The sequence below is a fragment of the Pan troglodytes genome, chromosome 21 (genome assembly GCF_028858775.2).
Source record: "Pan troglodytes isolate AG18354 chromosome 21, NHGRI_mPanTro3-v2.0_pri, whole genome shotgun sequence".
NCBI lineage: Eukaryota > Metazoa > Chordata > Mammalia > Primates > Hominidae > Pan > Pan troglodytes.
Window position 1 is genome coordinate 11,356,756 of NC_072419.2, and position 284,241 is coordinate 11,640,996.

General features: G+C 45.7%; 2 protein-coding genes and 1 long non-coding RNA gene across 23 annotated transcripts; 1 reads left to right on the forward strand and 2 right to left on the reverse strand.

Moving 5' to 3' along the window:
- Positions 1-1,614: 1,614 nt before the first annotated feature.
- LOC129138176 (uncharacterized) lies at positions 1,615-6,036 on the forward strand. Its single transcript, XR_008541241.2, has 2 exons — positions 1,615-3,476; positions 4,652-6,036. It is a non-coding gene; the product is annotated as an uncharacterized LOC129138176 (long non-coding RNA).
- A 14,795-nt stretch (positions 6,037-20,831) lies between these two features.
- RASSF2 (Ras association domain family member 2) lies at positions 20,832-59,236 on the reverse strand. Of its 14 annotated transcripts, none has more exons than XM_063802995.1 (13): positions 59,109-59,206; positions 57,882-57,956; positions 42,237-42,327; positions 41,272-41,377; positions 38,876-38,951; positions 36,701-36,852; positions 33,445-33,533; positions 31,364-31,524; positions 30,508-30,609; positions 29,129-29,180; positions 28,538-28,659; positions 27,137-27,234; positions 20,832-25,149 (listed from the first exon to the last, which is right to left on the reverse strand). In XM_063802995.1, the coding sequence occupies exons 4-13, from the start codon at positions 41,322-41,324 to the stop codon at positions 25,080-25,082; spliced, it is 975 nt and encodes a 324-aa protein (XP_063659065.1). In that variant the 5' UTR covers positions 41,325-41,377; positions 42,237-42,327; positions 57,882-57,956; positions 59,109-59,206; the 3' UTR covers positions 20,832-25,079. The 14 variants fall into 14 exon arrangements, with proteins under 14 accessions (XP_063659065.1, XP_054530425.1, XP_054530426.1 ...); XM_054674450.2 differs by lacking the exon at positions 41,272-41,377 and adding an exon at positions 43,153-43,242; XM_054674451.2 differs by lacking the exons at positions 41,272-41,377; positions 59,109-59,206 and adding exons at positions 43,153-43,242; positions 58,867-59,041.
- A 27,185-nt stretch (positions 59,237-86,421) lies between these two features.
- On the reverse strand, positions 86,422-236,395 carry SLC23A2 (solute carrier family 23 member 2). 8 transcript variants are annotated; one of them, XM_016937398.4, is made up of 17 exons: positions 236,280-236,395; positions 206,043-206,165; positions 166,550-166,809; positions 146,947-147,045; positions 136,518-136,634; positions 133,630-133,787; positions 119,878-119,966; positions 118,810-118,880; positions 117,699-117,880; positions 108,643-108,763; positions 107,998-108,154; positions 103,954-104,101; positions 101,820-101,925; positions 96,834-96,963; positions 96,004-96,141; positions 93,345-93,440; positions 86,422-91,283 (listed from the first exon to the last, which is right to left on the reverse strand). In XM_016937398.4, the coding sequence occupies exons 3-17, from the start codon at positions 166,655-166,657 to the stop codon at positions 91,051-91,053; spliced, it is 1,953 nt and encodes a 650-aa protein (XP_016792887.1). In that variant the 5' UTR covers positions 166,658-166,809; positions 206,043-206,165; positions 236,280-236,395; the 3' UTR covers positions 86,422-91,050. The 8 variants fall into 8 exon arrangements, with proteins under 8 accessions (XP_016792887.1, XP_016792886.1, XP_054530431.1 ...); XM_016937397.4 differs by having other exon boundaries at positions 206,043-206,169; XM_054674456.2 differs by lacking the exon at positions 236,280-236,395 and adding an exon at positions 206,935-207,056 and having other exon boundaries at positions 206,043-206,169.
- Between the last annotated feature and the right edge of the window lie 47,846 nt (positions 236,396-284,241).

Sequence of the window (284,241 nt, forward strand, 5' to 3'; positions counted from 1 at the left end):
CCAGCTCTGGGCTGGTACTGGGGGTTGTCTGCACAGAGTCCTGTGATGTGAACTGTCTATGGGTCTCTCAGCCGTGGATACCAGCACCTGTTCCGGTGGAGGTGGCGGAGGGTGCACTGGGCTTCGTGAGGGTCCTTAGCTTTGGTGGCTTAATGCTCTATGTTTGTGCTGGTTGGCCTCCTGCCAGGAGGTGGCGCTTTCCAGAAAGCATCAGCTGTGATAGCGTGGAGAGGTACCGGTGTTAGGTCAGTCCCTAGAACTCCCAAGATTATATGCCCTTTGTCTTCCACCCAGGGTAGATAGGGAAGGACCATCTGGTGGGGGTGGGGCTAGGCGTGTCTGAGCTCAGACTCTCCTAGGGCGAGTCTTGCTGTGGCTGCTGTGGGGGATGGAGGTGAGATTCCCAGGTCACTGGAGTTGTGTACCTAGGAGGATTATGGCTGCCTCTGCTGAATCCTGCAGGTTGTCAGGGAAGTGGGGGAAAGCCAGCAGTCACAGGCCTCACCCAGCTCCCACGCAAACTAAAGGGCCCGTCTCACTCCCACTGTGCCCCCACCAACAGCCCAGTCTGTTTTCAGGCTGCAGGTGACAGGCTTGAAAACTTGCCCGAGGCTATCCGCCTCCCAGCTGGGAGAGAAAAGGGCTTTAGTTCTTCCCCTGCTTGTGAAGTCTGCCCGCTGGATTCGCACCCTCCCCAAAGTTCTGGCCAGGAGGTTTCTTGCCCCGTTCAAATAGTTACAAAATTCAGCTGGGGAATTCCTTCTCCCTGTGGAGTTTTATCCCCTGCTCCTCTAGCCACCCTCCTGATGGATCCCTGTTATGCCAGGCAGGAATGGGATGCTTGGGGACCCAGCGAGCTCCCAGGGCCTTTCTGCTACTTCCTGTACCCCTGTCTTTCAGTCGGCTCTCTAACTTGACTCAGCTCCAGGTAAAGTCAGAAACTTCCCCCACAAACAGAACTTCAGCTTCTCCACTGAGGGTGTGTGTTCACTTCCTCAGTTGGGGCACTGACAGTATTTGGGGTGTCTCCCAGGCCCTGCAGGAGCGCTCTGCTTCCTTCAGAGGATCTGTGCGTCCTCTTGGGAGTGCTGGTTTGTTCTTGTAGTGGATCTGGAGCTGAAATTCATAGTGTAAGCCCCCACATGCTGCTCTGTCCAGAGCTGCAATCTAGTCCTGCCTCCAGTCCGCCATGATCCCTTCTAATCTGCACTTAAATATTTTAAAGATGTTTAATCCCTGAAGCAGTCCCATGAGATGGATACTAATATTACGTCCATTAAGCAGATGAAGAAATGGAGGCAGGCAGACAGTATCCAAGGTCTCACTGCAGGGAAGACAGGATTTGAACCTGGAAGTCTGGTTCAGAAGGCATCAAAACACACCAGGGATGTGTCAAAAGCTTTAGGTCCCAAACTACTGAGCCCAGGGAAGGTGTCTCGTGATGTGGGGCTGACACACAAACCAAGTAAAGACACCAAGACCAAATGTCACTATTTTTGAGATTGAAAAATGTTAATTATATCAAGATAGAAGTTACAGTCTTTTTCCTCCTCACTTTGGCGCCACTGCTAGGAAGAGCGGGGGAGCGGGCGTTGCACCGCGTCCGGGCCACGAGGGGGCGCGCGGACACCACCCACCCCGCCGGGCAAGGCCACCGTCCCAGACGCCTGGCGGCCGGAAGAACCGCACGAACGCCTTCCGCAGAGCTGGTCCTCGGGAGCCCTCCAGCCCACCCAGGGCTTTCCTAGCCCCAAATCCTTCCCAGGGACGTCCTCGGGACAGGCAAACCTGCTGTAACATTCAGCTGATATAGGAGGTGGAACCCTCCTACAGTCACAGAGACAGAAAGTGCCCCGAGGGCGTCGCCCTGGTCCTGGCGGAGATGGTCTCTGATGGTCTGCCTTGATGACTTATGGGGACACCTGTCGGGGGTTCTGCTAGACAGAAAGATGCAGGGCGCCCCTCACGCACGCAAACTCTAGCTCTCACACCCAGACGTGCTCCAAACATTCCAAAGGAGCCAAAAACGACGTCTGGCTTTTCCGCGGCGCCTCCTGGCCCTGGCGGTGACTCCGAGGTGGCGCTTTCAGGGTGGGCGCGAGGGAGAGGAAAGCCCCTGGCATCCTCACCCCCAGGGCCAGAGGGACAGCGGGTGCCCTCCGCCCCGAGTCACCTGCGTCTTGAATTCTGGCCCTCCAAGGAGAGGGCAATGCCTGAGCCCACGGAAGTTGGGTCAGGGGCAGCATTGGAAGTCAGAGCCTGCAATGCTCACGTAAATGCAAAAGATGGTTCCTTCAGTGCCAGTAAGAAGGGTGTCTTGAACATGAGGAATACAGCAGCAAGCAAGACAGAGAGGTGCCTGCTTTCTGGGGAGACAACAAACAGATAAATAAGCACGACACTGTCCTGCCAAGCTAAGTGACATCAATGAAACAAGGCAAGGTAATAAGAAGACGCTGGGAAAAGGCTTAGCTGTGATTTTGCTTTCTGCAGTTTGAGTTGCCTATGTTCAACCGAGGTTCAAAAATATTAAATGGAACATTTCAGAAATGAACAATCCTAAGTTTAAATTGCATGCCATTCTGAGCAGCGTGATGATATCTTGCGCCATCTCTCCCAGTCCTGCCCCGGGGATGAATCATCCCTTTGTCCAGCCTGTCCACACTGTACATGCTCCAGGCCCGTTAGTTACTTAGTAGCCATCTCAGTTTTTCGGATGACGTCGAGGCATGGCAGGGTTTGTGTTCAAAGTCACCCTTATTTTACTTAACAATAGCTTCAAATCACAAGCATAGTGATGCTGGCAATTTGGATATGCCAAAGAGAAGCTACAAGGTGCTTTAAGGGGAAAAGTGAAAGTTGTGGACTTAATTAGCAACCTTAGCTGAGGTTGCTAAGATCTGTGATAACAAGGAAGCTTTGATTCATGAAATTGTGAAGATGGAAAAAAGAAATATATGCTAGTTTTGCTGTCACACCTCGGACTGCAAAGTAATGGCCATGGTGCGTGATAAGAGCTTAGTTAAGATGGAAAAGGCATTAATTCTGTGGATAAAAACATGAAGAGAAATGTGTTCTGATTGATGGCAATAAGGATCAGTATTATCCGTGGTCCCAGGCATGCATTGGAGGTGTTGGAATGTATCCCCCATGGATAAGGAGAGACTATTGTATCCTTGATTGGGGCATTGCTACATGGATGTATACATTTGGCCCAACTCTCCAAACTGAACACTTAAGATAGGTGTGTTTCATTGTACGCACATTTTTCAACAAAAATCTTTTCTATATAAGAAGAATAGCTGGGAAAGGAAGACATTAACTAGGGTGATCAGGATGGTCTCTTTGCAAAGGGGACATTTGAGCTGAGACCTGAAAAGTGAGAATGAACTAGAAGGAGTTAGCCATGCCAGGATCTTGTCTCTTCCTACCAAGATGCTGCAGGCAGAGGAAACGCTGCATTGGAAGGGCCCCCGGTGAGAACGCAATGAGGGCATGGGGAGACCGTTGTGAGGAAAGGGAGCAGGAGGGCAGGTACGCAAGAGGAGGTTGAGGCTGTAGCCAGGGGCTGCTGATGAGGTATTTGAAGTCTGTCTAGGTCTAAGTTCATTCTAAGTGCAATTGGAAGTCACTGGGGGACCACATGGAGGAAAGATACAGGTCCCCAACCCGATCAGCCTTGGGACCACCTCCAGGCAGAGTCTAAAGAAGGATAGCCAGGCACGGTGGATCACACCTATAATCCCAGCATTTTGGGAGGCCGAGGCAGGCAGATTGCTTGAGCTCAGGAGTTCGAGACCAGCCTGGGCAACATGGTGAAGCCCCATATCTACAAAAAATACAAAAATTAGCTGGGCATAGATATGCCTGTAGTCCCAACTACTCAGGTGGCTGAGGCAGGAGGATAGCCTGAGCCCAGGAGGTTAAGTCTGCAGTGAACCGACAGTCTGCCACTCCACTCCAGCCTATATGACAGAGCAAGACCCTGTCTTAAAAAGGAGAAAAAATAAGTAAATAAATAAATAAATAAATAAAATATAGCCTAAATTCCAAATACCAAATACCAGAGACCAAAATTATCGGCCTTGTTAAGGGAACATCTCAATGTTTGAAATGTCATTGCATTTTTGTTTGTTTGTAGAGACGGGGTCTCGCTATGTTGCCCAAGCTGGCCTCGAACTCCCAGGCTCAAGCAATACTCCCACCCCAGCCTCTTGAGTAGCTGATACTACAGGCAGGCGCCACCACTCCCAGCTTACTAGATTGTGTAACGGGTCAGCAGCTAAATGGCTTACATTTGTATTTATTTTCTATTCCATACGTCTCTGCCCAATGTTTTTCCTCTCAAAATCCCTTCCTTTAAAAAATAAATCTGTTGCAGATGTGGGAAAGAAAAAAAAAGAGCCAGAAGAAATGGGACAAAGCCGAGTGCTATCAGCAGGAAGGGCATTGCGCAGCCACTGGCCTGAATTCTGTGAATACCCCCGCCTCGGGGTCCACAGGATGGGCCTAAGGAGGTCTGGCATTCCAGGGAACAGACACCTGGTTGGTCCACACAGGGAAAACTAGGGGTTTCTGTAATGTCAGCAGGTGGCTGAAAACTCCAAAGAGTGCCTGCAAAATGCTTTCCCTCATACTTTCTATCTGGCAGGTACCTTGGAGTTGACAGCCATGTGCTCAGAGGAGAATGAAGCAAACCAAGCAAAAGCCAACCCCAAACACCCAATGGCCTGAGCTCCTCAGAGCAAGAAAAGTCAAGTTGAATATCTCAGATGGGGCCGTCAGAGAATGGAGATGACCTCATCCACAGTGGGACAAGTTGGAGCAAATCACTTGGGTGGAAAGCAAGGAAATAGAGGGGCAATTTCAGCATGTCCCTCAGGCTTCCACAGAGGAAGGTTTGGCCTTCCAAATTCCCAAAGGGCTCCTCTCCTGGGATGCACTGTCTCTGCAGAGGTGAAAACACTCTTTCTTGTTTCTCTCTGCCTGGGATCTTAATTGTTTCCAGTGTCAAATGAAGGACTGAGGAAAGAACCAAAGCTTCCCCAGTTCACTAACTGCTCTGGGATTTACCCAGAATTTTGATAGCATTGAGATTTGGAGTTGGCTTAGAAGAAGAGAAGAAGGGAAGTGGAGGTGCTGAGAGCTGGTCTGGAGTTAGCCCTGCTTCAGCCACATTCACTTCCCTTTGTCTCTCATGACCGGGCAATGCAGTAGACTTCCCATGTTGTGTATCTTCTTGTCTATTAAACAGGGTTATCCAACTGATTGAGGGCATTTCTTTTTTTTTTTTTTTTCCAACCTCACTTTTTCCAAACTAGTTTAGATCTTCCAGAGTGTGGTAGGCTGAAAAATGTCCCCCAAAAATATCAGGTCCTAATCCCTGAAACCTATGAATATTGTCTTATATGGGAAAAGGGTCTTTGCAAATTGGGTTAAGTCAAAGATCTTGAGAGAGGGAGGTTATTTTGGATTATTAATATTTAGGTGGACCTTAAATAAATTCCAAGAATGTCATCTGGAGTGGAGGAAAAAGGTATTTCTTTTTAGGATGTCCAGGAAATTAAAAGATGATGAAATGCCAAAACAAGTTCACAAAAGAGTAGAATAGTTTAAATATTGACGTCTAATATCCACTCACCATGTCTGTGCACATATGCCTCTAATGACCATCAACCGTGTCCCTTGGCCTTCAGGCTTTTTTGGACACCAGAGCCTGCTCTGCTTGTGTACACTGCAGATGTCTCAGGGAATTAATGCCTCTCTGGCCCCCAAGAGCAGACTTCAACCAATGCCTAATGGAAGTTGGTATATAAATACCCCAGCTCCCTCACCCCTAGGTGGAGAAACTCTGGGGTACCTTCTACACTGGCTCCTAGAGGTCTCCACTGGGACTGAACTCCAGTTGCCCACCATCAGAACTTATTTAATGACACACCCAAATAAGATTCCTTCCCCTCCTATTGGACTTCCCCACTCCACTTCCATTGTTTTCTAGAATCAAGTCCCAAATAAACTACTAGCCTTCAAATCCTATTTTTGTTTGTTTGTTTTGTTTTGTTTTGTTTTGTTTTTTGAGATGGAGTCTTGCTCTCTTGCCCAGGCTGGAGTGCAATGGCACCATCTCAGCTCACTGCAACCTCCGCCTCCCAGGTTCAAGGGATTCTCCTGCCTCAGCCTCCTGAGTAGCTGGGACTACAAGCGCGCACCACCACTCCCGGCTAATTTTTATATTTTTAGTAGAGATGGTGTTTCATCATATTGGCCAGACTGGTGTCAAATTCCTGACCTTGTGATCCGCCCGCCTCAGCCTCCCAAAGTTTTGGGATTACAGGCATGAGCCACCGCGCCTGGCCCAATTCCTGGCCTTAATGTCTGCTTCTGAAGGAGCCCAAGCTAAGACCCTATTGCATCTCATTTAGTGAGAATGTCAAAAGCATGTATTAAAGGCCCTTCATGAATTTGATCCTGAGTCAAATGGCCCTCCTGGCCCTCTCATATCAGGAGGCAACTGGGGCAGAGTTGGAAAGCTGACCCAAGCCATGGTGTAGTTTCAGTGGCTTGAAGGTGATGGAATGCATAGCCGTGTGTGCGAAAATGACCACATGGGCCTGTGGGACAATTGTGCAGCCAAATGCCTGCCAGACCTTGAGGCAGGTGTGCTCCCCTGCTGGGACTTCAGGAGAGAGGCCCTGCTGCCTCCGCACCTTCCAGGCCCCGGGGACATCCAGGGTGTTCTGCTGAGGTGGAAGGGTTGTGCCCTATCAGCCAAGGGCATGCACCTCACCTGCAGTGGCTGGAATGATGGAGATGCAGGAGTAATGAACTTTATCTCAGGGAGGGGGCAAACCTAGGTTCCACAACTAGTATCTGCCCCAAATGTCAAGCCCCAAGCCAAACCCTTGTGACTAAAGAAACCTTCAACAAATCTTGTAAGGCCAGCAGCTCCCCTCCATTTGTTTTTGGGTGGGGAAACACATGTGTTTTCTTCTGTAATCTTCTAAACATATAGACTTCTAAAGTCTTAATAATTTTTTTTTTTTTTGAGACAGAGTCTCACTCTGTTGCCCAGGCTGGAGTGCAGTGGCACGGTCTTGGCTCACTGCAACCTCTGCCTCCTGGGTTCAAGCGATTCCCCTGCCTCAGCCTCCTGAGTAGCTGGGACTACAGGCATGTGCCACCGTGCCTGGCTAATTTTTATATTTTTAGTAAAGACGGGGTTTTGCTGTGTTGGCCAGGCTGGTCTCAAACTCCTAACCTCAAGGGATCCGCCTGCCTCAGCCTCCCAAGGTGCTGGGATTACAGGCGTGAGCCACCGCGCCTGGCCTAAAGTCTTAATAATCTCAAACTATAGAGCAAAAGGATATAGGCATGTCCTGGGAGACCAGTTTAACTTTAGTTAGATTGAGTTAACTAGAGTAGAGATAACCAAGTGGTGGCCTACAAACCCATCCAAGTGACAGTCTTTTCCTGTCTACCACAGTTTTTAAAAACCAGAGATTCTGATAATAATCTGGGTTTCTGGATTTTCTTGAAAAATCAGGAATTCCTGAATCCCATGGAACTTTCACTTCTACAGGGCAGCATTGCCTGAGAAGTCAGAATTTGCAATCCTGCTAGTAGCAGAAAGTCAATCCAAAAGAGGAAGGTGTGGTTTGCAGGAAAGAGGAAATAAAGATGGGGAGAGAGAGTGTGTGTGTGCGCTACATGAACCCCAGGAGATGACGAAGACAGACCCCGCTGACAACCAGCACCAGGCTGAGAGTCACCCCGGAGACAGGTCCTCAAGGAGATACAATGGATAGAATGCTGGGGGAGACTGAACATATGAAAAGTTTAGAGAATTTGGGACAAATATGGGCTGAATTCATGAAAAATACATTGAAAACCTAAGCAAACAGAAGGACAATTTTTAACTTCAAGGAAAACAAAAAGTTGGGCTAAAAATGGAAAAATAAGCCCAATACAGTACACATTCAGCTTTAGAGAGCATGTTTATACAGTTATACAACATAAAGGCAGATGTGCGCTAACCAAAAATTATGATTTGCAGGATGGAGACCCAAGAATTGGGGAGGGAGGTAGAGAAAGATAAGGCCCCAGATGAGCAAATCAGGAAGAGAAACACCAACATGCTACTTACAGATAAGATGGTAAGTACCAAAGAATCAGCTAGAAGAATTGAAGGCCGTGGGAAGGAAGGGGAGGTAGAGTGTGGTAGGAGCAAAAGAGAGCTGGTTTCGTTTGACTTTCTTAACCATGTGCATGTCTATCATTGAAGAAAAGACAAACTGTGTTTTGAAAAAAGTTAATTGATCACAGGTAAAGCCGCCACCCCCAGTCCCCATCCTTGCCTCACGATAACCCTTAACAATTATATCCTTCATATATATATATATATATATATATATATATATATATATATATATATAAAGACCATTGGGGTTTAGAGTCATTTAAAGCAAATCTGAAGTTTTAAGCGTCCTTAAGGAGGTATAAGGCTTAAGATCTGGCCGGGTGCAGTGGTTTACGCCTGTAATCCCAGCACTTTGGGAGGCCGAGGTGGGTGGATCAACTGAGGTCAGGAGTTCAAGACCAGCCTGGCCAACATGGTGAAACCCCATCTGTACTAAAAACACAAAAAATTAGCCAAGCATGGAGGCAGACAACTGTAATCCCAGCTACTCAGGAGGCTGAGGCAGGAGAATCATTTGAACCTGGGAGGCAGACATTGCAGTAAGCTGAGATCACACCATTGTACTCCAGCCTGGGCAATAAGAGCGAAACTCCATCTTAAAAAAAAAAAAAAGGCTTAAGATCTCTTAGAGTCTGTTGAGATCCATGTATCTATTAATATAGGTAAGGATTATATATATATATATCTATAAAGATCAACTTTTGAGTGTATATGATACATAAATAGTATCATCATGTATGTATCTTTCACCAACTATCTATTTTCACTTAACATTATGTCTTGGTATCTACTTTCAGCTAGTAGAATTGGTGGGGTGACAGGTCTGTAGGCTTTAATATCCTTCCTCTACAAATTCTGAATGAAGAAATTATTACACAGACCCATCTTTATTACCAGGACTTGAATCTCATTTATGTAGTCCATTGAAACTAAAATGTTATCTTTCAATATGTCCCCCCAAAAAAGACAGTATTCTGGATCTTGAATTTTCTGGGAGATGCATTTTTGGAGCATCCTTCTTGAGGGGATAAAGCAGTTTAAGTCATTGTCCCTGAGCATAATTCATTTATAATATCCCACATGAATTCTTGTCCTTTAAGTAGCTACTCCTGGGACTTTGCCCCCCTCTTTTTCAACATGCTGAATGTCACACTGGCCTGAAGAGCAACTTTACTGCTGCAGGGGTAACTTATATTTCATCTCATAAAGCCCCAAATCTGCATTATTTTTTACCTCAATTCAGGATGAATTTTGGTGATTAAAATGAGAAAAACATGGCTCGTGGTCCTCAAGTGGATTTTTGGATCCCGGTTCAAAAGTGGAATAAATCTATTTTAGAAATGTGAGTTCATATTACTTTATAATAACATCCTCAGGTGATGGGCATGCACGTGGGCCCAGGGTAGGGAGTGCCGTGGTGAAGAGTCCGATGATGTTCATCAGGAGTTTCAGAGTTAGCCTCACAGTTGAGTATCTTTTTTTTTTTTTTTTTGAGATGGAGTCTCGCTCTGTCGCCCAGGCTGGAGTGCAGTGGCACAATCTCAGCTCACTGCAAGCTCCGCCTCCCGGGTTCACGCCATTCTCCTGCCTCAGCCTCCCGAGTAGCTGGGACTACAGGCGCCCACCACCATGCCCGGCTAATTTTTTGTATTTTTAGTAGAGACGGGGTTTCACTGTGTTAGCCATGATGGTCTTGATCTCCTGACCTTGTGATCCGCCCGCTTCAGCCTCCCAAAGTGCTAGGATTACAGGCATGAGCCACCGCACCCAGCCACAGTTGAGTATCTTAATAATGCTTTATCATTATTTAGGGTTTAGGGTTTAAGATTGGAGTTATTAGAGTTTAGAGCCCTTGGGATCAGAGTCAAAGTTACATTTGGGAACAAGAAAGTCTCAGCGTAGTCTCTGTCACTTTTCTTGTATCATTGGGATTATTAGGGTGAAGGTATCTGATCATTAAGAAGAGAGATGTAGGGTTCGGATTCTGATCACAATGTATGTGGGTCTGCTCCAACTTCTTCACAGAGTTCAGAGCTCAGGATCATTTGTTTGTGGTAATTAGGCCTTTAGGGTTGTCATTGTCAAGGGGTTCAGGGTCAAACATCCATTAATTTATCATCATTTGGAATTTGGGGTCTTCTGTTGCAACACCAACAGGATCCCTAAATCAAGGTTAAAGTCCAAGTATACAAACAGAGCTCTGGTCTTTGGGTAACAGATGAGTCATTGAGGTATGGAATAATGAGGGTCAGGACAGGTCACTGACGAGGTGTCTGCTCCATTGCCTGTTAGGGTTTAGGATTGTTGAGTCATTAATGTCCAGGGCGTTGGAGTTAGCATTAATGTTGTTGAGGCTGAGAAGGTTGGGTTCATTAGACTTGGGTTCCTTTGCAACTATTTAAGGCCACTTTGGGTTTAGGATAATTTTGGATCAATTAGAATAGTTTGGGTATTTTAGGTGCAATTATGATTTCTTGGATCTTTTAGAGTCTTTTGGACTGTTGGGGTGTAAGGTCATTTCCAGCAAGTTTAAATTTTTAAGGGCCCTTAGGGAGGTATAAGGCTTAAGATCTCTTAGAGTCTATTGAGATACTTAGGGTCATTTAGAGTTGTTTGGGTTAGTTTAGGGTCATGTGAGATAATCTGGGGCTTAAGGTTTTAAGCATCATTTAAGAAACTTTAGCATGTTTAGAGTTGTTTAGGATTTAGGATTGTCTGGGATCTCTGAGGGTGTTTTAGAATTTAGGGTAGTTTTAATTGACTTAGGATCCTTTGGGTTTATATAGCTTCTAGCTTTGCTATTCCAAGTGTGGCCTGTGGATCAGCAGCATCCACATCCCCTGGGAGTTGGTAGGAAGGCAGTGTCTCAAACCGCACCCTAGGTCTGCTAAATCTGAGTCAATGTTCTAACAAGATCCTCTCCAAAATCACAAAACTTGCATATTCAAGTTCTGTGGTAGTTTACAGGCATCTGAGGCCACTTCTAGGTATTAGGTCTCTAAGGTTGTTAGATACATTACCATAGGGTCATTTAAACGATTGGTTTCTTTAGTGTGCTTAGACTCTAAAGAATATCCTGAAATTATTCATTCAGGATATTTTATGCATTTAGAGTTAGGATTGTTTAGGGTTCAAACGTCTTGAAAGTCTTACAGAGATTTTTAAGATTTAGGTTCTATTTTGATTGCTTAGAGCTTTTTAGGGGTGGTTTGTATCACTTGGCACCATTTATAGTCATGGAAGATTATTTAGCATTTAAAGTTGTTTTGAGTAATTTATACCTCTTCAGAATCTCTAAGAGCGTCTGAAGTCTTATACCACTTTGGGTAGTTTAGGATCACAAAGGATTTAGGACCATTTGAGGTGATTTCGATAGCATGGGATCATGTAAGTTCATTTTAAGAAGGATTACACTTGTTAGTGAGTTTGGGTCAGGACTTAGAGGCTGTTAGCATTGGCACACTTGGTGTCTGAGGTCTTCATGTTTATGGTACATTTGGATATTTATTCGTTCACTACACAAATATTATCAAGGTGTTGTAAATCAAAGAAAATGACCGAGATGGGTCTCAATCATTTTAAGAGGTTTATTTGTCAAGGTTAAGGACACAACCAGGAAAAGAACACAGAAGCTCAGGAAAAATCTGTGGTCCTTTGCTTTTTCCAAAGGGCATCTGGAGACCTCAATATTTAAAGGGGAAAAAAGCAACTATTGCGGGAAAAAGGAAGGAACTTTACAAAAGGGTGGGCAATGAGAAAGGCAAGCAGTTGCATTCTTTTGAGTCTTCTTCTATCAGCGTTCACTGAATACACATTATACATGCAAGAAAAGGGTAGAGGAATAGTCACTTATGCATTCGTCTGATGCTCAGTGAATCAGCATTTTTACATAAGGTAAAATAAACTTAGAGCAGAGGAAGCAGTCAGGTGAACAGAGAGATGACTTTTAGTTTTGTCCTTTGTCCTATCCGTGTGAAGGTCAGGGTGAAATTCAATAGAATTCTTTTAAGGTAAAGATCTTGGGACCCACAAGGAATTTCCTTGTGGGCACATTGTGAGGGAATTATGTAGCTCTTTTTATCTTTGCAGCTATCTTTTTCTGAACAAAATGGGAAGCAGGTTTGCATGACCCATTTCCTAACTTGACTTTTCCCTTTGCCTTAGTGAGTTGGGGGTCCTGAGGTTTATTTTCCTTTCACAGTGTCTACCAAGAATCAGGTGCTGCTCTAGGTGGTTGGGATGCCTTCACAGAGCTTAGGTTCTAGTGGAGGAGATACATAAGTCAACGAATACATTCAGACTGCAAAAAGCACTTAGAAGAGCGTGGAAGCAGAGGATAGCTGGCAGGAGAGCAGCTGATTTGGGTGTTCGGGGAAGGCCTTGCTAGGAAGGAAGAGTTGAGCTGAGACCTGAATCAAAAAGGAGGCAAGCACGTGATGAGCTTGGGTGAAGAGTATCCCAAAAAGACCAAGTGGCAACTGCAAGTCCCAGAAGCAGGACAGGTCTGGACATGCTTGAAGAGCAGCAAGGCCAGTGTAGCTGATCCCAAGAAGAGGCCTGAGGAAGACCATGTAGGTCTGAAACCGACCCAGTTGTCCCATAGAGCTGATGTTTATGGTTTCTTTGAATAAACAGAGAAATTGATCCTCCCAGTCTTAAAACCTGAGAAAATGACACTTGTCTTATCTGAGTTCCTTTCTCAGGAAACCAACTATCAGGCCTTCTAGATAGCATCAAGGATCTGACACTCACCAGATCAGTGCATCTAAACAATGAGAGGCAAAACCTCCTTACCCATCATGATTGTCTAAGCAACCACCTGCTTCCTGTTGATCAACTCTTCTTGCTTACCCCTTGCTAATTCCCGTTTTCCCACACATTTATTTCCTGCTATATAAACTCCTAATTTTAGTTGCTCAGGGAGATGGATTTGAGACTGATCTTCCATCTTCTTAGCTGCAGCACCTGATGAAAGCCTTCTTCCTTGGCAAGGCTCATTGTCTCAGTGATTGGTTTTCTGGGAGGCAAGCAGTAGGACATAGACTAAACCCCTGGTTGGTTCAGTAGCAGGTCCAGGTAGGCTAGATAAGGACTTGGGATTTTTTTTAAAAAAAAGGTTTACAGTCATTTAGGTCACTGAATATCATTTGGGTTCTTTGATTTTAAAGTTGGCTCATTCAAGGTTTAGGAACCTCTAGGGATGTTAGGAGCCACCAAAGATCATTTAGAATATTTTTGGCTATTTAGGATCTTTTACTATTATTTATGATTTTTGAAATTCATTTGGGATGATTTAGGGTTTTTGTTGTTAAGGATTTGGTTTTAAAGATTTTAGGTTTACAGTTGGTAGGAATGTGGCTGGTCATGTAGCATTTGCTGTCATTTAGACCTTTTAATTATATCTTGACTTCATTAAGGTTATTTAGGACCTTTTCCAATTATTACAGCATTTAAACTTTTTTCTAGAGTTTATGGTCACTAAAAGTTATTTAGCTTCTTTTAGGGTCCTCTGGGATCATCTAGGGTTGATTAATAGCGTTTAGGAATCTTAGTGTCATTTTATTGTTGTCATTTTAATTGTCTATCACCTTTAAATGTTTTACAGGGGATTGTGTTTCATTGTTAAGGATTGTTTGGATTCATTTAGGATCTTTTAAGGTTGGTAAAGTGGTCCTCAAATTCAGTGCATACAGGAATCGGAGAGGAGGTTTGTGTATTAGTCCATTTTCACGTGGCTGATGAAGACATAACCGAGACTGGACAATTTACAAAAGAAAGAGGTTTAATTGGACTTACAGTTCCATGTGGCTGGGGAAGCCTCACAGTCATGGTGGAAGGCAAGGTGGAGCAAGTCTTACATGGATGGCAGCAGGCAAAGAGAGCTTGTGCAGGGGAGCTCCTCTTTTTAAAACCATCGGATTTCATGAGACATTCAATATCATGAGAACAGCATGGGGAAGACTTGCCCCCATGATTCAATTACCCACCGCTCCACACCAGGTCACTCTCATAACACGTTAGGATTCAAGATGAGATTTGGGTGGGGACACAGCCAAACCATATCAGTTAGTAAGAAAGAGGCAATATTAAAAATTCTGCTGCCAGTGCCACAGCACAGAAGAATTGAACCACAATCTCTTGGTACGGAATATAGACATCAGTGTTCTTAAAAAACTCCCCAGGTGATTGCAGTGTTCCCCTTAGGCTCATTTAGAACAGTTAGTGCACCAGAAACATCAGCATCACCTGAGAACTTTATTAGAGATGCAGATTCTCTGCCCTACTCCATCTGCTGAATCAGGAACTCTGGGGTTGGGGCCCAGCAGTCTGCATTTTCACAGGAACCCTGGGTGATTCTGATGCTTCTTAGAGGTCAACCCCACTAGCATGAAGTTTACAGGGATCTTCAGGATCCTTGAGGTTTTTTTAGGGTGGGGGAATTCTAAGGGCATTTTAAGAACCTTAGAGTCATTTGGGTTATTTTAGGGTTGTTTATTGTCAGCTTAGTGTGTGTATCCTGAGAAGGTACCAGTAGGCACCTGAGTGAACTATTTTTAAATTCAGTTTATTTGATAGTCATCTGAGTCAGCCCAGAAATCATGCTCACTGCCAGTGTCCTGGCCTCTATGGGAACGAAAGGCAGAGCAGCTCCTGAGCTCCTGGCTCAGGCCTCAGGTGCATGGGGTGGGCGGGGTGGGCTGGGGGAGCAGGAGTGTCCCATGTGCCCAGGCGGGACAAGGCACACATTTATCCAGAAGACACCAAGCAAAGGGCTTGGTTTGTGAATCGGGCACTGCATCTGGTACCCAATTCCTAATCAAGAGAACTTCAGAATATAAGAAACTGAAAGTAGAACTGTCTAACAGCACATTCTGGCTAACTTCAGGTTTCCAGGATTTATGGTGTGTATTTTTCTCTCCTTTTGAAAACTTTTGCATGTCCAGTTTCTGAAAGGAGAATTGAGAGTACAGATTGAAAATGTGTTTGGTGTCCAGGGTGACTGACTCTAAACACAGGGAATTTCCCAATTCCTCACATGAGGTCTCTAACCTCAGGCTCCTGCGTACTCGAGATGGCATGGCATGGTGGCTGGTTTCCTCAAAGGCCCTGGAACTATTGACGCCATCCTTCCATTTTGTCTGTGTATTACATATGTGTGTATTTACATTACATATATATATATATATATATATATATGATTTTTGGTATATGGGACTGCATTTCCATTGCATAATGGGCCTCTTATTCTTCTAGGAATTCTGAAGTCTAGTGCTTGGAAAAACTGACCCTACCAGGGACACAAAGGCCTGGCTGGCTTTAATCTTCTGGCCACTGTTTTTTTGTTGTTGTTGTTTTGTTTTGTATGTGTTTATACGTTTTTGGATTCTCAATATTTTTGGAGTTACTAAGCAGGAAATTTTAATTTTAAAGCCAATGTAATAGAAGCAGTAAGAAAATCTAATAGCACCACCCCAACGTAACGTTTTTCATAAGCCTTTACCTGTAGGCCTGCAATCATATTGAACATACTATTTTATTTACTTTACATAACAATATTTTCCATGTTTCTACATAAACTATTATGTAATTTCATTCTGAGTCTCACTCTGTGGCCCAGGCTGGAGTGCAGTGACACAATCTTGGCTCACTGCAGCCTCCACCTCCCAGTTCAAGTGATTCTCCCGCTTCAGCCTCTTGAGTAGCTGGGATTACAGGCACCCACCACCACGCCTGGCTAATTTTTGTATTTTTGGTAGAGACAGGGTTTCGCCAAGTCAGCCAGGCTGGTCTCAAACTCCTGACCTCAGGTGATCTGCCCGACTTGGCCTCCCAAAGTGCTAGGATTACAGGTGTGAGCCACCACGCCCAGCCTTCTACATAAACTTGATAATTACACTTCCAGTAGCAGAATAATATTCATGCTTATGGTTTTTATTTTACCTATACCATTATCACAAAGAAGGAGGAAAGCAAGGAAAAAAATGTACTTGGCTTTTTATTGGGATTACTTGAATGTATAGATAATTTGGGGGCAGATCTGCTAAATTTTCAATCCATAAATGAGGTATATCTTCCCATTTTTTAATTTTATTTTTTAATCTTTTATTAGATTATACACCTAGAAATACATAGAAATACATTTTTATATATTTTCCTTGTTTGAGCAACCTTGCAAAATTCATTTTATATTTCTAATAATTTATCTCTAGATTATTATGACCAACTTGAATTCAACTTTTATTTGTTGGTTTCTTTTAATGGGTCATAGATGTTATAGTTCGCTTTTTTGCTTAGTGATTTTTGTGACAACTTGTGTTATAGTTAATATTTGGCTAAAGAACTTTAACGATTGAAGTTGAACACTACATTATGAAACGGGAACGGTTCCCTTTTCCCCCCTCGCAGGGCGTGAGGTAGGGACTGTGGCTCGCACCTTCAGTGCCCTGCGGCTCAAACCTCTGAGGGAGCACACAGACGGGCAGGCTGTGGGGCTCCGACCCCACGCCAGTGTCCAGGGGGTGAATGTTTGCAGCTCCTGAGGCCCCAGCGGGCATGTGTCACAGGGTGCTCTTTCAGTTTAGCCGTCCATAAGCCGCTTGTGTTAAGCAGCTCAATTAGACCCTCTACCTTGTCGCAAGGACAGAGGGCTTTCTGTATCCCGGTGTTCTTGCCTTGTGTACCGGAAAAATCGCATCACGCGTGAGCTTGGAGAATGAGTGCAAGGCTTTATTGAGTGGAAGTAGCTTTCAGCAGATGGGAGGGGCGGTGCCAGAAAGGAGATGATTTTCACCTGGAGTCAGGCCACTCGACCCCACGGGCTCTCCTCCAACTGCCCCAGCCAAACTCCATGCCCTTCTGCCAGTTCATGGCCTGCCAGCGTGCCAGTGCCTGCCGATGTGCTCCTCCCCATGTCCAGCCCCCCAAGTGTTCCTCCGCTGATGTGCTCCTCTCCACTTTCAGCCGCTCCTGTCCCTGCCTTGCTAGGGTCTCGCGTTTTTATAGGCATAGGATGGGAGCATGAGAGGCCAGGGTTGTCTTGGGAAATGCAACATTTGGACAGCAAAGCAAAAATGCCTGTCCTCACCAAGGTCCGTGGGGGTAGAGCCCTAGCTAGGGACCACGCCCTCCTCTACCCAGCACTTCACTTCCCCGCTTCTGTATCATTTAAAGGGACCATGCTCTTCCCTTCCCAGCACGTCTGTATCAATTAAGATCTCTCCTTGGGATCATTTTGGAATCAAGGCTCTTTGTAGTCCCGGACATTCAATATCCACAATGTGTGGGAGTTCTAAGTAGTTTGTTCCCAAAATTATACTCTAGACATCTCTGAGACATAATTACTTTCCATCAGCAAGACATACCCATGCTGTCATGTTCCATCTGTCCCAGTGTTTGGCACCAACTACCTTCTCAGAACCCCTGGGTTGTCCCAGGGAAGGATGTTGTAAGATACCTGACTCTCGGTGCTGTTGACCCCATAGATGGCTCTGCAGGTGAGGGTAGGTGGCATCAAGGGCAGCTTAGAGGGGCTTAGTGACTAGCAGGGGACATTCAAAGTCATGAATTATTGAGTTGTGGAAATTCCTTATGTATTTTGAACGTTAACCCCTTATCAGATACATGGTTTGCAAGTATTTTCTTCCATTCTATAGGTTGTCTTTTCATTTCATTGTTTCCTTTGCTGTGCAGAAGGTTTTTAGTTTGATGTAGTCCCACTTGTTTATTTTTGCCTTTTTTTTTTCTTTGAGATAGTGTATCTCTCTGTCACCCAGACTGGAGTGCATGTGATTTCGGCTCACTGCAACCGCAGCCTTCTGGGCTCAAGCGATCCTCCTACCTCAGCCTCCCGAGTAACTGGGACTACAGGTGCATGCCACCATGCCCAGCTAATTTTGGGGGGTATATTTTGTAGAGATGGGGTTTTGCCGTGTTGCCCAGGATGGTCTCAAACTCCTGTGCTCAAGCAATCCACCCACCTTACCCTTTCAAAATGCTAGGACTACAGGCATGAGCCATCACACCTGGCCTGTTTTTGCTTTTGTTGCCTGTGCTTTTTGTGTCATATCCTAAAAATCAGAGAACAAATGTTCAGTTACAAGGTAAGTTCTAGGGATCTAATATACAGTGCTGTGACTATAGTTAATAGTACTGTATTGTTTACTTGTAATTCACTAAGAAAGTAGATCTTTGACATTTTGGGCTGGATGAAGAAAAAAACAGTAGATCTGAAGTGTCCTGACATCACACACACACACACACACAATGGCAACTGTGTGATGATGGACGTGTAAATGTGATGTGGTAATCGTTTCACAATGTATATGTGAAATGTGTATGTACAACAATCATCAGGTTGTACACCTTGAATATATGTCATTTTTATTTGTCAGTTATGCCACTATAAAACTGAAAAATAAATACTTTTTAAATTAAAAAATAATAATATTCATGTTTATGGCTTATGAATTAGTAAGTCCAAGCTTAAAACTCCAATAAGAAAAATGTATCTTGCTCTAATGCAAGAACAATTAAATCAGGGTTAATAAAACACTGATACATAAAAATCCATATTAGATTCTGCATTATGTCAAAACACGTTTAGATTTCAGTTTTTCCTAAAGTTTAAACTTAACACTTAAATTCCAACTTATGGCTGCTGCTTAAAAACTTCTCATCAAAATTATGATAAGCTGCTCTTTGGCCAACTTATAGGGTGATCATATTTATCATCCATACTGGATCATTTTGAGAGTAAAAGGGGATGCTGTTAATAATTACATATAACCACAGAATAAAGTGGAAGTGTCCCAAGCAAACCAGGACTTACCGTCTCTGCCAGTGGGCCTACCTACCATTTTAAAACTTCTAAAGTTAACTTATACACTTATAAAGCACATACTTATAATTTATCACTTATATAAAGTTAACTTACTTATATGACATATACTTAAACTGTAAGTCACAATTTCTTTTTTGCATTATTTCTTCTTTTCTTCTTTCCGCCCCCATATGATCCGCAGAAAATTTTGCATGGTTTTAAACTAAAAATAGCAATGTTAATTTTACTCAAGTTCAGTTTTCAGCAGTGTTTTCTTGCATTTAAACATTTCAGCAACCTATTCAAATGTCTTCAAAACTTGACAGTGAAGTCTTGTACTCACAGCAAACTCCATTCAGTCATAACTTCATTACCTAAAATAGATAATACCAAATTACTTCATAAAATCTGTTTCTATAAAACAAGCCAAGAACTGCCAGCACCTTTGGCAGAAGGCTATTCGAATTTTTTGGTTATTTTAGGCACTGTAACTCCTACAAGGCTTACTGCATTTTGGGGGGTCGTGGTTGGACTCCAGATGAACCATTTATCTTCAGTGTATATCACCTACATCTACACGATGCACTGTACAAAAGTCTCACTACCTTGGAAGGGTTAACTGCTCATCTGTTTCACCCAACTTAAAAGCAGCAACTGAAAGCTCTCTTTAAATTGAAAACTCTAAATATGGGAAATCGAAACAACACTCCAAGGGAACTGTGATTTATCCACACTTTCTTTCTGTCTCTCCCTCCTTCCCCATCTCTCTCTCTTTCATACTTATATATGCATTGTTTACAGAAGCATCATTAAAAATCTGGTCTTGTTACCTTCTTCTAGAGGCCAAATTATAATGGTCACTATTTATGCTCCATGGCCAGGTTTCTTAGGAAGACAACCGTCAAATCTCATATTAAACTTCATGAACAAATGAAATTATTTCTGTGTATTAGGGTTCTCCAAAGATTGTGTGTGTGTGTGTGTGTGTGTGTGTGTGTGTGTGTGTAGAGAGAGAGAGAGGTGTAGGTGTGGGGAGACAGAGCTTAAGGAATTGGTTCACATAATTGATCCTGTAGTTCAAGTCCAAAGGCAGTCTTGAGGCAGAATTCCTTCTTCTCTGGGATCTCAGTCTTCGTTCTTAAGGCCTTGAACTGATTGGGTGAGGCCCACCCACATTATGGAGGGCAGACTGCTCAAAGTCCACTGATTTAAATGTTAATCTCAACTTTAAAAAAAAAAACAAATTCATAGTAACATCTAGTGTTTGACCAAATATCTGGGCTGCATGGCCTAGCCAAGTTGACATATAAAATTAAATATCATACCTTCCCCATACCATAGGGTGGAACTTGGGCCCTAGTCTGAAAATCTCACACTTGGGGAGCCATGGGGGGATGCTTCCAACAGAAGCAAGCCCAGGTGCCCAACCCCTGCAGGGGGGCTTAGCCATTTTACAGGTGAGAAAACCAAGTCCTAGAGAAAGGATCGTTGAGTTGGTCCCAGGGTCCAAGAGGAAGGGGTGGAGTGAGAGTGGAAATCCAGCCTCACCGAGTAGAAGTTCCAAGCTCTTTCCTCCACAACTCCTGGCTCTCCAGAGCCCTCAACTGGCAGCTCCTAAGACAACCTTCTCATTTTACTTCCTATTTGGGACATAAGAGCCAGGCCCAAACATGTTCAAACCATAAACTCGGGGAAGAAAATTAACTTATCTGGTGGGTGCTCCTTCCTGTTCCTGTCACCCACGTTACAACCACCCTCTCACAACACAGAGCTCCCGCACCCAGCAGTCACACACAGACCCATCCACGGGGCGCATCTCTTTGAAAAGTGCTTTATTTCAGTAAGACCTAAGTCAGATGCATTAAAACATATCAAAATGCTACAAAAATGTATGGCTCCCTTACTGAGGCCTTGTCAGATTATGTTAGATAAGTAAACGCATCAGAGTGTAAGTTCAGAACCAAACGTCGAATCAAGTCATGTACCATCGCTGAAAGGCAAGTTATAATTAAGAATACTTCACAAGGCTAAAACAATTGGGAAAACCCTTCAGAAACACTAGCAATTACACACCAGAAACATCAGCCTGGAAACAGGTCTGCAATCTGCAGGGAAGACTCCAAAGGTAAACTGAGGGTTTCCCACCATAGCTTGTGCATCTTGTGCTCAGTTAAATACAGTTAAAACACAAGGGGCGCTTCAACACCCCCCTTGTGATAGGGCAGAGCTTTCTATTACATCTGGAAGAAGGGGGCGCCACATGCATTCTTATTTTTACATCTCTAGGAAATCATATCTCATCTCATCTGAGTGAAGCAAGACTTTGTGCAAAACGATTTAAGTGGAAACGTGAAAATGTGTGCTGCTATATCAGGGACGCTTATGGTGATCTCCTGTCTCCTATCTCATTCTTCACGTCATGGTTTGGCCGCTGTAAGACACTGAAATTGTCTTGTTCATGTAGAAATTTCTCTCTTGGCTGGGCACAGTGGCTCACGCCTGTAATCCCAACACTTTGGGAGGCCTAGGCGGGTGGATCACGAGGTCAGGAGTTCAAGCCCAGCCTGGCCAAGATGGTGAAACCCCACCTCTACTAAAACCACACAAAAAAATTAGCCGGGCATGGTGGCGGGTCCCTGTAATTCCAGCTACTTGGGAGGCTGAGACAGGAGAATCACTTGAACCCTGGAGGCGGATGTTGCAGTGAGCTGAGATCGCACCACTGCACTCCAGCCTGGGAAACAGAACCAGACTCTGTCTCAAAAAAAAAAAAAGAAAGAAAGAAATCTCTCTCGGCAATGTATCTATGACACCACATTCTCTGTGCTACAGAGCTTTGACATAAAACATGGTTTTTGGTTGTTTTGTTGTTGGTGGTGGTTTCTTTAAAGAGAATTCCCGTTTCTTAAGAGAGCTTCTTGCTCTTCTGTGGCCAATTTCTTCACTCTCCTGACACTTTGAAGTAACCACTCACCTCCACAGACTTCTTTTTGAGATTTTTTGCATGAAAAACAGATATTTTGGGGGGGCATTATATGCTACCGATATTAGGATAAAATGTGTTTACCTAGAGGTTTCTAGGAGAGAGTACTGTTTTCTTTTGGTGAGGGAAGAGAGGATTGTGAAAATATTTCTCCTTGAAGCATCAGCACGTCTCAGATCAAAATCTTGACCCAAGGCCTCAGCATTTTTCCTGCAGATGGGTGACTAATATCCAGAAATCCTCTTGCCTCAACTCAACTCCAAGTTGAAGTCCATCCAGCCTTGTGCACGTTCTTCACCAATACGTACAGGCAAGACTATCTTTTGTGCTTTTCAGCCTCTGCCCAAGATAATCCCCACCCCCTGCCATTTAAGTCATCACCTTCCCTCTCATGTGATCACAGAGAATGTGACCTTGTGCTTAATTCCACCATCGCAGCCAGACAGGCTCAGGTTTTTCCTTCACTTGATCACCTTGTAACATAAGCCCCTCCCGGGGTGGGGGTGGTGGGGAGACAGATGCAGCTAAATGCTTTTCACAAGTTGGAAAAAAAACCCAACCCTATAAACTGGTCTTTTGTTCTTTACACAATTTCAGGTTCATTGCACGCAATTACATAAACTCCCACAAATCAGTCGAAGAGTTCAAAACTGCAAGACCATGTGATACCAGTGAGAAAATCTGCTCCACACTGTGGCAAAGTGTCTCTGTTTCAACTGCTGCTATTTCAAAGAACCCTTCCAAAATTTCTGATCAGGTTCTTAGGACGTGAGAAATGACCTCTCAAGAGGGCAGGACAAAATGGAAAAGTGTGGTCTGCATTACGTGGAAGTGTGTTGTGTGAGATGGGATCTCCTCTCACTTCCACCTCCTGACCTCCCATCTTTAAAAAGCTGAGTCTGCCTTAGTATTGCTCCCTTGGAAAGTGATCTGGCCAACTGGACATGTTGCAGTATTTCCCCATTTAACACTATCGTAGTGCTAGTGCAAATCAAAGAGAACTCTTATAAGCCAGAAATCGCTGTCCAATAAGAGCTAGTGGTTAGTAGTTTGCTTTGTGGAAATTCTTCTCCCAAGTCCTCCAAGGAGAATTTCTGGGGCCAACTAAGGCCTTGAACATTCAAAATAAAAATTACCAGAAGAGAAGTTCTCCAAATCATTTTCTCAATTGCAAAACTCAGGAGGTGTTTGCATTCACAGAACTGTTCTTTCCCAGCTGTAACAAAGGAAGCCTCTCCCGGTGCCCACTCTTTGTCTTCTTACCCCAATTCTGTGCAGCTTGCAGAAGCCCTTCTGGGTTTCCACTCCATGCCCCACAGGGCTGGTGCTGCTGTCCCTATGGAAGAAGGAGACTTGGTATAAAACCCCTGGCGAAATGCCAGGGGCCGCATGCCATCTTTTTGCAGTCTACATTAAGACCACAGCTGTGAGCCTTCTAAAGAAGCCATAGGTATGAATGGGGGGCAGGAGGGTGCCCAGGGCAGAAACGTCTCCACCAAAAAGGTCCACCTTCCTTTGGAGGCACCAACCAGGGGCTGTCCCTTCCTCAACTGCCCAGCTCTGCAAACATTCTGTGGAGAGAAGGTGGAGAAGAGATGGGCAGTGCCTCTACCCCAGCTAGGCTCAAAGACGCCTGCTATCAGGAGCTCCTGATCTTGCTTGGTCAATCTCCATAGCCAGGCACCCAGGGCCAAGCATCTGTCTCCCTCCTCAAACGATATCAGCTGCACTGATGCCCAGCTGCCTGTCAAGCTTCCTGATGGGAGTCCCAGGGCACAGACTGTTCTTGCCCTTTTCTCCCATTGGGGTTGGATTTAAAGATCACATAGGTGGCTGCTCAGAGGAGCTGAGGAGAAGCTCCATCCTCCCCGTGCACCTTCACCAGGTGGCCTAAAGAGCTTCCCTGAACCCCACACTCACTAGCAAGATGAGGCTTCATTCTTGGAATGCATCTCCACACACAAGGTGAGGGCAACTTGCAAGAACCCAGAGGTTGGAAAGAATGGTCTTGACTGCAAACATCGCCCCAGCTTCAAGTGCAGGAAGACCTTTGATGACATGAAGATGGGCTGCGTTCAAGGCACCTGTCATTTCCACAGGTAGCCTCGACATTTCCCTTCAACCTGAAACTTCCTGGTCACCAGGCCACCAGGCCCTGGCCACACTAGCTGGTCAGCACTGTGTACGCACCAGCGAGATCTTTGTTTCTTGAGACATTTCCTTCCACTCAAGGAAGCGCCAGAGAGATAGGCTGTCAGCTGGGTACAGAGAAACACACAGGATCTTCTCTGTCTCCTAAAGGTAGCCATGGAGGCAGAGATGGAGGCAGAATCCACTCTTCACAGGTTTCCACATAGAACATCACATATGTCTTTGTCATTTAAAACAATCAGCGTTTCCAGTGTAAAAATACGTGGGCTTATTGCATCTACCCCACGGATGGTTTATCTTTTTCTTTCCATCAGACTTGCCGCAAGGTTATGTGGCTGTTATTTTGCTAATTTCCAAGGCTCTTACATTCACTGATCCTTCTAGGCGTACAGGGAGAATTTCTACCAACATATAAACAACCCAAATGGTGAACCTGGAGAACCCTCTTCCCTCTCTAAACACAGACAGACATGTGGCTGCTCCCTGGCACTTGAGAGGAGAAATCTTTCCTTCAACCTAAATACCACTCAGATCAGTGGCTCCTCTGATTTTCCTGCTCACGAGCAGCACACGTGCCAAGCTCACGGCTCTTGTGCTGGTTGCCTGGAATTTAATTACATGTGAAAGTATCAGGTAGGCACATGGACACGTACCATGCGTGCACACACATGTACACACACACACATTTTGGGTCCTCCTTGTAACTAAAATCAAAAGTCCTTGTGAGCAGAAAAAAGGAGGGCAGGGGTCCAGGGATAGGGAGCTGTCTGCTGACTTCTACATCCAGCTCCAGGTAGCAAATGATGGCTTGGCCGGAGCTGGGGAGGTTTGTGTCTAAATGTTTCCATGGAAAGAAAGTGCCTAGCTTCCTGGGGGTCTTATGGGCAATGGCGGTTCCTGGGGTGCCCAGATCCCCTCGTTCTCATGGCTCAGATCGTTGCTGGGGTCTCGGCTATCTCCTCCAGCCTCTGTCGAATCATTAGCCGGAGCACGGTGTACCTGGAGACAAGAAACAGGCTCAGGTGGAGAGCAGCCAGCAACACACCCCTGCCCAGGACCTTCCCGGCCACCTGGGTAACACCAAGGTCACACCAGGTAACAGTGCAGTCAAGTGCCCTGCTCCTTTGCTTCCATTACTGACCCCTCTTTAGCTACTTTGTTGCTTATGTTCATTCCTACAACACGATGAGAGGAAATAAAGAGGCCAAATCCAAATTAGATTATTTTACTATGGGTAGAACATCTAGCCAAAAAAAAAAAAAAAAAAAAGGTAAAAAAAAAAACAGCAATAATAAGCATTCTACAAATTCAGTGCGTTTGCTTACTATGTCCAAGACACTATGCATAGTACTTCATATGCACAGCAGCTCATGAACCCTCACCTAGGCTAGATGATATAAAATTGCTAACAGTTGACCCTCTTGGGGATCCTACAAAAATGGCAACTTCGTATGGTTCAACCTTATAACAGAGCCTGCATTCTGCAGAAGAGGCCATAGCAGCTACTAGGCATGGAGGTCTGTGGCTTGGGGGCAGTTCTGTTTTCCCACGACTTCCCTGAGCTGTGGCACTGCAGCTACAGGAGTGGGCACTGTTGTGCAGGGATCAATGGACATATTCCTTATGTTCAGGGATTTGTGCTGCACAGAAAAAGCTATTTTTAAAGTTTAGGACATAGTTGGCTGGGCATGGTGGCTCATGCCTGCAATCCCAGCACTCTGAGAGGCCGAGGAGGGTGGATCACTTGAGGTCAGGAGTTCAAGACCAGCCTGGCCAACATGGCAAAACCCCGTCTCTACTAAAAATACAAAAAAAAAAAAAAAAAAAAATAGCTAGATATGGTGGCGCATGCCTGTAATCCCAGCTACTGGGGAGGCTGAGACGGGAGAATCACTTGAGTCTGGGAGGTAGAAGTTGCAGTGAGCCGAGCTCGCATCACTGCACTCCAGCCTGAGCAACAGAGCAAGACTCTGTGTCAAAACAAAACAAAACAAAACAACAACAACAAAAACTTTAGGACATAGTAAGTGTTCCGTGTGTTATCAGACTAGTTATGATCATCGATACAGCAAATCCAGCAGCGGCTTTATTCTCCAGTGGCAAAAATGAATCATTTATTCCACCATATCTATGAAAGGCAGTCTCTTCTATGACTAAACATAGCAAAGAAATCACAAAATCCTTCCCAGAAAGCAGCTTTATTTTTCAATCCAAATGCAATTTCCAGAAGATAAATGTTACAAAGGGAGGAAGGGGGAGAAGAAAGGATTTTGGAGGCCAGTAGCTCAGGCTACATCCACGGCTAAGACAGCCTTCCTGAAATCCCTGGAACCTCCGGGTCTTGGTTAGCACTCCTTGCCTTCACCCCTTCAGGCAAGGGGTGGTAACACTAGCCCCAGGGACTGCACTATCCCTTGAGGTTACCCCAGACTCTGCCCAAGTCTTTGTAAATAGTCCCTTCTTCAAACACCCGTCAAAGACCCTCATCGGAGTGAGCATCTGTCTCCTGCTGGGAGCCTGATCGTATACTTAAGAAACCAGCGTGCAGTCACCTTCCCTATTTCTGCATCTAGACCCCAAAGAAATTTTAAACCAACGCCTTATTTTCAGAGTCTTTCCATAAGAGGGAGGACAAGAGACACTTTGATGTCCCACATCAAAACGAGAAGCTGACACAAGAAGTAGATGAACACACTTAACTGTCACGTCCTCACTTGAAATCCAGGTTTGTCCATGGGCAGCCCTCCAAAGAAAGCCGAGACCCAGGCGCACGCAGCAGCTCAGCACAGGCCCCGCGAGGACCCGGCAGAGGCCCCTCTGTTGAGGCCCCAGGAGAAGTGCGCCCGGTGCCCCAGAGGCCACACTTACTTGCGCATCAGCTTAGGCCCCAGGAGAAGTGCGCCCAGTGCCCCAGAGGCCACACTTACTTGCGCATCAGCTTAGGCCCCAGGAGAAGTGCGCCCAGTGCCCCAGAGGCCACACTTACTTGCGCATCAGCTTCTTTACTTCCCGATCTTCTTCCTCTTGGAGCTTCTGAATGAAGCTTTTAAGTACCGGCATCTCGAACTTTATATACTGGGCCACCTAGAGAGAAAGAAGCAAGTCTGGGTGAATGCCCTTCCCAGCATTATTCCAATTCCTTTCAGGGTTGTCCTTATACAAGGCACAAAGCCTTGGGAAGTCTATTTTTTTCAGAAAACCAGGATTTCCTTAAAGGCAGGAGCCAAGCCTCATTCCTCACCAGGGTGGGAAGGAGTCTGCGATGATCGCTTCGCTTACGTGACACCATCTCATAACTTCTCATTTTTCATGTCATGCATTCAATTCATGATGAGGTGACGCCAAACACAGAAAAGTACTTTCTTTTGACACAGTGATGCAGAGAAAGAACTGAACCCATTATGTTTAATAAACCCCTTTGTTCTCCCCTAAGAGAATGGAAGGAATCAGGGTTCCAAATGACGATTTGGGTCTCAAGGCTCAAACAAGCATCCAAATATGAACTCGCTTTGGAGAGGCTGTGGGTGGCTCTGGGGTGAGTTAAAGTTTAAAAACGGCGCCAGGCATCGTGGTTCACGCCTGTAATCCCAGCACTTTGGGAGGCTGAGGCGGGCGGATCACTGGAGGTCAAGAGTTCAAGACCAGCTGGCCAACATGGTGAAACCCCGTCTCTACTAAAAATACAAAAATTAGCCAGGCATGGTGGTGCACACCTGTGGTCCCAGCTACTCAGGAGTCTGAGGCAGGAAAATAGCTTGAACCAGGGAGGTGCCACTGCACTCCAGCCTGGGCAACAGAGCGAGACTCCATCCCAAAAAAAAAAAAAAGTTAAAAAATGGCTTCCCTTTCCCCACAAGAATCCCCACCCTGCTCTATCAACTCTTCTCCCTGGGATAAGTATATTTCTCTACCCTATTAATGCCGAGCTTGTCCATGTGACTGGCTTTGGCCAGTGGAATGTGTGTGGACATGACACACCAAATCTGAGTGGAGGCTTCAAATATGCTTACATGATTTGGCCTGGTTTCTCATGCTCCGCCATCTGCCATGAGGAGCACACCCATGTGCAGTAACTACTGCCCCAAAAGCCTGGGCCTCTGGGTGAGTCACACAGTGCAGACTTGAACTCAACCCATACTTACAGTAGAGCCATTGCTACTAGACCATAGAATCATGGGCAAAAAAGTAAATGTTTGCTGTTGTCAGCTACTATGATTTGGAGATGTTTGTTACTCTGCAAAAGCTGGCTTCAAGAGAACCTGGTGCTGAAGAAGTAAAAGGGGGCATGGTCATTGGTCAAAAAAGTCATTCTATACCCCAGTTACAGGTGATCCAACCAAATCCCCACCCTCCTGAGGACAGATCACCTGACCCAAAGGGAACTCACGTCATAGGTGACTTCCTCCACCTGATCCTTCTCCATTAGGAACACTTTGGAGACCTGCTCACATGGGCCCTGGAGGATTCGGGCAATCAGCGGGTAATCGGTGGCCTTCAGCTTCTGTTTCTCTGCAACCACACACAACCAGGAGCAGCCCTGAGAGGCCTTTCTCACATTAAGTAGTGGTTAATGCAGGGGTCCAAATGGACTAGGCACCTTAGGAGATGCTGCCATATACGTCAGGAGACTGATTTATAAATGAACTATTCCATAGGTGTTGTGAAAAGCAACTTCCTCCCACTCCCCACCCCTCAACAATACCACCATGCCTCAAACTCCTTGGAGGAATTGGGTTTATCTGTCTCTTAAGAAAATCTAGTTCCTCTTTTAATAGGCAGTTAGGTTTAGAATTTGTTTACTGGCCATATAAGGCAATCCCTAGTAGACTCATACAGCAAGCCCATCAGCCTTGAAGGCAAACAACATTTGGAAGTTTCCAAAACTCAAACAACAAGCAAAGGAGGCAGAGGTATTTTTTTAACTTGCTATTTTGAGTTAATTAGAAGTTTTAAAGTACACTGTGGTCTTCAGACTTACCACCACTCGTATGGACCACGTACAAGGCAAACTCCTCTGCTGAATTCTCAATCTGAAGCAGGAGCAAAAGATTCTTGTTGAAAGTTTCTATTTAAACATCCCAACTTCGAGGCTTTTCCTCTTCTTTAGCAATGCAAAGCTAAGTCAATTTTAGGCTGTTTTGAGGGGAGAGCTATTTATCTACAACTCTCAGAAGTGATGAGAAGATTGAGAAGGCAGATGACTTTATCAATAATACAGTCATGCACTTAAGCACGAGGATGCATTCTGAGAAATGTGTCACTAGGCAATTTCATTGTTGTGCAAACATCACAGAGTGTACTTACAGAAACTTGGGTGGCATAGCCTACTTCACACCTAGGCCATATGGTACATAGCCTATTGCTCCTAGTGTACAAACCTGTACAGCATGTTACTGTACTCAATGCTGTAAGCACTTGTAACACAATGGTAAGCATTTGTGTATCTAAACATATCTAAACACAGAAAAGGTACCATAAAAAATGGATTATAATCTTATGGGACCACTGTCATATATGTGGTGCGTCATTGACCAAATTGGTCATTCGGTAGCACATAACTAGGATAGATAACAGCTATCATCTATTGCAATGTGCCAGGCATAGTTCTACAAATGTTAAAGGCTTCAACCCATCTAATGCTCACGACGATACCATAGTGAAGTCCCATTATCCTCATTTTATGATGACGAAGCAGAGGCAGGGGCAGGTTAAGTAACCTGCCCAATTCATCCAACTAGCAGGTGCTCAGTGGAGATTTGAACCCAGAGCCTGTGTTCTTAGGTTGTTAGGCTACACTGGCTTCCATTAAAAATAAGAACACCTGGTCTCCAAAAGATCTCTGGTCTCCAAGAGATTGTGGAAAACACAGAGCAACAGAACTTTAAAAGCACTCCTGCACTATAATTTGCACGTCTATTTAAGTATCATATTTCAAAGTAGGTTTCCCAACTGTGTCCCAGAAGTCAATCTTCGCACTGAGCCCAAAACCAGTCAGCAGGCCCCAGGGTCCTTCTAAAGTAGCCCATAAAGGATTTGAGGGCTGGTGTTTCTCAAACTTCGGTAGGCATCCAAATCCCCTACAGGCTTGTTAGACGGCGTCCCTGGCCTACCCCTCACAATTTCTGATTTAGTGGGTCTGGGGTGGGGCCTGAGAATCTAAATTTCTAACAAGCACCCAGGTGATGCTGATGCTGATTCTGTGGACTTTGTCCTGGATCGTGAAGATCTAAAGAACTGAAGCCCTCTGCTCAGCATCCTACAAAACACACAATTTCCATAGCTCCTCGCACAACCACTCTAGGGGTCCCAAGGCACAGCTGTGACCCCATCTGTGGCCAGTCAGCAAAGGGAACTTGCCTTAAATTTGTTGAGCAGCAGCTTCAGGACCTGTGGGGTGGTCATGGTGCTGTTGATGCGGACGTTGGTGACAGAGCCATAGGCTGGTGTGAACACGGATGTCTGTCAATAGAAGGGCCCAGCTTAGGGTGGGAGTGGGAACAAGGACCCAGTGCTAAAATCCAGGTGCGGTACAGGGCACAGTGACAACGATACTCAAAACGTACTCCCTGGGAGCCCCCGGCAGACTGGCAAGCAGCAGGCTTTGTAGACAAAGCAACCCTCGGGGTTTGCATAATTCAGTTCATGCTCCACACTCAAAAAGACCCTTCCTCTGGGACTTCAGCACAAGGCTGTCTCTGGCCACTCTCCCACCAGGTATTGCCTCCGGGGGTAGGATTTGAACAAAGCAGGAGGAAAGGAGGGATCAGCAAGCTGGGGTGGGGTGGGTGGTGCACTGACACCCCAGGTCTGAGACCTGCAGCTCTGCTTCAGCTCCGGGAAAAGCCAGACCATACACCAGCTGGGGGCACAGTGTGCGGGAAGAGGGTAACACGTGGATTTTCTTGGGAGAGACTGATGAGCTGCGTTTATGGGGTCTTCAAGGCTACAGCAGGGACTGCTTTGTACAGCCCCACTGAATTCACCCATCACCTTAAGGGGAACCCACAGGGGGACTTTGAGGCTTCTGACCTGGGGTCCCTCAGCCCTCAGGAAGCCAGCAGGGCTTGCAGCCCACCCACAACCCAAAGACTAAACAGCAGCAAACACTTGGCTTCCCAGGCATCCACACCACCCACCATATAGCTGTAGCCCTGAGGTGGCATCTACCCACGAAGAGGTCTTTCCCCCTCCCCTGTCCCCCTGTCCACCTTACCTTATGGTTGTAGAAATGGCCGTTGATGGAGAAGCGGTGGCGTCTGATTCGCCGCTGGTCACTAGGCGTCCTCACATTGCCACGGCGACGCACCCCAACATCACTGCGTGTGCGCATCAGCTGTGGGGTGTCCTCCTGCAGGGGCTTCAGGCCCCTGGAGTCTGAGAGAGGAGAGGGAAATGAACTCTGTCTGTCTGGACCTGGGACATGGCACATGGTCCCCAATTTGTGGCCAGCGCTACAGCACCCACTGTCTCCAAAAATATATATTTTATACAAATAATATTTTCTGCTGGGGGAAAAACATAATGCAGAATTTACAGAGAAGCTATACAAGGAAAAGTTCAGAGAACAGACTTCAGAGCCGGACTCCCTGGGTTCAAATCCCTGCTCCACGATTGCCGTATATCACTAACCTCTCTGTGCCTCGGTGCTTTTATATATAAAATAGGGATAATAATAACACCCACCTCAGAGGGTTGCTGAGGGTTTAAATGAGTTAGTATACATAAAGCACTTAGAATAGTGCCTGGCACAGGATAAGCATGATATAAGAGCTAACAAGATACCACAAACGAACTCTGACACATGCTACCCACGGATGAACCTTGATGACATTACACTAAGTGCAACAAGCCAATTACAAAACAGCAAATACTGAATGATTCCACTTATATGAGATACTTAGAGTGTACCTCATGTAAGTGTACCACATATAATTGAGGTACACTGTAAGTACATTCTAGGTACATACAAAATTACAGAGACAGAGAGTAGAATGGTGGTTGCCAGGGGCTAAAGGGAGAAGGATGTGGGGAGTTATTGGGAGTTTAATGGGTAGAGAGTTTCAGTTTCACAAGATGGAAGGAGTTCCGGAGATGGATGGTGGTGATGGTTGCACAACCTTACGAGGGCATTTAGTACCACTGAACTGTACCACTTAACATGGTTAAGATGGTAAACGTTATGTTATGTATATCTTACCACAATAAAAAATTAGAAAAAATAATGTTTAACAGAACATGTATCTAAAAATATGTGGGGTTCCCATGGCATATTTCTATCCTTGTATGTGTATAAATATAAAATATTGACATTAATCACAAGTAGGTTAATCTGCTCTTATTAAAATACATTTAATCCATGTAACATAAAAAAGATTTTGCAAACTGAAATATCTATGAAAATTAAAAATGCATATGGCCTTAAACCCAGAAATTCCACTTGAAAGACTCCTACACGCTGACAAATGTGTGACATGACACATGTATAAGACTGCAAACTCGTTTGTCATAGCAGAGGCTGAAAATGACTTAAATGTCTACCAATAGGGAGTGATTACATAAATTATCCTTTTTCCATACAGTGAAAGAATGCAGAGCTGTAAAGAATAAGGAAGTTCTTTACAAATGTATATGGAAACATTCCCCCAGATAAACTGATTAATAAAAACTGGGATCTGCACAATGCTACCACTTGTATAACTAGGGGAAGAAAAGAAACTACATCCAACCAGGCGCAGTGGCTCATGCCTATAATCCCAGCATTTTGGGAGGCTGAGGTGGGCAGATCACTTGAAGCCAGGAGTTCAAGACCAGCCTGGCCAACATGCCAAAAACCCATCACCACTAGAAATACAAAAATTAGCTGGGCATGGTGGCCCATGCCTTTAATCCCAGCTACTCAGGAGGCTGAGGTGGGAGGATCACTTGAACCCAGGAAGCAGAGCCAAGATTGCACTACTGCACTGCATCCTCCTGGGTGACAGAGGGAGATGGGAAGGGAAGGGGAAGGGAAGGGAAGGGGAGGCGAGGGGAGAGGAGGGGAGGGGGAAAGAAACTACATCCACCCATAAAGACATGTCAGTGTGTTTTGCTTATATTTGCATGGACTATCCCACGAAGGATGTTCTTGGGATGCTTCTAGGTGGGTGGATGAGGTGGGTGACTTAATTCTCTCCCTTTGTATCTTGAACCATATACATTTTATATTCTCAAAAATAAATAACAGTTTACAACATCTATCACAGCGGTCTTCACACAGTTGGTCCCTAGCTGGAAGCACCTTCCACTCACATGTACCTGTGGAGCTTGGCATCTGGTCACCCTCCGGCGGTGCATCCACCTCTGAGATCTGAACTTTGGGCACAGTCAGGGGCTTCAGAGTGGTTCTGGGAGTGCAGAAGACAAAGGGGAGGGGGGAGACTAGTTTAACCCCTGTGGAGAGATGCCCCCACACCCGCTGGACCCCACTCCTGAAAGGGGAGCACTTTGCTAGTGCCAGGCTGGGTACTGGCACACATCAGGTGATGAAGGGTGCAGATGGGCTGCGCGGAGCATCCCGTGAAAGGCTGGCCCAGCTCCCAGGTCAAGCAGTGGGTGGGGCAGGGGGAGTTCTGGAGGGAGAAGATGTTCTTTTGCAGCAACTGCAGTAACACACCCATCCAATTCATCAAGCCCAGGATGGATAATACCAAGGAACAAAACCCACGTGCTGCCTGCACTGCTTCTAAGCATGTATGGATTCTATGGCTTACTTGGAAAACTCTAATAATGGCCATTTGTTTTGCAGGGTAAGATTCCAGTTTAGACTCATTGCTGTTGAAGAAATAACTCATAATTGCTTCTGGCATTCAAAAGGAATGGAAAGTAATAGGTTGGCCACAACAAGGGCAGGGGCAGCTTTGGAAGGGACACTGACAGTGTTCTCAGCGTTGCAAGGATGGAGTCCTCATCCAAGCTGAAGAAAGGGTTACAAGTAGGCAGTCCAAGCTGAGACCCTGGTTTGCCACCATAACTGGCAAATAACTTCTCAAAGCCAAAAAGGACAAAGGGAGCAGCTCAGAAAAACATCCAAAATCAACAGAGGATTTGGCTAGAAAGGAGAATCATATTTGACCAATTAGGAACAACCCATGGTGAGAAGAGCATGGGTTCCCTGGGACCCAGTAGAGATAAACCTCATGTTCTGGGGACGATCGTTTTAAGGAGGGACAATTAAAATGGAAAATCTGAAAGAACTTCCTATTATAATTTAACTCATATACTTCTGAACCACAGAATGGACCTGGTCAGAGCTTCTGGGGAATGTGAACACTTGGCACCCAGAGCAGCGACTCCCACTCCCTGATTTAAAGCCCTCATTCTCGCTGAAGCAGGAACCGGTCTCAGCATCCTTATTTTTTCTTATTTTATTTTTTTGTAGAGACAGAGTTTCACCATGTTGCCCAGGCTGGTCTTGAATTCCTGAGCTCAAGTGATCACCCGCCTCAGCCTCCCGAAGTGCTGGGATTATAGGCATGATCCACCACGCACAGCCTCAGGATCCTTCTTAAGACAGTAGTCTAGGCATTCACTGTATTATAGCTGACATCTAAATGACATCATTTACCATTCCTGAAAATTCTACCAAAGTATTTTGCAGAGTCAACCAAGACCAGCTTGATGCCACAGAGAAGGGAGAAGAAGCAGGCAGACTGAAGGACCCTTTGGCAGCCCAAACCAAAGGCCGCAGGGTCAAACGAAATCTTAAAAATCATCTCACTTAGGGAATAGAATAGTCTGGGGGTCAGAGTCAGGCTGTGAAATGGGCTTGGCCATTGGAAATCAAACACAGCAATAATACAGTATAGTATAACAACAAATACAGTACAGTGTAACAAGTACAGCTGGGCATGGTGGCTCACACCTGTAATCCCAGCACGTTGGGAGGTCAAGGTGGGAGGATTGCCTGAGGCCAGGAGTTTGAGACCAACCTGTGCAACATAGTGAGACCCCATTTCTACAAAAAATACGAAAAGTATCCAGGTAGGGTCAGTATGGTGGCTCACACCTATGGTCCCGGAACTTTGGGAGGTCAAGGAGGGTGGATAACTTGGGGTCACGAGTTCAAGACCAGCCTGGCCAACATGATGAAACCCCCTCTCTACCAAAAAATACAAAAATGGCTGGGTTTGGTGGTGGGCACCTGTAATCCCAGCTACTCAGGAGGCTGAGGCACGAATCGCTTGAACCCAAGAGGCAGAGGTTGCAGTGAGCCGAGATCACATCACTGCACTCCAGCCTGGGCAACAGAAAACAAAAGGTCGGGGTGGGGCGGTGTGCACCTATAGTCCCAGCTGCTGGGGAATCTGAGCTGGGAGGATCACTTGAGCCTAGGAGGTTGAGGCTGCAGTAAGCTGTGATTAAGCCACCACACTCCAGCCTGGGAAACAGAGTGAGACCTTGTCTCAAACAAAACAAAACAAAAATATGATGATAGTGCTGAAAAGCAGAGCATGAAACCTGCAAAGTTAGATGAAACCAAAGAACGTTAACCAGACATCCTAGCGCCTATGGGGTGGGCAACAATTTTCCTCCTTAAATCCCCTTGGAAAGAAACCAGACCAGCCCCAGGGCTGGCCACATAGTAGGTTTCTCTCAATTGTAGAGAAACATAGACTTGGCTGTGGAGTTTAGCAGAATGTTCAATGTGGCCAACAGAGAGGGCTTGGTTTTCATTTAAACCAGAAAAAAAAGGTCACTGTGGTTTTGGCTGAGAGGCGAGCACACTCCACCCAGGCTGGGGCCGAAGGCAGTCAGCATCAGCAGGTTTCAGGATGGAGCCAGGCTAGTCACTTGATCCTAAAACTCAAGTCCCAGAAAGACAATAAAGAGGGCACGCCTTGCTAGAGGCATTTGGCGGCGCATTTGGCGGCTTATTCAGCCATGGAGGATAAGGAGGGATGGACTAGGTCTTCCCAGCCCTTCTGGTGGGAACTTAGACTACCACCATCTCACCACACCCTGGCTCCCCGTATGGTCTGCAGGGAGCAGACCCCTGGCTGATCTCGCTTGGCTGACTCTGACAGAGCCTGACATTCCTTTTCCTCTTCTAGTTTCCCCCAAGATTCAGAGAGCTTTGGTCAGAAGGTTCAAGTCATAAATGCTTTGGAGTGGGGCTATTCTATGAGGAGTGGTCCCAGTGGGGAGGGTGCTGGGGCATGGGGCGCCCTGTTAGAAATATACAGGCTGGGCCTCACTAGCCACTAGCAGCTCCACTCAGAGACTCCTGAGTTCTCCCTAAGGGAGGACTCTGACTCAGCAGCTTCCCTCGTATGACTCAGCAGCTCCCCTCCTGTGACCTCATCAGTGATTGCGGTGACAGGAAGGGGGCCCAATCACAACCACATCTGCCCCTTGTTCCTCATTCCAAGGCCAAGGCAGGTGGGCAGTAGAGGTAGTAGGAGGAGGAGCCAGGGTCAGGGCTGGCTGGAAGAAGGCAGCATTTATGTGCTTGAGAACACATAGAACCCCCAAGCATCCCAGTCATCTCCCTGCCCCATCTCTCCTCACTCACCCCTGAGCCCCCAGGTTACAGCCAGAGTGCCAGGAGGAGGAGGATGGAGGGGGTCGAATGCGTTCGTTGTCATCCTGCATCTGCAGGCGAATGGGCCGGCGCAGGCCCCAGGAGATGTTCAGGAGCCCCTCCACAATGAACTCATCTTCTTCCTGCCCACAAAGCAATCAGAGTGGTGAGCCTAGAAAAGCCCCCACAGAAGCCAAGACCATGCTGAGGGACAAATGACACATTCTTCACATGTCCTGGCTGGGGGCCCCCAGATTGTATTCACAGGATAGGGGCAGCTGCCCAGTTCACACCCCAGCTCTGAGATACTTTCTGACGTAAACTACTCCAGATCCTGAAGCTGACCTCACAGGTCAGCACAAAAGTTGCTGTGAAATTCAAATACATAGGTGTAAATTATAAAAAGCATTGTTTTTCTTTTTATCCTAATGACTTTTAAAGAAAGCGGAATACATTTCTTAAAATAAGTGAGATTAGCCTTGCTAACAGAAGCAAGAACTGGAGTTAGCTACGTCCCATCCCCTACTATGGAAAATGATGTCTCTTTAGCTACAACATCTGTTTAGCAATCCAACCTGGTGGTTGAAGGAAATTTAAAGCAACATTTGCCGAAGTTTATTCTACAGAACACCAGCTCCTCTAGCAGATGAACTGCTGTCTTTAAAAGGGTGTCAAGTGATCATGAGCTGGGAGAGGCTGTGCTAATCAGATTTCCAAACAGCAGAATGTCCCAGGTTCTGTAATAAACTAACGGGCTAAATGACAACTCTCCAACAGGTGAATAAATCTTGCAGGCGTCCCCAATTTATACTCAAAGGTTGCTGACTAATTAGACGTTAAATGTAAAACCATTCTAGAGGCATTTATATGTTGTTCTATCCCAAAGGATTGGAACTCGCTTATGACTATGAAATCCTTTAATCATGAAGCACTTTTAATCATTTATTCTATAGGACATAACCCGGGAAAGCTATTTAAGAACGAAAATCTTGCATGGCCCAGCTGCTGATGAGTAAAAGCTTGAAGGGCAGTTCCTAAAAGAATCAGTTCTCCTCCCTCTAGTCTCAGAAAAACCTTTTTGAAGCCATGTTTTATGGGCTATTCAAGTGTTAGATCTGGGTCATGGGACACATCTTCAGGACAAGCCCCATAGGTGAAAATGACATCAGCCCATTGAGCAACTAACTAACTTGGGCCCCAAAATCATCCTCAAAGAGGGAGGAAGGAATAAAAGAGGGAAGGAGAGAAATGAAACAATTTTAGGAGTCTGGGAGAGGAAGGCTTTATGTAAACATAGGCAATTTACACGGCCTTCCCCTGCTCAAGGTGGGCATCATTCCTTTACACAACTGTAGGTCAAAATTTAACCCCAAACAGGATTTTGTCTAAGTGGAGTGGTTTGAGGGACACAGAATAGGCCACTACATCCCACATACTGTCCCCAAGCAACCTGCCCTAGCAGCTGAAATTCCACCATCTGTTATCTGTTTCTATGGTTAAATCGCCACAGCTTGATAACCTGAAAATGTGTTTCAAAGGGCATTACACATAGGGACCTTTTTATCAGTCACAGGCGCTTGAGTATAAAGTACCCTACCAGACTCCTTTATAACTCATCATCTATCTGATAACAGGCTTTAGAGAAATGGATACAGGATGAGTAAGCTCAGTTTCGGGATGGGAATCAGATGAGTAACAAAAGCAACCTAGGATGACCAAGTGTGGGGACGGGCCAAGTGCTAACATCCAGAGCTTATGTGCTTTGCCCAGGTCACTGCAGTGATATGACTTGGGCCCAAGTGTTTAAACACAGAGGACTGGGTGGGGTTCCCGAATTGCCCAACGAAGAGAACGTCTGCTTGGGAGCCACCTGGAAAGGTCATTTCATGAACGCTCCCTCTGGAGAATCTCCCCCATGAGACTGGGCTAGCCCTGCCACATTTCTACAGGAATGTCTCTGGAACACATCTCTGAAACATTCATCCTTTTTGGAACAAAACTGGGCCTGGAGTCTTCTTCCAAAGAACCCCAAGGACTCTCACTAGCATCCTAAATGAGAAGCAGGATAGGCAGGGTTCTCTTGGGACCTCAGGGACCTTCAGACCCAGGACACATGGTGACAAGCCCTGGACTAGCCAATCAGGGCCTTCCCTGGGGACTCCTTACCTCCCGGTGCCGGAGCTGTAAATTCTGGCCTTCATAGTATAAGTTGTAGGTCTTCAGATGCAAGAGAAGTTCATTTCTTAGGGGGAAAAATAGAAGAGGTATAACATTATCAGCTGAAGCCACTTATAATGCAGTTGTTCCCTCTTTCTCTCACCTCTCACCTGGCCTTCAGTCACCCCACTTTGGGTAACTGTCCACATGTACATACACACACATGCACACGCACACAGAGTTCTGCCGCCACCACCCCATAACCATCTTCCCCCAGGATCAAAGTCAAGAGTGAGCACCACCCCAGAACAATGCTGAATGTAAGGAGCAACTCCAGGACACCGAGGCAGGCCTCGTCTACCGACAATACTCCCAAACTCAAGCTGAATGAGCAGGTGTTAATAAGCCATGGATTCACTGAGGCGAGCACTTCAGAGCCCACAGACAGCGATTCTCCTGCATGGCTGTGGCCTCTTCTCCCTCAAGCATGCTGTGAGTGAGGAAAGGACGATAATGATAGGCCTTCACAAGACTCAGAAGCTGGCTGGGTGCAGTGGCTCACGCCTGTAATCCCAGTACTTTGGGAGGCCAAGACCAGCGGATCACTTGAGGTCAGGAGTTTGAGACCAGCCTGGCCAACATGGTGAAACCCTGTCTCTAACAAAAATACAAAAAATTAGCCAGGCATGGTGGTGCACACCTGTATTCCCAGCTACTCAGGAGGCTGAGGCAGGAGAATCACCCAAACCTCAGAGGCAGAGGTTGCAGTGAGCTGAGATCATGCCACTGCACTCCAGCCTGGGTGACAGAGTGAAACTCTGTCTCAGAAAAAAAATAAAAGACTCAGAAGCTTCCAGGCTGTTCAGAAGTGAAATGAGACAGGTTTGAGCCACACTAACTTATGCTTCATAGACATGACCTTATCACGTGTTTAAAAACTTGTGGCTGGGAGCGGTGGCTCACGCCTGTAATCCCAGCACTTTGGGAGGCTGAGATGGGCAGATTGCCTGAAGTCAGGAATTTGAGACCAGTCTGGCCAACATGGTGAAACCCCATCTCTACTGAAAATACAAAAAAAAAATTTAGCCAGGCATGGTGGCGTGCACCTGTAATCCCAGCTACTTGGGAGGCTAAGGCAGGAGAATGGCGTGAACCCGGGAGGTGGAGGTTGCAGTGAGCCGAGATCGCGCCACTGCACTCCAGCCTGGGCAACAGATTGAGACTCCATCTCAAAAAAACAAACAAACAAACAAACAAAAAACTTGCAAACTCCCATCAGCATCAGAATGGGTGAATAAAGGAAGCAATAGCCACGCAACGGAAAACTATCAGCGAAGAGAATGTGAATGAACTACACAACTACACGCATGTGTGTGACTCATGGGAATTATAGGATATGTGCTTTTCTTGTGTCTAGCTTCTTTCACAAAAAAGCACAGATCATACTCCATTGACATAAAGTTCAAAATGGAGTGTTAGAATTCAGGATAGTGGTTCACCTTGGGGAGTAGTGACAAGAAGTGGGCATGAGGTGGCTTCTGGGCCCTGGCAATACTTTTTCAGTTCTAAAAATTAAAAAATAAAAACCCTTAGAAACTCCCCCTCTGAAGCCCAGTACTGGACCTCCTTAGCCACCAAGTTTTCCAAGTGGCTGCACTGGGAGTACAGCTCTACTGCACGTGGCCAGAGAGGAGATTTCACCCCCTTTGTGATCAGGGAAATCCCTCATCAACCCTGAGAATGCACAAGTCAAGTTTCATCTGAAAGTGCATGTTTTGCACTCCACGTGGGATGAGAGGGGAGAGAGGTGGAGGGGGCCACTGTGCGCTTTTGTCTAGTCTCAAGTAAGAGGTGGCGGAGTTCAGCCTCTCTGAACCCACCCATTCAGTGGAGAGATTTTGGACCACGCCAGGAGTCAAAACCCACTGGAAATGCCAAGAAAATCCTGACAAGTTAAACCTAGATAAAGCAGCGTGATTCTATGCAAGCTGAAATAAATTTGTGGAAAATGTGATTCGAAATCACCTAAGACAAAAGGCCGTTTGGTACTTTTGAACACACAGATCTGAAACCGGGAGAGAAAATCATGGGTTGGTAGAAGTCCCTGGGGAAATCTGTCCACAAAGAGATAAGAATGGTCAGATGTCACAAAACATGTGTCAAGCGTGCCTAAGGACTTCCAACAATTTAGTCTCAGATAAATTAAATATTTCGTTAAGATAGAGAAATCCCAGCTGGGCGCGGTGGTTCACGCCTGTAATCCCAGCACTTTGGGAGGCCAAGGCGGGTGGATCACCTGAGGTCAGGTGTTCAAGACCAGCCCGGCCAACATGGTGAAAGCCCACCTCTACTAAAAATTAAAAAATTAGCTGGGTGTGGTGGCGCATGCCTGTAATCCCAGCTACCTGGGAGGTTGAGGCAGGAGAATCACTTGAACCCAGGAGGCAGAGGTTACCATGAACTGAGATCACGCCACTGCACTCCAGCCTAGGTGACAGAGGGAGATTCCTTCTAAAAAAAAAAAGAGAGAGAGAAATCTTATGCTGGAACTTCCAATTCAAGGGTCTATTTTGGCTCAAGCCCAGTCACATTAGCAAAAAGCCTGAGCTCAAGAGACTTTAGTGCACAGAAAGCAATTAAATTGTCCCCTTCTATTCAGAGGGCATTAGCCAGACCCAGAGCAGCCGAGGGACACACTACCCCAGCCAGGACTCCCTGGGAACACAACGGACAGGACGGGGAGCAGTGTCTGAGTCCACTCTGGCTGCCGGACCATAGACTGGGTGGCTTCTAAAGAACAGAAATTCATTTCTCACAGCTCTGGTGGCCAGGAAGTCCAAGGTCAGGGTAGAGTCAGTGTCCGGTGACAGCCCTATCCTCACAGACAGTGCCTTCTCACTGCGTCCTCACACCACGGAGGAAAAACAATCTCCCTTGGCCTTTTATAAGGGTACTTAGATCTAATCACATCCCAGAGGCCCCACCGCTTATACCAGCACCTTGGGGTGAAGTTTCCACATAGGAATTTGGGGGAGACACAAATATTCAGAAGATAGCGAACAGCCACCAGCCAACTCCTCCTCCTGGAAGTCTTCCAGGATACCACATCTTTTGAGCCCCCAAATTTCTGCATCTTGACTTCCCCTTTACTTCACCTCCAGGCCAGGCTCTCGGGACATGTTTTTATCTATAGCAGCAGCCCTGATGCTCTTACAAGTCCAAGTTCAGCTGCTTGGCTCCTTCCCCCATGCAGGAGCCCCACCAGTCTGATATACAGTAGGGGGCCCTCTGCCAGCGGCTGCCGTCCACCCACAACATCCCAGCACGGGACTGGTCACCGAGGACAAAACACTCTAGCAAAACGTCTTACTTGGAAATGTATTTATCTTGTCCACATGGGACTAGGGACGTTTGGTGGCTGTAGTCCATTCTTCCTTTCTCTTTTCATCGGAAGGAGAGGCCTACATTTGGAAGGAGAAGACAGAGGTTAAAGTCAAGTTGTGTGCTTGGGAACTCAGCAGAACTTGGGGTGGGGAGGCGGCACAAAATTGGACGCCATGGCTCTCCATTCCTCCCCACCCAGATCCACAGCTAACACTGACCCAAGGCTGTGAGAGGCAACACTGCTGGCTGCTGCCTCGGCTTGCCACAGCCTCTGAGAACAAACATCCAAAGGAAAGACGACAACCCTTGGACAATCCAAGCACAAATGCCCCAGCCACAGAGCACACTGACACCCACATTGGTTCCAAGGACGACTGATGAGTCCTCCTCTCTGAAGAGACCGTCACAACACAGAATAGAGAGTTATCTCAGGGACAGCCCGATTCTACTGAGGTCTACTGAGGATGGGTAAACCACCTGAAAATGCCCAAATACAGCCGAGTGCGAGAAATCACAGTATGTGTCTACAGACACCACTAAAATATTACAATGTGAAAGACAATTTAATTATAACAATACATTACAAAAACACAGGTAACAAAACTATGGGTCTAATTTTGTTTAAAATCTATGTAAGTATAAAATGTGCATATACATACACACATTTACATGTATAAATATTTATTCAGATAGGTATATATATATATATATATATATATGTCAGGATTTCTCAACCCAGAGAAACTGACTTCAAGACTTCTGGACTCCAGAATATAACTATTAAATTTCTGTTGTTTTAAACTACCAAGACCATAGTCATTTTTCTCGGCAGCAAGAGGAAAACAAGGGGAATTCCGAGGGCAGGGATGTGATCTGATGTACATTTTGGAAAGGTCACCCACCCAATGCCTTGCTTTGTGGAGAAATAATCCGGGAGAAGAGCATCCAGGGGACCAGTTGAGAGGCCGGAGCCCGAGTTGGAGAGACAGACTCTAGAGAGTTCGAAGAAGAAGAGGAAAGTCATGATGCGGAAAGCACACCCTTTGGGGAAAGGGTGTGCTGCCGGATGAAACGTGGGGTGACAGGCAGAGTCCTGGTGATGCACAGGCTGCTGGCGAGGACCGCAACGTAGGCAGAGGTGCCACCTTCACAGTCGCTGAAGTGAGGACCAGGACTGAGTTTCAGGCAGGCCCATGGAAACTTTCAGTGCAGATAACCAGAAGTACAGCAGGCCTGGGGCCCCGGAGAGCGATTCCTGGCACGTGAGGTGAGGGGAGAGGATGAGGTCACCGGGAAAGAACAGAAGGGGTGAAGGGGGCAGGGCCTAGAGCAGGGTTCCCATTAACCCAGTTGGTCAGCATGGGCAGAGGAAGGAGTCCCTGGAGAAAGAGGAAAAACAGGAGACATGGTACCAAGGAAGCCCAGGAAACAAGGGGCCTTGAGAAGGAGGCCAAGGCCAGCAGAGCCAGGAGCTGGTGGTCAGAGCCCAAGGAAGGGGAACCCAGAGCAGCCTCTGTTAAACCACACAAAGGTCATGGGGGACTCAGCCAGAGCTGATCGCGCAGCCTGGTTGGAGTGGAAATCAGGTGAACGGTGCCTGCTGTCGGCAGCCCTTCTCACTCTCCAACACTGGAGTCTTTCTTCAGCCAGAGGAAATGTTATTCTATCTTTCTTTGATTATTTCCCCTCTTCCTTCCATTCTTGGTTCTTTTTTTGAGACGGTGTCTGGTTCTGTCACTCAGGCTGGGGTACAGTGGAGCCATCATAGCTCACTGCAGCCTCAAACTCCTGGCCTCAAGCGATCCTCCCGCCTCAGCCTCCCGAAGGGATTAAAGGCACGGGCTGCCACACCCAGCTAATTTTTTTCTTAATTTTTCTTTTATAGAGACAGGGTCTTGTTATGTTAACCAAGCTGGTCTTTTACTCCTGGCCTCAAGTGATTCTCTCACCTTGGCCTCCCAAAGTGCTGGGATTACAGTGAGCCACTGCAGCCGGTCCATTCTTGGTTCTTCTGCAATCTCTTCTCTCTCTAGCACTATGCATCCATCCACCCCGGCAGCTACCCTCCATTTCCTTATTTTTCTCAGAATTCTCCAGCTAATCTTCTAACTCACCAGTTGAATTTTCTCCAGGCCTCTCTCTTTCGTTCTTTGCCTCCAACATAACCTATCATTTGGTAATTTAGTTCTGCATCTGTCCTGCTCTTAAGACAATTCTTTTTAATACCATGTCTTCTTAAATCTACTGAGAATACCAGTTAGAGAATTTGATTCTTAAAACTATTTGGTTCTACAGAAAAAAATAGCCAGAGCAATGAAACAATAAACATATAGAAATAGACCCAAATATATCTGGGAACATGGAATGTAAGCAGCAGTTCTAAATAGCAGGGGAAAGGTAGCTTAATTTTTTAAAATATCACTAGAGAATTCGCTGGCGTTTGGAAGGGGGAAGACAGGGAAGTGAAATCGCTAGCTTACTCCTTCCACCAAAAGAAATAACTGAACCAAAAATTTAAACATTGAAAAATAAAATGCTGAAGAAATTGATACCAACCTGTGAAAATTTTAAACTTCTGTTCAGAAAAAAAAAAAAGGAAACTATACAAAGTCAAAAAGGCAAATTGAAAACTGGGGAAAAATATTTACAAAACATATGGTAAAGGGCTAATGTCCTTAATACATAAAGGGCTTTAATAAATCAGTAAGAAAAAGGTTCTATGCTCATTCATAAAATGGGCAAAGGACACGCACAATAGTTCATGGAAAACTCAATACAAGTAATTAATAAATTCATGAAAAGGTGTTCGACTTCCCTCATGACCCTACTTTTTACTTACCAGATTGATACACATCAGATAGTCTGATGGCCCCGACTGTGGGAATTTTCTAGGGCTCAGCCACTCTCTCTCTACCTGTTGGGTGATCTCACCAAGGCCATAGCTATAACTCCGACCTATGGGGTCATGTTGCCCCATCTTTGTCTATGGCCTGACTTCTCCCCACCTTTTTTCTTACTTTGACATTTCTTGGGAAAAAAGTGTTAAGAAAATATTTGCATAGCCTAACCCAAAGTTGAGCTGAAATTACAGGTAGGTGATTCTAGGACCCAATCCCTCTTTTGCCCCACTCTGGGCATCTGCACCTTTCTTCACAAACTTTCCAACCACCCTCACAAAGCACTGTCTCCCTGCAGCCAGCTAAAGATACTAAGCTACATTCACATCCACCTTAAGGCAAACAGCAGCAGCACTAACAGAGGGCCAGAAATTCACAGTTAATTCTGATATTCCTTAAACAGAGCATTGTTCCTCACACAAGGAAGGTCAGAGGAAGACGTTTTGTGGAACAGGAATGTGGATTCAATTGGATTCAACTGGACACTTCCTCCAGGGGTGCCTGCCAGTATCTGTGGCCTTGGAGACAGGGATTCGTTCAGCTGGCTGGTTGCAATGCTTCTGCCTCCCCTGTTATTATCCAGAATTTATGGTGCTCTCCTGGGCTCCAAAATGCCTTTAAGAACCATTTACGATCATGACTTCCCACGGGGCCTTGGGAATACAGACTAATGGTTGTTATGTCTCGTAGGAGGGAAACTGAGGCAAGGAGGAAAGAGGGGCTTCCCACATCAGCCAGCATCTAGGCACAGAACTAAAACACCTCATAGTCTACCACACAGAGAAAGGAGAAGAGGGGCAGAAAGGGGACAAGAAAGAAAGGGCAAATTTTACACAAATCTTTTTTTTTTTTTTCTTTTTTTGAGACAGGGTCTCGTTCTGTCACCCAGGCTGGAATGGAGTGGCACGATGACAGGTCACTGCAGCCTTGACCTCTTGGGCTCAAGTGATTCTCTCACCTCAGCCTTCTGAGTAGCTGGGACCACAGGTAAACGCCACCATACCTGGCTAATTTTTTATTTTTTGTAAAGATGGAGTCTCACTATGTTGCCCAGGCTGGTTTCAAACTCCTGGCCTCAAGCAATCCTCCTGTTTTGGCTTCCACAATGCTGTGATTACAGGTGTGAGCTATCTCTCAAAAATCATTTTTAATATGGAGCTGCTCTTTGGAAGTCTAAAACATATTTAAATCTACTGAACTTCCTCTATGAACATAGTTACTCCCTCTAGAATTCTAAATCAGTACTTCTTTTTAGAAAAAACACTTTAGAAAATAAAGCATATATTGAATGTCTACTAACCACAAAGCATGTCTGCCAAAATAGCTGGAGATGTGAATACAGCTGGGCTTGCCTAGTTGAGACATGAGTCTCCCAGGTTCCTGTCATGCTGCAACCCTGTTGGGACCACCAACCAGTCAAGTTTTCCCTCTGGCACTGGCTTCATGCTTTGGCAGAATGTTCCAAATTCTCCTCAGCTCCATTAAATGCCTGGGCAATGCATTCTGCTTGTCAGTGGAATTCAGCTGGTTACTTGGAGATCCATTCATGACTCCCTGACTGCCTGAAAGACAACTTGGGGGTAAGACCTTCCCTAAGACCCAGGAGGACGTCTTTACAGAGGGAAGGTCCTCTGGCCGTTTAATATGATGACATCCCAGCCACAGAGAACTTTCTGAGCCTACTTTTTATGCTCTGTGAGTGTGCCCATGCTCCCCCTCAGACCCAGATTCACATGTTCTAGCCTCGACCCTCATCAAAACTTACCTCCCCCTATAAATGCCCCCTGGACAATGCAGGGACAGGCACTCCCACTTCGGCCTGCCCTTCAGCACAGCACGTACCCCACACAGAAGTCACCTGCTGGTGTTTCTCTCCCCTCCTGGGCCTGGAGCTTCCTCTCTGGCCCCCAGCCCCCAGCTCCCAGCCTGTGCCTCTCCTGCACCCGGGTTATCATGATTACTGCTTCCAGGAAGGGGATGGGATCAGCAGTCTGTCCAGGGACACTAACCTGCTACCTTAGGCCAGGGGATTCCTAGAAGCAGAGCCTGAGAGAAAGCATGTGATTTATTGTGCAGGTGTTTTCAGGAGAAACCTGTAAGGGAGTGGGGGAGGCAGGACGGGGGCAGTGGGAGGAGCTAGGAATGAGGTGGGTTCAGCTGGAGCCCAGCCACAGCTGATCCCCTGGGGAGCTCTGTGGTGTGAAGGGCCCCCAGAGTTGTCCTACGTGGAGGTGGGCAGGTGGCGCTTCTGGACCGCTGCATGTCAGTCATTGGCAGAGGGCCAGCCCGTAGGCATTTCCCTGCAAGAGCAATTCTCAGGAAACGTGTGCCACTAAGACCCAGCACTGTCAACACTCACAGCATGCAATAGATTAAGGGGACCTGGGTGGTACAGCAGCATCCATTACACCTGCTCCATATCTGAGATTGAAGCAACTACTGGGTCTGTCACTGTCCCCCACCCACTCTCAAGTTGGGAGGAAACAGCTGCCCACTCAGGACCAGCCTGGCGCTGGAGCCTAGGCTGCAGGAACGGGGTCAGCGTCACCCAAGCTCTGGACCAGCTGAAGCCCTGCAGCAGTTGCATGAAGGATCCTTTCCCTTCCTTCCCACAGATGCCACTTGCAGGTGTTTCCAGCCTCCCACAGGAGGCCTCTCCAAGAACAAATGCAGGGCTGGCCAAGCCCAAAATTCACAGCCTCAGCTTCCTGAGAGGAGAGCACACACCAAGTTCTCAAGACGCTCTAGGAGGAGGGAAAGGCGTCTGGAGCTCCCACCAAAGACAGCAGAATCCCCTCTGCTCTTAGGTCTTGCTTCCTCCAAACGCTCCATGGTCAGGGAGCCCGGAGAACGTGCCACCTTTCCTTGGTCTCAGAGCATCCCCAGGACCCTGGCTCGCCCTACGTGGTTTCAGTTCCAGCCTGGAGACCCAGCCCCTCTCGTCTTATTTATGAATTGGGAAGTCCTCCAAGGGAGGGGCAGCCCTGGCAGGAAAGTCCAGGGTGAGAGAGGGGAAGAGCTCCCTTTGGTGGTCACTTTTGTTTTTTGTTTCCTGAATTGTCTTCCTGGCTGTAGAGCAGGGGCCAGGCCCCAACCACCCCCACCTCAGCTCCCAGTGGGGGTGAGGGAGGGAGAGCAACAGTTGTTCTATAGGATCCAGGCAGCCCCAGTCTCTGAGACAGGCTTGGGGAGGAGAGGGCTTTCCATGGAGAATTCCCAGGGTGGCAGACCCCACAGAGCCACCACCTGACCAGTGGGAGGGCTGGGCACTTGCCAAAGCCTGGACTGAAACCAAGGATGGGGGGCGGTGGGAAGAGGTGGCTTAGAGACACCCGACGTCACAGTGATTCTGACTCCAGGTGCTCATGAGACTCCCAGAGCAGCGGCAGGGAGTGGGTAGAGAGAGGGGTTGCTTTAAAAATCCTGATGTCAGCGAGGCATGGTGACTCACGCCTGTAATTGCAGCACAGCACAAGGACGGCTTGGGACCAGGAGTTCAAGATCAACCTGGGCAACATTGTGAGACCCCGTCTCTACAAAAAATAAAAAAATAAAAAATTAGCCAGGCACAGTTAATGCCTGTAGTCCTAGCTACTCAGGAGGTGCACCCCTGTAGTCTTAGCTACTCAGGAGGCTGAGATAGGAGGATCGCTTGAGCACAGGAGTTCGAGGTTGCAGTGGGCTATGATGGTACCACTGCACTCCAGTCTGGGAGATGGAGTGTATCCCCTTCTTTAAAAAATCAAATCAAATCAAATCCTGACATCCAGATTGCAGCCCAGATCAATTACATCAGACTCTAGGGGAGGGGCCCAGGCAGAAGCATTTTCAAAGCCTCCCCAGGTCATGCCAGTGTACATCCAGGGCTGAGCGCCACTGTGGAACCTGGTAGGGAAAGAGCTGTGTAGATTGAGGACACCACCATAGGTATTTCAAAGCAGCCCTTCAAGAAAGGAAGGGGTGGAATTTTCTAAAAGCAAACTGAGTTGGGTATTTAGCACCCTCTCCCTACTACTAATATTTCCAAGGAGAAAGGGGACAGTGTAGAGTGTCCCGCAGGGTCTATGTGTGCAGGCACGGAGCTGACGCAAAGGGCTCCTTCTTGCAAGCCAGGGCACCATGTCACAGAAGCCAGAACCCCAGCCCCAGGCCCCAAGTCTGATGCAAAGGAAACACTCACTGGAGGCCTGTAGCTTCCCCTTTTGGGGCCTGTGCACACCTCTTCTCTGAGCCCTGCCCCTCCCTCTGAGGACAACCTGGATCTCCTGGGTTAGAGAAGAAAGTTGCTGGACACAGTGCTTTCCACTACAGTGTTAAAGACCAACTGGCCGGGTCTCCTGAGGGAATCTGCTTTGTAACCAAGCAATGGCAGAGGAGATAGTGATCCCTCTGCGCTTCGGCCCCCTTGTAGTGGGGCAGGAAGCGGTGCGGATGGCAAACAGGAAACCCCAGCCCCATTGCACCACACGAGGAAGGAGACCTCAGCTGCAGGCTGGGGCCCTGCCAAGACCTAGAGATGGCAAGAGATGCCAGATCATGCTTCCCAAACCCAAGCCTGTCCTGGGCATGGGCAAAATGTGGGCTGCCTCGGAAGGAAATGGCATACTCTGCCTTCTGCCTTCCTGCTTTATGGAACAGAAGCCCCATCACTGCTTGGACTCCTTTAACCCCTACACCAAGCTCATTACGAAAGAAACTTTATTATCCTCATTTTGCAGTTGAACAGTTGAGGCACAAAGAAGCTATGCCACTTGCCCAAAGACACACAGCTAGAAGGGGCGGAGCTGAGGCTCAAATCCAGGGCGGTGCAGCTGCCAAGCGGAACCCCTGTAGACTACAGCTTCTCTTGAGGTGATAAGGACGAAAGTGCTTTCAGCCAAAAATCAGCCAACCCAACTGTATTCTGGAGGAGTGGTTCTCCCACTTGAGTGTGTATTGGAATCCCTCCGAGGGCTCGTTAAAATACAGATTGCAGGTCCCTTTGCCCCAGTTTCTGATTCAGTAATTCTGGGGTGGGGTCTGAGAAGGTGCAGTTCTAATAAGCGCCCAGGGCTGCTGCTGATGCTGCTGGTGGTAGCAGGCTCTAGATGCTTTATCTTAGTCCCTCCAAGAACCCCAGGGGGAAGACTTCACTTTACAAGTGAGGAAACAGAAGGTCTCAGAGGTTAGGTGGCTTGTCCCAGGTGGCACAGCCGACATGCAGCCCAGTGCTCCTGTAGCTCTCTGGCTGAGCGCTGGATCTGAGAGGGTCACTATGCGAGTAGCAGGTGCAGGCTGGCTCCAGTTACCAGCCCACAGCAGGCTGGGAGGTCCGGGGGATGCGAGGCAAGTGAGTGACCAGCCCAGAGGACAAGCTGTGGGAAAAGCAGACCCTGCAGGGGCCAGGGAGAGAGGCCCAGAGCCGCAGGTCCAGGACATGGGCACTTGCAGTCACAGAGCCACTGACTCTCAGTCCCTTATCACACACTGGGTGGGACACTGAGGGGACAATGAACTACCCCTCCCACTCACAGGCCCCACAGACCATCCCCACCCCATTCCCAGAAAAGCCCCGATGCTTGGTAACTGACAGGCACAGGCCCTTCCTGGCAAGCTACCGCACTCCCATCCCCAGAGCTGCCCCTGCCTGGCCCACCGACACAGGAGGAACTGAAATGCAGCAAGGGCCGTGCTGGGGTTTCTTCAAGCATGTCAGCCTACGAAGCCGCCACTCTTCCGCCACCAACTGTGGCCCAGCCCGGCCCAGCCCTCCCTGCCCAAGCTGTCTGCACAGGCCTGGGTTCCCGGACGCGACTGCAGAAGATGGGAGGAAGCGGTCCTGGGACTCCTGCCGGAAAGGCCTGCCTCCAGCTCCACGCCAGTGGGGGGGTGGCCAGGTGAGTGACCCAGAAGGCCACCGCTGGGCCCACCCAGACAATGGCCTCGCAGGCCGGAGGAGCAGCCACATGTTTACAGGGAAGCCCCACCGGCATCCACAAGTGCCTGACCTTTAGGATGGATGTTGCAGAAGGAAATTCAGAGCGCTTAGCCTCTAATCAGAGAGCCAGGGCACTGGAGCGGGACAAAAAAGGAAGCATAAAGGAAGCACAGACTCCAGAAAAAAGCAGCTGTGTGTGCGTGGGTGTGAGCATAGCTCCCGGTGTGTGAGTGAGAGTCCAGTGTGTGGCGTGTGTGTGTGTGTGTGGAGGGTATGGTTGGGGGTGGTGTGTATGGCTGTGTATGTGTGTGTATCCACATGTATGGTGTGTGTGCTTGGTATGTGTAGAATTAGACTCTGGCTCAGAGAAACTAAAGACCTAGAATGCTAACCAGCCAAGACATAGTCCCTCGTGGGCTCCAGTTCAACCAAGTGAGAAATTCCATGTGACTGTAGGACCCAAGGGGAGAGTGGAAAGTTGGTGGAGACAACACTGGCCCCAATAAAGCAAATAAGACAAGACACTCCCTGACCTGCATTTCTCAAAGCTGAGCCAGTTTATAGGGTAGTTTTAATGTCCTACCTGGGGAAGAGCAAGGTAAGCTTTCCTCCTGTCCAATAACTACAGGATATAAGGGAGGCCACCCTGCAGGGAGGGCCTGAGGCCTGTGTCCCCAAGTGCTCCCGATGGCCCATCTGAGGGTTCGTCTCCCAGCTCTGCAGAGACAGAGACAGACAGATCCAGGCAGGTAAGGAGGGGCTGCCTCCGGGTCCCCTGTTTCCTACAAGCTCAGATTTCTTTGGTATCGACACTTCCTGTTTACTGAGTGGTTTCCAAGTCACAGGCCACTCAGACTCATCTCTGACTTCACATCCCCTTCCTCAAGGGAACCCCAGCATTCTTCCTTTTTTGGTGCTATAGGCTGAGACTCTGAGCTCTGTGTGCAGAGATCTTGGGGTTTCCTCTACTCGCCACCTGGGGACAGGACTGAAAACCCAAAAGCTAGGATCGCTGGCTTCCTCCACCCCCAGACCCCGGCAGGTTCCTTGGACTTGAAAAGCAGTGAGTGGGAAGAGCAAAGGAAGTGCTGGGTGTGTCCAGAGCCCTCCAGGGTGGTCGGGGGAGGGCAGTCATTGCGGCATATCTGACATCCACCCTCCACCCTCCTTTAACCTTGAGTTAACGCATCCAACAACATGTGCGGGGAAATTCCCCGCTCACTGCAGATCTCAGACCCCTCCTAGTGCCAGGAGAAATGGCACATCGGGGGGTTTCCAGACCGTTTCCAGGGGAAGTTTGCCACAGTAGCACATTCACACCCTCCTCTGTCTGCCCTGGGCACAGCTGACCAACCCTAAAGGAAAGTCAGCCCCATGAAAAGCAGAACTGCTCCTCCACGTGGCCCGCAGAGGCGGCTCTATCGAACCTCCGTACACCCCGACGACTGCCTAAGATTAATAAGGTAGCCACCCACTGGGCAGGGCCAGGTGAAGAGACCCTGAGCGCCCTCCCAGACTCACGCTCTTACCAGCTCACTGGAGGAGCCGCGGGCGCTTCGGGGAACTCACCTAACAAGGAACTCACAGCATTTGCCTCAGAGCAAATGTCCCAGAGAAAAGCCACCTGACCCACTCCCGTGACCCCTGAATAGAGTCACGTGACCTGGTTTCCCTGTTCTGGGTCCCGCAGCTTCCTGAGCTGACCTGCGGGCAAACTCTGCCTCACCAGCCCCCCAACCCCGTGGCACCGTGGCCCCGACTGGACACAAAAGAGCCATCCTTGCCCTAAATGTCTGTGTGATTAGCTGTGAGACCCTACATGGCACTTTAGGAAGGGGCACTGATTATCTGAGGCTACCACCCATCTCCCCAGAGTACCTGAGGCCTCGTGGACTCCACCAGTTAAAGTCCCCCCTGCACCCCATGCCACACTATGGACAAAACATTCAATAACCAGCCCTACAGCCACTGGGATGGGTATTTAGCAGGGCAAGCGTTTGGCACACACAAAGGATGCTTGAAATAGAAAGGCAGAGACCCTCCTTCTCGAGCTTCAGGGAAGCTAGTGTCCACACAACTCCACTTCTACCTGGTTTGAATCTCTCTCTCTGCATGGCAGCTGCTCCCTCAAAGTCATGGCGAATCGTGAGCCCACCTTTCCAAACTCATCACCACACAGAAAACCCTGAGATTCAGCAGCAGGGGGTCTGGGCCCCAAGGGCCAGCTGCCAGCAGCCGGCAAGCCATGCTGTGGTCAGCTCCCAAGCCAGTGGTGCTGCACGTCTGCACCCTGGCCACTTTTGTCCTGTGAGGCTGAGATGGAGGCAGCACCCTGACACTGCCCAGGCCAGGAAGGATAGTCAGGACCACATGACCCAGCCTGAGATGGAACCACCAGGGGCCAAATACCACAACTGTCTCCCAGGGCTTTCCTTTCCTTTCTATTACAGAAGTAAAATAAACATTTTTTGTTTTATTTTTAAAATATAGGTCAGGTTCCATGGCTCACACCTGTAATCCCAGCAATTTGGGAGGCCGAGACAGGAGGATGGCTTGCATGCAGGAGTTCAAGACCAGCTTGGGCAACATGGCAAAACCTTGTCTCTACAAAAAATAAAAAATTAGCTGAGTGTGGTGGCGTGCACCTGTAGTCCCAGCTACTTGGGAGGCTGAGGCAGGAGAATCGCTTGAACTTGGGAGGTAGAGGTTGTAGTGAGCCAAGATCGTGCCACTGCATTCCAGCCTAGGCAACAGAGTGAGACTCCAACTCAAAAAAAAAAAAAAACAATAATAATTATAATCACTAAATGCACCCCAGAAGTGTCTCACATGCAGGTGAGGTTCAACCAGTTTGGGGCAGCGCTTGAACATATCCCATGACTTGGATGCCTAATACAAATCTTATCCTCCCCTCCCCATGTACAGAATTGGAAATTAAAATCACTGGGGTCACATGCTGACTTAGTCATGGCCAGATGTGTGCTGGGGCCAGATCCTACTGGCTCTCAAGTGCCAATGGCACACAACTCTTCCCAACTGAGTGTTCACTGACACCAGGTTGGTAGAGTGAAGTCAGCCATAGTGGGAATATTTATTTATATCATATAAACTGGAGAACACCACAAAGCAGGGCTTCCCCCAAAGCCCCTACCAAGAGCCGGGTGTTAAATATTCACCAGCACGTCGCTGGTCACAACCTAGTAATACAAACCATGTGCAGGTGACCTCAGTTTCCTCACCTAACCTAAGAGCAGTCTCTCTCCAAAGCACTGTAACTCTCTATGTTCCACCATAATACACACTCTGAAATCCATCATAGCCTGCTTCTAGCCAGCAAATGGTTTTCTACATGCTTGCTATGTGCCAGGCTGAGCACATGATAGCCCATTTGACCCTCACAATATTGCTGTGAGATACTTATTATAATTCCCATCTTACAGTTGCGGAAACTGAGTCTTTTCTTTTTTCTTTTTGAGAGGAAGTTTTGTTCTTGTTGCCAAGGCTGGAGTGCAATGGCGAGATCTCAGCTCACTGCAACCTCCGCCTTCCAGGTTCAAACGATTCTCCTGCCTCAGGCTCCTGAGTAGGTGGGATTACAGGTGCCCGCCACCATGCCCGGATAATTTTCATATTTTCAGTAGAGACGGGGTTTCACCATGTTGGTCAGGCTGGTCTTGAACTCCTGACCTCAGGTGATCCACCCACCTCGGCCTCCCAAAGTGCTGGGATTACAGGCATGAGCCACTGCGCCCAGCCTGAAACTGAGACTTTTAATGACTTTTAACTATAAGTTAAAGCCTGTCTTAGGTTGGTTTCACCCAAAAGTAGATCGTGAAACAAGAATTCAAGTACAAAGGGAGTGTACAAAGTACAAAGTACACTCCCTTTGTACTTGAAATGTACTTGAGATGAGGAAGTGAGCAAGCTAACACTATGAGCAATTGAGATTCGGTCCTGCAAGGGAATTCTTAGAGACAGCACAGAACATGCCCCAAACTTATCTCAAAAGAGAGGCGAGGAAGCTGGAGTATTTGCACACCTTCTCCCATCAGTCATTGGTTGAGACCAGTGGAACATGGGCAGGAGACTGACAGCATCTATTACATTATTCAGTAGCCCACAGCTAGGAAATGGTAAGATGCAATTCAAACTCCAAATCCAATACTCTTTCATGACATTTATAAAAATGAGCAGTTAATCACACTTCACTGAATGCCAACTACGGTTAAAGCACCGTGCTGATGAAGGAAATCTACTTTGCCAAATCACTTTGGGTCGACATGTTCAAAGAAAGCACAGGTATTTCTCTGCCAATTTTCACCAATTGAAGGAACAGGAAAGGGCCTTGGAAGTCATTTTGCCCGTTCCACAGGAATGGATGAGAGGGCCCCTCTCTGGTTCCGCCACAGCTGCCTTGAGCAGCAGCAGTTCCCCAGCCCCAAGCTGTCACCGCAAACAGCAGCATCAACCTGTGATGACAGACTTTAGAGTCTGCCATCCCAGAAATGATAAAAAATGACCCACTGGCTGCACAGCCCAAGTCAGAGGGTGTGCCACCCTCCTTCCCTGGTGCCTCCTGCCCCATTCACCAACCCCCACCTCACACGGCCATGTGGTCCACAGTAACCAACAAGCAGGCCAAATAAATGAAACCAGCCGTGAGACCTGTGGGAGCTCACTCCACCTTGAGGACATTTATACATTCTTCTGGGCCAGGCACGTGGCTCACACCTATAATCCTAGCACTTTGGGAGGCTGAGGCAGGAGGATGGCTTGAGGCCAGGTGTTTGAGACCAGCCTGGATAACATAGCGAGACTTCATCTCTATAAAAAAAATAAAAATAAAAATTTAGCTGGGTGTGGTGGCATATGCCTGGGGTCTCAGCTCCTCAAGAGGCTGAGGTGGGAGGATCGCTTGGGCCCAGGAGGTTGAGGCTGCATGAGCCATGATTGCACCACTGCACTCCAGCCTGGGCGACAGAGAGAGACCCTATGTCAAAAAATAATAATAATAATAAATATAAATAAAAAATAAAACTTCTTCTTGGAGACAGGGAAGTGTTTAAATAGGACAGTGTGTCATTACAGTAAACAACTGGACCATGTTGTGAAGAGTATTAGGGAGGTAGCAGGAGGGAATTTCTACCCCTTGCTTTATAAACCCAGCTGTGGCAGTTCTCAGCTACTATAGATTGAAGATAGAGGCTAAACATCTTGTTCCATTCCAAGCACACTGCTGAGACCTGCCCTGTTTCTCGCTCTGGAAGAGAGGAGGAGATGAGTCCTGGGACTACTCTTGGGGTCACTCAGTCCATCTCCCAGCCTCTCCGTGAGACTCTCTGGCAACCTGACCCTGCCTTTCTGCCCCCACCTCCCACTCGGTAAGGACACTTCCTGCCAAAATATCCTACAGAGGACTGAAAGTAATAATCAGGCCCATGTTCTTTTGTGCTTTGATGACAGGTCTCCTCTCTGGCAAGCAGCGTCGTCCAGCCCTCTGAGGCAGCAGATGCACACCCTGGGCACTTCTCCAGCTGACTCGCTCAGCCATTCCTAAGCAGCTCACGTAGGGAACGCAGACACGAAGCCTGGCTCCGGGGCACCAGGAAATAGACCAAGAAGTCAAAGCAAAACCAATAGTAACTGGGATGTCTCAGGTGGGTCAGAGCATCCAAAGGATTGAAAACAAGGTGTAGGGTTGTCCGCCACACCAACTGGACTCCTAAGATGGCACAAACTGGCGAGAAGACCTGAACCTCCAAACAGAAGCCATATGGAGATGGAGAGAGGTGGGCCGTGGAGCACTAGGGACAGAGTGAGGCCACGCTCAGGAAAGTGGGGATGATGTGGCTGGAGATACAGCAGATGTGGGCGCAGCCCCAGTTGGCCAATATGGAGGGCACACAGTCCTCTTCCCCTGGAGGAAGGCACGAAAAGGGACCTCAGATCCCTGGTCTCCTCTCAGCCAGGCTCCTCAAAGGGGCCATCATCATTCCAACCCAATTTCAACAGAATAAAAATGAGGGGAGTGGAGCACTTGGGATATGTCTAGGCTGCACCCCAACACTTACCATATGTCTCCCTGATATTCCACCTCTGCTCCTCCATCTGCTGAAGGAGGAGCGGAACTCACCTTCCAGCCTCCCCAGCACAGGGAACCCAAGCTGTACCAGTCCACACTCCACGTGCCCAGGCAGGCTGCACACTATGCCTCCATCTTCTCCCAGGGCAAGAACACCCGCTCTTTCCAAAACTACTGCCCTCTCCAAGCTCAGCCATCATTTGAGGCCCTCTTCCACCCCTGTGAGGCCTGCTGGACTGCCACAGCCCCTAGGCATCAGGCTGACCTGTCCAGAGGAGAAAACACAGCTACTGCCCACCCTCAAAGCCCCCACGCAAGGGTCTCTGATCCCAAATGGCCACCACCCAGGTAGATGTCACACTGTGTCCCTGGGACACTATATTTGAACACAAGTGTTTTGGTTTTTTTGAAAATTAACTCTCCTCAAACAACCCGATATATCTTTGCCATGCGAGGTTTCTTTAATTCTTCAGACCACCTGCAGAAAAAGTGCCTAGTAAGTAAATGTGGATTTATTAGTAAAATAAGCCTAGCTGCAGATTCCTCATCCAGATGTTCCTGAAAGAAGGCCCCTGGCTCTGTCTTCCCGGCTGTTTAAAAGAATCATTGTTTCTAATTCTTTCCTCCCATTGTACTAAGATCAACTGTGGCAGGAACTGGGTCCCCCTCCAGGACAAGTTGTTGTTTGTCAGCTGATTGGTTCATACATTCATTCATCATTTACAAGGTACTTACTATATCCCCAGCCTGCCGTAGACACAGCCTTTGCTCTCCCGAAAAACACGTTCTAGGCGCCGGGATTCCAGATACCTGGGAAATAGAGTGCACGCAGCGCTGAGAGGCCTCGCGCTTGGCTTCTCCTGTCACTGAGGCGCAGAGGTGCTGTGGACAGCCCAGACCCACGCAGCGCCCGAGGTGAAACAGAACCCTCAGTCTCCCTATGAGGCCACTGGCACTCTCGGCTGTCCCCAGAGCTCTCCGACTTAGAGCTGAATGCAAAGTAAGCGCTCGAAATGCAGAAGTAGCCGGGGCCGCCCACCGCACCTGCCTCGCTCGGGGCGAGAGAAGACGCCAGGCAGAGGTCCCAGCGACCTCAGGCACCAGCTCCGAAGGAGGGCGGGGAGACCGCAAAGGGGAAGTGCCCGGAGGGCCAACGGCCCCCGCGCACCCTGCGCCCTTCTGAAGCGCGCCGCCTCCCCGCGCCGGGGACTAGGACCTGCCTCTGGGGAATCCGCCTAGAAGACGGCGGCGGATTGGGGTCGGGCACTCTCCAGGGCTGTCAGGCCCTCCCCAGCCCTGCACCTGCCACGCCGCCCCACCTCGCCAGGAAGTCTCAGAGACCCCGGGGATGGGGTGGGAGCGCCTTCCCATCGCGGGCTCAAAAAGAAGGAAGGACGCCCCCAGGGGTCCTAGAAGGAGGACTAGCTCCAAGCCACAACTTTCTTCGGACCCAAGGCAGGCCGGCTGGGGCTCCGCGCCTACACGGCCCCTGGCGGGGGTCCGCGCGCCCCGGGAGCCCCGCGGCTCGGGGAGGAAAGAGGAGACAAGAGACAGGCGAGGATTAAGGGGCTGACCCAGCCGGGGTAGGGACCATCGTGGAAAAACTTTGGCGAGGTGGGGGGACGCGGAAAGAGAACGGCCCGCGCCCTGCACCTTGCGCCCGGCATCCCGCGCCAGTGCCTCGCTCCCAGTGCCCCGCGCCCCGCGCCCCGCGCCTTGCCTGCACCCCGGGCCAGCTGCATCGCGCCCGCGCCGCAGGAACCGTGGAGTTGGAAAGTGGGGGCGCCGCGGCTGGGGGGCTGCTTCAGCTGCGCTTCGGCCAGCGATCGGCGGGCCGGGCTCAAATCCAGCCAGGCTGGGCAGGCGGTGACCGCGCGATTGGGGACCGGGCGCCCCGCCCTCCTCGCTCCCCTCCTCCTTCCTCTCCCTCCCTCCAGCCCCTTGGCCTTTTTCAGCCCCTACCGGATCTGCTCGTCCGCTGTCCTCTCTTTTCTCTCGCTCTTCAGATCACTCCCCACCCCTTCGCCTTGCCTTCGCCTTTCTTCCTCCCCTTGTCTCCTGCCCCTTCCTCTTCTCCCCTCCCCTCTAGGGGCGGAGCTTCTCCCCTCCCTCCCAGACAATGCTGTGGCTGCGTCCCCTTCCCCGCCAGCTCGTCCAGGCTCCCGCCGCCAGCGATTCTTCCGGGCTGGGGGTGGGGAGGTGGGGGGGAGTGCAGGGTTGGGGAGGATGAGCTGGCTCCCCTCACCTCCTTGCTGCTGCCCTCTCCAAGAGGGATGGAGACTTGGCCCAAGCTCCTCGGTTCACCCGGAGCTGTGACAGCCACTCCCAGGGAACAGTCACGCTGCCCTACCAAGCCCACCTCCAGCGGCCTGGATTCCCCAGGCAGAGGTTGTGGGATTTTGTTTTTTCTAACATCCCAGCTTATTCCCAAAAGGGTTTGAGCCGGACAGGGGCTAAACAGGCCCCTTCGACTTGGCGGGCCGGCCAGACGTGACAGCAATGCCAAGGAGGCCAAGTTTCTTTGTCCATTTCTCACCTCCGCCTTTTCTATCCCTGGACCTCCTGGCGCCCCCAGCACACAGAGGCCCTTGAGCAGCCCGGCTGCAGGTTCCCTATCTACTCAGGGTTCTCCCCGTCACGTGCCTATCCCCAACCCTGCAGTGTCTGCGGACCAAAGGGGAAGGGAGCCTCAGGCCAACCCCCAAGGTACAGCCAGACCAGCTCATCCAGCCTGGAAGCCAAGCATTCTTTACTAAATTCATTGTTTGGATCTTGGAATGTGTCTCCCTTAGAAACAATGTTATAAATGGTGATCTGCTTCCCAGGCCAGCCACAAAAGTCTGTTGAACCCAAAATGCAGCTGTAGGGTGGTGCTGAGAACTGTGTCAGCTACCCTGAAAAAGGAGGCCACTGATCAGCTTTATTTGTAGAAAAAAATATGTATATATCTTCTGGTTCTTTCTTCTTGGGCTATAAACACTATAAATTAAATAAGTTAAAGTTCTCCCATTAAGTTTCCCCATATGGACCCACTACTCTATGTGTTAAGCTTCTTTCCTTTGCAGGTAATAGAAATAACCTTGGGGGAATGCATTTGCAGACGCAGTGGTTTCTCGATAATCTCATCTAATCTCAGTGTCAGAACTGCATGGAGAGCTCAGTATAAGAGGCAAATCCAGAGCCTAAAGGGCTTCCCGTAACCCAGAAAGTCTTCCCTGAGGGGTTCTTTCTTCTCCTTCATCACAGACTGGCCCTCCCTGCACCCCAGACACTTGGTGAAAGGTGGCCATGACTTCTATCTCCGGGGCTTGGAGCTCTGCTGCTCAGGAAAGCAGCCAGATGCTGCGAGAATCCCTTATTCTCTAATCTAATCTCCCAAAAGAGCAGCCCATCCTCCTGTGACGGTGGGGCTAGGGATGAGCTCAGGTTGTCCAAACTGGGCTGCCAGAAATCCTGAACCTAGGCCCTATTTAAAACTAAACCCATTACTTTTGTTTTTGTTCTTGTTTTGTTTTGTAATTTTGAGATGGGGTCTCACTCTGTCACCCAGGCTGGAGTGCAGTGGCATGATCATAGCTCACTGCAGCCTCAATCTCCTGGGCTCAAGAGATCCTCCTGCCTCAGCCTCCCGAGTAGCTGGGACTACAGCCATGTGCCACTACGGCCAGCTAATTTTTGTATCTTTTGTAGAGATGGGGTCTCACTATGCTGTCCAGGCTAGTCTTAAACTCCTGGCCTCAAGCAATCCTCCCCCTCAGCCTTCCAAAGTGCTGGGATTACAAGCACAAGCCATCTTGCCAAGCCCCGAACACATTTCTCTCTACTTAGATTCTCCATCTTGGTGAATAAATTGATTGATTGATTCATTCATTCATTCAGGCAAGTCACCAGAAAAAATTTTTCCATTCATCAATTTCCCCATACCAAAGCCACAGGTGAGAAAGGAATAGCCCTTCATCCTTCATCCTTCAAGGCAGAATATAGCAACACATCTGAACAGGGATAATATTTTGCATATATTAAACTAATAATTAAAGTCTACCCTTAAATCATATTTTCTTTTTTTTTTTTAAGATGGAGTTTTGCTTTTGTTGCCCAGGCTGGGGTGCAGTGGTGCAATCTTGGCTCACCACAACCTCCACCTCCAGGTTCAAGATTCTCCTGCCTCAGCCTCCTGAGTAGCTGGGATTACAGGCATGTGCCACCATGCCCTGCTAATTTTTTGTATTTTTTTTTTTAGAGATAGGGTTTCACCATGTTAGCCAGGCTGGCCCCGAACTCCTGACTTTGTGATCCACCCACCTCGGCCTCCTAAAGTGTTGGGATTACAGGCGTGAGCCACTGCACCTGGCCAGACCGTGTTTTCTTATAGGCTTCTACCACCAGAGGCCAGACCAAGAGGCTCATGGCCCAGGAAGCAACAGGTGAGCATTGTCTAGAATTGTCTAAAATTCTCCAATAGAAACACAACTTGTGGCTGGGCACAGTGGCTCATGCCTGTAATCCCAGCACTTTGGGAGGCCAAGGCGGGCAGACCACCTGAGGTCAGGAGTTTGAGGCCAGCCTGGCCAACGTGGTGAAACCCCACCTCCACTAAAAATACAAAAGAAATACAACTCAAGCCACAGGTGCAATTTTAAACTTTCTAGCACCCACATTAAAAATGGTAAAAAGAAACAGGTGAGATTAATTTTAGTAATAGATTTTTATTTAACTCAATATATTACAAATACTATCATTTCAATGTGTAATTAATATAAAGAAATTATCCATGAGACATTTCACATTCTAGTTTCATACTAAGGCTGAAATCTAGCGTGTTTTTTGCTTGAGGACATCTCAATTTGGACATTAAAATTTCAACAAAACTACTTGATCTGAATTCAGATTTTGTAAAACTTCTAGTTGAAAAAGTAGATTCACATGCCCAAGTTGTTTCAAACATACTTAAATGTTGCCCAATAACTGAATCGAGGATCGGCATATACATTTTCATTTTAATTAATTATGAATAAATAAACTTAAAATTCAGTTCCGGCCGGGCGTGGTGGCTCACGCCTGTAATCCCAGCACTTTGGAAGGCTGAGGTGGGTGGATCACAAGGTCAGGAGATAGAGACCATCCTGGCTAACACGGTGAAACCCCGTCTCTACTAAAAATACAAAAAATTAGCCGGGCGTGGTGGCGGGCACCTGTAGTCCCAGCTACTCGGGAGTCTGAGGCAGGAGAATGGCATGAACCTGGGAAGCGGAGCTGGCAGTGAGCCGAGATCGCACCACTGCACTCTAGCCTGGGTGACAGAGCGAGACTCCGTGTCAAAAAAAAAAAAAAAAAAAAAAAAAAAAAAAAAATTCAGTTCCTCGGGGGCATTTGCCATGTTGCAAGTGTTCAATAGCCACAGGCTACCAGATTGGGACAGCACAGGTTTACAGAACAAGGAGGCCACTGATGAGTTTGGAGTCTCAAAGCTAAGTTCCTTTTTTCCTTAGCAAAACAGTAGTGGGAATGACAAGCATGGCCAGAGAAAGAAAAGGAGCTTCTACATTTCTTTGTCTCCCCCTATAACAGCTGCAGAGGCAGATCAGAGTTCTCCTGTGTGGCTTGGGAAAAGGAGGCTATGCAGAGAACCGGGAGGCCCAAAGCCCACTCCTCAGTTCCCAGTGGATTCTGGGAAAAGGGAGGAAGACAGAAAGTCCTGGATGCTGCGTCTCCCCGATTTGTGACCTTTGACCTTAGAGCAGAGGTATGTTGGTGGGTTAAGTGGAGTTCTGGGGATAGAATCAAGGATTACAGGCCAGGTGCGGTGGCTCACGTCTGTAATCCCAGCACTTTGGAAGGCCGAGGCAGGAGAATCACCTGAGGTCAGGAGTTCGAGACCAGCCTGGCCAACATGGTGAAACCCCATTTCTAATACAATTACAAAAATTAGCCAGGCGTGGTGGTGGGCGCCTGTAATCCCAGCTACTCAGGAGGCTGAGGCAGGAGAATTGCTTGAACCTGGGAGGCGGAGGTTGCAGTGAGCAGAGATGGCGCTGTTGCACTCTAGCCTGGGCAACAGGAGCAAAACTGTCAAAAACAAACAAACAAACAAACAAGAACAAAAAAAAAACACGGTCTGCCCACTCGCTTCTCCTCCAACCTAGACAGCCTCACACAAGTCAGCTCAGTGCGGCACCATAGCTACACAGAGGGAGGGCCTGGGTTCAGCTTCCTGGGGTCACCCACAATCCCTGTGTGGCATAGATGTAATGCCAAAGTTCCCACCTGCTCCCAAGGACCAGGAGCTTCAGAGGGAAGCTGAGTTGTGTGAGCCACAGGCTTTTTAACAGGGCCCGTCTTGGTTTGAGCTCCCTCAAGAGCAGAGCCTGAGACAAGGATTTGGGTGCAGATCATTTACTGAGGACCCAGAATGCAGGAGTGAGGGAGGGAGGAAGTGGAGAGTGGGGAAGGTGCATTATTGGACAGGTTACTGCTGGGGGCAACTGGGGCTTGACTTCTCTGGGGACCGTATAAGGAACTGTGTAGAACACGCCTCAGAAATATCTCATTAAAGATGGGGGGTTTGGGGCATTCTTCTGCTGACTCCTCTCATTCTCCTCTAGTTGAGCTTACCTCCTCTTACTTCCTGGTTTGTGTGGACATATTTGTTCTAAAAGAAACATCTGAGGCAGAAAAACAGGAGCCGGCCGGGCGTGGTGGCTCGTGCCTGTAATCCCAGCACTTTGGAAGGCCGAGGCAGGCAGATCACCAGAGGTCAGGCGTTCGAGACCAGCCTGGCCAACATAGTGAAACACCGTCTCTACTAAAAATACAAAAATTAGCTGGGCGTGGTGGCGCACACCTGTAATCCCAGCTACTTGGGAGGCTGAGGCAGGAGAATTGCTTGAACCTGGGAGGTGGGGGGTTGCAGTGGCAGTGAGCCGAGATCGCGCCACTGCACTCCAGCCTGGGCGACAGAACAAAAATCCAGAAAAAAAAAGAAGAAAAAAGAAAAACAGGAGCCATTGTCCCTTAAGGTGGAATGGGTTCCTGTTCGTGGAGCTGTCCACCACTGCCCTGCTGGGATGAGAAATGGGCTGAGGGGATGCGACACAGAACCAACAAATCATCTGCTCTAAGCCCCGGGATGAAGAGGGGCAGGTAGACCCTGGCTAAATCAGGGGCTGGCAGGAGGACATAATGGAGACCCAGAGGGTGCATCAGCGAAGGCCGAGTGAAGATCAGAGTGCAGAGATCCGAAGGAGCCTGGAGCACCCAGACCTTGAACTGCACACGCTGCAGGCGTCAGCAGTAGATGCCAGCCCAGTACTCAGGAATGGGACCAGCCCGTCCAGCATTCTGCTTTCAAGGGAGGGTCCAGAGCAGGCCATCTGCAGCGGGGCCCAGGGAGGACCCAGAGGCCTCCCCGTGATCCTGAGCACGAGCCTCACTTGCCACCACCAGAGTAAGGTTCAACCTCTCCCAAAGATGTGTCTTAAAAAGAGCTGGGCAGGAAGGAAGAACTCTGAGAGAGGGTTTGCGTAAGAAGACCAGAGGGACCATTTAGTATTGCGTAAGACTTCATTTACCAGACTAATATTCAGATATTTTTCCCCTCTGCTATCCAGGAGGTAACAATTTACAGAGGAAGATCCAATGAGATATAGAGAAATAAGGAAGCCTAAGTGAGGTCTACCCCTGGGCTGCCGCCACCTCTTCACACGTCTGGTGCACCAGCATGGCAGGCCAGCTGGACATCTGCTTGATGGGTGAAAAAAGACCCTCCTGGGAGAGAATTTGCATTCTAAAGAAAGAAGAAAACGAGTGGTAACAAGGCTTGAGTTGACAGAAGGCTAATGAGATTGTCACTCAACTCCGCTCCCAATCTGGTCCCCTGGACACACAGGAGGGGGCTCCTGGGAAGAAGGGGCTCTAGGTTACAACTGAAGGGGCTGTTTTGTAAACCTCCAGGTATTCTGAGACCCAAGCAACCATGTTTTGGGAACCCTCCTGCTGAGTAATACTTAAGGGGCCAACCCTCCACTGTTCAGCTTCTCTATTTCAAGAGCTTGTTATGTTGACAACACTACCTAGGATGAGATAGCTTGATTGCCAAAATGGTCACGACTACTGGCTCCCAGCACACTTGCTTTTTGCAATGTGATGCTGCAGTTCCTCCAATAAGGAAGTGGAGTGTACTTCTCCACCTTGAATCTGGGCTGACAGTGTGGCTTGCTTTGGCCAATAGAAGGAGGCAGAAGTCATGTTGTACCTTTTCAGAGCCTGGGCCTCAAGAAGCCTTGCATTCTCCCACTCTCTCTATTGGAACATTGCCTCTACCATTGAACACACCTGAGCTAGCTGGCTGGAGGATGAGAGACCACATGACCCAGAGCCAAGTGGGCCCAGCTGTCCCAGCCAAAGCCCCAGGCATGTGAAAGAGCCCAACCAAGATCTGTCAAGTCCCATACCCAAATCCAGAGCTGACCACCAATGCATGAGGGAGCCCAGCTGAGTCTAGCCCAAATAGCCAGCTGATAAAAAGCATAAACAAAATAGATGGTTGTCACTTTAAGCCACTACGGTTTGGCATAGTTTGTTTTATAGCAATAGTGAACTGTTAAAGAACTTAACAGGATACTGCAATCAAGGCTGACACGACCAGGGTATTGAGCAGACATAAGTCTGAAGTCCCCTGGATTTGCTTATGAGCTTGTGTGAGGTACCTCTAGGAATTTGTCCCCACTGCCAGCCCTGTGCCCCTGCCCTTGCCCCCACCACCAAAGCAGCAGAAGAGGTATTTTCAAATGGCTCAAGTCTGAGTGAGTTGGTGACATTTAGATTTATGGCTGTTAATGTGACTCCATTTGTTCTCATAAACTTGAGAGACCTAGGGAAATTTGAGTAACAAAGATTTTGTCACTGAACTCTACAAGTTTATCTTTCATGGGGCAGGACTATCTTAATTAAAAGAGTTCATTTTATCCACCACTAAGCAATTTCCATAGCATTTAAAATATTTATATGACACAGTGTCTGGATCCATCCTTGCAGATGGGAGAGTGGATTGAAGCTCTCGCTCAGCTGATATCTAAGTAGGCTCACGTCCACATGTCTTGGGCCCCAGACAGGAGACCTATCTTACTAGGCTTTCCCTCCTCAGTTAAAACACAAACAGGTGCTGGTAAGAGGGAAAAAAAGAAAAGAAAAGGACTTAAAGTGCATAACCTAAACTTACTCATTTCCACCTTTTGTCTCTTTTCACAAAAAGTATTTGATAGACAGCCTCAAGGCTAAACTCTCTCTTGGCCACCTTCCTGCTAAACAAAGTGCTTATAAACAATTTGGTAACTGAACCATGTTTCAGATTATGTGGGATATGTCATATAATTTTCCTAGGAATCCATTCAGGTTTTTTTAACCCCAGGGTTACATTCCACCAAAGCTCCCCTTCCGTTTTTGGAAGGAAATACCAATTACTTGGTGGGAAAAATGTTACCCTATCAATACAAATTGAATACACATTCAAAATTATAGATATTGATTATATATATGTATATATATGTGTATATATATGTGTGTGTGTGTATGTGTGTGTGTGTGTGTATATATATATATATATATATATATATTACCAAGGTGAAACTATAGAGTCTGTGTTTGGCATAGGAAAGGCCAATCTACCACCACACCCACCATGCACACACACATGCACACACACAACTCTATTGTTCAGAGCTTTCCAATGAGCCAGAAAGAGACTTCTTGCTAACATTTAAGGAAGACTTTGTCCTGGATAGATGATAATTGGGACCAAGAATTTTCTCATGAATTCAGAAACTTAATGAAAAAAAATTATCTATGAACAATTACTCCAAGAACAGTTACAGGCCAGGTGCAGTGGCTCGCACCTGTCATCCCAGCACCTTGGGAGGCCAAAGCACGCAGATCATTTGAGTCCAGAAGTTTGAGACCAGCCTGGGCAACATGGCAAAAACCCATCTCTACAAAAAAAATTAAAAAAATTATCTGGGCATGGTGGCACGTGCCTGTTCTACTTGGGAGGCTGAGGTGGGAGGATCACTTGAGCCCAGGTGGTCAAGGCTGCAGTAAGCCAGATAATGCCACTGCACTCCAGTCTGGGCAACGAGTGAGAGCCTGTCCAAAAAAAAGAAAAGAAAAGAAAAAAAAATCAAGCAAGCACAAAAGAAAGAAAGAAGACAACGAAAAGAAAAAAAAGAGAAATTACAAGTGCACCAGAAAAGAATTACAAGACAAGGGAAAGAAGAGAAATATAAGCTACCAGGACTCAGGAAAAGAAGTGAAAGAGAAGAAGAAAACTATCACAGAAATAGAAGACCCAATGGAGGAGCAAAACGCTATGAAAATTCACCTAGAAGCCTGGAAGGTACATTTCAGAAAAATGAATGCAGTAACATGGAGAATAACAGTGAATTTTAAGACGAGAAGAAATAATAGACATAGAACAAATGCAGAAGAAAGTCAACATATGTATAATTGGCACTCAAATATATACACTAAGAAAAAATTTCCTAAACTGAAAATGTGAATTTATAGACTGAAAGACCATACTATGTTCTGGGAAAATGGATATAGTTTTTTCTAAACTATGCCCAATGTATGTTTACAGCCAAATGTATGTTCCTTGAGATATGAGGATGGGGGTTTTTGTCCTTTTTTGTTTATTGCTGTGTTCCCGATGCTTAAAATAATGCCCCAATGAACATTCAGTAAATGAATTGCTAAAGGAACAGATTAACCAATAGCAACATATCCTATTAACAGTGCCATGCTTCAAAGATAAAGAGTTTCTGGTTACTCAGTAGAAAGATCAGATCATCCATTAAAAAATAACAGCATGTCTTTGCTATTGTGAATAGTCCCACAAGGGCCAAGTGTGGTAGCTCACACTTGTAATCTCAGAACTCTGGGAGGCCAAGACTGGAGGATCACTTGAGTCCAGGAGTTCGAAACCAGCCTGAGCAACATAGTGAGACCCTGAATCTACAAAAAAAATGTAGAAGTTTTAGAAAATAATGCTGTGATGAACATGTACACCATGGAATACTATGCAGCCATAAAAAAGAACAAGATCATGTCCTTTGCAGCAACATGGATGGAGCTGTAGGCCATTATCCTAAGTGAACTAACATAGTAACAGAAAATCATATACTGCATGTTCTCACTTAAGTGGGAGCTAAACATTGAGTACTGGGGCCTACCTGAGGGTGGAGGGTGGGAGGGAGGTGAGGATCATAGAAACTTCCTATCAGGTACAATGCTTATTATCTGGGTAATGAAATAATCTGTATACCAAACCCCCGTGACACACAATTTACCCATATAACAAACCTACACATCTACCCCTGAACTTAAAGCTAAAAAAATCAGATTGACTACAAACATCAGCACAGCAAGATTCAAAGCTAGAATACAATGAAACAATCTTGTGCCACATATGCTACTATGGTGTCCTCAGAGAAAGAAAACATGGTTCAGGAACTTCATATCAACCCAAACTGTAGTCCAAATAAAGAACATGCATATATTTTCAAAACTACAAAAATTCAGCTACCTTGAAGAAAATACAGAAAGACCAAGTTTAGTAAACAAATGAGAAACAGAAGCAAAAACACCAATAATGAGCACTGAATACATTTATGTTTCGGGATTACAATTAAAACAACTATTGGAATTATGGTTGCGAAACAAAACAAATGCTATAAACCATTATAAAGCAGAAACTGTAAAACCCAATGAAGGTAAGAATGTGTTAAGTATCTTGATTTTCTCATTTTTTTGTAGTTGAAGGCCAAGAAAAGATACGTTTAAAGTCTGTAGCCCAGCTATTAGGGATACAAATAAGTGTGAAGTTATACAAGAACCCTCTAGAGAGAGGCTGTTGGCCAGAGGTAGCATCTGCTTCTTTGGTGGTCTTGGAGCTTGAGAGTGTTGATGTCATTTGGTGTGTGGGGACCAAAGATAATGAGCAAACTGTAAAATGCTTGACTGTCTTGGACAAAGACGATTTTTCTCATACAAACACTCACAGTGTCCCTACGGAGCAGTAAAGCAGTAGAACTAATAATAGCAATAACCAGCCCAAATTGAATGGAGGAGAGAAGAGAGAGGATTTGGGAGAAAGTGGTTTTGTCATTACTCTTGGTGAAGAGTCAATTGATTATATCCGAAGAAATGTAGGATTGAATAAATTATATACAAATATGAGTGTTCTTTTGTACTATTTGACTTCCTTTTGTTCCATGTGCATATATTAACTAGTCAAAAAAAAGATAGTTAAGCCAAGGCAAGAGGATTGCTTAAGGCCAGGACTTTGAGATCAGCCTGGGCAACATAGGGAGACCCCATCTCTACAAAAAATTAAAAAATAAAAAATTAGACAAACATGGTGGCTTGCCCCTGTCATCCCAGCTACTCAGGAGGCTGAGGTGGGAGGCTCACTTGAGCCTGAAATGTGGAGGCTTCAGTGAGCTGGAATTGCACCACTGCACTCCAGCCTGGGTGACAGAGTGAGATCCCAGCTTGAAAAAAACGGTTAAAAAGTAAAGATCCTAGGCGCAGGGAAGAGGGTCGGGGGAAGGCAGGTAGGGAGAGGTGAGCTGGGGAAGCAAGTCATTTAGATACCGGAGGGGATGGATCCTGGGAGTATCCAGCATGCTGCCCTCTCTCTAGGGTTATATCTAGAAGGATGGGAGTGGACAATAAGACCCTCAGATTTCATACGAGTTTGGGATCTGAAGGTAGAGACCCGCCCCACTTCCCATCAGTCATCTGGAGTAACATGGTACCCATGGCATAGGGCTGCCCAGGCATCTTTGGTGGCAGAGGGACCTAAGTAGACCCAGAGAGCTTCTAGGGGATGTAGGATGTTATAGGAGAGCAGCTAACATTTCCCATAACCCTGAGAAGGGCATGGAAGTCAGATGGGAGAAAGCTGGGGAACTGAGGGCATCTCATGGTTGGAACAAGGGGACCCATGAGTCTTGCCAGGGATCACATGGAAGCTCAAACATCTTGGGAGTAGCCAGGGAGGAAGGATGCTGTGCCCAGAACCATGACGACACCCATGTTCCATCAGCCCACCACCACCGAAACAGAGATGAGACCCTGGAGAGAAGGTGGGAATGGGACTGCAGAAAGGAACATTTCAGAAGTAAGTGAATTTTAACCTAAAATGACCACATTTCTCAGAAATTGACCAGCATGATTTTTGCTGCCAGCCAAATGGAGGTTCAAAGTAGAGATTAAATTTCATATATATATATATATATATATATATATATTTTTTTTTTTTTTTTTTTTTTTTTTTTTTTGAGATGGAGTCTCACTCGGTTGCCCAGGCTGGAGTGCAGTGGCACGATGTCGGCTCACTGCAACCTCCGCCTCCTGGGTTTAAGCTATTCTCCCGCCTTGGCCTCCTGAGTAGCTGGGATTACAGGCGCCCGCCACCATGCCTGCCTAATTTTTGCATTTTTAGTAGAGACGGGGTTTCACCATGTTGGCCAGGATGGTCTCGATCTCCTGACCTTGTGATTCACCCACCTCGGCCTCCCAAAGTGCTGGGATTACAGGTGTGAGCCACTGCGCCCTGCCTAAATTATATTTTTTTAAAAAGTTTCAGGTGCTCTGTGTGGAGGTTAAAGGTGGAGACCAGGGATGTAATACAGTCACTACACAGAAGCCCCTAGGAAGACAGGACTCGGTGTAGAAGAGAACTCCCTCATAAAAGGAGTGACATCTGGGTCAGGTCTTAAGGGTGAGATGGGGAAGGACATTCTAGGCAGAGGCAGCAGCAAGTTCAAAGCCATGAGGAGCCTGGCTCGACCAGAGAACAGCGTGTGGTCCAGCGTGGCTGGAACAGAAGGTGGGAGGTGAGAGGTGTTTCATGTTCCACTTATGCAGCCAAGAAACAGTATTCAAGACAAGTCAAATTCCCTGATTCCTGTCGTGTTTCAGGGACACAGCTCACCTTCCCCTATGTGTGTACTTGGTCCAAACCGCAGGGCCAGACGGGGAGCCAACGCCACCTCTCACGGCGATGCAGAGCCAGCTGAGAGGAGCCAGCTGGGAGAAGTTTCTTGGAGGACAGACATGCTTCCTGGGCCAAGAAATATCAGGAAGAAGCCAAGGAGGGGAGGGCTGGACAGCACAGCCAGCAAGACTGGTCCATTGACCCATTCCAGCCTGTCATGAGATGCCTGAGACGCTGACCCTCCGCCCAGAGCTGGCCAAATCTCTGCAGATGCAAAGCCAACTCCCAGGGCTTTACCACTTTGAGACTTTGACCGCCCATCCTTCCTGCCCCTGGCCCAGCCCACCCTCCTCCGTGCACAGAGATGAACGTTCAGCATGTTCTCTCCCACACTTGACCTAATCGCTTTGCTATGGAGACTTCCCCGACCCAGCAAGCAGCCCCACGCCTTCCTGCTGTGCTCTGATTGAGAACAGGCCCAAGCTATCCAGGCCTTCCAACAACCTTAACCTCTTCCTCCCCAGACCCAGGCAACCAGGAATGGTGGGGAGGAGAGACTTGAAGCATCTAAGTGACTCAACAGAGAATGTAATTATGATATCCAGTCAATTGGCTCTTGTTCTGAAGGAATGATGACACCATACCCAGGCAAGCAGGGAGGAGACGGGCATAAGATGAGATGGGAGAGGCCATGTCATGCCTTGTATTGCAGGCCACGATGAGGAGCTGGGGGTTTCAGTCATATTGCAATAGGATGCCCTTGAATCATGGGTTTATTATAGGAGTTAGACCTTATGTACTTGTGGGAAAAGCTGGTGAGGTAACACCTGTAAGGATCACTGGAAGATCAGAAAGATGTCACAGTGGAAACGATGAAAAAAATCTACGGAAGGCTGTTCTTTGTGTGTAGTGGTAAACCTGGGTCAGCCAGGGCAGGCTACAAAGAAAAGCTTGACACGAAGTGGGAAAAAGCAAACATGAATGGAGACCCAGGAAGCCACAGCAAAACCCATGAGGACAAATTGGAACCTGTCTGTCTTTCATACATCTGGAGTGACCTACAGAAGACGTCTGTGGGCTGGGTGCGGGTGGCTGACGCCTGTAATCTCAACACTTTGGGAGAGTGAGGCAGGAGGACTGCTTGAGCCCAAATGTTCAAGACCAGCTTGGTTAACATGGAGAAACCCAATCTCTACAAAAAAAATACAAAAATTAGCCGGGCATGGTGGTGTGTGCCTGTAGTCCCAGCTACTCAGGAGGCTGAGAAGTGAGAAGATTGTTTGAGCCCAAGAGGTCGAGGCTGCAGTGAGCTATGATTGTACCACTGCACTCCAGCCTGGGCAATAGAGTCCCTGTATCCAAAAAATTTAAAAATTTACAAAACCCTCAGAGCTGCACGTGTAGGAGGTCCAATGTGAGGAGCAGGAGCTGTTGGTCTGACTGGGCTCAGGCAGATGAGGCCATGGGGATGGGGACAGATGCAGCTGTAGTGGCATCTAGAGCCTGCACCCATCTCCCAAATGTAACAGCTGCTGCTGCTGTCTCTTTCCAAATCTTGCACAAGTTACTCCTGTGGCCAGCCCTGACCTGGACACACAAAGGGGAGGGAATTCTGGGAGATATGACTCCAGCTTAGCTTGGTTGACACAGTACAAGCTACTGCAGAGTCCAAAACAGAGATGGAGTATAGAATAAATTGAGAGCTTTCTGTAATTCTGGTTTTGTTTAGTGTTACAAACGCACTTGTATAAACTTAGGATTGTTTCTGAATGTGGTTTTGAGAAGTTTTATTTGTGGGAGTGATGGCATAGGATTTCTTTGTTCCCAATTTTTTTTTTTTTTTGCATTTTTTCCTTTACTTGATAAGTGCATTTGCCTTCTGTTTTTCTTTTTGAGATCTACACACTTAAACCCTTTAATGGCTGTACCATTAGAAGTGCTTGATCTTAAAAAAATTGCAATGGGATGCCATTGAAATCCTTTAAACTAGGAAAAGATGCAATCAAATTTACTATAAAAATATCACAGTGGCTGCCGTTTATACAATGGAGTGGCAAGGGGCAAAATTAAAACATGTAAACTGGTTAAGAGATTACTATGGAAGTTAAGAAACAAAGCTGTGGTCATTTGGACTACAGGGGTGGATCAGTCAGCTATTGCCACAGTATTGCTGTGTAACAAACAAGCCCCTTAAAATAATGATAATTGGTAGGGAGCAGGTGGGATAGCTCTATTTCCTGCTGCAGCTCTGCCCTGTATGTCTGTCATTCTCCAGGCCCCAGAGGCTAGCCAGAGCATGTCCTCTTGATGATGTCTGAAGTGCAAGACAGCAAGCCCTGCCACACAAGCACATTTCAAGTCTTTGTGACAGCTCATTGGCTGAAGTCAGCCAACATGGCCAAGCCCAAGGTCAAGGCATATGGAAGAACATACCACCTTTAGTGGGAGGGGCTGCAAAGGCACATGGCAAAGGATATGGACTCAGGGTGAGTGAAGAACTGAGAAAAGTGATGCGATCTACTATCAGGGGTAACAGTGGATGTGCAGAGACAAGGGTAGACTCAGGAGGTGGTTGCAAGAAAAACCCACAACATATGGTGATAGATTGAGTATGGAAAATGACAGAGAAGAAGGAATCACTCTGACAGCCAGGCTTTGAGAGAGCCTGATGGGGCTGGAGGAGAAGCATCTTTGGTGGAGAGGGACGGCAATGTTTCCAGTTTGAGAGGCATCCCGTGGTGGCTTCAGGTGAGCAGAGGGTCCTAAGTTCTGGAACTTGGAAACAAGGTCCAGGTAAAGGTTTAGAATAGTCATTGGCTTGTCAAAGCCTACAAAGTGCTTTGTGAAGTATTTGCTTGTGGCAATAACTTGTGACACCACAGGAGATCTGTCCTCCTTTCCCCAGCCCCACACCCTGCCACGGACCTCTGAAGACACCAGACCCCATGTGATTAAGTTCAAGGGGCATCATGCTGCCATGTGAGAAGACGATTCTCACTCAGGATCAGAGAGGCTGAAAGGAGATATCTGCATTTGGGTGGAGAGAGGGTTTTTGCTATTTCGTTTTGAGAAAATTATTTTCAGAAGCTTCAGAGTGATGGGCAACTTCTTCTTATCTCTACTCTTAGAAGGAGACATCTGTGAAATTCAGTGGTAATTGTGTGTGTCATAGTTCCTTCAAATGCAGACACTGAGACATAGACTCAAATGCAAGCTGTAGAGCTGGAAGGTGCACGGTGGGGAAGTGAAGGACCCCCACATGGGGTGTGTGGAGCAGGTTACCATCGTGGGACACTGGGAGGGCGCAGTCCCACTGGGAACTCTGGGAAAGTGTAGGGCATGGTTCTGCTACCCCACTTGAGGGAATAAAGAGCTGACACTGATCCCTTCAATCATGAGTTGAGGGCTGCCCTGTGGGCATTATCCCCTGGCACTTCCTGTTTGTTCAAAATGTTCCCATGAGCAGCTTCAGTGAGGTGAGTGCTGACAGGAGGTGGGTGGACACTGCCAGCATCTCCCACAGTGGGGAAAGAGGTCATCCTGTCCATCACACAGAGAGCACGAAAAGGAACCCTCCACCCTGCAACGTGGCCAGAGCCACAGGTGTTGGGAGGAGGGAAAATAGTGATCACTTCCAGAGTTTCTGGGAGCCATGGGTTCTCCCTGGGATGGCCTGATGTAGAGGCACCTTAAGAGAGCATTCCAGGGATGCACGTGGATTGTTCCCCTAGGGTGGGATTGACAGGGGGGTGGAATGTGACTTCAGTTCTGGGGGAAGTGCCCCACTCAAGAATGCAGGTTCTTTGGCTATCCCAGATGAGAGAGGCAGCCTAAGTGGCCCTGAGGTGAGAGAAAAGGCCACTTGGACATCAGTAGCCACACAATTACTGATGTGTGTGTTCCTGCCTCTCCCACTTCTGGGGTACACCTGCCTTCTGTTGAGCAAACTCCCATGATGCCCAAGCCTTAAGCAGAGGAAAAGCAAGATGTACAGGTACTTGAGGCCAAAATCTGTCAGTGTTGGAAACTGTTCTCTGCAGCTGCAGGGGAATGCAGGTGGGCCAGTGGGATAGAGAACAGGAATCTGAATGCACAGTCAGACAGGGCCATGGAACACCCCCCCACCCCTAGGCACCATACTGTGGCCCCATGCTCTATGGGGCTAGTGAGCCTGGAGTGAGGGAGGAAATTAGTGGGTGGGGTGTGGCAGTGGAACTGTACCAAACAGATCCTAAGTAGGACTGGAAGCCCCCTACCAAAATGCCTGTGCTGGGGAAGACCAAAGGAAAATTCTAATGAGTTCTCAACATCAAGAGAAGAGCAATCATAAAACAAATGTTTCATTTTTGAAACATTCAATTTGTGCTTCTGCTACCTCGGATGAGAATACGAACCATGGCCATGGGGAGAGTGGGCAGCCTGAAGAGAAAAAAGACCCGAGGTAGGGTCTGCTAGTTGGGGGTGGGAGCTTCCCTTTAAAACCTTTTGTAATTTCCCCATCTGTAAGATTACGTCCTGAAGATTCATCACGGCTGATGTCTTAATGTGGCTTCACCCAACAGCAGCCCCTGCATATTATCTATCGCTACAGAACAAATTACTGCAAAAGTTTGCAGCTTAAAACAATAAATAAACACTCATTATTTCATACAGTTATTGTGGGTTATGGATTTGGGAGCAGCTCAGCTGAGTGGTTCAGGCTCAGGGGCTCTCACTGGGTTGCTATCAGGATGTCAGCTGGAGCTGCAATCATCTGAAGGCTTGACTGGGGCTGGTGAATCCACTTCTAAGATGGCTCAGGCAGATGGATATTGTCAGAGGGCCTTGGTTCTGTCCCTTGATAGGCATGCTTGCATGCATCCATGGCATGATTCAAAAGAACAAGGTGGAGATTTGTAAAGTCTTTTATGACCTAGCCTTGGAAGACACACATCACAGCTACTGTAGTCTATTCCTTAGAAGCAGTCACTAAATCTGCCCATACTCAAGGGGAGGGAAATTAGCTCCACCTATTGAAGGGAGGAGTGTCAAAGAATTTGTGAATATATTTTCAAATCACCACACCTTGAGACAAGAATTTGGGTGCACATGGTTCCCCCTGTAGGCAACTGCAGCTCAATCCCGTAGGTCCTCTGAGATACTGTGTGGAACATTCCTCTGAATCATCCTATTGGAGGGTAGAAGGCTGGGGCATTTTCCCACTAAGTCCCGCCTTGCATTGTTAAGATTAAGATCCTGCCTCCCTCACTTCCAGGATATACCTGCTGTCAGCTGAGGAAACTCCCATGATACCCAAACCTTAAGCAGAGGAAAAGCAAGATGTACAGATGCTTGAAGCAGGCAGCTGTCAGTGTGCTGGAAACTGTCCTCCTTTGCAGCTGCAGGGGAATGCAGGTGGGCCAGGGGTGTAGAGAACGGGGAGAGAACATCATCTGCTGCGGCCTACAAGGCAGCCCATTAGCCAGCCCTTGCTAGAGGCTCCATTTTCATTACTTACTTCTCTCTGTTCACATTGTATGCACCAACAAGGCTGAAGTGCTTGTTGCTCCCTGCACCCGCTCTGCTGTTTTATGCTCCCTTGACTTTGCTCAGTCAGCTGTCAGACCCCAGCATGAACAAAAAATTAGAAGAGCTCCTAGAAAGAGTTGAGAATAGCACCAAAAAAAAATTTCTGGAACTAAAAAATTTAGTTTTATCATGAATATTTACATACACACAGTAAAACATATAATAGATCTCCATATGCCATCAGCCGGATTTAACAGCCATAAAGATTTTGCCACACATGTTTCATCAACTTCTTGTCTTCTCTCAGTACTTTTTCCCATTAACCTTTAAAACTGTGATAAAATGCACATAATTTTTCCAGCTTAACCATTTTTAAGTTTATAGTTCAGTGGTATGAAATACATTCATAATATTGTCATCACTATCCATCTCTAGAACTCTTTCATATTGTAAAACTGAAACTCTGTCCCCATTAAACAATAACTCTTGGCGGGGCACGGTGGCTCACACTTATAATCTCAGCACTTTGGGACGTTGAAGTGGGTGGATCACAAGGTCAGGAGTTCCAGACCAGCCTGGCCAACACAGTGAAACCCCGTCTCTACTAAAAATACAAAATTAGCTGGGCATGCTGGCGGGCACCCGTAATCCCAGCTACTTGGGAGGCTGAGGCAGGAGAATCACTTGAACCTGGGAGGCAGAGGTTGCAGTGAGCCGAGATCGCACCACTGCACTCCAGCCTGGGAGACAGAGCTAGACTCTGTCTCGAAAAACAAAACAAAACAAAACAAAACAAACAAAAAACTCTCCATCTCCCCCCTGCTCCCATCCCCCAGCAACGGCCATTCTACTTTCTATGATTTTGACTACTCTAAGTACCTCATATAATTGGAATTATATAATATTTGTCTTTTTGCGACTGGCTTATTTCACTTAGCATAATGTCCTCAAGGTACAACACAGATAAATGTGTCAGAATTTCCTCTCTTTGTAAGGTTGAGTGGTGTTCCATTGTATATTTATACAACAATTTGCTTATCCATTCATCCATAGGTTGAATGGATTTGCTTATTCATTCAACCCATGAACACTTGGGTTGCTTCCATTTTTTTAACTTGTGAATAATGCTGTTGTAAACATCAGTGCGCAAATATCTTTGGGACCCTGCTTTCAGTTCTTTTGGGTATGTACCCAGAAATGGGATTGCTGAATCATATAGTAATTTTTTTTTTGAGACAGCCTCGCTCTGTTGCCCAGGCTGGAGTGCAATGGCATGATCTCAGCTCACTGCCACCTCCACCTCCCGGGTTCAAGCGATGCTCCTGCCTCAGCCTCCTGAGTAGTTGGGATTACAGGTGCATGCCACTCGCCTGACTAATTTTTGTATTTTTAGTAGAGACAGGGTTTCACCATGTTGGCCAGGCTGGTCTCGAACTCCTGACCTTGTGATTCACCTGCCTCAGCCTCCCAAATCATATGGTAATTCTATTACTATTTTTTTGAGGAACCACCATACTGTTTTTCATAGTGATACCATTTTACATTCTCACCAACCGAGCACAGGGATTCCAATGTCTCCGCATCCTCACCAACATTTATTATCAATATTTTCCATTTTTTTGATAGTAGCCATCCTAATGGGCATAAAATGATACCTCATTATTGTTTTGATTTGTAGTTCCCCAATGATTACTGAGGTTGGACATCTTTTCATTGCTTATTGGTCAATTGTATATTGTACTGTATTCTTTGAAGAAATGTCTATTCAAGTCCTTTGCTCATTTTTGAATTGCGTTGTTTGTTTTTGTTGTTGTTATTAGGGGTTTTCTAAATGTTCTGGATAGTAATCCCTTATCAGATATATGATTTGCAAATATTTTCTCCCATTCGGTGGGTTGGCTGTTTACTCTGATATTATCTTTTGATGCACAATTTAAAAAATGTGTATATAGTCCAATTTTGTCATGAAGATTTTGCCCTATGCTTTCTTTTACGAGTTTTATAGTTTCAGATCTTACATGTAGGTCTTTGATCCCTAATGAGTTAATTTTTGTATATGGTGTTTGGTAAGGGTTCAACTTATTCTTTTGTATATGGATATCTAGTTTTTCGGCATCATTTGATGAAAAGACGGTCTTTTCTCCTAATAAATGGTCAAAATAAAAACCATTTAACTGGCCGGGCGTGGTGGTTCATGCCTGTAATCCCAGCACTTTGGGAGGCTGAGGCAGGTGGATCACCTTGAGGTCAGGAATTTGAGACCAATCTGGCCAACATGGTGAAACCCCATCTCTACTAAAAATACAAAAATTAGCTGGGCATGGTGGTGAGTGCCTGTAATCCCAGCTACTCGGGAGGCTGAGGCAGGAGAATAGCTTGAACCTGGGAGGCAGAAGTTGCAGTGAGCCAAGATCATGCCACTGCACTCCAGCCTGGTGACAGAGCAAAACTCCATCTCGCGGGGGGGAAAAAACAACCATTTGACCATATGTGTGAGGGTTTATTTCTGGGCTCTCTATTCTATAACATTGGTCTATCTATCTGTCTCTATGATAGCACCACACTGTTTTGATTACTGTAGCTTTGTTCAACTATGTATTTTAAAGCAAATTTCGGACACCATGTCATATCACCCCTACATATTTCAAAGCACATCTCTTAAAAATATGCATGTGCTCTCATCTAACCACAATTTGACACATGCTTTATCTCTCCACCTTTTTTTTTTACTTCGAGAAAGTATTTTAAATATAATTCTTTTTCTTTTTTCTTTTTTTTTTTTGAGACGGAGTCAGCCTCTGTTCCCCAGGCTAGAGTGCAGCGGCACGATCTCGGCTCAAATGCAACCTCCGCCTCCCAGGTTCAAGCAATTATTCTGCTTCAGCCTCCCAAGTAGCTGGGATTACCATGCCTGGTTAATTTTTGTATTTTCAGTAGAGACGGGGTTTCGCCATGTTGACCAGGCTAGCCTTGAACTCCTGACCTCAAGTGATCTGCCTGCCTTGGCCTCTCAAAGTGCTAAGATTACAGGCATGAGCCACTGTGCCCAGCCTTTTAAAGAGAATTCTTTAAGCACAATTATCAAAATGTAATTTTTTATGGCACAGGATCCCTGCATACAAATGTAACTTTTAAATTAAAATATTTGGTTGATGAATTAAATGAAAGGATGGCCAACACAGGAAGCTAACAGACAGTGGAATAACAAGTACTGATTTTAAAAAATAAATAAATAATAAAACAGCAAACTAAGAATCTTTTCTACTAGACTAAGATATCACTGACATGTCAGAGTAAAAAAAGTTATGGACACGAGAAACATCAGAATGTACTGTACCTTAGAATGAAATCTCACAGAAAAGAACTCTGTCTAAAAACAAATGACTCAGGCTGGACACGGTGGCTCAGGCCTATAATCCCAGCACTTTGGGATGCAAAGGTGGGTGGATTGCCTAAGACCAGGACTTCAAGACCAGCCTGGGGAGCATGGCAAAACCTCATCTCTACACAACATATTAATACAAAAATTAGCTGGGTGTGGTAGTATATGCCTGTAGTCCCAGCCATTTGGGAGGCTAAGGTAGGAGGATCCCTTGAACCTGGGAGGTCAAGGCTGCAGTGAGCTGTGATCATGCCACTACACTCCAGCCTGGGTGACAGAGCAATGCCTGTCTCAAGAAAAGGAAGGAGGGAAGGAAGGAAGGAAGGAAGGAAGGAAGGAAGGAAGGAAGGAAGGAAGGAAGGAAGGAAAGAAGGAGAGGGGACGGGAGGGGGGAGGGGAGGGGAGGGGAGGGGAGGGGGGAGGGAAGGGAGGGGAGGGGGGAGGGAAGGGAGGGGAGGGGGGAGGGGGAAAAAACCAAATGACTCAAAACAGAGATATCAAGTTGAGACAGAGTAAAGAAAAGAGGAAACAGTGGTGAGCAATAGACCTTTCAAAACACATAGTGAAATCTAACAGGCTAATACACTGTATAAAATTGTGTAGTATAAGCACACAGTAAGAATTTATAGATAGAAGAAAGAATACAAGAGAAATTCAAATAATCAGCTGAAATGAAGAGTATTAACTTATCTCTGCAAAATTTAGGAGTTATGCCACACGTGATGGCTCGCGCCTGTAATCCTAGCACCTTGGGAGGTCGAGGCAGGTGGATTGCTTGAGCCCAGGAGTTTGAGACCAGTCTGGGCAATATGGTGAAACCCCATCTTTACAAAAGATACAAAAATTAGCCGGATGTGGTGGTGCATGCCTGTAGTCCCAGTAACAGGGAAGCTGAAGCGGGAGGATCACCCGAGCCTGGGAGGTTGAGGACTATTTGCCGAGATTCCAATATGGATTTGCCTTATTGTAACAGAGACAGATAGATCAGTGGAACAACCAATCATAAATATAAATTCCAGAAGCATAAAACACTTAAATGTAAAATATTAAATGATAAAAATCAAGAATGAACTATCGGACCACACATACAACCTAGGGATGGAGAAATTATCTAAACGAAAACAGGAAACCCACTTGCTCTGCAGATCCAGATAGTTAACTAAGCATTTATAAAAGCTTTTTATGTATTATGGATATTCAAATCTTTATCTGTATTGCAAATATTTTTTCCCAAATTTATTTGTGTGTTGACTTTTCTTTAATTATTTCTTGCCAAGAAATAGCAATAGGCAAATAAATTTGGGAAAGAAATATTTGCAATACAGATTAAGAGTTAAATACCCATAATACACAAAAAAATAACTCTCACAAAACAAAAGATAACCTAAAAGACAAATGGCAGATGACCTGTGCAGCAAACCACCATGGCACATGTTTACCTATGTAACAAATCTGCACATCATGCACATGTACCCCTGAACTTAAAATAAAAGTTGAAGAAAAAAAGAAAAAGAAAAATGATAAAGAATATGAACAGAAAATCCATAGAAGGGCAAATCGAAATGGCTGAGAAATAGAAAAGAACTACTTGAACACATTCGCGATCAAGGAAACACAACTTCAAGGAAATACCACTTAAGGTACCATGAAATGTATTTATTAGACTGACAAAATTTAAAACATAACAGCACTATTGACAGAGATGAAGGAGTGCGGAATCGGGTAAGGTATTTTCATACTTTCCGGTGGAAATGTAAATTATTATAGTTTTTTGGAAGGCAATCTGGTAACGACATCCCTTAAAATTTAAAATACCCGGCCTGGCGTGGTGGCTCACCCCTATAATCCCAGCGCTTTGGGAGGCCGAGGCGGGCAGATCACCTGAGGTCAGGAGTTCAAGACCAGCCTGGCCAACATGGTGAAACCCTGTCTCTATTAAATACACAAAAATTAGCTGGGCGCGGTGGTGTGTGCCTATAATCCCAGCTACTCGGGAGGCTGAGGCGGGAGAATCGCTTGAGTCAGGGAGGCGGAGGTTGCAGTGAGCCAAGATTGCGCCATTGCACTCCAACCTGGGCGACAGAGCAAGATTCCGTCTCAAAAAAAAAAAAAAAGGAAAATGAAAAATACCCATACTATTTAGCCCAGCAATACCACTCCTGGGAATGTATTTTATCATTTGTTTAAACCTAGATAAAACAATGTTTGTTATAGCTATATGTGATGGCTAAAAACTAGGAATATGAGTATCTCTCAACTTTGAATAAGCTATGGTGAATCTATAGCAAGGAATACTGTGAAATCATCAGGAAAATTAATTAGAGTGGGACCAGCTAAATTGTAGGGATTTCCACAAGATATTGCTCAGTAAACAATGCAAGATGCAGAAAAGTGTGTATGAGAGCAATGACAAAACATGAAGGAATATATGTGTGGTGTATATGTGTGCGTACATGTAGAATAGCTAGCTAGCTAGATGTTGACATGGTTATGAGCACAGAGAAATGTGTGAATGATACCAAGCCCATTGCTCACATGGAGCAAGGCAGGAGGATGGGCAGAAGGAGAGGGGGATGGCAGAGGAGAAGCAAACAGAAGAGATGAAAAAAAAACTGCACTAAAAAGGAGTCCATGTGCATAAGATCTTGGTTATGTTAAATTGTATCTCGATGCATAAAATATGAAATCTGTATCTTCCCATTGGCAGAAATGCCCCCACCATATTGTCAAGTGAAAAAAGCAAGTGGCAGTGTAGTATGCTTCTATTTATAAGTGATATGAATTGGGATTTTGAGGCTCACAGTGCCTCAAAGGGGTTGGAAGGTTGGAGCGGCAATGGAGGAAGAGTCTTCTTGTCGTTCTGCTGGGGGATGTGTCTGGAGACAACACTGGTCCAGTTAAGGCAAGGGCTGCCTTGGTATGTGTGTAGGTTGGGGTAGGTGTGGGGGTGGTCATTGTAGACTTCGGGGTACAGCTCAAAGCAGATGCCTAAATCCCACCATCTGAGTCATTCCTTCAGTCTGAACCTGTGGTTCCAAGTCTGGTTTTATTTTTCCCAAGGATGGAAGGTTCTGGAAGACTTTGTCTACTAAATCGTGTCATTTGTTAGGCAAAACCTCTCCCATCCTGGACAAAAGGTGGCAATACATATGAGGTGGCTTCAACACTCTCATATTTATACTGAGATATATTCGGCTGCAAATGTTATTTTAATGTCAAGCACAATCTGAGGAAGTACAAGTTTTCATGTTAGTTTTAGAGAAGCACAGAGGGTTTCCTATTTCTTAACTTGTGATACAGATTGAGTGTCCTTTATTTAAAATGCGTGGGACCAGAAGTGTTTTGGATTTTGGATTTTTTTTCAGATTTTGGAATATTTGCATTGTACTTACTGGCTGAGCATCCCTAATCTGAAAATCTGAAATCCCAAATCTGATATGCTTGGTCTCAATGGTCTCTCGTGCTCATGCTTTGAGCATGTCCTCAGTGCTCAAAATGTTTCAGACTTCGGAGCATTTCAGGTTTTGAATTTTTGGATTAGGGATACTCAACCTGTATCAGCAAATACAGGCATGTGTTGACTAACAACAGGGATACGTTTTGAGAAATGTGTTGTTAGACGATTTTGTTGAGTGAACATCATAGTGTTCTTACACAAACCTAGATAGTACAGCCTATTACACACCTAGGCTACAGACCTACACAGCATGTTACTGTAATGAATACTGCAGGCCAGGGGTCCCCAACCCCTGGGCCGCAGACTGGTACCAGCCCATGGCCTGTTAGGACTGGGCCACATAACAGGAGGTGAGTGGCAGGTGAGGGAGGGAGCATTACTGCCTGAGCTCCGCCCCCTGTCAGATCAGCAGTACATTAGATTCTCATAGGAGCATGAACCCTATTGTGAACTGCGTGTGCGAGGGATCTAGGCTGTGGCTCCTTATGAGAATCTGACTAATGTCTGATGATCTGAGGTGGAGCAGTTTCACCCTGAAACCATCCATCCTCCCACCCCCCAAATCCATGGAAAAAATTGTCTTCCACGAAACCGGTCCCTGGTGGCAAAAAGGTTGGGTACCGCTGCTGTAGGCAATTGTAACACAACGGGAAGTATGTTTTTATTTATTTATTTTTTAGGACAGGGTCTTTCTTTGTCACCCAAGCTGGACTGTAGCGGCAGGATCTTGGCTCAATGCAGGCTCAACCTCCCAGACTCAGGTGATCCTCCCACCTCAGCCTCCCGAATAGCTGGGACCACAGGCATGCACCACCACGCCCGGCTAATTTTTTGTATTTTTAGTAGAGACGGGGTTTCACCGTGTTAGCCAGGATGGTCCCGATCTCCTGACCTCGTGATCCACCCGCCTCGGCCTCCCAAAGTGCTAGGATTACAGGCATTGAGCCACCGCGCCTGGCCTGAAGCACTGTTAATATGCTGTGGTCGGAGCCGGGGGTGGAAACATGGGTACTCCTTATTTTTTAAATACCTTACAAAATCTTTTGCATGTACCTAACTTCAGGTAAAATAATCCCCCTTGTGATGAACTCGCCAGCAGCGGTTCATAGGTCAGGATATTGGGAATGGTGGCAGCTGGCTGCAGGTCTTGCAGGAGCGGCTGCAGTGGTCATAGCTCAATGGGCCAGAGAAGAACCACGGGTTGAGATGGGAATGGGGTAGTTCTAGGTTTGCCCTAAACCTGGGGTGTCCAATCTTTTGGCTTCCCTAGGCCACACTGGAATAACTGTCTTGGGCCTCACATGAAATACACTAACATCAGCTGATGAGCCAAAAAAAAAAAAAAAAAAAAATCGGCCAGGCTTGTTAGCTCACGCCTGTAATCCCAGCACTTTGGGAGGCTGAGGCGGGTGAATCACCTGAGGTCAGGAGTTTGAGACCAGCCTGCCCAACACGGTGAAACTCCATCTCTACTAAATACAAAAAATTAGCCGGGCGTGGTGGCACATGCCTGTAATCCCACCTACTTGGGAGGCTGAGGCAGGAGAATTGCTTGAACCTGGGAGGCGGAGATTGCAGTGAGACAAGATTGTGCAATTGCACTCCAGCCTGGGCAACAAGAGCAAAACTCCGTCTCAAGAAAAAAAAAAAATCACAAAAAATCTCAATGTTTTAAGAAAGTTTAAGAATTTGTGTTGGGCAGCTTTCAAAGCCATCCTGGGTCGCATGTGGCCTGTGGGCCGTGGGTTGGACAAGCTTGCTCTAAGTGAAAAAACACATCTAATCACCTCTGGACCCATCATTATACCCCACCAGGGAGCCACGTTGAGGACAGAATGGAGCTGCTCTCAGTCCCCCACAGCTCAGCACTTCCTGACCCAGTCTGAATACTCAGCCTGAAAGTGGGCATGGCTGGTGAGACCCTCTCTGGTCACCACTCCCGAAATGTCTTCACCTCCAGATGTGTTACTATAATAACAGACTCAGAATTTCACCCCCTAAGTCCAACATGGGCGCACTCTCTAACTTCTTGAGGCCTCTGAGACTTTACTTCCTCCTTCCACATCCTCGCAAGAGTCCTGCCCACATCTCTGGTTCTCTGGGAACGAGGACTGATTGTCCCTTTCCTGTAGCTTTCATTGATCAGTCTGCCAGGCACCTGACAATGATAACGCTCATGAACTTGTTGAATTGAATTTCTTATCCGTTGATTTCCTCCCCTAGGTGACAACTTTTAATTAATTACCATCGGCTTTCTGTACCTGAGGCTTCTGTATCCTTGGATTCAACCGAGGATTGAAAATAAAAAACAATAAAAACAACACAATAAAAATGCAAATGTAGAAACAATACAGTATAACAAGTATTACATAGCCTTTATATTGTATTTGATATTATAAGTCCTCTAGAGATGATTTAAAGAATACAGGAAGATATGCATAGATTATATCCAAATGTATACACTACACCAAAATCCACTACGCCATGTTATGTTTTTGAGACAGTCTCACTCTGTCACCTCGCCTGGGGTCCAGTGGTGCGAACATGGCTCACTGCAGTCTTGAACTCCTGGGCTCAAGCAATCCTCCCACCTCAGCCTCCTAAGTAGCTGGGACCACAGGCGTTCACCACCATGTGTGCCTAATTTTTTTTAGTTAAGGGGCGGGGTGGCGGGGGAGGGGGGGGTTTCACTATGTTGCCTAGGCTGGTCTCGAACTCCTGGCCTCAAGCGATTCTCCCGCCTTGGCCTCTCAAAGTGCTGAGATTACAGGGGTGAGCTGCTGTGCCTGACCCACTATGCCATTTTATATCAGGGACTTGAGTAGTCTCGGATTTTGGTATCCGAGGAGGTCTTGGAACCAATCCCCCACAGATTCTGAGGGACGACTCTTTTCTTAAAGAGTAGCCCAAGAAGGAGGCACGTGAAGAGCAAAACTGTGTCCAGGAGAGCTTTTATTTGTACGGAACAGTTTTAAAAATACAGAATAAAATAGCTTTATCTCTACTATTATTCACAACATCTGGTCCAAATATTACATATTTTTAAAATACTTAAACGTTTAATGAAGCCATGTTAGAAAAACAATATGAAAATTCTTTTTAAAAACTCCATAAAAGAATTACACATCTCAAAAAACAACCCCACCCCAAATACCCTCGGTAATCAAAATAAAAATAAAAAACAAACAAAACCCCAGAAAGGTATATATAGCCAAAGTCAGTCACAAAAACTCAAGGAAAATATAGGCATCCCCACTGTTTTAAGAACAGTCAGAAATGTATTAAGGTGTCAAATGAAGATTGTTACTAACGAACAAAAAAGGAGAGTCATTTGAACTGTCAGTAAGATGGCAACGTGGGGAAGGGTGTCCTAAGTGCCTGGAAACACGCACAGCAATGCTAAGGACATGGGAGGGTAGAGTGATGCTGAAACACAGTCAACACCAACCAGAAAGGACGGGAATGTCTGTGAGGCTGCTGAAAAGAGACCCCCAACGCTAATGTGCCTTATGGGTCCATGGGCAGACGCTGAACGCTGGCAAAACCGGGTGGCCCTTCTTGCACTACTCGGGTTCTGACTGCAGGAGGGGCAGAGGGTGGTCGATGTCCTAGTCCCTGTGTCTAAAAAGTCATGAGGGGACAGAGTACAACAGGCAGCACGTTAAGTCCCTGGGCTCTTTTCCAAAGCCAAGAGCAGGCTCCCTGGAGAAGCGAGCTTTGCGAATGCTCAGGCCCGGAGTCGCACACTAACGCGGCGTGCAGCAGGTGTGGCTGGGTGTGCACAGCTGGCGTCCAGCGACAGCCATGCCGGGCCTATGCCTATAGTGAGTGTACACCCCATGCACGGCCATCCCCCAGGATGCTGCTGCTTCTCTGGCCAGATGGGTTCTGGAATGAGGCTTCTGCTATTGCTCCATATTCACCTTCAATCTGGCCTGGCCACTCCCATGGCATCCGTATTACTGAAGATGAGACTTGCCAACTTTAAGTTGCTAGTACCAATATTTCAGCAGGGATATGAATGAAAGAAATAACAACTTAGCTCATGGTCATAAAATATACGTATGGGTAAATAAAGTATACACACATACTAGAGATTCATCAATGGAGAAATTCTATCATCACATGACATTGTCATGAAAATTATATCATTCCCTCCCTGGAAAACTGTGACTATTATCCTGGGTAGAAATGTTATTTTGCTATATGGAAATACTGCAATATTCATGCATAAACCAAGTTGTCATCATGAAAGTCAGTATTCTACAGTATAAAGCAAAACCTGTGTGCGAATTTGTTACCATGAAAACGGGAAACCATCAGGACCCATGATGCTTCATTCTGGCTGGCATGGTTAAAGCCACTTCTCTTGCCTTGATCAATCCCAAGAAACTAAAAGTTAGCATTTGAAATCCTCGAGGATTCTGAAAGTAAATGTATCTGTGAATCTACATTTAACTTCCTAATGAGAATGAAAATTGCTTACAAAGACTAGAGTCACTTCCCATTATTCTGTGAAGCAGGGGTGGGGGGCCCCCACCCCCCACTGTGAATATGGCATCACCTCCTGTCCGTATTCACACTATCTACATTTCATGTTGGGATTGCCCACACAAATGCTTTCTTTCAGGGACCAGGCAGGTGACCTGGGAAGGTGGTGGGTAGGTGGTCTCTGTGGAAACTGGAGACTAACTGGCCTGCAAGGACATTCACATCCAAAATATTTTAGAACACTCTACAGGCAAAACAAAGTACGGGGTGGTGGTTCAAAGCCCCAGCAACGCAGGCCAATGATGTGAATGGGAAGTGTCATGACACAGACCGCGAGTGGCCACCGTGTCCCCCAATATCTCCCCTTCAGGTGTGTGCTTAAACCCAAGAAGCAGATGAATACATTCTTTTTCTTTCAATTACAAACTTTCATTCTGTAGCATATTTTCCAGTAGGAGAACCACTTCCTAAAATGGTGTGTGTGTGTGTGTGTGTGTGTGTGTGTTACATGTTCAAGTTTATTAGTCATTAGGGGACTCCAATCACTCAAGGCTGTGCAGAAAGTACCAGATTCAGCAGGGGCATCTAGTCAGGCTGCCCTCTTTGCTCCCCACCTCCTATTCCCTTACCCCTCCTCGGACAGAATTATCGGGTTGGCCACAGTGGAATCAGAACAGGAAACTCTCATTCCAACAGCAGTTGAAAGGGTAGGGCTTCCTTCCCCGTGTGAAGGCCTACAGAGGGCACCCCACATGTTAGCGGAGTTGAATCCTCCTGATAAAACCCAGCCCAAGGAGGGGCTTCAGAAGGGAGTGGGTTTCTGGATGACTAGAGCAGACACCTTGAGTGTTATGCAGAGGAAGACGCCCAGTCAAGCTGAAGAGAAGGTGCCCCTGGATCACCAATGGCTTTCAGGCTTTTATTTGGATATTTGGTCTTTCTGCTCACCTGGAGAGCTAGAAGATTGCAAATCTCTGGGATGTTTAGCAGTTTTCCCCATTTTTCAGAGCAGAGAAACTGGAGATGTTGAGCAAAATCCAAACAGAAGGAACTGAGAGCAACTCATTGCAGGAGGGCTGCCAGCCTCAAGAGTGTCCCAAGGCAAGAGGGATGGAAACCGCGAGCCAGTGTGCTTGTAAAGTATGCATCAAAGACACATTCAAAAAAACATACAAAATTGGATGTAATTTAGCATCTAAGTTCTTTACTTAATCTGCAGTAAGTTTTTGGCAAAACAATGCAGTGGCTCCGAGGTGTTCTTGCCAGAATAAACCTTGAAGCCCCAAACTTCCCAGAGTGAAGGGGGCTACGGTGACATGGCAATGCTGCAGAGACAGCGCCACAGCACTGGAGAGCTGGGCCAGCCTGGGGCCGAGGGGGACAGGAATGCACCGTGTGGACACCAGGCTGCCAAGAACCATGCCCGGCCGCTGGAGACAGGAGACAGGCACCCACGCAGCTGAGCAAAGCTCGACCAGGCCAACGGCCACCGAAGATGCGCCACCTCATGAAGCGAGGGCGCTGCTTCCTATCTCAGGCCTTTCCCTTCACTGAAAAACTTCAAACCAAACCAAGAGGAGCCATTTCTCAGGAAGAATTTAGTGTTATTAATTAGAACTCTCTTAAGTGAGAGGGAGCCTGTTGGCTGCTTTTCTTATCACCTTTGGCAACCACCCTCACCTGTAAAATCAAGATCTAACGGACGTGCAACGTGGCAACCCACAGGAAGTCTCCTTAAGCCAAGACTGCCAGAAGCGACTTGCAACAGGAGCCCGGCAAGCGGGACCGGCCGGCGGACAGACCGTCCCACGTGGCGGCTCTGCGTGTTACCTGCCCCAGCTTCCCTTCTTCACAAGACAAATTCACGTGTAACTTGACCCACGGTTTCTGGGCTCTGGTCCAGTAGTCAGTTTTGATAAATAGATTAGGCATTACAGTATTTACACTTTCATGGTATCAAGCAATACAAAACACAACCACAACAATGGTTATTGGCCTTCAAAAGCCGTTACAACAAGCTTCCCTGATGGTGTCCACAGCTTTACAAATGCTGGTTCTTTTCTTGATGGGGGGAAGAGTGGGTGGGGGACAAGGAATAGGGATGCAAGGAAAGAGGGTCACATGGAAAACACTGATTTCCAAAATCTGCTATAGTCAATAACATTAAATAGGAATAAAACCTTGTAATTATAGACGCGCGCGACAATAACATCCACATGACGGCAGAGCCAAGACGCCCATCAGCTTGTGTGACCGGTGCCTTGGGTGGCACTCTATACTCATCACACCGGCTAACAGTGATAAATGCCAGAGAGGGTGTCTCGGCCACTAGTGAAATGAAAAGAGGCCAGTGTGCACGTGCTGGCCCGGTCGGGGCCAGGGTGGCCAAGAGAAGGCGCAGCCGAGAATCAGATATTGGCTTCAGGGTCCTTTCCTTTTCCCTCCAATGCCCCAAACAGATGTTCATTCGACATCTGTGCAGGCCTTACCCACGGCCAGATCTGGGCACAGGGGAGCCACGCCACTGTTTTCAGGTCAACAGGCTCCTCCTCCGGGAGATCAGCGACAACAGAATCATACTGGGCCAGTCAGTCATGATAGCGCAAGGCATACTAGTGCCCCTTGGTCAGAGGAGGTCTCCGCGGGCACAGACGAGGGTCAAATGACAAGGAAACAGGTCCAGGGGCTTCGGAGAGAGAGAGAAAGCCCCTGGACCCTGGAGGTGGCTTATAGGAAAGCCAGCCCTGGGTGGTGGAAGGGAACTGAAGCAAGGAATCGCTGCAGATTTTAAATGTCCACTCCAAAGGGAGGACTGGAACTTCAAATTTAGTGACCATGGCCAGCAATGGACACTCTCAAAGGGCAAGGAGTTAAGGGCTTAAATAAGGAGATAGGCGAGACACCGTATCAGGCACCATCACCCTCACAGCAGAAAAGTGATTCGCAGTCTGTCTTAGCTCTGGGGCACAGAATGTAAATGTAGATATACAAACATGTATTTTACTTCTTGTTACCCAGCAAGGAACTACAGATACATGCCTCACTGCGGCCAGGCCACAGGGCACAGCAAAGGCTATCCCGTGGCCTGGGAGTCTTCGTCTGAACTCCGGCTGTTGTCGCTCTTCCTGAGGCCTTTCCATGTGTAGCCCACAAAGGTTGGGCTGATGGGTAAGTAGCTGAAGCATCTGTATTTTTTTATAATGTTCATGCCAAATGGCAAATTGTACGACTCCATGCCGTCGAGTGATTTGTTCCCTTTGCCCACACCCTTCTTCCATTTCCGGATTCCTCTTTCCTCTGGAGTACCTGTCACACATCCCAAGATAGAGCAAAGGAATGCTTCGTTTAGCAGCTCTACTGAAAATGAAACTGTCGTCAAACACACACACACACACACACACACACACACACACACACACACACACACACGGTCCCACAGATCAAACCTGCCTAGATAACAGTAAAGAATACTTGAGGAGGTGAAGGTGCTCAGCTATCCAGTGCCCAAACCAGAAGTCTAAGAAGCACTAACCCCTCCATGTCCAGACCTCCCTATCCTTCTATGTGACCCATATTCTCAATTTTCACTGTTAGGGTCCAGCTCAGGCCATGTTATTGCTTTCCTGGTTCATTCTATCGGTCTCCCAACTGGTTACCTAGTCTTCTGGCTCATCACCTCCTGCCCCAAGTCTGCTCAAAAACTACCTCTCTAGGCCAGGTGTGGTGGCTCACACCTGTAATCCAAGCACTTTGGGAGGCCGAGGTGAGAGGATCACATGAAGTCAGGAGTTCGAGACCAGCCTAGCCAACATGGTGAAACCCCGTCCCTACTCAAAATACAAAAATTAGCTGGGCGTGGTGGTGCATGCCTGTAATCTTAACTACTCAGGAGGCTGAGACAGGAGAATTGCTTGAACCCGAGAGGCAGAGACTGCAGTGAGCTGAGATCATGCCATTGCACTCTAGCCTGGGCAACAGAGCAAGACTCTGTCTTAAAAACAAAACAAAACAAAACAAAACAAAACAAACAACAAAACACACAAAACAAACTGTAAAATGTAAATCTGAGTCAAAAAAAAAACCTCTTTAAAATGCAAATCTGAGTTTGCAAAACAGGGCTGAATCTTTATTGTATCACACAATGCCTTCATCAACCAGTCACTGCACATTCACCCCCCATCTAGACAGACCCACACTTCATGCTGCTTTGCTCCATTTTAGCGTGTCTGGTGCTATGGGGGACACACAGGTCATGTACCTGTTGTGCTTCTGCGGGGATGAACATCCACCGGTTGGACACTCCTGGCCACTCTGCACCCTGACAGATAGGTCAGGGAGAAAGCTCTGAGCACACAGGGCTCAGCAAGGAAGCTCATGACTTTTTTTTATATCTAAGCTCTGCTCTCTCGTCAGTATTTCAGAAATAAAGCTGACTTTAATTTCCATCAGCCTGACTGTTGCATCCCTCTCTCAATTCCCTCTGGCTTAGGAGAGAAAGAGAGTGGTCGTTATGGACTCTTAAATCCAGTGCCTTCCATCTATTCGTGTGTGTGATTCCTTCTGCCTTGGTTTCCCCAGCAATCTCTTGATTGAGGTTTTTTATTTTTTTTGGAGATGGGTTGTTTAAAGGGGAAAATCTAAACAAAACCTTCGAGCCTAAGAATAAGTATCACCCTTCCTTGAAGGCAGGGAAATCTGCCAGTATGTCCATGGCAGCACTTTACAGTGGTCCACAGCAGCCACCGCCAAGGCAGGACCCACATAACATCCTAGTCTGTCACCCCAAGCTCAGCACAGAATGTATCCATAAACAGGGATCATGGGTACTGGAGAGGCAGCTGCCTCCAGGCACCTCTTGTCAATGATCCTGGATCCCTGAGCTCAGCCTTTGCCCATGGTCTTCTACTGCCTTCTGGTCTTAGTTGGCTGGAGGCCCACCTTAGGAACAACTCATTTAAGGGACAGTCTCCCCAAGCAGAAGTGCCACGGGCTGTGCCCACCTCTCTCAGATCAGATGAAACCCACACTGCAGGGCCTTTGGCACAGGCTGTGCAGGGGGGCAGGAGCCTGGCCTGTGCCCATCCCACTGCCATCTCACCACATGCAGCGAACTCAGCTGCTGTCTCCCAGAAGTCCTTCAGCACGAGAAACAAAATTAATCAGTTTACGTAGCAAAAAACTGATTCATACATGGAGGCTGGGAGTGCCATCGCAACTGTTTTAGAAAACAGTTATAACCAGTGATGGCTGGTTATAACTCATTTACTCTTCCCGTTTTCCATTTCTATTTGGCAAAAAAGTAACACATATGTAAAAAAAAAAAAAAAAAAAAAAAAAAAAAAGGTGTGTTTGATATATACCACGTACCTGGGATGGTGTTATCCAGGATAAAAGCCACACAGCCCCCTACAAACATAGCAGTTGTGAGAAGGACGTTCAACACTTGATCGATTCCTGTTATCCCTAGAAAGAGAACACAGCCATAAAGGATCAGTGTCACAGCAGCGGTGAGCCTGCCCTTGACTTGGGAAGGGGCAATGGTGTGGGCAGAACTCCGCCAATCAAAGCAGGAAAGGAAAGTGTACATTTCTTAGTTGTGCACATGTAGATGAATTTTTGCCAGTAATGTTTTAAACTACGATGAATACTTTCAACAATAATCCAAAGGTATATCCGTAAGGAGAATTCCCAACAGTGGTGCATAGAAGGTGAATGTAAGAGTGGTGTTCACCCTACAACGAACTGTGAAGCCGCAGGGGTGTAGTCGGTGGATAAAAAAAATTCTAAATAAAAAAAATGGTAGTCATAAGGCGGAGAAAAAATTACAAAGTGAATAATAAGATGACAAAAATAGTTCTGGCACCTGCAGTCATACAAGACTTTTCAGTATCCTGGGTTATCAATTAGTGCTTAGCTGCTTTTAATCAGGGGCAACTGGATTTATAAAGATGTCCTCCCATGAATATGACATATTAAATGTAAAAAACAGCAAGAATCTCATTTATCCACACACTTTCCATCCTGAAGATAGAACAATCCTCAACAGAAAATCATAGGCACTGGTGAGGATGTGGAGAAACAGAAACCCTCGTACATGGCTAATGGGATAGTAAAATGGTGCAGCCGCCATGAAAAAGTTTGGCAGTTCCTCAAAAGGTTAAAAATAGAATTACCACATGACCCAATTATTCCACTCTTAGGTATATACCCAGGAGAAATGAAAACAAGTACTCAAATATGGCCCACATTGATTATTCATGAATTACGTGTTTGTGAAATTGCCCATACACTAAAATGTATTTGTAAACCCAAAATGAATACCCTTGGTGCCTTCATGGGTATACAGAGCAGTGAAAAATCTGAGCCACGCCACATACATTCCTGACTGATGTCAAATAAGCTGACGCTCTGCCTTGTTCTGGCCTCATCCTGTAAACAAGAGTCCTTTTTGCGGACTATGTAGTGCCATGTCTGTCATACCGTGTGCTTTCCGTTGGTGATCTCACTGTTTAAAATGTCCAAGTGGTGTGAAGTGCTCCCTGACGTTCCTACACATAAGGCGGCTATGGTGTGTGTTAAAGAAGATCCATCCAGGCATGAGCTGTGGCAGTGCTGACTGTGTTTCCCCAGCAATGGTTCAGTATTTGCTAATACTGCTTGTGGCAACTCAACGAAACATAACTTCATGAATAATGAGAACTGATTGTACTTGCACATCAATATTCACAATAGCCAAAGGGCGGAAACAACACAAATGTCCATCAAAGGATGAATCGATAAACAATTTATGGTATATACACACAATGGAACATTATCTAGTCATAAAAAAGGAATGAGGCCGGGCACAGTGGCTCACGCCTGTAATCCCAACACTTTGGGAGGCCAATGCAGGTGGATCACTTGAGGTCAGGAGTTCAAGACTAGCCTGGCCAACATGGTGAAACCCCGTCTCTACTGAAAATACAAAAATTGACCGGGTGTGGTGGTGGGTGCCTATTATCCCAGCTACTTGGGAGGCTGAGGCATGAGAATCGCTTGAACCCAGGAGGCGGAGGTTGCAGTGAGCTGAGATCATGCCCAGGCCTGCACTCCAGCCTGAGCGACAAAGCAAGACTCCATCTCAAAAAAAGGAATGAAGTACTGCTACATGCTACAACATGGATGAATCTTGAAAACATGCTAAGTGAAGGAAGCCAGATACGAAAAGCCACATATTATGACTCTATTTATACCTAGAATAGACCGTGAATCCATAGAAACAGAAAGCACACCGGTGGCTGCCAGCGGGTGGGAGCAGGCGGTGATAGGGTTTTACTGCTTAATGAGTTTGGGGTTTTATTTTGGGGTAATGAAATGTTTTGGAAACTGGACAGAGGTGATGGCTGCACAACTCTGTACTAGATGCCATTGAACTGCTTAAAGTAGTTAATTTTGTTATGTGAATTTCACCCACAAAAAATATATGTATAAACAAACACTCCTCAATTCTGCACTGGCTAAGATATTACCAGTAGCAATGGCTGTGTCTTGAGATGGTTCTTCCTTTCTACATTCCTCAGGACATTGCAGTGTTAAAACAAAAGGAGGAGTTAAAAAGGTTAATCTTGAATGCACAAGCCACGTGATTTTGCTCTGAGGAGTTAATAGGATAGACATCAAATAGTAGAATAACGTGTTCAAAGTCTATGAAGTTGAGTTTCAAAAAAAACATTATCTTAATGGAGCATTAGTCTATTAAGATAGACTAATGAAATCAAAAGGATTTAGAGAGAGGCATTCTCCCAAAAGAGAGGGTCCCAGTGAAAAAGAGACCTTAGCATCCATGACTGTTATGTGTACCCGCCAGCAGGAAGCCCACAGCGCTTCCAGGTAAGTACTGAAAAGTGAGATTCAAGAGAGATCCACAGACGCATCTGCACCACAGCTCCTGGAGGCCCAAAGTCCTCTCCAATGGGCAAAGAGCTGCGTGTGGACTGGCGGCTGTGGTTCCAGCTCCCACTCCAAGATGTAAAGCCCATTTCCTCACCTGTGACCAGAGGGTTCTGTCTGAGGTAACTTGGAAGGACGAGCCCAAAGAAGATCGAAAATCCAAGCACAAAGAGGTTCCGGGAAGAATTTAAATCAATGAACTGCAGGTTAGAGAGGCCGACAGCTGTGATCATTCCTGGAGAAAAACAAACCAGACCACAAGCTCCAGCACCACTACAGCGGGGACAGCTCAAGGCAGGTGAGGGCAGGCTCCCTGGCACCCCTTCTCTGTCCAACAGAAACCAATGAGACCAGTGCAGGGACAGGAAGGGGTACGTGTGGGGTCAGACTGTAGCCACCCTGGGCTCTGAGCCAAATGACCCTCGGCCTACGCGCTATTTGGGCTCATACGGGAGCATAAACACCATGTGGCATTTTGTTTGTCAAATAGAAAACTAAGGACATTGGTTCTCTCTCTACACAAACATTTCGATTAAACAGGGAGACCTACCTAAATATCTGGTGCACGTCTCTGGTTATTACAGCTAAATGGTGCAGAGATCAAACCCAGAGTCCCACTGTCAAAATGGTCAGTTTTAAGTAGCCCATTCAGAGGGATGGTATTTGAGTTAAATTGGTCAGAAATACTAAAGAGATTAAATTTAATCTAAATGTTCGTAGCACAATTACATCTTATTGTTGGTTCCATATTTAATATAAATTCAACTCAGAGAGTGATAAAAGTTTTCATTTTTTGAAAGCATAACCTTTGTATTTTAAAATAGAAATTTATCGTTACCTTCTTACTGAAGGGAGTCAGCAAAAACACCATGATCCCTATTAAAAATTTGGAAAAGTAAAGGAAAAAGCCAGAGAGGGGAGTCTTACCAAAGAGCGTGCAGAACAGGGCTCCCAGCACAGGATCCGGAAGGGACGCAAAGAGGGCGCTGAACTTCCCGATCATGCCCAGAGCAAGCATGAGGGCTGCTCCACACTGTATCACGCGGCGGCTGCCGACCTGCAGAACACACAGGAGACTGGGAAACAGGGACTCATCTCCATGCAAAATCACCATAAGTTACTAAAGAACACACAGCAGAGATACCCATGGCCTGGCTCGCTACCTTCACCTCCTCCTCAGCCCACTCTTCTCACCTCCACTGTGGGGACCCTGAGGGCCGCCCTCTGCATCTCCAAGCCTTGGTGACACTCCCTGCACTCAGGCCTCAGGGCTCTACTGCCCTGGCACAGTCATGGGTTGGGATGGCCGTCTGTGTCTCAAATGCAAAGGCCACACTTTGCCCCTGCCTATCCCCTGGGTTCCCGGCACCACATGTCACCAAGGCAATTTTCCCCAAAGTGCTTCAGCCTCAATGCCAACTTCCCCACACCGGAAATCAGACCAAACCCCCAGACATGTCTGGAACCTCCTATCCTCATGGCACCCTTCCCGTGAGAGGTAGAAAAGAGAAGGGGCCACGGATGAGGACATCTGGAGCCTGACTGTGGGCTCTTCTCCTGGCCCACATCCGACTGTGTGGTCGGGCCGACCCGTAGCCTCTAGAGTCTCAGGATCTTCATCTCAGTCATGCACAAGCCTCGTGGTTTTGTTTTGAGGATTAAATGGGACCTGCATAAAACTGCCTGAATGGTAGCTGGCACGCACTGAGCCATCTGAGAGCCGCCCATATGGGCCTGCTGCCACTGGCCTTTCCTGCACCCATTCCATGGGGCCACGGGGTCACCTTTCTAACACATGAAATTGGGGAGGCTGGTCCCCTGCTTGCATCCTCTGGTACTCATGAAATAAAGCCCACTTCTCAGGCTCTTTCCAAGCACACCAGGCAGGCCTGGGCCTGTCTACCCGGACACCCTTCCCTGTGGTTCCCTCCTAGCCAGATCCTAGATGCATCCTTTTAAACATCACCCAAATGCTCCTCTGAAAAGCATCCCGACTCCAAGACTATTCCCCCATTATAGGCTCTCATAGCACCATGTAGGGCATATCTGCTACTCCTGATCTCTGCCTCCCAGCAGCTTCTGTCTAGCCTGCTGTCACCAGTCATGGGTTGGGATGGCCCTCTGTGTCTCAACGCAAAGGCCACACTTTGCCCCTGCCTGTCCCCTGGGTTCCCAGCACCACACGTGGGAGGTGGCGCTGGCATCAGGCTCAGGAATCCTGCACTGTGGGCCCCTACTCTGTGCTGCCTCTTGTGGGAAAACACCCTAAGGATGTAAACTGGGTAAAGGAGGTTCCAGAGTGTTTGGGGGAGTATCCACAAGGATTTATGTATGACCCCAGTGAGGAGAGGAGGGTTGCTTCAATTTTAATTAAGTAAAATGAGACAAAACTTTAAATGCAATTCCTCACATACACCAGCCACATCTCAAGTGCCCACCAGGCACACGTGGCTGGTGCAGCTGTGTGTGACATGTTGACCACTGCACAGAACCCTCAAAGGACCAGGGTCAGCCGGTTACGCATCAGAGCCTGATCTGAGGCTGTGCACATGAGAGATGGCTGCCCAGCTGGACTCAGTCACTGTCTCACTGTCCCTAGCCTGCCCCTCCCCACACCACAGACGGCAGGGAAGCAATGGAAAAGATCACTCAAACTGACAAATCAAGCAAAAGCGACTCATGCTTGGCTGTTACTATGGAATAAGGAAGGCTTTCATTTACTAATGGCCCTATCTTCAGCAAACATTTTCGAGGAACTATGTAATTATTTGATCAAGCTTGTGACTTGTTAGACTGGGACAGGTGAATGCAAAGATGAATAAGTCACAAGCTTGATCAAATAATCTCACTGCTATGCTGTTCTACTGTTGGGGGAGCCCAGCAGCAGGGAAGAGAAAATCTGAAGAGTTGGGGAGGGTTGTTGGAGATGGTCCTGAGGGGTGAGTAAGAGTTCGCTAGTGGAAGAGCATCCAGGCAGAGGAAACAGCCTATGCAAAGACTCCTGGCAGGGTCGGGCAGGCCTGTTAGGTATGAGGGGCCAAACTGGCCCCAGGGATACCTGAAACTAAATCTGGTAGCAAAGTGACATCCAGAAGACTGATCTGCCTTGGATGCTGTCAACAATATATGCAGCAACTAAGCCATTCTTCTGTTCAGTGAATATTGACCAAGTACCTATTATGTTTTATTCTAACTACCAGAGATACAGCCCTAAAATCCCAGCCCTCCCGGTGCTTCCCCAGGACCTTTGCTTCCCCTCTCACAGAGTCCATTCCCTGGAATCTCCTTGGCACCTCCCTCCTGAACTGTGGCTCTGCCTCTAGGACCTTGGTAAAATAGACCCTGGGTTTCTGGATTTACAAAGTCTTCAACGGTGGTGCAGAATGCAGCAAGGAGAAATGACCTTCCTCTGGGCACCAACAAAGAGATTTGACGGCCAGCGAGATAGTACTTGCTCTGTTCCTAGAAATAAACTAAGGGGTAAATAGCAATAATGATAATAACGATAATGATGGACCTTGCTGGTCCAGGTAGGGAGGCACTCAGGTGCCATCATTCCTTCATGCAATATAGATATTTATGAAGCACCCGCTCTGCCAGGCTACTGTTCTAGGCACTTGGGATACATCAGCTCATTAAAAAGTGCTGGCAAGGTAACTTGTCAGAGTAAGCTAGCACCATTCAAATTTTAATAAAAGGAATGATTTCCCAAACTACCTTGGTGGTCACGTTATATGATGATGTGTTTTAAAGGGGTGCAGAAGATGTTAAACCATCTTCCCCTAAGATTCCCTTCATCTACAACAATTTTACTCCTACAGTGGTCCCTAGGGAACCCTGAATTAGTTCCAGGAACGCCACTCTCCCCGCCTCAGATACCAACAACCACAGATGCTCAACTCCCTGATATAAAATGGTATAGTATTTGCATGTAGGCTACACACATCCTCCAATATACTTTATTTTATTTATATATTATTTAAAAAATTTTTTTTTTGGAGTCAGAGTCTCGCTCTGTCACCCAGGCTGGAGTGCAGTGGCATGATCTCAGCTCACTGCAACCTCTGCCTCCTGGGTTCAAGTGACTCTCCTGCCTCAGCTTCCCAAGTGGCTGGGACTATGGGCACCAGCCACCAAGCCTGGCTAATTTTTGTGTTTTTAGTGGAGACAGGGGTTCAACATGTTGGCCAGGCTGGTCTCGAACTCCTGACCTCAGGTGATCTGCCCACCTCGGCCTCCCAAACTGCTGGGATTACAGGTGTGAGCCACCGTACGCAGCCAATATCCTCCCATATACTTTAAATCATCTCGACATTACTTACAATCCTTAATACAACGTAATTGCTCTGTAAATCGTTGTCAGACTGCATTGTTCAGAGAATAATGACAACAAAAAGTTTGTACATGCTCACCCAGAACAGTACAGAAACAAACAATATTAGTTCAGAAACAATATTTTTGAATTGAAGTTGGTAGAACCCACAGAAACAGAGGGCCGGCTATCTTATTTGGGATTTGGGATTAGTTATATGCCTGCAAGCTCATGGCAGCAAACTGGCTGAAGAGTGGCATGGCTTAGGCCCCATTCTGTGCCCATGAGATCCTTCCCTCATCTCCCTGTGCTCAGCACTGGCTTCTCACCATGGGTAGCAAAAGGACCCCCAGGATGGCACTAGAGGAAGCACCCCTCAGACAACCTTCCTTCACATCCCCCATACAGGGAGCAACAGGCAGATGGGGCCATTGGCACACCTCAGGCTGAGCTCTGGCAGGGCCCTGCCAACCTGGGGAAACCAACAAACAAACCAGGCATGTGTGTGCCTGCCTGGCAGCTCCCTCTCACCTGGATTTGCAATCAAGGTTAATCAAACTTAGTATCTGGTTTCTCTTTATCTGATTATAGAATCTTACATGGCAAGGGAGAGCTCTTTTGAAATCCACTCCTCCCTCCCAATTTGACAGAGGTCAACCAGTTCTAGAAGGTTCCTGGGCTCACCCCAAGTCCTCAGTGAGGGAGACCTGTGAGACGTAGGCCATCGAGGATGGTGAACCAATTTTCATGGTCTTAGTTTCACAACATACCATGGCCAATGGTGGGTCATCTCTTAATTTAAAACTAGTGACACCTCCCAGTTGGGATCCCATTTCTACCTTTTGCCCAGCCCCCCATGGTCTATTCTCATCACTGCAGTCAAAGCGATCCCTTAAAAAAAAAAAAAAAAAAAAAATCTGACCAAGCTGCTCCCTGCAGCACTCCCTTCCACTCAGGCCGTCTGTGGCTGCCTACCTACCTGCCTGCCTGTGTAACCTGGTCCCCAATTACCCGGCAGACCCCACCTGCTCTGACTCCCTGACCTGCACTGGCCTCCTTGCTGACCTTCCACTTCCAGGATAGGGCTCGGCCCTGGCCACACCCTGGCCTGGAACGCTCTCCCCCAGGTTATTTGCAGGCTCCCTCCCTCCACCCTTCAGGTCTGTGTTCAGCTCACCTGATCACCCTCTCCCCAAGCTTCCTGTCCCATGTTTCCCCCAGTACTTGTCACTGGCTGACATAATGCATCATTTACGGACTTGGTATGCTGACTGTTGATGGCTAGAATGTAAACTCCACTTTTTAATTCACTGATGTATCCCAAGTGCCTTGAACAGTGGCCTGGCAGAGTCGGTGCTTTATAAATATCTATACTGCATGATGGAATGACAGCACTGAGTGCCTCCCTACCCGGACCAGCAAGAGAAGAGAGACTTCCAAACAGGCATTATAAACACTTGAAAAAAAAAAAAAAAAAAAAGGAGAGAAGTAATTTTTTAGAATCAGAGGCCCGCCCATTTGGAACTTGCAGTGGCCAGACCGATCAATGAAATGGACCAATGCTTAGAAACCCAATCATTTAATTAGAAAAATCTGTGTACCTTTGTAATTCCCAAAACTCCAATGTTGGGACTGGATGAAGTAGAGCCATTCCCAGTACCAAATATGCCATCAAGAACACAGGAGAGGCCTTCCACGAAAATCCCCCTAAGATGTAAAGGAATGGAGGAAAGAAAATCATTCAATGGGATAATGCATTCACTCTGAAATAGCCTCTACACATCTACAGTCCAAAAATGTGGTCCAGAGCCTGCAGCTTCTACATCTCCTGGGAGGGCGATTAAAAATACAATCTCAGACCCCACCCCAGACCTGCTGAAGCAGAAAAGAATCTGCATTTTTTTTTTTTTTTTAAAGAGAGTGTCTCACTCCATCATCTAGGCTGGAATGCAGTGACGCGATCTTGGCTCACTGCAACCTCCACCTCCTGGGTTCAAGAGATTCTCTTGCCTCCCGAGTAGCTGGGATTACAGGTTCGCACCACCATGCCTGGCTAATTTTTGTATTTTTAGTAGAGACGGGGTTTCACCATGTGGCCAGGCTGGTGTGGAATTCCTGACCTCAGGGTGATCCGCCTGCCTCAGCCTCCCAAAATGTTGGGATTACAGGCGTGAGCCACTGTGCCTGGCCAGAATCTGCATTTTAACAGAACCCCCAAAGCTCATTTCATTTTGAGAAGCACATCTCTAAATCACACGTTAGATTTGAGTGGTTTTAAATCACTGCAAATGAAAGCAAAGGATTTTAGCCAGAAAATAAAGCCATTTGTTGGGGTATAAGACAAACATGGGCCGTCTATGGAAATAAAACATTGATGTGATCCTTTACTCTTAAAATCCAGTTTCATCAGGAAGGAAATGTTTTATAATTTCATAAGTACTGACACTTTTAAACATACTGATATACAGGTATTTAATCATGTGCAGCAGCTCCATTAGAGAAAGATGGGGACATCAGGTACCAGAGCCAAGGCCCAGTCCATTAATCTCATCACATACAGTCCCTTCTGGGGTTACAGAGCTGGCTGGAGAACAGGAGGGGATCTGGGCTGTTTTCTTTTCTCTGCAGACTCCTCAGGGGCAATCATCTGACAACTTCTAAAAGCTAATCATAAACCCCATAGTTCATAAGCCCTAGATCCCACAGATTTCATTCATTTCTGCTATTCCTGTCCCTATTTATATAAACTGTAACTGTGCATAGATTACACAGTGCTTACCCTTGGGGACAATTGGAACGTATCTAATTGACAGACCTGGGGCATACTGCCTGCTGCTAAGGTTTCCACTACAGGGGAGAGCAAACGGTATCCTTGTGCTTTCTGTCTGTCCGACTGTGGCAGCCAAGATTGGGTGGGGAAACAGGGAAAAAAACAGGTAATTTTTGCAATGTAGAAATAGCACTGTATAGCCAAGTATGGTGGTGCACACCTGCAGTCTCAGCTACTCAAGGTGCTGAGGTGGGAGGATTGCTTGAGCCCAGGAGTTCAAGAGTGTGGTGCATTATGATTGTGCCTCTGAATAGCCACTGCACTGTAGCCTGGGCAACACGGTGAGACCCTGGGTCTTTTTAAATTAAAAACAAAAACAAAAAAAAAACAAAAAAAACCTGTAAGCAGTGAAGAGCTTGTTTTCCTGGGAAGAAAAATTTCAGTTTGTGTAAAAAAAAAAAAAAAAAAAGAACAGTTGGAAAAGCAAGATAACAGAAAATCAAAGTAGCGCTCTCTCTCTCTCTCTATATATATATATATAGACGGAGCTACTTTGATTTTATCTATCTAATCTCCAAATGACACACACACACACACACACACACACACACACACACACACCCCAAAAAAAGCAAAGAACAAGTGCAGTGCTTGGCATGTGGTTTTTGAATTTAAGGCTTACAGTGGTTTTGCAGAGAGTGTGTTATTTGATGTCACTGCATTAAGGAAGGGTAGGAATTCTGTTCCATGTCATGGATGAGGAAAATGAAAGTAAACAAAGGCAGTGGTGTATCAGACAGTCGAAAGTAAACAAAGGCGGTGATGCATCAAACAGTCGCTAGAGTCCTGCTGCTTGGCTGGGCTCCTGCTGAAACTCTTGGTTTTGTCTTCAAGGTAATGTAAACCTAAGAACAAAGTAACAAGGTGCTGGGACCAATCAGGAACTTGTCTTCTCAGGAACATACCTGTTTATTGCGTGGATGGGGGGTGGTGGGGCACAGGACAGCCGCGCACAGGCGTAGTAGTCACCAATAGACTCGATGATGCTGGCGACCACGGCGCTGAGCATGCCGATGACACCGGCCGCAGACACGGTGGGCAGTCCCCACTGAACTGTGGGAGGAAAACAACCATGAATGCTCCTAGAGAGGCAGGCGAAAGTGACCAGGACCAGTTACCCAAAGTCATTCTGAACGCTGCAAGACTCTACAAGATCCACTCAGATTCTGAAGCTCATGGAAACTATTCATTTTAAAATCTTAAGCACCAGATGCCTGGGACAGTTGCTAAGTCAGATGAAGGCGGCCATAATGAGGACTGATGTGCACTGTGTCTTTAATTAAAAGAAAACATCGTAGCCGGGTGCGGTGGCTCACGCCTGTAATCCCAGCACTTTGGGAGGCCGAGGCAGGCAGATCACGAGGTCAGGAGTTCGAGACCAGCCTGGCCAACAAGGTGAAACCCCATCTCTACTACAAATACAAAAATTAGCCAGGCGTGGGGGCATGTGCCTGTAATTCCAACTACTCGGGAGGCTGAGGCAGGAGAATCACTTGAACCTAGGAGGCGGAGGTTGCAGTGAGCCAAGACTGCGCCACTGCACTCCAGCCTGGGTGATAGAGCGAGACTCCATCTCAAAAAAAAAAAAAGAAGAAAAAGAAGAAGACATTGTTGGGCTGGAAGAGGCTGTAACTTCTCTTTCCTGCTTCCAAGCCACACTCAGTATCCACTAAATAACAACTGAAAGTGGCCTGCCACGTTGGGAAATTTGTATGAGGGATTTATAGCCCTGCTGTACAGAGCAGGGTACAAAGCAGCAGTGGCCTTCCCCAGGGGAGGAAGTGAGAAAGGCACTGCCAGTGAAAAGGCAGTGAGAAATCACCAGCTAAACTTAAATCCCAACAGTAAAGCATCCATAAAGTATGGACAGTCCTTCTCTACTATAATACCAGAACCTTATTTTTATATCATAAACCATGTTATGGGAAATTAAATAGTTTCATTTCAGAAAGCAAAGTGAGGCCCCACTGAAACTTCATTTTAAGTCCCGCATTTACTTAATCCCTCCTTAGATACTTTTTTCTTTACAAGTATATTTATTTGGACTTGAAAGCCATAGGTCTTATTTAATAAAAATAGCATGGGTCTCTTTCAGTGTGAGAATGAATAGACTCCTTTGATAAAGGAGTAGCCCTTCTTCCGTTGAAGCATTAGTTATAATACACTCACTGAGCAGAAAGCACAGTGGAAAAAGAATGATGGCTAAAACATGGTCTCTCATGCAGGAGCCAACAACGTAGCTGGGGGCACAGGACACTCCAAAAGATCCGGGGAGAGGGAAATGGCTCAACTTCAAATGGAGGCAAGCTGAGCTGGGTCACAAGAAGCACCAGTGAGGCGGTCAGGAAAAGGCGAAGTCAGGCCCTGGCCAGGGAAGGATCTGAGGAGGAGGCGGGAATGGAGGTGCCCCTCCAGGGATCGGGAGGGTCTGGAGGGTGGGGTTTGAGGGTGTTCTGGTGAACGCAGAGCTCTCATGCAGGGCACGGGGCAGGAGGCAAGTTCTGGAAGTGTTCCAAAAGCCATCTAAGCCACCTAGAGGGGTTTGGCCTGTGTTGTAGGTAGCCTAGAGCAACCACTGGATTGGGAAGAGAAAGGATACAAAGCCAGACGTGCAGAATAAGCTTGGAGTGCAGTTAAGGGCAGAATTGCTCCTGCCTCGGGCTTGTTCATTCTGTGGGAGCAGCCAGGGGATGCAGAGGCGGCCCTTGGTCAGGGGTGCAAGGTACGCAGGTTGATGGACGGGGCTTGACACACCCTATGCCACCAGCAAGAGGCCTGCTCAACGTATCAGCTCCAGGTTAATTTGGAATGGATTTTCCTCATTCAGAGGCCTTCCTCACCAAGGAACATTTTGCTTTTTCTAAATTATCTTTTATACTGTTATCTTGTTATTGTTGTAGCATTCTGGTTTCAAGAATTCTGGTTGTAGCATTCAAGTTTAGTGTCTTGATTTTGAAGGGGGATTCTTATTTTGATCCTTTTTCCTTCAGATATATATCTATATATCTATATATTTTTTTTCTTAAAGACCTTGTTGGCTTCCAGCCTTCTCTCTTGAATCTGTTATTTCATATCTCCTTTTACCAAGAAACTTTCATTTAGTTTGTTACTTGACAGCAGGGTTTTTCAACCTCAGCACTGTTGACATTTTGCACCAGAAATCTGTATTATATTAACAATCAGTCCAGACCATGCCTAGTGTACTAAAGACTGAAAAGCACTGCTCAGGTATTCAAAAGCCCCTCTCTGGCTTGAGACAAAGCACTGGAGAGTACTACATATGTAGTATACAGTAGTACGACTATATCCCTGGAGGTGGCTTTCTAGCTAGTGGAGCTCTGGTACCTCACCAGCCCTCGGCAGGCCAGGAGCCCTACGTGCTCGCTCACGGCCAGCACAACCTCAGGCGCTCTGTCTACTAAGTTTCGCCTTCTCGTGTGTGGCCCCATGGGTCCTAGTGAACTCCCTCTGGCCCCAGCACCTGTACAGCTGCCTCTCCTGGACAGCCCAGCTTGTGCCCCTACTGGCGCCCACCTTGGGAGTTGCCTGCACAAGCAGAAGACCACCCTGTATACGCTGTGGGGGCTTCTACCTACCTGCCACCCCCGCCTCGCCCTCCCCCTGACTGCCTCACCAACTAATTGTAATTTCATTTTATCTCAGACTACAGGTATGTTTATGAACCATGCACATTCTTTCTTAGAAAAAGAATAGGTCTGTATAAATGCACACTTAGACCATACAATCCGATGAGAAAGTTATTTTAGAAAGATGAAACTTTTTTTTTTGAGACAGTCTTGCTCTGTCTCCCAGACTGAAGTGCAGTGGCGCAATCTCGACTCACTGCAACCTCCGCCTCCCAGATTCAAGCGATTCTCCTGCCTCAGCCTCCCGAGTAGCTGGAATTACAGGCACCCGCCATCATGCCTGGCTAATTTTTGTATTTTTAGTAGAGATGGGGTTTCACCATGTTGGCCAGGCTGGTCTTGAACTCCTGACCTCGGGTGATCCTCCTGCCTCGGCCTCCCCAAAGTGCTGGGGTTACAGGCATGTCCCACCGCACCCGGCCTGAAAGACGAAACTTTTTAAAGCTTTCCTAAGTGTATTGAGAACAAAAAGAACAGCCAACACTCATCATTCAACATGCTCAGAGCAGTCATCTTTAACCCAATCTTAAAATTCTTGGCTTCTCTCTTTTTCTCCTTGTCATTATAAAAAATGAAAATAAGATGGTTACACAGGGAAAGAAGTGGGCTGAACCTGACTAAGCTCAGGCTCCAATTCTAATAAAAACCCAGACGCCGGGACTAGAGTCTTCACAATGGAACCAAGTGTGTAACAACCACTGGGATCGCCTAGACGGGGCTAGCTGCGAGTCCAGGTGACACCCCAGCTAGGGAATGTATTCACACCCCCAACAGTTACACAACAATCAAATTAAGATGCAGCTTTTGGCCATTAGTGACTATCAACTTACCTCTACAGCTGTGGCCAAATTTAAAAGATTATGGCTGCCCATTAAGAGATTATATAAATTCCATCATGCTTGAGCAGGTTGCTTGCTAATCCCCAGGCTGTTCCCACTCACATCTTTCCACTTTGGCAGCTCTGGGACCAAGCAGCTCTATACTTGCCTATCTAAGCAGCTGCCCTCAAATCCTGGCCACCAGAGCTTAAACCTGGCAAGAGACCCCTTGTCCAGGATTTCATCCTAGCAGATCCAAAAGAGACAGTAGCTAATCTGAGAAGGGAGCCGGTCAGTCTCTGTGTGTTGGTTTCTGCCCTCTGGGGACAGGGCCTCCCTTACTTGCTGTCTAATCCTCTCCTGACCAGAATGGCAAGACCTTCAGGAGACAGTCTGGGACAAAGAAGGCTGTTCTGCCAAATTCCAACCCCTCTCAGTTGGGCCCTCTTGGGCTCTTGACCCCTCTAGCCATCAGAATACTTACATGGGTATGGAACCTTAAACCACGGGGCTACCAGAAGCACGCCTTGCCTGGCATCTGTGCGAGCATAGAAGCCATACTTTGTGCTGTCGGGAGGGAAGACGTCTGTCACCGTGAAGATGAAGCAGAGCAGCCAGGATACCAGGATGGCCAGGATGATCTGGAGTGGTCAAGGGGAAGCTCTGTCAGGCCAGCAGGGCTCACAGGTGTTGGCAAAAAACACGTCTTCCCGCGGTCTGAACATTACACCCCAGAGCCCAGCACAGTCAGTACTTTGCAGACGTATTCTTCCTTGAATGGAATCTCACTGAGAGAGCAGTTTCATTCAGGTGAATTTATCTTACCCATTCCAAAGTCTGGCTGGTAAAACAAGAATGGACATCGTGCCTGCAGAGGCCACGTGGAGTCAAATCTTACTCAGTCCCAAGGACAGTGTCCCCTTTCTTCGGCACTGCTAAAAGGATGTGCTCCCATTTCAGAATCAGAATGTTTAAGTCTATGATGATCTGAGTGGTCATTAGTACCCTGGTCTCACTGCACAGATATGATCCCCCAAGGGGGGCCTGCTTAAAACCCTCCCTTCACTTAATCATCTTACATATTAACCAAGGGCAAAAATGTCAGCAGGGGAAGAAGTCAGCTACTCACAGGGAACATTTTGAACAGCTGTAACTTGTACGCAGTCCATCCTTTCTTGGATTTATAAATCGGGAGAGGAAATTTAACATTTCTGGCATATTGAGAAAACAGTAATACTAGGAATATTGTCCTGAGGAGAGAAAGAAAACAAACTAGGTCAAAAGCTGTTATGTCTCTGTTATAAAATAACACTCGAAGCTTCTATGGCAAAATTGACATAGTGTTCATTTACCTAGAAAGCTGCTAGTCCTCTGAACTACCATTTGAGAAATAGTACATCTATTGGAATGTACATCTTTTGGAAATACTACTTTGGGGGAAGATGTTACAACTAATTTGCCTAGCATTTCTTGATACTGAAATGAAATTCTGATGTAAATGCCTTAGGACAGCTTTTCCTAAATAGAATAAGAAAACCCAAAGAATGTACACATTGATGGGAAATGCTTACACTATGTAAGGGGAAAGGATGCCAGATACAACATAAACTGTAAGATTATAACTATGAATTAACTACAAAGCAAACCAAGAAACTACTGCATGTACACACAAACAGGTAAGAAGGACATGATCCAAAATTCTCCCAGGGATTCGCTTTGAGTAGTTACATGATTTGCAACTGGTTTTTCTACTTTTCTGTATTTTCCAATTTACTTACAGCACGCATAAATTACTTTTAAAAGAGCAAAAAGTAAGCTTCACTGCTCAAGAAAAGTAGATACAGTAGAATTCAGTATTAATAACATTCCTGGGAGGCTTCTGTGTGCCGGACATTACACTCATGTCTTCCTGTGCAGCATCTCAACCTTACGGGGTGGCTTCTAAGATGGTCCCCTTTTCACAGAGACAAAGCCAGAGGTCCAAGATCACACGGCTAGGGTTGCAGCATTGGGGGCCAGGAATCTAGCTCTATGGCTTGAACTGAACTCTTTCCTTTTGCCACCCTGGTCACAGGGCAAGGAGGCTGGGCTGCGGAAGTCCCTCTCCTTGAGCCTCACGGTCCTGACTGAACTGCACTAAGTGCTATGGGAGGCAGCCACAGGTGCTGACCCCTCCATGGCAGGACCATGGCACTTCCTGACACACCAGTCCATGACATCGGTCTGGTGTCCCACGGGCCTGGCAGGTGTGGGGCCACTTCCCATCCCCCGGGTGGATTTACTCATCACCGAAACAAAACTCGTGCCCAACAATGTGTCTAAGCCTCCACGCGGTCTCGCTCTTTCACTTACAACCTGAGGTAGAGCTGGCAGGAAGAGTAGGTTCTCAGTCAAAGCTAAGCTTAATTGTTCCTGGGCACAGTTCCAATTGCTGAGATGGAATCATTAGCCCCATCGACAGCCGGTCAAGTGTGACTCCACTGTCACATTCCTAATGAGGTGTGGATGGCAGCCCGGCTGGAGAACATGCGTGTGTTGCTCCACGGGTCTCCCTGCCTACTCAGGCGCTTCGGTGAACTGGTGATCCATCAGGGGTCTCTGCCAGTACCAGTTCAAGGTCGAAAACACACACAGTGCCCACCTTATTTCAATTCCTCTGGGATAGTGAAGTTTAACAAAAAACAATATGGTAACAAGGGATACTAAAACTGGAATATTTTAAACTTAGACCTACATACAATTTTCATGTCTGGAAAAGATAAATGCTACTTATTTGTTTCAGAGTGAATATTAGGAGATCCAAAGATGCCCCAGGTCTGCTAGTTTTGTCATCATTATTTCAGGCAACACACCTGCACATTTAAGAGGGGACTGAGACCACACAGAATTTGAGGAGGGACACCCAGATCTTAGGCCCAAATCTGGCAACTCAAATTTAGAAAGCAGATTAGGTAGCAGATGAACATGACTGTTTCTTTCTGCTCTAAAACCTCTCTACTTCGAGTTTATATTTATTCTCAAATACACCTGGGGGCAGGCACCCTGTGACAGAGAGGCAGCGGCTTAGAGGTGCAGACCTGCCCATGTCCACACATCTTAACTGAGCAAAGGGATGAAGCGTTCTAGCCCCAGCTCTCAGGATGGGCTGCTGTCTACTCCACTGGGTGCTTCCCACCTCACGTTTACCTTTGCTAACTTTTACTTTAAAATGTTATGCAAGTAATACATACTAAATTGTACAAAAAATTTAAAAGACAGATAAGCAGAAAGAAAAAGATAAAACCCTGAAGATCATCCATAATCCCCCTTGAGTGATAAAACCATGTAATATCGTGGTCTATCTGTTCTGAACGGTTTTCACTCCCTGGATATTTGCTGGGTGCTGGAGGAAGACAGATTGTCATCTTCCTTGTCCCCAGACATGAACAGGTTATTATCTAAGCCAAACTGGAATCATGCTTTACGCAGCTTCCTGACCTGCCTCAGTATCTATTTGCTTTTCCGCCTCATCAGACAGAGATTTGCAGCAGCACCTTAGTGACTGCTTAGCATTCTGTTTTATGGACATACCAGGGGAGGGGGGAGGGACAGCATTAGGAGATATACCTAATGTAAATGACGAGTTAATGGGTGCAGCACACCAACATGGCACATGTATACATATGTAACAAACCTGCATGTTGTGCACATGTACCCTAGAACTTAAAGTATAATAAAATATAAATAAATAATAAATAAATAAAAATTCCCATACTGTATGACATCGGAAGCAACATAAACAGCTTTAATTGAAAAACTGTATCATCATTGCTTCTAATACTCAGTCTTTTCACATTGAGGTATATATTTCAGCATTTTTTTTGGTAGCAGCAAAAATTTAAGCTACATGCATGAGCATCAGCTGAGAAATGGCTGAATACATTATAGACTACATTACTAAACACTGTGCAGCTTTAGACAGAAAGAGATCATCTAAACATGCTATCTCAGAGAAGTAAACCCAACAAATTATTGGGGTAAAAATGAATAAAATTATGTATATATGCTAGTTTGTACTTATTTGCATAAAAATATAAAAATATGGAAGGATAAAAACAAAATTTTTTACTAGTTAACAATCATGATATTTTTTTGAGAGATGGAGTAGGAAGGGACTATTATTTTGCTTTAGATTTCTGAGCTTAATTACTGTTAAATTTCAAATATCTAGAATTTAACTGAATTGGAGGGAGCTGAAAAACAGTGGGATATAGATAAAAGTATACTGTTTTGGAGTGCCTGGTATTGACACATGGGGGTTCATTAAACTATTCTCTTCACTTCTGAATAGGTTTGAAATTTCCCATAAGAAAAGTCAATTAAAAAATAAGTTTTAAAATGTAGGTCCTACCAAGGACGTATGCACTGTGCCAGAAAGAGCAGTCACTGACCGGCCGCACTAACCTTCCCTGAGACTCTGTCTCTAAACTCCATCTCCATCAGAGTGACTCAGTTTGTACAACCTCATTCACTCTCAATTCCAACAGAATCATGTAGATAATACACATTTTAATAAATTGGGAGGATAAACCTTTTTCACACTTTAATGAGCTAGGTGTAGGTCCTTTTTTGCTAAATGGCTACTCCTATCACACCCTTCATCTATTACTCCACTGGGATTCTCTCACTTTTAAATTAACCAGTAGAACTCTTTATGAGTAGGGATGTTAGCCTTTCTTGTGACATTTTTATGAGTATTTTCCCAGCTTTTTTTTTGAGACAGAGTCTCATTCTGTCGCCCAGACTGGAGTGCAGTGGTACAATCTCAGCTCATTGCAACCTCCACCTCCTGGGTTCAAGTGATTCATGTGCCTCAGCTTCCTGAGTAGCTGAGATTACAGGTGCCCACCACTACACCCGGCTAATTTTGTATTTTTAATAGAGATGGAGTTTCACCATGTTGGTCAAGCTGGTTGAGAACTCCTGAGCTCAAGTGATCTGCCCACCTTGGCCTCCTAAAGTGCTGACATTACAGGTGTGAGCTGCCACGACAGATTTGTTTTTAATTCAGTGGTTTTTGACGTTTTAAATGTGTCAATAGTAAAATCTATGTTTCTCTTTCTCTTTTCAATATCTGCTTTAAGAAAGATCTCCCCTCCCTTAGGATTAAAAACTTATTTAGGTTTTCTTCTAGCACTTTTATGGTTATTTTGTACATTTAAGTCTTTAATTCAACTGAAATACAATTTGATATAAATTAGGAGTCTAACTTTTTCCCAAAAATAATTAGTTTTTCCTACATAATTTGTCCATTCCCCACTGGTTTCAAACATGACTGCCATCTATACTAAATATTTGTTTTCCTTTGATTCTGTTTCTGTTCTTCTTACTCTGCTCTGCCAATGTCTACCCCTGTCCCAGGACCACAGTATTATTTACGAAGCTGTGGAATGTATTTAATTCCTCTACAGGCAAGTCACCATCCCCTCTCCTCTCTGATCTTTTTGGTATGGGTCCACATTATTTTACTTTCTTGTTTTGTAAATTGACTAGCACATCTAGAATAACTTTAAATGATACCCGTGATAATAAACAAGCTTATTTAAGTTCCTGACTTCAAAAGGCAGGACTGATTTGAGTCTTTCATCATTCAAGTAGGAGGCATTTTTCTCTTACGCATAAAGATCCTTCTATACAGCCAGGCACGGTGGCTCACGCCTGTAATCCCAGCACTTTGGGAGGCTGAGGTGGGTGGATCACCTAAGGTCAGGAGTTTGAGACCAGTCTGGCCAACATGGTGAAACCCTGTTTCTACTAAAAATACAAAAAAATTAGTCGGGAGTGGTGGCGGATGCCTGTAATCCCAGCGACTTGGGAGGCTGAGGCAGGAGCATTGCTGGAACCCGGGAGGTGGAGGTTGCAGTAAGCGAGATTGCCCCACTGCACTCCAGCCTGGGCAACCAGAGTGAAACTCTGTCTCAAAAAAAAAAAAAAAAAAAATCCTCCTATTCTCACATTGCTAAGTTTGCAACAAGGATGTAGGTTGAATTTTAAAAATAAAATTAAGGGGAGGGGACTATTACCATAGTTTTATCAATAAGACCTTATTAATAAAATCTACCCTGTAGTCCCAGGTACTCTTGGGAGGCTGACGAATGAGAATCGCCTGAACTCAGGAATCAGAGGCCACAGTGAGCTGAGATTGTGCCACTGCACTCCAGCCTGGGTGATGGAGCGGGATCCTGTCTCAAAATTTAACAAATAAAATAAAACCTACCATGGAGCCATGATCGATTTCAACACATTTTCTAATATTTGATCATCTGTGAATTCTTGAAATGACACATTATGCCTTGTTCTTTCATTGTGTTATCTGTAGCAGCATCTTCCCAAACAACGTTCTAAGGAATAGTCTGTCAAGATATGCTTATAGATGTGTGACATTTAAAAAACAAATTAAGGGTGGACAGGGCTGGATACTAAGGCCCTTTTCTGAAGGTGAATAGAGTCTTTTGCACATTTGCATTTTGAAAGATTGGAAGGAGTCTTACAGTAGAGAATGATGCTGAACTTTAGCATGCTACCTGAAGACATTTGAACTCAGGGCTCGTTGCTTAGAATGTGCCGCAATACATCCATCAGCTCAGGATTTGTTTGTTTTTTAACACAACCCCAGGAAAGAAAACAATGGTCCATGGTTCTCCTTTTGTATTAGTTCAGTCAGAATTTGCCACTAAGATTGGCTGGGGAGTTTCCCTCCTTTCACAGAGCTCTGGAACAGTTTAAACAGTGCATATAGTCTCTGTTCCTTGAAGACTGAATGCACTCATTGTCTAACCATCTGGGCCCAGGGCTTCTTTTAGGAATCAGAGTCCTTCAGCAACTATCTCGGCTGCTCTTGTGGTCATGGGTTTACCGGGCTTCCTGAGCCTTCCTTTATTAGTTCACAACCTGCTCACTGAGCACCAGCTCAGCCATGGGAGGGGCAGGTGCTGGGGGTGCTGAGGTGACCCACCCAGAGCGTAGGCCCTGCTCTCACGGAGCTGACAGCCCAAGGATACAGAAGAGCTCTTGGAAACTGAAAAAACACCAGAGCATAAATGACAATCTTGGCAGAAGGAATAAGAGATAAAGCAAAGGAGAATTCTCACGAATAGAGAAAAAAGACAAAGAGATAGAAAACAGGAGAGGAAAGAGGAAGAGTCCAGGAGGCTTCAGGAAGAGGTTCCAGAAAGAGACAAGTAAGGGTGGAGCAGAGGAAGGCATCTAGATAATTCAAGATCATGTCCCACCTCTGCATGCCTGGGTGCTCAGAGCAAAGAGGCTCCAGGTATCCAGGCCAAGAGACGCAAGCAGACCCACCGAGGGCAGCACGTGAGGCTCCAGACATTGGAACGGTAAGAAAACCCCAAAGCTTCCAGAATTCTAGCTTGTGTCTAACTGATGTTTCAAAAGGAGGGGAGAGACGAGGACCCCTGGGAGACATGAGGGAGAAGCTGGGGACAGTGAGGAATCAATGGCCAAAGGGCGAGCGAGGCTCGCAGAGGGTGGCGGCAGTGAAGGCCTGCAAAAGAGAACGGGTTCAGAATTTGTTCTGGAGGAGGAAGGGCAGGATGGGCTGTGTGGGGGATGAGGGGAAAGGAAGACTGAAGAACAGATAGACATTTCTGGCTGAAGCAACTAGGGGCACGGTTGTGCCATTTACCGAAAGGAGGCAAGCAGAAGAAACTGGTTTCAGGGGCAGGAAAGGAATCAAAAGTCTGGGGCTTTTTTCATTTACAGATGGAGATGTCTTGTGTAACAGTAAGTGGAGGGGCAAAATAGGGGCTGGATCTGTAAGTGTGGAGTTTACAGGTCTGAACTACAGGTTTCCATGGAACTATCCACCATCAAAGAAATGCGATTTCCTTGGGGGAAGTGCATGGAGAGAAGGGGGCCAGGATCAAGTGTGGAGGCACTCCCATACTTAGAGATAAGAGTGAGGAGGAGTCAATTTTGGTTACTTAAGTTTTCTGAAAACCACTATTTTCTTACTTTTTGTTTTAATTTGGGGGGAGGTAACAGTTTTGCTCCCTCTGACGGGATCTGTGGCAGATCTGTGTGCACAGGCTTCCTCTTATCCTGCTTAGCTTCGCCAGAAGTTTGTCTACATTGGGTTTTGTTTCCCCCTCAAGAGATCAGCTTTTAGATTTACCACTTCTATTTGTGTCACATTTTCTGTATCTTTATTAATTCGTTCCCCCTGCTTTTACTAGGTTCATTTTTTGGTCCTGTTTTCTTAGTTACTGAAATTCTTCATGTGCTGTATCTGCTTTAAAGGTTGTGAATTTTCTTGAGAACACCTCTGGCTACTAAGTGTGACTGGTGCTGTTCTTGCCATCATTTCCTAAACTATCAGTAATTAATTGCAAAGTTTCAATTTCCTCTCTGAGAGTGATTTTTAACACTTTTTTTTTTAAGCTTGTAAGTGCTTTGTGGGTTTTGTTCATCCTTTTGTTACTGGTTTCAAATTTTACTGTACTATACCTACAATTTATCCATTTTGGCATTAATTACATTTCGCTGAAAGCCTATTCTCACATGCCATCTTCCCATCTCTGCTGGTGTGACGAATGTTTTGACCAACCTTTGGTGAAATGAGAATAGTAAGAACAATTTTGGGCTGGGCACGGTGGCTCATGCCTGTAATCCCAGCATTTCGGGAGGCCAAGGTGGGCAGATCACCTGAAGTCAGGAGTTTGAGACCAGCCTGGCCAACATGGTGAAACCGTCTCTACTAAAAATATAAAAACTAGCCGGGTGTGGTGGTGGGTGCTTGTAATCCCAGCTACTTGGGAGGCTGAGGCAGGAGAATTGCTTAAACTCAGGAGGTGGAGGTTGCAGTGAGCCAAGATCGCACCACTGCACTCCAGCCTGGGCAACAGAGCGAGACTCCATCGCAAAAAAAGAACAATTTTGGGAAAGCATGATGATGGGTATTCATGCTCATGTGTGAGATGTGTCTCCTTCAAACCTTGTTTAAAGAAAAAAAAAACTTGATATTTTCACACACCTTAATTTAATTTGTAAAGTGTAGATAACAATTCTGCTATGGTTCCCTTTTATTTGTACGTCATGTTCTAATACACAGAACAGGATTGAGTATGATGGGTTCGGGCCCATGTCCACCACCTGGGTTTCGAAACCCACGGTGGCCACTTAATTCACTGTATGACTCTGGGCAAATCACATTACGTCGTGGTGCTCAGTGTCCCCTGCTGTTAAATGGGATAACACTAGCATGTACCTTATCTGATACTATACACAAGTGTTATATAAAGGACTGATGCATAGTAAAAGATCAATAAATACCACCTGTTATTAAATAACTGCAGACTATTTCACAAAACAAAGCAAATGAAAAATTCTCTTATGTGATGACTTATTTTGTTTTAGGAGTTGTACTGGCTGGTTAAATTCCAGAGTAATGGAACCATATACCTACACATAATCAACTCTTAAACATGCTCTGCAGACACATAGAGAATGTGGGCTCTGTGTTACAAAGAGTTCTGTGACTCTAATCATCAGTAGTATTATCAAACTCCCCTGTGACTTCATTAACACAAAATGTTAACTTTACTTAAAGGGCAAGGGACATCTTTAATGGATGTGACATTCTGTACAAAAGGACAGGCACTGACTAGCAGGACCCTGGCAGAAACCATGTCCCTCCCACAACCACCCACCCGTCAGGAGTGCAGAGCTCAGTGTGGCCTGGGGAGAAGAGTCACATCATCAATGCCAACAGACCTTTCCCGCGACTTCTCTGGAAATACTCCAGATTCCTGCCACTCTGGAATATTTTTGAGTCTCATGATATAAAAATTTGGCTTCTCAGTATGTCAACTCATGAACATGAGACTTGGCAAGACCTCAAAAGTCAAAAACAAATGGCGCCACTACCTTACCCCATTACCAAAGCTTAAAAACTTACAATCCACCCTCTTCATATCGCTGCTAAGTCTGTCTTTGTAATACGTCAACTATATGTCACTTCCCAAACTCTGGGTCAAAAACCCTTCAACTATTCCCCAGCTCGAAGCAAATAAAGTTGAAACTGTCAGACCATTCTTATTATTGAAAAACATTATCTCCTGAAGTCTGTGTGAATGTTCCTAAAGGCTGCCCCGCAGTGGTGGGATGAGGGGAGATGTTTCCACTTACAGCATGGCAATGCCCCAGTGCTTCCCGGCTCTCTCCCCCGCTGCCTGGAAACCAGAGAGGCCAATTAGGGCCACCGTGGGTGTAATGGTCAAGGGCCCGATGTACTTCAGTAGAGCCCCAGGCAGGCCGAGGAGGCCGATGACTACTTCTATCAGTGAGGACATGATGATGGCCCCCTGGATCTGCAACAAGAGATGGCACAGACATGAGAGTGAGCTGCTTGTACATTGCACACTCAGAATGTCACCTACAACCACAACTGATAATTCTGCAAGGCAATAAGTTATTACATCATCTAACTTGGGAGAGATAGCTAGAAAATTCCCCAGGACCCGACAAGAAACTTCAGGGGGCACTAACTGGGGCCTGCATTCGTGATGCAGGTGTATTACAGAAATGGGTCCTGGACACACGGCCCACATGCCTTTTCCACTGCTAAACAATGCAGGCAACAATTTATAATTCCCTTTTAAGAAACACAACATTTAAAGACCAGCCTTAGAGGAACACTGCAGCATAAAGACTCTCAGCTTCAAAGAGTGAGCCCCCCAGGACATCGACAAGACAATGTTGTTGACAGAAATTCTAAAGGGATGTTTTTAGTGTGCAGAATGGCCACATCTGTGCTCATTCTGAACTGATGGTGAATTATCTCACAGGTTTTGGAAAATATTAATACACTGTCAGCCGTACTTCATGTCTGCTTCTGTTCAATTGCACTTTGGCAGACAAATATCTTAGTTCTTTCAATGAACACAGGCAAACACTGAGGCCAGAGCGAACAATTCTGCTATCTGTCGATGATGAGCCTCTGTAGCTCCATCCAGTGAGCCATGAACCTCAGCTAGTTGTGCTGGCGGGTGTGAGTGGACAGGTCTGTGGGTGTGCAGGAGGGAGGAAACCATTCCTTAAGGTTGCCCAGAGCATTTCCATATGCTTTATTTTAGAGTATTGCTTAACTACATTTACTTAAACAAGAGAAATAAACGTATCAGTAATTGAAAAAGAAAAGAAGGGCTCAGTAAAAGTAACTGCTATTTCTTGGGTCAACCAACATTGAAGTGGAGAAGAAACATGAAGAAGCCAAAAGCAGACAACGCTTGTCTTTTACCTCTCGGATCCGGGGATACCAGATGTGTTCTGTGTGCAACAGCTCTGCTGTTCCATTGGCAACTGAAACATCTTGAAAACAAAAACAAAGTTTTTCTTGGAGTGACACTGATGTCTCACATGACATATTCATTTTACCTTTTAAGAAGAATTTTCTCCCTGTTTTTATGACATCTGTATCAATCCCCATCCCTAAAATTCAACCTCCAACAGTATAGCTTATCTCACTGAAAGGTGGATCCTCAAATGCTAATTTAACCAAATGAATTCATCGACTGAGAGCTCCCCAAATGGTCAAAAGCTAACTGAAGTGGTGATACACGTTACTAGCACCAGCCTCACACAAAAAAACCAACCTTTGCACACAGCTCATTGAAATGCCCGACAGCAAGGTTGCTGGACTGAGGTTTGAAAAACTTAGATAAAACAGAGGGCCTCTTCCAGTTCCCAGATCAAATCAGTGGTCACAAAGTAACTCCTAGGAGCAAGGAAGGAAATGAAGGCTGGAAAACTTTGCTCCTAGAAGGTCAAAATGTAATTGTATTTTTGAGAGTACAGGTCTGACTCTAATTTTCTCAAATTCCCTATCTTTTCCTGACCTTATCGGGTTCCTTAAGGATCTTTGCAATCACTAAGGAAGGGGAATGAAAGTCATTTGCAGCAAACCACAGTAGCCAGATCCTTAAAAAGCAAAGATGTTTCAGAGAAGGGATGCTGACGCAGCAAAGAGAGTGATTTCTGGTGGGTCATAAAATCCACTGAAAGAGAGAGGCAGAAAAATAGCACAAATATTTTTCTATTCCGTTCCCATATTTGTCAATTTCATTAACATAGAGAAATGAGGTCAATTCTGATCCTTTCTTGCTCTAGGGTTAGGGATGAACAAGTGGACAGAAAGAGAGAGACAGACACGATCCACAGATGGAGCATTCTAAGCTGTTTGTGGGTTTGTGTGCTTTGTCCCTAATTCTTGAAAGGATTTAGCGCTGCTGAGGGCAGCACGTCCAGGCCTCCCTTTACACTTGCATTAAAGGACCCCAATGACATATGTGGAAATAACTGCAATTACCTGTGGTGTTACATTTCCATTTATCTAAAGACAGGATGGCTCGAGCAGGGGCCAAAAATGCAAAAGCACTGGCCTGAAACAGGGGTAACCTAAAAGAAACGAGACCAAAACCATGATCACGGCATCGGGAACTACCGAGGTAGTTCACTATTTGACAGCTTAACAGTCTTTTCCATAGACATACAGCACATGAGTAAATGCAGGCACACCTAGAAGAAAAAGCCCCAGTTTGCAAAGGTTTCCTGTGCCATGCAGCCACAGCCAGTGGCTTCTTCATCCTCCCCATTGCCACTCTCCTCCCACCCAGGCAGCTCCAGGGTGGGCCCCGTGGTCAGTGCCAACAACCCAACACCAGCCCCTGCCATCACCACCTTTCCTCTTGCAGGCGGGAGACTGCGGGCATTTGAGGTTCCCTCTTTCCTGCTGAGCTTATAAACTCCTTTTTAAACATCAGTGTATTTCTGCTTTTTTACCTCCCTCCTCCTCCCTTTAAAATTCTTATTGGTTATCATAGGAACAAATTTCCCTCCGTTGTTTCATTTTGTAAATCAAAAACTGCCCTAATCACCGATTACAGATAAATCATAATAGTGATCTAGATCTACAGAGCTGTAAGTTACAACGTGACAGCAGATAAAATAAATATTCTGCTTAATCAGGTATTCTAATATATTTTAAAGGGCCCAGAAAACTTGCAGAATCTCCATTAAATTTGCTGCCCAGATCCTCCAACTAAATGCAGAGATCCTCAAATGACATGACTTGATTATATTTTGGATACTTCATATTGACTTCATGAACACTTTAGCTATTCAAAAAGACTACCATTTTTTAATGGAAATGTACAGCATTTCAGCTAAGTCACATTAAAGTGGCTTTATGGGTTAGCATGAGAACTTAATCACTATTTTTAATATAATTTTGAGGGTAAAATATTAAACTGACTCCTCCTGTTTGCAGGGCTGGGAACTCTCACACATCCAAATCCTGAAATGCCCCAGAGAGCCTAGTCGGTGGCCTGGCCAGCGAGACAGGGACCCAGCATCCTTCCCTTTGAGCTGTCTGGCAGCAAGTCCTACCCACAGTGAAACAGGAACTGGACTGAGAAATCAAACTGGCTCTAGCTAAAGGACAAGCAGTCTCGTTGCAAGTCCAGAGCCCAGCACACACCATTCTGAGCCAGTGAGGTCAAGACTTCCTTGTTACAGATGCTCTCCTGGCTGTTTAATCATGCAATGACATCAATCCAGAGTAGGAAGGGTGCTGGCTTTAAGGCACAGACGCAGGCTACACCATACAAACCAGATGCATTGCTGTTGGCCACTCCCACAGGCATGCCCTTCAACAACCATCCAGTTATAATTACCTGCCAGAGGGGCCCAGAGGATAGCGGAAGTGAAGGACACCTGAAGTGGGAATGTACGTCAAAGGGAAAACACTGTTTGACTTCTAGGTATTCCATAAGCACAAATTTTCAGGACTGTACTGAAAGGACAGCGTGTAATTAGGGACGGATGCTGTATGGAATGGTCCAAATGCCATCTGGTTTACCATGGTTTCAGACTTCAACCAGTGCATCCTAGGGCAGTGGAATACAAATGGTGAATTGCGTTTAGAGATTTTATCCTTAGGAATGTGGCCATCACACATCACACTGTGTTGGTGATCCACTGGAAATGGCAAAAGGAAAGACTGGATCTGGCTTCCACTCTTCAGTCAGACCTCAGCCTGAACCTGACCTTGGCATCCGACCTGGGCACCTTTCAGGGTGAGCATTTGGTGGCTTAACTAGGACTAAAGGTCCCGAGAGCGCTGCTGTAAAGATACTCGCTCATTTGCAAGCTGCTGGGACCCTGAGTTCCCCTGAAATAGATGACGATAGAAAAAGTCTCCCGAGATGATCTGGAAAGGGCTGCTCATGCCAGCATTACGTGTTCACGTCTAGCCAGGCAACACCGCCTGACACAAGCTGTTAAGACACCAGCACTAAGTGTGGGCTCTGTCACTGGCTTGACTGAAACGTTCTTAGGGAAAGTTGCAACAAGAGCATACGAACACGTTAAACAAACGAGAGCTTCCCTAGATCACAATTAACAAAGCCAATTTTCCAAGAAAACGGGTGAAGGTGATGAGAGTGGCTTTTTTAGGTGCTTGCCCAGTGTGAAGACGGTCAATTCTCAGCTCTTCTCTCTGCACCCAAGGCACGGCCCCTGTCGTACTCATGTGACCAGGTAAACCTCAGGCACCCAGGTGGGTCTCCCTAGGCCGAGAAGACTGCCTGCTCTTTTATTTTGTACTAAAGACTGGAAAGGAAATACATTAAACTGTGCTTTTCTTTACACCAGGGGCGGCCAAACCAGCCAGCAGGCCAAACCTGGGGTGCTACCTGTTCTGTAAGTAAAGTTGTACTGGAACAAAGGACAGCCATTTATTCACTCACGGTCTAAGGCTGCTTTCACGCTATCACGGTGGAGCTCAGCAGCATTAACAGAGACACGCAAAGCCTAGGCTATTTACTGTTGGCCTTTTACAAAAGAAGCTTTTCTGACCTGTCTACAGGGAAAATATATCTTAAATATGTGAAGAGGCCGTGCGTTTCTGCAGCTAGAAATTCTCACAGTTAATAGCGGTCACTAGACATCAGTTTAAAAAACAAAATCCTGAGCAGACCAGCAACTTTGACATGACGAGATCCCATGTCGGGCTCCAGCCTCAGGACAGCAGGAGAACCTAAGCAAACTCCCACAGTCCTTACTTTATTCAAAACCCTGCCAGAGGCCCCCCCATGTCCAGCTTGGTGCCCAGGTAACCTGAACCCCACTCCCAGCCTGGTATCTCTCACCAGCTCCTTCATACGAGTTCACCTTTCATTTGTCATTTAAGGCACAGAGAAAATATCACCTCCTCCAGCAAATATTCCAGGATCTCCTTTGAATCTGTAATGTGTTCCCCTACAACTTAGGACTTTTTGTCAAGATTTCTGCAAGTCACCTCCCAAGTTACCAGGAAGCTGCTTCAGGATTCTCTGGGAGTGCTGGTTAAACGTGGAGATTTCTGCATCTCGTCCTGGTTAGCCAGATTCAGGGGTGGGTGGCACCAAATCTGCATTTTCAACAATGCCTTCTAGAGGTGGCTGAGACTGACAACCCCTGTGCCAGGTTAAGGGATTTATCATTTTGTCACCTGATAAATGATTCTTGGATATCTGCTTGACACCAGCACAATTATAAGCAGATACAACGATGGAAAACACTTCCTGAGCCCTTCTGTTTCTGCTGCGTGAAGAAGACGCTAATCATGGTCACATATAAGGGGCCGTGATGTGACGGTGTGAAATGCTGTGGGACTCTGCAGGTGCAGTCGCTTGAGCGAGTCTTAAAGAACGAGAAGTGCTTCGCCACGTGTGTGGGGGTTATGGGTATTCCGGGCAGAGAGAGGGGAGGTGCAAAACAAGAGCCACAGGACGGACCCAGGAACCCTCAGAGGACTGCAGATTCTCCACTTGGGCGAAAGCACAGGGAGCTCATATGATGAAGGTCAGTGGGGACCAGATGACAAATGCCCCGCGTTCTTCCCGCAGCAAGAGGGAAATGAGTGAAGGACCTGCTCTGAAAGGACCACCGTAGGAGGACTGGGAGAGGTGACCTTAACCCTGAAGCTATTCTCAGTCTTGAAGGAACCAAGCCACAGAGGACATCCCAATAGGCTGTGGCATGGCTCTGTGTGTCATCTTTGCTTTCTAATTCCCTTTGGCATCCGCTCACATGACGAGCCAGCCTGAATCAGATCTCCGCCTGTGTCCAGCCTCTGTCTGCTCCCTTCCTCGGGCTGCTGCTGTCTGTGCTGGTGCACTCCCCACAAGCTGTCCTGCCCATCTCAACCCTGAGGCGGGCTTCACCCACCATCTTGACCCACCATGTATCCTCAGCACCAATGAATACTTAATGAAACGAAGGAGCTATTTATATTCTCAGAAAGGACTTCTATTAAACTAAAAATAAGAGGTGAAGTCTTTCTGGCAAGTTGGTTTTGACGGCACATTTGGAAGAGAGTGGTGATTAGATTAAAAGCACTCAGAGTTGGGGGTGAAATGTGCATGCGTTTTCATGATTCAACCAGATAAGCCTCCAGATGCCGGGCGGCTTGCAGTCCTCCTCTGGTGCCATCAGAGAAACTTTAAAAGCCAATGGTTCCTATGGGAAACACCATGAAGACACAAAATGTATCTGCCCAGAACTAAACTGTTAATGAAAATGAATAAAACAAAAACAAAATTCACCAACACAGAGCATATATACTCTGTGCCTGGCTTCCTTAATCTACCAAGACAACAACCAAAGTTGGTACAAAACCCTGCATTGTCAAATGAACACTCAAGAGTCTAAACTGCAGGAAAAATTTTTGAAAAATAATCCTTAAGAGATGTAACAGGTTTGGCTTTGAGGAGCCATAGGTTCTTTATTGAATCTACCACTAGGAGTGTGTGTACCAAGTACTTTTAAAGAAAAGCAAGGCCAGGCGTGGTGGCTCATGCCTGTAATCCCAGTACTTCGGGAGGCCAAGGCAGGAGGATAACCTGAGGTCATGAGTTCGAGACCAGCCTGGCCAACATGGAGAAACCCCATCTCTACTAAAAACACAACAACTAGCCAGGCATGGTGGCAGGTACCTATATCCCAGCTACTTGGGAGGCTGAGGCAGAGGAATCTCTTGAACCCGAAAGGTGGAGGTTGCAGTGAGCCTAGATCACACCACTGCACTCCAGTCTGGGCAACAGAGCGAGACTCCATCTCAAAAAAAAAAGAAAGACATAATGTGTCAAAGAAAACTTTTTCTTAATTGATGACATGTTCTATCATTTACTGTATCTATCCATCCATCCATCCATCCATCCATCGACCTGCTGAACTGTTGGAAAGCAGCCTGCACTGTTCTATCTATTCGTGGTGATGGTGATGTGATTGTACACATGGGTATAAGCTCATCTAACTATACAGCTTAAGGGTGAATTCTGCTGCATAGCTATTGCCCCTCAACAGAGCTGACATTTTAAAAACCTATGTCTATCGATCTAACAAGTGTTTTCAGGGAGTGGGGACTTAGGAGGGTGGGGATAGCAGAGGCAGGGAGATGACAACACATTCCTTAGAACACCAGAGTCATGCCAAATATTGAAAAAACTCCCCAAACTTAAAACAGGAAAAGAGCTTCCATCCTTCTTTGGTGATAGGTACTGTTCACTCCTGTGTAGAGCTGCTTTTGCCAGGGCAGTCACCTGCCTAAAAAGGAAGAATGGGGGTTAGGGGAGGGGAGGTGGGGGAAGCAGAAGGCCATGAGGAGGAGGACGAGCAATTCAGAGCCCGGGGAAATGTTTGGGGCAAGAAGGACCTGACAGTTGAAGAAGAAAGGTTGTAGAAAACCAAATTCATTAAACTTTCATGTAACAAGAGGACTCAATCAGACTCCTAGGCCCTTGAAACATCACAAATACCAGCTAACAGAGGAAGGGTGGAGTAACTGAAGGGAGACCACCCAGGAAAGCTAGAGTTGCAGGAACAAAAGCGAGTAGACCTGCCTTAGAGAACAAGCTTGGCTGAGGCAAGAGGGTCTCCGGCCTCAGGAGGGGCTGGATCAAATGCCCTTACAGCTTTCTGATGGCCTCTGCCATAGATTCCAGGGTCAGTGGGGCCCACCCTGGCTGGGGACACTGGCAGTGTGGCCAACCCCAAGCCCTGCTGCACTCATCAGGTCCGCGTTGCTACACAAGGCTGTCCAGCCCTTGCTCGCTGTGCACCCGCTGCACTACCTGCCTCCTTCCCTCCCAGTGGGGAAAACTAAGATAAACAGAGTCAGCCACTGAGTGTGGACAGGTACCAGGCATCAGCTCACCTGATGCTCGCTAACCATCTTTCTTTTGAGACAGGGTATCGCTCTGTCACTCAGGCTGGAGTGGAGTGGCGCAAATCACGGCTCACTGTAGCCTCGACCTCCTGGGCTTAAGCAATTCTCCCACCTCAGCCTCCCGAGTAGCTGGGACCACAGGTGTGCACCACCACACCTGGCTAATTTTTTTTTATGTTTTTGTAGAGACAAGGTCTCCTTATGTTGCCCAGGCTGGTCTTGAACTTCGGGGCTCAAGTGATCCTCCCACTTTGGCCTCCCAAAGTGCTGGGAATGCAGGCATGAGCCATGGTGTCCTGCTCACTAACAATCTTATGGTTAGTTTACCACTGAGGAAACAGGGGTTGGAGAGAGCTTGTCCAAAGTCACGTGACTATTGAATGATGGAAAGGGAGCCCAGCCGCCTCTGCATCCAAGGACTCAGTGCAGCTGGCAGTGGGGACAAGGCAGAGACCCTCAGCCAAGGTCATCACCTCCACGTTCTCACTGGTCTACCTTATCTTGGCTCACTGCAACCTCTGCCTCTCGGGTTCAAGGGATTGTCCTTGCCTCAGCCTCCCGAGTACCTGGGATATAGGCACCCACCACCATGCCCAGCTAATTTCTGTACTTTTAGTAGAGATGAGGTTTCACCATGTTGGCCAAGCTGATCTCCAACTCCTGACCTCAGGTGATCCGCCCGCCTCAGCCTCCCAAAGTGCTGGGATTACAGGCATGAGCCACCGTGCCCAGCCTGGTCTCCCATATTAATGTATGATTTTAAATTCCTTTTTAGTTAAGTGGATGGTAACACATTTTTTTATTTGGGCACAAAACCCTGTAATCTGCCATTATGTGCCTGCTTGACATGACAGAATACAAAGGATTTGACATCACCTACACAGTAATTTTGGCAACAATGTTTACCCTAAATCAACCATGCCTCCAGCCCCATCTTCTGGTTGACAATAAATCAGAGGGATTGTGGGACAAATCAAACAATATGACAGGGTCACAATCAAGACAAAATCAGACACGAGACACCAGGTCTGGAATCTTTTTAAAAAGATGATGACGTGGGGAGGAAAAAGGTGGAGACAGCAAAGAGACACAACAAACAAATGCACCACACGAAGGAGACTGGTTTAGAGAGGGAATAATGGGGAAAGGCGAAGGAGAGTGGTTTAGAGAGGGAATAATGGGGAAAGGTATTTTAGGAACAACTAGGAAGTTAAATACGAACTGCATATGAGATGATGAAACAGAATGATTATTAATGTTCTTAGGTGTGACAAATGGTCTCCTGTGACACACAAGAGACACCGTCATTGCTAGGAGAGTGTGTAGGGGTGAGCCATCATGCTATCTGCAACTTTACATTTTTTTTTTTTTAGACAGGATCTCGCTCTGTCTCCCAGGCTGGAATGCAGTGGCGTGATCATGGCTCAGTGAAGCCTCATCTCCTGGGCTCAAGCGACCCTCCCACCTCAGCCTCTCGAGTAGCTGGGACCACAGGTGCACGCCACCACACCCAGCTAATTGTTTTTATTATTTGTAGAGACAAGGTCTCACTATGTTGTCCAGGCTGGTCTCAAACTCCTGGGCTTAAGCAATCCTCCCGCCTCAGCCTCCCAAAGTGCTGGGATTACAGCCCTGAACCGCCTTGCTCAGCCTGCAACTTCACTTTCAAGTGGCTCAAAAATCAAAAAAATTACACTTGTACCCCAACATACATATACAGAAAGAGAAGTGGGGTCTCTCCTTTGCCCCAATCTGATCACCGCATGCCTCCATGCTTCTAAGTTTTATAAACAATCATGAGTTCAAAGTCCCCAGATTGAAGACCTTCAAGTCTCCTGGAGCCACCCCTTGTACTCAGTGAGCACATATCATGGACAAGGTTCCATTACGGGCCCCAGGAACCTGACAGGATAGAAGACAGACGAACTCTCTCTCCTTAGGGCAGACAATCTGGTTAGAGGCCAGGTTCCTAAATCAGCTACAATGACTCTCTTGGCCAAACCCTACCTTTTCTTAGCACATGAACGTGCTGTGTGCCTACAGCAGGCCTGAGAACGGCCAGGAGGGGCTCCTCTCAGAGGGGGCATCCTACCTTTCATTTTGCTGCAGAGGTCAGAGTGATGCTTCTAAGAGGGGCCTGGAGTGAAAGGCTGAGGGTGGCCCCACAGACGCCGTAAGACTCTCCTCCCACCAGCCTGCGGGAAAGTCAGTGTGGTGACGGCGGGGCAGGGTCTTGGAGGGCCCTAGAGACACCAAGGGTCAGGGGTGGGAACTCTGGGAAGCTCAGAGGTGCCACAAAAGAATGACGGCTGCAGGCTGGCTAGGGGACTCTCAAAACCCTGACCTGATTTCTCTGGATTTTAAAGGCTTTGTACTAATTCCTGGAACAAGGGTTAGCTGGAATTGACATCACAGACCAACCAGAATGAGAACTGTTGAAACCTCGCTCAGGGGAAAACTCGGTAATGAAGACCTCCTTGACACAAAGCTCGGGGGATCAAGGTCAAAGGAGAGGAGGGAGGAGGAAAAGGTAGGGAGGAAGAGGGAGAGGGAGAGGGAATGCCATGAGGAAGGGCCGTGAGGAAGCTGCCTTTCCCTAAGCAAAGGCTTGGAAAGCAGCAAAGCCTCCTAAAGTCCTCGACAACTGGGGCTAAGGCCCACAACCTCCAATGCAAAAAGACAACGGCCCCTGGAAGAAAAGGAAAACTTTCATGCCAGGGGAGAGATGTGCAGTGAAGGAAGAAGGGTCTGCAGCCTGCACAACTCAGACATGCTTCACGTGGTCTCAGCCAGTCAGCCTTGGGAAATGTACCCCCATGCTGTGGCATCTACAATCGGCCTCCTGTTCTTACTCCGCTCAAACTGCTTCCCAAGCCAGCAGGGAGGGGAACCATGCTGCCTGCTGACCTGGGTAGTTCTATTTAGGTCTTGTGACACAACAGTGGGCAAGGTGATGCCCTCTGTGACCAAAAGTATTTACCCCAAGTTCCCCCAGGCCCTCCCTTTCGTCTGCAAAGACACACATCTGTTTCACTGTGTCTTCTGCAAAGACACACATCTGTTTCACTGTGTCTTCTGCAAAGACACACATCTGTTTCACCTTCATGGGTTTCCCATCAACTCTGATCATTTTTATAGAATGAAACAGGTTTCCAGGATAGCATTCCACTCAGATCAAGAGCCCATGTGAAATGAGGGGGACGACTTGACCACAGCACCTTGTTCCTTCCTGTAATCTAGACACTTCTGCACAATAGAGGGCCCACCCCTCAAGGGCACAGGCCGTGGTTTGTCCTCAGGCTCCCTTCACCCACAACATCCAGTGTGACAGAAATACTGGGTACTCAGCAAGAGGCAGTCAAATGCACAATGCAGGATACAGAACCGAAACACAACAGGGGAACCACTTCGGAGCTGGAGAAGTCTGACACTGTGTCTTAGAAATCACGAAAGCTGGACACGAAAAACTTTTCCTTCTGCTGCCCTAAGCCTAAGGAAATGAGTGGTGAGCTTCTCCAAAAGCAAAAACACAACCCAAAAAAGCCCACAGAGGCCATCTGCCATCCTTCCGGCAGTGCTGCTGGGAGTCAGGCCCACACGCCCGGCTGCATCTGCTTTTCCTCTCCACCTTGCTCCCTGCTCGCAGTCTCTCTACCCCAACTGCTCTAGCTATTTATTCCATCCTTTTTTGAGCAGAAAATAAACACAGAAGTCTAAAAGAAATGATAATTCACAGCCTATGATGGATCTATCTAAGCAACTAGCAGAACTAAAAGTCTAAAATATGAGTTCACATTTTCATATGCAAAAACTCCCAAAAAGTATTTTAGGAAACATAATAATCTACAAAAACACAATAGATTCATTAAAATAAGGCAAAATATATCATTCCCAGGACACCTGAGGGAGAAGCCTTCTTTCATTTTCACAAAGGAAACGGGGCTGGAGGGGTCACTTGTCCAAGGTCATAATGCCACATGCTGTAAACATATCTCTATCCTCAGAAATGTAGGTTTGATACCCAAGGGGTTAGAATTCCATAAAAGTATCCCAAAATCTGACTTTCACTTGCAATGGCCATGCGTCCAGCTCTGGCAGTATTGATCTTGGTGAGCACCCCTAGAACAGATGCTGTCCTGAGTGAGATCTGGGTGTCCAAGTACCAGAGGGGGCCTCACCCTACCAAGGTCTGGCTGCCAACCTTGCTCTGCTGGATGGGAACAGCGCATATGCTCACGGAGGAGTTGGCCATTTGGGGATTTCTGCTCTTCCCTCACTAACCCCACAGGAAACCTGAGGCAAGGCTGTGAGAGGTGGTGCGGCTGACAAGGTAGCCTGGCCTCGTCTGGCCTAGCGCAAAGATGGGAACAGGAAGGGTGGAGGAGTCTGCATCCCAACAGGAAGGGATGGAGGGTGGAGAGACGTGGGGGGGATGAGAGAAGAGGAGACACACGAACATGGGGGGCAGCCAACGTGCCCCCCATGGTGACTGGCCAGTCGAGGGGGGAACCAGCGGCCTCTCTCGTTGCCTCAGTGCCCCTTCGCTGCCTCAGACATGCAGCCCCCTGCACAGCAGGCCCCCAAGTGTGCTAAGCACCCACACGTAAGAAGGTCTGCAGACAGGGTCTGAGGCCGTGCGGAGCAGGAGCCCCCACCGGAGCCCCTGCTCACTGCCCACCTGCTGGTCGGAGAGGAAGCAAGGGGTGCAGGCAACACACAGCACTGCGGGCTCAGATTCACAGCAAGAGCCCCCCTCAGCCTGGGAGGCCCAGATTGCCCACAAGGTGCAGGCAGGGGCGCTCCCCTCCCCCATCCCAAAGGCTCTCTCTAAGCCGCTCCGCTGGAAAGATTCTTTAATCAGGACACATGAAGCACATTCCATTCCGTGCTGCTTCTCTTTCCAGCTAAGGATTCAAAGCAGGAAGGGACCCCCAGGACGAGAAAGAGTGAGACTGGGGAATGAGTTCAGTCCCAGCACAGTCACCTTCCTATCCCACACCCCTGAGGCTTGCCTAGGCCCCCATCACCTTTCTCATGGATGTCACTGATCCCCTGGGATGGTCCTCACCCCCTATACTAAGTAACCAAGTAACGTCCTTCCAGGCGCAGCCCCAGGGGGCGCGTCCCCTGCTAACAAAGCCATTGAATGCTCCCTGTGCCTGTTGATAAGTCCCAAGCTCTGGCCTCTGTGTGCTTGGGCAGGGGGATCATGCCAGGCTGTGACTTCCTGCCTTTGCTCCTGCCCCTGCTGGGATGGAAGCTGCTCCCTCAGCCCTCCTGGGCAGAGCCCTTGGAGCCTGCAGGGCCTGTCTCAAACACCACCTCCTCCAGGGCTCCCACCAAGTCCCCTGGAGGATGCACTGTGTCTCCCTGATGGCGCTGCCCTTCGTGCTGCGAGCCATGTGCTTTGATGTCACCATTGCTCCCCACAATGGCCAGGCCCCGCACCTGCTACATAGACCAGTCACTGAATATCTGCAGGGCTGAGCCAGTACTCTTTCTCTTTGCCCAGGTTAAGAGAACGGGCACCACCCACACCCCGACAACCATATAAAACCCCTATCACAAGCCCACCAAAGTCCCCAGCGCACCTGCACCTGCCCAGCAGCGCACAGTTGCTGACGTGATTAGAGTCAGCACCACCTGATTTATGACTAAGCAAATGGCCACACTGTGGGGAGGATGGAAGCACGGGTGGGGCTGCCATTCCTTGCACAGCCAAAGGTCATGGGGGACTCACTCTGACTCCTCACAAACACAGCAAGAAAGGCTGCTTTCACCCAGCCTTGTGGGCATGGGGCGCACAGACACGCACCCTCCTCCAGGCCACAGCTCTGCATTTTGGGTCCCTGAGCCATCCCAGTAGGGTGTCAAATCCCTCTCCTGTTCTTACTCTGCTCAAACTGCTTCCCAGGCCAGCAGGGAGGTGAACCACGCTGACCCGGGTAGTTCTGTTTAGGTCTTGTGCCCCAACAGTGGGCAAGATGATGCCCTCTGTGACCAAAAGTATTTACCCCAAGTTCCCCCAGGCCCTCCCTTCTGTGTCCCATTAGCAACTATGCCCATCAGGCTCAGCTGCTGGCCAGGCCTGGCCTCCTTGGCATGAGCTGGGGCAGAGCTGCACACGGTACACACTTCACTGCAATAAACACAGCTTTCATTCCCTATTCAGGTCAACCAATAATGCTCAGCTAGAGACACTGACCAAATTCACAGAGGGATTATGCCTACAAATCCATGGATAAGTCAGCTGTTTAGAAAAAGAACGTCTCCCCAGAGAACCAGTGCTCCATGGGCAAGGTAAGGATCCTGAGTGAGCCAAAAAAAGCTCCGCCGTGCACTCTGGACTTGAAGCACAGAGCCCTGAACACTGTACCCAAAGAATGAAAGAGGGTGCTAGTCAGGTTGAGCCCTTCTTGGAAGGCCCAGACCACATCTCCTTCCCCTAGTCGGTCAGTGATGTCCCTGCCCTGCCCCCTGGGGGGTTGAGGAGACCCTCCTCCCTTCAGCCCAGCTTGGTGGTTGTGGGCAGACTAGCAAGGGCTGGGATCTGGGAACCAGAAGAGCTTGCCAGCCCCAAAGCCTTTAGTCCACATAGCTTCTTTCCATCAGCAGACCTGCGGCCTGCCCTCCCAGGGTGTGGCCTACCCTGGCAACCAGAACACCTGCACGTGGCTCACCGCCCTCCAAGGCTCCCCTGTCCCTGTGCCGCGTTAGGGCAACCCTGAGGTCCCGAAGGATTCTGACTCATCAGAATGCAGTCCCTGACTTCAGCTCACACCCACCTCCCACCGCAGGGAGGGCCAGGCCTTACTCAGCCTGTCTCTGACAGAGCAAGAGACAGCTGGCCGTGAACTTAGGACAGTCCTGCCAGAGCAGGCTCCACTTCCTGAGCAGTGCCCTGGGGTAAAGCAAGAGGCTGCACTGCGAAGAGGGGAGAAGAGCAGGAAAGGAGAGGAAAAGGCAAGCTTGCAGGAGGAGGTAGGAAGGTAGATAAGGATGTTTCTCTTCCTTCCTGTGCCAGCTCCACGTCCATTTAAGCTGGTGGCTGGAAATGCAAAAGTGAACAAGCCAAAGCCCTGGCATCAAGGAGGAAGCACCGTGGGAAAAAGACATAGAAACAAAAAGGAGAAACTGGAATAAGGGCCACACTGGAAGGATGAAAACAAGGTGGGAATTCAGAGGACAATGAAGGGCTCCACAGAGTCGGGAGGGCAGGACAAGCCGGGCCTGGAGGATGAGCTGGTGTGTGCCAGGCGGGTTGAGGGAAGACACACAAGAAGGTAGACAGCGGGCCCTCGGGAGTGAGGCCAGGGAAGGCAGGAGACAGGGCTCAGAGGCATGGCTGGAAATGGAAGTGGGGCAGAGAGCAAGGGCAAGCCTAAATGCTGGGTGCAGCCTGGTGTGTAAAAAGGGAGGAGAGCTGCAGTGTGGCTCACCCTGAGGAGGGTGTGGAAGTAGAAAGATGGCACTGGGTGTGGGGCACAAAGTGAGTCCAACAGCGGTGCCCTGGAGGCAGGGAAGCCAACGGGGAGCCTGGTGGGACACTCTGGTCTGAACGTAAGGAATAGGGGCACAGAGGGGTGCTGGGGAGCGAGCATGACTTGCCAAGAGGGCAGGGGAAGGAGAGTGAGGCTGAGTTTCCAGCTTGGACAACTGGGTAGGGGAAGGTGGCGGTGGTGCCATTCACCAAGAGAGGAAATGACTGGGAGGAACACTGAAGGGTGGGGACCAATGGCCACTAGGACATTCCCGTGCCTCCATTCTGTCCTTGCCAACAGCCCTAGGCAAACGGCGCAGCTCAACGCCTTCTGGGGGCTTTGGCATCCCCCATTAGTACCCCAATCTCACCTGCATCCAAACGTTGTCTGTAGCAAAGTAGTGATTCCCACACAGAAGAAAATGGTCCCAATGAGCTGGCTGGTGGCCCACTGGTCGTACCCCACACACATGGCATCGGCCAACAGGAAGGGCACTGCGATCGTGCCGCTGAAGCATGTCAGGTAGTGCTGTGGGCAGGAAAAGGGTCAGAGGAGAAACAGTAAACCCTTCCTCATTTATTCTTGATTTCATACTAATTCTTCTCTCTTATTGTCGTTAAAAAATAGCCCACATAAAGAATCTCCTTGGTTTTTCGACCAAGCCATATTTTTTTCCTTCTTTTTCAGTATTTCTCCTTTGTTGTTAAGACAGTTTCACTCCCATTGCCCTCGACGGAGTGCAATGGTGCGATCTTGGCTACTGTGACCTCCACCTCCCAGGCTCAAGCAATTCTCCTGCTTCAACCTCCCAAATAGCTGGGATTACAGGGGCGCACCACCACGCCCAGCTTATTTTTGTATTTTTTGTAGCGATGGGTTTTCACCGTGTTGGCAAAGCTGGTGTCAAACACCTGGGCTCAAGCGATCCGCCTGCCTCTCCCTCTCCAAAGTGCTGGGATTACAGGCGTGAGCCACCGCGCCCAGCTGCATTTCTCCTTTTCATTACATTTTATTGTCTTACTATTCACTGTCATTATTACTTATTACTTGGATGAATCCATGCCTCACAAAGGAAACAGTCAATATCAGCACTGGTGATATTTTACTTATGTAATTCTTATTAGAAATATTTGGGTTTCTTCCCCAAAATGCTTTTCTGGCATAAATTGCTAAAACCATAAGGCCTTTCTCCTCTAATCTGTTATTACGAATTGTGATGTGCTGAACTATTCTTGCATGCTTGAAACAAACCCTAGTTAGTCACACTGTATTTTTCTTCCGGGATTTGATTTGCTAATATTTTATGTAGAATTTTGCATCTACCTTTCTAGGTTAATTAGTCTATTTCTTTAAAAAAGTTCTTTCATGTCTGGGGATTAAAGTTACATAAGCTTCATAAGTTACATACGCATGGAGTGTTTTCTGTCTTTTTCTGTGAGCTGGCATTGTTTTCGAAAACAAAGAATTCATCTGTTCCAGTCAGGGCAGGGTTAAGGGCATACGGTAGCCATGGGAATCTTCCAGAAAGAACCCCATCCCACTTTCCTTTGGGAGTCCCCCCAACCCCCCGCCACACCTGTAGCCCTGGTAGGATAGTCCCAGCACTCACGACTCACTTCCCTCCTTTCCCCTGTTGACCAGTTCTTATTTCTGTTCTGCAAACTTCCTACTTTTCTTCCAGCAGCTTCCCATTCCTGCCCACGTTAGCCAAACATGCCACATGCAGCCCATGAAGCCCGACTGTAAAGGAGTTTCCTGGGGTGAAATATTCCTGTTCAGGATGTCTCAGGGCTGCTCACAACTTTATGTACTCTGAATCGTCAGGAAGGGCATGATGCAGGCAGGGTTTCCCACTCCTATCTGACCAGGGAAGACTGCTAGGAACATTTATAAGATAAACATTCCAAAAAGTGTGCTTCCTGAATCTGGTTCAGAATGCTCAGCCCCAGGTAGACTAGTTGCCAAGGCCACTCAGCTCCTTTTGCTCTGACTCCTCCCCTACTCAACAGACACCTGCCAGTCGGGGTTACCATGGGCTTTGATACCTGAAACGGGGTGAGGGAAGGGTGGGGCAACTGGAAACTCAACCAAAGTACCCAGCTGTTGGCAGCCCCACCCCAGGGTGAATCAACCTCTCTGGACAATGAGATGGATTTTCTCGGCACCTGAGATACCTTAGGTTGAACTGACCACACGAACTTGAGAAGGGAAAAATGCTAAGTCCGACCTCAGAACAGAGTCCAAGTTAAAACCAAAGCATATTCAGTCCAGCGGTGTGCATCTAAGAAAAGACCCTCCCCACATTGTCCCCTTTCTCCAAAACGTCCCGCGTTCATCCTATGAAAGGGAAAAGGGTGCTGAAGACAGAGGAGGGAAGTATCAAAGACGCCGGAGGCCTCCATCAGCTATGTCACCACCCACCTTGTCCCTGAGCCCGGCTGCCCTCCCCTCCCACTGGAAGCTGCAGCAGACAAAGCTGCTGCTACCGTGGCAATTTTCCCTTCCTTTAAAAAATAAGACTGAAAACCTACCATTTAGGTCCTGGACAACATGGCACTTTTCAGGGTAGCTCCTGTTTCATGGCAGAGGTTACCATGATTTTGGGTGGGTTAACTAGGCCAGGCCAGGAATGGGAGATGAAAATTAATTTCTCTTTTCTCTATTCTTCAACTTTTCTCCTTTCTCTATTCTTCCTTCTTTCTATAACTCTATCTCCTTTCCCTTCCTTTATGTCACTGCTCTTGCTTGTCCCCTGAACATCTTTCTTTTCCCTGGTAATCCATTCTACCTGTTCTTTTCTTCCTCCTGCTGTGATGTCAACAATTCCCATTCATCATTTTTTTTTTGAGACAGGGTCTCACTATGTCAACCAGGCTGAAGTGGAGTGGTGTGATCACAGCTCACTGCAACCTCAACCTCAAGCGATCCTCCTGCCTCAGCCTCTTGAGCAGCTGGGACTGTGGGCACACACCACCACACGTGGCTAATTTTTGTATTTTTTGTAGAGATGGACTTTTGCCATGTTACCCAGGCTGGTCTTGAGCTCCCAGGCTCAAGTGATCTGCCCACCTCAGCGTCCAAAACTGCTAGGATTACAGGCATCAGCCACCATGCTCAGCCCTTACTCATCACTCTTAAAAGAGGAATTTATAAAAGTCTTCAATAAACAAAAACCAAAGTTGAATTTTTAAACAATTCCAGATGGTAGACAATGCAAACACCTGCTGGTAGTTACACATCCTACAGGAACCATCTTACCTGTAGCCCCAGGAATATACACAGGTACCAGGGAGGAACATCTTCTATGGTATAAATCATGTCTGATCGCTGGGGGTCCAGACTGCCAGTGCTATCCAGGGTCTCAGCGAGAGAGCTCTGTGAGCCAGAAGGAGAAAAGAAGGTACTCATTAAACATGAAGACCAGTGTTAGCTCGGCCATGTACAGGCCACTATTACAGAAAAACAACTTTATCAAGTGGCTGCCATTTTCCTGCAGTTTTGAGCCTTGGCTATCTTTGAAGCCAAGTATACTCTTTGGCTCAAGTAGTCGCCCACCGGGATGGTCAATCCTCAGAATTTGGGGGGTCAGCGTCCTTTGGCAACATCTCATCCCTGAGAACACCAAACTTGCTCAGAGCTTCTCCCCAGGCCTGGGGATCCTCCTGCATGGACAGAGATGTTCCCAGGTTGAGACAACAAAATGATACCTTGGCACGAGCAGTCCTTGCGTGAGACCCCAGATGAAAAAAATCTTAGAAAATTTTAACCACTTTCAAAGAGACAGCACACTGATCTGCCCCTCCCAGCCCACTTCATCCCTGCAAGTAAAAAGGATCTTTGTACTTTAAAATTCTACACCCTCCTATCCAAACACTATTGCTCAGATAACGTTAGGTGAAAAGAGGAAAATTCTAAAGTATATAAACACGGTGATTTGAATTCTGTTTAAAAAACAAAACATTAAAAATGTATTGATAGTTTAGGTGACAGGTTTTTTCTTCTTTTTCCCCTAACACTAGTAAAAAAAATATTTTAAAACATTAAGTGTGGCATGGTTTTTAAGCAAAAATCATCATAAAGACCAGTCACTTTAGGTTAGAGTCCAGCCTCTTCCAATCACCCCCAGCATCAGTTCTGAACTCATGCAGTATCTGAGCCAAACAGAAAACTCAAGGTAGCCCCGAGTTCCCCAGGAGAACCTCAAAACTGCTCTGGTTTCAAACACCACACAAATAATCTTTTCTTGGAATCTCTACAATCATTTCTTGGAATCCAAGATATGTATCTCATTTTAAGAAATGTTTTATAACCTAGCAAACAAAGTGTTTAACAGGAAACAAAATGAAGAGATATCCACATGGAAAAATGCTGATTCCATGTGTTCCACATGGAGGCAACAGGGGTTTGGGGTTTGGGGCCCAATACCCTTAAACAAAAGAAGGGACACAGTTCACCCTCACCTTCCACAGCCGGAAGGTAAATGTCTGATGGAAGCTGACATCTCATCTAATCCAAATGTAACTGAATATGACCTTTTGGGTAAAACTTTCTCTTCCGTCCTAACAAGGGATACTGGCAAGTTTACATTGTGTTGAATTTGTTACAATGGATTATGGATGTCTTTAAAAACTTGTTGGAAGAAATGGTAGAAAAAGTACGTATGTGTCTGAGGGGTGTAGCATGTAGTGATGTACAATAAAGATTAACTCAGCAGGTCTGGGTTGTCCAAACCCTGCACATTTCAAAGAAAGGGTTGACTCTTGCCTGGTACGTGGGGGATAACCTGGGCTCTTGGGGTTTCTGCCTCTTAAACATGTCTTTTTAGGCCCAGTGCAGTGGCTCACACCTGTGGTCCCAGCACCATGGGATGCTAAGGTGTGAGGATCACTTGAGGCCAGGGTTCAAGACCAGCCTGGGCAACATAGTGAGGCCTCTTCTCTAGTTTATACATATTTTTTTTACCTGAAACTTGGCCACACAGTGTCAGCTTGACCTCTGGAGGGGCTGGTGAGTAATTAAAGTTAGCCACATAGGCAGTCAGCCATACCTATATGACAGATCCCCAGTTAAAAACCCTGGACACCAAGGCTTGGATGAGCTTCCCTGGTTGAATGGGTGTTATCACATATCACTGCTGGGAAAACTGAACACTGCCTGCATGAGTCCACTGGGAGAGGATGGCTGCAAGCCTGTGCCTGGTGTCTCCTAGACCCTGCCTATGTGCCTTTTTCCATTGTTGATTTTAATCTGTGTCCTTTCTCTGAAAAAAAAAAAAAAAAAAAAAACCCCTTAACTGTGAGTAAAACAGCTCTGCTGAATTCTCTGAGTCTTTCTCAAAAATCACAGAACCTGATTTGGGAACTTCTGAACTGAGGTCACCATTTTGCTAACGTGATGGAATTACAGACCTGGGGCTCACTACACAAAGGTCAGCTCAACAGCACCGCGTTAGCTACAGCCACACAGGTGGTGCGGCTGCTCACAAAGTAACATGACAAAGTATTTCATAACAAAGAGAAATGTCTGAAGACAGAATACATAACCCTATCATAGACTAGTACAACCTGTTATACAATAATGTAAGCAACATTTTTCTAACAATTCCAAAACCACTAGTGTTAATTATAAGGCAGATGAAAAGACTTTTTGGCTAGGTGCAGTGGCTCACATCTGTAATTCCAGCACCTGCCAAGGCAGGTAGATCACCTGAGGTCAGGAGTTCAAGATTAGCCTAGCCAACATGGTGAAACCCTGTCTCTACTAAAAATACAAAAATTAGCTGGGCGTGGTGGCGTGCACCTGTAATCCCAGCTATTCCGGAGGCTGAGGCAGGAGAATTGCTTGAACCTAGGAGACAGAGGTTGCAGTGAGCCAAGATCACGCCACTGCACTCTGGCCTGGGCAACAGAGAGAGATTCTGTCAAAAAAAAAAAAAAAAAAAAAAAGCAAGACTTTTCGCATCCAGGCAGAGGTTAAGATGTACACACAGGCACATGTATGCACATGCACACACACAAACTTTTCTTAGTAATGAGGGTAGCCCTACAACTCAGCAACAAAACTAGTGTAAAGGTCCACAACTGGTACTAAAATGATACAGGAGGGGGCTGTGTGGTCAAGCGGATTAGACAACACTGTGAGGCAGACGCTGTGTGGCCCCTCCTGATGACAGAAGGACCAGTCTGGCCATTGTGCACTCTATGCCCTGTGGCGCCACACCCAGTGATCACTGTAAACTATGAGCTATTTTAAATACCGCAAAAACAAAAACCTCTAACAAGGTTTCTGTAAAAGATGACTACATAAATAATTACGTCACTTTACAAAGACTTTCCATCTTATTCTGTGGTCCAAAATAATCTAAAGAACAAAAAAATTGCCTGTGCTCCGAAGACTAGAGTGAACTCAGAATGCTGTTCTCTGCCTGGAGCCTTCTTAACATTTTTAATAACCTTTGCTATCTCCTCTGCGGTTATTTATCTAGTCTAGCACCTTTGGGGTCGATTGTAGTCTCTTTCTCTAGGAAATCATTTCCTCTGCAGCAGAGTCAGCACATATTTTTTATAAAGGGCCATACAGTAAATATTTCAAGCTTTGGGAGCCGCATGGTTCTGTCACTGTAGCATGGATGCAGCCTTAGGCAATAGGTAAACGAAGAAATGTGGCTGTGTTCCAGCAAAACTCTACTGAGAAGAACAGATATTAAACCAAATTTGGCTTGCCAACCCCTGCTGTAGCGTTTCAAACTGATTATCATAAAGTAGCATGTATTATTCTCTTGTACATTTCTCCTTTTTACTACACTAATGTATATGTGTGCTTTCTATTTTTTTTCTCTTGATCAGGGCCACAAAAGATCAATTTTGGCCAGGCATGGTGGCTCATGTCTATAATTCCAGCACTTTGGGAGACCAAGGTCGGCAGACTGCCTGAGCTCAGGAGTTCGAGACCAGTCTGGGCAACAGACAGAGACCCTGTCTCCAAAAGCAAACAAACAAAAATTAGCTGGGTGTGGTGGCACATGCCAGTGATCACCCGCTCAGGAGTCTGAGGTAGGAGCATCACCTGAGCCTGAGAGGTTGAGGCTGCAGTGAGCTGTGATCATGCCACTGCACTCCAGCCTAGGCAACAGAGATCTTGTCTCAAAAAAAACAAAACAGGCTCGTAGCTCACGTCTGTAATCCCAGCACTTTGGGAGGCCGAGGCAGGCCAATCACTTGAGGTCAGCCTGGCCAACATGGTGAAACCCTGAAACCCTGTCTCTACTGAAAATACAAAAATTGGCTGGGCGTGGTGGTGCACACCTGTAGTCCCAGCTACTTGGGAGGCTGAGGCAGGAGAATCGCTTCAACCCAGGAGGCGGAGGCTGCAGTGAGCCGAGATCGCGCCACTGCACTCCAGCCTGGGTGACAGAGTGACACTCTGTCTCAAAAACAAAAAACAAAAAACAAAACCAAAAAACAAAAAACCCAAAAAGATCAATTTCATTATTCTTTTCAACAAGCCAGCTTTTGAGTTCTAGTTAAGCATGGTAGATTGACCATATGTGTCTTTTCTTCTAAGTCCTAAAAACAGGAGGAATAAATATGATACTCATCTACAAGGACAAAGCAAAGAGGAGATCAAGAAAAAGAGATTAATTTTTTTTTAATATGGAAATTGTTTGGATGATTTGTGACCAATTTGGGAGAGGGAAGGAATGCACAAGCTGGGTGCTCATAGAAGGATGCTGTGAAGAGGTGGGCTGGCTGACCAGCAGGACCCCAGAAAGTGCTATGCTTGGAAGCACTAGACAGAGTAGCAATGGGGAGAGGACAGGTCTTAACTCCGCAAACTGGTCAGACAGTGTGTTAACTACTGCTATCCTCCTCCTTCAAGAAACAAATATGTATGGTTTGAAGAATATAAACTGGAAAGCCCTCAGGCTGAGGAATACCACACAGCGATCAAGGAAAACAGCAGCAGCAGGATACTCATCTGCTTCCAGAATGCCAGAAACCAGGTCACAGAAGCCAGACTTATACCCACAGGAGACCACACGATTCCTTTCTAGAGAAAGCTGATCAGCCCCAAAGACAAGATAGTGACATCTATAGATCCCACAGAGACAACATGGCTTTCCACCTGGTCACTCAAGGGCAGGCCCACGATTAGATAAACTTCATCACACACGAAGACCTCACAATCCTATCTTTTATTGCCTCCTATCCTGGAACAGTGAAGAAAGACTAAAAAAATGAAGGCAAAGAAACAGAAAATATAATCAATGTAGTATTTTTTAAAAAGCTTAAAAAAAAAACTATCTTCAGAAAAATAAAGTTACTTCAATTGTGGGAGACAAAGAATGCTTTTTAAAGACTTTAACCAGTAAACAAAATCAAAAAACAATAAAAGAGGTCTCAGAAATTAAGCACAGGATAGTTTTTAAAAACTCAACAGAAGGGCTGGAAGTCAAAGGTAGCTCTCAAAAATAAGAAAAAGACAAATATAGGTAAGAGTAAGTGTTAAATGTCAGAACAAGGAAAAAAGAATATAGAAATTAACCAAAGAAATAAGAAAAATTTAAGAAATAAAGGACATGTTAACAAATTAGAAGGATACTACAGTATTCAATGGATTAATGAAAAAATGCATTTTGAAAACACAACAAAACAATCATTCTTACTAAGGAAGGCCTTAAAATTCAAACAGACATTTAAGGGAAACTGGAAATAAACATGAGTTTACATAATTTGGCCAGATGGAAAGGAAAAAAAATACAAAAAACTATGAAAGTGTGAGGAGCACAAGGAAGAACAGATAAGCTGCGAAACAGAGTAAGGGTCAGAGACTAGAATGAAAAAGCTCCGTGCTAAGAGGAAAAAAAAGATTAAAGAGAACTGATAGCTGGAGGAGGCAGGCAAAGAACAAACAAAACATGCATAATTGCAGCTCCCAAATCAGAAACCAAAAGAATAGACTGGAATTAATATTTAAAGATACAATTCCTGAGATAATAGCAGCCTCAAAGCTAAATATTGAAAATGCCAGGAAAAACTGGCCCAGAAAAGGAAATACATACGGCTCTTGAGCACGTGTAGAGATGCAGCCTCACTAATGAAAAATCAGGATAAAACTACAGTGACCAACCTAAGCTGAGAGAGATTCTACAAAGTAAACTGGCTTGTACCATGTTACATTAACAACGAAAAATTGTTCCGGATTAAAGGAGACTAAAGATATACCTAAAAAGTGAATGCCTCAACAGCCCCTGATTTGATTCCTGGACCAAAACTTTTAAAATTAATTAATTTATTTATTTATTTTACAATAATGAACATTATTTGGACAACTGAGGAAATGTGAATAAAGCTTGTAGATATTAACTATTTTAAAATTGGGATTAAGTAATAAAATCAATTAGGTATTGTATGACTAATCATTTAATTCATCAGTGTTAAGAATTGTACTGTAGGGACCGGGTGTGGTGGCTCATGCCTGTAATCCCAGCACTTTGGGAGGCCGAAGCAGGTAGATTCCTTGAAGCCAGAGTTCCAGGCCAGCCTGGTCTACATGGCAAAACCCCGTCTCTACTAAAAATAGAAAAATTAGCCAGGTGTGGTGGTGCACGCCTGTGATCCCACCTACTTGGGAGGCTCAGGCTGAGGTATGAGAATTGCTTGAAACTGGGGGGGCGGAGGTTGCAGTGAGCTGAGATTGTGCCACTGCATTCCAGCCTGAATGACAGAGCAAGACTGTCTCAAAAAACATTGTACTGAAGTTATAAAACAAAGAGAATGTCTTTGTTTTAAGGAAATATACATGCAGTATTTTCCCTAAATAAAGAGGCATTATGTCTGTGAGATTCGAACAGCTCAAAAATAATAATATGCCTACAAGAATGATTAAGAAAGTACAGTAAAATGTTAACATCTGGGGCATCTGTTTGTGTGTACCTATGTGGAAAGTGGTATGGAATATACATACAGGTTGAAAATGCTTGGAACCCGAATGTTTTGGATTTCAGATTTTTTTGGGATTTTGAAATACTTACTGGTTGTGCATCACAATCCCAAAACTCAAATCCAAAATGCTCCAATGAGCAAGCATTTCCTTTGAGCATCGTGTCGGTGTTCAAAAAATTTCAGATATTGGAACATTGCAGATTTCAGATCTCAGCTTTAGGACAGTTACTCTACATCAGGTTGCCAGCCGCTGGTTACATAGAATATATAAAGAATGTAGGGGGCACATTTTCAACTTTCTCCATTTTTTGGACGGTTTACTATTAGACAATCATGTTAAAATGAATGTCATTTTTTTTTGGAACGACTAGTCCTTTAACAAAAGATAGCTTAAAGAGAATCCACAGGGATCAAGTCAGAAAAGGTCTCTTTTGTTTTGAGACAGTCTCACTTTGTCACCCAGGTTGGAGTGCAGTAGTGCCATCTTGGCTCACTACAACCTCTGCCTCCAGGATTCAAGCAATTCTCTTGCCTCAGCCTCCCAAGTAGCTGGGATTACAGGTGAATGTCATGAAGCCCGGCTAATTTTTTTTGTATTTTTAGTAGAGACGGGGTTTCACCATGTTGCCCAGGCTAGTCTCAAACTCCTGAGCTCAGGCAATCCACCCACCTTGGCCTCCCAAAGTGCTGGCATTACAGGCATGAGCCACCCACCTGGCCCAAGTCAGAAAAGGTCTCTAACAAAAAAAAGTAGATCTCAAAGTTATAGAAGACAAGTTTATTTTATCTTGTATTTAATATGATAATTGCAACTAGGCATTTGAAACAACGGGCAGCAAAAGGCCCAGTGGCACACAGGGCAGCACATCCAGTGCAGGCTCTTTAATAACCAGCTTACATGCCACTCTGCTCACACTGGGACAATCCGGCTTCCTGAGAGCCTTCCACTACTTTTGGCCGGGTATGGTGGCTCACGCCTGTAATCTGAGCACTTTGGGAGGCCAAGGCGGATAAATCACCTGAGGTCAGGAGTTTGAGACCAGCCTGACCAACATGGTAAATCCCCAACTTTACTAAAAATACAAAAAAAATCAGCCTGGTATGATGGCGTGCACCTCTGGTCCCAGCTACTCAGGAGGCTGAGGTAGGAGAATTGCTTGAACCAGGGAGGCAGAGATTGTAGCGAGCAGAGACTGGGCCACTCCACTTCAGCCTGGGTGACAGAGTGAGACTCTGTCTCAAGAAAAAAAAAAAAAAAAAAACAGCCCGCTGAGGGTCTGGCTTAATGACTAGCATTTTATTTATTTACTTTTTTTGAGACAGAGTCTCACTCTGTCATACAGGCTGGAGGGCAGTGGTGCCATCTCAGCTCACTGCAACCTCTGCCTCCTGGGTTCAGGTGATTCTCCTGCCTCAGCCTCCCAAGTAGCTGCAACCCAACCACAGGCGTGTGACACCCCTCCTGGCTAATTTTTGTGTCTTTAGTAGAGATGGGGTTTCGCCATGTTGGCCAGGCTGGTCTTGAACTCCTGACCTCAAGTGATCCACCCATCTCGGCCTCCCAAAGTGCTGTGATTGCAGGCATGAGCCACCACGCCCAGCCCAACTAGCACTATTTAATATGTAGCAGCTCTTCTCACTGCCCTCCTCATTTCATAAAGTAAGAAAAATGGCCAGGAAAATATTAAGATACTCCATTTCATTGGTATTCAAGGAAATACAAATGTATCAATGTTTAGACAATGAAAAAATGTTCACCCAAACAGGAAAATAAACATCTAGCATAAATGTGCTAGAGACATTTTTCCTACAACTGGATCCCTCCCATCAGTAAAAGGTAAAGCTAAGCCCCAAAGTGTTAATGCTCATCACTATTTATTTCTAAAGACGATCTCCAGACAGAGAAGGAGGAAGTCTGAAAACATGACAGCCTGGAATCATGGCATAGAGGATTATATGTGGCCCCACCAAGTCTGTGAAGAAGCCCTTTGTTACAAGATGGACCGTGTGAAAGCTGCGGCCCGGCGGTGTGGGATGTGCCTCAGCTGCAGACCGCAGGCACCAATCCACATGCCAAACACCACTGCACTAACCTTTGGGGAGCAGCTTGGAACCCCGCACTTCTGGAATTTCAATATCTCTGCCTGAAACTACTTTAACCTCCATAAAATTTATAATAGCTCCAAGCAGCAGGAAAATAATAACAATATTGGTTGAGAGGCAAAAATGAAATTTCCATATCCCAGACTGGAATTTTGTTTAAAAGGGCATAAAATTTGGTTATTTCAGAATTTCAATACAATTTATTTGTTCTTAATCACTTTAGTGATTACACTGTGAACTCACCATGCTAATACCCAACTCAGGTACTATATTTGTAGGTGTCAACTTCTGGGTGGTCTGTTATTAGAATACATAGTATACACTGTCTACAGTATAATACAGTGGTTCCAGAATAGAATTTCTCATTACATAAATTGTTTAGTTTCTTATTATGTCAGCTGAAAATTAGTAAATTTTCATAGTATAAATAAAACCTGTGTTTAAGATCTATCAAGTAAAACTCAAATGAAAGCCTCAGAGCTGCGATACAATTTGGAAATATCAGATTATCTAACTTCTCATATGTTAGACATCGTGGCAGATACAAAGAAAAAAAGAAATCGGGATATCTGGACCTACTTTATTTTATTTTTATTTATGAATTTATTTATTTATTTTTTTTAGAGACAGGGTCTTACTCTGTCTTCCCAGTTGGAGTACAGAGGCATGATCTTAGCTCACTGTAGCCTCAAACTCTTAGGCTCAAGCAATTCTCCTGCCCCTGAGTAGCTGCTACTATAGGCACACATCACCACACCTGGATAATTATTTCTTTTTTTTTTTTTTTTTTGTAGAGACAGGATCTTGCTACGTTGCCCAGGCTGGTCTCAAACTCCTGGCCTCAAGCAATCTTCCCGCCTCAGCCTCCCAAAGTATTGAGATTATAGGTGTGAGCCACTGCGCCCAGATTGGAGCCACTTTGGGCAACTTTATCCTGACCTCTATGGTCACAAAGTCTGACCATTCAAGGAGATGGAACGAGGCACAGAGCAAAACAAAAATAAACAAAAAAACCCACAAACACGATTCTCCCCACCTTAGTGTGCCATTTCCATTGGCACACTAAGGTGCCAAAGGTGCTACGGTCAAAACTCAAAGGCATTTTCATAGGCTGCATAAACCACTTGCTGATTTCCCTTATTCTCTTATTTACTGCACATGTATATGTAACAGGCACGATGCTAATAACTTCACATATCATTTCATTCAATCCACAAAACAACCAGATGTTGACATTTTTATTTCCATTTTAGAGACAGGGAACTGAGGCCCAGAGAACTTCTATAATTTCCTCAGTCTGACTCATATCTGCACCCAGACCTGATGCCAGACCTCAAGCTCTTAACCACTTCCCTCTGCCATCTTGGCTGAGGCCTTTTTAAATACCTAGATCCTCCTCTGTGGTTCTCACCTTAAATGCCATTAAAACAATTAAAAAAAAAAAAAAAACTAGTAACTTCTATTCCCTATGGCTCCTCCTACTTCCCTTATGAAGAGAACACACCCCCTTGGGAGTCAGAGACCAAGCCCCAGACGAAGGACATGCAAGTGTCTGAAAGGGATCTGGATCCAGATCCGGGGCAGCACTTGTGGGAGGGGATGGCGGTGGGAGTGGGGACACGGGGTGACGGAAGGGGTACCTTTTCTGCAATGCCGTTTTCCGTAGTGTAGATCGCCATGAGCTCAGTGTCCTCATTGTCCTGCTCACCGCTGGAGGTGGCGCCTCCATTTATCACCACCTGCAGAGACAATCCACTTAGAGGCTGTTTCAGCGTGAACCACATTTTCCTCCCGCCGAAAGCCGTTTGTAATTCTCCTGGTGAGTGCATGACCAGGCATGGTTTTGATGGAGAAACATACTCCATGTACCGTATGGGGAGGCTGCCTTAGCAGAAGGCTCAGCCGGGGAGAAAAGAAATAAAATCCCAGGGCAACCTCAGCAGGGGCACCCCCACATCCTCCAGGGGAAGGGAAGTTTGGCTCAGAGGCCCATGCTGTTTGTGGACGAGGCCCAGGCTGAACAGGTGAGAGTACCCTGAGCTGCCTCGGTTAAGATCCCTGCCCACATAACCACCTGAGGCCGACTTCCTGCACCTAGAAGGGGAAATGTTCTAGCTGGAGGAACTCAAGCTTTGCTGTTCACCTAAGTAAACCAGCCCACTGGAGAACACTCCTCGGTAAGGGGCCACACCATCGTCCCGGGTTCTGCCAGCCAGTAGCAAGAGCCATAAAATATTTTTACTTTTTAGCCAAATGGTTCCACTTCTAGGAATCTATACTGGAGAACAATAATGAGAACAAAAGCTTTAACCCAAAGAAAGTAATCACTGTTTATAATAACAAATAACTAGTTTTTGTTTTTTTAGGTTTTGTTGTTGTTGTTGTTGTTGTTTCGTTTTGTTTTTGAGACGATGTCACGCTCTGTCGCCCAGGCTGGAATGCAATGGCGTGATCTCGGCTCACTGCAACCTCCGCCTCCCAGGTTCAAGCGATTCTCCTGCCTCAGCCTCCCGAGTAGCTGGAATTACAGGTGCCCACCACAACACCTGGCTAATTTTTATATTATTAGCAGAGACGGGGTTTCACCATGTTGGTCAGGCTGGTCTCAAACTCCTAACCTCAGGTGATCCACTCACCTCAGCCTCCCAAAGTGCTGGGATTATAGGCGTGAGCCACCACACATGGCTCAAATAACTAGTTATAGGCCACTGACACCCAGAATACTACAAGGGAAAAGATTTTTACACAGAGTAATATCAAGGAAAATGCACATGTAATAAATATTAAGGTAACTGTATATATGGTAAACAGTGCAACTACATTTAAAAACTACAGATTTAAAAAGTATATTAAAAGTTCAAATTCTGGCATTGTGAAATACACTACAAGCAAGCAGAAGACAAGTGATGGCCTAGGAGAAAATACAGTGCAGCAGATATAAAAAGGGTCAGTATCAATATGCGTAAAGAACACCTCAAACCAATAATAAAACCAAACAATCCAATTCATCCCTGAGAGGCCTAAGGAAAAAGGATGGAAAGGAAATGGGCAAGGGCTAGGAATATATCATTCATAGAAGAAAAACATATATACAATAAAACACATGAAAAGCTGTTTCATATCATTTTAAATTATGGAAATAATTATTAAAATTTTATTTTTAAAAAAACAAATTTAGAGGGAAACTTAAAAAACTGAACCAGGTATTGACCAAGGTATGGGGGAGAGTTACTCTCCTGTGTTCTTGGAGAGAACATGCTCTTGGTGGAATGGCCTTCGTGGAGGGAAATTTGGCAATGGGATTTAAAACAGGTATTTCTGTGGATCCAGCAATTATACTCATAGAAGCTTATCCTCTAGAAATATCCATGCAGGTAATATATATATTCAAGGTTGATCACTGCTGTAATTTATGAAATACTGAATACTTGGGGACAACATAAATGTTCATCAAAAAGACACAGTTACATTATTATACACTCATTTAGAGGAGATAATCAGCCATTAAAAATAATAAAGCACTGGACATGGTGGCTCAGGCCTGTAATCCTGGCACTTTGGAAGGCTGAGGCAGGCAGATCACCTGAGGTCGGGAGTTCGAGAGCAGCTGGCCAACACAGTGAAACCCCGTCTCTACTAAAAATACAAAAATAAGCCAGGCATGGCGTTGCACATCTGTAGTCCCAGCTACTCAGGAGGCTGAGGCAGGAGAACTGCTGGAACATTGAAAGGTGGGGGTTGCACTCCAGCCTGGGTGACAGAGCAAGACATCGACTCTAAATAAATAAATAAATAAATAAATAAATAGCTGATGTACTAATTAAAAAAAAAAAGAACTCCAAGAAATACTGTTTTTAAAAAGTTATAAAACAATAAGCCTAGAATTATCCCAACTGAGCTAAAAAAGAAAATTGTAATGACCCCACCACTTGTCTAAAAAGGACAGAAAAGCATACAGGAAAATCACAACCAGTAGGAAGGGTGCTGCCTTAGAGACAAGAACGGCAATAGCAGACACCTTTCATCTTTTTACTCACAACCCTTTGTAAGTGTTTGGATCTTTTATGATCAGGATGTATTTGTGTTATTTGTATACTGCTTTTTTAAAAATGGATAATTAAAAAAAAAAAGACATACTCCAAAATGCTAACAGTGGTTGTCCTTAATTGGTAGGGCCATTTTTGCCAACTTTTTCCCCTTTTTATATTTTGGTCATTTCCTAAAATGAGTAAGTACCATTTATTTTGATAATAGGGAAGAAATTTAAGACTAAAATCCTAGCAGTACAGCTTGGATTGAGGAGGTCCAGAGAGATTCCCAATTCATGTGTTTTTGTAGTCAAGGAAATCAGGGCAGTGAAAAATTAGGTTTCTCATTCAAGGTCATACAGATTATAACCTAGGTCTGAAGTGGGTTTTTAAGTATGCCAGAGAGGCCAGGCGCAGTGGCTCATGCCTGTAATCCCAGCACTTTGGGAGACCGTGGCAGGCAGATCACCCGAGATCACGAGTTCGAGACCAGCCTGGCCAACATGGCAAAACCCCGTCTCTACTAAAAATACAAAAATCAGCTGGGCGTGGTGATGGGCGCCTCTAATCCCAGCTACTTGAGAGGATGAGGCAGGAGAATCGCTTGAATCCAGGAGATGGAGGTTGCAGTGAGCCGAGATTGTGCCACTGTACTCCACCCTGGTCAACAGAGCGAGACTCCATCTCAACAAATAAAAAATAAAATAAAATAAAAATAAAAACTATGCCAGAGATCTCAATTAATTAGTACATACTCCTACAGAGCAGAATTCTCTTACATTACTTCAAATAAAGACCTGCTTTTAAAATTATTTCTCAAACATGTTATAGTTTTTTACACAAGCCAACTGAGTTTGTGGAGCTGGTTTACCTATAAAAACTGGCTGCTGGGAGGATACACATTCCTGGCCAAGTTCAGGTCCATGAGATGAAACTCTTAACTTACAGAGAGAACTGTGCTCCAAGTCATATCGCAGCAGTGCTCAACCCACTGAGAAGCCAAGAGCAACAAGCTCTCAGGATGAACTCTCCTAAAACACGGATCAGTTACTAAGTCATCAGAAAAACCTAGATATGATTGAAAGTCTGACTCTAGCCAAACTAACCTTCACCTGCATTTATCTCGGGTTGCTGCAGGGAACAGCAACTTTACCAGTAAGGGGTTTCCTTTGCAGGAGATGAAAATGTTTTGGAACCAAATGGACGAGGCTGTATAACACTGTGAGTGTATTAAAATATCACTGAATTGTTCACTTTAATTTCATGTTATGCAAACTTCACCTCGATACATTAAAAAGAAATCATCTGTATACATGGCACTAAGAAGATAGATTTTGAAATGAGTTAGCAATTCCTACTGCTCCCCTGACACATTCCACTCACTACTTATACATACACAAATAAGTATAATGATCCCCAACTTAAATGGTTAAACTTAGGATTTTTTGACTTTACAGTGGTACAAAAGTGATATGTATTCCGTAGAAACTGTCAAGTACCCATACAACCCCTCTGCTCTTCACTTCAGTATTCAAGAAACTGCAAGAGATATTCAACACTTCACCATAAAATAGGCTTTGTGTTAGATGCTTTTGCCTAACTACAGGCTAATGTAAGGGTTCTGAGCACATGTGAGGTAGGCGGGGTTAAGCTACGAATTGCCAGTAGGTTAGGTGTATTAAATGCATTTTAGGGGTGTAACTCTGTCATAAGTCAAGGAACATCTGTATTATAAAATGCAGACACTCCTAAGCCTAGAAAAAAAGCTCACATATTCATTCATTCAACAAATTGTGGTTGTATCCCAGGCAATGAGAATGCAGTCCTGCCTCCCTGCAGGAGCTCAGTCCAGACTGAGTGCCCTGCCAAGGAATTCCGCTGTTACACAGGAGGCAGTCAGTAGCCACAAAGAAATGCCAAGAACAGGAGTGCCACAATCAGATGCTAGCACTGGACAGCCATTCTGGGTGCAGCAGGAGAGTGGATGGGTGGGGTAAAGGAATGACCCTTTGGCACACGAGGAGACAGGAGCTGGGCCAAGGTGTTAACAGTGGTCTGGGAAAGACAGTCAGCTTCAGGAGAGAGCAATGATGTGGACTTAATGCCCCCTGAAGATTGTCTGGATGGGAGCTCTGTGGTGAGTACAGCGGGGAGATGCCATCACAGCACAGCAGGGGGCACGGGAGTAAAGTGTCCAGGCTGGGTTTCTCAGCTGGGAAGCTGGGTGGATGGAGGTGCCAGTCCCAAAGAGACTGGCAGGAGGTAGGGGTGGAATGTTTGTAAGCCAATTCAAAATGTGTTTCACCCACAGAAATCATCCAAAAAAGGAAGGTTTACTTTGCCAGGCTAGTCCAGGAAGTTTATTTAACTGTAAATACTACTGACCTAGAAAACCTATGATTTGCACAGGTCCAGCTGTCTGTCCCTGGGGACCTCAGAGCCCAGCTTCCCCCTGCTACCCTCCTGTTGCCCAGCTGAGATGTAGCTCTCCTCTCCATGCTACCCCCATCCTCTAAGGAAGCCTGTAGTAAGACGGGGACACCAGCTGGAAATGCTCTTGTCTGACTGGCTCGTCTCTGATCTATTTACGTGCAGGGGGCTGCCTAAATAGTTCTTGCCTAAATGGTTCTTACAGATGAAGAGTTCTACTGGAAGTACTAGTCTACCTTACCAACATTTTTTCCTTTGGCTTATTAAAATAGATACTCTAATGGTCTATTTTTAATGCAAAATGTAATTTTAAAAATCAAATGGTAAAAATCAGTTCTTGAGGACTGAATTTTTTATGGGAAAAGGATTAAAATGCTGATGATAGTATCAAAGCTTCATATTTTGGAACTTTTAAATATTATTTTAACTGGGAAATAAAACATGTCTTGGGAAGCTTTCTAAACTTAATAAAGTCTGGTTTTCTTTTGGGTAACTAATAGATAACAGAAGAATCTTGGCATCGTTCACCTCAGGAAATTGATCAAGTTTTTATAAAAATACCAGCAGATTAGTATACCCCTTTTGGGGACAAGATGTCCTTTCTTCTCCAAAACTATCTTAAACTAAACTCGTGGCCTTCAGTTTTGTCTCCTAAACTAACATTGTACAATCAATCAGCTATGAAAGGAGGTTTTCTCTGCCTAACCAGACGATTTCGTCTCCAATACGCAATTGCATTTGCATTGTATTTATTGAGCAACGGACACATTTCCACACTCAAAGTCAAGTCTTACACTTGTCTTTTTGCTTGTGTTTTATTTTTACTAAGCTAAGACAATGGTATTAAAGTATTTATTTCTAAACAGCTCTCCTGAGATGGTCAGAGGTGTAGGAAGCAGGAGTGACAGAAGTCATTGCCTAGAGGTGTCAGTATCACAGCAGTGCCAGGCGAAACTGACAGCTGTGTGTGCCCACATTTCTCAAGCAGAAGTGACAGTGCATGTGCTGCTTAGTGACACCTGTCAAGCGGAGGGCACTGGCACCTGCGAAACCCGACACCTCCAATGAGAGTGTTCAGAACTCAATTTCCCACTTACTATAACGTGTCTGGCCGCTAAGAGAACCACTTTATACTAAACCAATCACTTTCAGAATAGTAATAAAGTTCCCCAAATTTCTGCTTTCTATTCTTTTAACAGAAAGGTAACACACACAGTTATTAATCCCCCTCCTCCATGTGTGCACACGCCGTTATTTCCTCTTGTATCCAAATCTACTCCACAATTAAAATGTGTTTTGAATACAGAAGATAATAGATTCGTGTTTCCCAGCCTTTACTCCAAGCTCCTTTACTATGAACATGAAAACTTTCCACCTACTTTCAATATTATTAGAAATTTCAAAATTAACCACTATGAAAAATAAATTCAAGTGAGTACAGTACAACATATTCTAAACACCCAAAGCTTGTCAATCTAGATTACATCATCTCAAAAAGATGCAGCAGCGGATAGATCTAACATGACACTAGCGACCTTGAATCTGGCTGATGCAGCAAAGCCTCTAATTTTGCTTTCACTGCCTCTTCCAACAGGACGGCTCCTGTAACTCCCCAGTGCAGGTGATGCTGCTGGATGGCTCAGCCTCCACCACTCGCCTGGCCCAGCCTGGTCTTCTTAGGGCTGCCTTCTCCAGAAGGCTAAGGCTGTGGCAGCCAGAAGCACCCCGGGGATTCCAGCTGCATCTCACCTGTCCCCCAGCAGGGCGACAAGAGGAGCCAGAAGGAGCCTTACCTCTCCCCGTGCCGGCCCACAGCAGAGCTCGGGCGGGTGATGTGTCTGCCAAGGCCCACACTGAAACACTCTGCAGTGTGTGCTCCTCCCACACCCCAGGCAGGTGGTGCTGGTGACTGCTACTGTCTGCCTGGCACATATTCATGCCTGGCACTAGGTTGGGCACTTCAAACATCTTCCCTGCTAGGTGAGGTTTCTAAGAGATGTCCCTGGGGATCCTGTCCCCAGATGGATTCAAGAACAGATCCTGAGGCCAGGCAGCACATTACAGCACTCCACCCGAAACGGACCGTCCTCTCCCATTCTTTCCAGGTGCTAACACATTACAGATAACAAACCCATGTCTCTAAAATGTAAATATGGAAGGGACACAAACCCAACAAGAAAAGGGCTAACATCCCAACAGGAAAATAACTAAGGAAATAAACATGCTTCCTGAACAGTAAAAAGATGCTCAACCTTACTCATAAGAAGATATACATTAAAACTATGATGAGAGGCCAGGTGTGGTGGCTCACGCCTGTAATCCCAGCACTCTGGGAGGCCAAGATGGGTGGATCACTTGAGGTCAGGAGTTCGAGACCAGCCTGGCCGACATGGTGAAACCCCATCTCCACTAAAAATACAAAAGTTAGCTGGGCATGGAGGCTCGCGCCTGTAATCCTAGCTACTTGGGAGACTGAGGCAGGAGAATTGCTTGAACCTGGGAGGCAGAGGTTGCAATGAGCTGAGAACATGACACTGCACTCCAGCCTGGGCAACAGAACGAGACTCCACCAAACTATAATGAGAAACCTCTTTCTACCTACTAATCGGGACAAGAGCCCAGTCTGACCATATATTCTGCTGCCAAGCATGCAAGAAAACACGCATTTACACATTGCTGACGAAATTCCTCAACAGAGGGCAATTTGGTGAGTAGCCCCCTCAGCTTACCAAGGCACATCCCCTCTGACTCAAAAATCTCACTCTTGGAAATCTATCCTTCAATTACACCTGAGTGAAACAACTTATGTGCCAGGTTATTCAGAGTAGTGCTATTTGTAATAGCAAAACATTAGAAACAGTCTAGATGTCTATCTGCAGTAATTAAATACATTATGGTGTATCTATACCATGGATCACTTTGCAGTTATAAAAAACAATGAAGATAATCCTTATACACTGACACAGGTATACAGAACATCATCTGTATATCAGAAAGTGAAAAGAGCAAGAATGGAGCTACAGACACAGATCTGTAGATACAGACACTTCCTTCTACAACAAAAGCTGCTCCCCCTAAACGGAGACAGAGTAAACATCCCCCTATCCTAGGGCTATCAGTAATGACAGGCACAGATCTGGCTGGTGGTGCGGCTGGTTCTCCCTCTATTCCCTCAAAGTGCTATCAGATCCAGGGATCTTCTCTGTAATTGTTCTGTATGATGCAGTATCTTTGATCACCAGTATTACTCCGCAGGAATAAAGGGGCTAGGGAGAAGAATAGGCACAATGAAAGAATATAAATGGCCAAGGAATGCTGGCAGAAGTGTTTGGCTTCACTGAAACTCAAAATTAAAGCAATCAGATACAATAAGGTCAATATAAACTAGGCTGTTATTTATTATAGCAAAGCATTAGAAACAATCCAAAGTCCTAATGCAAGTGGAAAAGTTAGATCCATGATTTGCTATATGTCACAATTACAAGTTCTGTTTCTAATAACATTGAGATGCCACGATATGATACAAAGTTAAAGTCTTTATAAAGCAGATTGTGTGTTGATGAGAATTTTATAAAAGAACACTCAAATACTTGTTTTAAATCTCTGGAAAGAAATACATCAAGGCTGGGCACAGTGGCTCATGCCTGTAATCTCAGCACTTTGGGAGACCAATCACTTGAGCTCAGAAATTCGAGAGCAGCCTAGGCAACATGGCAAAACCCCATTCCTACTAAAAACAACAATAACAACTAGCTGGGCGTGGTGGTGCATGCCTGTAGTCCCAGCTACCCAAGAGGCTGAAGTGGGAGGATCACTTGAGCCCAGGAGGTCAAGGCTGCAGGAAGCTATGATCATGTCACTGCACTCCAGCCTGGGTGACAGAGTGAGACCCTGTCTCAAACAACAATCACAACCAAAAAAAAAAGAAATACACCCAAAATATCAGTAAAATATTTTCTGTTACTACCAAAATAACAGAAAGTGGTGTTTTTCTGGCTAGTGAGATTTTAAATTATTTCTTTTCCTCATTTTACCATTCTGCATTTTCTGCAGTGAACTTATTTCTCTTGTAAATGAAGAAAGTTACACAAATAATGAAAAAGGGACAGAAAATACACATATGAGAACTACAAAAAAGAGGCAGAAGAACATATCAGCATTCTTGCTTCTTCCATTTCACCCCAACGATGTAGTTTGTACCGTAAAACCTAGGGAGAACTATGGATGCTTAAAAACATCCATTTTAAGGGCAATTTAAGAGGGTGGGGAATGTGACAACTGAGTGATTACTGCCTCGAAACCTCCAATATCATATCTTCCTCCTCAAGTACTTTATCAAATCCTAGCAGGAATGAACTTTTTCTCCAATAGAATTATGGGCTTAGATTATGGTAAAGAAATCAATCTGAAATATTTTATCTCTAATCATTAAAGCTAAGAAGCCTGCCTACCTAGCTTAGGCAAATAAAAGTTAGTGGGGGTGGGGATTAGGAATTTAGAAGTGGGGATTCACCTAGAAGAAAGGAAATCTGAAGTAGTCCTGGAAGTGCAAAAGGCACAGGCAGGAATAGCAATCAGGGGTCAGAAGAGACCAAGGCTGTGGGGCAGGGAGATCACACGGAGGTTGTCACGATGATCCCAGGAAGAACTGATGCTGACCCACAGAAAGCGGAGACAGCAGGATGAAGGCAGGGGGATCACATGGGGTAGGAAAGGAAGGAAGCTTGTCAACTACTTCTGATGCATTCCTGTCACAGCATTTAGCAAGAGCAGAACAAACAAGAGGTCCTCTAAGGCCTTTTCCATGACCAAGATTCCATAAACCTGACCTCACAGAAATTAAGAGGTGAGAGGCCGGGCACAGTGGCTCACGCCTTTATCCCAGCACCTTGGGAGGCCGAGGCAGGAGGATCACTTGAGGTCAGAAGTTTGAGACCATCCTGGCCAACATGGTAAAATCCAGTCTCTACCAAAAAATACGAAAATTAGCTGGGCATGGTCGTGCATGCCTGTAGTCCCAGCTAGCTACTTGGGAGGCTGAGGCACAAGAACTGCTTGAACCTGGGAGGCAGAGGCTGCAGTGAGCCAAGATCACGCCACTGCACTCCAGCCTGGGTGACAGCAAGACCATGTCTTTAAAAAAAAAAAAAAAAAAAAGCACACACACACACACACACACACACACACACACACGTAAGAGATGGCCAGAATGCTGATCAACTTCGTAAGCCTGCTATAGTAAGAGACTGTAGCAAGAACCTCTTACTATTTTCATTCGTAACAAATTGTGTGTCTCCCAACTATTAGATGTGTACTTTGTATTACTAACATCTCTCATTTCATTTAAAACTACCAAAACTCTGTTCAAATTAAAAGTATATTGCAATATGATAAACTATCTGAAACCTCAAAACCAGAGGAAAAAAAATTAATTTTTAAGCTAAAAATCTAGGACTGGGTGTGGTGGCTTATGCCTGTAATCCCAGCACTTTGGGAGGCCAAGGTGGGAAGACTGCTTGAGCCCAGGAGTTCGAGACCAGCCTGGGCAATGTAGCGAGACCCCATCTTGAAGGGAGGGAGGCAGGGAGGGAGGGAGGGAGGGAGGGAGGATGGATAAGGAAAAGAACATCTTACCATGCACAAAAATCTTCACTTGCATCCCATCGTTTTGATGTTTTCATTTCAAAGCATATATTGGCATATTCCTTTTCTAACACTTTTTCCCCCCAACTTACAAATTTTAAAACAGAAAAGGGTGCTCATCTTGGTTGTTCCACTTCAAGCTGTTAAGGGCATCCCCTGCCTAAATCATGGCCATTATGCAGTATATTAAAACTCTCATCTTACAGAAATAGGAGAATTAAACCAATTCCCTGGGCCGACTCCAGAAAACAGTCTCTCTTCATCCTCAGGCCCTTCTTGGAATCATAGTCAATCCCAAAATCTATTATTCTTACAGAAAGAACATTTTCCCAGACAACTATTATTACCATCCAACTGAGACTTTTCGTTTTAAGATCTAAGTACTCCAAACTCTCTATTTAGGGATGTACAAAAAGGAACTTCACAGCACCTGGTACGAAAGTCACAAGAACAAGGACATGTTCTGGGCTTCTTTGCTTGGTTTTTAGAATGAAGGTAGTTGCACCGAAAAGCCTTTTTGCCTTCTTTTCACTGCTGAAAAGGGGCATGTTCAAATCTGTCATCATATAGTCAGGGGTTTAGAGGAACTGAAGCAGCCATTAAATGGTTTCTTCACTGTACCTCCCTACATCTTTCTGCCAAGGCCACTTGTCTTAAAGAAGGGATGGGAAGGAAGAAGAGGGGAGGGAAGGGAAACAGAAAAGGAAAGAAAGGAGCACAGGTCCCTGATGCTGGTGGCTGCCCTCCTCCCCTCCGCTCTGGGGCATCCTCACATCCCTGCATCCTTGCACAGCACAGCTCTGAGCCGCATCGCCACTCTGTCCTGCTCACCTCCTGCCTGCTAGGCACACCCATCAGGACACAGCCCCACAGGCCTCAGGTCTCCTCCTGAAGCTCCTTCCAGGAGTCTCTTCCAGGACAGCAACTTGCCCCTTCTTTTCAAAGCTCTCGGCCACACCTCCAGCCAACCCTTCCTCCACTGTGGCTCCTCCCCGTCCTCCCTCTGGAGTCAGAGTTTCTCCTGACATACTTTTCAACGCCTGGAATGGGTGTCTCTTTCTGAAGGGACTTGCCCCCACCCTCATCCAGCCCAAAAGCACAGAAACCAGGTCTGCTCCAGAGCCTGGTGGCTTCTCCCACCTCCACATGGCAAGCACCCAGGATGCAGCTGCTGTCAGCACACCTGTCCTAGGGCCACCAGCTCCTGCCTGGCCTCCTGCTTTTCCTTTCAGCCTACTCCCCACTAGGCAGAGCATGTCACATCTCTGCTCAAAGGCCTCCAAAGGTTTTTTTCAGGCCGACATCCTGGCGAGGCCCACAAGGCCTATGGAATCTCTGGTCAATGCCCGCCCTGGTGGAGCAACACCAGGCACCCCCCTGCTGTGGGGCCTTTGCCCTTGAGGCCCACACGCAGGCTTCCCACGACTCCTCCGGGACTTTACTCAAAGGCCGCCTTCTTGGTGCAGCCTTTCCTGGCCGCCTGGATTTCCAGCATCCATACCGCTACCTTAGTTTTCTCCCTAGTGTTTGTCAATATCTAACATCTACACATTTGACTTATTTCTATTGTGGACTGCCTGTCTCCCACACCAGAATGAAAGCCCTGTGGCCAGGCGAAGTGGCTCCCACCTGTAATCCCAGCACTTTGGGAGGCTGAGGCAGAAGGATTGCTTGAGCTCAGGAGTTTGAGATCAGTGACATAGTTAAGACCTTGTCTCTACAAAAAAAAAAAATTAAAAATCAGCTGAGCACAGTGGCATGTGCCATATTTCAGCTACTCAGGAGGCTGAGGTGGGAGGATGGCTTAAACCCAGGAGGTTGAGGCTGCAGTGAGCCGTGATGATGCCACTGCACTTCAGCCTGAATGATAGAGCAAGACTCTGTCAAAAAAAAAAAAAAAAAAAGATGGAAACTCATGGATTTTTGTCTGTCTGTTCATTGCTGTTCTCTAGAGCCCAGACCTGTGAGTGGCACACAGTTCCTATTTTTAAAAGGACAAATTAATGAATGGCTTGCAGGTCCTGTATGATCACTGTCTGACCTCACATTCTATTTCTCACTATTCCCCTCCCTGATTTATTTTTCTTCACAGAATTAGCGACCAGCTGCCACAAGATTGACGTATTTGCTCGTTTCTTTACTGTTTTTCTCCTCCCACCATCACTAGGAGGCCAATTCCAGGACAGAGCCTCACGCAAAGCAGGTGCCCAATAACCATCTGCTGAATGGAAGAATTCCTTTCCTCCGCACTTGCCAGGTCAGGTCACTATCGGCTCACACCTGGGCTGCGTAAGCACCCTAACTTGCCTTCCTATCTCCAGACCCTTCCTGCCCCGGCACCCACCGCAGGAATTTCCTACCCCAAAACGAGCAAATTTACTATGACCTCTCCTCAGCATCCCTGCTGCTCATCTCCACCTCCACTGTACTCTGCACTAAACTTGCGCCCCAAGCAGGACACTGCCATGCACACCGTCAGCTGAGAGGCCTTCGGTCTCCCTCCTCTTGACCTACTATACCTAGACATGTTTTAGGAGTTCCATGTTATCTCCCCTGGGAACCTTCATCTGACCGGCAAGGCCTACCCTACAACACGACTGGGCAAGGGTCTCACGTGGACACCATCACAGCACCCGTGCGGAATTCAAACCCTAACACTGATGGTATGCTGGCTGTCTTGCCATATGTCCCCCACTGGGCTGTAAGCAGCTGGTTACCAGGTATGTGCACCAGACACATTTAATCAATGGAGGAACGTGAGGCTGTGGGCTCTTCCCATTACATGTTCTGAAGAACACACACCAAGGTAAGATGAGAAGTGGTCGGTTCTTATGAACACCCAGGAGTATTTCTCCCATTCTCTGGTAAGACTGAACCTCATAAAGTTACTCCTCGGTCCATGCCGCTAATATCTCCAGACAGAATAATCTACTATTGATACCCAAATATTCTCACAAAGGCTGTTAAAAGAAATAAAAGCTTAAGGAAGCTTAAACGCTTTCCCTGACTCTGAATGATGACGCACTGAAACAACAGGCTGTGTGTGTCACAGCCGTGCCTGTGCCAACAGGAAGTTTGGGCTGTTAACTGGGCTTCCAGGTTTAGGTGGTCCAAGAACTGCTGAGCAAACACACAGCCTTTTTCTGGCCGTGCTTCCTGTCTGTACTTTGGGATCAATGTCCCTAGGGTACGATCGTTCATCAGAATTTTTTTTGCTTTTTTTTTTTTTTTTTCCTGATTCCTGTTTCTTGCCATGGGCATTCACCCCTATTTACGCATTTCCTAGCTGGCTTTAAAACATAAGAATTTGCCTAACTAGAGTCCTGTGGGATAAGAAGAAGATCTTTTGCTATGTTCCCCCTATTTGATATCAACTCTGACCACATGATCTAATTTCCATGAGTCCTGGGGCCTGGCACGTCTCTTGTTCTTACTTTGACCTAGTGGACATTCTACTTCTAAGTATGGATTTGTTCTTTTTCTTTGTAAAATGTTTGTGTGGGTGTTTTGTTTTATTTTGTTTAAAGATCTGGGAAGCACTCATCCAACACAGGATGCCTAAGAGAATCTCTAAAGATGAGATCCTTATCAGCCACACACCCTACCTCCCTTTCCAGGAGACACCCCACAAGCCTGGTTCTCAGGAACAGCCAGATTTGGTTACTGGTGCCCAACCTCGCTGCACTCCAGCACATAGATGCCTTAACAGCTGACAGCCTAAAGCCCAGCTTTGGATTCTGAGGCAAATGAGAAAATAAGAGCCAACATTTCAGCCTCGCAAGGCCCTAACCAGCAAGCAGAGATGGGCTAGCCACTAGCCACGTGTGGCTATGGAGTACTTGACGAGTGCAACCAACAAAGTGAATTTCAGGTTTTATTGAATAGTATTTAATTTAAATGTAAATGTCACATGTGACTAGCAGCCATGATGCTGGACAGTACAGATCCAGACAAAAAGATAAAACCCAGAGCTGCCATGCTGGCTATTCTTCAATATTTACATTTGCAAAGGCCAGAATGAAACAAGGCACTAGCATGCAGCAATGTCCTGGCATGATCCTCCCAGTCACTCACGTGTGGGTATATCCAACGGTGAGACCCTCAACCCTATCTTCCTCTGCCAGCTCTGCCTCGCAGCAGCACCCTCTCACACGGGTCAGTCACCACCCACATGAGCCATCACAGTGAGTCTTTACGGCTCTCCTGATCTCTGTGTGTGTCAAGTCCCACACCCCCGCTGCCTGCAGGCTCTAGGAGCACCGCAGTTCAAATCCACAACTTCTCAAATAAAACCCATCATCTTCCATCTTCCCCACCCTCCAAACTTATGGTTTTCCCTAGACTTCATATTTTCTCCAAAGCCAACATATACCCAATCAGGTTCTTCTGTATAAAATCTTGATGAGAATCCGAAACATCTCCTTCTTTGGCCCTCAAAACCTCCTATCATCTCTTCTATCAGCCTCACCTCTGTTCTTACTATTCCCATGCCTTTGGTATCTCCCAGACCCACCAATTCTTCCTGTGCTACCCCACTGCCCCTGCCTCCAACCAGCTGCCCCCACACGAATCCCATCCATCAGGCAATGGGAAGCGACCCACTGTAACTTAGTCCCCTCACTTTTTCCCTGTCAATGGGCAAATCATTCAAAATGGTCTTCTACTTTAAAAGTTGACTTAGGGTAGCAATTTCACTAGTGATTAAATACGGGCAGTACTGTGTTCCTGTTCTTATTTTATATATATTTTGGAGACAGGGTCTTGCTCTGTCACCAAGGATGGCATGCAATGACACAACTGCTAACTCACTGCAGCCTCGAACCTCTGGGCTCAAAGAATCCTCCCATCTCAGTCTCCCAAGTAGGTAGGACTACAGGCATGCACCACCACGTCCAGCTAATTTTTAAATTTTTGGTATGAATGAGGGTCTCGCTATGTTGCCATGGCTGGTCTTGAACTCCTGGCTGCAAGTGATCCTCCCACCTTGGCCTCCCAGAGTGCTGAGATTACAGGCCTGAGCATCCGCACCCAGCCTATAACATGTTTTCTAACAAAACTATCCACAACCCAAAACTCCATCCCACAAACTATTCCTTTGTAAACATTCTTTGATGAGGTTTTGTTTTCGTGTTTTCCTTCTTTTATGTAATCTACTTTATCTTGAGCTTTGGGAGTTCAGACTAAGGTTCATCTTGGCATCCCTGACGCCAAATCATCCTGGGAGCTCATGTTTGGACTCTCTGCCATCTCTATCCTTGGCATTTCTCTCCTCCCAGCAGCTCCATCCCATGATTCCAGCTCTATTCCTACTCTTTGTAGTTCAATTTAGCATAATTTTAAAAACTATTTTCTTCCCCTTTTAAGGCTTCCTTTTATAGCCCTAGACTGGGATAAAAATTCCATAACATCCTTAATTAAATGGCTCTACTGTTAAATCAACTTTATAATTAACATCATATTTACACCCAACTATGGCTTATGTCCACATTCCCAGCTCCCATGCTCTCACAGGGACTCCTACTTAGGTTGGATCTGGAAATTAATGCTGTGAGCAGTATTCCTTCCCAACCCTGCCCTAAAAAATGTAACAGGGATAGAGGGAAAAACCTCAAAATAGGCAAGCTTAAAAAGACAAACATTTCCATACGCAAGAAACATGTATGGGCTGGGCACGGTGGCTCACGCCTGTAATCCCAACACTTTGGGAGGCTGAGACAGGTGGGTCACTTGATCTCAGGAGTTCCAGACTAGCCTGGCAACATGCAGAAATGCCATCTCTAAATTTAAAAAATATATATATACACAAAAATGTAGCCAGGCCCAGTAGCACGTACCTGCAGTCCTAACTACTCAGGAGGCTGAGGTGGGAGGATCACCTGAGCCAAGGAGGTCGAGACTGCAGTGAGCTGTGATCGCTCCACTGCACTCCAGCCTGGGCAACAGAATGAGACCCTGTGTAAAAAAAAAAAAAAAGAAAACAAAAAGAAAAAAAAAACACTTATGGAAAAAAATGGGGCTGACACTGGGACCTGCTGGGCTGAGCCTGGAAGCCCTAAGCCAGGCAGCCTCGGCTCCAGCAGGGGAACAAGGTGGGGGCTGAACCAGGCCAGGCAGGCTTCCCCACTCTTCCATGCCATGGTTGGCAACCCTGGGGAAGACAACGAGGGCTCCACCCTAGGGTCTGCCTCTGGACTGGATCCATAATGAGAAGACACAAACCCCACAGAAGCACAGAGAAAGAGATGAAATTCCTGGAAGATTCCAGATGGAAAGAGAACTAGGGAGGGACTTCATATAGTATATCAGGGTTCCCAATGATTTAAATGAAGTCACATTTAAAAGAAACACATATATATAAGAAATTAAGGACCAAAAATAGGCAGAAGTTAACCAAATAAAAATTTTAGAAGTATAATTATTGCAATAAAAATTCAACACAAATACATGACTGTATACAAAAAATAAGTAAACCGGAAAATACTGAAGGACTCATCCAGAAGGCAGTGCTGGAAGAGGATACCCAAATCATTAGAGAAAGCAGCTAAAGAGAAATGAGGACAGGCTGGAAGGCTGGGCCGTATCATTCACAGAAGTCTGTGTAATAGTGGAGGGCAAACTACAATTATTTCCAGATGTACAAAGACTAAGATGGTGACCATCCACAGACCATCAGTGTATCTTAAATGAAAAGCAAACTAAGAGGGAAGAAGAAGAACGCAAGAAACAACAAGGAATGAGGAAGCTGACAACATACAATGATGAATTCAACTGCTAATGATAAAATACTACAAGTTTAACCTAGAGTAAGTAAATCTTAAATTCTGGACCATAATGACAAGGCAGGTGGTTGAGACATGTTCAAGTTCTTGTCCCGAAAGTGAAGGGAAGTGAGAGTGAATCATCTCCTGGGCTGTAAGATAAAATAAAGCCACCAAAGAGACGAGGCAACCCCCATGCATGAAACCTTCCCATTCACTCTTCAAGTTCATCTAATTAAATCTTGAACAACTGGACTGATGCCTCTTCCCCTAGAAAATCTGTGTCAACCTTAAGCTTTCAACAGTGAAGAAAATCCAGTTTCAAAATTTTTCATTATAGGAAAAAAGAAAATGGTAATGCCAGTTGTAAAATTAGTTAAACAGCTCTCTGAGAATTAATACAATTTAAAAAAATAAACGAATAAAGTGTGAACGAAAGCAGTCAATCAATGTACTTAAAAAATGCCATGTTCAGCTGGGCACAGTGGCTCACACCTGTAATCCCGGCATTTTGGGAGGCCAAGGCAGGTGGATCACCTGAGGTCAGGAGTTCGAGACCAGCCTGGCCAATATGGCAAAACCCCATCTCTACTAAAAATACAAAAATTAGCTGGGCGTGGTGGCACATGCCTGTAGTCCCAGCTACTTGGGAGGCTGAGGCGGGAGAATCGCTTGAACTTGGGAGGCAGAGGTTGCAGTGAGCCAAGATGGTGCCACTGCACTCCAGCATGGGTGACAGAGCAAGACGGTCTCAAAAAAAAAAGATGCCATGTTCAAGTCAGGGTTGGTGGCACGCATCCATAATACCAGCTACTCAAGAGTCTAAGTCAGTTGGCTTGAGCCCTGGAATTCAAAGCTCCATTATGATTGTACGACCGCCCTCCAGCATAGGCAAGAGTGAGACTCAGTCTCTTTTTTTTTTTTTTTAAGAAAAGTTATTTTCTTAAAATAACTTTTATTTTTCTTAAAATATATTTTTCTTAAAATAACTGTTATTTTTTTAAGAAAAAAAAAAAAAAAAAAGAATCCTCCAAGGCTGGAGGATTGCTTGAGCTCAAGCTCTCAAGTTCAAAACCAGCCTGGGCAACATAGGGAGACCCTGTCTCTACAAAAGTAATAAAAAATATTAGCTGAGCATGGTGGCAGGCATCTGTGGTCCCAGCTACTTGGGAGGCTGTGGTGGGAGGACTGCCTGAGCCCAGGAGGTCAAGGCTACAGTGAGTCTTAATTGTGCCACTGCATTCCAACTCGGGTGACACAGTGAGACCCAGTCTTAAAAAATAATACTGACACCTCTGTAGATCCATCTACCCTCAAATGTCTTACTGTTGAGTCCCTTTATCATCAGGCCATGGGGCATGCCAATAGTTTCAGATGCAACATTGATAATAATAACTACTCTTGAAGCCAGGTGTGGTGGCTCATGCTTATAATCCCAGTGCTTTAGGAGGCTGAGGCGAGAGCATCACTTGAGCCCCGGAGTTCAAGACCAGACTACGCAACACAGTGAGACCCCATCTCTACAAAAAGTAGAAAAAATTAGCCAGCTGTGGTAGACTACAGGCTGCACACACCTATAGTCCCAGCTACTCGGGAGACTGAGATGGGAAGATAGTTCAAGCCTGGGAAGTCAAGGCTGCAGTGAGCTTTAAGGGTGCCACTGCACTCCAGCCTGGGCAACAGAGCGAGGCCTTGTCTCAAAAAAAAGAAAAAAGGAAAGAAAAAAATCCTGGAATACTATTCTTGCCATTAACCACATCTCCAGTATTAAGAGGAAAACATCTTGAGGCAAGACCTCTCTAAAGAGCCTTTTTCTGTTTTTAAACCAACACATTATAGGTAACTTTATACAAATCAAGTCATCGTCCTACATCTGGGAAAAAAATGTTCTTACTGAATATAAATGAATGTGTGTAATCAGCCTTATCTGACTGCTATCACTTATTTGGATAAAACTACCTCTACGCTGGACACTGCTGCCATAATACATATGGACAGTGGGGTTCCAAGCAGTAAGTCATTCATCCTCCCAGCTTGCAATATGAGTGTGATGTTGGGTTGCACATTATTTCCTAAGAGTACATTTTTGAAGATAAAATTAAGTCTTCAACATCCTCCAGGACACAGTAAGCACTGGGCTAGATTTAAAATGTTAACAGCAATGCATACTTCCTTCCTGGAGTTAATCCCAGCAGATGACTCCAGGCTGAGAGCACAGCTAAAACCCAAGAGTTAGCCCAAAGACTATCTCACATATAAAGTATTTGGTTTGCAAATGCCTTAACCTTCACTGAAAACATGAGCATTAAAGCCAATCCTATGTTGATTCCATACGGAAACTACTTTCAAGAGATTTAAGAAAGGAAGATGGGGAATATGATTACCGGAAGAGTGAAGAAAGCTGGGTGCTTTGCCTCGTCTTCGTATTTGCCTTCTGTTGAACTTCCAGCCTCCATCGATTTGGATGTGGTATTCTTACCAATACCCATCATTAAGAGAAACGAGTAGTTTACACAGCCGTTGGAGAGCAGCTGGAAGTGAAGGCTTATTCAAGCTAGGAGCCCAGGATCAGCCGGCTCTTCTAGTGCCTGGAGCCCCCGATTCTCAAGCAGAGATGAGGCCTGCAAACGGCATCTCTTAGCACCTAGAAAAGAAGAGCACAGCCAAATCACCCCAAAGCATGAAAACAACACAGGCCATGCAGTCACTGAGTTTCTTGCACAGTAAAAAAGTCACACTACACATTATACCCAAGCATCCAAAAAATACTTTACCTAATTACAGTTTTCAGGCACCCAACCCCTTCTTTATTTATAGTCACCTACTGATTCTGAATTGCCCACTAGAGAGAGGGACCACTAAACCAAACTATCAAAAATATCACAATACTAGGGAGAAAAAAAATAGCTAAGGTACTTCTTTGATATGCATATGGTTTATATCTCATAACCCAGCACTACCTAATAGAACTTTCTGCAATGAGGGAGATGTTATATATCTGTCCTATCCAACAGAGTCATGTGGCTACTGAGAACCTGAAATGTGCTTAGTGCAAATGAGTAACTGAATTTTAACTGTATCTAATTTAAATAGAAATTTAAGATACTTGTAGCTTGTGGCTACTATACTGGGCAATGCAGATACAGCCAATTAATCATGATTAGATGGGCATTAAAATAATTCTAAATTCCCTACATGTGCCCAATTAAAAGCAGGGGAAGATACTCAAAAGCAGTAAAAAGAGGAGGTTGCCAGGCGCAGTGGCTCATACCTATACTCCCAGCACTTTGGGAAGCTAAGATTTTGGGAGATAGGTGGATCACTTGAGGTCAGGAGTTTGAGACCAGCCTGGCCAACATAGTGAAACCCCGTCTCTACTAAAAAAAAAATAATAATAATACAAAAATCAGCCAGGAGTGGTGATGCACGCCTGTAGTCCCAGCTACTCGGGAGGCTGAGGCAGGAGAATCACTTGAACCTGGAAGGCGGAGGTTGCAGTGAGCCGAGATCGCATCACTGCACTCTAGCCCGGATGATAGAGTAAGTGAAATTCAGTCTCAAAAGCAAAAAAAAATGAGAGGGCACAGAGGATCCCTCCAAGGAATGGCATACATACAATGAAATATGCCTAGCTATGCCTGAATTTTTATAAAGAAAAAGATAATGCAAACAGGTAAGGGTGGGAAGGGCAGAGCGCATCCCCTGGTACTCCAATTAGGGTGACATCAGATCTTACCACCAATTATCTTCCCACTAGGAATAAAGAATCCAACCAAGCTGCCCTGCAAATGTGAGGACAGGCCTGCAATAAGTTTGGAAATACAAGTACAGAACTTGCTGTTTGAGGAACTCTTCATGGGACACTTCATTCAATAAACACTTTGGATGAGCCAGGGGAAAAACAAAATGTAAAGAAATAAAAAAGAGAAAGAATTACACAAATTTTAGAGTTCAGAAATCAGAAGGCCAAAAACGAAAACAAAGAAACTGCTGCCAGAACATGAAGTTCCATGAGTGGAATATGGAGAGCTAGGTACACACATCAAATTCTTCCGGGGTGGTCGTTCTTGTTTGCATATTCATGCACATTTGCGTTTTCATTCACGTGCTATCCACGTTCATTTAAAGCAGTGGTTCTCAATCCAGAGTAATTTTGCCCTGCAGGGGACATCTGGCAATGTCTGGAGATGTCTTTGGCCATCACAACTCGGGGAGAGCTATTAACATCTAGTACATAGAGGCCAGGTGTGCTGCTGAACATCCTTCAAAGCACAGGACAGATCCCACACCAAGATTTCAGGAGGGCTGAGATTGAGAAATCTTCATTTAAAGACACTTCCCTCCTCCCAAGGATGGCATCCCAGATGTGCCATGTTAATCCTAAGGACAAGATCAGGTCCTCCAAGGGATACACTCGGAACATGCATATAGCAGAGACAGCAAAGCCCACACAGAAGCACGTCTATGGGACTTACTCCAGCTTGGTCATTATAAAAAGAATTTTCTGGCCAGGTGTGGTAGCTCACGCCTGTAATCCCAGCAGTTTGAGAGGCTGAGGTGGGTGGATCACCTGAGGTCGGGAGTTCAAGACCAGCCTGGCCAGCACGGTGAAACCCCGTCTCTACTAAAAAATACAAAAATTAGCCAGGCGTGGTGGCAGGCGCCTGTAATCCCAGCTACTCGGGAAGCTGAGGCAGGAGGATCACTCGAACCTGGGAGCCGGACGTTGCAGTGAGCCAAGATTGCGCCATTGTACTCCAGCCTGGGCAAAAGAGTGAGACTCTGTCTAAAAAAAAAAAAAAATCTTGAAACTTCTTGTCAGAAAAAAACCAAGGCAGGGCGCGGTGGCTCATGCCTGTAATCCCAGCACTTTGGGAGGCGGAGGTGGGCAGATCACAAGGTCAGGAGATCGAGACCATCCTGGCTAACACAGTGAAACCCTGTCTCTACTAAATATACAAAAAATTAGCTGGGCGTGGTGGCAGGCACCTGTAGTCCCAGCTATTTGGGAGGCTGAGGCAGGAGAATGGCGTGAACCCAGGAGGCGGAGTTTGCAGTGAGCCGAGATCGCGCCACTGCACTCCAGCCTGGGCGACAGAGCGAGACTCCGTCTCAAAAAAAAAAAAAAAAAGAAACCATACCAACACAAGCAGCTTACTGACAAAGGAAAGATAATATTAACATCAGACTTCTTATCATTAACAGTAAAAACTGGAGGAAAAAGTGATGTTTACAGCATCCAGAGAGAAATGAATGCAGAGCCTAAAATGCCACATCCAGACCACCTCAGGGGTCCCACCACCCTGCCACAGCCCCCGCCACTTACAGGTCCTAATTCATTCATCACAACTCTGCTGTTTAATAAGGATATGAAACTCTACCGCAGGGATCACTACAACACTGCAAAGTCTGATAGCCCTTAATATATAAAATCTGTGCAGGCCGGGCGCAATGGCTCACGCCTGTAATCCCAGCACTTTGGGAGGCCAAGGCAGGCGGATCACGAGGTCAGGAGATCGAGACCATCCTGGCTAACATGGTGAAATCCCATCTCTACTAAAAATACAAAAAAATTAGCCGGGCATGGTGGCGGGCGCCTGTAGTCCCAGCTACTGGGGAGGCTGAGGCAGAAGAATGGCGTGAACCTGGGAGGTGGAGCTTGCAGTGAGCCGAGATCATACCACTGCACTCCAGCCTAGGCGACAGAGCGAGACTCCATCTCAAAAAAAAATTAAAATTAAAGTTAAAAAAAATATATATATATATATGTATAAAAAATCTGTGCAAGTGGGTAATTTTTCAGATATGTTGCCATGCATTGATTCATGAGTTTTTCATGTCTGCTGGCAACCACAGAGCCTCTTTCGTGGTTTATCCCCTTATGTCCTTTGCCTATTTTCTATAATGTTTACAGAGCTTCATTTTAAGGATATTAATCCTTTAAATCTTTGTTGTATTTGATGCAAACATTTTATCCCCGCTTTTTGTTTATGAATTTGGGGGATGACCTTTTGAGCTGCCAGAGTTGTCATCATGTTTGTGTAGCCAAATCCATCAGCCTTCTACATTGTGAGTTAGCCACTGCCACCCATCATCTTCCCAAAATCTGCAAAAAACCCAGAGTGAAAATAAACATACCTAAAAATAAAATCTGCCTGAAGGAGCCACAGTGGACCTCTGCCTTGAGACCACCAGAAGTTTATTTTTTCAGAAAATAAAACGGGCAAAGAGGATAGTGAAATACCGGTAGATTTTTACATGGCCACATGCCATATAGTCACATTCCAAGGGACCAATAAGCTCTTTGTCCCACATCTAGCATGTCAGCAGAGCTTTCAAATCACCCTTATCTATATCAACTTTAGGGAAAATGATGGGACTTTTTTTCTTAAAGAGAGGGGGTCTCATTATGTTGCCCAGGCTGGTCTCAAAATCCTGGCCTCAAGCGATCATCCTGCCTCAGCCTCCCACGTAGCTGGGACTACAGGTGCAAGCCACCATGCCTGGCTAAGGAAACTGATGGGACTTTTTAAAGCAGAATAAATTTACTCTCCTAGGTTAAGTTCACCTTGGTGTTCCAGACACGAACATCCACTGCAGCAGCAAACCCCTCCCCACCGTCCCCAGCGCTAGGAACAGAGACAGTTCCATCCCAACAAGAATATCTTCCAGCAAGTAACTCTGTGCTCCATTTCTCCACCACGCATTGAATTGAACCTCATAAGCTACAGTGGGGGAACCACTAATGCACTTCACCCACCTCTTCCAGAGTAGTGCCTGGAGTATCCTGAAGCCTTAGACCTGAAAGAGCACAGGAGAGGATGAGACACATACAGCGCAGAGCAGTGATGCTCTGAGAAAGGCGTCAGGGAAGACGACTGCAGGGCTCAGGAAGAGGGGAGCACCTTTCGTCAGGGACAGTACATGGAGGAAGAACGAAGAAGGGGTGAGCAAAGAAATGTGTCCTTGGACACGCCATAAAAAGCCCAAAAGGACAGAGCATTCCACACCCCGGTGCACAAGGATGATGCAGACACTCTCAAGGTCAGAAAGTATGCGACAACCCGAGATCAGAGGGTTTATCCACACAGGATGAGCGTGGTGTGTATAAATGCCAAGGTCCAGCGGCAAAATGCAACAGATAAAAGGGGAGAGGTGAGGGAAGAGTGGAGTTTAACTTCTGTATTAAAACAAGAAGCAAAATCTCCCCGGGAATTTGACACCGGGGAAAGTGTGTGTGCCAACCCGTGGTCCCTCATTGCCCCTTTTCCTACCCTTTGCAAAAGAGAGAAAGAGAATGAGCAAATCCACTCGCTGTCTTGGCCTTAATACACGACAGTGGGGAAGGAGGAGCAGAGGGATGGAAGATCATGATGGCGACAATGGCAGTAATAACTGCAATTTTCCAGTTGCTAAGTGTCGGTGTGTGCCAGGCACTTCTCTGACCTCTTATTAAATAAATGACAGTTATTTCTGGCCAGTAAGCATAATATTACTTGGTTTGCACACAAACTCTACAAAAGTAGAAACTGAGCTTCAGAGAAGTAAAATAACTTGCCAAAGGATACACAGCTATAGGCAGTAGAACAGGATTCAAACTTGAATCAGTAATCTGAACCTGCCATTACACTGTTTATACAAGACATAAAACTGCCCTTTAAATGCTCAGCTTACAGCTGTTTTCCCTGGACAAACACAGCCCAGGCCAGCTGGCCTATACACACTGCCTCTGTGAGACTTGCTGGTGATTTTGCCCTCCTTGTGATTTTTGAGGGGGCACTGAGGGGCAGGAATCACCTTCAAGCTCCTTTTCCAGGGCTGATACCCACCCTCCTTGGACTAGGAACTCTCTAACATATGCACTTCTATTCACCTGCATGGCTGCTCCCTAGCACACATCACCATGGTCTCTCATCAACATCACAACAGCCACTTAACTTGTGTTCTCATTCCATCTTTTTTTTTTTTTTTTTTGAGATAGGATCTCACTCTGTTGCCCAAGCTGGAGTGCAGTGGCGCGATCACAGTTCACTGCAGCCTTGACTTCCCAGGCTCAGGTGATCCTCCCACCTCAGCCTCCTGAGTAGCTAGGACTACAGGCATGTGTCACACCTGGCTAGTTTTTGTAGAGATGAGGTTTCACAATGTTGCCCAGGGTGGTCTTGAGCTCCTGAGCTCAAGCAATCTCCTGCCTCAGCCTCCCAAAGTGCAGGGATTACAGGCATGAGCCACTGCACCTGGCCCTCATTCCATCTTTTTTTTTTTTTTTTTTTTTGAGACAGAGTTTCACTCTTGTTCCCCAGGCTGGAGTGCAATGGTGCGATCTCGGCTCACCACAACCTCCACCTCCCAGGTTCAAGCAATTCTCCTGCCTCAGCGTCTCGAGTAGCTGGGATTACAGGCATGCGCCACCATGCCCAGCTAATTTTGTATTTTTAGTAGATGTTGGCCAGTCAGGCTGGTCTCGAACTCCCGACTTCAGGTGATCCGCCCACCTTGGCCTCCCAATGCTGGGATTACAGGCGTGAGCCACGGTGCCGGGCCCCTCATTCCATCTCGATGGCTCTAAACACTTGTCCAAATGGTAAGTAGCATGATGCTTCAACAGAAAATTACCATGCTCTTTGATGGCTTCCTAATTTAGAGTGACACCCAAATTCCTTCACAAGAGGTGACTATGGGGCCTATCCAGGCCCCCTTTCCCAGTCCCTCATGGCCCCTACTGTGGTTACTCACAGGCCTCTCCTATCTCTCAGGACCCTGCTCATGCCATCCCTCCAAAATAAGCCCCCTTCATCTCACCCCTTCTCACTGGGGTGACTCCCATCAATACTTCCTCTGATCACCACCTCATCATGATGTCAGAGGACCATGTGGAGGGCTGAGTGTGATGGCTCACATCTGTAATCCCAACACTTTGGGAGACCCAGGCAGAAGGACTGCTTGAGGCCAGGACTTTGAGAACAACCTGGGCAAGATAGCAAGACCCCATCTGTACAAAAAAAATTAAGGTAAAATTTTAAAAGATGACTGTAACAAAGCAAGATCATGTCTATCTGTCTGCCTAGCCAGAGAGCTGTGGGAAACAGAAAGAAACAGTATCACAGCCTCACCATCTTACCTCCACCCCTGGTGCTGAACTTGGCACATATATTAAAGGTTCTCCAACGTTTGTGGACTGATAAATGATTTTTTTTAAGGCATGTGGTATAATGTTAAGAGTGGTTTTGTTTAATAATCTTACTACATAAAACCTATCTGTGACACAACAGATGTCAGGAACAAGTCGGGGGTGTCAACGTCACCACCATCGATGGACACCGACCAAGAAAGATGAGGGAAGTATTAGAAAAGTCCAAATTATAACTACATCAAAAGATATGAAAAATCTCAGAGAACCTACAATTACATAGCGAGTTACAAAACACATGAGCAAGCCTCTTTCGATGTGATTAAATCAAACATTTCCCAAATGCCAGCGACAAGCATCTGTATCAGCAGCTAGCTAGCCACCATCTGGCCTGTTTCTGTTAAGGTCCCTGCTAAAAATGGTTTTTACATGTTTAAAGGATTGTGAACAACAGCAAAGAAGAACATGTGACTGAGATCACCTGGCCCCTAAAACCAAAGACATTTATAGAAAGGTTTGCCCATGCCTGACAATAATAGGATAAAGGAATCCTGCTCACCATGGCAAGAATAACGTTAAATACTTAAGAATAAATTAAATAAAAATATGTGTGACCTTTATGAAGAAAACGATAAAATATTACTGAGGGACATAAAAAGGATTTGAAAAACCAAAGAAACAGAGGATACTCTTCGATAGGAAAGGTACTGTAAGAATATTCATTTTCCAATTAACATAATCTACACAGATTTAATAAAAATCCATTAATACCCCCCAAACAGGTCAGAGGAGCTTGCTAAAAAATCCTCTAGAAGAATAAGCAAGGGCCAGGCATGGTGGCTCATGCCTCTAATCCCAACAGTTTTGGGAGGTGGAAGCAGGTGGATCACCTGAGCTCTGGAGTTTGAGACCAGCCTGGGTAACATGGCAAAACCCTATCTCTACCAAAAATACAAAAAATTAGCTGGGTGTGGTGGCATGCACCTCAGCAACTCGGGAGGCTGAGGTGGATCACTTGAGCCTGGGAGGTAGAGTTTGCAGTAAGCCAAGATCATGCCGCTTCACTACAGCCTGGGTGGCAGAGTGAGACCCCATCTCAAAATAACAACAATAATAATAAGCAAGGATAGCCACAAATATTTGAAAAATAGGAGGAGTGTGGTCAGTGAGATAAGAACCCTAATGTAAAGTTGTAATAAACAGAAGTTCAACAAGTATGAAAACAAAGTAACTATTAGTCATTAAAAACCCAAAAACTGATGAACATATGATATGACAGCACTTCAAATCATAAAACCAACTATACATGCCAAGACAATTGGTTACCACCAAGTAATAAAATCCAGAAAAAGTAAGACCTAACGTCTACATTTTAACATTGTTAAGAAAGCACAGAAATATTTATTGACATGGAAAGATGTTTACCCTGTTATATATGTGTTATTTTTTAACTTGCCTTTTTACATAACACAGGGTGAACATCTTTCCATAAAGTGAAACAAGCCAGTCACAGAAGGACAAATACTGCATGATTCCACTTACGTGAGGCATCTAAAATAGTCAAATGCAGAAGCAGAGTAGGATGGTGGATGCCAGGAACTTGGGGGGGCGGTCAATGGAGAACTGACTTCAACAGGTTAAAAGTTTTAGGTTGCCAGGTACGGTGGCTCACGCCTGTAATCCCAGCACTTCGGGAGGCCAAGGCAGGAGGACTGCCTGAGGTTGGGAGTTCAAGACCAGCCTGGCCAACATGGTGAAAACCCGTCTCTACCAAAAATACAAAAGTTAGCTCAGCGTGGTGGTGCACGCCTATAAGCCCAACTACTTAGGAGGCTGAGGCACAAGAATCACTTGAACCCAGCAGGCGGAGGTTGCAGTAAGCCGAGATTGCACCACTACACTCCAGCCTGGGTGACAGAGCAAGACTCTGTCTCAAAAAAAAAAAAGTTTCAGTTACACAACATGAGCAAATTCTAGAGATCTGCTGGACCACACTGTGCCTATAATTAACAATACTTCGGTCAGGCATGGTGGCTCATGCACTCCTATAATCTTAGTACTCTGGGAGGCTAAGAGTGGGATGATTGCTTGAGGCTAAGAGTTCAAGATCAGCCTGGGCAACATAGTAAGATTCCATCTCTACAAAAAATGAAATTTTTTAAAATTAGCCAGAAAACAAAACAATACCATATTGTACACTCAAAAAGTTGTCGGCTGGGCCTGTAATCCTAGCACTTTGGGAGGCCAAGGTGGGCAGATTACCTGAGGTCAGGAGTTCGAAACCAGCCTGGCCAACATGGTGAAACCCATCTCTACTAAAAATATAAAAAATAGCCAGGCATGGTGGAGCATGCCTGTAATCCCAGCTACTTGGGAGGCTGAGATAGGAGACACACTTGAACCCAGGAGGCAGAGGTTGCAGTAAGCCAAGATCGCACCACGGCACTCCAGTCTGGGTGACAGGGTGAGACTCTGTCTCGAGGAAAAAAAAAAAAAAAGTTGTTAATAAGGTAGATCTCATGTTAAATGTTCTTATCATAATAAAAATAAAAAAAAAAGAATGGTAGAAGATACTAGTTTTGAGTGAAAAAAGTTATTTCATAAGTGAAAAGAATTAAAAGCAATATATATAATGAAAAAGATAGCATGTACAGCATTAACCCACTGTGTATGTGTAAAGTATGTGGCCATGGATACACACACCAAAATGTTAACCAAAATGTTGAGTGATAGAAACACAAATGACTTATTTTCCTGATTTTACTCCTCTATATTTTCTAAACTAACTTAACTACAAAAGATGGGCCCAATTTCACCCCTAAGAGCCTCATGGTGTCCACATTAGCACCAGTTCTTCCTTACTCCTCAGACTCAAGTCCAGGGGAAAGCTGGTTCCCCTTACAGCATCTACCCCCTTTACAATGTAATGCAAGCAAATCAATTCAGTCCTTTCTGCTGTGAGCTCAGGATACAGCAGTGTGGAATAATGTCCTCATGTTTAAAGTTCTAAAATAACTTTGGGTTTCAGAAGAGAGTGGAGAAAAGCCAAGGTGCTACAAATTATACTTGGTATCTAGATTTCTTAAAGCTCCCTGCAGCCAAAGTTAAAAATCACTACCTTAGAGGAAGCAGGAAATCGCTACAGTCTCAAAAAAAAAAAAAAAAAAAAAAAAGTCACCTGGAAATAAATGTAAACCTGACAGAGAAAAAAAATCAGCCATCTGGAAAATTCTGTTATGAGGAAGTAGAAAAGTAAAATAAAATATTTAGACGTGTAACAAATCTTCCAATTCCCTAAGGACTGAATCACTAGCTCTCCAGCCACCAACAATCACGCACAAATGCAGAAGCTTTTAATCAGTACTTGTTTCATCAGCTATTCAGCCTGTAATGATTTCTTTTGAACTTCATTTTATCTGACCATCTCTCCCTGTCCAGGAAACAGAGTCACCCCTCTCACTGTGGCTTAGCAGGGCCACCTGAAGGAGAAATGTGATGGCACTGTCCAGAAGTTTTCAGAGCTGAGCTATTCATGGAGTTAAATACCAAAACCTTCTGTGTTTCTCGAAAGAACCGCCAAATCCTAAGAAAAACCTGTCCTTTCATGATCAGCACCTAGCAGAGTGAGCAGGTAACACAGAAACCCTCCAATGGCTAATGAATTAATCACTAATAGTCTGCCCAAAGAGTAGAATCCCCCTATGTAAAATTCATCTTTAAGGCTGGGCACAGTGACTCATGCCTATAATCCCAACGCTTTGGGAGGCCTAGTTGGGAAGATTGCTTGAGGCCAAGAGTTCGAGATCAGCCTGAGCAACATAGCGAGACTCTGACTCTACAAAAAATAAAACATAAAATTCAACTTTATATTCCCAGCTCCTAGTACACAATAGACAGATGCTGTTTACAAGGAAGTACACGGGGCGGGGGTGGGGGGTGTGGAGAAGATAGATGTTCCATAAATGCTAATGAAATTTACATTTACTCCAAGTAGACGGCACTGAATAAATACTATATCAGAAATATAAATCCATGGCAAATCCATCATTTGCTCTAGACAAAAACCCACACTTCTCCAAAAGGATACGAGAGAGAGGAATAGCCAGAATAAGAATCAGTGGCTCATGTGCTTAAGACTCACGTGGGAAGCTTATTTAAAATATACACTTCTGGGCCAGGCACGGTGGATCACACCTGCAATCCTAGCACTTTGGGAGGCTGAGGCAGGCAGATCGCTTGAGCCCAGGAGTTCAAGACCAGCCTGGGCAACGTGACGAAACCCCATTTCTACCAAAAAAAAAAGAAAAATTAGCCAGGCATGGTGGTATCCGCCTGTAGTCCCAGCTATTTAGGAGACTGAGGTGGGAGGATGGCTTGAGTCCAGAAGGTAAAGGTTGCAGTGAGCTGAGACTGCACGACTACAATCCAGCCCAGGCAACAGAGTCAGACTCTGTCTCAAAAAAAAAAAAAAGACAGATTTCTTTCACACAAATACATGTAAGACAAAAATTCGACACTGTTTTATTTATAACAGCCCCAAACTAGAAACATCCAAAGAGCCATCAAGAGGTGGACGGGTAAGCAAATCATGGTGGGTCCATCAAAAGGCATACTAGTTAGCAACAAACCAGAGAGCGTCTGCTGACGTGCCTGACAGCACAAGGGAGCTGCACAGACATTTCGTTAAAGCAGCCAGACACGAGACATGCAGTCTGATTCTCAAAAGACAAACCATTCTACGGGAAGCGGAGAGTGGTTACCTAGGGCAGGAATGGAGGAAAGGGCTCCCCAGGGAAAGGACGGAACCTTTGGAATGATAGAAATCTACTGTTTTGACTGTGATTCTGGTGGCTCCATTTGGATGTATATCCACTTGCTCTATGTAAACACTATCGCAGTAAAATTGACTTTAGAAGACTAAAAGAATTCAAAAACCCTGTAATCCCACCAATTTTAAAAATGTCCCCTCCTCATATTCTAATCCTATAGACCTACCTTGGGGGCTTGGGAACCTGTATTTTTGTTTGTTTGTTTGTTGAGATGGAGTCTTGCTCGGTTGCCCAGGCTGGAGTGCAGTGGTGCAGTCTCAGCTCACTGCAACCTCCACCTCCCGGGTTCAAAGGACTCTCTTCCTCAGCCTCCCAAGCAGCTGGGATTACAGGTGTGCCCCACCACACCCGGCTAATTTTTGTATTTTTAGTAGAGACAGGGTTTCACCATCTTGGCCAGGCTGGTCTTGAACTCCTGACCTCGTGATCCACCTGCCTTGGCCTCCCAAAGTGCTGGGATTACAGGCATGAGCCACCGCACCCGGCCAGGAACCTGTATTTTTAACAAATGCACAAATATTCTCATGCTAGAGGTCCTCAGATCACCCACACCTTGGGATAGGCAATCTTGGCTGGGAAAAAGCTATTGTCTGCACTTCTTTAAACCAATCCAGACAGGGGAAGAATATGACTAAGAAGGAGTGCCCTCTGGGATAAGGACACTCAAAACCTCAGCCTGCCAAGTGCTACTTTGGTTCTCACTAAGACACAAGAGCTTTCAGGGCCAGCTAGGTTCAATGATGAAGCACATTTCAAAAGCCAATCCATGGCTCTTTGCTTTAATCCCATAAGGGGATTATCATCAAACTGTGGCTGCTCCGTTAAGTTCTGTTAAATGCTAACATTTGACCTAAATGCTTTTCATTCAAGTCAAAAAAGATTGTTGGAACATATGCCCTCAACTTGTAGGTGTGGTGAGGGCTAGTTTTGAATGAAACGCTCTGAATTCTCAAAAAAAAAAAAAATCTTCAACTTGTATATGATCAACTTCCTTTGAATGAAATGACTTAACTGGTTACCTAATACACAGAGTCCGACTTCAGGGAGTTTGCAATTCTGATGCTGATCCTAGCTATAATTATTCCATTTAAAGCTCCAAGCAGCAACGAATGAACTTGTAAGCAGTGGTGATTATTTGATCTTGTGATGACAAGTATGCTCACAGCATGTGACTGAATTAAAAAAAAAAAAAAATCATCCTGCAGTCTTCTCCAAAACACTGCAGGAACTCTTGATCTTGTTTGTTTGTTTGTTTGTTTGTCTTTTTTGAGACACAGTCTGGCTCTGGCACCCAGGTTGGAGTGCAGTCAAGCAATCACAGCTCACTGCAACCTCCCACCTCAGCCTCCTGAGTAGCTGTGACCACAGGCATGAGCCACTATGCCCAGCAAATGTTTGTATTTTTTGTAGAGACAGGGTCTACTTGTTGCCCAGGCTGGTCTCGAACTCCTGAGCTCAAGCAATCCTCCCGCCTCAGCCTCTCAAAGTGCTGGGATCACAGGCATGAGCCACCATGCCTAGCCAGCGCTCATTTTTCAAACCGCAAGTCAGTACCTACTAGTGGGTCATGAAATTAAATTAGTGGATCTTGACCAGAATTTTTAAAACAATGGCATTTGACAGAACAAAAAACTTCAGAGCATATCTCAAAAGACAGGGGTAACCGAGAGTGTCAAGGTAAAACGCTTCATGCTGTGGGTCAGGGGAAAAGAGTCTGCAAGTCACTGATGGAAAAGCTCTGCACACTGACATGAAAGGCATGTTCCAAGTGCCCGACTTAAGTCAGATTATTTACTGACCTTAAACTAACATGCCCATAGAAATACTGTGCCAAAGTGAGAAAGCGGTATAAGATGATGGCACTGATGACAAAATATCATCATATTCCCCTGCCACAATGATGGAGGGGGTACCCAGAATTGCAGCACCAGGGTGGCCTTATAATTCATTACAATAATCTACCAGAGCCCTAAACCAAACTACCTCCAATGACTGCAATGGAAGGAATCTCCTTTGCACCCTAATGTGCCATCTCAGCCTTCTGTCACTGTCTCAGTTTGTGGACTTAATTCTTTTAAGAGTTGGAAATGTTTTAAAGGAAGCCAGATAAAACCTGGATTTCTGAGAGGGAACATAGGTACCACTGCCGAGTTCCATCTCGGAAACCAGTTTCCATCTGTAGCGAGCCCCAGGAGTAATGATCCCTTAGAGGCCACTCCCAGGGCCCCAAGAGGGGTCCTGACAGTAGCAACCCTGCTCTGATGGTAGAAAAAAAGGGTCCCTGGGCAAACACTGTACTAGTTAGAAATAATCTAAAAATGGGTTCTCAGGTCCTCACCAGTGGGCCAGAGAGGATGCAATGCCACTGGATAAACGTGGGAAATTTTCCTGAAACATCCATGGGGTGAGTTGGGTGGGGAGGATCATTCCTAACTGACAGCAAATAGTTTATGGCACATAAAGTAAAATGCACAACTGACAGAATGAAACAAGATGTTGAAGAACAGGCTCTGCCTACAGAAGATCCCTTCAGTCCAGCCCAAAGACTTAGTCCCAGAAGCTCTGGTACAGACAAGCTCTAGTCCCAAATGCAACACTAAATCCTAAAAAAGCTCCTGAGTCCAGCCTGAGACACGTCATTTTGCTGACATCGAATTATGCATGAGCCATGAAAGGTGATGGTCATGGTATCTAGGTGACAAGACGATAACTCATTTGCCTGCTTGTTCAGAAGAGCGATGGAGTCTGAGAAAGTAAAATGTCAGAGTGGTGTATGCTTTGTTTGTTTGGGGGTTTAAGATACAAAGTTATCCGCAATCTTTCTTTTTCTAACCTAATGCTATAGCAAACAGACGCTACAGAGCCTACTGTGCCTGGTATCTTTCAGCAGAAGTTTTCTTTCCAAAACTTTATTTAAATAAAATTATAACAAGACCATCTTAAGCCTCGTCATCCTGGCCATTTCTCCTCAGTGCCAGGTGCTGCCCACACTGCCCACGCTGACCTCCAGAGTTCCCAGGTCTGGGCTCAAGAGACCTCCTCCTCCAGGGAGCACTCCTGGGTCAGCTGTCCATCTTCTGTGTTTCCATGGTTCCCAGCTTCCTGTCCGCTCCCCACCAGAATGAGATGGCAGCAGGGACACAGTGTCCAATGCATAAAAGGCATTCAAATACTTCGGGAATCCCTGACTCGTTCAGGGAAATCTTGTGGCTGGGACGTGAAAGGGGAAAGGGAGGGGCAGTATAGCAAAAAGTGCAGCCTGCATGACAAAATTAAAATCTGAATGTACATTTTAGCAAACTAAAGCAGAACAAAGATGAGTTTTATTGCATTTATTTCTACTATGTGATTTAACACATCACTTTTTGCACACATGGTGCTTTTTATTTAAATACTATTTAAAATGTATTAATCATCAGTCATCACAGGAGCCACTGAAAAGCTAATTTTATATGGAATTTTAACAACAAGATAAAAACATGTGCATAATGAACTATCAAGTCCCAGGCACAAACATGGTTTCACTTAGCCCTTACAAAAATTCTGGGAGGGGTTGTTATTCTCTCCATTTCACAGATGAGAAACTGGAGCACAGAGAGGTTGATTTATCTCTGCAAAAAAGCTCAGGGCCAATGCTGTGGGTCCAACAATCATTCTGGAAGACAAACATTGCTCGTGTTACCTTCCAAGCTAAGAGAACAAGACTCTGAAGAAAAGGCCAAAAGACCAGAATAGGCCTGAGAAGGTCATATCTAAAAGTCATTCTGAAGGAAGCTGAGGAAAATGTGTGAGTTACTTTCAGGGAATAGAAAGAATGCTTTCTTCTCTTCCAGGTCTCCAGATGCCTTTTGTCATTTGATGCTCCCCCTGGCTCACCCAATACAAAAATCTTGGGGGCCTGGATAACTTCCAGGAGATGGCTGTGCCCTGCTGATTCAGTCCCACTGTGTCTGGGATGCCTGCTCCATCCTCTTTCCAGCACAGTCCCTGAAGAGGAAGCCTCAGTAGGACACTTGGTCACCTCCAGCTACTGTTGCCAGAGCTGCCCCTGCTGGGAGAAGGCAGGCTCAGGTGCTGGGAGAAGCATCTCAAGTAACTCAACGGACTCACCAGCCCTCTCTGTGATCTGCTCTTCAGACCATGTCATTCTCCAAGGACCAAAGCCAAATTTCCTTCTTTCACCTGCAGAGAAAGATCCAGCTCCACTTTGCCTCTATTTCCTAACTACCCAATTACGCCTGCTTGGTTTTGCTGGACTTTGGCCCATTTATTCAGTCCTCTCAACACCAACCACTTTCCCGGTCTCATCTGGAAGACATTCCATTTGCAAATCTCTTTTGCAGTATTGTTTCTCCCCACCACACCATACCCCCTGCTCCCCCCTAGTCCAGTATACCAAGCGTTCCTCTTCCCTGCAGACTCTCCCAAGATAAGGAAAAGGGAGCTCTGAGGGATTCACCTGCTCTAATAGATTACCTAAGGGCCGAAGAGTGGGTTTGCCTAAACTGCACTGCAATTATCTGGGGCTGGGACACTAATTCTTCCCCAGGTTAACACCACATACATGGTAATCAAAATTACTGCAAAGCTTTTCCCTGATCTTCAATAAATGGGAGGCTTTAAATATTCCATGCCTGTATGTTATACATTCTTTTTCCTGCAAAGGTGTTCTTCCTAAGCAATTCATTAAAAATTATATTCATTAAATACAGAGACTGCAATCACTTAGAATTCTATGCTACAGATGTCTTGCTTTTTTCTGGTATCTGAACCTGACATTTTTTAATAACCCAAAGACCTTAAAAGAATTAAAAATATGTCTGCACTCAGCTATAAGACACTCTAGCTCTCCATGAAGTTTGTTTCACTTATATTCCTTTTTGGTTGTTTACTTACTTTTCATCAAACTTCTGAAACTCTGCATAGAAGGAAAACATAGGCTGGGCACGGTGGCTCACACATGTAACCCCTGCACTTTGGGAGGCCAAGGTGGATGGATTACCTGAGGTCAGGAGTTTGAGACCAGCCTGCTCAACATGGCGAAACCCCATCTCTACTAAAAATAGAAAAAAATTAGCCAGGCGTGGTGGCAGGCACCTGTAATCCCAGCTATTTGGGAGTCTGAGGCGGGAGAGTTGCTTGAACCTGGGAGGCGGAGATTGCAGTGAGCCGAGATCGCACCATTGCACTCCAGCCTGGGTGACAGAGCGAGACTCCATCTCAAAAAAAAAAAAAAGGAAAATGTAAAAGAACACACAGCAGAGCTTTGGCAATCCTGGCACTAGATTGGACTCTGAAAATAAATAATTTACTTACATCGTTTTTACTTTATTTACTCTGGAAAGTAAATAAGCACCTGAAAAACACAGAAATTTTACTCGCTACAGATGAAGTTTTTATTGCTATTCTCTCTCACATACCTAAGTAAGGGCGGTGCCTTCTAAGAATTGCATAAATGTTAATGTTCAGTTTTTGATATTTAAATTATGTCTGACAGCACTAAGAAACCCTTTGGAGATTTTCTAGTAATACAGCTGTGCAAAACTGAGAACTTCTCACCCACCTACACAGGCACAGTTAGTCACACACACACAGGCGCGCACACACATAGAAACAGACATATATGTAGAAAATCAGAAACATCACCAGAGATACAAACACTCAGATACTCACATGGAAACAGATACACACAGACCCAAATGTACACAGACACAAACAGATAGTAATCAATCTGTATATCCTCACAACTCATTCCCCAAAGCAGAACCGCCAAATGGCCTTACCTTCAAAGTGAAACTCCACCCTTCCACAGAAATGTCCTCTAATCAGTGCGTCACCCACCACTTCTGGGCCGGTGTCTGTGCAACCCTGCGATTGTCCTGGTACTCAGCATGAGACGCTCTCAGGTGCTGAAGGAATTTCAGCTTTTATAACCCACACAGGCTGGCCAAAATTGTATAACCGCACCACCTCATTAGAAATGCTATTTGTGTTACACAACAGCCACCACCCGGTTACAAACAGTTACTGCATGCCTCTATTATGGTTTCCTTAACATCAATCTGTAGCAGGTTTCTCCATGGCAGGCTGGATAGTCTATTGTAGAAACCAAGCAGCTGCTGAGAATACGTCTCAAACCTGCACTAAGAAGGAAAATTAAAACCTATCTTTGTAAACCCTTCAGTTCAGATGAATAAGTCCACCCATGCTGCTTCCAGCTCAGTGAAAAGGGAGATTAATTTTACTACCTGGTAAGTTTCCATTTCCCCAATCAGGGCCCAAAGACAATTGTTTTCAAAGCTCAAAAAATTTCAGATCTCAAGGTAGGAGTTCATCATTAAAAGGTAGGCAAAGCCAACAAATAACTGTCACATTGGAGAGCTGACTGCTGGGGTCCAGTTCAACATGGCATCCAGCAGGCAGGTCCCCACTGATTCCTACTGAACAGTGGAAGTACCCATGAAGACACAAAAGCGGTGCATGCACACTGACAGTCTGACATCAGGACTAGGAAAGAAGTCACACCTGTGGCCAGACTTTGCCCTTCCCAGTCCTGACTCCAAGCCAGGGCCTACCAGGAACCTGGGCAGTGGGCACCCTCTGCCCTGTGGAATATGCAAATACCTGCCTCCATCTCCCTAACACCAGACTGCCCTTCCTAAATCCAGAAAGGGAACTCGAGGCTCAGATGACAAACAGCCAGGCAGAAGAGGCATCGACCATCAGCAAGGGACATCTTAGAAGATGGGAGTCCCTGAGATAAAGACAGAAAAAGAACCAGGACAATTCCTGGAGAAAAGCAGCTGTAAGTATTCCTCATTCACAGAAACTTTGAGGAGCTCAGCAGTGGGATAAGAGGATGACACCACCTGACCAGAAGTGACGCCTTAGTAGAAACTGGGGAGAAGGTTGGGAGCCAGGTGCTTCAACTGCTCAGGGCAGGAGACCCACCACCACAAGCGCCCAGAACACAGGTCCGCACATGACACATCCAACCCATCAGGTCAACACGCCTAGGGGAGCCAAGAACTGTATTCAGGACATGCTGTGAAGACTCTAACATCAGAGAAGATTTGTTGCAGGAGCCAAAAGAAAATTTAAAACAAAAACAAAAACAAAAACCCACAGTTGGAATAAAGGAGGAAAAACATTTTTTAAGTTGGTATTTTTTTAAAAAAGGAAAGAAGATTGACAATTATATGGAGAAAATGGATCAAAAACAAGAAGCTGAGGTGGGGAAGAACAGTAGGGAAATGAAGAGCCAGCACTAACTCAGAAGTAAGCGAGAGAAATGGCATCACAAAAGACTGAAACGGAGGTGGGTGACAGACCTGAGAAACTCTGAGAGACAAGGAAAAGTACAGAAAGGCTAAGGCTATTCCGAGACAGAGCTGGGCAGGAAAAAGCAAAGAACAAGGCCAAGCTGTGACTCATCAGTGCCTCTCAAGCAGACTTAGAAACAAAAGGGGCAATGAAGTCAGCTATGCTGTACGATTCCATTTACACAAAACATCCAGAGTAGGCAAATCCAGAGACAGAAAGTTCATCAATGGTTGCCTGGGGCTGGGGTGGGAATGGGAGTGACTATTCATGGGTTTTAGGATTCTCTGCAGGATGAAAAAAAGTGCTAAAATTGTATTGTGGTGATGGCTGTACAGCTTTGTGAATAACAGTATACTAAAAACCACTGAATTGTATATTTTAAGATGATGACTATCATGGTGTGTAATAAACCTCAATAAAACTTTTTTAAAAAGAACAAATGAGGTCGGGTGTGGTGGCTCACACCTGTAATCCTAACACTTTGGGAGGCTGAGGCGGACGATCACCTAAGGTCAGGAGTTTGAGACCAGCCTGGCCAACACAGTGAAATCCCATCTCTACTAAACATACAAAAATTAGCTGGGTGTGATGGCACGTGCCTGTAATGCCAGCTACTTGTGAGGCTGAGGGCAGGAGAATCGCTTGAACCTGGGAGGCAGAGGTTGCAGTGAGCAAAGATTGCACCACCACACTCCAGCCTGGGCGACACAGCAAGACTCTGATTCAAAAAAAAAAAAAAAAAGAACAAATGGAGCAGACTTAAATAACCTAATATAAAAGATGTAGACTAAAAAACTATTCTGAGATTAAGAAAAATCTGAGTAAAGGGACTAAAAGGGCATTCTAGGTTCATGCAAAATCATATACTTGGACACATCCTAGCAAAATAATTTAACCACAGGATGAAAGAATCGTAGACACATCCAGGGAGGAGAAAATGTTTGGTTTGCTTAAATGTTAGCTTGAATTAAGCTTAGCACCTGGGTTGTCCACAGCAGTATTAAATGTCAGAAGACAATAACACAAACACAAACTGAGGGAAAGGTCTTAACAAGGAATTTTATACCCAGATAAGGTGCCCTTCATGTGTGAAAGCCAAACAAGACAGTTTTAGATGTGCATGAGCTCAAAAGAAAAGGAGGGAAAGAAAGCCTGAAGCTATATTCCAACCAGGTTGGAATATAGAAGTGAAATTCACAGAGGCCACTAACTAGTATACAAGACTGCTAAGCATGGATGCTAAAACCATCAAGATAGGGACAAAGCTAAATAATGAGTGTAAACCTGGTTATAAAACGTAATGCATAAGCCACATTGCTCTCTAAACATATGCTATATAAGAAATGTAATTAAATAGGCCAGGCGCAGTGGCTCACACCTGTAATCGCAGCACTTTGGGAGGCCAAGGCAGGTGGATCACGAGGTCAGGAGTTCAAGACCAGCCTGATCAACATGGTGAAACTCCATCTCTACTAAAAATACAAAAATTAGCCAGGCGTGGTGGCATGTACCTGTAATCCCAGCTACTCAGGAGGCTGAGGCAGGAGAATCGCTTGAACCCGGGAGGCGAAAGTTGCAGGGAGCCGAAATTGCGCCACTGCACTCCAACCTGGGTGACAGAACGAGACTCAAAAAAAAAGGCCTGGCGCAGTGACTCATGCCTGTAATCCCAGCACTTTGGGAGGCCGAGGCAGGCGGATCACAAGGTCAAGAAATCCAGACCACCCTGTCCAACATGGTGAAACCCCGTCTCTACTAAAAACACAAAAATTAGCTGGGCGTGGTGACGCGTGCCTGTATTCCCAGCTACTCAGGAGGCTGAGGCAGTAGAATCACTTGAACCCGGGAGGTGGAGGCTGCAGTGAGCCGAGATAGCGCCACTGCATTCCAGCCTGGCAACACAGCAAGACTCCATCACAAAAATAATAATAACAAAATTAAATTAAATAAAAAAATGTAATTAAATAAAGCAGACAGAAAAGATTACATTAATAAAGACTGAAAACAGAGAGTAAGAAGATGCTAAAGCCCTTCTCCCAAACAGAAAGAATCATAGGCCTTAACTATGACAATTAGAGAAATGAGTTTTTTTTTATGTTTTTCACTTAAAACCACTATTAGAATTTGAAACAGAATACAGACTAAAACACAGCTAGACCTGTGAGTTAAACCCATTTAATTAAAAATACTCAGATTGCATCAAAAAATAAATGCCAGCCAGATGCAGTGGCTCACGCCTGTAATCCTAGCACTTTGGGAGGCTGAGGTGGACAGATTACTTGGGGTCAGGAGTTCAAGACCAGCTTAGCCAACATGATGAAACCCCATCTCTACTAAAAATACAAAAATTAGCTGAGTATGGTGGCGCACACCTGTAGTCTTAGCTACTCGGGAGGCTGAGACAGGAGAATCACTTAAACGCAGGAGGCGGAGGTTGCAGTCAGCTGAGATTATGCCACTGCACTCCAGCCTCAGCGACAGACAGAGACTGTCTCAAAAATAAATAAATAAAAATAAAATAAATGCCAACCCCCAAGATAGACCTTAAAGTGAAAAAAAGTAACACTAATGCTGCCTTATTATTTTTTAAATGTCAGACACAGTGGAATTCATGCCAAAAAGTATTAAGCAGGAAAAAGGATGTCATTTTACATTGCTAAAGGATAAAATTCACAAGAAGAATATGATGTCAGTCTTTACATTCTGAACATTCTTTCACTGAAATAAAGCCCACAATGGCTAGAAATAGAGAAGAAATGACCAACACTTCATAAACATATCCTCTCTCCAAGAAGATAGGGGTAGGGAGGATAAACAAGCATAGGCCCCATGTCCATATTAATTTTATTTTGTATTGATCACAGAATCTGACCAATAAAATGAATAAGGCTAATATAATAGATATCAAACTTTGCACCCCATAGAAAATAGCTTCATTTTCAACGGCTAAAGAGCATTTATGAAAAGTCACCATCTATCATGCCACAAGGAAAATTTCAAACCCCATGAAAAAAGGAACATTTCAGCTGGGTGCAGTGGCTCATGCCTGTAATCCCAGCACTTTAGGAGGCCGAGGCAGGTGGATCACCTGAGGTAAGGAGTTTGAGACCAGCCTGGCCAACATGGTGAAATCCTGTCTCTACTAAAAATACAAACAATTAGCCACGCGTGGTGGCGGGCGCCTGTAGTCCCAGCTACTCGGTAAGCTGAGGCAGGAGAATTGCTTGAACCTAGGAGGTGGAGGTTGCAGTTGAGCCGAGATTGTGCCATTGCACTCCAGCCTGGGTGACAGAGCAAGACTCCATCTCAAAAAAAAAAAAAAGAAAGAAAGAAAGAAAGAAACCAAAAAGGCATAAAACTCAGTGTCAATTTTTGAATAAAACTCTTAGCACATTACACATGTAAGAAAAAAGTCCTCGAAAAGAACCCTGATCTCATACCAAAGGCAATGAGATACATAACCTGAACGACACCCAGAGGGGTGCCCTTTAAAGACAGAAACAGGAGTCTGGTGGGTGCCATTATAGAAGACTGTTCCAGAAGTTCTAGCCAGGACAATAAGAAAAAGATTTTGTTTGGGCACGGTGGCTCAGGTCTGTAATCTCATTGTTTTGGGAGGCCAGAAGGATCACTTCAGGCCAGTTCAAGACCAGCCAGGGCAACGTAACAAGACCTACTCTCTATTAAAAAAAAAAATTTTTTTTTTAATTAGCTGGACATGGTGGTGCATGCCTGTGGTCCCAGCTACTGGGAAGGCTGAGGTAGGAGGACTGGCTCGACTCCAGGAGTTTGAGGCTGCAGTGAACAATGACTACATCTCTGCAATCCAGCCTGGGCAACAGAATTAAGACCCTATCTCTAAAAAGAAGGAAAAAAAATGTGAAAGCTCAAATAATGGAAAAGGGAAAGCAAAATAATTATTTACAGGTAATGCATCTGTCTACCCAGAAAATGAGTTAAAACACACACACACAAATACACACACACACACCCTAGAATAAGATACTTCAGAAAGATAGTAAGTTATAAAATGAATATACAAAAAATTCCCATACATGAGCACTAACTCGTGATTCCCTTCTCTTTAAAGTACTGTATAGGTTGGGTGCGATGGCTCATGCCTGTAATCCTAGCACTTTGGGAGGTCAAGGTAGGAGTAACACTTGACCTCAGGGGCTCGAGACCAGCCTGGGAAACATAGTGAAGCCCTGTCTCTACAAAAAATACAAAAAAATTAGCTGGGTATGGGGGCATGTGCCTTTAGTCCCAGCTACCTGAAGGGTTGAGGTGGGAGGATCGCTTGAGCGTGGAGGTCGAGGCTGTAGGGAACAGAGACGGGGCCGCTGTACTCCAGCCTGGGTAACAATGTGAGATTCTGTCTCAAAAATAATATTTTTTAAAAAAAGTACTGTATATATACATGTGTGATTGAGCTTTAAAAAAAAAATGGCTACGCACCAAGCAGCTTATGGTGGTAATCTCTATAATATAGGGGTTACGGGTGTTTCTTTTTGTGTTTATCTGCATTCTTAAAATTTTAGTTATATCCCTCTCCTTATATTAGGAGGAAAAATTATCAATAGCTCAATTCTTAGTATGTATATATGGTTAGTAAACTCAGGGCAGAAAATAGAGCAAAACAACTAAAATGCTAAATATGGACAAATACAAGAAAAAAACTTTTAATTCTTCAGAAATAATTTTGCATTTGAAAATATCTAATCTGATTAACATAATCTCTGATTTGTTTTCCTTTCATGAATAAAATCTAAAATGTGTTTTTCTTTTAATTCCACATTTGGAATCATCATTTCTGTCTTTCCAGATAAATGTTAGATATTGACATTTCTGTGCCCCTGCTGTTGTAAAACTGAGTAAAACAACAAAAGAGATTCAAGATTATCAGCTAGACAAAACCTACTTTGACTCTGTAATAAGACAAGGGGGCAGATGCTAGAAATGCTAAAAGCAAATGCATTAACAGCACCCTCTAGTGTTATGAAATCTAATGGCACTTGGTAGAAGAAACCTAAATGTAAGATTTTTAAAAACTTCTTCTGGAAAATTTCAAACATACAGAAAAGTAGACAAAATGAAAACACATTTTCATTTCATATTCAATTTGCTTCCAATTACTGACTGTTCTTACTCTTGTAGCAACTTTTATATTTCATTAAGAGGTGTCAGAGGCAACCAGGTATCTCTGTGGGCCCTTCTCTGTCATTCGATTAGTAATTCAACTAATAAAATCCTTGGTTTTAAGTTGGGCACACAACCAACGAAATTAACTGAGGCTACATTTCCCAGGCTCCCTTGCAGCTAGATGCAGCCAGCCTTAGCCAACAGATATGGGTGAAAGTAAGCATGCCCTCCCCTCTCCCTTCCCTCTTCTTTTTTTTTTTTTTTTTCTGAGACAGAGTTTCGCTCTTGTTGCCCAGGCTAGAGTGCAATGGCGCGATCTCGGCTCACTGCAACCTTTGCTTTCTGGGCTCAAGCGATTCTCCTGCCTCCGCCTCCCAAGTAGCTGGGATTACAGGCATGTGCCACCATGCCCGGCTAATTTTATATTTTTAGTAGAGACGGGGTTTCTCCATGTTAATCAGGCTGGTCTCGAACTCCTGACCTCAGGTGATCCACCCACCTTGGCCTCCCAAAGTGCTGGGATTACAGGCGTGAGTTACTGCGCCCGGCCTCCTTCCCTCTTCTTACTGGCTGCAGGAACCACCTTGGACTATGAAAAGAATCAATACTCTAAGAAGCCAAACATAGTGGCTTATGCCTATAATCCCAGTGCTTTGGGGGGCTTGAGTCAGGAGGGTCACTTGAGGATAGGAGTTTGAGACCATCCTGGACAATATAGCAAGACTCCCATCTGTACAAAAAAAATTTTTTTCTAATTACCTGGGCATAGTGAGGTGTGCCTGTTATCCCAGCTACTCAGTAGGCTGAGGCAGGAGGATGGCTTGAACCTAGGAGTTCAACGTTCAGTCAACTATGATCATGACACTGCACTCAAGCCTGGATGACAGAGCGACACTATCTCTAAAAATTAATTTTAAAAATAAGAATCAATACTCTAGAAATTTTAAAGAGGGGGATAAATTATGTGAGGAAAAAACTTTGATGGTCTTATCCCAGCATGTCAGAGCAGCTAAAACTATAATCTCAAAAAAAAAAAAGAAAAGAAAAAAACCCAACAGGCCGAGCGCAGTGGCTCACACCTGTAATCCCAGCACTTTGGGAGGCCAAGGCGGGCAGATCACCTGAGGTCAGGAGTTCAAGACCAGCCTGGCCAACATGGTGAAACCCCATCTCTACTAAAAATACAAAAATTAGCCAGGCATGACGGTGGGCGCCTGTAATCCCAGCTACTCAGGAGGCTGAGGCAGGAGAATCCCCTGAAACCGGAATGCAGAAGTTGCAGTGAGCCAAGATCGTCCCATTGCACTCCAGCCTGGACAACAGAGTGAGACTCTGTCTCAAAAAAAAAAAAAAAAAAAGAATAAAGAAACCTGACATTCAGGTTGGGCACAGTGGCTCATGCCTGTAATCCCAGTACTTGGGGAGGCTGAGGTGGGCAGATCACTTGAAGCCAGAAGTGCGAGACCAGCATGGGCAACACAGTGAAACCACCTCTCCACTAAAAATACAAACATTAGCTGAGCGTGGTGATGTATACCTGTAATCTCAGCTACTCGAGAGGCTGAGGCACGATAATCACTTGAACCCAGGAGGCAGAGGTTGCAGTGAGCCAAGATCGCGCCACTGCACTCCAGTCTGGGCGACAGAGCGAGACTCTGTCTCAAAAAAAAAAAAAAAGAATAAAGAAACCTGACATTCAGGCCGGGCGCGGTGGCTCACACCTGTAATCCCAGCACTTTGGGAGGCCATGGCGGATGGATCACTTGAGGTCAGGAGTTCAAGACCAGCCTCCAGCAAGGTGAAACCCCGTCTCTACTAAAAAATACAAAAATTAGCTGGGCATGGTGGCACATGCCTGTAATCTCAGCCACTCGGTAGGCTGAGGCAGGAGAATCACTCGAACCCGGGAGGCAGAGGTTGCAGTGAGCCAATATCAGGCCATTGCACTCCAGCCTGGGCAACAGAGTGAGACTCCATCTCAAAAAAAAAAAAAAAGAAACCTGGCAATCGAGAAAAAAAAAATTGTATAATATGTCCATTCTAAGAATAAAGAATACTGACATTTTAAAAAGAAAATAGAAAATCTGCAAAGAGCACTAGTAAGACATCACATTTGGAACAACCCTAGTTTCCAAATTTTTCAAAGGAAATACAAGATCAGTACATATTCTTAACCTGGGGGTATGGTGGGGGAATAGAGGGTTGAAGTTATTTTTCTTCAGAGGAACCAAATAGCAGGTTCATGGTAAAAGCTAAGCATCTGGGTGAAATGAATAAATTCATTGTTCACATTGACTACCGAAAACTTATTGGCTGGGCACGGTGGCTCACGCCTGTAATCCCAGCACTTTGGGAGGCCGAGGCGGGCAGATCATGAGGTCAGGAGATCGAGACCATGGTGAAACCCCGTCTCTACTAAAAATACAAAAAATTAGCTGGCATGGTGGCGGGCACCTGTAGTTCCAGCTACTCGGGAGGCTGAGGCAGGAGAATGGCGTGAACCCAGGAGGCAGAGCTTGCAGTGAGCAGAGATCGCGCCACTGCACTCCAGCCTGGGCAACAGAGCGAGACTCCGTCTCAAAAAAAAAAAAAAAAACTTATTAAATTGGCTTCTTTGGCAGACACTTAAAGCCTGGCCACTCAACCATAATCTAAAGCCATGATTCAGAATGTGTGCTGACAAGCACATACCACAATTCCAGCAATGAAGTAAAAACACTTCATCCAACTCTCAAAGCAAATCCACTGTGAAGACTGTCTGCACCCTTCCAGCTCAAGACTCACATTACAGTGTGTCCTAGTGAGCAGGCTGCAGTAGAAGGGTTAGTGGTAAAGCATCACTGCACTGGCATCCATGCCCCTCACTGGAGACCATGCATGGTGCAGTATGTGCAGGAAAGTCATTAACCAGTGAGCTGAAAATGCCTCTGTAAAATAAGATTGCTGCCCTACTCCTGTAGTTTCTGCACTTCTCTTTTTAGTAGTGGAATGAGTATTCTCAGATTAAATCTTATTTAAAGCCTAGAGGGGAGGGGGAGAAATCACACCAGTAGGTGGATGGCATCATTAAAATGGAGGTTTAACATTCTTCACTATAAAGTTTTAACATACATTTTCCAGAAATAAAATAGTCCAACTAGTAAATGAAAAATTCCATGTATTTCTTAGCAACAAAATACATTTATCTAATTTTCTAGCAGTAGCTGCAAATGTTTATTTACCTTTTTTTTTTTTTTGAGACCGGGTTATGAGACTGGCTAATTTTTGTATTTTTGGTAGAGATGAGGTTTCACCATGATGCCAAGGTTGGTCTCAAACTCCTGGGCTCAAGCAATCGACCTGCCTCGGCCTCCCAAATTGCTGGGATTATAGGTGTGAGCCACCGCGCCTGGCTGAGTAGCTGCAAATGTTACGCTGTACTATACCATCTCTTTACTATTTGGTTACCCTAACACAATGCTCTGATTTTGAATTAAAGAGAAAGAAAAAAAGATCATCCAAGAGCAAGAAGGGCAAAAATCAATTACTTTAAATAACTTTAAAATATAATTTGATTTTTAAATTTCATTCTTTGGATTAAAACGCTGTATGAAAGGGCCAGGTGTGGTGGCTCATGCCTGTAACCCTGGCACTTTGGGAGGCCAAGGTGGGCAGATCACCTGAGGTCAGGAGTTCAAGACCAGCCTGACCAACACAGAGAAACCCGTCTCTACTAAAAATACAAAAATATATATATATATATATTAGCCGGGCATGGTAGCACATGCCTGTAATCCCAGCTACTCAGGAGGCTGAGGCAGGAGAATCACTTGAACCCAGCAGGCAGAGGTTGCAGTGAGCCAAGATTGTGCCATTGCACTCTTGCCTGGGCAACAAGAGCAAAACTCCGTCTCAAAAAAAAAAAATGGTGTATGACATACCTATTAAAATGGCTAGAACAAAAACAGACAATACCAAGTGCTGACAAGTTACTGGAACTCTCATACTCTTGGGTGGGTATGCAAAATGGTACAACTACTTTGGAAAAACCATTTGGTCATTTCTTATCAAGTTAAACATATGTTTCCGTAAGACCCAGCAACACTACTCCTGGGCATCTATGGCTGAATGAAACCTTACGTTCACACAAGAACATGTACATAAATGTTAATAATAGCTTTATTTTTTATTTTTATTTATTTATTTTGAGACAAGGTCTCACTCTGCTACCCAGGCTGGAGTGCCGTAGTACAATCACGGCTCACTGCAGCCTCAACCTCCTGGGCTCAAGTGATCCTCCCACCTCAGCCTCCCAAGTAGATGGGACTATAGGTGTGCGCTACCACACCTGGCTAATTTTTCTAATTTTTGTAGCGATGAGGTTTTGTCATGTTGCCCAGGCTCTTGCCCGGGCTCAAGCGAACCTCCCGCCTTGACCTCCGGATCACTGGGATTACAGGCGTGAGTCACCATATCAGCTATTTTTATTTTTAGACACAGGGTCTCTCTCTGTCACGTAGGCAGGATTACAGTGGCAGGCTCATAGCTCATTGCAGCATCAAACTCCTGAGCTCAAGCAATCCTCCCACCTCAGCCTCATAAGTAGAGAGAACTACAGATGTGTACTGCCATAGTCAGCTAATTTATTTTTTATTGTCATTGTTTTTGTAGAGATGAGGTCTCGCTATGTTGCCCAGGCTGGTCTCAAACACCTGAGCTCAAGCGATTCTCCCACCTCAGCCTCCCAAAGTGCTGGGATTACAATTGTGAGCTATCATACCTGGCCTCTAGCGGCTTTATTTGTAATAGCCAAAACCTGGAAACAACATTCACCTTTAACTAGTAAACATCAACTAGTGAATATCCACAAACCACATAGCCTATCTCTATTAAAACACAATTATCATTTCACATTCATCAGATAAGGCTAGAATAAGAGTTTAGTAATATGAAGTCTTGGCAAGACTGTGAATAAACAGGAATTCCTCTATCTTGTTGACAGAGAAGAAAATTGGTTCAAATACTTGGGAGAACCACTGCTAATATTTAGTTGGTTGAAACTGTGTATGCACTATGATCCAGCAAGGCCAGTTAGCATACTCCACCCTAGAGAAACCCACCCAGATGAAGACAGTCATTCTGTTCATTATGCTATGTCAAGAGGAGAATATCTAAGTTAGGCTACGCTTAATCAATGAAATAAAATACTGTAGTTAAAATAAACAAACTCTAGCTACTTGGACCAACATTTGGGAACATTTTCCAGAGTGATTAAGTAGGTTGTAGCGCACACGCACACACACACACACAAGATCTACTATTTGAGGTTTTAAATCACGCAATCATTATTATATGTTGATTTGTGAATATATAAGCATGTAACACAAAAGTAAAGACATGGACTGTAAAGGTACCTCTGGGAAGAAGAGAAAGAGGGAATGAGGCTAGCAGAGAGGACAAACCAGGTATCTGAAATGTTTCAATTTCCTTAAAAAGCAAAAACAAAATACCTGAAGCAAAAATGACATGTTTAGATTTATTAGGTCTGGGTATCTAGCAGGTAAGTTTTCATTCTTTTGTTTTCTTTATATTTGAAATGTCACAATTAAAAGCAAATGTTTAACCAAAGACTATCTTTAAAAGGATATACAGTCTGAACACACAAAAACTGGTAAACGTGGCTGCCTCCAGAGATGGAAACTGGGACAAGGACCAGACAGGAAGGAGGCTTATTCTCCCTGCCTGGCCTGTCCTCATGCACATTCTGATTACACATCCTTTTTTTTTTTCTTTTTTTTTTTTTGAGACGGAGTCTCGCTCTGTCGCCCAGGCTGGAGTGCGGCGGCACGATCTTGGCTCACTGCAACCTCCACCTCCCAGGTTCAAGCAATTCTCCCTATAGGCACGTGTCACCATGCCCAGCTAATTTTTTGTATTTTTAGTAGAGACAGGGTTTCACCTTGTTAGCCAGGATGGTCTCGATCTCCTGACCTCATGATCCACCCACCTTGGCCTCCCAAAGTGCTGGGATTACAGGCGTGAGCCACCACACCTGGCCTATCTATTTTTTTAATTACAAATAAATTTTACGCCCTCTTTATCGCCAATCCCCCAGAGTGGGGCCTATCTAAAGCAAGCTTGTCCAGCTCTCGGCCCAGGACAGCTGTGAATGCAGCCCAACACAAATTCGTAACTTTCTTAAAACATTTGAGATTTTTTGCGATTTTTTAAAGCTCATCAGCTATCATTAGTGATAGAGTATTTTATGTGTGGCCCAGGGAAGCCAAAAGATTGGACACCCTTGATCTAAAGTATTTTTATTTCAGATAAGGACAGGCCACTGAACACATGACTGAGATTCCAGCCCTGACTGTGCCATTAATGAGTTCTATCATCTTGGGAGGAGATTTAATTTTGGGGATGATTTAACCCCCTCCAAGTATCACGTCACTTCTAAAATATTGTCTTTTATGAAAACACAAACATATCCCCCTCGGCCAGAGAATCTCTAACTATGCCACAGGGAGCGAAAAGCAGTTCTCATGTAACCCTGATAGGAAAACTTTTAGAATTTGTTCGGACAGTTCCACACAGACCATCTGCAGTGATTGCCTCATAGCCTCTGTGGGTAGAGATGTACGCAGACAGTTGCCCTTATGCAAGGCAGCATGAGGTGAGAGGAGGGCAGGAAGTTGGGGGAGTGCTTATCTGATCACTTGTTTTCTTAATGAACTAAGAAGCAGAGGTCATGGCTGAGAGTAAAAAGGCTGGGAATGGGATTGGACAGAAGTGACTATGGAAGAAGAAAAACGATGAGAAAAATGATATTATTTAAAAAAAAAAAAATCAAAGTCCAGCTGAGCCCAGAACTCATAATGTGAAATAGAGAAAGTCACCTTGTTATCTGGTTTCTCTCCAGCAGAGTTCAACCACCCCCGCCCCAAAAAAACAGAATAGTTAACACCAGGGCACTGAGGGAGCTTGACAAGTTCTGGAGGCAGCTCAGAGAGGGAGGAGACCATGTTAGTAAGATGGCAGCCACGTGATTTCCTGTGGCGCCCATAGCAGGTAAAAAGGACTGGGGAGGCAAGAGGAAGCCAGAGAGCACCACAGAGCTGGAGCACCAGGACCGATGAAGGGGAGGAATGAGAGCTAGGGAGGACAGGGTGTGTAGACACACTCCCAGCTCAGGATCCCAAAGTGCTGTCTGGGAGACGACTGGGCCTTGGAGAGCTGATATAAACTGGAAGTAAAACTACCTGCAAAAGGTAAAAGGTCAGTGAGGTCCCATGGCCGGATGAGCCAATGACTGAGAGATGATGCTAGAAGACACAGTGGAAAGAAATGTGGCAGGCCAGGAGCCAACATTCAAGGGGCACAAAGAAAGGTCAAGAAGTTGCTAGATGGCCTGGCGCAGTGGTTCACACCTGTAATCCCAGCACTTTGGGAGGTCGAGACAAGTGGATCACCTGAGGTCAGGAGTTCGAGATCAGCCTGGCCAACATGGTAAAACCCCATCTCTACTAAAAATACAAAATTAGCCGGGTGTGGTGGCATGCACCTGTAATCCCAGCTACTCAGGGGGCTGAGGCAGGAGAATCGCTTAGAACCAGGGAGGCGGAGGTTGCAAGTGAGCCAAGATAATGCCACTGCACTCCAGCCTAGGTGACAGAGCAAGACTCTATCTCAAAAAAAGTTGCCAGATGATGGCAAAGAGGAAAAAGGCTTCAAAACTAACAGCAGTAGTTGAATTAAGGCAGGAGGACACAGCCTGCTATTCCCTCTACCTGGAAATACTGCAACACCTGGAGAATGTAAATATCAATTCCTCAGCAAATCCTTTCCACATCTCCCAAAATCCAAACCACTCACTTCACTCTTTGCTATTCTCCCAAAGCAAAGAGCACAATTCATGCCAAATGTCCTTCGTTATCCAAAGTTATGCTTTTCTCAAGTTCATGAAGCCAACCAGGGATCCACGTTTTCTGGGTCTATCCAGTTCCTAAATTGTGATCAGCAGAAAATAAGTGAAGGGTATATACCTAAAGATGTATCCAGCAAGCCACCAAGTCAGGAAAGCAGGTGCTCTGGCATGCTGGCTTCGGGATCCCTTAGTCACAGCCACACGCACTGAAAAGTAGTCTGCATGGCTATAAGAATCCCTAAGGCTGCCATAACTCCTTTACTATGATTCTCTGTGTTGCCAATAGGAATATGACCATATATAAGCTTCTTATTTAAAAAAAAATGTAAAAAATCTGACCAGGCATGGTGGCTCACGCCTATAATTCCAGCAGTTTGGGAGGCCAAGGTGGGTGGATCACTTGAGGCCAGGAGTTCAAGACCAGCCTGCCCAACATGGTGAAAACTCGTCTCTACTAAAAATATAAAAATTAGCCAGGCATGATGGCACACACCTGTAGTCCCAGCTACTCCTGAGGCTGAGGCACCAGAATCACTTGAACCCAGAAGGCGGAGGTTGCAGTGGGCCGAGATCGTGCCACTGCACTCCAGCCTGGGTGACATAGTGAGACTCTGTCTCAAAAAAAGCAAAAAATCAAAAAGGCAGAAATAAAATAAAATGTACCATTTACAATTTACACAACAAATTGTAATTGTAAATTTAGTAAATAATTTTTAACATCCCGTTAACATGCAAGCACTTTGGATATACTGCTAGTGGAGTAATAATTGCCATTAACTTATTTATTTTTTTATTTTTTTTTGAGATAGGGTCTCACTCTGTCGCCGAAGCTGGAGTGCAGTGGCACAATCATGACTCACTGCAGCCTTGACCTCCCTGGGCTCAGGTGATCCTCCCACCTCAGCCTCCCAAGTAGCTGGGATTGCAGGCACATACTAATTTTTCTATTTTTGGTAGAGATGAGGTCTCGCCATGTTGCCCTGGCTGGTCTTGGAACTCCTGGGCTCAAGCAATCCGCCCACATCAGCCTCCCGAAGTGCTGGGATTATAGGCGTGAACCACTGCACCCAGACATAACATTTTTAGATGGTAATTTAACATCACCAATCAAAGGCTCTAAAAATACACATAGCCTTTGACCTAACAATTTTACTCTTAAGGAATTTATCCTAGCAAAATAATTAAAACAGGCTTAAATTTTTCATTTTGTGAGTGTTCATTAAAATAATGCTTAAGAGTAATCCAAAACCGGAGGGGAAAATATTAATGCCTAAAATAGAGGACTGGTTGGTACAATTGTGGGCACATTCTTATATGAGCATATTGCAGAGATTAAAACATGGGTGACTGACGTGGCCACGTAAGGAGTGCATTATTAAGCTGAGAAAAAGACAGGCTTACAAAACAAACCTGATAATCCCATTTCAGTGTGTGCACACATGCAGAAAATGAAGGGACACGAAAAAATTAGCCAGGTGTGGTAGCACACTCCTGCAGTCCCAGCTACGTAGGAGGCTGAGGCAGGAGGATCCCCTGCACCCAGGAGGTAGAGTTGTAGTGAGATCGCACCACTGCATCCCAGCCTGGGTGATGAGAGCAAGACTCTGTCTCAAAAAAAAAAAAAGAAGAAAAGAAAAAAAGAAAGGAAGAGAAGAGTAGAAGAGAAGGGAAAAGAAGAAAAAAAAAAGGAAAATGGAGGAAAACACCAAAACAGTACATGATTATCTCCAGATGATGGGATTATATGTGTTTTCTTCCCCCTTATTTTTCTACATTGTACATATGTCACTTTCATAATTCTTAAAAGCTTGAGCCATTATCTAAGGACAACACTGAAATAAATATACAGGTAAGACAAACTAGAAGAGAAATTCTGGCAGTCAACACCAGTGCTGAGAAAAAACACCCTATTGATAGAGTCAGTGTGCTCCCGGAGAGAGCGCTGGGAGGGCTAGAGTTTCCTGGTAACTAGGAGCCTAAATTTATCATTCCTAAGGGCTTGCTGATGGCACCTGAGTAACTTAGAAAACCAAAGGTGTGGTCAAAAGGTAAGCGCTCTTCATATTCGGTAAACTTACGGTGTTCAGGGATTCCTGATTTTCCTTAAATCCTTTTTATTCTTGGATCTCAACTCTTCCAAGGGCTATTTTTATCTAATATTAGTTACTATACTTCTTCACATTTCCTAGATCTTCTTTATTTCAAAAAGAAATGAGACTCATTCATTGCAACCAAACTTTAACTTGTCAAAATTATAAACTGGCTGGGCCCAGTGGCTCACATTTGTAATCCCAGTACTTTGGGAGGACAAGGCAGGCGTATCACTTGAGCCCAGAAGTTCGAGACCAGCCTGGGTAACACAGCAAAACCCCGTCTCTACAAAAAATTAGCCAGGTGTGGTGGTGCATGCTTGTAGTCCCAGCTACCAGGCAAGCTGAAGAGGAAGCATCACCCTCAGCCGGGCGCGGTGGCTCAAGCCTGTAATCCCAGCACTTTGGGAGGCCAAGGGAGGCAGATCACTTGAGGTCAGGAGTTGGAGACCAGCGTGGCCAACATGGAGAAACACCGTCTCTACTAAGAATACAAAAATTAGCTGGGCGTGGTGGCATGCGCCTGTAATTCCAGCTACTCAGGAGGCTGGGGCAGGAGAATTGCTTGAACCTGGGAGGCAGAGGTTAAAGTGACCCAAGATTGTGCCACTGCACTTCACCCTGGGTGACTCAGTGAGACTCCATCTCAAAAAAAAAAAAAAAAAAAAAGGAAGATCAGGAGATCAAGGCTGCAGTGAGCTATAATCATACCACCATACTCCAGCTTGGATAACAGAGGGAGACCCTGTCCCCTCCAAAAAAATAAAATTATAAGCTATAGAACGTATTTGTGATTCTTGGGTAAAAAAGAAAAATATACATATAGACTGGGGTAGGGGGCAGCAGGGGAGATCAATTTACTTGTTGAACTGGTTCATGTGCATTTTCCAGGCAACAGAAAATCTAAATTTGAAAGGAAAAAGGTGAGGAAGGGGAAGCTTTAGTAGCATCATTCAAGTGTGAGTATGTATTACTACATAGTCCCTGAAATAAAAGGGGCTTACATTATGAAATACTGACAAATCCAAGAGCTTGGAAGTTGAAAACATATTGCTCAGTGGTAAATAAAGCTATGTGGGGTTTAAACTGTGCTATCCAATGCGGGAGCCACCAGCCCCAGGTGGCTACTGAGCACCTTAAACGTGTTGGTCCAACTGGTATGTGCTATGAATGTAACATATACAATAGACTTCAAAGGGTTGCTATGAAAATAAAAAAGAATGTAAATATCTCATTAATAACTTTATATTGATTGTGTTGAAATACTATTTTTAATATATCAGCTTATAAAATATATTACTAAAATTAATTGTTCTTGTTTTCCTTTAATGTAGCTACCTCAAAATTACATATGTGACTTCCATTATAATGGTATTAGGCACTGCTAGTCTAAAATACGTGGATACCAGGGAAAGAGAAAATGCTATTTCAGTGCACACAACCAGGGTAATCATGATAAGATCACATCCTACGAATGTGTAAACTTTTGATAGTTTGATTTTACACACACACACACACACACAGGCATGGCCATCTTTATCCAAACATCAAAGACAACCCTATTATTAATATCCTACACAGTCAGCTGGGCAGATTACATGATGGGGAGCAGGTGCCATAACCTAATTTTCCACACACAGAACTGAGAGGAGGGAAGGAAGCAGATATAAAAGAGACCAAAGCAGAAGTCCAGAAGCAGAATCCAGTGCTAACGAGAAGCACAAGATGAAAGGTCAGAAGGGCTGGAGGCAGGGGCTCTTTGAGGGAAGCCCAGAACCAGTACAAGAAATCTAAATAAAACAGAGGGCCCATCCAAAGGTAAACACTACTCAAATCCAGAAAGGCTTTATTGCTATTGATCTGCAAGTTCCAGTTTATGGCAAACCTAAAACAAAATAATATGTGTATTTACAAAGGATTATCATTATAAGTCATGGGACAAATTTATTGATGAGTTTTTTTTTTTAACACCATACAGAAAAATCAGCAAACAACTTAGACAATTTATAAACAGCTGGTCTTAATCCAACACTAACATGTTGATTTTTCAAAATAACCAGTTGAAAAGGCCAGACTTGTTCTAATTTGCTTGGAATCTCTTTCATAGTAACTGTTACACAACTGTTCCATCTTCCTTCCTTACCTTCTTATGTAAGCTCTGTAATCACCATCAGTGTTTACATAGGTTTGTGAAACCACCCAATTTCTCCAGTAAATATTTAATTCTCTTTGTTACTGATCAAACCATAAGCAACACAACATTTTTATACAACATGTTTGGTAATGAGAAAATGAGACATTGACGTCAACAGCACAAAGTCTATAAACCAAAAACACCAGGATTTCCCGATACAAGGCCTCTTGGAAATCAGGCACCAATAAAATAGAAAATTCTCTTCACTGCTCCAAGTGTTTGATCCAGTTTATTTCTGAGTTCCACAGCATCTGTGGTGGTTCTAGCAAATGCTAAAATACGCTTCAATCAGAACCAGGCACCCAGTCTGCAGGCTTCAGGCACCAAGCAGAATGGGTGTTCTCAGCTATGAAAGCCAGGCACTCAACAATCACCTGTATGTTATTAATGACAAAAACGAAAGGTACGAGCAAGCCTCCTCTTTTCTCAGTTTAGGAAGAGCGTGATATTTTAGGATCTGTACTGATCATCTCAAGGCAAATGGAATGACACCAACCATCCAACTAGATCCCTGACTGCCCTTGGTGGGCTGGAGCAAGGAGATGGAGATACATTATGCTGAGGCTCTTTCCCATCTGATTGTACAGTCCGGACACCTAGCAAATCAGAGAAAACACATACAACCATAGAGCTGGGCAGGAGAGCTCAAGGACACTGGAACTCCAGGCTGGAAGTTGTCAGAAATGACTTTTAGGAAGTGAGATTAGGGTTAGCCTTGAAAGATGGCGGGAATCCCAAGAGAGATGCCACTACGGAGGTCCAGAGGTAGGTGGCATATGATGCGTCTTTTGGGCGCTGAACACAACAGCCTAACCCCAGCACCTGGAGGTCAGAGGACAGGGAAGCAAAGGAAGAAAACCCTTTGTGGAGTCAAAGTAGCCTTGAAAAGCAAACTCAACACAGAACGGCTTCATGCAACATGAGTTTCTGGGCAGGCGAGGAGAGCAGTCGTCCACCACAGGATAATCTCAAAATAGGGATCAAGAAGCTACTGTGTTAATCCAAGGAAAAGGACCTTGGCAACTGCAATGGTGAAAATGCCAATGAGAAAAATGGATGAACTAAGGGAGTGATTTCAAAGAAAGACCTGGTATTAAAGGTGACCTCTAAGAAAAGAGCCAGGTGTCCTCTTCCTTCAGAACTAAGAAAACAGGCTTGACAAGGTAAATCATTAAAAAGGTCAGGATGTGTATTTTTCTTTTTCTTTTTGAGATGACGTCTGTCTCTGTCACCCAGGCTGGAGCACGATGGCTTGATCTTGGCTCACTGCAACCTCAGCCTCCTGAGGTCATGCAATTCTCCTGCCTCAGCCTCCAGAGTAGCTAGCAATACAGGGGTGCGCCACCATGCCTGGCTAATTTTTGTATTTTTAGTAGAGACAGGGTTTCACCAGCCATGTTGGCCAGGCTGGTCTCGAACTCCTGACCTCATGATCCACCCACCTTGGCCTCCCAAAGTGCTGGGATTACAGGTGTGAGCCACTGTGCCTGGCCTTGTTTTGTTTTTAGTAGTAAGTAGAGACTTCTTTATTAGAAGTGTTTTTTGGTTTTTTTGTTGTTGTCATCGTTTTGTTTTGAGACAGAGTTTCCCTCTTGTTACCCAGGCTGGAGTACAATGGCACAATCTCGGCTCACTGCAACCTCCTGCCTCCCAGGTTCAAGCGATTATCCTACCTCAGCCTCCCGAATAGCTGGGATTACAGGTATGTGCCACCATGCCTGGCTAATTTTTTGTACTTTTAACAGAGACAGGGTTTCTCTATGTTGTACAGGCTGGTCTTGAACTCCAGACCTCAGGTGATCCGCCCACCTCAGCTTCCCAAAGTGCTGGGATTCCAGGCATGAGCCACTACGTCCAGCCTTTATTAGAAGTCTTAAAATTTTTTTAAAAGGAGTGATCCCCTCTAAGTATTTGTAAAAGCTCTTATAAGTGTACACAGAAAGTAAATTTTACTGCACATAAAATTTTTTTAAAACAACACTGACATAACATTTTACATCCACCATACTGAATAAATTTAGTTTTAACAAGTCAATGTATCTGACAGCATCCTTTTTTTTTTTTTTTTTTTTTCTTGAGGCAGGGTCTCACTCTGCCGCCCAGGCTAGAGTGCGCTGGCACAATCAGAGCTCACTAAATCCTTGAACTCCTGGGCTCAAGTGATCCTCCTGTTTCAGTCTCCAGAGTAGCTGGGACTATAGGTGTGCACTACCACATCCAGAAGCAGAGTATCTGAGAGAATGTATCGGCAGATGTGAAACACTTGCGGCTTTTCTGAAGGATAGTTTACCTATACATGTATCAAATTTTAAAAGGTCATGCACTGCGCCCATCACTACTACTGCTAAGATGTTTTCCCCAAGAAGAAATTTGATTGCAGTATTGCTTATAATAGCAAAAAATTAAAAATAATCAAAATGTTCATCAAGCTTTGGGGATAAGGGAAACAGCAGAAGGAGGAAAAAAAGAATGCTCCTGAGTAATGTACATGTGGTTAGTCTCATTAATTAAACTGCAGAGAATGCTTGAAAAGGGGTGAGGAAACAATTCTTAAATCTCTTTCCACTCCAGGGTCCTCACGTGTAAACCTCACGGAGGGCTAAGAGCAGGAGGTACTCAACAAATTTTTGCTGATAATAAAGTCAAAAGCATGAAAGAAAACTGAAAATATTTACCTCCTACTTTGTAATTAATATAAGTGGCAAGACTATGCCTGTTTATTTTCTAGTTTAATCTACTTACGTGGAATTTGGCCTAAAGAAGTCTATTACCTTATCATTAGCATTAACCTAACAATTCATTATTCCAAAGGTTGTGCGTTTAGACCGTTCTCTACACGTAAAAAACGTACAAAGGTGAGGTCAAGTACAAAAGGGTTCTAATGCTACAGAGCTGCCAGCCCAATTCTACCATGAAGCATAACTAGCCAGGCATGGTGGCTGAAGCCTATAATCCCAGCACTTTGGGAGGCAGAGGCAGGAGGATCGCTTGAGCCCAGGAGTTGGAAACCAGCCTAGATAACATAGTGAGACCCCATCTCTACAAAAAAAAAATTTAAAAATTAGCCAGGCACCGTGGCTCACGTCTGTAGTCCCAGCTACTTGGGAAGCTGAGGTAGAAGGATCACATAAGCCCAGTAGGCCAAGGCTGCCACGAGCCGTGATGGTGCCACTGCACTCCACCCTGGGTGATAGAGCAAGAACCTGTTTCAGAAAAAGTAAGAAAAGAAAAAGGAAACACAACTGGAGATTGTGTTTTACACGCACCTAAGTGATGTGGCGTAGACCTGTCCATATGCTTTCCATTACAATTCGCTGAGTTACATTTGCTTATGCACCAAGGTCCAAGTTCAAAGCCGTATGAGAAGTCCCCGTTAGTGGAGTCAAGACCTAGCTGGAGAAAAGCAAATGGTAAATTAAAAGTAATAACAAACCTAGCAGGAGGCAGTCTGCATGAATGGAGTCTATTTTTCACCCAGCCATGCCCAATCCTAGAATTTGCTCTATTACTACTTCATTTTTATGGACTGCCTCCAAGGCCCCAGGCTGTCTCTAGGCAGGGTCACAAACTGCACCCTCAATTTTTTAAAAATCCACTCCCCATTTCTACAAAGTATTTTGAAAGATAGTATTTTAGAACACCTATAAAAAAACTTTTCAGCCAGGCACAGTGGCTCACACCTGTAACCCCAGCACTTTGGTAGGGCAAGGCAGGCAGGTCACTTAAGCCCAGGAGTTCGAGACCAGCCTGAGCAATAGGGTGGTCTCTACAAAACACACACACACACACACACACACACACACAAATTAGCCAAGTGTGGTGGTGCACACCTGTGATCCCAGCTACTCAGGAGACTGAGAGGTGGAGAATCACCTGAGCCCAGGAGGTTGAGGTTGCAGTGAGCTGTGCAACCGCACTCCAGCTTGGGTGACAGAGTGAGACTCTGTCTCAAAAATAAATAAATAAATAAAAAGCAATTTTGGGCCAGGCACGGTGGTTCACACCTGTAGGGAGGCTGGGATGGGAGGATCACTTGAGGCCAGGAGTTCAAGACCAGCCAGGGCAACATAGTGAAACCTTGTCTCTACAAAAAAAAAAAAAAAAAAAAAAAAAAAAAAAAAAAAAAAAAAAAAATTATCTCGTCATGGTGGCACACACCTGTAGTCACAGCTACTCAGGAGGCTGAGGCAGGAGGATTCCTTGAGCCCAGGAGGTCAAGGCTGCAGTGAGCCGTGACTGTGCCACTGCAGTCCTACTTGGGCAACAGAGCAACACGCCATCTCAAAACAAAAGCAAAAAAAGTGATTTGCACTCAGTTGGGATTTCTCCATTGATAACTTTTAAACTCCATATTCCCTAGCACAGGGTCTTTGATTTAAAATAAATAAATAAATAAGTCACTTTCTTTTAAAGCCTCTTAAAAATGTATTAGCACATGGGGAGGGTGCTTCTCAAAAAGCCGGTCACATTCTGTTTCTCAAACTGGGATATGAGCAGGTACACAGATGTTTCTTTTACTATTTATTAAACGGCTATGTTTTATCCACTCTTGTACCTATGCATATGTTCCACAATAAAGGGAACCCAGAGCCTGACTCAGTGGCTGTCTTGGGAACAGCCATCACAGCCCCAGCCATGAGCCTGGCCCTCCCTTGTGAAGAAAAACGTGCAAGGCAACGAACAGTTTAGCCAGATTTTCACTGGAAAATCCTTATGTTGAGACATCAACTTTTACCATTTGTTCTTGGGCAAGTTAGCATCAACAATCGCCAATGGCCCCAAGTTAAATAGCACACAAATGCCATCAGACTGGTACCAGTCCAGCCTTCAATGAACCATTAATGAGTCTTTTTTTTTTTTAATTTTGGAAACTAAACACTGGTCTTTTGCTGTTTGGGAAAAAATACTCACTTTAAATTATTAGAACGTGAATGAAGAAATTGATGTCTTTCCCTTTCTAAAACATTTTGCATGCAAGGAAAAAAAGAGTAATTTATTTCTCAAAATAAAATCTCTATACATAAATCTATCTTAAGCTATGTGGGGGTTTTGGGGGGGGTTTTGGGGGTTTTTTTTGTTGTTGTTGTTGTTTTAAATGAGACAGAGTCTCGCTCTATCAGCCAGGCTGGAGTGCAGTGGCGCAATCTTGGCTCACTACAACCTCCGCTCCCGGGTTCAAGCGATTCTCTTGCCTCAGCCTCCCGAGCAGCTGGGATTACAGGTGCCCGCCACCACGCCTGGCTAATTTTTTGTATTTTTAGTAGAGACACGGTTTCACCATGCTGGCCAGGCTGGTCTTGAACTCGACCTTAGGTGATCCACCCGCCTCGGCTCCCAAAGTGCTGGGATTACAGGCACGAGCCACTATGCCAAGCCTTAAGCTATGTTTATCAGAAATTTGCAATGTCAGAAGGGAGGCACAAAGGTGACATCCATCAATGTCTAGTCAAGAGGAATAATGAAAAGAACATGAGAAAAGAAAACAAGAGAGACACTTTAAAAGAATGGCTTACTTTCAGTTAAATTGTAATAACAAATACAGTTCCTTGAAAAATACAGGTTGTACAATATGTGTGGTTATGATTTCACTTTTATTAAAAGGATAATTACATAGTATGCATTTGTGTACACAGAACAGGGCTGGCAAGGATACAGATCAAACTGCTTTGAAGTGGTGGGGGGACATAAGAAAAGATCGTGTGACCTTCTCAATTTACTAAACACAAGTCTGACAAGCTAGAATTATTTTTCAACATGTGTATGCTTCTTTTGCAAATCCTTTAAAAAACTATTAATTAAAAACGGCTCCATGAGGGCAAAGTGCAAATGAACAGAATGTCATTTTTAGCTACAAATCATTGGAAAATTCTGAATGGGGAAGCGAAAGTACTACGGCTCCTTAAAGACATGTTTTTGGAGAGTATTTTTCTAAGCTGAGTGGCAAGATGGCTGGAAGGACTTGACTTAACTACTGCACAGAACAAGTACTGAGACCAAACCACAGAACTGGGTCAGAGGTTTTAATACTGGGAACACGTAAATACATTTTTGAGAAAGGAATCTCTGAGGAAGGAGTTAAGAAGGAATCACGATACAAACAAAAACAAGACTGAGCTATCAGTAAGCAACCTTGAACTTCTGGCAGAGCGCTCTGCTGAATGCCCCTCCCATTCGTGGGTTCCACCGCACTCTGGAAACATGAAAACTGTCCTTTGCACGCAAGGCTACGGGGCTGAGATCAAAGCCTGGGCGCTGTGGCAGGTCAGAGGAAACATCACTTGGGACACACTGATGGCCACATGACTTTCCCCCATCAAGGCCCGCTGAACTCTCAAGAATCTGTTCACAGTGCTTCTGTTGCTTCTTAATTAGGATGTGCAAAATTACATACTACATGCTGTGGTTTCCAGACACTGACTTCATACAGAAAACATTCAACAAAAAACTGGGGAGAAATACTACAGAATTGCCATCTGTGTATCTTACTATGTTATTTAACATCTACCACTGACTCACCGTCATTTCCTTAAAAAGGGATGTTAACTCTTCAAAAGCAGGAAGGAGAGAATGCCAGGGCCAGTATCATAACAGGCCAGAACCTTTGAACAGCCAAATCATTCTATCAATTCAGTAGATGCCAAAAAGGCTGACACAACACTTCCTCCTGATTTAAAAAGCAAAAACCAGCCAGGCGCGGTGGTTTATGCCTGTAATCCCAGCACTTTGGGAGGCTGAGGTGGGTGGATCACCTGAGGTCAGGAGTTGGTCAGCCTGACCAATATGGAGAAACCCCATCTCTACTAAAAAAACAAAATTAGCCAGGCGTGGTGGCACATGCCTGTAATTCCAGCTACTCGGGAAGGCTGAGGCACGAGAATCGCTTGAACCCAGGAGGCGGAGGTTGCGGTGAGCCGAGATCACGCATTGCACTCCAGCCTGGGCAAGAAGAGCGAAACTCTGTCTCAAAAAATAAAAAAATAAAAATAAATAATAATAATAAAAAAAAAGCAAAAACCAAATATCTTCAATGCAAATTAAAAGATACTTCCTGAATATGACAAATATCTTCTGAAAACAAGGGCAGACTCAAAACACTACATATTCTTCATGCTTTTGCATTTTGTTTTTTAAGTTTATTTTTAACCTTATACTACCCTTATATCCTTTATCCTTATACTATCATTCCCAATGTTTGTATTTTTTTCAAGGTCTTACAAAAGAAGCACATGTATGCACTTGAAAATCTTGATGAAATGGGCAATTTTGGGGGGGAAACTATTTTTTCAGTGTTTTTGTTTTTGTTTTTGAGACGGAGTCTCGCTCTGTCACCTAGGCTGGAGTGCAGTAGCGTGATCTCAGCTCACTGCAACCTCCGCCTCCAGGGCTCAAGCGATTCTCCTGCCTCAGCCTCCCGAGTAGCTGGGATTACAGGGCCCACCAACACACCTGGCTAATTTTTGTATTTTTAGTAGAGATGGGGTTTCATCATGTTGACCAGGCTGGTCTTGAACTCCTGACCTCAAGTGATCCACCCGCCTTGGTCTCCCAAAATGCTGGATTACAGGTGTGAGCCACCATGCCTGGCCAAAAACTATTTTTTGAAAACCTGAACAAGTAACAATAAATGGAGAAAATTACAAAAGCAAATTACTCTTTTCCAAAAGGTGCTAGGCCCAGACAAATTCTTAGTTATTTCCCAGCCTTCCTCGTAAGAAATGGGAAATGAAAAAGCTTCCCAATTCCTTCTGGGAAAGCAGACAAACTGACAAAGCACAACGGAAGAAAACTATGTATTTCTTCATTGGTGCAGTGGTGAGTAAGAAAAAAAGAAAAAGAAAGAATATGACGTTAACCTCACTTGCCATTCCTAGATTGTTTTTTATTACTTATTTATTTTTTGAGACAGAGTTTCACTCTGTTGCCCAGGCTGGAATGCAGTGGTGCCATCTTGGCTCACTGCAAACTCCACATCCCGGGTTCAAGCCATTCTCCTGCCTCAGCCTCCCAAGTAGCTGGGATTACGTGCACGCACCACCACGCCTGGCTAATGTTTGTATTTTTAGTAAAGACAGGGTTTCACCATGCTGGCCAGGCTGGTCTCAAACTCCTGACCTCAAGTGATCCACCTGCCTCGGCCTCCCAGAGTGCTGGGATTACAGGCGTGAGCCACCGTGCCCCGCCTGTTTTTTTTTTTTTTAAATTTTTGCAAATATGACATGTAAAGAATGACATCTGGTTTTGATCTTGATTTCTTTGATCCATGTGTCTACAGTTCTTTTATGAACTGTAAGTGCCTTTTACCCATTTTTTTCAGTACGTGTTTGGGTTTTTCTGATTCATTTGCAAGAGTTTCTTTCTTTTTTTTTTTTTTTTTTTGAGACAGAGTCTCGCTCTGTCGCCCAGGCTGGAGTGCAGTGGCGCGATCTCGGCTCACTGCAAGCTCTTCCTCCCAGGTTCACACCTTTCTCCTGCCTCAGCCTCCCAAGTAGCTGGGATTACAGGCGCCTGTCACCAGGCCCTGCTAATTTTTTATATTTTTAGTAGAGACAGGATTTCACCGTATTAGCCAGGATGGTCTTGATCTCCTGACCTTGTGATCCACCTGCCTCGCCCTCCCAAAGTGCTGGAATTACAGGTGTGAGCCACGACGCCCGGCCAAGAGTTTCTTTTTCTTTTCCTACTTTTACTTTGCTTTTTCTTTTTGCAAGAGTTTCTTATAGGTTAAGGATATTAACCCTTTGTCTACTGAAAGCATTTTCCCCAGAAAAAGCAAATGACTGCTTTTTCCATTTTGTTTATACCACTTGAAATAGAGCACATTTTTTAAGTCTCTCTTAAGTCATACTAGTATCTTTTTGCAATTTCTTCTATTACTTTTGTGCTAGAAAGTCCCTCCCCGGCTGGGCACGGTGGCTCACGCCTGTAATCCCAGCACTTTGGAAGGCCAACATGGGCGGATCACCTGAGGTCAGGAGTTCGAGACCAGCCTGGCCAACACGGTGAAACCCCATCACTACTAAAAATACAAAAATTAGCTGGGCGTGGTGGCAGGCGCCTGTAATCCCAGCTACTCGGGAGGCTGAGGCAAGAGAATTGCTTGAACCCAGAGGCAGAGGTTGCAGTGTGCCGAGATCATGGCATTGCACTCCAGCCTGGGGGACAAGAGCAAGACTTCATCTCAAAAAAAAAGAGAGTCGGCCGGGCACAGTGACTCATGCCTGTAATCCCAGCACTTTGGGAGGCTGAGGCAGCAGATCATGAGGTCAAGAGATCGAGACTATCCTGGCCAACATGGTGAAACCCTGTCTCTACTAAAAATACAAAAATTAGCCAGGTGTGGTGGTACACGCCCGCCTGTAGTCCCAGCTACTCAGGAGGCTGAGGCAGGAGAATCACTTGAATCAAGGGGGCGGAGGTTGCAGTGAGCCAAGATCACACCACTGCACTTCAGCCTGGGTGGCTGAGCGAAGCTCCATCTCAAAAAAAAATAACAAAAATGCATATCCAATAAAATCATTGTTCTAGAAAAGTAATTAGATGAATGTAATTGTACACACTTCAGTTGTAGGACAAGTAGAATCCACTATGTAAAGACTGCATGAATAAATTACGATAGCAAAACACTGTATGATAAAATACTACAGGGCCACTCTGCAGTACACTATCATGACACAGGGAAATAGTTATGATCTATTACAAAGTGGGGTGAAAAAAGGCAGAACATCTCTCTCTTTATGAACATGACTTCTTCAGCAAGATAGGCATTCTAGGACACTTACTACAATATTAACTGGATCTTCCCAGGGTTTCAGATGCAGGTGGTGTCCTATTTCTTTTTGCTTTTCTACTTCAACCATTATTAATGAACATGTATTATGGTTTTTTTTGTTGTTTTTTTTTTTTTAATAAACACAAGCTCTCAAGCTGGGCACCGTGGCTCATGCCTGTACTCCCAGCACTTTGGGAGGCTGAGGTGGGCAGATCACGACGTCAGGAGTTCGAGACCAGCCTGGCCAACATGGTGAAACACTCCCATCCCCGACTCTACTAAAAAACTACAAAAATTAGCTGGGCATGGTGGCATGCACCTGTACTCCCAGCTACTGGGGAGGCTGAGGCAGGAGAATCACCTGAAATGGGGAGGCAGAGGCTGCAGTGAGCTGAGACTGCACCACTGCACTCCAGCCTGGGTGACAGAGCGAGACTCTGTCCCAAAAAAAAAAAAAAAAAAGAAAAGAAAAGAGACGAGATCTCATTATGCTGCTCAGGCTGGTCTCGAACTCCTGAGCTCAAGTGATCCTCCTGCCTCAGCTTCCCTAAGTGCTAGGATTACAGGTGTGAGCTACCACACCTGGCCTATTTGTGATTTTTTAAAAGCTCAAAATTCATAAATATATATGCAAGACAAGTCACTAAAAACAGTTTTGCTCAAGGCCTAAGTTGTACTTATCATCAAAAAATGAAAGATACTGGTAGTGGCTCACACTGTATAATCTCACTTGAGCCAAGAAGTTCAAGACCAGCCTGGGCAACATAACAAGGGTCTCTACAAAAACAAACAAAAAAATTAAAGACACCTTTCCTAATTTACTCCCATATTATAAACGGGATAATAAACTTCTGATTCAAGAAAAATAGGGGCTTTGTCCATCCTCCTAATTACATGAAGATCTAAGGAGTAATGCCCTGATTTACATTCCTGGCAAAATGACAAACTTAAAAAAACACTCCCATGGCAACTATCGGTGCTAATAAGTCAAGCTCAGTTAACACAAATGGTTCCATTTTTCCCTTCATAAACTGTGCCTTTGCGTGTGAACAAGCACTGTTGACCTTCAACTAAGCTGAAAATCCTATTTTATGTCTGTTAACCCCAAAACTTTCTAAACCTCTCCAAAATGTCTAGGAGTGATCACGATTAGATAATAACCAGATTAAAGTAACTAGAGGTCAGAATTGTGAACTCAAAACGAGGACGACCTAGAAATGGCTAAGCCTGGGCAGGCTGCTTCTCCCCAGCACCCTGCCGAAAGACAGTGCTTAATGAAGGGGGTGGAAAGAATGAATATAAGGGGCTTAGAAATCCTGCAACCTGGCCCCCCATTGGCAATGGAAGACACAGAGGGGAAACAGAGTCTTACCCCCAGTTGGAGGCAGCCCCAGAACCAGAACCCATACTGGTCTCATTTCTCCTAGAGACAGTTAAAGGGATAATGCCAGGATATGCACACAGGGCACATGTAGTACCTATTCTGAGCTGTGCTGAGCCAGATGCCGTGAAGCTACACACATTAAGCTCCCCTCCACAACCTCAAGGAGCCAACAAGACCAGCAAGCCCCTAAAGCCTAGCTAGGACAAGTGTTTCCAGAGAGCTGGCATACAAACGGATGCCGATTTTTAAACAAGAAGCCTATAGGGTAAAATCAGAAAGAGTTATTTAAGGCTATGATGCAAAAGTCTCCAATTTAATACTACTAGAGCAAAACTAAGAAATTAATGCAAAGGACCAGGCGCAGTGGCTCACGTCTGTAAGGCTCACATCTGTAATCCCAGTACTTTGGGAGGCTGAGGCGGGCAGATCACAAGGTCAGGAGTTCGAGACCAGCCTGGCCAACGTGGCAAAACCCCATCTCTACTAAAAATACAAAAATTAGCCAAGCGTGGTGGCGTGTACCTGTAATCCCGGCTACTCAGAAGGCTGAGGCAGGAGAATCGCTTGAACCCGGGAGGCGGAGGTTACAGTGAACCGAGATCACACCACTGCACTCCAGCCTGGGCAACAGGGCGAGACCCCATCTCAAAAAAAAAGAAAAAGAAAAAAGAAATTAACACAAAAGAGCACCATCAACCCAACAGACATTATGTGTACCCAAAGGGTCTAAACACCAAAAGCGCCCAAACTTAAGGTTCACATTTACTGGGACAGTGGGGCCAGCATGGTGGCACACACCTATAATCCCAACACTTTGGGAAGCCCAGGCAGGAGGATGACTTGAGGCCAAGAGTTCAAGACCAGCCTGGACAACATAGAAAGACCCTGTCTCTACAAAAAAATATTTCTAAATATATGAAAAAAATATTAAAATATAGAGACAATAATATTGGAAAATCTTCTATTCCAAATTTTACTTTTCTTTTTAATTCAAAGGTGGCAGCTGATTGTTCCAAGCATTATTTTAGCAGACAAGCAAATAAGAAATCTACAAAATACTTTAAACAAAATCATGTTCTGACAGATTTTTATTCATCTTTAAGAAAAATGTTTCCTATGAAACTTTAAAGTTTGAAAAATGAGACTTCTAATTTGAAAATTAAACCAAGAAAAACGATCTGCAAATAACACTTAGTTCTCCAATACATCATAAAATTACCAGGCAAATGGGGAAAATATGTATAACATTTATTAAAGTGTTCACGTCCTTGATATAAAAATACTGTTATAAATCACCAGGAAAAAGAGACAGATACAAGACTGGAAAAACTGGCAAAAAAACACAATAAGCCAAACAAAATATAAATGGCCAAAAGAATCATTAAAAAGTACTCAAACTCACTAGGTATCAAAGAAAAGCAAAATAAACATGGTGATTCCATTCTTCAAATTGGCATAAAAAAGAAAAAATGTTTTATTATGGCAATACTTCCGAGTGTGTTAACCTGAATGCAGGAGGTCTCTGGCATGTATGTTATGTACGTGTTAAAGTCTTAGAAATGCAAATGATATGCCTTCCAACAATTTAGTCTAAAGAAATAATCAGGAAAATGCACTCAGATTTAGGTACAATGCTGTTCACCACTGTATTATGTCCACCACAGCAGAAAATGGCTCATAAGCTAAATACCTAATAGAAGGATTTGTCAAATAAAACATGATGTATTCAGCACAAATGAGCTGCAAATAAAGGACTATTTAGTCACATATCTAAGATACATTGCTAAGTAAAAAACAGGCTTAAATACCCTCCGTATAATCTCTACTTTGAAAAAAATAGTTATATATATTGTATATATGCACATTTTACTTTCTTTTTCTTTTCTTTTTTTTTTTTTTTGAGGCGGGGTCTCATTCTGTGGCCCAGGCTAGAGTGCAGTGGCACAATCTTGGCTTACTGCAACCTCTGCCTCTCAGTTCAAGTGATTCTCCTGTCTCAGCTTCCCTAATAGCTGGGATTACAGGTGGCTGCCACCACACCCGGCTAATTTTTTGTTTTTAGTAGAGATGGGGTTTCACCATGTTGGCCAGGCTGGTCTCGAACTCCCAACCTCAAGTGATCCACCCACCTCGGCCTCCCAAAGGGCTGGGTGATTACAGGTGTGAGCCACCGCGCCCAGCCACAGTTTACTTTCAAATATAACCAGATAAAAGAATATTCAATGAGTAAAATAAGCTACTTTATGTATAAGCATTCCACCACAATCCTAATATTCCTTAATCTCTCTAAGACAGGACACCAGTCCAGATATTTTTCCACTAATTCTGACCTTAGTTCTGACCAATAGCTTCATATACATCAACAGTATATTTAGATTTAGTGGTCTCTATATGATAGTTCCTAAAATAGCTGTGAATTTCCTACATATTCTTCTCAATCCATTTCCTACTGCAAAAAGGCAGACACAAAAATTTCTGAGAAATGACAGATGATCTCCAAACACCCTGCTCTATCTTTGCTCTCTGCATAGACCAGGGACAACCCTACATACCCAAGGGCAAGTCAATAGCATAATCATTCAATTTCTCAGGAGAACTGCATCACAGGTCATATTACGTTAAGAGAAAGTGCACAAACAGACCTAATACATTTGTCATCAAAGTGACACATAAGGACCTGTAAGTTAGCAATACGCACATTTCCATCCCATTCAGTCAACTATGAAAAGGCTTTAAAAGCAGTATAAATATCTGAATTTTAGTTTATTTATAGCAATGGTGCTCAGCTCTGGCTGTACCCTGGAATCACCTGGAAGTGCTCAGGCTGAATTTCTCATCAACTGCATCCTGGTCTCATGGATGTGTCCAGCATCCGTAGTTTTTTAAAGTTTCCCAGGTGATTGCAATTTGCTGTCGAGGCTGAGGACCACTGACATGAAGCATATTTTTCAAACAACAGATAATGAATGGTCCATGGGAGTGAGTACTCAAATCAGTGGTTGGGGTTGGCAATTCCCTCCCTCCCTCCCTCCCTTTCTTTCTTTCTTCCTTCCTTCCTTTCTTTATCTTTCAGATGGAATCTCGCTCTGTTGCCCAGGCTGGAATGCAGTGGCAAGATCTTGGCTCACCACAACCTCCACCCACCAGGTTCAAGCGATTCTCCTGCCTCAGCCTCCTGAGTAGCTGGGACCAGAGGTGCATGCCACCATGCCCAGCTAATTTTTTGCATTTTTAGTGGAGACAGGGCTTCACCGTGATAGTCAGGATGGTCTCGATTTCCTGACCTCACAATCTGCCCACCTCGGCCTCCCAAAGTGCTGGGATTACAGGCATGAGCCACCGTGCCTGGCCTCTTTCTTTTTTGAGATGGAGTCTTGCTCTGTCACCCAGGCTGGAGTGCAGTGGCATGATCTTGGCTCAATGCAACCTCCACCTCCTGGGTTCAAGCCATTCTCCTGTCTCAGACTCCCCAGTAGCTGGGATTACAGGCGTGTATCACCACGCCCAGCTAATTTTTGTATTTTTAGTAGAGACAGGGTTTCACCATGTTGGCCAGGCTGGTCTCCAACTCCTGACCTCGTGATCCGCCCACCTCGGCCTCCCAAAGCACTGGGATTACAGGCGTGAGCCACCGTGCCCGGCCGATGGCAATTTCTTAATTTGAAAAAATGGAATGAAGTAGACTAGACTAGGCTGGAAGAAATTATCATAATGTACTGCTCCTTATGCAGATAAACATTGTCTCAAGAAATTTTTCAGTTAAAAATATGTAATTCTTGGCAATACTACCCAAACTGATCTTCAGATTCAATGCACTCACTCTCAAAATCCCATCTGCCTTTTTGGCAAAAATTGACAAGCCGATCCTGAAATTCTTATGGAAATACACAGGACCCAGAATAGTCAAAACAATCTTGAAAAACAACAAAATTGGAGGACTCCCACTACCCCATTTCAAAAGTAATATGAAGCTATACTAATTCAGACAGTGTGGTATAAGTACATACAAAGATACTAGGATAAGGGTAGCCATATAGATTAACAGAATACAATTGAGAATCCAGAAATAAACCTAAACATGTGATTTTCAAAAAAGGGCATCAGGACAATGTAATGGGGGGTAGAGTCATCCTTTAAACAAATGGTGATGAGACAACCGAAAGTCCAAATGTGTGGCCAGGCACGGTGGCTCACACCTGTAATCCCAGCACTTTGGGAGGCCGAGGCAGGCAGATCACCTGAGGTCGGGAATTCGAGACCAAACTCATCAACATGGAGAAACCCTGTCTCTACTAAAAATATGAAATTAGCCGGGCATGGTAGCACATGCCTGTAATCCCAGCTACTCGGGAGGCTGAGGCAGGAGAATCGCTTGAACCCAGGAGGCAGAGGTTGTAATGAGTCAAAATCGCGCCATTGCACTCCAGCCTGGGCAACAAGAGTGAAACTCCATCTCAAAAAAAAGAAAAACTCCACATGTAAAACAATGAAGGTGGACCCCTACCTCAAACATTAAAATGGATCAGAGACCCAACTTTAAGAGCTAAAACTATAAAATTCTTAGAAGAAAACTGAGAGGGGGTAAATCTTTATGACCTTGGGTTAGGCAGTGGTTTCTAAGATATGACACCAAAATCACAAGCAAGAAAAGAAAAACAGACACATAGAGACTTTAACAAAAATTAAAACTTTCTTAACTGCAAAAGACACAAGCAGGCTGGGCGCAGTGGCTCACGCCTGTAATCCCAGCACTTTGGGAGGCTAAGGCGGGCAGATCACAAGGTGAGGAGATCGAGACCATCCTGGCTAACACGGTGAAACCTTGTCTCTACTAAAAATACAAAAATTTAGCCAGGCGTTGTGGCAGGTGCCTGTAGTCCCAGCTACTTGGGAGGCTGAGGCAGGAGAATGGTGTGAACCCAGGCAGCGGAGTTTGCAGTGAGCCGAGACCGCACCACTGCACTCCAGCCTGGGTGACAGAGCAAGACTCCGTCTTAAAAAAAAAAAAAAAAAAAAAGACACAAGCAAGGCCAGGTTCGGTGGCTCACACCTGTAATCTCAGCACTTTGGGAGGCCAAGGTGGGCAGATCACCTGAGGTCAGGAGTTCGAGACCAGCCTGACCAACATGGAGAAACCCCATCTCTACTAAAAATACAAAATTAGCCAGGCGTGGTGGTGCATGCCTGTGATCCCTGCTATTCGGGAGGCTGAGGCAGGAGAATCACTTGAACCCGGGAGGCGGAGGTTGCAGTGAGACAAGATTGCGCCGTTGCACTCCAGCCTGGGCAACAAGAGTAAAACTGTGTCTAAAAGAAAAAAAAAAGACACAGCAAGAAAGTGAAAAAGAATCTTACAGAAAGAGGAAAAAATATTTGCAAATTACATACCAGATAAAGGACTCGTGCAGAATATATTAAGGACTCTTACAACTCAACAATATAAAGACAAGTAACCTAATTAAATGGGCAAAGAAAGCTGGATGACCCAGCACATGCCTCTAGTCCAGCTACTCAGGAGCCTGAGGCAGGAGGATCTCTTGGAATCTGAGGCTGCAGTGAGCTATGATCACTCTTATTAACAAGCCACTGCACTCCAGACTGGGCAACATAGCAAGACCCAGTCTCAGCCAGGTGCGGTGGCTCACGCCTGTAATCCCAGCACTTTGGGAGGCCGAGGTGGGTGGATCACAAGGTCAGGAGATCGAGACCATCCTGGCTAACACGGTGAAACCCCATCTCTACTAAAAATACAAAAAATTAGCCGGGCATGGTGGTGGGCGCCTGTAGTCCCAGCTACTTGGAGGCTGACGCAGGAGAATGGCATGAACCTGGCAGGCGGAGCTTGCAGTGAGCCGAGATTGCACCACTGCACTCCAGCCTGGGCAACAGAGCAAGACTCTGTCTCAAAAAAAAAAAAAAAAAAAAGACCCGGTCTCAAATATAAACAAAAAAATGAGCCAAGAATTTGAATAGACATCACTGCAAAGATAGCATACAAATGGCCAACAAGCACATGAAAAGGAGTTCAACATCATCAGTCACTAGGGAAATGCAAACCAAAACCACTGCACACCCATTAGGATGGCTATAATCAAAAAAAGCAGCAATAATAGTTGTCAGCAAGGACACAGAGAAATTGGAACCCTCATATAATTCTGGAGAACCTACTTTGTAAAATGGTTTGGCAGCTCCTCAAAATGTTAAACATAGAATCGGCCGGGCGTGGTGGCTCACGCCTGTAATCCCAACACTTTGGGAGGCCAATGCGGGTGGATCATGAGGTCAAGAGATCGAGACCATCCTGGCCAACACGGTGAAACCCTGTCCCTACTAAAAATACAAAAATTAGCTGGGCGTGGTGGCACGTGCCTGTAGTTCCGGCTACTTGGGAGGCTGAGGCAGGAGAATCACTTGATCCCAGGATGTGGAGGTTACAGTGAGCTGAGATGGCGCCACTGCACTCCAGCCTGGTGACAGAGCAAGACTCTGTCTCAAAAAAAAAAAAAAAAAAAAAAGTTAAACATGGAATTACCATATGATCCAGTAATTCCACTTCTATGTATCTACCAACAAAAGTAAAAAGATGATCACACAAAAACTTGTATTCAAATGTTCATAACAGCATTATTTATAACAGGCAAATGTGAAAATAACCCAAATGTCCATCAACTAATTAATGGATAAACAAAATGTGGTATATCCATACAATGGATTATTCAGCAATAAAGTGGAAGTACTGACACATGCTGTAACATGCATAAACCTTGAAAACATTATGCTAAGTGAAAAAGCCTATCACAAAAAACCACATTTTTTTTTTTGAGACAGGGTCTCGCTCTATTGCCCAGGCTGGAGTGCAGTAGCATGATCTCGGCTCACTGCAACCTCCACCACTCGGGTTCAAGCAATACCCCCACCTCAGCCTGCCTAGTAGCTGGGACTACAGGTGCGCGCCACCATGCCCAGCTAATTTTTGTATTCTTAGTAGATGCAGGGTTTCACCATGTTGGTCAGGCTGGTCTTGAACTCCTGAGCTCAGGTGATCCGCCCACCTTGGCTTCCCAAAGTGCTGGGATTACAGGCATGAGCCACTGTGCCCGGCCAAAACCACATATTGTATGATACCATTTATATGTCCAGAAGACTACATCTATAGAAACAGACTGTGGATTAGTGTTGCCAGGGGCTGGGTGAAAAGGGGAGAAGGGAGAGTAACCACTAATGACAGCCAGATGGTAGTGGTTATGAAACTCAGTGAACATGCTACCAACTACTGAAGCATATCCTTTAAATAACTGAATTTTATGTAAATTATCTCAATGAAGCTTCCTTATGTGTTATTCTGGATGTAGGGAATCCCTCTCCTGCCATGCCCACAGAATCTTGTCTGGTTTCTTTTCCATAGGATAGTATGAATAATTAACCTTTCTAAATCAAAGGCCTTACTTAAAGATCTATATCAATTTAGGGCATCATAACCAAAATTTTTATCATGAAATCAGCATAGAAAATTTCAGAGTACACGGCCTAAAAGGTTATCTGGCTGGATGCAGTGGCTCATGCCTATAATCCCAGCAGAGGCAGGGGCAGGAGGATGGTTTGAACCCAGGAGTTCCAGACTAGCCTGGGCAACACAGAGAGACCCCTTTCGCCACAAAAAGAAAAAACAAAGGTTATGTGGTGTGGTATGAAACCTTTTTATTTTTTTGCCCAAGCTGGAGTGCACTGGCACGATCTCGGCTCACTACAACCTCCACCTCCTGGATTCAAGCAATTCTCCTGCCTCAGCCTCCTGAGTAGCTGGGATTACAGCTGCCTGCCACCACGTCTGACTAATTTTTGTATTTTTAGTAGAGATACGGTTTCACCATGTTGGCTAAACTGTTCTCGAACTCCTGGCCTCAAGTGATCAATCCACCTCAGCCTCCCAAAGTGCTGGGATTACAGGCATGAGTCACCGAGCCTGGCCTTGAAACTTTTGTCTGAGATACATACATATACATACACACACACACACACACACACACACACACACACACAGAGAGAGAGAGAGAGAGAGATGAATATAAATAGAGAGAAGTGGGTCGGTCAAAACAAAAAGTCTGGAAAATATATTTTAGCAGTTGACCGTATTCAAGAAATAAAACAGTAAGTGTGAGATCTCAGAGTCAAAAAGGGAAATCAAAAAAAAGCTGAAGTCACTTTAAAGCATCATTGTAAGCAATGGAACTAAACACCAGAAAAAGTAAATGTGACCCTGGTATCTACTTTGGTAAGTCAAGTAATAAGCTTCCCTCCTCCATCCACCTCCCAGGGTTCAGAGGAGCTTCCTACTCCCACTAAATTCAGGCCCCTTCTGGTGAAGTCTACCGTAGATCACATGGGGAGCTCCGCAGGGAAGGGTGTACCATCACTGGAAATGGGGACTGCAGGGCTGCAGGTGGGCAGCGTGGACATGCAGGCCCCAAACTCACACTAGGGGTCCAGAAGCAAGTGCAAAAAGAACTCAAACAGAAGCCGAGGGTCAACTGGAGGAAAGAAAGGACAAGGAACAAAATCGATATTGCTAACTTATTCAGTTTATCTTTGAGTGGATGAAAGAATAAAGGAAGAGGAACAAGAACCCATCAAACTTCTCTGAGGGAGACAACATTTTCAAACACTGCAGGTCAGGATCTCTGACACAGAAGATGCGAGCAGCTGCACAATCCAACAGCCTGGGCTAAAACAGAAGCCCTGGGGACAAACCTGAAGAACGATCACTCGTGAAACTCCTCGCAGCAAGAAATCTGAGGTCATCTTCAAATCAGCAGGGAAACAAAAATTTAGAGAATTATCACTATCAGGGAGAGACGACCAAGAATATCTGTGAGGATTGCAGGGTCAATGTCAAGATGCTGGGCTTTGTTCGCTAAAAAAAACACTACGTGGCCGGGCGCGGTGGCTCACGCCTGTAATCCCAGCACTTTGGGAGGCCGAGGCGGGCAGATCACGAGGTCAGGAGATCGAGACCATCCTGGCTAACACGGTGAAACCCCGTCTCTACTAAAAATACAAAAAATTAGCCGGGCGTGGTAGCGGGCACCTGTAATCCCAGCTACTCGGGAGGCTGAGGCAGGAGAATGGCGTGAACTCTGGAGGCGGAGCTTGCAGTGAGCCGAGATCGCGCCACTGCACTCCAGCCTGGGCGACAGAGCGGGACTCCGTCTCAAAAAAAAAAAACTACGTATGAGACTGTAATCTGTAATTAGGACACTTCTTGAATACCACTAAAGACTATTTGCAATATTGCATTTGAGTAAAAATTGAAAATAAGACCTATGACAGTTAAACCTATTCTGCAAGTACTCCACAATGCATTAAAAAAAAAAAAAAAAGTTGGCCATGCGTGCTGGTTCACGCCTGTAATCTCAGCACTTTGGGAGGCCAAGGCAGACGGATCACTCAAGGTCAGGAGTTCAAAACAAGCCTGTCTCTACTAAAAATACAAAAAAAATTAGCCGGGCCTGGTGGTGGGCGCCTGTAATCCCAGCTACTCAGGAGGCTGAGGCAGGAGAATTGCTTGAACCAGGGAGGCGGAGGTTGCAGTGAGCCAAGATCACACCATTGTACTCCAGCTTGGGCAACAAGAGCAAAACTCCATCTCAAAAACAAAAAGTAGCTGACCATGTGTGGTGGCTCACGCCTGTAATCCCAGCACTTTGGGAAACCGAGGGGGGCCAATCACCTGAGGTCAGGAGTTCGAGATCAGCCTGGCCAACACGGTGAAACCCTGTCTCTATTAAAAATACAAAAATTGGCTGGACGCAGTGGCTCACACCTGTAATCCCAGCACTTTGGGGGGTTGAGGCAGGTGGATCATGAGGTCAAGAGTTAGAGACCAGCCTGGCCAACATAGTGAAACCCTGTCTCTACTAGAAATACAAAAATTTGCCGGGCATGGTGGCACACACCTGTAGTCCCGGCTACTCGGGAGGCTGAGGCAGGAGAATCGCTTGAACCCAGGAGATGGAGGTTGTGGTGAGCTGAGATCACGCCCCTGCACTCCAGCCTAGCGATAGAGAGAGACTTCGTCTCAAAAAAAAAAAGAAAAGAAAAGAAAAGAAAAAATTAGCCAGGTGTTCAGGCACCTGGAATCCCAGCTACTAGGGAGGCCGAGACAGGAGAAGCACTTGAACCTGGAGGTGGAAGTTGCAGTAAGCCAAGATTGCGCCATTGCACTCCAGCTGAGCAGCAAGAGTGAGACTCTGTCAAGGAAAGGGAAAGGGAAAAGGAAAAGAAATCGCTAACTAGGCCGGGCGCAGTGGCTCACATTTGTAATCCCAGCACTTTGGGAGGCTGAGGCGGGTGGATCACAAGGTCAGGAGGGAGTTCGAGACCAGCCTGACCAATGTGGTGAAACCCCATCTCTACTAAAAATACAAAAATTAGCCGGGCATGGTGGCGGGTGCCTGTAGTCCCAGCTACTCAGGAGGCTGAGGCAGGAGAATCACTTGAACCTGGGAGGCAGAGCTTGCAATGAGCCGAGATCGCCACTGCACTCCAGCCTGGGTGACAGAGCGAGACCCCGTCTCAAAAAAAAAAAAAAAAAGAAAAAGAAATAGCTAACTATAGGAAGGAGGAAAAAAAAAAGACAAAATGATCATTTGCAGCTACAAGTTAAGTATTCCTTGTATAAAATGCTTGGGACCAGAAGTGTTTCAAATTTTGTATCTTTTCTGATTTTGGAATATTTGCATATATATATAGTGAGATATCTTGAGAATGGGACCGAAGTCTGAACACAAAACTCATTTATGTTTCATATACGCCTTAGACACATAGCCTGAAGGTAATTCTACTCAATATTTTAAATAATTTTGTGTATAATGGCCAGGCGCAACAGCTCACACCTGTAATCCTGGCACTTTGGAAGGCCAAAGCAGGAAGATCGCTTGAGCCTAGGAGATTAAGGCTGCAGTGAACCATGATCTTGCCACTGTACTTCAGCCTGAGTGACAGAGCAGGATCCCTTAAAAAAAAAAAAAAAAAAAAAAAAGTTTGCATATGAAATAAAGTTTTGACTGCAACCCATGACATGAGGTCAGGTGCGGAATTTTCCACTCGTGGCATCCTGTCAGTGCTCAAAAGTTTCCAATTTTAGATTTGGGGATTAGAAATGCTCAATGTGTATTATGATTACCTATCTAAGAAACTCAAGAGAATCTACTGAAAAATAAGAACAACAGAGTTTGGTTAAGTAGCATAGCAGACACGGTGCTATTACATTTTCCTCACGGACACACCAAAGGACTCCACTTCCCAGCCCCCTTGCACCTAAAATACAGCCAACAGACCGCAGAAGAAATACTACTACTTCCAAGCTTGGCCCATGAAAAAAACTTCCATGCACAAAATTACACGGCAAACTTAAGGTCACATCTTCTTGTCAGTTGTGACAAAAATGGAAGAAGCCCAGATCCCCAAGTCACCACTTAGAAAAGAACCATCTAAAAAAGTGTGAGCAAGAAATAAATGTTTTCTTTGTCAGGCCACAGATTTTAACTAGCATTACCTACCCTGACTAATACAGGTTATAAAACATACAGACTGGCCAGATGCAGTGGCTCATCCCTGTAATCCCAGCACTTCAGGAGACCAAGGCAGAGGATTACTTGAGGCTGGGAGCTGGAGGCCAGCCTGGGCAACACAGCAAGATTCCATCTCTATCTTATTTTTTATTTTATTTTATTTTTTGAGACAGAGTCTCACTCAGTGGCCTGGGCTGAAATGCAGTGGCGCAATCTCGACTCACTGCAACCTCCGTTTCCTGGGTTCAATTGATTCCCATGCTACTCAGCCTCCTGAGTAGCAGGGACTACAGGCATGCACCACCACAACCAGCTAATTTTTTTTTTTTTTTTTAATAGAGTGGGGGTTTCACCATGTTGGCCAGGCTGGTCTTGAACTCCTGGCCTCAGGTGATCCACCCACCTCGGCCTCCCAAAGTGCTGGGATTACAGGCGTGAGCCACTGCCCCGGCCTCCATCTCTCATCTTATTATAAAAACAAGGCCGGGCACAGTGGCTCACGCCTGTAATTCCCAGCACTGTTGGAGGCCAAGGCAGGTGGATCACTAGAGGTCAAGAGTTCAAGACCAGCCTGACCAACATGGTGAAACCCTGTCTTTACTAAAAACACAAAAGTGGCCAGGCGTGGTGAAACAGGCCTGTAATTCTACTTCGGAGGCTGAGGCAAGAGAATCACCTGGGAGAAGGAGGTTGCAGTGAGCTGAGATCGCACCACTGACGCCAGCCTGGGCAACAAGAGCAAAACTCCGTCACAAAAAAAAAAAAAAAAAAAAAAAAAAAAACCCACAGCATACAAACTGCAAGCAGTATACTTGCTTTATACCTGCTCTATACCAGTTAGTAATAGCGAGTGGGAAGGTGTGAGGGGAGATAATCGCATTCTAAATACCAAATATTTTCTTTGTTTTGGAGCAGGGTGTCTCCCTCTATTGCCCAGGCTGGAGTGCGGTGGCACCTTCACAACTCACTGCAGCCTTGAACTCCTGGGCTTGAGTTCTCTTCCCACAATCAGCCTCCCTAGTCAGTGGGACCACAGGTATGCACACCACCACGCCAGGCCACTTTAAAAATTTTTGCAGACGTGGGGTCTCACTATGTTTCCCAAACTGGTCTTAACCTCCTGACCTCAAGCAATCTTCCCATGTCGGCTTCCCAAAGTACTGGGATTACAGGCATAAATCACATGTCCAGTCCAGCAAATACTTTAAAATAAAGAATAAGTAATCAGCCAGGCATGGTGGCTCATGCCTGTAATCCCAGCACTTTGGGAGGCCGAGGCAGGTGGATCACAAGGTCAGCAGTTCAAGACCAGCCTGACCAATATGGTGAAACCCCATCTCTATTAAAAATACAAAAATTAGCTGGGTGTGGTGGTGCACACCTGTAATCCCAGCTACTCAGGAGGCTGAGGCAGGAGAATCGCTTGAACCTGGGAGGCAGAGGTTGCAGTGAGCCGAGATCGCGCCATTGCACTCAAGCCTGGGGGACAGAGTGAGACTCCATCTCGAGATGGAGGGAGTATTTTGAAACCCTAAATTGAAAAACACTGGAGTAAAAACTGAGCATAGGCACTACCAGATAATAAAGCCTACTATAAAGTGATTTTAATGACTAAAATAGTAAGGTCATGGCAAAAGAACAGATAAACTGACTAAAGCAACAGATCCAAGGATTCAGCATATGATTAAGGTGTTATTTTTTAAGTTAATAAGGATGAATTAATAGTACCCAAAAAATATAAACTAGAGGGGACAAATAATCCTTACTTCATACCATACTCCAAAACAAATATCAGACTAATCATAGCCAATTTTTTTTTTAAAGAACTAAGAGAAAACATGAGTGAATACCTATAAAATTTTGGGATAACAAAGCCACGGGAAATAAAAAAAGATTCACAAATTTTTTTGTTTTTTTTGTTTTTTTTTTTTGGAGATGGAGTTTCGCTCTTGTTGCCCAGGTTGGAGTGTAATGAGGCGATCTTGGCTCACTGCAACCTCCACCTCCCAGGTCGAGTGATTCTCCTCCCTCAGCCTCCCGAGTAGCTGGGATTACAGGCATGCACTACCATGCCTGGCTAATTTTGTATTTTTAGTAGAGACGGGGTTTCTCCGTGTTGGTCAGGCTGGTCTGGAACTCCTGACCTCAAGTGATCTGCCCACCTCGGCCTACCAAAGTGCTGAGATTACAGGCATGAGCCACCGTGCTTGGCCGACAGACTTGAATTTAAGTCAAGGCATAGAAAAAAATATTTGCAAAGTAGGACAAAAAAATGCAAATCTTAACACAGGTTGAGTATTCCTAATTCAAAAATCCAAAATTTGAAAGGATCCAAAATTTGAAAGGCTCCAAAATTCAGTACTTTCTGAGTGCCAACAAGACACTCAAAAGAAAATGCTCGGCCGGGCGCAGTGGCTCATGCCTGTAATCCCAGCACTTTGGGAGGCCGAGGCAGGTGGATCACGAGGTCAGGAGATCGAGACCATCCTGGCCAACACAGTGAAACCCCGTCTCTACTAAAAACACACACACAAAAAATTAGCCAGGCGTGGTAGCGGGCGCCTGCAGTCCCAGCTCCTAGGGAGGCTGAGGCAAGAGAATGGCATGAACCTGGGAGGTGGAGCTTGCAGTGAGCTGAGATCGCGCCACTGCACCCCAGCCTGGGCGACAAAGCGAGACTCCGTCTCAAAAAAAAAAAGGAAACGCTCACTGAAGCATTCTGAATTTCAGATTAAAAAATTAGGAATGCTCAACTGGTAAGTATAGTGCAAATATGCCAAAATCCAAAAAGAAAAAGAAAAAAAGAAACCCAAAATCCAAAACACTTTCTAGTCATAAGCACTTCGGAGAAGGTATATTCAACCTGTACGTGTTTCTCAAGCAGGTCAAGATCAAAAACAATGTATCTAGTAGCATCAACTTTACTCAAAGAATATGGAAGAAAAATGTTTTATATTAAAACAAGCACTGATGTTTCTGAAACAGAATGAGAAATTCACATTAATTTTAGATAAAACAGAAGAGACTTAAAAGAAGTGTCATGCTTGTTATATTCCAAACACTTTTAAATATGCATACATTCCCCCATATCATGCATCTGTGGAAAAATTTGTGAAGCAATGTCTATAAATATAAATATCAAAAAAGCTCTTGATAAGAAATATATGAACTTGGGCTGGGAACAGTGGCTCACGGCTGTAATCCCAGAACTTTAGGAGGCTTGAGCTCAAGAGTTCGAGACCATCCTGGCCAACACAGGAGACCCTCATCTCTAAAAACATAGTGAAATCCTGTCTCTACAAAAAATACAACAATTAGTTGTGTGTAGTGGTGCACGCCTGTAGTCCCAGCTACTCAAGAGGCTGAAGTGGGAGGATCTCTTGAGCCCGGGAGGCAGAAGCTGCAAGTGAGCAGAGATCTCACCACTGCACTCCAGCCTGGGTGACAGACCCTGTCTCAAAAAATATAGATACATGAATTCAATAGAAAATTCTCAGCACTGACCACATATACCTTACTGTGAAGCAGGATCACCAAACTTTTTCTATAAAGGGCCAGAGTTACATGGTCTCTTGAGTGAGCTTGGCTGTGTTGCAATTAAACCTTATTTACAAAACCAGATGCTGGTGATGCCTCCACCAGCAACATCCCTGTCACCTGAGAACTTGTGAGAAATGCACATTTTCGGGGTCCACCCTAGATCTTCAGAATGAGATCCATGTTTGACAAGGAAGGTGTTGTAGTTAGCCCCCAGCTAGGTGATTTGCCTTTGGAGACAGGAAATGATTTTAGCCAGCCCTGGAGAGGAGTCAATAAAGCCAAACCAAATTTGAGGCTGAAATCCCATCTAAAGTAGAATGTATAAGAAATTGTGTTGGCCAGGTGGGGTGGCTCAAACCTGTAATCTCAGCACTTTGGGAGGCTGATGCAGGTGGATCACGAGGTCAGGAGTTCGAGACCAGCCTGAACAATACGGTGAAACCCCGTCTCTACTAAAAATATGAAAATTAGCCAGGCGTAGCTACTCAGGAGGCTGAGGCAGAAGAATCGCTTGAACCCATGAGGCGGAGGTTTCAGTGAGCCGATATCGCGCCACTGCACTCCAGCCTGGGCGACAGAGCAAGATTCCATCCCCCAAAAAAATATGAAAATACAAAAATTAGCCAGGCGCAGTTGCAGTGACCGTAATCCCAACTACTCAGGAGGCTGAGGCAGGAGAATCGCTTGAACCTAGGAGGTGGAGGTTGCAGTGAGCCAAGATCGCACCATTGCACTCTAGCCTGGGCGACAAGAGCAAAACTCTGTCTCAAAAAAAAAAAAAAAGAAAAGAAAAAAGAAAGAAAGAAAGCAATTGTGTTTCCTTCATGAAGACTGAGGACACAGCAGTGCTTTCGGTCTGAAGCAGGGTGGAGAAGACCCTCAGAGTCACAAAGCCAAGAACTCTGAGATGAAATGATGGTCCAAAACGAAAAAGCTTATTCCAATTTAATTAAATGGAGCTGGGGGTATGTATATATTCACTTGAACAAAGGAAAGCCAGTGGGGGAAAAAAATGTGTGAGCGTTGAGGTGGTGGGTAGAAGATTCCTACAGGAACAAACAAGGGAATTGACAGAAAGAATCCAAGCTAGGGTGCATAAAGGCAAACACTGTAGCCAGGAATGAACCACAGGCAAACAAGGCAGGAGCAAGAGGAGACGGTCCTGCTCCCATTCAGCCTCAGCCTCCTCCCAGTGCACCCTTTACTCCACCCCAAAATTTTCTAAAATGCACATCTGAACAAGTCACTCCCCTTCTGGGAATCTCCCCGTGCCTTTCCAGACAAAGATTCAAGCCCCATAATACAGTATCAAAGGACCTCTCCACCTGACCCCCATCACATCCTCAGCATCCTTCCAACTGTCCTAACTCAGTTACCCTCTCCCAGTCACATGCCTCTCCCGCTCCACCCTTTGCTCACACTGATCCCTCGATCTGGAATGTCATTCCCAACTTCTGTAGCCTAACCCTACTTTCTATCCCAAGTCCCCAAAAGTCATCCTGGAACACAGCATGATTAGAGTCTAACTTCGAGCTTGGCAACTGACCGGCCTAGGGTCAAATCCTGACTCTACTTGGCAGCGCTAAGACCCTAGGCAAGGAGCTGCCCTCCTGCCACACCTCAGCATCCTCAGCTGTAGGATGAAAAGCGTTAATACCCAGCCCACAGGGCTGCAGAGACTGATCAATGTGAAAGAACACAGGAGTGCTGGGCAGAGCTCCCTGGCACTCAACTGACACTGGCTTCTCTGCCCTCTTCTATACTAACGAGAACTTAGAAACCCTGAGTTTCAGAAGAGAGCTGGGAATAGTGTTCTACAGTGGTTTAATGTAACAGAATTCAAGACTCAGGAATTAACTTACAGAAGTTACCCAAGACTTCATCAATAAATGAAGGACCAGAAGCCACCTTGCCCGCCAGTTGCTAGGACTAGCAATAATAACCTCAAGTGCCCAATACATAATCAATACCTATGGGCACCATCACTGTTTCCTTGGCCCTATCACATGGGGCTCTCTTGTCTTTCTAGGGTCCCTTCTATTGCTTGGAGAGGGTCCAACAGAGAAGTGCACCTTATCAAACTGCACTTCCATTCAACTTAGAAGATAGAGGGATTCATCTCTCTAAGAGTTACACACATAGATGGATGACCTCCACCAGGTGCTCAATGAGATGATGCCTTTGGGAAGGAAGCCTGAGCCATCAGCTGCTTTGAGCAAAACTCATGAGTGGGCAAAACTCATGAGTGGGCCAGGCACGGTGGCTCATGCCTGTAATCCCAGCACTTTGGGAGGCCAAGGTGGGCGGATCACGAGGTCAGGAGTTCGAGACCAGCCTGGCCAACATGGTGAAACACCATCTCTACTAAAAATACAAAAATTAGCCGGGTACAGTGGTATGCACCCATAACCCCAGCTACTTGGGAGGCTGAGGCAGGAGAATCCCTTGAACCCGGGAGGCGGAAGTTGCAATGAGCCGAGGTCACACCACTGCACTCCAGCCTAGGTGACAGAGCAAGATTCCATCTCAAAAAAAAAAAAAAAAAACTCATGAGTGAAGATTTTCCTGATCACTGACCAGAGAAAACCACTCTCCTTTAAGGATGGAATTTCCACAGAGGGCCTTAGAGACACCTAGATCTGAGGTCACGGACTTGGCTGAGGTCACCTGAGGTCAAAGTCGAAAACTGGGACAAAGGACAATGAGAAGCTCCCAAGATTTATATTTCCATTGAGGATGACCTTCCCCAAAAATCTCCACCCTTGCTTTTCTGCTGCATTTGGGTATGCTGGGTTGGCATCACAACTTAACATGGCCTAAACCAGCTCCTCCAGCATCTCAGTTAATGGCCTCTTTCTTTCTAGGTGCTAAGACCAGAACCTCGGAGTCCTCCTCAGTTTTCTTTCTGGTTCATCGGCAAATCTCAACCTCACCTTGAAATCCCACTAGTCTCCCCTCAGCCCTGCAGTCTGGCTGGTCTCCTTGCTGTCCTGCCTTCAATCTATCTCACACAGCAACGCCTACAGTGTGCTTGCTAAAAGCTAGATCAGTCCACCTCCCTTCTTTACTCCAAAACCCTCCAATGGCTTCTACCACCCTCAAGGTAAAATCTACCAGCCTTACAGTGGTCCGCATGGCCTTACGTGATCTGACCCCCACGGTTTCTCTGACCTCAAGACCAAATTCTCCCCTCCTCCTGCCTCAGGGCCTTTGCATCTGCTGTTTCCTCCCCTCAGAATGATCCTTCTCCCAGATCTCCACATGCCTCACTCCCTACACATCTTTAGTTAAAAATGACTCAAGCCCTCTGCTGTGAACTCAACTGTATCCCCCACGACCACCGAAAGAATTCATTATATTGAAGCCCTACCCCCATAATGTGGCTGTATTTAGAGACAGAGCCTTTAGGAGGTAACCAAGTTGAAATGAGTTCTTAAGGATGGGGCCCTGATCCAATAGGAAAACTTTATTTTTTTAAACAAAGTAGCTTTGTCACCCAGGCTGGTGTGCAGTGGCACAATCATGGCTCACTGCAGCCTCAACCTCTCGGGCTCAAGCAATCCTCCCACCTCAGCCTCCTGAGTAGCTGGGACTACAGGCACTACTACCACGTCCAGCGAATTTTTTATTTTATTTTATTTTATTTTGTAGAGACAGAGTCTTACTATGTTGCCTAGACTGGTCTCAAGTGATCCTCCTGCCTCAGCCTCCCGAAGTGCTGGGATTACAGGTGTGACCAACAGTGCTTGAACAGAAAGAGATAAATGGCACCAAGAAAAGGCCATGTGAGGACTCATCAAGAGGATGGCCACCTACAAGCCAGGAAGAAAGCCCTCACCAGAAACTAAAGAGGCCAGAACCTTGACCTTGGACTTCCCAGACTCCAGAATTATACGAAACAAATTTCCGTTGTTTAAGCCACCCACACTGTGCTATTCTTGTTATGGCAGCGTTAGCAGACTAATATACCTCCCTCCCTGTCTACCCTTCCAAAAATACCAACTCCCATCCCCACACTTAATCCCCCGAGCCTTGTCAGATTCCTCTTCACAGAAGCAGCTCTCATTGTCCACCTCCCTACAGTGTGGGCTCCATGTGGGCTGGGAATCTCCCTGCAGCATCCCAAGCACCAAGAATATTACCCAGCACAGATCAGGCACTCAAACAACGTAATAAATGTATGAAAGGCCTATGAAAGGTGCAAGCTGAAAGCAGACCTCAATTACAGGAGAGCCAAGAACCTAGAACCTGTGACAAAATAACACGTTCAAAATAGCAAAGCCACAGAGAAAATGAGAAGAACGGCATAGCGCACAAAGGGCTCGTTTCAACCTAGAGGCTGCAACGCACAGCTTAACCTGGAGGAGGATGGTTCCCTACAGAAAGAATAAAAGCAAGCCCAGAGAACAACTGGAGGAATAGCAGGGCATGAAAATGAATTAATGAGGTTACTGGGCACTGGGAACCAACAGACTGGTGTGTGAGAGTTTTATGGGCAAGGCCAGGAAACGGGTCAGGAAGGACTGTAAGATGTTTAAATTTAAAAAGCCTAAGAGGATTAAATATAAATACGTTTTTAAAAAGCTTCAATTTACATGTACAAAGCACCGTATAATTTCAAATCATTACTGTTGACCTTTTTTTTTTTTTTTTTTTAGGAGACAGTCTCACTCTGTCACCCAGGCTGGAGTGCAGTGGCACGATCTCGACTCACTGCAAACTCCACCTCCCAGGTTCAAGCGATTCTCCTGCCTCAGCCTCCTGCGTAGCCGGAAATACAGGCATGCGCCACCATGTCCAGCTAACTTTTGTATTTTTAGTAGAGACGAGGTTTCACCATGGTGGCCAGGCTGGTCTCGAACTCCTGAGCTCAAGCGACCTGCCCGCCTCAGCCTCCCAAAGTGCTGGGATTACAGGCGTGAGCCACCATGCCCAGCCCCGGCCTACTGCTTTTAATTACCTTAACCAAAATGGGAAAATTCCTCAAGCTACCAGTGGTACCAGAAAATAGGTCCTCAAATAGATTCCTGGTTTGTCTTTAGAGACACTGAAGAGGCCAACAATAGCCAATTCGGGATTTCAAACACCCCACAAACTAGACCTTAGGCTCTGTGAGGGCAAAAGACACAGTTTATTCAACAACGATCTGTTCAACAGAACCTGGTCACCAAGTGGATGGATGGATGGGCAGACACAGATGGACAGACTACTCAGTGGGTGGCTACATGTGCTTGCCTGCCCCGGGACACATGACTCACTTCTGCAATGCTACATAGACTAGAGTTTGCTCCATCAGTGAGATAGATAGTATGGCATGAAACCTAGCAAAACCATCTGCATTTTTCTAGCCAGGTACTGTTTTTTTTTAAGCTGGCTGCCACACTCAGCTATTTTTTTTTTTTTTTTTTTATAGAAACAGGAGTCTTGCTGTGTTGCCTAGGCTGGTCTTGAACTCTTGGCCTCAAACAATCCTCCCACCTCAGCCTCCCAAAGTGCTGGGATTACAGGTGTGAACCACAACACCCGGCCCAGGTACTTCAATAGGCATTTTTTAAACATGTCAACAGATGTTTAAACTTAATTGACTTAATTGACCGTGCCACAGTCAGAGAATACAACTGCCAGACAACCATCTAAAATACTGTCAACATAAAAAGTTCCTGAAATACCTATTGTCTTAAAAAATCACCCTCCACTCTAAGCAAAGAAACCAAAAGAGAAATGCCTTGGTATTAAAAGAAAGAAGCTGGTTGCCATTTCGGCAAAGGAAATAGCCTAGAAAGCAGATACCTCATGCTCAGGATGTCACATGGAACAGGCTGGACACACCTGCTGCCTCCCTTTAACTAGCAGGTGTGCCATGAGAGCTTACACTGGGCACACCCACTGGTGCCCAAAAGCTATTAAATTGGGGATGAATGAAAAGAGAACCGTAGTAATACGTTCATAAGTGACCCTGATAGAACTAACCATAACCCAGCACAGAATTCTGATTTTTTGAGCTGAAAAGGGCCCTTTATAAATCTCACCAGGTTCAAACACCTTCAGGGGAGGCAGGCAACGTCAGCTGCAACGGTGAAAAAGGCAGGTGTAGACAACCAGAAACGGTGAGGCCCAAACCCAACAGCATTCAAATACAAAAACATAAAATAAAAATGCTCCAGCCACCCCAATTCCAGCCTTTTGCTTCAGAGAGGACGAAGCCGGCTGAGGGAGGTCACATGGCCAATTAGTGACAGCTCAAACCAGACTGCCTCCGGACTCCCGGTCCCATGTCCTCGCACATCCCGGGGCCTTCTCTGCGCGCAGATGACCCAATTGTCAGCAGGGACTGCATCTTCCCCCGCCCGTCTCCCAGCACTGCAAGAATAGAAGTAGCACCTACTACAAACGCTGCAGACCCAGAAAGCCCTTATGGGTGACTTTCTTCCACCTGCAGTTGCCCTCATTTACCCTTTGCCCTGACAATCGATAATTTCCCATCAGTCACGCTTAAACCCCCAGCCTGCAGGCCGACAACCTATCAGCCACCTATCCGAGGGGGGGCATCTAGGACCAAACGAAGGAGAAAATCCTGCGCCTTAAAGTAGTCACACTCGAAATGTCATTTTTTCCCCCGAAAGGTGGCAAGGAGGGGGACTCGCGACCCCCGGGGAACAGGCCAGAAAGGCCCCGGAGTCGGAGGAGCTGCTTCTAAAATTACTTCGCGCAGTCTTTGTAGAAGGGAAGAAAGCAAGAATGTAAAAGGCACCCTCTTGCCGCCCCTCCTGATGTCCCTGAATTCCAGGGGGCGAGACGATGCCCGTGCGCACCACCTGGGGAGGGGCGAGGGAAGCGACCCCAGGACGCGCGGGCGCAGAGCCCGGGAGGAGGCGGCGGCAGCCAGTGGGGTTCTGGGGGAGCCCCATTTGCCTCCCCGCTGCGCGGCCTGAGGGCCCGAGCGCGCTGTGGCTCCCGTGGCGGGCAGGGGTGGGTACCCCGGGGGCCCGGCCCGGCCGGCAGAGCGGCAGGAGCTGAGGGCCGCCGGGCATCTTGGGCCCCGGGGCCAGGGTGGCCGGCGGGCGCGGGGTCCCGGGTGATGGGTCGGGGTGGGGGCGCGCAGGCCGCGCCGCGGGGCCGGTGGGTGACAGCGCGCGGGGGCCGTGCCAGGCCGGCCTCGTGGGCGCGGCGGGCACCTCGCGGCCCCGCCGGCAGGTGCGGCCCGCAGGCCGGGCAGGGGGCGCGGCGGCCCGGCTCTCACCTGGCTACAGCTCGCGTGGTTCCCGTCCTGCCGCCGCGCCTCGGCGCCGCAGTGCCCGCTGCCGCCGCCGCCTCCGGTCCCCGCGACAGCCGCCTGCAAAATGGCGCCGCGGAGGGGCGGGCCGGGGGCGGGGTGCAGCGGAGCCGCCCGCCCCCGCGCCGGTCTGGGGCCCACCTCCCTCCCCGCCCCCGACCCCTGCCCTCGGGCCTCCCCCCGGGGAGGGGCTGCTCCCTGGCACCCGGCAGCGCTCCCCGGAACATCCCGGGCCTCGCACCCAGCGGTCCCCTTCCCGTTCCTTTCATTTCCCTCCCCTGCGCAGAAAGATCGCCCCCCTTCGCGACCCTTCCCACCAGTCACACCTGTTCCTGGGGACCCACCTGGCAAGCAGAGCGCTGGTCCCTGAGTGTCCTGGTCCAGGTCCCCCCTTTTTACCCCGCCTGCCACCGAGCCCTGTCATTGCTCGAGCGTGATAATCAAGCAGTTTGTGGTGCATTGGGCTCAGTGGGTTGGATGTTTTAAAACAATTTCACCGCTTCTCCACTTAGGTAGCCAGGTTTTTTAACTTAACTGGAGAAGAAGTCCTTCTTACCTCATGCAGAGATCGTAATACAGACCAAGGCTTTTCAGACGTGAATTCCCTGGGGGTCGTGTTAGGCTAGGGGCGGGTTCACATTCAGTGGCTCTGGGGTGCAGCCCGAAAGTCTGCACTTCTAAATTGTCCCCAGGTGATGCCCCCGGGTGAGGTTCTTGGACCGCTAAGCAGAAAGGCCAAGTGTAAATCCCTGGCCCTCGGTCTTAGAGCTGGGCAGCCTCACTTTGAGGACTTCATTAAGATGCAGATGGCTGGGCCCCACCCCCAGAGTTGCTAAGGCTGGAGGTCTGGCGTGAGGCTCCAGAATCTGCATTTCTGGCAAGTTCCCAGGTGATGCTGATGCTACTGGTCTGGGGACCACACGTATTGAGCCACTGCTGAAATCTGAATACATTTTTTAAAATGTTCTAATAATTAGTACTTTCTTAACACCTTCCATCTTGAAACCATTGTCATGGTTGCTTTACTAACTGAATGATAATGTACTAGTTCCCGGGCAACTCTTGAGAAACAGAATTGTAGACGGTGTCTGTCTGACCTCACATGGAGAGAAATTGATTTTATAATCAGAATTATTTATGTGTTTTACACAGTTTTGGAAAGTGACATCACACATATTAATGCAGTTGGGGGAGCAGCAACTAAAGGAATTTTATGAAATAGGCAAGTGTGGTCTGTGTCTTGACAATAATGTGTCTTCCCATTTATTTATCTAATAACTGCATTTTTATTTGCTTATATTTAATTTTTTAGAGACAAGGTCTCACTCTGTCACCCAGGCTGGAGTGCAACGGCACAATTAAGGCTGCAGCATCAACCTTCCAGGCTCAAGGGATCCCCCAACCTTGGCCTCCTAAGTAGCTGGGATGACAGGACCACACCACCAGGTCCAGCTAAGCTTGGTTTTATGCGTCGCGGGCGCGCATCCTTAACCTTGACAAAATGAACCTTCTAAATTGACTGAGACCTGTCTCAGATATTTGAAGTTCACAATTCCTACTGGGATTCAGTAAGTAGGGAAAAGAAAGTGTTGGATTGCAAAATTCAATATACACTGGAATGTCGAATGTTTTGATCCCCGTTGAAGATGGAGAAAATAAAAAACAAAGATGCGGCCGGGCGCGGTGGCTCAAGCCTGTAATCCGAGCACTTTGGGAGGCCGAGGCGGGCGGATCACGAGGTCAGGAGATCGAGACCATCCTGGCAAACACAGTGAAACCCCGTCTCTACTAAAAATACAAAAAAATTAGCCGGGCGTGGTGGCGGGCGCCTGTAGTCCCAGCTACTCGGGAGGCTGAGGCAGGAGAATGGCGTGAACCCGGGAGGTGGAGCTTGCAGTGAGCCGAGATCGCGCCACCGCACTCCAGCCTGGGCGACAGAGCAAGACTCCGTCTCAAAAACAAAACAAAACAAAACAAAAACAACAACAAAAATGCTATGACCAGCACCCAGAGAAAAACTCACGCATTGCCCCGTAACCATCATTCTACACCAGTGAGAGCATAGAGCGTATTCCAGCCAACCTTTTTTTTTTTTAATACGATGTGTTTGCTTAGCAAGGAATGTGGAGTCTTCTGATTAGAAGGGAAGGGAAGTTCCAGGGTCAAGACCCCCTGAGCTTTTAAGTCTATCCCCTCCCCATCGTTATTCCATGAACTGTGGAATCTTCAGTGTCTCCCTCTCCCTCTCTAGGCATTTACCATTTTTGTCTATCCTGAAAAACCTTCCATAGTCCCAGTCTCCCCAGCCGTCCTGCCTGCCTTCCTCCACCCAACCTCCCCCGCCATCACCCCTCAGGCACTGTCCCTCCCTGTTTTATCAGATGTCATCTGTGACCTTCTAATTGCCAAAACCAATTACAGGTTTACAGTCCTTTTCTTCTTTGATGGCTCTGTAACAGTCCATTGACTTCTCACTCGAAATTCTATTCTTGTGATAATACCACTGTTTCTCGCTAACTATCCATACACCCCCCTTCCCTCTCAGTGATGTGAGTTTCTCAGACTCCAGTCTAGAAATGTTAGTTTCCCCTCGTATCTCCTTTCTCCCCTGCCTTCTCCTTCTCTAACCCCCTCTGAAGGTCAGCCATCTCCTCTTGGTTCCCAAACCTCTCTCCCTAGACAAGACAGACATCTTTCTGAACTTGTAGACACATTTCCAATTGTCCCTTGAACAACCTGCCCTGAATATTCTCCAGGAATTGCAAATAATCTCCACTATTGATGCATTATTTTCTCCCATAAACTGGTTTCTTATCTGAGTTCTCTCATTTTGCTACCAGAAACTTCGAACTGGTCTTTGAGTCCTTGCCCCATAGCCTACATGTCCACTCTGTCACCTGTGGTCAAGCTGGGAAGTATTTCTGAAATTCTCTTCTCATCCAACACAGATACTGACCCTCACTGGCTCTTTCTTGGACTGTTAACCATCGAAAAAGTTTCTCTCTGGCCTGTTGGACTCAAGACTAATCTCCTGAAACTATCCTTGTTATCATCCCAGAGCACAGAACTGATAATCTCACACCTTTTCTGAAAATCCTTCAGGGCCTCCCAGTCAAAAGGATAATTGGAGACCAGGCACAGTAGTTCACACCTGTAATCCCAGCATTTTGGGAGACCAAGTCAGGAGGATCGCCTTTGCCAGGAGTTTGAGACCACACTAGGCAACATGGGGAGACCCCATCTCTGAATAAATAAATTAATTAATTAATTAATTAAAAGTTTAGGCCGGGCGCAGTGGCTCACGCCTGTAATCCCAGCACTTTGGGAGGCCGAGGCAGGTGGATCACCTGAGGTCAGGAGTTCGAGAGCAGCCTGACCAACATGGAGAAACCCTGTCTCTACTAAAAATACAAAATTAGCCGAGCATGGTGGCGCATGCCTGTAATCCCAGCTACTCAGGAGGCTGAGGCAGGAGAAGCGCTTGAACCCAGGAGGTGGAGGTTGCGGTGAGCCGAGATTGTGCCATTGCACTCCAGCCTGGGCAACAAGAATGAACTCCGTCTCAAAAATAAATAAATAAATAAATAAATAAAAATTTAATAGCTAAATAAAGAAAGAATAAACCTTTCCCAGTGTAGCATTCAAGGCCCTTAATCTCTAGTCTCGGCTTCTTTTTCTTATTTTTTTTTTTTGGAGATTTTACTGCTGACAAACTGGCTTTGGTATCAGCAGATAGCTCTGACTTCTGTCTTTCAACGTCTTACAAGGATTAAATGTATATAAAGTGCTTATTCGGTGCGTGAATATGTAGGTGTTCGATATCATTATTTTTATATAATTATTTTTACCATTATCATCAATTAAAAAAATACATCAAATTTTTCCTCTTCAGTTGCTTTTCCTTTTATTTTCCATTCATCTTCCTTTCTATTACAGCTCATACAAACAAGGTTTTTTTTTCCTCCTCCCTTAACTTCTCTAAACTAAATCAGCAGAATATATCAAGAACGTTTCATGACCTGGTTAATTTGATTGAAATTTCAGTCATTTCCAGGCTGTGTTATTTTTGAGAGGTAATTGTAGCTTGGGGCTATTCCATCTTCATACAGTACTTTTCAGTGTTATTTTCAACATCTCTCTGGAGTCTAGACCTGGGGCAAACGTTTTCTGGAAAGAGCTAGATAATAAATGTTTTAGGTTTTGTGGGCCAAGAGGTAAAATTGATGACATTATATAGGTACAGTACTTATATAATGATAGGGGCCAGGCGCGGTGGCTCACGCTTGTAATCCCAGCACTTTGGGAGGCCGAGATGGGTGGATCACTTGAGGTCAGGAGTTCGAGACCAGCCTGACCAACATGGTGAACCCCGTCTCTACTAAAAATACAAAATTAGCTGGGCATGCTGGCGCATGCCTGTAGTCCCAGCTACTTGGGAGGCTGAGGCAGGAGAATCACTTGAACCTGGGAGGTGGAGATTGCAGTGAGCTGAGATCGCGCCATTGCACTCCAGCCTGGGCAACAAGAGCGAAACTCCGTCTCAAAAAAAAAAGGTGACAGTACTTATATAATGATAGAAAACAAATTTCCACAGATTTCTTATTGATGAAACTCAAAATATAATGATGATTGAGCATAATATATTTTTTTGTTTGTTTTGTTTTGTTTTTTGAGATGGAGTCTCACTCTGTCGCCCAGGCTGGAGTGCAGTGGTGGGATGTTGGCTCACTGCAATCTCCTCCCTCTGAGTTCAAGCGGTTCTCCTGCCTCAGCCTCCCGAGTAGCTGGGATTACAGGCGCCTGCCACAGCACCCGGCTAATTTTTTGTATTTTTAGTAGAGACGGGGTTTCACCATCTTGGCCAGGCTGGTATTGAACTCCTGACCTTGTGATCCATCTGCCTCGGCCTCCCAAAGTGCTAGGAATTACAGGCGTGAGCCACCGTGCCCAGTCATATTGAGCATAATATTTTTATAATACAGGTCTACTAATGAAAATAATAGAATTTGGGGGGTGGGGAAAATAAGATTTTGCTTACTTGGGGTTCAAAGTTAGTCTTTCCTATCATCAAATTGATGGCAAACGTTCATCTGTAAAAGCCATTTTATTTATTTATTTATTTATTTATTTATTTATTTATTTATTTATTTTGAGACGGAGTCTTGCTCTGTTGGCCAGGCTGGAGTGCAGTGGTACAATCTTGGCTCAAGCAATTCTCCTGCCTCAGCCTCCCAAATAGCTGGGATTAGAGGTGTTTGCCACCACCCCCCACTAATTTTTGTATTTTTAATAGAGACAGGGTTTCACCATGTTGGTCAGGCTGGTCTCAAACTCCTGGCCTCAAGTGAACCACCTGCCTTGGCCTCCCAAAGTGCTGGGATTATAGGAGTGAGCCACCACTCCTGGCCTGCACCATCTCTTGATGTCAGCAGAATTCACACTTTCTACATCTGTCTCATACTAAGACATAACAGATCTAGGGCTGCATGGCAGGACCAAGACCTGCCTGAAATGACGTGTGTGTGTGTGTGTGTGTGCGTGCGTGCGTGTTCAATGATGTGCATTGAAGCATTGTTTCAAGTAGCAAAACAAAAACAAAAAACCTGAAAACAACCTAAACATCCATCGATCAGGGAATGGCTGAATGATCTATGAGATAGGCACCGTATAGCATGTATACCATGTAGGCTTCTCCCCACTCCACCGCCAGGCTTGCTTTTATTTTTTTGAAATATAATTCATGTACCCATAATACTCCCATTTTAAGGTATACATTTTAGAATATATCATTTAAAGTAAACAATTGTGGCCATGCCTGGTGGCTCACACCTATAATCCTAGCACTCTGGGAGGCCGACACAGGTGGACCACTTGAGGTCAGGAGTTGGAGACCAGCTTGGTGAACATAGTGAAACCCTGTCTCTACTAAAACTACAAAAATTAGCCAGGCATGGTGACATACACGTGTAGTCCCAGCTACTTGGGAGGCTGAGGCAGGAAAATCACTTGAACCTGGGAGGCAGAGGTTGCAGTGAGCTGAAATCACACCACTGCGCACCAACCTGGGCAATAGAGCAAGACTCAGTGTCAAAAACAAACAAACAAAAAAAGTAAACAATTGTAAAGTATACAATTTGGTGGTTTTCAGTATGTTCACAAAGCTGTACAAGTACCACTAATTTTAGAACATTTTTATCACTCCTAAAAGAAACTCCATATCTATTAGCAGTCATTTCCTATTTCTCCTCTTCCCCCAGCCCCTGGCAACCACTAATCTTCACTCTCTTTCTATGGATTTGACTATTCTGAACATTTAGTATAAATGGAATTATATGAATTATATACTAATATGTGGTCTTTTGTGACTGGCTTCTTTCACCTACCATGTTTTCAAGGTTCAGCTACATTGTAGTATGCTTCAATATTTCATTCCTTTTTTCATTGTGATAAAATATATGTATAATAAAATTAACTTTTTTTTTTTTTTGAGACAGAGTTTTGCTCTTGTTGCCCAGGCTAGAGTGCAATGGCATGATCTTGGCTAACTACAACCTCTGCCTCCTGGGTTCAGGCGATTCTCCTGCCTCAGCCTCCCGAGTAGCTGGGATTACAGGCATGTGCCACCACACCCGGCTAATTTTTGTATTTTTAGTAGAGACGGGGTTTCACCATGTGGGTCAGGCTGGTCTCGAACTCCTGACCTCAGGTGATCCACCTGCCTTGGCCTCCCAAAGTGCTGGGATTACAGGTGTGAGCCACCACACCCAGCCAAAATTTACCTTTTTAACCACTTTTAAGTGTACCACTCAGTGGCATTAAGTGCCACTCCAGCCTGGGCAACAGAGTGAGACCTTGTCTGCCCCACAACCCCCTACCCCTTGAAAAAAGAGAGCGTTTAAATGCACACACCCTGAACTCAGAATGTTAGTTCTGGAATCTGTCCAACACAAAAGCACACTGGTGGGCATGGATCTATGCCCAAGGGGCTCAAAGAAGCATGGTTTGCTTCTGCCTCCTCCACCCCAGTTCACTCTGCAGCTCTGGCAGATCTGAAGCCCAGCCAATGGAAGTAACCTCTTACCCTCGAATGACCCCAAATTCCTTACCTAACCATTCTCCCCTACTCCCAGCAAATGACCTTGCTTCCTGATTTTTGGCAACTGGTCATGAGAAGGGCATTTCCTCATCCCCCACCTCCCCTTATCCACGACCCCACTTTCCCATGAGGGACCTCTCTTCCCTGCCTCGAGTACTGAAGACCCCTCCTTTGGGTGTCCTCCATATTTCAATGCTGACCTCCCTTTCTTTATTTTTTCTTAAGATGGGTATGTTGCCCAGGCTGGTCTCGAACTCCTGGGCTCAAGTGACCCTCCCGCCTCAGCCTCCCAAAGTGCTGGGATTGCAGACATGAGTCACCACGCTCGGCCCTACCACCCTTGTCTTTGGAAAGTTTACATCCTCCCAGTTCCCGCAATCATCTCCCCTTCTCAGCTCAGCTTCTCAAAAAAGCCACGTACAGTATTTATTTCCTCCTCCTCACTTCCTTCCTCCCTTTACCCCCAGGCAATCTGGGCTGCATTCTTGTATTCCTCTGAAACTGCCCAGGTAAATTAGCCATGCCCTCAAAATTGCACAATCCAGGGAATCTTTTGCATATGCATCTTACTGAATTTTCTGGAGGCATTTGGCACAGCTGTATTCTCTCAGGATAATCTCTCTTCTTTTGACTTCGTGACTGCATTTCCTAGTGGTTCTTCTACTTCTCTGACTGTATTTTTTTCTTTCTTAGATTCTTCTTCCTTCTGCTCCCTTCAAAAAAGGTGTTGGGGACAAGGAGAGTGTGGCTATGTCCATTTCTGTTTTCCCTGCAAAAGCTCCTCAAGGCCATCACATTTCTACTGCCTGGATCTCCTTAATGTCCTCTGGATCATTCTTGCTCAGAAAGTCCCACCTTGGCCTCTCCTGGAACCACCCCGAGTCCCTAGGCTGGTGCAAGTATACTCCCTCCATGCACCACAGCGTTTAGAATGAAACGTACGGAAATAAGTTGTTTTTCTGTTTCTCTCCCTCACTAATTGTCAGTGCATCCAGGGCAGAGGTCTTGGTTTATTTAATTCTGTATGCCAGCTCCTCACGTGGTACCTACCACACAGTAAGTTCTCAGTTCGGTCAGTACTGAAGTACTCAGTTAGTACTCAATGACTTCACTTGTTCCATCAAACCAACAGGGGCTGCCCGCTGATGAGAGGTGAAATGCGAAGGGAAAGGACTCAGGATTAACCCCCAGGGTTCTGGAGAATTGGAAACTGAATTAGTCAAGGTTCTCCAGAGAAACAGAACCAACCGGATATATAGAGGGATATATAAAAGGATATGGGCCAGGCGCGGTGGCTCACACCTGTAATCCCAGCACTTTGGGAGGCCGAGGCGGGCGGATCACGAGGTCAGGAGATCGAGACCGTCCTGGCTAACGTGGTGAAACCTCGTCTCTACTAAAATTACAAAAAATTAGCCGGGCGTGGTTGCAGGCGCCTGTAGTCCCAGCTACTTGGGAGGCTGAGGCAGGAGAATGGACTGAACCCGGGAGGCGGAGCTTGCAGTGAGCCGAGATCGCGCCACTGCACTCCAGCCTGGGCGACAGAGCGAGACTCCGTCTCAAAAAAAAAAAAAAAAAGAGGATGTGAAAGAGGGGATTTATTGCAGGAATTAGCTCACGTGACTCTAAAGGCCAAGAAGTCCCACCGTATGCCGTCTGCAAGCTGGGGAACGTGGAAAGCTGGTGGTGTCCTTCACCCTGAGGCTGAAGACCTGAGTTCCTGGAGCTGTGATGTCCAAGGGCAGGAGAAGATGAATGGCCCTGCTCCAGAAGAGGGTGCAAATGTGCCTTCGCCCTGCCTTTTTGTTCTGTCTGGACCCACAGTGGATTGGATGATGCCTGCTCACGTGGGTGAAAGCGGAACTTTTCTGTCTACTGATTTAAATGCTTATCTCTTCTGCAAACACCGTCCCAGTCAGACCCAGAAATAATGTTTTACCAGCTATCTGGGCATCTCTTAGCCCGGACAGGTTGATACATATAATTAACCATCAGATAAGCCACGTGGAAAACATAGGTTACAGGCAAAACACAGAAGGCTCCAATGCCAGGGTATAGAAATGAGACTTTTGGGTTGGGCACTGTGGCACAGACATGTAATCCAGCACTTTGGAAGGCTGAGGTGGGTGGATGGCTTGAGCCCAGGAGTCTAAGCCCAGCCTGGGCAACATGGTGAAACTCCGTGTCTATATAAAATACAAAATTAGCCGGCCGCGGTGGCTTACGCCTATAATCCCAGCACTTAGGGAGGCCAAGGCATGCAGATCACCTGAGTTCAGGAGTTCAAGGCCAGCCTGGCCAAGATGGTGAAACCCCATCTCTACTAAAAATACAAAATTAGCCATGCGTGGCGGCATGTGCCTCCCAACTACTCGGGAGGCTGAAGCAGGAGAATCACTTGAACCCAGGAGGCGGAGGTCTCAGTGAGCTGAGATCGCACCATTGCACTCCAGCCTGGGCAACAAGAGCAAAACTCCATCTCAAAAAGAAAAAAAAAAAAAATTAGCTAGTCATCGTGGTGCACGCCTGTAGTTCCACCTACTGGGGAGGCTGAGGTGGGAGGATCATTTGAACTCGGGAGGTGGAGGTTGCAGTAAGCCGAGATGGCGTCAGCCTAGCAGGCTGGGAGACAGAACAAGACCTTGTCAAGAAAGAAAGAAAGGAAGGAAGGAAGGAAGGAAGGAAGGAAGGTTTTTTCAATAAGGGAGTTTAACCTAGACCCTCATGGACACACTTAGTCTTTGAGGGGGAAATAAGGAAAAAGGACAAAAATCTGTCAGTAGTTATATAAAGTAGAAAAGAGGGTGAATGGGAGGGACAGGTAAAATGAAAAGAAAAAGAAAAGAGGTTCAAACAGGAAGTGGATGACAGCAAATTTGTTTTGTTTTGTTTTGTTTTTAAAGAAAAGAGGCAAACAAAACTGTTGGAATTTGGGATACTGTCACCCTCTGGGGGCACAGTGACTAAGCAAAGGCACAGGGGTCTTCTGAAGAGCTGGCCATGTGTGATGTCTTGCTATGGGTGCTAGGCACACAGGCATATTCACTTTGTGAGATTTCATTAACCTGCACACTTAAGTGTGTTTCTCTGTATGTATACTACAAAAAGTTGTTTTTTGTTTTTTTTTTTTTGAGATGGAGTTTCCCTCTTGTTGCCCAGGCTGGAGTGCAAAGGCACAGTCTTGGGTCACTGCAACCTCCACCTCCCAGGTTCTAGCGTTTCTCCTGCCTCAGCCTCCCGAGTAGCTGGGATTACAGGCACCCACCACCACGCCTGGCTAATTTTTGTATTTTTAGTAGAGACGGGGTTTCTCCGTGTTGGCCAGGCTGGTCTCAAACCCCTGACCTCAGGTGATCCCCACCTCCCCCCGCCCCGTCTCAGCCTCCCAAAGTGCTGGGATTATAGGTGTGAGCTACCGCGGCTGGGCTTGTTCCCTGTTTCAAACAGCTTGGTCTCTGTCTGAGGTGGGGCCTGGGGCACAAGAAAAGGCTCGGGGTCTTGAATGGGTCCCAGGTGTTGTCTCCAGGAATGTGTGCCTTAGAAAAGAGGGATGTGTCTGTACTGCAGGATGTGAAGGTTTAAGTTTGAATATTTCTTTGATCCTAGATAATAAATGAGTTATACACTTCATGCAGCCTTGGCGAGAAAAGGCACAGGGTCCCTGGCCTGCCCCTGCCTTGCTCAGTGACCTTGGGGAAATCATATAACCAAACTACACTTAGGGTTCCTAGTATGTAAACTTAAAACAATTTCGTCTGCCCTATCCACTGCCTAGGTTGGTATGAGGATTAAATGAGGTAATTGATGTGAACGTGCTTCCTGCAGATGTTTTTTTATAGCCCTTTACAAATACCATATAAGAAGCCTAATCTAGCTGTAGAATTGAGCCCACAATTGGTTTTTGAGCCATAATATCAAACACTCAGTCTTTCCCTAGGTGATATTTTTCCATTCTCTGTTTTTGATAAGGTCTCTAGTTTGTAAGGTCACTTGGAATTCGAGTCCTTTGTGCCCAGATTGTTGGCTGCACCACTAACTCACCTCCTATAAGTTAGTACAGACACTCTTCGTTGGTCATGTGCTACCTGGCAGGCACTGAGCTAGACACCACTGACAAAATGATGGATAAGAAACTTACTGGGCAGGACACAGTGGCTCATGCCTGTAATCCCAGCACTTTGGAAGGCTGAGGCGGGTGGTTCACCTGAGGTCGGGAGTTTGAGACCAGCCTGATCAACATGGAGAAACCCCGTCTCTACTAAAAATACAAAATTAGCCAGGCGTGTTGGTGCATGCCTGTAATCCCAGCTACTCGAGAGGCTGAGGCAGGAGAATCTCTTGAACTCCAGAGATGGAGGTTGCAGTGATCCAAGATCACACCATTGTACTGCAGCCTGGGCAACAAGAACGAAAATCTGTCACAAAAAAAAAAAAAACAAACAAATGAACAAAAAGAAACTTACTGGCCAGGCGCAGTGGCTCACACCTGTAATACCAGCACTTTGGGAGGCTGAGGCAGGCGGATCACTTGAGGTCATGAGTTCGAGACCAGTCTGGCCAAAATGGTAAAACCTCGTCTCTACTGAAAATACAAAAATTAGCCAGGCACGGTGGCATGCGCCTGTAGTCCCACCTACTTGAGAGGCTGAGGCAGGAGAATTGCTTGAACCTGGGAGGTGGAGGTTGCAGTGAGCCAAGATCATGCCACTGCACTCCAGCCTGGGCAACAGAGCAAGAATCCATCTAAAAAAAAAAAAAAAAAAGCCAAACTTACTAGGTCTGCCCCCAGTGAACCTGCATGCTGGTAGGTATGGGAAGACAGAAGAAGGGCCGGGTGCAGTGTCTCAAAAAAGTTATTTGAGACAATGCCATCAGCAATGCCATCGGCATTGGACGATGGGAGAATAGATCATCTCACTTGCCCATTCTTCAAATGGCCCCACCGAAAGCATAGGTTTTAAACTGGCCATTAAACCTGCTCGTGATTTTATCAACCTCAGCCACATTTATCCGGATGGAGGTGTAGTCTTTGATGCTGATGATGCAGTTGCTGGTGGAGCATTTCATACACGTCCACAAACTCACTAGCATTATTCTGCACGTTGAGGCCACACCTGTTGCCACCACACCTCATATGAGCAGAGAAAGCACATATTTATTTTTTGTTTATTTCTTGGCTGCCATCTCATGTCTTAGAACACAAGTCCACCGAGTACCAGGAGCCCCGCCAGGTGTTGGTTATGCAGTGAGTTATCTTCTGTCTTCCCATACCTACCAGCATCCGGGCTCTTATATGCTTCCTCTCGGCCTCCCAAAATGTTGGGATTACAGGCATGAGCCACTGTGCCTGGCCTCAAATAACTGTTGACTGGAGAGCATATTGAATGTGGAATACTTGTCATAAATAAATAGTGAAAACCTAAAAACAATAATTATTATTACTACATTAGTGATAAATTTAAAAAGAACAAGAGGAACAGGCTTTGATCAAACTTGGCAGGCAACTTAGGTAAGATGATAAAGGATGAAGAAGGTGACATTATTGCTGAGACTCAGCCAAGCCAATTATGCAAAGACCTGGGAGAAGAACATTTCAGGAAGTACAATAGCAAGAGCAAAGGTCCTGAGGCAGGAAAGAACTTGCCATGTTTGAGGAATTGAAAAGCAGTCAGTGTGACTGGAACGTGGAAAGTAGGAGGGAGAATGGGATGAGATGAGATTACAGAAGAGGTAATGAAGGGGCCAGGAAAAGCAAGCCTCCTAAATATGATGGGGAGTCAGTAAAGGGTTTGAGCAGGGGTTTATGTTTTGTTGTTGCTGTTACAGGGTCTCACTCTGTCGCCCAGGCTGCAGTGCAGTGGTGTGATCACGGCTTGCCGCAGCCTCGAACTCCTGGGCTCAAGCAATTCTCCCACCTCGGCCTCCCTAGTAGTTGGGACTGCAGGTCCGTGCCACCACACCTGGCTTAATTTTTAATTTTTGTCCAGATGAAGTGTCCCGGATTCTGCTGAGAGCAAAATACAGAACAACAGCAACAACAAAATAGAAACAAAGAGGCCGAGCACGGTGGCTCACACCTGTAATCTCAGGACTTTGGGAGGCTGAGGCAGGCGGATCACAAGGTCAAGAGATGGAGACCATCCTGGCCAACATCGTGAAACCCCGTCTCCACTAAAAATACAAAAATTAGCTGGGTGTAGTGGCGTGCCCCTGCAGTCCCAGCTACTTGGGAGGCTGAGGCAGGAGAATCACTTGAACCCGGGAGGCAGAGGTTGCCGTGAGCCGAGATCACGCCACTGCACTCCAGTCTGGTGAGAGAGTGAGACTCTGTCTCAAAAAACAAAAAAAACAAAAAAAAACAACAAAAAAAAAAAACAAAGAAAAAGAGCAAGATAAAACAAAACAAAAAATTAAAAACTTTTTTTTTTTTTTTTTTTTTTTTTTTTAGATAAAAGGACATGGCATCTCCCTGTGTTGCCCAGGCTAGTCTCAAACTCCAGGACTCAAGTGATTCACCTGCCTCGGCCTCCCAAAGTGCTGTGCTGAGATTATAGGTGTGAGCCACCCACCATGCCTGACCTATTTAGGTTTTGAGAAGATCTCTTTGGCTGGGGAGGGAGAATAGATTGAAGGGGCCAAGTGTAAAGCAAATAGAACAGGAATTACAGGAGTTCAGGTGGAAGACAGTGGTTTGGCCTGGGGTAAGAGCAGTGGAGGTGGAAATAAGGAACAAATTCAAGATATACTTTTATTTTTTTAATTTTTTTTTTTTTTGAGACGGAGTCTCCCTCTGCCACCCAGGCTGGAGTGCAGTGGTGCGATCTGGGCTCACTGCAAGCTCTGCCTCCCGGGTTCAGGCCATTCTCCTGCCTCAGCCTCCCGAGTCGCTGGGACTACAGGTGCCCGCCACCACACCCGGCTAATTTTTTGTATTTTTAGTAGAGACAGGGTTTCGCCGTGTTAGTCAGGATGGTCTCGATATCCTGACTTCGTGATCCGCCCACCTCGGCCTCCCAAAGTGCTGGGATTACAGGCGTGAGCCACCACGCCCGGCCGTTTTTTATTTTTATTTTTATTTTTTATTTTTTTTGAGACGGAGTCTCACTCTGTAGCCCAGGCTGGAGTGCAGTGGTGTGGTCTCGGCTCACTGCAACCTCTGCCTCCCGGATTCAAGTGATTCTCCTGCCTCAGCCTCCCAAGTAGCTGGGACTATAGGCGCGTGCCACTACACCCGGCTAATTTTTTATTTTTAGTAGAGATGGGGTTTCACCATGTTGGCCAGGCCGGTCTTAAACTCCTGACCTCAGGTGATCCACCGGCCTCAGCCTCCCAAAGTCCTGGGATTACAGGCGTGAGCCCCCACACCCAGCCTCAAGATATATTTTAAAGACAGGCTGGACATGGTGACTCATGCCTGTAATCCCAGCACTTTGGGAGGCCAAGGTGGGCAGATCACTTGAGGTCAGAAGTTCGAGACCAGCCTGGCCAACATGGTGAAACCCTGTCTCTACTAAAAATACAAAAATTAGCCAGGCATGGTGGCACATGCTTATAGTCCCAGCTATTCGGGAGGCTGAGGCGGGTGAATCACTTGAATCCAGGAGGCAGATGTTGCAGTGAGCCGAGATCACAACACTGCACTCCAGCCTGAGTGACAGACCGAGACCCTGTCTCAAAAAAAATAAAAAAAAATAAAAAAAGATAATACTGACAGTGCTTGCTAATAGGCTATACATGGAAGATGAAAAAAAAGAGGAATCAGGATAGCTTCGTGGTTTGGAGTTGGGCAGCCAGGTGGACGAGGGGCCATTTTACAGACCAGAGGCATGAAGGGAGATGCAGTTGTGATGGGGGACAGCCTAGGAGACTTGCATCTGTGACAATTCCAGAGGAATCATTGGGTAGGAAGTTGAATATCTGCATCCAGATTCATTCACACAGGCACAGGGAGGAGACTGGGCTAGGGTTATGGTTATGTACGTGGGAGTCATCAACAGTATGTAATATTTAAAGCCAAGAGATTCAAAAGGATCATCTAGGGAGAGCGTGCGGATGGAGAGCGCTGAAAGCGCAGGAAGGAGCCGCTGGGAACTCCTTCAGCAAAGGAGACTGGGAGTAAGCGGAGAGAGGATAGTGCATGGAGAGCACACCGGATGCTGGAGGACATCGTCTTCCTCATTGACGGGGACCTTCGCCAATAACACATGCCACAGAAATTAGTACTCACCCAGATAAAGGGAGTAAAGAGGAAAATGACGGTGCAAAACTGCGTTCATGGCCGGGTGAGGCAGCTCACGCCCGCCGTCTCAGCACTTTGGGAGGCTGAGGCAGAAGGGTCGCTTGAGTCCAGGACCTTGAGATTAGTTTGGGCAACATAGGAAGACCCTGTCTCCTTCTCTTTTTTTTTTTTTTTAATTTTTTGTTTTGTTTTGTTTTATCTTGCTCTTTTTATTTTTTAAATTTTTGTTCTGTGTTTTGCTCTCTCAGCAGAACCAGGGAGAGCCCATCTTAACAAAAATTTAAAAATTAGGCCGGGCGCAGTGGCTCATGCCTGTAATCTCAGCACTTTGGGAGGCCGAAGCGGGTGGATCACTTGAGGTCAGGAGTTCAAGACCAGGCTGGTCAACATGGTGAGACACCGTCTCTACTAAAAATACAAAAATCAGCCAGGTGTGGTGGCACACGCCTTTAATCCCAGCTACTCGGGAGGCTGAGGCAGGAGAATCTCTTGAACCTGGAAGGCAGAGGTTGCAGTGAGCGAAGATCATACCACTGCAATCCAGCCTGGAAAACAAAGTGAGACTCTGTCCCAAAAAAAAAAAAAAAAAAAAAGGCCGGGCGCAGTGGCTCACACCTGTAATCCCAGCACTTTGGGAGGCTGAGGCAAGTGGATCACCTGAGGTCGGAAGTTCGAAACCAGCCTGACCAGCAGGGCGAAACCCTGTCTCTACTAAAAATACAAAATTAGCTGGGCATGGTGGTACATGCCTGTAATCCTAGATACTCGGAGGCTGAGGCAGGAGAATCACTTGAACCTGGGAGGCAGTTTGCAGTGAGCCGAGATTGCGCCATTGCACTCCAGCCTGGGTAACAAGAGCGAAACTCCATCTCAAAAAAACTAATAATAGAATAAAATTCCCTAGAAGCAGATCTGAGATAAAGGTTTGTTTGTGAGTAATTTATAAAGGAAAGGCTCCCAAGAGAAACTGGTAAGGGAGTGTCTTTCTTGCTGCCTTGGATGGTCTTGAACTCCTGGACTCAAGAGATCCTCCTGCCTCCCAGAGTGCTAGAATTACAGGCGCGCGCTGCCATGCCTGTCCTGGTAAGGGAATTTCTCACCGTTAGGGAAAGTAGAATAGGAAAGGAGAAGGGGCTAAAAGGAGGGTGATGGGCCGGGTGCGGTGGCTCACATCTGTGATCCCAACACATTGAGAGACCAAGGCAAGTGGATCACTTGAGCCCAGGAGTTCAAGGCTGCAGTGAGCCATGATTGCACCACTGCGCTCCAGTCCGAGTGACAGAGAGACCTTGTCTTAAAAAAGAAAAAAAGAGAGATGGGTGATTTTAGGTAAGGTCTCAGCCTTAGCCTGATCTGCATGGCGTTCTGGAGAATAAATTGTATCTCCAAGTTTGTTCCTACTCAAGGCAAGGGAGCTGGGCCTCATATCACAGCACTTGTCAGTCAAGACAAGTAACACAGTAAGACAGTAAGCTCCTAGCCTCTTTGTGTTTTTAGGCAGAGCAGTTCCAGTAGCCTGAGGACAATTCTTCAAAGAGAATATAGATGTAAGCCTTTGGAAGCAAAAGCCCAGAGAATCCAGGGCGGTGACCCACAGAAGTGGTCATGGGACCTTTCAGCATGTGGAGGGTGCACCTGGAGTGTCCACTAACACTCCATGTAGGCATTTAAAATGTTTCTTAGGGGTCAGGCTCGGTGGCTCATGCCTGAAATCCCAGTACTTTGGGAGGCCGAGGCTGATGGATCACCTGAGGTCAGCCGTTCAAGACCAGCCTGGCCAACATGGCAAAACTCTGTCTCTACTAAAAAAAAAAAAATACAAAAAAATTAGCCAGGCATGCTGGTGGACGTCTATAATCCCAGCTACTCAGAAGGCTGAGGCAGGAGAATCACTTGAACCCAAGAGGTGGAGGTTGCAGTGAGCCAAGATCACGCCATGGAGGGTGGAGACGTGTGGGAAGAGACAGATGGAAAGAAGACTACTGAAGAGGTTAAAGAAAAAAGTATGGGTGGGAAGTGAGGAATTAATTCTGTGGCAGTGGGGACAGACAGGAGAGCCAGACTGGAAAAAACCCAGCTATACCAGCTTGGAAAAGTTACTTAGCCTCTCTGGGCATCCAATTATTCACCTGTGAAATGGGTCAATTACAATAATAGTGAAAAAATAATAATAGTAAGGCCGAGTGCAGTGGCCCATGCCTGTAATCTCAGCACTTTAAGGCCAAGGTGGGTGGATCACCTGAGGTCAGGAGTTCGAGACCAGCCTGGCCAACGTGGCAAAACCCCGTCTCTACTAAAAATACAAAAATTAGCTGGCTGTGGTGGCATGCACCTGTAGTCCCAGCTACTTGAAAGGCTGAGGCCGGAGAATCGCTTGAATGGGGGAGGTTCCACTGAGCTGAGATCGCGCCACTGTACTCCAGCCTGGGCAAGAGAGTGAGACTCAGTCTCAAAAAATACAAAATATTTTTAAAAAATGATAATGGTAGTGACATTTATTGAGCACTTTACTGTGATCCAGCTACAGACTGTTCCAAAGACTTTGCAACTGTTATTTTTGCTTAATCCTCACAACAACCTATGAGGTAGGCACATTTATTGCCCCCATGTGACCAAGGGAGACTGAGGCTCAGGGAGGTTAATAATTTGCCTAGGCGCAGTGGCTCATGCCTGTAATCCCAGCGCTTTGGGAGACCCAGGCAGGCAGATCACTTGAGCCCAGGAGTTCAAGACCAAGCTGGGCGACATAGCGAGACCCTGTCGCTACAAAAATTACAAAACAAATTAGCCGGGCATGGTGGTGAATGTTTGTAGTCTTCGCTACTTGGGGGGATGAGGATTGCTTGAGCCCGGGAGGTCGAGGCTGCAGTGAGCCATGTTCAAGCCACTGCACTCCAGCCTGGATGACAGAGTGAGACCCTGTTTCAAAATAAAGAAATAAATAAACAACTTGTTTGAGTTCCCACAGGTAGTCCTTTCCTCAAAAGACTGTGGGAAACACTAAATGGCAGCCATAAATAATAATTATTGGCTGGGTGCAGTGGCTCACACCTATAATCCTTGCACTTTGGGAGGCCAAGGCAGGAGGATCCCTTGAGCCCCAGAGTTTGAGACCACCATAGGAATTATAGTCCTAAGACCCCCATCTCTATTGATCTGGAGCTATTTTCACTAAGCTTTGAAATTTCCCATCAACCTCAATCTCCATCAACACACACTAATCCTGCTGACTTTGTTTTCATTCTCGCCGCCCTTGTACTCCCCTCCCCTCCACACTCCCCTTCCCTCCACGAATCCCTGACTTCTGCCACTCCTCAGCCCCCTCTAAGCTCTTTCTCAAAACTACCCTCTAAGGCCAGCACCGTGGCTCACCCCTGTAATCCCAGCACTTTGGGAGGCCGAGGCAGGCGGATCACTTGAGATCAGGAGTTCAAGACCAGCCTGGCCAATATGGTGAAACTCTGTTTCTACTAAAAATACAAAAATTAGCAGGGCATGGTGGTGCATGCCTGTAGTCCCAGCTACTTGGGAGACTGTGGAAGGAGAATTGCTTGAGCCTGGGAGGCAGAGGTTTCAGTGAGCCAAGATTGCGCCACTGCACTCCAGCCTGGGCGACAGAGCAAGACTCCGTCTCAGGAAAAAAAAAAAAAAAGAAAGAAAGAAAAAAAAACACCCTCTACTCCTTTGATTCAACAATATCAATAATTTCCCCAGTTTATTAACAGATACTATTTACTGATGCCATCAATGTTGGCAGAGCGCTTACTTCCAGTTGGGGACTGTGCTAAGCCCGGTGGTACCTAAAGTCCTTGCTCTTTAGGGGGTTGCAATTAAAATAGAGTCAGGGACAAGTCAACAAATACAAAAGAGAGATCATTGCAAATTGTGACTTAGGAATCAAATGGAGCAGGATGGAGTGAATACAGGTGGGTGCCATGTTTGGTGAAGCATCAGGGAAGGCCTCTCTAAGGAGGCACCTTGGCCCTGGGACCAAGAAGAGGCAGGTGTGCAAAGACCTTGAAACGGAGCAGAGGGAAGCATGAGTCAGAAAGCCCTAAGGAGGAAACGCAAGGTTCCCAGCCCGGTGCCATGTGCTTTACACAAAACTTTTCCTTTTCCTGCTAGTAAATCCCGTCCTTTCCGGGAGTTAATACTCCCTTTCAATCTTGGCTCCTCTCTTCTTCCTGCAGGTGGGGCACCACAGTAGCTGCCCAGAGCCTGGGAGGGTCAGCCATAACCCAGCTCCGAAGGTACAATAACCACCCTTTTTTGAGTGTTACTATACTCAAACATAGAGCATGAGTGTTACTACACTCAAACATAGAGCATGAAGGCCTTAGGCCAACAAGAAGTTGTGGCCAGTGGGTCAAAGCCCAAGAACAGTCTTCAATACTATCAATATTTAATTTTTTTGTTGAAGCTGAATTTATGCATCTGGATGAATTTCTATCCCTGTATACACCCATGATACCACCACTGTGTTCAACATATAGCGTTTCCATCACTCGAGAAATTTTCCTCATGCCTCTTCCCAGTTAGTACCCTCCTGAGAGGTGGTCATTTTTTTTTTTTTTTACACTTTTCTCCATAGTTTTGTGTTTGTTTGTTTGTTTGTTTTGAGACAGAGTATCACTCCGTCACCCGTGGGCAGATCACGAGGTCAGGAGTTCAAGACCAGCCTGGCTAACATGGTGAAACCCCGTCTCTACTAAAAATACAAAAATTAACCGGGGCTGGGCGTGGTGGCTCACGCCTGTAATCCCAGCACTTTGGGAGGCCAAGGTGGGTGGATCACGAGGTCAGGAGATGGAGACCATCCTGGCCAACATGGTGAAACCCCATCTCTACTAAAAAAATACAAAAATTAGCTGGGCGTGGTGGTGCATGCACCTTTAGTCCCAGCTACTCGGGAGGGTGAGGCAGGAGAATCGCTTGAACCCAGGAGGCAGAGGTTGCAGTGACCCAAGATCATGCCATTGCATTCCAGCCTGGGCAACAGAGCCAGATTCTGTCTCAAAAAATAAAATTAAATTTAAAAAAGAACAAAGACATTCTCCTATGCAACGGCAGTGTCACACACAGGAAATTGATCATTGTTAAATTAGCACTGGTCTCTAATATTCAGTCTACATGCAAATTTCTCCAATTGTCCCAATAATGTCCTTTGTAGATTTTTTTCTTTTCTTTTCTTTTCTTTTTTTTTTTTGAGACAGACTCTTGCTCTGTCGCCCAGGCTGGAGTGCAGTGGCGCAATTTGGGCTCACTGCAAGCTCCGCCTCCCGGGTTCATGCCATTCTCCTGCCTCACCCTCCCAAGTAGCTGGGACTACAGGTGTCCGCCACCATGCCCGGCTAATTTTTTGTATTTTTAGTAGAGACAGGGTTTCACCGTGTTAGCCAGGATGGTCTCGATCTCCTGACCTTGTGATCTGCCCACCCCGGCCTCCCAAAGTGCTGGGATTACAGGTGTGAGCCACCGTGCCCGCCCGATTTGTTTTCTTTTTGGTCCTGAGTCCAATCAAAGATCGCCTGTTACATTTAGTTGCTATGTCTCTTTAATATCTTTTAATCTGGGCAGTTTCCTTACCTCTCTTTTTTTTTTTTTTTTTTTTTTTTTTTTTTTGAGACAGGATCTTGCTCTGTTGCCCTGGTTGGAGTTCAGTGGTGCAATTTTGGCTCACTGCAACCTCTGCCTCCCAGGCTCAAGTGATTCTCCTACCTCAGCCTCCCAAGTAGCTGGGACCACAAGCACACGTGCCACCATGCCTAGCTAATTTTGTGTTTTTTGTAGAGATGAGGTTTTGCCAAATTGCCCAGGCTGGTCTGGAACTCATGAGGTCAGCCTGCCTCAGCCTTTCGAAGTGCTGGGGTTACAGGCATGAGCCACCATGCCAGGCCACCTCTTTTTGATGTTGATGTGTCTGAAAACTCCAGGTAACTTATTCTGCAGAATGTCGTTCAATTTGGGTTTGTTAATGTTTACTCATCATGATCTAGATTAAATATTTATGACAGGAATCAAGGATGTGATGTCATATCCTTCCCAGTGAATCGTATCAGGAAAAATTATTGTTGTTTTGTTTCATTATTATTATTTTAGAGACAGGGTCTCTCTCTGTCACTCAAGCTAGGTTGCAGTGGCACAGTCACAACTCACTGCAATGTGTATGTTGTTTGTTTGTTTCTTTGTCTTATTTATTCATCTTTTTTTTTTTTTTTGGAGACAGAGTCTCACTCTGTTGCCCAGGCTGGAGTGCAGTGGTGCGATCTCAGCTCACTGCAACCTCCACTTCCCAGGTTCAAGCGATTCTCCTGCCTCAGCCTCCCAAGTAGCTGGGATTACAGGTGCGTGCCACCATGCCCAGCTAATTTTTGTATTTTTACTAGAGATGGGGTTTTGCCATGTTGGCCAGTCTGGTCTTACTGACTTCAGGTGATCCGCCCACCTCAACCTACCAAAGTGTTAGGATTACAGGCGTGAGCCACTGCGCCCGGCCTTTATCTTTATTTATTTATTTTTAGAGATGGGGTCTGACTCACCCAGGCTGGCCTTGAACTCCTGGGCTCAAGCAATCCTCCTGCCTAGGCCTCCCAAAGTGCTGGATTACAGGAATGAGCCACCACACCCTGCTTTGTCTCATTATTGATGATGCAAGGCAATTACTTTTTTTATTTTGATAAGATATATCATTTTAACCTTTTTTTTTTTTTTTGAGACTGAGTTTCACTCTTGTTGCCCAGGCTAGAGGGCAGTGGTGCGATCTCGGCTCACTGCAACCTCCACCTCCCAGGTTTAAGCAATTCTCCTGCCTCAGTCTCCCGAGTAGCTGGGATTACAGGCACCCATCACCACGCCCAGCTAATTTTTTGTATTTTAAGTAGAAACCAGGTTTCTCCATGTTGTACGGGCTGGTCTCGAACTCCTGGCCTCAGGTGATCCACCTGCCTCGGCCTCCCAAAGTGCTGGGACTACAGGCATGAGCCACCGTGCCCGGCCCATTTTAACCATTTTTAAATGTACAGTTCTGTGGTGTTAAGAACATTCACATTGTGATGCAACAATCACCACCATCCATCTCCAGAACACGTTCATCTTCCCCAGCTGAAATTCTACCCATGACACATTAACTCCCCATGTTCTCTCCCCACCAGTCCCTGGCAACCCCCTTCTACTGTCTCTATGAATTTGATGACTCTAGGCACCTCATACAAGTGGAATCATATAATATTTGTCTTTTTGTAAATGGATGATTTCACTTAGCACAATGTCCTCAAGCTTCATCTGTATTGGAGCACGTTCCTTGCCTTTTAAGGCTGAATAATATTCCACTGTATGCATATATCATATTTCATCAGTGTGTCCATCGATGGACACTTGGCTTGCTGTCACCCCTTGGCTATGCTGCTGTGAATGTGGGTGTACGCATATCTCTGAAAGACCTTGTTTTCACTTTTTTGGGGCATGTACCCAGAAGTGGAATTGCTGACTCATATAGCAGTTCTATATTTAGATTTTTGAGGAATTGCCGTACCATTTTCTGCAGCAGCTGCACCATTTTATGTTCCCATCAGCAATGCACAAGGGGTTCAATTTCTCCCCATTCTTGCCAACACTTATTTTTCTATTTTCTATAATAGCTAGCCTAGTGTGTGTGAAGTAGCATCTCATTGTGGTTTTGATTTGAATTTCCCTAATGATTAGTAACGATGACCATCTCCTTATGTGCTTGTTGTCCATTTCTGTATCTTCTTCTTTTTTTTTTTTTTTTTAATTTTGAGACAGGGTCTCACTTTGTCGCCCAGGCTAGAGTGCAGTGGTTTGATCTAGGCTCATTGCAACCTCTGCCTCCAGGGTTCAAGAGATTCTCCCACCTCAGCCTCCCTGGTAGCTGGGACTATAGGCATGCGCCACCATGCCCAGCTAATTTTTGTATTTTTAGTAGAGACAGGGTTTCACCATGTTGGGCAGGCTGGTTTCGAACTCCTGACCTCAAGTGATCTGCCCACCTTGGCCTCCCAGAGTGCTGGGATTATAGGCATGAGCCACCGTGCCCAGCCATTTTTCTATCTTCTTTAAAGAAACACTGGCCAGGCACGGTGGCTCACACATGTAATCCCAGCACTTTGGGAGGCTGAGGCAGGCAGATTGCTTGAGCCCAGGAGGTTCGAGACTAGCCTGGGTAACGTGGTGAAACTTCTTCTCTATACAAAATACAAAAACTAGCTGGGTGTAGTGTGTGCCTGTAGTCCCAGCTACTAGGGAAGCTGAGATGGGAGGACTGGTTGAGTCCGGGAGATGGAGGCTGCAGCAAGCTGTGATTGCGCCACTGTACTCCAGCCTGGGTGACAGAGTGAGACCTTGTCTCAAAATAAATAAATAAATAAATAAATAAAAATAAAGAAACATCTGTTCAAGGCTTTGCTTTTTTTTTTTTTTTTTTTTTGAGACTGGCCTGGCCTTGTTGTGTTGCCCAGGCTGGCCTCAAACTCCTGGGCTCAAGCAATCCTCAGCTTCCCAAGTAGGTGGGACTACAGGCGCATACCACCATGCCTGGCTTCTTTTCTTTGTCTACTTTTGAATTGGATTGTTTGCTTGGTTGTTGAATTGTAGGATTTCTTTATATATACTGGATATTAATATTTTATCAAATACATGTTTTGCAACTATTTTCTTCCATTCTGTGAGTTGTCTTTTCACTGTCTTGTCTCTTGTTGTGTGGTTTTAAAAATTTTTTTAGGCCGGACACGGTGGTTCACACCTGTAATCCCAGAATTTTGGGAGGCCGAAGCGTGCAAATCACAAGGTCAGGAGTTCGAAACCAGCCTGGACAACATGGTGAAACCCCATCTACTAAAAATACAAAAAATTAGCTGGGTGTAGTGGCGGGCACCTGTAATCCCAGCTACTTGGGAGACTGAGGCAGGAGAATTGCTTGAACCCAGGAGGCGGAGCTTGCAGTGAGCCAAGATCACACTGCTGCACTCCAGCTCGGGCGACAGAGTGAGACTCCGTCTCAAAAAAAAAAAATGTTTTTTAGAGACGGAGTCTCTGTCACCCAGGCTGGAGTGCAGTGGTGTGTGATCATGGCTCACTGCAGCCTGGTTGACCTCCCGGGCTCAAGCGATCTTCCTGCCTTACCCTCTGGAGTAGCTGGCACTACAGCCATGTGCTACCATGCCTGGCTAATATATATATATACACACACACACACATATATATATGTACATATATATGTATATATATGTACATATATATGTATATATATGTGTATATATGTATATATGTGTATATATGTGTGTATATATATGTATATGTATATAATATTTTTTAGTTTTTGTAGAGATGAGGGTTTGACTAGGCTCGTCTGGAACCCCTGGGCTCAAGTGATCCTCCCACCTCGGCCTCCCAAAGTGCTGGGATTGCAAGTGTGAGCCACCGTGACCAGCCTCACTCTCTCTCTTTTTTTTTTTTCTGAGACACAGCCTCAAGAAGTTCTGCGAACATGTGCCTTCCGGCCCCACTCTCTTGATAGTGTTTTTTGATGTACAAAACTTTTTAATTTTGATGGAGTCCAGTTTATCTATTTTTCTTTCGTTACCTATACTTTTAGAGTCCTATCTATGAAATTATTGCCAAATCTAACGTCATAAAGATTTTTTTCTAAGTGTTTCATAGTTTTAACTGTTACGTTTAGGTCTTTGATCCATTTTGGGTAATATTTTTGTATATGGTGTTAGGTAAGGATGCAACTTCCTTCTTTTGCATGTGGATATCCAGTTTTCCCAGAACTATTTGTTGAAGAAACTGTCTTTTCTACATTAAAAGGTAGTGGCTCCTTTGTTGAAAATCAATTGATCATAAATACAAGGGTTTATTTTGGGGCTCTCTATTGTCTTCTGTTGGTCTCTATGTCTGTCCTTATGCCAGTATCACACTGCTTTCATTACTGTGGCTTTGTAGTAAGTTGTGAAATCAGGAGGTATGGGTCCTTCAACTTTGCTCTTCTTTTTCAATGTTGTTTTGACTATTTGAGGAATGCAGGTACTTTTTAAATAGGACTCCTAGAGGTACCAAGGAAAGGATGATCTACAACAGTTGCCGCTTACATACTTTAGGAAGAATGTTGCGGCTGTATTTGGCCCATCTCATGGGTCTGATGACCCTACTGTCTTGTCTGTACTAAGAAGTATTAATAGAATGCATGGTCTGATAAAGGTAAAAGCATTACATTACATAGTTATATGCTATACATATTTAACTATTAAAACATACAAAATAGGCCAGGTGCGGTGGTTCATGCCTGTAATCCTAGCATCTTGGGAGGCTAAGGTGGGTGGATCACTTGAGGTCAGGAGTTCGAGACCAGCCTGGCCAACATGGCAAAACCCCGTCTCTACTAAAAATACAAAAATTGTCCAGGCGTGCTGGCGCTTGCCTGTAATCCCAGCTACTGGGGAGGTTGAGGCAGGAGAATTGCTTGAACACGGGAGGCGGAGGTTGCAGTGAGCCGAGATTACACCACTGCACTCTGGCCTGGGCAACAGAGCAAGACTCTGTCTTGGAAGAAAAAAAAGAGAGAGAGAAGAAGAAAAAACCCTACAAAATAGCATGGAATCAGAGATCTGAGATATCTGGTCTCTGTACACACACATAACTTCAGTTTATCTGAACACTTCTGCTTGTTTCTGTTCTCTGCTCTCCTGACCCACCTCCTACCTTCATTTTCCTGCATTCAGGTGCTACATGCAAGTCATTTTTATCTATTTTTTCCCCTGCAGACCATTTTTAAAACTCTGTGCTGTAACTGTACTGATTAAAATCAAGGGGGCCAGGTGTGATGGCTCACGCCTGTAATCCTAACACTTTGGGAGGCCACGGTGGGCGGATCACCTGAGGTCAGGAGTTCGAGACCAGCCAGACCAGCATGGAGAAACCCCGTCTCTACTAAAAATACAAAATTAGCTCGGCGTGGTGGCAGGCGCCTGTAATCCCAGCTACTCTGGAGGCTGAGGCAGGAGAATCACTTGAACCCGGGAGGTGGAGGTTGCAGTGAGCTGAGATTGCGCCATTGCACTCCAGCCTGGGCGTCAAGAGTGAAACTCCGTCTCAAAAGCAAACAAACAAACAAACAAAAAACACAAGGAATACATTCACCTGGTTCCAAATTCAAAGGTAAAAAGGCCCAGGATGAAAGTTTCCGTAGCAGCCCTGCCTCCTTCCTGCCAATTTCCCCTCTCTGGCAACAACCATTCTTACTGCTTTCTTGTATTTTCTTCTAAATACATATATTTATACATGTACATTCTTGAGCTGGATGCAGTTCAGTAATGAATTCTAGCAACTCAGAAGGCTGAGGAGGGAGGACGACTTGAGCCCAGGGGTTCAAGGCTGCAGTGCAGGAGTTCACACCACTGCATTCCAGCCTAAGTGACAGAGCGAGACCCCAGCTCTAAAAACAAAACAAAACAAAAATATTCTGTTGCATAGCCAAGTAAAAAGAACTTCCTGACACAGCAATAGGGCAGCGCATGCTGTGGCTGCTCTCCCGGCACCTTTGCAGTGTGCTCCTACAGATTTTCTCCTGCCGGCAGGTATGCACCTGCCCCGCCCCGGAGGGATTGATGGGAACTAGGAAGACCCTCAGCAGCCTTGTGGCAGGCAGTGCGTGGGGGTGGGGGTTGAGATTACTCCCATTCTGGAGTGCCTGCATCCAAGCTCTCAGGAGGTGGCATCTTAACACCCTGCTCCCCTGCCCACCCCTCTGGCAAAATAACTCTGGGAAGCCAATTCTATGCTGGTGCCCCACGCATCTCCACCAGATTCAGCTTCAGTTGCTTTCAGTAGTTATTTATTGGATCACCCACCTGTTATTGGCCGCCTTCCCTTCCCTGTCTCACTTCCCCACTCCTTTCCTGCTGTTTAGCCAGCTCACTTCCCAAATTAAGTACTTGCTCTCGAATCTTTGTCTGAGTTTGCTTTGAGAGAAACCCAAAGGAAGGCCCATGTATGCACTGTTCTATACCTTGCTTGGTTCACTTAACATGACCTGGAGATACTCCCCTATCCCTACACCAAGGCTTCCTCATTCTGTTTTTCTTTTTTTTCTTTTGAGACAGGGTCTCACTTTATCACCCAGGCTGGAGTGCAGTTGCACAATCAGGGCTCACGGCAGCCTCAACCTCCCAGGTTCAAGCGATCCTCCTTCCTCAGCCTCCTGAGTAGCTGGGACCATAGGCACGTGCCACCATGCCCAACTAATTTCTACATTTTTTGTAGAGATGGAGTTTCACCAAGTTGCCCAGGCTGGACTCAAACTCCTGAGCTCAAGTGATCCACCTGCCTTGGCCTCCAAAGTGCTAGGATTACAGACATAAGCCTCATTCTTTTTAAGGGCAGCACAGTATCCCTTTCTGTGGACGTGCGTAAGAACTGGGCTCCGGAGCCAGATGGCCTGCAAGTCATTCTTCATACCTAACACAGGGCCAGCCATCCTTCCGCAGAGGGCGGCCTGCTTTCCCTCCACCTTTTTTACTTTCATCATTGCCCCGGGCACCTCTTCCTGAAATCTGGGAGGCTTGCCTAACTCGTTCCCATACTCTTGCACATAGTATGTAAATTACCACATCTACAGACTGGCGCTCCCAGTTGCGTCTGTCTTACCTAGAGTTTATTTGTCCTTTGCTCTTTTTTCCCTTCCCTCCCTCCTTCCTTCCTATTATCTGCCCACTACCCTGATCCTGGGTTAGAAGAACAAAAGTTTGAGAATTCTCTTTTCAGTTTTTTAATTTCTCAAAGTTAAACATAATTTTAAACATTGGCTGTTAGGATTAAAAAGTTAGGAGATTTCACATTGGAATCTGGATTTTATGCGTCTCTTGAAAAATCAATGCTGTTTCATGATAGTCTCAATAAAAAAAAGAAAAAAAAATTAGGCTGGGTGCACTGGCTCATGCCTGTAATCCCTGCACTTTGGGAGGCCAAGGCGGGCAGGTCACACCTGAGGTCGGATCACCTGAGGTCAGGAGTTCGAGACCAGCCTGACCAACATGGTGAAACCCCAATTGTACTAAAAATACAAAAAATTAGCCGGGCGTGGTGTCGCGTGCCTGTAATCCCAGCTATTCAGGAGGCTGAGCCAGGAGAATCGCTTGAACCTGGGAGACAGAGGTTTCAGTGAGCTGAGGTCTCACCACTGCACTTCAGCCTGGGCAACAGGAGTGAAACTCCATCTCAGAAAAAGAAAAAAATCGTAAGTCCCAGCAATGCCTCTGTTCTGGCGTGACCACCATCACAATCTCCTGGGCCAGAGCTAAGGATCCCCTGTCCCCTTGGGGTGGGGGCATCTCTCAACCATTCACCACTCCCCACAAAGAGGCCTCCTCGCTTATTTATGGCACCTCCCTAGCCCAGTAGGTGACTGGATGTGAAACGCCTGGTTCAGGTCCTTATTAATGCAAACTTGAAGTATTTATTTAATTATTTTTTTGAGACAGAGTCTTGCTCTGTCGCCCAGGCTGGAGTGCAGTGGTATGATCTTGGCTCACTACAGCCTCTGCATGCCGGGTTCAAGCAATTCTCCTGCCTCAGCCTCCCGAGTAGCTGGGATTACAGGCGCCTGCCAACACACCCGGCTAATTTTTTTTTTTTTGAGACAGAGACTCACTCTGTCATCCAGGCTGGAGTGCAGTGGCACGATCTTGGCTCACTGCAACCTCCACCTCCTGGGTTCAAATGATTCTTGTGCCTCAGCCTCCCGAGTAGCTGGGACTACAGGCGCTCACCACCACGCCCAGCTGATTTTGTTTTGTATTTTTAGTAGAGATGGGATTTCACCATGTTGGCCAGGCTGGTCTTGAATTCCTGACCTCAAGTGATCCGCCTGCCTCGGCCTCCCAAAGTGGTGGGATTACAGGCGTGAGCCACTGTGCCTGGCCTAATTTTTGTATTTTTAATAGTGATAGGGTTTCTCCATGTTGGCCAGGATGGTCTTAAACTCCTGACCTCAGGTGATCCTCCCACCTTGACCTCCCAAAGTGCTGGGATTACAGGTGTGAGCCACCAAGCCCGGCCAAGCTTGAAGTATTTCTATTACCTAAAGTGAAAATGCAGATCCTAATTTCGGCACTTTGGGAGGCTGAGGCAGGAGGATCACTTGAGCCCGGAAGTTCAAGACTACAGTGAGCTATGGTGGCACCACTGCACTCCAGGCTGGGCCACAGAGCAAGACCCTATCTATTTTTTTTTTTTTTTTTTTGAGATGGAATTTCGCTCTTGTTGCCCAGGCTGGAGTGCAATGGCACGATCTTGGCTCACTGCAACCTCCACCTCCCAGGTTCAAGCGATTCTCCTGCCTCAGCCTCCCAAATAGCTGGGATTACAGGCACGTACCACCACACCTGGCTGACCCTATCTCTTAAAAACAACAACAACAGCAACATCATCAACAACAATACCCAGATTCCGATTCAGTAGATCTCGGTGGGGCATGAGATTCCGCATTTCTCACAAGTTTCCAGGTGATGCTGGTGTTGCTGGTCTACAGACCACACCTTGAGGAGCAGGGACAAGCCAGTCTCCTTCCTCCCCCATCGATTTTGCACATCACCGGGGATTTATTTTTCTAGTACATTATGTTTCTAGAATTCCAGTGGTTGTTGAATGTCCATGGCAGTTACTGTTTACTGTTTTTTTTTTTTTATTTTTTAAAGCACAGGATCTTTCGGCTTCCCAAACAGTGTTACTGCTCAGATCCCTGTGCACAGTGTACAAGTCAGATCTAATAGGTGCTAACTGAAGTCAAAGAGAAGGCCCTGGAAAATATCACTCTGAAATCCACCTCCCCACTCCCTGATCCCCAGGTCCCTGTGTCCAAACCACAGGAATTTGAAACTGTGGAACTCAGCTAAAAATCAGAGATCTTATTCTGGTATTCCAGGGACTTAGGAGTTAAGTAACTTGCCCAAGATTACACAGCTGCAAAACCCCGGATCTCCCAAACCCTTTGCATTTTTGTCCTAAGGCCACAGTCACAGCATTTCCTACCAAAGCCCAGCCCAGATCCACCCACTTTCTGATTTTTCTTGCCTTATTCACACCTGAGAATAAACACCTCTCTGCCAGTTAAAACTGTATTTTCAAACAGGGTTAGGCTCTGTGGCTCACACCTGCAACCCCAGCACTTTTGGAGGCTGAAAGAGTTCAAGACCGGCTTGGGCAACAAATCAAGACCCCTGTCTCTTAAAAAATAAAAAAATTGGGCCGAGCGCAGTCGTTCACGCCTGTAATCCCAACACGTTGGGAGGCCGAGGCGCGTGGATCACCTGAGATCAGGAGTTTGAGACCAGCCTGGTCAACGTGGAGACACCCCATCTCCACTAAAAATACAAAAATTAGCCAGGCATGGTGGCACATACCTGTAATCCCAGCTACTCGGGAGGCTGAGGCAGGAGAATCACTTGAGCCTGGAAGGTGGAGGCTACAATGAGCTGAGATCACACCACTGCACTCCAGCCTGGGTGATAGAGTGAGACTTTGTCTCAAAAAAGAAAAAGAAAAAGAAAAAGACTTAGCTGAACACGGTGGTGTGTGCCTGTAGTCCCAGCTATTCAGGAGGCTGAGGCAGGAGGCTGTAGTAAGCTATGATCATGCCACTGCACTCCTGCCTGGGTGACAGAGAAAGACTCTGTCTCAAAATAAATAAACAAAAAACAAACAAAACAGGGTTTATAAGTAGTAAGAAAAGGCAATTGGTGTCTTTTCCCCCTCTTCTGTCCTCCAGTTCTCTCCAAAATGGTGCATTTATCTTAGACAAGGTGACAGGTGGGGGGCAGGGAACGGAGGGGTGGCACAAAATGGTGCATTTGGTAAAACACTGAAGACAAGCTTACTCCAGGATAAAACTGGCAAAAGGTTGAAGACCAGGTTACTCCAAGATAAAGTTCTACCTCCTTCACCGCCTGGTCTCCAGGTCTGCATCTCGTGGTCACAGTCTCTGCCAGGTAAGCTTTTACCTTATCTCTCTGCCTGTTCCAGGGAAGCCTCCTTCCTGCCAAGTTGGTGTTCACCTTCACCCGAATTCACCCTTGTTTTCCTGCCTACCATGGGGCCATGGGGGCCCTTGTTCACTCCATCTCCTATATACTGAGAATGCCCTTGTTTAATGAGGCTTTTTTTTTTTTTTTTGGAGACAGGGTCTCACTCTGTTGCCCAGGCTGGAGTGCAGTGGCACTATCTTGGCTTACTGCAAACTCTGCCTCCCAGGCTCAAGTGATTCTCCTGCCTCAGCCTCCTGAGTAGCTGGGATTACAGGTGTGTGCCACCACACCCGGCTAATTTTTGTATTTTTGGTGGAGATGGGGTTTTACCATGTTGGCCAGGCTGGTCTGGAACTCCTGACCTCAGGTGGTCCACCTGCCTCAGCCTCCCAAAGTGCTGGGATTGCAGGTGTGAGCCACCTTGCCCAGCTAGTTTAAAATTTTTATTTTATTTAGAGATAGGATCTTACTCTGTTGCCCAGGCTGGAGTGCAGTGGCATAATCGTAGCTCACTGTAACCTTGAACTCCTGGGTTCAAGCAATCCTCCCATCTCAGCCTCCCCAGCAGGCAGGACTATGGCATGTGCCACCATACCTGGCTAATTTTTGTATTTTTGCAGAATCAGGGGTCTCACTATATGTCCAGGCTAGTCTTGAACTCCTGGCCTCAAGTGATTCTCCTGCCTTAGCCTGTCAGGGATCTGGGATTACAGGCATGAGCCATGCCCGGCCATATTTAATGGGCTTTGTTCTGTTTTTTTAAGATGGGATCTTGCTCTGTTACCCAGACTGGAGCACAGTGGTGAGATCATGGCTCACTGCAGCCTTGACCTCCTGGGCTCAAGCAGTCCTCCTGCCTCAGCCTCCCAAGTAGCTAGGACCATAGGCATGCACCATCACTTCCAGATTTTTTTTTACTTTTCTAAGAGATGGTGGGGGCAGGGAGTGGGGAGGTCTCTCCATGTTGCCCAGACTGGTCTCAAACTTCTGGCCTTAAGTGATCCTCCTGCCTCAGCCTCCCAAAGTGTTGGAATTACAGTCCGAGCTACTGTACCCAGCCAAGATATTTAAAGTGACAAAGAGATTTTTTTGTTGTTGTTGTTTTTGTTTTTTGTTTTTTTTATTGAGACAGAGTCTCACTCTGTTGCCAGGCTGGAGTGCAGTGGTGTGATCTCAGCTCACTCACTGCAACCTCCGATTTCTGGGTTCAAGCGATTCTCCTGCCTCAGCCTCCCGAGTAGCTGGGATTACAGGCACACGCCACCACACCCGGATAATTTTTGTATTTTTATTAGAGACAGGGTTTCACCATGTTGGCCAGGATGGTCTTGATCTGACCTCATGATCCACCTGCCTCAGCCTCCCAAGGTGCTGGGATTACAGGCGTGAGTCACCGCGCCCGACAATAGTCTTTAATGGATGTAAGTGGGGGTATTTGGGAAATTAACAGCTCTTTTCCCATGTCTTTTTGAGGTTGTGGCTCATCAGAGACCAAAAAAAGCATCTTTTTTTAGGTTTTTTTTTTTTTTTTTGCCACCTGTCCTTGTTGGTCCAATCCCTACAAGAGAAGGGAAATGAGGAACTCTTCTTAAGCTTTGGACTCTGTATGGTAGACTTTACATGTGAAAAATTAGATAAAGTGAACAATTACATGGAAAAATATTATTACCAAAATTGTTCAAGAAGAAATATAGTAGGCCGGCTGTGGTGGCTCACACCTGTAATCTCAGCACTGGCAGGCTGAGGTGGGTGGATCACCTGAGGTCGGGAGTTCGAGAACAGCCTGGCCAACATGGTCAAACCCGTCTCTACTAAAAATACAAAAATTAGCTGGACATGGTGGCAGGCGCCTATAATCCCAGCTACTCAGGAGGCTGAGGCACGAGAATCGCTTGAACCCGGGAGACAGAGGAATAGAATAGACTTACATATGAGTAAAATTGAATCTGAATAAAAAATTCTAGTGAGAAAGAAAATTATAACCACAAAACACTTCACCAAGCCCGGATGTCCTCACAGGCAACTTTTATAACTTTAAGGAACAGAAAACCTCCATCTTACCCAAACTAAGAAACAAAATTCAACAACCCATGTGAATCTAGTCACTAGCTACTGTAAGGGAAATCTCACACCTAGCCAAAAACATTAAAAAAAAAAAGTAAGAAAAGGAAACCAATAGTTCAGTTTCACCTACATAGATGCAAAAATTATGAATAAAACATTAGCTAGCCAAATACAACTATGTGTAAAACAAACATTACCAATCAGTATTTATCCCAGGAAGGCAAGGACGTTATTTTACCATTAGAAAGTAGCAACATAGTGTAATCCCAGCTATTCGGGAGGCTAAGGCAGAGAATTGCTTAAACTCTGGAGGAGGAGGTTGCAGCAGTGAGCTGAGATTGCACCACTGCACCCCAGCCTGGACAACAGAGTGAGAGTACGTCTCAAAAAATAAAATAAAATAAATAAAGTAAGTAGCAATATAGCTGGGCTTGGTGCTTTGGGCCTGTAATCCCAGCTACTCCGGAGGCTGAGGCAGGAGAATCTCTTGAACCCAGGAGGCGGAGGTTGCAGTGAGCCAAGATCACCTCACTGAGCTGTCTAGCCTGGGTGACAGAGTGAAGTTCCGTCTCAAAAAAAAGAAAAAAAAAAAAAAATAGAAGCCGGGCAGGGTGGCTCATACCTGTAATCCCAGCACTTTGGGAGGCTGAGGTGGGCAGATCACCTGAGGTCACAGGTTTGAGACCAGCCTGACCAACATGTGAAACCTGATCTCTACTAAAAATACAAAATTAGCTGGGCGTGGTGGCACATGCCTGTAATCTCAGCTATTTGGGAGGCTGAGGAAGGAGAATTGCTTCAACCTGGGAGGTGGAGGTTGCGGTGAGCCGAGATCGCGCCATCGCACTGCAGCCTGGGCAACAAGAGGGAAACTCCGTCTCAAAAAAAAAAAAAAAAAAAAAAAAAAGCAAAATAAACGCACTGCAGCCCGGGCAACAAGAGGGAAACTCCGTCTCAAAAAAAAAAGAAAAAAAAAATAAATAAAATGTAAATCCTTTTGTACATTTTCATGGAAAACCATAAATAATATGAGAAGAAAAGCTACAAATTAAGAGATATTTGTAATGTATATAACTGAGAAAGAATTGATATCCAAAACTTTTCTTTATTATTATTATTATTATTATTATTTTTCAAAATATTTTTAAAACCTACAAATAGGCCCAGCGTGGTGGCTCACACCTGTAATCCCAGCACTTTGGGAGGCAGAGGCAGGCAGATCACTTGAGGTCAGGAATTCCAGACCAGCCTGGCCAATATGGTGAAACACCATCTCTACTAAAAATACAAAAATTAGCAGGGCGTGGTGATGGGCACCTGTAGTCCCAGCTACTTGGGAAGCTGAGGTAGGAGAATCGCTTGAACCCAGGAGGCAGAGGTTGCAGTGAGCTGAGATCATGCCACTGCACTCCAGCCTGGGCAACAGAGAGAGACTCCGTCTTAAAAAAAAAAAACAAAAAAACCCCAGAACCCCCTCATAAAAAAAACAAAAACAAAAACACTACAAATAATGAGAAAAGCACAAACCATCCAAAAGGAAAATGAACAAAGGAATGATTTCTATGACCAATAAACATATGAAACGTATAAACAGACAAAAAGAAACTCGACCTCTGCAGTAATTAGGGAAATGTATATTAAAACACACCAAGATACCATCTTACATTCTTCAGATTGGCAAATATTAGCAAGCCTGCCTATTTAATCAAAAATGCATTAGGCAGCTGGGCACAGTGGCTCATGCCCATAATCCCAGCACTTTGGGAGACCAAGGCGGGAGGGGGGACTACGTGAGCTCAGAAGTTTGAGATCAGCCTGGACAACATATTAAAACCTTGTCTCTACTAGAAATAATTTTTTTTTTTTTGAGACGGAGCCTCTCTGTCTCCCAGGCTGGGGTGCAGTGGCACGATCTCAGCTCACTACAACCTTAGCCTCCTGGGTTCAAGCGATTCTCCTGCCTCAGCCTCCCAGGTAGCTGAGATTACAGGCGTGCGCTGCCATGCCTGGCCAATTTTTTTGTATTTTAATAGAGAGGGTTTCACTGTGTTGCCCAGGCTGGTCTCTAACTCCTGAGCTCAGGCACGCCACACGCCTCGGCCTCCCAAAGTGCTGGGATTATAGGCATAAGCCACCGCACCGGGCAGAAATAAAAATTTTTAAAAATTAGCCGGGTGTGATGGTGGGCACCTACAGTCCCAGGTATTCAGGAGGCTGAGGCAGGAGGATTGCTTGAGCCTGGGAGATCAAGGCTGTACTGAGCCGAGATCACACCCCTGCACTCCAGCCTGGGCAACAAAGTGAGACCCTGTCTCCAAAAAAAAAAAAAAAAAAAAAAAGAAAGAAAAGAAATGCATTAGGCTACAAGCAGTAGAAGATCTAACTAAATGACTCAGACAAATAGGAAGTTCTTTTTCTCACATAACAAGTCTGTGGCCAGGTGCCGTAGTGCGAGCTTGTGGTCCCAGCTACTGAGGAGGTGTGTGGGAGAATCACCTAAGCTTGGGAAGGTTTTAGCTGCAGTGAGCTGTGATCATGCCACTGCCCTCCAGCCTGGGCAACAGAGTGAGACCCTATCTCAAACACACAAACAAACAAGAAGTCTGGAGGTAAGTGACGTGAGCATCGGTTCAATTGCTCAGCCACACGTTGTTGAGGTAGCTGATGTGCTCCCTGACATCTCACCCATTTTAAAGCCATAATCAGAGAAGAGCAAGACTAAGGCATCAGCATGCTTTGTCAGAAAAGCAAAAGCTTTAAATGGCTTCCAGCCAACTTTTGCTATACAAAATACTTCAAACATCCAGAAAAGATCCGAAAATGATATAACTCCCACATGTGTACCTATGATCGATTCTGAACAAACACTGATGTTTTGCCAATTGTGCTTCTATTTTTTTTCCTTAATAAAACACGAGAGACACAGTGTCCAGGATTGCATTATGTGGCCACCCCAGATGAAGGGGAGATGAGAATGTGAGTGTTCTGTTTTCTAATATGTATAATACAGGTAGGCTGGGCAGAAAGAGTTAGACAGGTATTGGGTTAGCCAGCCTACAGTGTCTAACACACCCACAAAATCAAGCATTGGAGAGCATTTCGATATGGAAGAGTGCTGAGAAGGTGTGGTAGCTCATGCCTATAATCCTAGTACTTTGGGAGGCTGAGGCAGGAGGATCACTTAAGTCCAGGAGTTTGAGAGCAGCCTGGGCAACAAAGTGAGACCTTGTCTCTACAAAAAATAAACAAAATTAGCTGGTGGTGGCACCTGCCTGTGGTCCCAGCTACTCAGGGGGCTGAGGTGGGAGGATGGCTTGAGCCTGGGAGATTGAAGCTTCAGTTAGCCATGATCATGCCACTGCGCTCCAGCCTGGGTGACAGAGAGAGATCCTGCCTCAAAAAAAAAAAAAAAAAAAAAAAAAAAAAAAAAAAAAAGAGGGGCCAGGTGTGGTGGCTCAGGCCTGTAATCTTAGCACTCTTTGGGAGGCTGAGACTGGAGGATCCTTTGAGCCCAGGGGTTTGAGACCAGCCTGGGCAACATAGGGAGAACTTGTCTCTATTTAAAAAAAAAAAATGCTCATACGTGGTTGGCAGGAGTGTAAATAGCCTCAACCACTTTGGAAAGCAATTTGCCAATACTAGTTAATATAACGATCTAGATTGTGGGCAACCCGGATTAGCCTTTTCCAGATATTTGCAGCTGGGAAGCTCTCATACATGTTCACAAAGATACCTGCAAATGTTCATTTCAGCTTTTTTTTTTCAATAGCAAAAAACTGGAAATAGCCTATTTGTCCCTCAATAAGAGAACTAATAAATACATCTCACAATATACAATCAAAGGAATACCATGCAGCTATTAAAATGAGTGAACTTATCAACATGCATAAACCTTTAAGACATAATGCTGAGTTAAAGAGGCAAGTTGCAGAAAGGTACGTAAGGTACGGGACTATTTATGTAAGATCAAATGCACACAGAGTGACACTGTCTTTATTGATTCTTGCATTTGTAATAAAGGTGCAAACTGGGGAAGAAACACACTAACATCATAGCAGCAGCAATCTCCAGGGAAGGAAAGAGACCTGTGAGGAAAGGTGATGATGAGAGGAAGAAACTATACCTCTAATGTTGTATTAAGGAAAGAAAGGCTAGGCCCAGTGGCTCCCGCCTGTAATCCCGGCACTTTGGGAGGCCAAGGTGGGTGGATCACTTGAGGCCAGGAGTTCATGACCAGCCTGGCCAACATGGTGAAACCCCATCTGTACTAAAAATACAAACAATTTGCCGGGCATGATGGACATACCTGTGGTCCCAGCTACTCGGGAGGCTGAGGCATGAGAATCTCTTGAACCTGGGAGGCGGAGGTTGCAGTGAGCTGAGATTGCACCACTGCACTCCAGCCTGGGTGACAGAGTGAGACTCTGCCTCAAAAGGAAGGAGAGAAGAAAATAGATCTGAAGCAAGTTTATCAAAATGCTAACTTTTGCTGTATCTGTGTTGTAGGTTCCTAAGCATTTGCCATAATGTTCTCATTATTTCTTTGGCTATTTATAATACTTCATAAATTAAAAATAAAGGAAGGAGATGTGGTATTTTTCCTAAAGCAGCACTTCTCAAACTTTCATGTACAATGAATCCCCTGGGGATCTTGTTAAACTGCAGTTGCTGAGTCAGTGGCCTGGGATGGGGCCGGAGAATCTACACGCCTCACAAGCTCCTGTGTTGGGATGCAGCTGGTTCCAGGGCCCCACTTAAAGAAGCAGCCTTCCAGAGAACTCTGCCCCAGGGCTCTTGAGATGGAAGTGAAGGCCCCAGCCCAGAGGACCCTGCGTGAAGGTTCAGTGTTGGAGCCTGCAGATGCTGACAGTGCCTGCAGCTTTCCTGCCTATTTTAGGACTTGCTAGAAGCTTGGCGTGTCCTAAAAACCCTTTTTCAAGAGTCTCTCCCCAGCTGCTGCTAGCGGGATTTTTTTTTTAACTCTCTATCCTATTTAACCTCCTCACTGATGACCTTTTAATGCGTAACTTTTTTTTTTTTTTTTTTTTGAGACGGAGTCTCGCTCTCCCAGGCTGGAGTGCAGTGGTGTGATCTCGGCTCACTGCAACCTGTGCCTCCCAGGTTCAAGCGATCTCCTGCCTCAGCCTCCCCAGTACCTAGGATTACAGGTGCGCGCCTCCAGCATAGCTAATGTTTGTATTTTTAGTAGAAACGGGGTTTCACCATGTTGGCCAGGCTGGTTATGCATAACTTTTTATCCAGATGTTTGATCTCAGTTTTAATCTTTTCAACATTTGTAAACCCTTGGTTCATTGTGCTTCTCCCTTTATTACTCTTTTTTTTTTTTTTTGAGACGGAGTTTCGCTCTTGTTGCCCAGGCTGGAGTGCAGTGGTGCACTCTCGGTTCACTGCAACCTCCACCTCATAGGTTCAAGCGATTCTCCTGCCTCAGCCTCCTGAGTAGCTGGGATTACAGGTGCCCACCACCATGCCCAGCTAATTTTTTTTTTTTTGAGAGTCTCACAGTGTCGCCCAGGCTGGAGTGCAATGGCACTATCTCGACTCACTGCAACCTCCTCCTGTGTTCACGTGATTCTCCTGCCTCAGCCTCCTGAGTAGCTGGGATTACAGGCACATGCCACCATGCCCGGCTAATTTTTCTTTTTTTGTGTGTGTATTTTTAGTAGAGATGGGGTTTCACTATGTTGGCCAGACTGGTCTTGAACTCCTGACCTCGTGATCTGCCCGCCTCGGACTCCCAAAGTGCTGGGATTACAGGTGTGAGCCACCGTGCCCAGCCTAATTTTGTATTTTTAGTAGAGACGGGGTTTCTCCATGTTGGTCAGGCTGGTCTTGAACTCCCGATCTCAGGTGATCCGCTCGTCTTGGCCTCCCAAAGTGTTGGGATTACAGGCATGAGCCACCACACCCAGCCTGACTGCTCATTTTTAAACTCTTGATCTGACATTGGGGGACTTTAAGCTATAATCTTGTTCTGTTTTTTTTCTTTTTCTCTTGCCTTCTATGCTTTCCATTTTATTTCTTTATTTATTTATTGAGACAGGGTCTCACTCTGGAGTGCTAGAGTATGGTGGCATGATCAGGGCTCACTGCAGCCTTGACCTCCAGGGCTCAGGGGATCCTCCCACCTCACCCTCCCAAGTAGCTGGTACTACAGGCACATACCACCATGCCCAGCTAGTTTTCTAATTTTCTGTAGAGATGAGGTCTCACTGCATTGCCCAGGCTGGTCTCGAACTCCTGAGCTCAAGTGATCCTCCTGCCTTGGCCTCCCAAAGTGCTGGGATTACAGGCATGAGCCACAGCACCCAGCTTCCCTTTTTCTCTCAGGACTTATTTTCACATTGGCTGGGGTGTGGGTGGGCCACCGCCATTTTATATTCCCGGCTTCCTTCTGGCTCCCCAGGAATCCTCAGCTGGGGTGAGGATGACACTGAACGAATCTCACATTCCCCAGGAGACTGGGAAAAACAACTGCTTCAGTTCTCTGTCGGATCACAGGCTCTAGCTTGCATATTCGATTTGCTGGGGCAGTGTTGATGTCTCCTACCCTGCAGGCCCATGTAAGAAGATGCATGTCATGAATTCCATGTACTCTTTGGATTGGGAGGCAACAAACACTGATGAGAATCAGGAGGGGCTGAAGAGGAGCCAGGGGATCTAGGGTCACCCAGACATCTCTGGGAGGCAGTTCACTCAGGGTACGGTGGTCATATCTGGGCTGCTCCATGGAGGCATTGGCATCAGGAGCTTAAAACAGACTCCTGTGTTCCCTTTTGTGCTCATCAGCAATGTCCTTGGTGCCTGGACCGGTTTAGTAGAGAAGGAGATGTTCCTGCTTTTATTTCTATTTTTTTTTAAACAAGTTTTCGCTCTGTTGTCCAGGCTGGAATGCCATGACAAAGCCACGGCTCACTGCACCCTTGACCTCCTGGGCTCAAGCGATCCTCCCACCTCAGCCTCCTGAGTAGCTAGGACTACAGGCGCACTCTGCCACACCTGGCTAATTAAAAACAGTTATTTTGTAGAGATAGAGTCTTGCTATGTTGCCCAGGCTGGTCTTGAACTCCTGGGCTCAAGTGATATTCCTGCCTCGGTCTCTCACAGTGCTGGGGTTACAAGCATGAGCCACCATGGCCAGCTGCTCCTGCCCTTTAGGTTTTGGCTCATCTCTCTTCCCCAGGGGAAACTGGGGCAGGATCATGGCAGGTCCTGGCATGCAACCCTTGCTGGCACAGCACTGTGGTAAGGGGCATGGGCTCTGAAGTTCAAGTGGAGAGAATACCCCTTATGAACTGGGTGTCCTTGGCCAGCACTTAACCTCTTTGTGCCTCAATGGCCCTCTACGAAGGATAACAGTAGACCTGTCTCGTAAGGTTATTGTGAAGTAAAACTTGTAGAATGGAGCTTGGCACAGAGTAAGCTTCAATCAACGTCAGCTCTTCATTACCCAACCTTGGCGCTACATGACGAACACCTGTGGATGGTTAAAAACTGCACTGCAGGTTACTTCCCTCAGAGCTTCTGGGGTGGGACCCAGGCTTCCGTACTTTTTTTAAAGCCCCTTAGGTAATTTCATTGTGTGCACAGGGCTGAAAACTGCCTGAGGCTGCAGTCTCTCAAGTGCTAGTTCACACAGATATTTATTTATTTATTTTTTGAGACAGAGTTTTGCTCTTGTCATCCAGGCTGAAGTGCAATGGCGCAATTTCAGCTCACTGCAGTCTCCGCCTCCCAGGTTCAAGAGATTCTTCTTCCACAGCCTGCCGAATAGCTGGGATTACAGGCACGCGCCACCACGCCGGGCTAACTTTGTATTTTTAGTAGAGACGGGGTTTCACCATGTTTCACCATGTTGTCCAGGTTGCTCTCAAAATCCTGACCTCAGGTGATCCACCTACTTTGGCCTCCCAAAGTGCTGGGATTACAGGCATGAGCCACCATGCCCGGCCACACACAGATAAATTTAAACGTTCCCTACAGGTCTTTGTTGGGTCCTTTTGGAAGCAACTCCTGCCCCCGTGCCCCACAAAGGAGCATTTTCTTGTATGTGTCAGAATCATTTCTCTTTTCCCCTACCCCACTGCAAACCCCACCCAAGTTCAGAAGAAAAATACCTTCAAGAACTCTGACCAGATAGAGGAAAAGTGCATTGACTCAATCTACCTCCTTCTTCACTCCCTTCTTGGAGGAGGCCCCTTCCCAAAAGACCTTCCTGGAAAAATCTTCCTTTGGTGTCTCCAAGGAACTATGCTCTCCAGGGCACGCAACAACAGAGTAAGAATTCATCTACCACTAAAGACTGAATATAGTATGCAGTATAAAACTATTTAAAAGGGCCAGGCGCAGTGGCTCATGCCTGTAATCCCAGCACTTTGGGAGGCCGAGGCGGGTGGATCACGAGGTTAGGGGTTCAAGACAAGCCTGGCCAAGATGGCAAAACCCCATCTCTACTAAAAATACAAAAATTAGCCAGGCATGGTGGCAGACACCTGTAATCCCAGCTACTCAGGAGGCTGAGACAGAGAATTGCTTGAACCCGGGAGACAGAGGTTACAACGAGCCGAGATCACACCACTGTATTCCAGCTTGGGCGACAGAGCAAGACTTCATCTCAAAAAAACAAAAAAACAAAAAAACTTATTTAAAAGAAGGCGCCAGGCCAGGGTTGGTGGCTCACGCCTGTAAATCCCAGCACTTTGGGAGGCCAAGGTGGGGCAGATCACCTGAGGTCAGGAGTTCGAGACGAGCCTGGCCAACATGGTGAAACCCTGTCTCTACTAAAAATATAAAAATTAGCCAGATGTGGTGGTGTGTGCCTGTAATCCCAGCTACTCAGGAGGCTGAGGCAGGAGAATCACTTGAACCTGGGAGGCGGAGGTTGCAGTGAGCTGAGATCACGCCACTGCACTCCAGCCTGGGTGACACAGCAAGACTCCGTCTCATAAATAAATAAATAAATAAATAAGGCACCATAACAAAATACAGTTTATCCTAAACATGGTTTAATAGTTGGGAAGCTGGTCATATTATGTCTTTTTCCTAAATACATGCAGAGGTAAGAGACCTAAACCTGGGAGTGTGTTTGGAGGAATGAATGCTTTAAAATCAATCCTAGAATCAGTAAGTGTAACGCACAACAGTAACTGAATGACAAACAAAAACCACATGATCATCTTAATCAATGCAGAAAAAGCTTTTGAAAAAGTTCAACACACTTTCATGATTAAAAAAAAAATGCAGCAAACTAGAGATAGAAGAAAACTACCACGATATGATAGCCATATATGAAAACCCCATAGTTAAATCATACTCAATGATGCAAGACAAACTTTTTCCTCGAAGATCAGAAACAAGACAAGAATGCCCACTTTCACCACTTCTATACCACGTAGTCTTGGAATTTCTAGATAGAGCAGTTAGGCAAAAAGGAAGAAAAGGAAAGAAAAGAAAAAAGAAAAGGAAAAGGAGGGAATAGAAAGAAAAGAAGAAAGAAAGAAAATGCGTCCAAATTGGAAAGGAAGAAGGAAAATTATTATTCATAGATTATATGATCTTATACATAGAAAACCCTAAAGATTCCACAAAAAACCCTTTGGAACTACTAAACAAATTTGGCAAAGCAGCAGGACACAAAAGCAATACATGAAAATCAGTTGTGTTACTATATACTAACAAAGAACAATCTGAAAATGAAATTAAGAAAATAATTCTATTTATAATAGCATAAAAAGAATAAAATACAGCTGGGTGCGGTGTCTCACGCCTGTAATCCCGGCACTTTGGGAGGCTGAGGCAGGCAGATCACATGAGGTTGGGAGTTCGAGACCAGCCTGACCAACATGGAGAAACCCCTTCTCTACTAAAAATACAGAATTAGCCGGGCATGGTGGTACATGCCTGTAATCCCAGGTACTCGGGAGGCTGAAGCAGGAGAATTGCTTGAACCCCGTAGGTGGAGGCTGTGGTAAGCTGAGATCGTGCCATTGCACTCCAGCCTGGGCAACAAGAGCGAAACTCCATCTCAAAAAAAAAAAAAAAAAGGAATAAAATATTCATTGAAAGACTTGTGCAATGAAAACCACAAAACATTGCTGAAAGCAATTTTAAAAGACATAAATAAATGGAAAGATACCCTATGTTTATGGATTGAAAGACTTCATATTGTTAAGATGTCAAAACTATCCAAAGTGATCTATAGATTTCACGTAGTCTTTATCAAAAATCCCAGTGACATTCTTTGCAAAAATAGAAAAATCCACCCTGAAAGTCATGTGGAGTATTCTTTCAAGAATTTTTTTATGTTGGCATTGAGTATTGAAATCAGCTCTACAATAATTGTGACTTTTGACCTTTTGACTTTGATTGTGTGCTCCAACCCACTCTATACCTTGACTTCCCCATTTCTCAGATTCATATTTTGCTTCCTCTTTCAGCCAGTTGGTATATATCTTTTTTTTTTTTCTTTTTTTGAGACAGAATCTTGCTCTGTCGCCCAGGCTGGAGTGCAGTGGTGCCATCTTGGCTGACTGCAACCTCCGCCTCCCAGGTTCAAGCAATCAAGCAATTCTCCTGCTTCAGCCTCTCAAGTAGCTGGGACTACAGGCATGTGCCTCCAAGCCCGGATAATTTTTTTTTTTTTTTTGAGACAGAGTCACCCAGGCTGGGGTGCAATGGCACAATCTCAGGTCACTGCAACCTCTGCCTCCCGGGTTCAAGCGATTCTCCTGCCTCAGCCTCCCGAGTAGCTGGGACTGCAGGCGCCTGCCTCCATACCTGGCTAATTTTTGTATTTTTAGTGGAGACGGGGTTTCATCATGTTGGCCAGGCTGATTTCAAATTCCTGACCTCAAGTGATCTGCCTGCCTCGTCCTCCCAAAGTGTTGGGATTACAGGCGTGAGCCTGTAAAGCACTTTTTGCAGGCAGATGTTAAACAAATAACTATATGTATATAACTACAATATACAACTATAGTAATATAATTTTTAAAAAATTTTTGAGTCATGGCTCACTGCTGCCTCAACCTCCTGGGGTCAAGAGTTCCTCCCACCTCTCAGCCTTCCAATAGTATATATATATTTGCTGGGTGTGGTAGCTCATCCGTATAATTTCAGTACTTTGGGAGGCCGAGGCAGGAAGACTGCTTATCCTAGCTACTTGGGAGGCTGAGGCAGCGCAAGGATCCCTTAAGCTCAGGAGTTCAAGGTTGCGGTGAGCTGGAATCACACCACTGCACAGTGGACTAGGTGACAGAGCAAGACCCTGTCTCCAAAACACACACACACACACACACAACTATTTTAAGCCATTGCACATCAGCCTGGGCAACATAGTGAGATCCTGTCTCTAAAAAATAAAAAATAAAAAGATAAAAAAAATAGTATTTCAAGTTTAATTTTTGAATGGGTAATACAAATAAAAAACAAAAATAAAAATAAATTAAAAATAAAAACATACAGTATTTCGAGTTTAATCTTTGAATGGGTAATACTTTTGTTTTTTTGAGAAAGAGTCTTGCTCTATCGCCCAGGCTGGCGTGCAGTGGTGCAATCTCCGCTCCTGCAACCTCTGCCTCCTGGGTTCAAGTAATTCTCATGCCTCAGTCTCCTGAGTAGCTGGGACTGCAGGCGCACACCACCATGCGCAGCTAATTTTTTATAATTTTTGTAGAGACAAGGTTTTGCCACATTGGTCAGGCTGGTCTCCTGAGCTCAGACAATCCACCCGGCTTGGCCTCCCAAAGTGTTGGGATTACAGGCGGAGCCACTGCACCCGGACCAAATGGGTAATACTTTTACATGGTTCAAAAGCCACATCAAAATATATGAAGAATTAGCCTTCTTCCCAGCCTTGTCTCCCATCTTTCCAACAACCATTAACCACAATTCTTAGTTTCTTATGTTTCACTTCCTTTCTTTATGAATAAACAAGCTAGTATTAATACAGATTCTTGCTTTCCCCCGATTTTAACTCTTACAGTAGCATGATGTACAGACTGTTCTGCATGCTTCTTCTCATGTAACAGTATGTATCTTGGGAATCTTTCCATATTTTTACCTTAAAAATTTCCATGTTTAAAAAAAAGGTGCATAATTTTTGTTTGTTTGTTTGTTTTTTTGAGACAGAGTCACTCTGTCTCCCAGCTGGAGTGCAGTGGTGCGATCTCAGCTGACTGCAACCTCCACCTCCTGGGTTCAAGCAATTCTCCTGCCTCAGCCTCCTGAGTAGCTGGGATTATAGGCGCACACCACTACACCTGGCTAATTTTTGTATTTTTAGTAAAGACGGGGTTTCACCATATTGCCGGGGCTGGTCTCAAACTCCTGACCTCAAGTGATCCACCTGCCTCAGCCTTGCATAGTATTTTACTGCAAGCTAGATATGATAGACTTTTTTTTTTTTTAGCCCTTGAATATCTGAGAATGTTCTTTTGCCCTTACACATGAAATATAAACTGGGTATAAAATCCTTGAGTCGCAATATTTTACCCCATAAAACTCTTGTAGAGGTTGGTATTAAGGCCAGCTTACATATATTTCTTTCTTGTTTTTCCCATCATTTCTACATGGATCCTATCTTTTTTCCTCTCACAGTTTAGATACTTTGCTGAATGGTCTTTATGTTTGTTTGCTTGTTTGTTTGAGACGGAGTCTTGCTCTGTCACCCAAGCTGGGATGTAGTGATGCCATCTCAGCAAACTCCGCCTCCCAGGTTCAAGCAATTCTACTGCCTCAGCCTCCCGAGTAGCTGAGATCAGAGGCAAGTGCATCCACACCCAGCTAATTTTTGTATTTTTAGTAGAGATGGGGTTTCACCATGTTGGCCAGGCTGGTCTCAGACTCCTGACTTCAAGTGATCCACCCGCCTCGGTGAATCATGTTTAAATGTAGATCTTCTCACTAATTTCATTCAGCAGACAGTAAACTCTTTGATCTGCATATTTCTTTATCTCAGGATAATTTTATTCTCTCATAGTTTCAATTATTAGGCCTAATGCTTTTTGTTCTGATTTCGCCTGAGAAACATTGATTATATGAATGCTAGCATATCAGTTAGGGATTTCAGGGAACATGAATTTTCTGAAATTCATGTTTTAGAAAACTCAGACACCAGTGACTTAAAATAGGTGTTTATTTTGCTCACATAATGAAATGTCTAGGGATAGGCAGTTGCGGGTCGTGGTTCAGTGGAATAAGGATGTTGGAGCCCAAACCCCCCAGTGCCCTCGGCTTTTTCATCATCGTCAAAATTTGGCCTCTCTAACACCAGCCTCACCTCTAACAAAACCAAAATAATGTCAAGAAAAGAAAAGGGAGAAAGGATATTTCCACTGTGTCTCTGACCCAGCTTTGTGTTCTCTGCCTGCTGTGATCCTCTTCGTCTATTACTCTGTTCTTTTTTGTCGCATTCCAGGCAAACTTTTTTACAGGTCACCCTCCAAAATGGATTTTAATGCTATTCTTGAATTTTAGTTTTCCTGCAATCCTTTTTGATACCATCCAACTGTCCTCTAACTTATCCTGCTGTCCTTTCATCTCAGTCATCTCTCCATGTGTGACGTTCGTTTTGCTTTTCAAAGGACTCAGAGTTTTTCCTTGTCTACCAAGTGTGTTGTGATACTTTTTGGAAGGCCTGCTCAATCCGTTATCCTTACCCCTTCTCTAAGAATAAGCTCCCTGGGCTTGGGAAAGATTTTATTTTATTTTTATTTTTATTTATTTATTTTTTATTTTTTTTGAGACAGAGTCTCACTCTGTTGCCCAAGCTGGAGTGCAATGGCATGATCTTGGCTCACTCCTGAGCTGGGATTACAGGTGCCCACCACCACGCCCAGCTAATTTTTGTATTTTTGTATTATTTTTATTTATTTGTTTTATAATTTTGTTTTTTTTTTTTTTGAGATGGAGTCTTGCTCTGTTGCCCAGGCTGGAGTGCAGTGGCACAATCTCAGCTCACTGCCGAGCCGGGATTACAGGCGCCCACCACCACGCCCAGCTAATTTTCGTATTCTCATTTTTTATTATTTATATTTATTTTTATTTATTTATTTATTTATTTATTTATCTGTGACAGAGTCTCACTCTGTTGCCCAGGCTGGAGTGCAGTGGTGCAATCTCGGTTCACTGCAACCTCCACCTCCCAGGTTCAAGCGATTCTCCTGCCTCAGCCTCCCAAGTAGCTGGGACTACAGGTGCCCGCCACCACGCCCAGCTAATTTTTGTATTTTTAGTAGAGACAGGGTTTCACCATATTGGCCAGGCTGTTGTCGAATTCCTGACCTTGTGATCTGCTTGCCTTGGCCTCCCAAAGTGCTGGGGTTACAGATATGAGCCACCCCACCGGGCTTATTTATTTAATTTATTTTATTTTTTTCTGAGACGGAGTCTTGCTCTATTGCCCAGACTGGAGTCCAGTGGCATGATCTTGGCTCACTGCAACCTCTGCCTCCTGGGTTCAAGCAATTCTCCTGCCTC

Coding starts and splice junctions, on each gene's coding strand:
- RASSF2 (XM_514496.9), bottom strand. CDS start 42,295: ATGGACTACAGCCACCAAACGTCCCTAGTCCCATGTGGACAAGATAAA. Junction 38,952..42,236: donor CAAGATAAATACATTTCCAA/GTAAGACGTTTT, acceptor TTTCCCCCTAAG/AAATGAACTTCTCTTGCATC. Junction 36,853..38,875: donor TACAGCTCCGGCACCGGGAG/GTAAGGAGTCCC, acceptor CTTTGTGGGCAG/GAAGAAGATGAGTTCATTGT.
- SLC23A2 (XM_016937398.4), bottom strand. CDS start 166,657: ATGATGGGTATTGGTAAGAATACCACATCCAAATCGATGGAGGCTGGA. Junction 136,635..146,946: donor AAAACGGCATTGCAGAAAAG/GTACCCCTTCCG, acceptor TCTGGCTCACAG/AGCTCTCTCGCTGAGACCCT. Junction 93,441..96,003: donor ACAGAACCCTCTGGTCACAG/GTGAGGAAATGG, acceptor TTCTCTTTCTAG/GGATAACAGGAATCGATCAA.